The sequence below is a fragment of the Chiloscyllium plagiosum genome, unplaced genomic scaffold (genome assembly GCF_037043375.1).
Source record: "Chiloscyllium plagiosum isolate Xiang-an unplaced genomic scaffold, Cpla_swu_hap1 HiC_scaffold_38, whole genome shotgun sequence".
In the NCBI taxonomy this organism is placed as follows: domain Eukaryota; kingdom Metazoa; phylum Chordata; class Chondrichthyes; order Orectolobiformes; family Hemiscylliidae; genus Chiloscyllium; species Chiloscyllium plagiosum.
The window spans coordinates 78,940,283-79,228,640 of record NW_028270176.1 but is presented as its reverse complement, the minus strand read 5'-3'; positions in this window follow the sequence as shown (position 1 = coordinate 79,228,640).

Sequence of the window (288,358 nt, the reverse complement as noted above, 5' to 3'; positions counted from 1 at the left end):
CTACTTGTTGTCTGTGTAGAATATCATAGGATTCTCCGTAATCGCGCCTGCGTGCACGTCCCCATGTCCCTCTGTTATTCAGTCCCCTCGATGTTTGTAAGTTTCTAAGATTCACTACGATCACCTCTTATTATTTGAAATTCGAGATCACAGGCTGGGTTTCCCAGTCAGACAAACTTGCCATCTTAGGGATTAAACTGGAGAATGTCTTTTGCAGTTCCACTGTACTCAGTATATTCTTTCTTAGTTGGAGACTGCACAGCAGTACACAATACTCTCAGTTTTGTATCAGCAACACGATCTGCAACGGATGCACGACATCTTCTATATTCCAATTACATTCACATGAATATAAACCTAATTTTTACTCTTGCATCTGTACAATACATTTTGCTTTAACTTTTCTTATGATATTAGTGTGTGACTTCTGAAAAAAATGCTCCTGAATTTCCAACAATACGTTATCCATTGGTTCCTCATTGTTAATATCTACAAGAATCATCTTCAAACCATTCCAAAAAAAAGTTTGCTACTGATGGTTTTCCTTTCATCGAGGCATTATCATCCTCCCCAGTTTCCCCATTACCTTCGATATATCTAGTCGCATGTTCTTTTTAATCGAGTCCAACAGACACCCGACTGCGGATGACAAGTTACTGGTCTGTAGTTCACCACTCTCCATCTTCATCCTTACCTACACTGGCGGATAATATTTATAACTGTCCCTTATCCCGATTGGCTACCTGCCTTTCGGGAATGTTTTGGAAAATAATGTGAAAATCCGTAATTCAAACAATATGACTATTGCTACTTCCACTGAAATTTTTGTATGAAGTAAATCTGATCTGTCAAATTTATCAACACTCAATCCAGTTGTCTTTTCAAATATTACCTCAACACAGATATGAATGATCTTAGACTTTGCTCACATAAGTCCCATGGTTACTATGTATTTCTGGGAGAATTTCTGGATATTCTTCCATGATGACAGGCACAAAGAAACTGTTTATTTTCCCTGTGATGTCTCTGTTCTCTCCAATAAATTATCCTGTCCGCACACTCCTGTTCCACATTTTACCTTGTTTTAATTGTTGTTTCATACATTGATGAAAGCTTTTTAGCAGTTTCTTACGTCGTTTTTTTTTGTTGGCATGCTTTTTTTTCTCTTTTTGATTGTTTTCTGATTTTCTTTGCCCTCCTTTGCTGGGCACTATATTACTCTGAATCCACTGGCTTATAACAATACTTGGCATTTTTCTAAGCTGCTTCCTTTGATCTAATAGGTAAATGGGGGCGGGGGTAGTATGGAAGGGATTGTGAAAGTGATAAGTCAGAGAGGAGGGTCAAGTGGATAGTTGGAAAGGAAGATGGACACACAGGAACATTCAAGTGGGCGGTGCCGAGTTGGAAGATTGGATTGGGAGAAGGTGGGAGGAGGGGAAATGGGGAAACTGGTGAAATCCACATTTAACCCCTGTGGTTGGAGGGTCACATGGCGGACGGTGAGGCGTACTTCCTCCACGCGTTAGGTGGTTCGGGTTTGGCGGTGGAGGAGGCCCAGGACCTGCATGTCCTTGGTGGAGGTGAAGGAGGAGTTAAAGTGTTCAGCCACAAGATGGTAAAGTTGGTCAGTATGACTGTACCAGAGTGTGTCCCTGAAACGATCCACAAGTTGATGTCATATATCGCCGATGTTGTGGGACAATTGGATGCAGTGGATGAAATGTTCTGTCTCCCTTCATCACCTATCACTTCGAACCTCTCCTTCATCTACCTGTCACATTCCTGGCTATGTCCTCCCACCACTCCCCCTCCCATTTATCTCTCAACCCCCTTGGCCCACAAGCCTCATTCCTGATGACGGGCTTCTGCCCAAAACCTCGATTCTCATGCTACTAATATGCTGGCTGACCGGCTGTGCTTCTCCAGAACCACATTCTTCGTCTCTGATCTCCAACGTCTGCAGTCCCCACTTTCTCCTCACACCTTCATGGCTTGCCTGAATCAGATTCATAACCGTTACTTCAAACAAAACAAAACCTGTCGTGTACTCAAACAGCATAAAAGAAAACCAATAGACGCAGCACCCTGGCTCATTGTCTAGCACTGCCGCCCTCACATCAACAGGGACCCCTGTTTGATTCCAGCCATGGGCGACTGTCTGTATGGAGTTTGCACATTCTTCCCGCATCTTCATGGGTTTCCTCCGGGTGCGCCAGTTTCCTCCCACAGTCCAAATATGTGCAGGTCAGGTGAACTGGCCATATTAAACTGCTCACAATGGTAAGTGCATTAATCAGAGGGAAATTGATCTGGGTGGATTACTCTTTGGAAGGTTGATGTAGACTTGCTGGCCCGAAGGGCCTGTTTCCATACCGTAGGGAATTGAATATCAAAAAAAATGTTGTGGTCACTGTTCCCAAAAGATCCTTTACAGCAAAGTTTTCAATTAGCTCTTCTGATAATCCAAACGAATTCATAAATAACCTGATCTCGATCTCGGTGTTCGAAGTAATGTTAATGCAATCCATCTCACACGTGCTCATGAAATCCATTTTTTTCCGAGCATTAGCATTCAGCTGGATTCGCACAGCTTAGATATGATTTAAACAGCACATTATTACTGCAGTAGACAGATACATGTATATCCCATTTCCTGTTTTATAATATGCCCAACATATGTATTGCAGATTTCACTTTGATATATAACTCTCATCAATGTTTGCTCCCCCTTGCTGTTTCTGAGCTCCACCTTATATGATGCAGTGAAATCTCAGTGAAGTGGGTTCTGGGAAGATTAATGGTAGATATCATCTTACCACATCACTAATGTTCTTCTCAAGCTTTATTGTAAGATTTTTCTCTAGATCTCCTGTTATGCTGATGGAGAAGAGAAGGACAATTCTATCTATTCCCTGCATTTTGATCAGAGTGGTGCTGGAAAAGCACAGCAGGTCAGCCGGCATCCAAGGAACAGGAAGATCGATGTTTCGAGCAAAAGCCATTCATCATCAATTCTTGATGAAGGGCTATTGCCCGAAACATTGATTTTCCTGCTCCTCTGATGCTGCCTGACCTGCTGTGCTTTTCCAGCACCACTCTGATCTAAACTCTGGTTTCCAGCATCTATATAACCCTGCAACAGTTGAGACTGTTCTAACCTGGGTGGGATCCTTACAACATGCTGGTGAAGCTTTGCTGCTGCTGTACAGGATCTCAGTGAGATCACATCTGGAGTAATGTGTACAGATTTAATCTCCTCACTGAGGAAAGGATATTGTTACATTGGAAGCAGCTCAGAGACGGTTCCCTCAACTGATTCGCATAATGAAGCTGTTACCTTATAAGGAAAGGATGGTCAGGTTGATCCAATACACATTGGACTTTACATGAATGAAAGATGAACTTATTTCAACACAGATGACCAGAAGGAGTCAGCCACAGAAGCCAATTATACATGTAATGGAGAAATCCATGTCATTATCCAGCCTGTTACACAGGAACAACAGAATGATATTCAGGCCTTCGAAACTGTTACACCAGAACAGGACGAGACTGTTCAGCCCCGGGTCCTGATAAACATGTTACAGGAGGAGGCCAATTAGCCCATCGAGCCGATAGCCATGGACCCAGATTAGGCCATAATGGAGCAGTATCGTATTACTCAGCAACAGGATCAGTCCATTCAGCCCCATCAAGTCTGTTACTCAGGAGCTGGAAGAGGCCACACAGTGACTGGAGATTGTTATGCTGGGATACAGGAGGCCATTCAGTCCCACTGAGCCTATGGAAAATGAATTGGATAAGGATATAAACTATCGGAGCCATTTTTCATGAGAAAAGATGAGGTAATTCTGTTATAAGGGAACAGAAGAATAACCACTCCCTTGTTCACATGTCAGGGATGCATGAGGAGACCGTTCAGTATCTCCAGCCGATGATGCAGGATTATGAGAAGGCCCATCAGACCCTCAAGCTGTTGCACAGCAACTGGAAGATTCCATAAACCCCCAACCCTCAAAGACATCAACAGGAGGAGGTCATTCTGTCTTTGGAAACGACAAAATGGGAACACCAGAAAGACGTCAGTTCATCGAGTTTGTACACCAGCAGGATGATGAGTCTATTGAGCCACACATGGCTTTTACACAGCAATTGGAACAGATCTCTTTAAAACGTTAAACAGGAATTCAAAGAAAACATAAAGGTTTTCGAAAGGGAAGAACTTGTAATAATGGTATGTATTAGGGACTAAAGTGTAACAATAAACTATTGGTATTTAAGGAAAACTGTTAGAGTCCATTGTTCAGGACATTTGCAAAGTTAAACCACAATCTGTCAGAGTCAACATGGTTTTACGAAGGCTAAATCGTGTTTGAATTGTTTGCTTGTTTTATTTAAAGATGTCACAAACAAGGTGGTTCGTGGGAATCCTGGAGATGGAATATATCTGGTCTTCCAGAAGGCATTGGATATGTTGCTTCTCCAAGGAGTAAGTGTTAAGATCAGACAACATGGGTTTAGGAGTAATTTATTAGCTTGAATGGTGGATGGTGAACCAATTAAATGCAGACAGAAGGAATAAATGTGGCATTTTCTTCTGGCAAATGTACCTTGTGTGGTGCCACAGATTTCAGTACTCATGCATTAACTATTTTTCATCAATATTATTATTCGGTTGACAGGATAGAAAATGCTCTAACCATTGTTTTCAGATGACACTAACATTGGTGGGAAATTATTTCGGAATGGAGATGTAAGAAATTTAACAATGAATATGAATAGTTTGGGTGAATGGGCTAACATTTGACAATAAAAATTAAAGTGGATAATTATGAGATTATTAAATTTCGTCAGCGAAATAGAAAGGCAAATTATTATCTAAATGGGGAGAAACTTCACAGTGCACAGGTACAGAGGGGTCTCTGTGTTCACGTTCATATCACAGCAAATCTGCATGCAGCTACAGCAAGTAATGGAAAAGGCAAGCGTAAGTTCGGTTTTTATTTGTAAAAGGATGGAGTAGAAAGGTACGGAGTGTTCTTGTAGCTATACAAGACATTAGTGCGGCTGCAACTGGAGTACCGTTTGGGTGTCCAGACTTGCAGAAGGACGCATTTGCATTGGAGGTAATTCAGAAGAGATTTATTCGATTGATTCCAGAGATTATGGGTTTGTCTCATGAACAGCAGTGCAGGTTTATAGTCTCATGTTTATAATATGAAAGGGAGATCTCATTGAGATCTGTAAAATCCTAAAAAGTAATTGACAGTGTAGATGTGGAGTGGATTTTTTTTTCATGTGCAGCAATCTACAACAACAGGCCAGAGTTTCAGGATGGAGAGATAGCAGGAAAGTGGAACAGAGGCCGCGATGACCTCAGCCATGAAGGTATTGAGTGGTGGATCAGGTTGGAGCGGCTGAATTACTGACTGATGTTCCTTATTCTTATTCAGCCCTTCGGATGTGTTACACAGGAATGGGGGAGGACTGGTTATCAAACAGGAAACAGGCACTCCGGATAAATCAGTCTCAATCAGTTGGACAGAACGTCACCAGTGGAGTCACACAATGACCAGTGCTGGGTCCTCAACTATTTGCAATCTATACCAATGATCCGGAGGATGGAACAGATATACCGATACTGAGTTTGCTAATGACTCTGTGATAAGCAAGACATTAAATTATCAAGCGAGGCAGGTGGAATATAATATGATAAATCCTGAAATTACATTTACAGGAAGAATGGAAGGGAGTATGTTACTGAAATGGAGAGAGATTACAGGGCTTAGTAACACTGTGTATTGGGGAGTTCAATCAGACCCGTTCAGACATGGCAGGTTTTGCTCCATCTTCCTGATTGTCTGCTCCGTGACATTCCCAGTGGCTCAGTTGCTCTCAGTACATACCGGATATTTTGATGTTGTTGGTTGGCAGTGGGGACAGTGTTTTGAAACGTGTGGCAAGGGAACGGCCTTTAAGATACATTCATTTCTTTCTACATGGAGACCGATGATGAAGGAATGGTCTGACTGCGTCTGAGTGAAGAGGCTGTGGCTGCTGCGAGGACAGTGGGTATTCACCAACATCATGTACTGTGCATGGGCACACACATTAATGGAGTGAGATGCACTTCAGTTCCCCTCCATCTCCTCAATGACATGTGGACACGCAGAGCCATGTACATCATTGGGAAAATTACTGGGAAAACAAGGATACACTCGGTAACTCCCTGCTGAGGGAGAAAACATTGTATTCACCTCATCCACCATATATATCCTCCATCTCAGAATAGTGACATTGATGTCGACATACTGGGAAATGATGGATATGTCACCAGTTCTGCCTGGAGAGTTCCAGTTCATAGAAGTCACAACTCCCTCTTTGAAAAAAAAAATGAACAATCAATATGCAAAGGTGATTTCATTTTAAACTCCTTATTCTTACTGTTTCAGTAAACTACATTACATATATCTTGTATTGAAACTAAGCATGCAAGCATTCGCAACTCCATTTTATTTCAGTCAGTTTACTCCGGCCACACAACGCCTCTGTCCTTCTTCATCCAAGTCTCGACAACTTGGCAGCAAGTACGGTTTCTCATCCTGTCACCTGTATAACTTCCAAATTGAATGGAAACAATAATAACTTCTATCTGAATAGCCCGGAAGTCTTCTCCCTAAATTTCTCCAAAAAACGTTTAAGAGTTATGATCGTATGTAGATTTGTCTCGGGCACGTTATTTACAAGTTAAATGCTGAAATGATGTAGCGCCAACACCAAGCTCAAGGCCCAAGTGTGTAATATTTCTGTTGATAGTTTAACCGGACATTCCAATCACACATTACATCATGGAGCAAATCTCATCTCTCCAATAGTCCTTCTCAATGACAGATCTCCTCATGTCTCAGCTTACAAGATTTACATGCTTCTGTACCGCTCAATGCTGAAACCTCTTTACCTGCTACTCCTGGCCTATGCCAGTAAACCTTACTCTCCACAAGTAAAAATTTTAAAATCTCGCACAATCTTCTCCATTCCTCACAGAAGCCAAACTTTGATTTATGGACCAACTGCTAATCATTAGCCATTTCAGCTTCTAGGCTTGCTATTTTAACTCTCTGCTCTTCCACTCAAGTTCTCAAGACTGCAGAAACGGAATTTAGAGCTCCTCTCAGGTAAGAATCTCTCTAAGAGTGTCATAGATTGCTTTGTTTTTAATACCCTTATCCACCTTTCAAAATTATTTTGTTTGATTCTTTCAAACCCAATGTACAATTAACCAGGAACGTTTATTTTCACCCCCTCATGCTGACCAGATACCTCCTCCGATAGGGAGGCAAATACCTCACTCCTTATACCGACCCACTTTGTTTGGATCAACTGAATCCATTTGGTCAGTGGCCACTGCATCCGTTTAGCCACTTTCTCAAATGAAATTAAAAAGGCGTCTACATCCTTCTCATCAGATTTAGACAATGCCTGGATTTATTTAAACAGATCCCCATCAGACCTTTGGCTACTATAGAGTTGCTCATCCTCACTCTCCGCCTCATCCATCCTATGGTCTGCCTTCATCTCCACCCTGCTCAGTCGACTTTCCTCTCTAATTGTTAACTTTTGAAGTTGAAACTCTCTCTCTTTCTGCTTTTCTTTCTTTTTCTGTCTTTCTTCTTCCTCTCCTTTTCTTTTAATTATACTTTTAATAGTATTTCAAACTGTTTCAATTACTTTTTGTGTTCAAACTGCCTCTTCTGCAATTGAATTCCAGCCATTTCCAAAGATTCTGATGGTGCTTCCACCAAAATCTAAATGCCAAGCTAGAGTTATAATTATCTCTCATTTTCTCACAGACAAATACAAACCCAAATACAGCTTGTCTGCCAATTCTAAAAAACATTCCCTTGCTCACCTTTTGTAAAAGCTCGAACTTCACTTCTTCCACACCCAAAGAATTCTTAGAGACAGAAAGAACCATTACTACACAAAGCACTGTTCAAACCAACTGAATTCAACACGCGGAAAAAAATACACCAACAACTATCAAACGCCGCCTTTGAGCTCAACAATCTACTTGTGCACATTCTCCACCTCCCCACGTGGGTTTCCTCTGGGAGCTCAGTTTTCCTCCCACAGCCCAAAGATGTGCAGGTTAGGTGAAGTGGCCATGGTAAATTGCCCATACTGTTCAGGGATGTGCAGGTTAGGTGCATTAGTCAGGGGTAAATGTGGAATGTTAGGATAGGGGAATGGGTCTCAGTGGGTTACTCTTCTGTGGATTGGTGTGGACTTGTCGGGCCAAATGGCCTGTTTCCACACTGTAGGGATTCTGAACCTGAACCCAATTTGGAATTATCGATTTTCAAACGGACAAGAGTCCCCACTTTGCTATGGATAAGACCAGACTGCCTTAAAATGTTTTAAGATGGCAGCCTGAATGCCAATTTTGTTTTATAGTAAAGTTAGATGTGAAATGTTTGTTCCAGATGTGATGCAGCTGTTCAAACCACTCAACTTAAAGCAAAACACAATTTATTTAAAGACTCTAATAAAAATACATGCAAAAGAATAGGAATGTAGTCTAACTTAACTACAGGAAACCTTAACAGAACAATAGACATAGTACATTCCACTAATGAACTGTTCCAATCTACGATCATCCCATAATCTCATCCCTTGGCAAAAAGATACATCCAAGGCCAGTCAGTTATGCATGCAGTTCTCCAATCCAGGAGTAACAGCATCAGGACAGATATCACAGAGAATAGCAGCTAGGGATTATTTATTGAAGCATCCAACCCTTCTCCCACCCCAAGCACCTGGTGATTGTTACAGCTCAGCAAAACTATAAAGTCTGGTCTGTGTGAGCTGACGATTGTTATCACTATTTTCAAAAAAAAAACTAAACGCCTCCTAAGTTATTTACTTCAGCCGTTTTCAGTAGGCAGTTCGGCTTTAAGATCTCTCTTTAAAGACAAGGAGCAAATAATCTTTATTTAATGTGACAGCATTGTCAGAGATGTTAGGTACCTGGTCCTTTACAATAATACTCAAGGGGCTTCCTCGTGTTACTGACCACACGATCAGCTCAGAGACAAAGACAGAAGGCGGACATTCAGTGGACAGGCGCAGATCAAGTTCCAAAGACATGAGTCAAAGCTGTTGAAATCCCTATCCAAATAGAAAATCACATGGGATACATCGGGAATTGAAGAACAACCCGACACACCTCCCCCTTTCCAAATGGAGCGCCACATGGGATACACCAGGACGTGAACAACAGCCCGACACGCACCACCCTCCCACCGTCCATGGAGCACCATATGGGATACACCGGGAAGTGAACAACAGCCCGATACACACACCCCTTTACAACATGGAGCACCACGTGAGACACACCGGGAAGTGAACAACAGCCTGACATACACCAATTCATTGTTTCTGAGCTTCACAATGCCAGCACTCGATACACGAGGGAGCCAAAAACCAAGGCCAGGAAAAGATACAGAGGGACTGAACGATTCACAATAAAGACAGAAACAGACTGTTAATGAACTGAGACCTTGTTTTGGAAATATATAGAAAAAGGCTGAGTAGTGGGACTAAATGTTGCATTGAACCCTTAAGGAGGAAAATTACAAGAATGTGAACATGAAATAAAGGTTATTTAGATCAGCTGAAATGGTTAAGTTTCATCAAATTTTGAATCGGCTTCACAGACCACTTCAAGCAACATAAACTGGGACGAGGTGATGGACAAACACGGTGAGCTCTGCAGGCCATGCTAGTGTACTGCTCTGTAATCTGGATTATCTGGCCAGCATGACGAATAATGCTAACATTACTATCATATGCGAACGATGCACATATCAAATAAACACAGCAGGGGAAGATTTCTATCTCCATTGGACCTGTGTAAGGTGTGTGTGTGTGTGTGTGTGTGTGGTGGGGGCGTGCATTTGGGGTGGTTGAATGTGAAAGTCATTGCTTGAGAGAAAATGCACTAAAAGGAAACCAGGTTAAATATGAACCACTGGCAGGGATTTGGATAATCGAAACAGAGAGATTGAGGGAAGTTTCATGGACAGATGAGTTATAGTGCTTAAGAATTTTAAATTGCCAGACACAATAGCGATATAGATCAGCGTGCACAGGAATATCAGATGGATGGGATTTTGGGATGAGTTCGAATCAGATTTTGTTTCTGCAGGTTTCAACCCGAGAGTGTCAGCAGTAGATTGTTGTCATCATTAAATTTATATTTCATAGCTCAAGGTTCAAACTGCAGATGGATTAAGCCAGTGAAGTATATTCTGGAGCAGTGAGTAGTTAAAATTAATAATAGTCAGGGGTCAGCTCATGGCCAAAGGGATTACCAAAGTTATGATTCATCTGTGTCAAACAACACGTGCATGTTTCACCTCCCACCACCACACACACTCCCACCCCGCCCCAAGCCACTCTTCACGCTGATTTGGAAATATATTGCTTTTCCTTACAGTCGCTGTGTCAAAATACTGGAATTCCCTCCCTACTGGCACTGTGGGTCAACTAACACCAAGTGGACTGCAGCGATTCAAGAAGGCAGCTCACCCTCACATTCTCAAGGGCAAATAGAGATGGGCTATCAATGCTGGCCAGCCAGCAACACCCAAGTCCCACAAATGAATGGAAAAAAAAGATTTTGGCCAGGGATGGGATGGAATCCCTGTGAGGAAATGGAGTTTCTAAACATAATACAGGACATTGACCTCCACAATCCCTTTATGTAAATAACAAGGGCAGAGAGACGATAGTTCACATCTGAAAGTGAGTAGGTTTGCATGGAGACCCATGAGTAATACAGCCAGATGCAAGGAGGGAGACAGGAATTGAACTGGATTCAAAGTATCACCAGAAACACTATTGGTGGGAAGAAGTGTAGACTATATGAAGAAACAGAAATGTAGTAGTAACTGGTTTATAGAAAATAAAATCTGGACTGTGAGACTTACTAGGGACACCAGCGATAGACAGGAGAGGATAATCGATCCGCCTTGATAAAGACAACCGATCATAATATGTAGAAAGATACCAAACAGAATTGGATAAACCCCTGTCCATTGTTGGAACATTCCAGTCTAACATTCGCAGTTTCTGATCCATCATTGGAACATTCCAGTCTAATGTTCTCAGATTCTGATCTCTCTTGCCCCTCTCTCTGGAGCCACTGATCCCTGTTAGTGCTGTCGGTGATGGTTCCACTCATACTGTGGAATAACATGTTGACGGAGCCCATTTATCAGTGAAAGATGGAAAACCTCCACTAGAATAATTAAAATCCATGGAGACTGGCATTAATCACTGTCACTGAACAAACAGATCCAGTAAACCCCTTCCTTACATCACATTTCATAAAATAAAAGGGAATATTTACTCAGTCTGAATGGAATGGATGAGGGTTACTGACGGACCGACTACAAATCTTTCAATCTTTCTTTTTGCGATTTCCTTGTATCTGGGAGAATTTCCAGAGCTATGCAAGGCTGTATAAGTTCCACTCTGTTTATAATAGGAGACTAGGATAAAATAACTGACCAGCTGCATAAAATGTCTTTTGGAGAAATTTCTGTATACACTAAGTCAAGGGAGAAAGTGAGGATGGCAGATGCTGGAGGTCAGAGTCGAGAATGTGGTGCTGGAAAGGCACAGCCCTTCAGGCAGCATCGGAACAGCAGAACAATCCACATTTCATGTGTCAGCCCTTCATCAGGAATGAGGCTTGTCGCCCAAATGTGCTGAGAGATAAATGGGAAGGGGATGGGAATGGAGGAAGGTAGCTGAGAATGTCATAGGTAGATGAAGTTGGGGTTGAGGTGATATGTCGGAGAGGAGGGTGGAGCAGAGAGGTGGGAAGGAAGGTGGGCAGCTTGAACAGGCCATGAAGGCTATGCTGAGTTGGAAGGTTAACGTGTGGGAAAGGAAAATGAGGAAACTAGTGAAATCCACACTGATCCCGTGTGGTTACAGGGTCGCAAGGTGGAAGATGAGGCTTTCTCCCTCCAGGCATCAGGTGATTAGGGGGCGGTGGTGGAGGAGGCCCAGGACCTGGGCGGAGTGGGAGGTTGTGCTGAAATGTTCGGCCATGGGGCAGTGGGTTTGGTTGGTGCGGGTGTCCTGGAGATGTTCTCTGAAGTGTGCAGCATGTTAGCGTCCTGTCTCCCCAATATGGAGGAGACAACATCTGGAGCAACGAATACAGTAGGTACTGGGCCTGGAAGTGCAGCTAAAATTCCAATGGATATGGAAGGATCCTGTTGGGCCTTGGGCGGAGGTGAGGGGGGGAGGTGAGGACGCAGGCTTTGCAGTTCCTGCGGTGGCAGGGGAAGGAGCTGCGAGGGTAGAGTGTTTTGGTCGGGGGTGTTGACCTGATGACGTAGTCACGGAGGGAACGGTCTTTATTGAATGCAGATAGGGGTGGGGAGGGAAATATACCTCTGGTGGTGGGGTCTGTTTATAGGTGTCGCAAATGGGGGAGGAAAATACATTTTATCTGGAGGTTTGGTGGAGTGGAAGGTGAGCAACAGGGATGTTATTTTCTTGTTGCATAAGGAGGGATGGGATTCGAAGGCAGAGGTGTGGGAAGTGGATAAGATGGGATGCAGGTCATCGTCGACCATGTGGGAGGGTGATTTGCGATTTTTGAAGAAGAGGGCCATTTGAGATATACACTGGGATCAGAGTGTGGTGCTGGAAAAGCAGGCTAGATCATGCAGCATCCGAGGAACAGGAAAATCGATGTTTTGAGAAAAAAACCCTTTAGCAGGAATCGGACGTCTGCCCGAAATATTGACTTTCCTGCTCATCGGATGCTGCCTGACATGCTGCGCCTTTCCAGACCACACTCTGTACTCTAATCTCCAGCATCTGCTGTACTCACTTTCGCCTACTCATTAGGTTCAACCACTTCTTTAATACTGCCTTGAATTTTGCTCTCCCTGCTGTAGAGAAGATATAGTTAAACTTGAAAGGGTGCAATAAATATTTACAAGCATGTTGTTGATGTTAAGGTAGCGGGTGAGGTTGAGCTACAGAGAAAGTGTGAATGGGCTGGGGCTATGTTCCCTAGAGCGTTCAGTCTGAGGAGTGATCTTACTGAGGTTTATCGCGGTGAATCCCGATGCTCCAGGGTGGGCAACGTCAAAGACCAGGGATATCGACAGGACAGTTATTCACATTATAACTCGATAATTACTCATGGGACAAATTGCCAAAATATGTAAGTAGACTGAAGAATGCAACTGACCGGAGATTTCAGAATTTGGAGGGTCCAATCACAAGAATGAGAACAAAAATAAAGTCATTGCCATATCGACTGAAATGATTAGTTATATCACATTCTCAATCCACCTCAAAGAACCAGCCCTGACACCAACTATCCGGAGGAGATATCTGTTCAGCATGAAGCACTGTGCAGATCAGGTTCGTGTACTGTTGAACATAACCCTGCAATTGTTCCAGCGTGGAACACTGAGCGGACCATAGCAGTGCATTGATCTATAAACCCAGTTCAGAAATGTTTTCAGCATGGAGCACTGTGCAGACCAGGCTGATGTACTGTACAATGAAAGCCACAATCTACCCAGAGTGGAAAGGTATGCAGACCACAGCAGTGCATTGATCTATAAACCCAGTTAAGACAAATGACCAGGGTGTGGAACTGTGTCCACCACCCCAATACATTGTTCAGTATCACTGTTTTAGATCACTGTCCAGTGTGGGGAATCTTGCAGCCCATGCTGGGAGTGACAGAATGTGCAGCTCCCGTCCATGTACAGCTCCATATCTACACTGTGTCATTATGAGGTGAATTGTGGGTGTGAACATGACTGCCAGAGAGCGATCGCCTGGGAATCAGTTTAAATACCAACAAATGGGAGGAGTTTGGGGTATAGACAGATTGGGCGAAATTGAGAGACAATGCCATGGATGGATGTGTTCCCAGATTCCAGAATGTTGAAATGTAAACGTTTCAACAGTATCCTGCAACATAAACCAGTGTTTCCAGGGATGATGGGTGAACGGGATATTGTTGTGAGGTCAGATGATGGAGAGTATTGGATGAGCAATTGTTCGGCAGTTTTGTAGCTTGGAGAAGGGTCAGTACAGACTTCGATTCATTGGGCTGAATCGAACAATAACTTGTCTCAGTGACATTTTCATTGTGTGTGAAGAGGGATTGTCTGCACCAGGTCGTGTTATTTTCCTGGTTCTGTCTTGTTGAACTCACCTAATTAACTACCCATCCCACCCCATGGTGTCACGCTCATTCAATACCTGCCTGTGTCTCCTACCCATCATGGCTAGAGGTACTCACATCGCCCGGATATCCCTGGATAATAAATGATCGCTGGCACTGGTGCCATCTTTAAACGGCCAATGGGCACACTGTTCAGCTTTCTCAGTTCAGAGCTCTCCTGCACACTTTGCCCCGACCATGGCAGATAAGGGGCAAATATACGATGATTTGTCGACAGGGTCAAGGAGGTCCTGATTGATGGGCTAGTACAGAGGAGGACCAATCTCTTCCCAGAGGGAGCCACACCACCAGACACACTGAACATGGTCTGAGCTCACCATCCAGCTGAGTGCAGTATCTGCGATCTGAAGAAATGTCCAGCAATACAGGACAAGCATCAATAACCTTCCGCATTCTGTCAGGATAAGGGTGACTGTATTCTCTCTGTTCCCTCACAGTCACTGTATATCTGTTATAGCACCAACTCACGAACATGGCTCATGCTCCATCAATCTCACTGCATCGCCGTCTCTGTTCCGCTATCTCACTGTCTCTCCACTACACCCCTGACACTAACAACATTGCACGGACACATCACTGTGGACTGACTCCCTTCGGACACCTCACCATGTCCACCCTCCCTACCTGCACCAGCACTAGCAGCAAAACTACCCACTCCCACCCTCCCTCCCTTCCTCCCATTCCAGGATAAACAGTCTGGAATAGGGCAGAAAGGGCCATGCTGGTTAGTGGAGTGCCCGATATCCGTTCCCTCTCACCCCCTCCCCCCGCCATGTGGGGAGGATCCTGTTACATTTCGGAGAGGAGCTGGACGACACCTGTGGAGATTCTGAAACAACCGCTTCCCACCAACCGAGTAAGGAGAAATGTTCAGTGAAGGGCAATTCTCACTTTAAACCCCTTGGCAGCTCCATTTCCCCCCGACACAACCTCGAAGCCGTGGCCCTGATGTCATCTCCCTTTTGTGTGGAGCTGGTACAAATGGAATCCCCACGGTCTCGATGGGCAGGAGGGTGGGCTCACAACACATCATCACCACCACTTCCCAGGAAGGGAGCACGGAGACTCCCTCCTACACCTCCCCCTGTAAACAGCTCAGATACTGAAACTAATCTGTGATAATTAATGCTCTCCTCACTTGTCCTGACATCTTCAATAATCTGTGCTCATATACACCCAGGGCCTCCTGTTCCTGGACCCCGTTTATATCCGTACAGTATGTTTATATTGTATTTCAATGTTCCTCCAACCGAAGTGTATCACCTCACACTGCTCTGCATTGATCCTCATCTGCCATAAACCTGAAAACTACACCAACGTCTCACTGTCCTGTTGGAGTTCCACACTGTCCATCACAAACTTTATAATTCTTGCAGCTTTGGTATCTGCAAACATTGAAATTGTCCTACAGTTACACGCCACACAGAAATACCGACTCATCCATTATTGTGAGCAAGTGCAATATTCACAAACTCCCTGAGGACAGACGTAAATACTGACACACACTAGACAGTGTAAGTGAAATATTGACAAGAAAAACGTGGAACATGAGAATTACTGAAAGACACTCCACGTCTGTATTAGTTTCCGAGTATTAGTGAGTGTCTCTATGACTCTGTATTAGTGTTTGTGTGAATCTGTGTGTATCAGTGTGGGGCGAGACTGACAGTCTCTGTGGTGCTTAAAGTGATTTAATATCCCCCTGACACGAGTTCTGAGGAAGGGCCACTCTACCTGAAACGTTAACTTTCATTTCTGTCCACAGATGCTGCCAGGCCAGCTGAGCTTTCTGTTGCTGTCAGTCTCTGCTGGCCTCCCCACACCACTGTACAGGTGGGAGTGGAGAGTGAGAATCATCGGGGTTTCAGTTTACGAGGGACAGAGTGAGGGCAGCAGCTCACAGCACCATCGACACACACTCACACAGACACACAGACAGACGCAGACACACACACAGAAACAGACACATAACATGCACACAGAGTTGGTACACACGGGGGCACACAGAGACACATATAAACACACAAAAGTAGACAAGCGCGGAAAGATACATGCTTGGGCATACAAACACGCATAGAGTAATAGAGTTACACTGCGTGTTTGGAAACAGACCTATCGGCTCATACAGTCCATGCTGATGATAATCTCAAACTAAAGCAGTGCCACCTGCATGCGCTTGGACCATATTTTCCCAAACATTCTCTTATACTTGTACTTAATCAAATGTCTTTTAAACATTGTAAGTTTATCCACATCCATCACTTCTCAGGACGTTCATTCCATACACAAACCAAATGATGTGTAATCAAAATGCACTTCATGGGTCCTGATCAGTTGTACATGAGAACTCTGCGGGAAGTTCGGGAAGGGAATCTTAATGACATGTTCTTATCAGCAATAGCCAAAGGTGAGGTGCTGGCAGATATGAGGCTGACTAACGTGGTGCCATCATTAAACAAACTGGGAAGAAAAAGCCAGAGAACCGTAGAGCATGATATCGGTGGTGGGAAAGATACTGGAGAGAATACTGAGGGACACTACATACGTGTATTTGGAAAGGCAAGGACTGATTAGGGACAGTCAACATGACTTTGTGCATGGGAAATCATGTCTCACAAACACGATCATTTTTGCTTGAAGAAGTAATGAAAAGGATTGATGAGGGCAGAGCAGTGTACGTGATCTATATGGACTTCAGTAAGGCGTTTGACAAAGTTCTTCATGGGAGACTGATTAGCAAGGTTAAAGCTCATGGAATACAGGGAGAACTAGCCATTTGGATACAGAACTGACTAAAGGTATAAGACAGAAGATGGTGGTGGTGGGTTGCTTTACATACTGGAGGCCTGTGACCAGTGGAGTACCAGAAAGATTGGTGATGGGTCCACTGCCATTTGTCATTTATATAAATGATTTGGATATGAACATAGGTTGTATGACTAGTACGTTTACACATGACATCAAAGCTGGAGGTGCAGTGGACAGAGAAAAAAAGTTACCTCAAAGTATAACAGGATCTTAATCAGATGGACCAATGGGCTGAGGAGTGGCAGATAGAGAAATGTGGAGTACTGCATTTTGGAAAGTAAAATCAAGCCTTGGCTTATACATTTAAAGTTAAGTTCCTAGGGAAGTTTGCTCAACAAAGAGACCTTGGGGTGCAGGTTCATAGTGTTTGGAAAGTGGAATCGCAGGTATATCGGATAGTGAAGAAGATGTTTGATGTGCTTGACGCTGATGGTCAGTGCATTAAATATAAGATTTGGGAGGTCATATTGTGGCTGTACAGAACATTGGTTAGGCCACTTTTGAATACTTCATGCGATTACGGTTTCGATAATAGAGGAAGGATGGGTGAAACCTGAAAGGAGTCTGAAAAGATTTACAAAGATACTGCCAGCGTTGTGGGTTCTGAGATTTATGGAGAGACTGAGTAGGCCTGGGTTATTTTCCCTGGAGCACCAGCGGTTGAGAGGTGACCTTAGAGGTTCCAAAGTCTTAAGTGGAATGGATAGCGTGAATAACCAAGGTCTTTTCCCCAAGTAGCACGTTCCAAAACTAGAGGGCATAGGTTGAATGTGAGGGGGATAGACTTTAAACGTATCTGAGGAGCTACGGATTCAATTAGAGTGCTGTGTATGCAACGAGCTGCCAGAGGAAACTGTGGAGTCTGGTACAATTACAACATTAAAAGGCATCTGCATTAGCACATGAATAGGAAGCGTTTAGTGGATATGGGCCACATGCTAGCAAATTGAGCTAAACTAATTAAGGACATCTAGTCAGTGGGGCCAAGTTGGATAGAAAGGTCTGTTTCCATGCTGGACAGCTCTGTGACACGGTGTCTTTCGTTACACTTTCTCTTGTCATCTTAAAATTGCACACAGTCTTGAAATCCGCCACCCTAAGGAAAGGACACCTGTCATTCAACATTATTTATATATCCCTCATTGTTTTATAAACCTCTATAAGGTTGTTAAGGTCTCGACCTTCTACGCTGCAGTGGAAAAGGTCCCAATCTATCGAGGCTGTCCCCATAACTTAAACACTCCATTCCCAGTTGGTAGAACCTTTCTGAACTGCCTCCTGTTTAATAATATCCTCAATGTGACTGGGTGACCCGAACTGCACACAATACTTCAGGAGAGACCTCACGAATGCCCTGCACAATCTGAAGATAATGTTTCACCTCCTGTACTCAAATGTCTGAGCAATGAAGGCCAGCAAGTCAAACACCTTCATAACCACCCTGCCTACACACGATGCAAACTTCAAATAAACATACCAGAACTCCGAGATCTCTCTGTTCTACTTCACTACCACTGGCCTGACATTGAATTGTATGTGTCCACTCGTTGTTTGTTTCCCCAAATTCTGAAACCTTTTATTTATCGAAACTAAACTCCATCTGCCACTCCTCAGCCCAGTGAGAGTGATAGTACTGGGGGAGAAAGTTCATTGCCTTGTATCATTTCGGGGTTTTAAGAAGAGGGCAGTCACACTTTACAGGCGGGAACGAGTGATTGGTGTTTTTGATCCAGAGTCTGTCTGCAGGATGCCCTTCTTTCGTATTGCAGATGTCAGATAATAGCGGTCAGATAAAGGTGGAAATCATAGCCAAATAATTAAAGATCTTCATAGTTTATCTCGAAGGCAGAGCAGCTAAGCTCAACATCCTATATTTGAGATGAGTACCTTTAATTTGTTAAACAATATAATTCATTTTACTGTGTTATTCAGTAAAAGTGAACCAAATTTTAATGAATCCACACCGAGATGAAAGCTGACATTTAAAATGTGACCCAAAATCTGGGCATGGTTTAAGTCTTGTATAATGGGTAATGCCCGTGCCTCTGGAATCACATTTGCACATTCTAGCGGTTTATAAAATCATGAAGACCATGGATAGTGTGAATAGTCAGGGTCGTTATCTCAGGGTAAGGAAGTCCACAACTCGTGGACATAGATTTAAAGTAAGATGGACAGAGGGTGGTGCATGTGTGCAAAGAACTGCCAGAAGAAGCGGTGGAGGTTGGTACAATTACACCATTTAAAAGGCATCTGGATAGGGACATGAATTAGAAGCGTTTAGAGGGATATGGAACGAATGCTGGAAAATGAAACAAAGTTAATCTACGACATGTAGTTGGCACGAATAAGTTGGATCAAATGGTGTGCTGTATAACGCTATGATTCATTGATTCAATTAATTATGATCTCTTTATAATCTTATGAGAACTTCTTCATCTTCCACGATATAACTAATCTTGGTGTCATCCATAAACGTGCTCACCTGCCTTCTATTATTTACATCTAAATTATTGTGATAAATGAAAACCAAAAGTGGATCCAGCACCAATCTCTGTGGAGTGCCGCTAGTCACAAGCCTCCAGTCCAAAAAACAACAATCTTCCACTACACTCCGTCTCCCGCCAAGAAGCAGAAACACACACACACACACGCATACAGACATACAGAGACAGTTCTGTCTTTAAGGCAGAGATAGATATGTTTTGATTGATAAGAGGATCGAGCATTATAATGAGAAGGTGGGAGAATTTTGTTGCGAAACGTGTCAGCCATAATTGAACAGCTGATCAGACTCGATGGACAACCACTCTAGTTCTACACCAATTTGGTACGCTCTATGGTTTACACTATCGGAAGAGAGCAGTGGAGGCTGAGTTTGATAAATACTTTACCGAACAGAGTCAATGGGAATGTGAGATCGTTTTGAGGGGCTGAATGCTCCATTTCTTTCCTATTCGTTGTGCCCTCATGTCTAATAAACAGAGAAGGTGATTGCTGCGAAGATCATACAATTTTAAATCTAGATGTTATCCCATTTAAGATTGAGATAAGGATGTTCTTACCTCTTTAGGATTGTGCTGTCTGTGGTATGCTCCTCCTCAGAGGACAGTGAAGACTGGACCATTGAAGATATTCAAGTCTGATCTTGACTGACCTTTGTTGGACGGGGGAGTCAGTGTTTATTGGCAATAGACAGGAAAAGTGTTTTCAGCCTCAAACAGACCAGCCATGATGGAGGAGGTGTAGCCTAGGTAGCTGTGGGAGTCGGTCGGTTTACAGTAAATGTCCGTGTTGATTCGGTCGCCCAAGATAGAAATGGAAGGCGAGGGAGGAGTCTGGGACGGTCCAGGTAAATTTGAGGGCGGGGTGGAAGGTGTTAGTAAAGTGGATGCTCTGTTAAACCTCTTCGTGGGAGCACGAAGCAGCGCCGATACAGTCATCGATGTAGCGGAGGTAAAGGTGGGGGTGGTGCCAGAGTAGCTGCGAAAGATGGACAGTTCCATACATCTTACGAAGAGGCAGGCATAGCTGGGGCCCATGCGGGTGCCCATGGCTACTCCTTTAGTTTGGATGAAGTGGGAGGTTGGAAGGAGAAGTTGTTCAGAGTGAGGACCAGTTCAGTCAGTCAAAGGAGGGTGTCAGTGGAAAGGAAGAAGCGAAGGGCTTTGAGTCCTTCGTGATGGGGAATGGAGGTGTACAGGGCCTGGATGTCCATGGTGAAAATAAGGCGTTGGGGACCAGGAAGCGAAAATCATGGAGGAGATGGAGGGTGTGGGTGGTATCCTGAACGTAGATGGGGAAATCTTGGACTAAGGGGGACAGAACCGTGTCGAGGTATGCAGAGATGCGTTCGGTGGGGCAGGAGCAGGCTGAGACAATGGGTTGGCCGGTGCAGTCAGGTTTGTGGATTTTGGGTAAGAGGTAGAAACGGGTGGTGCGGGGTTGGGGAACTATGAGTTTGGAGGCGGTGGATGGGAGATCCATTGAGTCGATGAGGTTAAGGATGGTCTGGGAGATGATGGTTTGATGGTGGGAGGTGGGGTCATTCTCAAGGGGGCAGTAGGAGGAGGTGTCCGCGAGCGGGCGCCCTGCCCCTGTAAAAACTCCATCCCATATTCCCAATTCCTTCGTCTCTGCCACATCTGCTCCCAGGAGGACCAGTTCCAATACCGATCAACCCAGATGGCCTCTTTTCAAAGACCGCAATTTCCCCCCAGATGAGGTCGACGATGCTCTCCACCGCATCTCCTCCACTTCCCGCTCCTCCGCCATTGAATCCCACCCCTCCATCGCCACTAGGACAGAACCCCACTGGTCCTCACCTACCACCCCACCAACCTCTATATATATCGTATCATCCGTCAACATTTCCGCCACCTACAAACAGACCTCACGACCAAGGATATATTTCCCTCCCCTCCCCTATCAGCGTTCCAAAAAGACCACTCCCTCTGTGACTTTCTCGTCAGGTCCACACCCGCCACCAACCCAACCTCCACTCCCGGCATCTTCCCCTGCAATCGCAAGAAATGCAATACTTGCGACCACACCTCCCCCTTACTTTCCTCCAAAGCCACAAGAGATCCTTCCATATCCGCCACAAATTTACCTGCACATCCACACACATCATTTACTGCATCCGCTGCACCCGATGTGGCCACCTCTATATTGGGGAGACAGGCCACCTACTTGCGGAACGTTTCAGAGAACACCTCTGGGACACCCGATGTGGCCTCCTCTGTATTGGGGAGACAGGCCGCCTACTTGCGGAATATTTCAGAGAGCACCTCTGGGACACCCGGACCAACCAACCCAACCAATCCAACCACCCCGTGGCTCAACACTTCAACACCCCCACCCTCTCCACAAAGGAAATGCAGGTCCTTGGATTCCTCGATGCCAGATCATAGCAACACGACGGCTGGAGGAAGAGCGCCTGATCTTCCGGCTAGGAACCCTCCAACCACAAGCGATGAATTCAGATTTCTGCAGCTTCCTCATTTCCGCTCCCCCCAACTTGTCTCAGTCCCAATCCTCGAACTCAGCACCACCTTACTAACCTGCAAACTTTTTCCTGAACTCATCGCTCCCACTCCCACACCGGCCTAGCAACCTCACCTTATCACCCTCACCTTAACCTCCTTGCACCTATCGCATTTACCTCGCCCCTCCCCTCGTCTCTACTCCTTACCTTTTATCTTAGCCTGCTTGGCACACTTTCCTCATTCCTGAAGAAGGGCTCATGTCCGAAACGTCGATTCTCCTGCTCCTTGGATGCTGCCTGACCTGCTGTGCTTTTCCAGCAACACATTTTCAGCCATGATCTTTATAAACTTAGCAGCCGGGTAGAGCTCCTGTCTCATATGTTGCTCTCTCACTGCACCCGTTGAGGCTGTTACAGAGTGAGAAGAAGACCCCATTCAGCCAGACAGTATCACTGCAATGTGGCAGGAGGAGCCCATTCTGCCCCTCTAAGCAGATACACAGGAATAGAATGAAGGATTCAGTCATAGTGTAATAGATAGTGTAATACATCAGGGAAACGGACTCTTTGGTCCAACTCATCCGTGCCAACCAAATGTCCAACAGTAATTTTGTCTCAGTTGCCAGCATTTCGCCCATATCCCTCTGAATAATTCCTTTCCATATACCCATCTGGATGACGTTAAATGGTAATCACACCAGCCTCAATCACTTCCTTTGGTAGCTCATTCCATACACACAAAATACTCTGTGTGAACAAGTTGCCCCTTAGGCCCCTTTGACATCTTTCCCCTCTCACCTTAAACCTAGTTCTGGACTCCCTTACCCAAGGAAAAAGACCTTGCCTATTTACCCTATCCATGCCCCTCGCGATTTTATAAACATGTATAATGTCGCCCCTCAAAGACAATAGTTTATTTTAATGTCTCGTGACTGCGACAAATTTTCAACACAGTACCAACAGCCAAAAATTAAATTAATGATTCAGATTATTATTTGCATTGTTAGGGGGACACATGTTAATCAGGCTAATCGGAAATGTCCCCTGTTCCTCAGTATCTGTCTGGTGAAAATTGAGCACATGACTGATATTGCAGAATGGTTCTATTGCTGCATCTGAAAGACCACATTTTTGACTGGGTAGCGATCCCCTCTAATATTAGACTATATTTTGTGCTCATGTTTTAAACTCTCAGGGATCAGGATCATTCACGGTACGAACTTTCCTTGATCATGTGACAACACATGGCCGGAAGGAGGATCACTGAGATCAGAAGCAAATCGACAACCATCTACACAGCACAGCAGGAGGCCATGCAACCTTTCTGGGCAGGTAGACAGGAACAGGGAACCCATGGTCAGCTTCCAGGAAATACAGAGTAGAGATAATTACTTATTTTTAGGTTGGAAAGCTGTCACTAGTGGCATAATTCAGGGATCAATGTGAGGTCATCATTAGTTTACAATCTAGACTAATGATTTGGATGAAGGGGCGACATGGATTGGAGCTCAATTTACTCATACACCAGGATAGTCATTCAATAAATGTCAACTGGTGACAGAACGCGTGCAATGGGGTACAGACAGGGGAGGGTCGTGAGCCAACCTTCAGCCAGCAAAAAGTACATTACGAGTGATGAAAAGTTTATGTTTTGGAGGAAACATAAGACAAATGTAAATTATATAACTTAAGGCAGAATGCAGAACTTGGTGATAGAAAGGGTTTCGTGTGTCCTGGTACATAAATCACGTCAAGTTAGTGTGTATATGTAGCACGTGATTTGCAAAACAAATGCAATGATATTTTTCTTGCAAATAGTATCAGGTATAATCTGATGCTCGTTTGTAACCTCGCCACTTACTGAGCACAGTTCGCCAGAACAAACCAATAGGTACCATTGGTTGTTGCTTCAGAATGTATCAGAACATTCATGGCTTCCACCACATGGAATCATGTATAAATACAAGGACCGCCGAGTCCAGTGCTGCTGCAAGTGCGTTATAAAGTTTGTGAGTTTACATTCCTGAACCACCCGCCAAGGCAATGCATTCTAGACACAAACCATCCTCTGGATTCAAAACGGGATCCACAAATCCTCACTCAATATTGTCTCTTCCACTTTAAACGTGTGTCCCTTGCTTTTGACCCTTTGACTAAGGGGAACAGCTGCTGTCTGTTCACTCTGTCCATACCTCTTATGGTTTTATACACCTGTGTCAGGTTCACACCACACCCTCCTCTGCTCCAAAAGCAAGACTATCCTATCTTCATGGTTTGAGTTCTCTCTTGTTTTGTTACTTCTTCCAAAGTGCAGCATCTCACATAATTCAGGGTTATTTTTTATCGGTCATTGATCTGGCCATCTGAACAACCAGTCTGTACCCTCCTGTAACTTAACACGCTACTCCTCATGGTGACCCATCCGGCTAATCATTGTGTCATCCACAACATTGTTTAACATTCTCCAACTCCACCCCCATCTCCCACATTAATGTCATCAACATTTATGAATATCAGAAACAAACCTTGATTTTCTTCCTGTTCTACAGATCTGTTGCAGAGGAAGAATTGGGAATTCCAGTTTCATGTTTTTCATATTTTGGGGAATTGTCAGCGTGATGCAGTTCAGGTCTTTTGTGAGGGAGCCAAAAATAATGTTTTGAATTTGGAACTGAATTCTGCTTTTACACTCCGCCCCTCTGCATATATTATTCATAAGCTTTGTATGTCATCAGAGAGGGAGAAAATGTAACTTGTCTGAGAAGCCACAGCCATTGCTCTATGGTTTTACTTGTTCGTCTCGGCAGCAACATATAGAACATAGAATATAGAACAACACAGATCAGAATAGGCCCTTCGGCCCTCGATGTTGCGCTGACCTGTGAACTAATCTCAGCTCGTCCCCCGACACTATCCCAAAATCATCCATGTGTTTATCTAAGGATTGTTTAAAGCTCCCTAATGTGGCTGAGTTGACAACATTAGCAGGTAGGGATTTCCACGCCCTTACAACTCTCTGTGTAAAGAACCTACCTCTGACATCTGTCTTAAGTCTCCCACCACTCAATGTGTAATTATGCCCCATCGTACAATATGACATCATCATCCTAGGAAAAAGAGTTGCATTGTCCACCCTATCTAAGCCTCTGATCATCTTGTATGTCTTTATCTAGTCCCCTCTTTGCCTTTTTCTTTCCAATGTGAACAGGTTCAAGAGTATCAGCCTTTCCACGTAAGACCTTCCCTCCAGACAAGGTACAATCCTAGTACATCTCCTCTGCACCTTTTCTAATGCTTTCACATCTTTCTTGAAATATGGGTACTAGAACTATACACAATATTCCAAGTGTGGCCGCACCAGCATTTTGTATATTGCAACATGATTTTGCGGCTCCGGAACTCAATCCCTCTACGAATGAAACCTAACACACCGCATGCCTTCTTAACAGAGAGCAAGAAATTCATCAGTCATCTTTCCCACTCATGGAGTGTTCCTTTTGAGGATTCATTGGAATCTCCCCATGCCAACAGAGAAGGGAATTCAGCCAAGTCCAACTGTTCCAGGAAGAATCCCCATTGCCAGCAGCATCTGTGAGGCAGAATTACAATTGAGACCATCTCAATTTTTATTTTGACAAGAATGTAGCTATTATTTATACAAAGTTCTTCCAAACTATTTTCTGCAGAATTTATTGTTTTTCTCTTTGCTTTTAGCCATGTGTGTGTCTCAGATTTATAGAAAAATAAATAATGATAAACATATCGTCAATGTCCTTACTTTATGTCATTTATCTTTCCATCGTTTTTCCAGTAACATTACTTTGGTTTAATGTTAGTAAATCTTACAAATTTAATAAACCTGCCTGACTTGTTCCTAGCATTGAACCTGACCCAGTCTGAGACGGTTATCATTTGTCATATCACACACTTGGTTACACTGAAAATTTGTCGTGAACCCTGGAGGAGTGGTCGAGAAAAAGAAACAGTGACTCTCCAACCTCGGTAGGAACAAGGACAATAAGAAATTCCCAAAGACCATTTTAGTTGGACTTCTCTTCCCTACAGGTCTGTCATACCTGTGTGATTGCATTTATTTAAAGGTTTGTTAGATGGGCAATTTAGCATGGTCAATCCACTGAAAGTCTTTAGACTGTGGGAGGCATCTGGGCACCTGGAGGAAACATTTGCAGACAGGGGGAGAATTTGAAAGCTCAATCCAAACAGTCTTGAGTGTGGAAGCAAACCGGGTCACTGGTACTGTGAAACAGCCGTGCTAACCACTGAAACACCATGCTCCCCCCTCAAACCGAGTCCCCGGTACGGTGAGACAGTCGTGCTTACCACTGAGACACCATGTCCCTCCCCCCCAATGAATCACTGTGCTAGGGAATACTGGAGAAAATGTCAATCTGCAGTATAAACAGAAACAATTGGGAAAACATAACAGATGAGCCAGTGTCTGGAGAGAGAAACAGTTATCTTATTAAGTCTGACATTAACCTATTGGGAAAAACGTATATTCGACTCAATAAGTTAAATCTGTTTCTCTCTGCTCAGAACCTGTTAAGGTTTTCCAGCACTTTCAACTTACTTAGTCTTTTGGACTGTGGATATATTTCTGATCTGAAAGGGAACAGCGAAGCAGCCATTTCCATTAGCTCTCAGTATTTGGTTATGGCTTCTGAATGAAAAATTAAAAACTTTGTGAATGACATGTTTCTAAATACTGATAAGGCATTGCACTAACATAACTCATTATGAAAATGTTGAACTCCATGGTACTGACACCACACAATCATCTGAAAGTAACTAACTGAAGTAACGATTCCAATTGTTACCAATGTCTTGTCATGCTCCTGATGTCACTGGCAACGTACTCATCCAGCAAGGTCATACCTTTCCGAAACTTTAGATGTGAGTGTGCAAACATAAAATATCTTGTTTTTTTTTTTTAACAGGACATATTCATCCAGGGATTTGGAAGGCACTAACAAGGACACCGTTTATTTGTCGTCCCCAGTACCTCTGCAAAAGGCGCCAGAACCTCTTCAATCCAAGTAATCCACGCAGAGCTATTGTAGGGACATTCCAAGATTTTTAACAACCGATAACGAAGGAAGAGCAAATTAGTCCCTAGTCAGAATGACATGCAACTTGTCAGATACTTTGAAGAGATTTTTTTTCCATTGTTCGTATTTCCAGTGCAGACTGTTCTATAATTAGCATTAATCAACGTTTTCTCCGGGTCCTTGGTTCCACCCTCAGTCAAGTCCTGCTTCGATTGAAAGAGTAGTCACTCTAATCTCACCTCAAATTACATTGTAAGGTCAATAGAAAGAATAAAGAGCAAAAGACAAGAGCAATGTCTTTGTAATTATCAAAAGAAAATTGATACATGGTCTTCCAATTCTGTCAGAACTTGTTTGTCCTATTGGTGATGAGGCTGTTTGGTTAAACATTGTGACAGACGGACAGTAAGAAGCTCCACTCTGTACAAATACTGAACAAAACTATCCTGTTTACGGTGCATCAGACAATGACAAACATCCTATTGTCAGTTACTATTGGACATTGATCATTCCAAACTCACCATTCACTGATGACCAGGAGTCGCACAGAAATCATCAGCTTCCACAATCTAGTTGCTGAGCAAAAAGGGAAAGGGAGAGTCAGGGAAAGTGGGAGTGAAAGGTGAAATGATGCGATGTACAGTGCGAGATGTGTGAAGGGAGATGGTCAGTGGAAGGGGATGTATCAGCAGCAAGGGAAGTAGGAGTGTAAGGAAAGAGCAGGAAGGGGGAGGTGGTGGTGTACCAGAAGGCCCATCAGTGGCAGGGAGAAGCATGTATTTGGAAAAGTGAGATTGATGTAAAATCAAACATCACTGTTCGGGAAAATTGGGATCTGGTTTCCTTTGAAAAGTAAGAAAAGTTTCCTATTTTTTTTTAGTAACACTTGATTCTTCTTCATATTGTATATTCACTCTGCATTTCTGTATCTCCATCAAGACATTTTCTTTTCTCCCCAATGCATTATTGCAACATGATGTCACTTTATAAAACAATATTCAGAAATTCGGGTGCTTGTACTTTTAATTTGCTTCCAATTCAACGTAGAAATGAGAATGCGAATGCATCTTCTATGGTGTGTTTGTAATGCAGAATTTAAATTTCAACTTTACCCTCATCCCTCTAACCCTTTCAAACAATCTTAATGAATGATCCTGTGCCCATTCTTCAGCTCTGACTATTGCAGTGAATGTTTTGCAGAATAAGCTGCAGGCCCATGTAAAACAGAAACGTTTCAGTGCCAATGGCTAGTCCAAAGTTAATGGTACACAAATCTTATGAATAATACATACAGAGGGGTGGGGTGTAAAAGCAGAATTCAGCTCTGTGTCCAAAATATTATTTGTGGCTCCCTCACAAATGACCTCAACTGCATCACGATGTCAATTTACAAAATATGAAAAACAAGAGACTGGAATTCTCAATTCTTCCTCTGCAACAGATCCACAGAACAGGAAGAAAATCAAGGTTTGTTTCTGATATTAATATAGGAGATGGGGATGGGTATGTGGGGTTGGAGAATGATAAACAATGTTGTGGATGACATAATGATTAGCCGGATGGGTCACGGTGAGGAGGAGCATGTTAGGTTACAGGAGGGTACAAATCCATTGTTCAGATGGCCAGATCACTGACCGATAAAAATTAACATTGAAAGATGTGAGATGCTGAACTTTGGAAGAAGTAACAAGACAAGCGAGAACTCAAACCATGATGACAGGCTAGACTTGCATTTGCAGCAGAAGAGAGTGATCCTGACAGATGTGTATAAGACCATGAAAGGTATTGGCAGAGGGAACAGACAGCAGCTGTTCCTCTTAGTCAAAGTGTCTAAAACAAGGGACACATGGTTAAAGGGAAAGAGAAGATATTGAGAGAGGATTTGTGGAATCTATTTAGAATCCAGAGGATAGTTTGTGTCAAGAATGCATTCCCTGGGAGGGTGGTTCAGGAATGCAACCTCACAAACTTTATAAAGCACTTGCATCAGCACTGGGTGTTGCAGACTCGATGGGCCTTGTCTTTATTACACGATTTCATATGGTGGCAGCCATGAAAGCTCTTATACATTCTGAAGCACCAAACAACGATACCTGTTGGTTGTTCTGGCGAACTGTGATCAGTAAGTGATAAGATTACAAATCAACATAATCCCATGGAGTACCAGCACTTACTCAAAAATAGTACTGCCCATCCATCTCTGAAAACATTCAGGATAATTGTCTTGTTCAGTGCAAGAATCGCCCATCAAAAGCAATAACATAATTCCAGCCATTTGACACCATTATTGTAAAGACACCAATATCATCGTTGCAGACCTCCCTTCGTTATTATATTGACTTGTATCTGTAAGGTTGTTATTTCTCAGAATAAATAATAAACTCCATCCTATTTGTTCGCTTTGACAATGAGTCAGGTTTCTTGTGTATTCTTGTGAGCTGTTCATCACAGCGTGGCGGCTTGTTTAACACTCCATCCACCACCAGTAATATTTAGTCCCAGTCAAACTGGCACATGAGATGCACTGCTGGCACTCCCTCTCAACAGTTGGATGGACTAACATCATCTGGACTAGAACTTCTCAAGGGCAATTAATGCTGGTCTAGCTCCATTAAAATCCCAAATGAATTGAATCGGATTTTCTTTAATTAATAAAAAATGCAGAGATTGTTTATTGATCTGATGAGTTTGTAACTGTCTTTATAGTTGTGTTATCTATGTCCATGGAACAATGTTGTATATATATTAGATCACTTACTGTGTGGAAACAGGCCCTTCGGCCCATTAAGTCCATACCGAAACGCAACACACACCCCTACATTTACGCCTTCGTCTAACACTCGGGACAATTTAGCTTAGCCAATTCACCTAACGTGCACATTTTTTGGATTGTGGGAGGAAACGCACGCAGACACGGGGAGAACGTGCAAACTCCACGCAGACAGTTGCCCGTGGTGGGAATTAAACACGGGTCTCTGGCGCTGTGAGGCAGCAGTGCTAACCACTGTGCCACCATGCCGCCCGTGTGGTTTAAAGAACAACAATACGCTCAGGTCACAGACGTTACAAGACAATGCAGCATTTAAGCAAAAACCAGGTAACTGGGAATAATGTACATTGGGGTTTTCTGGCTGGCGTAGATGGATTGGGCTGAAGGGCCTGTTTATATGATGTGCGACTATCACTTTAATTGTTGAAAACAAAGAATGCAGTCTCACTATTTCCACAGCTTGTGAGCATCAAATGGTGAGGAATACAATCTCCAGTGTCACACAGCACATTGACTTGAATCTATATCATTCGCCCTTCACTATCAAATGGTTCAGCAACTGTTTCTATCTTTGTAAGACTATCTGTTAGTATTCCTGCACCACAAGAACCCCTGGGGTTTATTACCATATTCTGAATATAAATTAAACATGGGCAACAGTTTGCTGGCCTTGCTAATGAAACTCACCTCACTAGAACAACTGAAAGGAATGAGTAGAATTAAAGTTATCCATTCGACCCAATCTGATTTTTAAAGCAGTTTCAAGGCAGGCGTTCATTTTGCCCTATGCTCCTGACCTTTCTCCAAAACCATGAACCTTCCCTGCGTGCTATTGAGTGCTGTTTAAAATTCACATATGGAAAGCTTCGCCCAATAATCTGAACGGAAAAGTCTTCATGCTCATGAGAATCACCTCATAATTTGTCAGTATCTAAAGACAACAGAAATGCAGAAACTGGCATCAGGAGTAAGTCACCAATACAGCTCCGTCATGCAATAAGATCGTGTATGATCTGATTGTGACCTCAATCACACATTCCACCTTTGTCCTTACAATGTTTGTGCTCCATTCTTAGTCAAGAATCTGCCTGCCTCTACCTTAGGAATATTCAATGTTTTGTCCTCCATTGCTATCTGGCAAGATAGTTCACAAATACACGACACTTTGAGAGTGTTAAAACAACCAACGTCTTCTTAACTGAGATATCCTTCAGTTTCATAATAATCCATCCATTCCTGGTAATCTCTCACACAAGCTGAAATGTTGTTTCAGAATTCAACTTGAAAAGACTACTTGGAGTATTCTGGGGTTACCAAGATCGCATGGTGTCCGCCTCAACCCCAGCAGATCCAGAGTCAGTCAGTTCAAGATTTCATCCTGAAACAAACGTTCCACACAGGAGTCAGTTGAGTCAATCTTCTCTGGACTGATTTGCATGTCATTACGGCCATTGTTCTCTCGATGTTGTCTCGCCACTCTCTGCAAAACTAGAAAACCTTCCCTAATTTTGCATGTAATCTGTTTCAGAAAGTTTCTGCAGTTATCTTACATCATTCATAAATTTATGCACACATGAAGTTTTTATTTTGTAATCCAGGTACCTGCTTCCTCTGTGCATCAAGCCAATCTCTCCATTGAAATGATACACTGCCTTTCAATACAACCCACCAACATGTTTGAGCGCACAGACAAAACATCTTACGATGCTCCATACAACAATATTTTTTCTGTTCACTTGACCTACCTTTATCTCTTTATAGACTCAAGCCCTCTTCACGTCTTGCTTTTCTAACAGTTCCAGATTTAGATTTAGATTTAGATTTAGATTTAGATTTAGATTTAGACACTTAGATTACTTACAGTGTGGAACCAGGCCCTTTAGCCCAACAAGTCCACACCGACCCGCCGAAGCACAACCCACCCATACCCCTACATTTACCCCTTTAACCTAACACTACGGGCAATTTAGCATGGCCAATTCACCCGACCCGCACATCTTCGGACTGTGGGAGGAAACCGGAGCACCCGGAGGAAACCCACGCAGACAGGGGGAGAACGTGCAAATTCCACACAGTCAGTCGCCTGAGTCGGGAATGCAGATGTCTGCATTCTTCCATAACACACACACACACACACACACACGATATTTGGCCAAAGAAATAGATTGTGGCCACATTCCAATAGAATTGACAATGTAATAATTTTAATCAATGTCTCAACTATGAACTTGTGGCATTGCTAAAGTGTTTTGCAGTCCTATCATTCAGTTCCCAAACTCAAAGTAGGGACAGATGGTGTCGAAACTGTCTGGTTTGAACTGAGGAACGGCAAAGGTGAAAAACCAGTTAGTGTTATTTAAAGGTCTACAAATCGTATCCAAGAGCTGGGCGGAGGATACATCAGGAGATAGAAAAGATGTGTAGGAAAGGCAAAGTTACAGTGATTTGGGGGATTTCAATCCGCAGTTGGACTGGGAAAATCAGGTTGGCAGTGGTTTGAAAGAAAAGGAATTTGTGGAATGTCGACGAGGTGGTTTTTTGGAGCAGCTTCTGGTGCAGCAACGAGGGATCGTGAAATACTGGATTTAGTGTAGTTTTAGATAGGTAGAGGTACAGGTAGCTTTGAGGAGACAGGGAGGCTGCAGAAGGATTTAGATAGAATAGGAGAGTTGGCAAAGAAGTGGCAGATGGAGTACATCTTTGGAAAGCATGAAGTGGTACACTTTCTGTGGAGGAAGAGAGGCCCGGAGAGAAAATTCAGAAGTCTAAAGTGCAAAGAGAGTTGAGAGTTCTTGTACATGATTGGCTCAAAGTAAACTTGCCGGTTGAGTTAATAGTGAGGATGGTGTTGTATCTGCCGCACAGTGAGTTTAAAGTCTTCTATTCAGCAAAAGAACTGTGAGTCAACTCTTATGAACAATAATATTTGCTCATTGGGCACAATCAATGTTAGTACAATAACGTTTACTATAAAGTAATGAAAAATACTGCACATTGTCTTATGCTTTTACTTAACTTTGGCTGATCGTGTACCACCACACTAGAACTTGGCCGGGCTCCACGTGGTGATGTCTTCTTATTCTTCCGATGGTCTTGGAGTTGTCTTCTTTTTCAGTGATTATTCTCCAGATACCGCACTCTGTGGGGTTTTGAGTTGATTCTTATCCTTCTAAGTCTTTAACCTCTTAGGAGGGTATGGAGGAATTGCCAATGGAATGATCAGGTTCATTTAGCGTGATCAATTATTCCCAACCAAGGACTGGCACATTGATGGCACAAGGGCAACATTCCATTGCCCATTAATAGTCCAACTTCAGGTGGTATTGAAGGCCACGTTTTTTTGCAAACCGTCTGTCGGGAGCTGCAGCCTGTCTGAATTCTGCAGCAAATGGATAGCACAGACACTTCAGTCAAGGTTGGGATCCATTTCCCAGCATGCTTTAATCATTGTTCATTTTTGTAACTCCATTTTAAGTTTATTAATGTCCATCATGTGTTCATTGTTTCAAGTGGCCTATCCGGTCAGAAAGACAAATACAGTGATGGCATTTATTTTGAGAGGATTTGAATATTAAAGCAGGGATGGATGTGTGATGCTTTACAAGGTTCTGATCAGACCATATTTGGAGTATTTTGCGATAGCATCATTTAAGATATATCTAGACAGATACATGAGTGGGCAGAGAGCAAAGGGATACTAATAATTAGAAAATAGGCAACAGGTTTAGATAGAGGATCTGGAACAGTGCAGGTTTGGAGGGCCGAAGGGCATGCTTCTGCGCTGGAATTTTCTGTGTTCTTCGTTCTTTATCATTCATTCTACAAATTGTATGTTTTCAACCTATTTTATGCTACAATTTAATAACATAGACCATTTATTTATTTGACAGTGCATGTCAAATTATAGTCATTTCTAAATTAGAGTCATAGATTCACAGAGATGTATAGCACGAAAACTGACCCTTTGGTCCAACCCATCCATGCCAATCAGATATCCCAACCCAATCTAGTCCCACCTGCCCGGACCCAGCCCATATCCATCCAAACCCTTCCTATTCATATACCTATCCAAATGCCTCTTAAACGTTGCAATGTATTAGCCTCGACCACTTACTTTGGCAGCTCATTCCATACACATACCACCCTCTGTGTGAAAGAGTTGCCCTTTAGGTCTCTTTTATATCTTTTCCCTCATATGCTCTCTAGTTCTGGACTCCCCCACACTGGAGAGAACGGCTTGTCTATTAATCCTATCCATGCCCCTCATGATGTTACAAACCCCGATAAGGTCTCCCTTCAGCTTCTGACGCTCCAGAGAAAACAGCCCTAGCCTATTAAGGGCGGCACGGTGGCACAGTGGTTAGCACTGCTGCCTCACAGCACCAGAGACCTGGGTTCAAATCTCCGCCTCAGGCGACTGACTGTGTGGAGTTTTCACATTCTCCCCGTGTCTGCGTGGGTTTCCTCCGGGTGCTCCGGTTTCCTCCCACAGTCCAAAGATGTGCTGATCAGGTGAATTGGCCATGCTAAATTGCCTGTAGTGTTAGGTCAAGGGGTAAGTGTAGGGGTATGGGTGGGTTGCGCTTCGGCAAGTCGGTGTGGACTTGTTGGGCCGAAGAGCCTGTTTCCACACTGTAGGTAATCTAATCTAATCTAATCTATTCAGCCTTTCCCTATATCTCAAATCCTCCAACCCTGGCAATATCCTTGTAAATCGTTTCTGAACCATTTCAAGTTTCACAACATCTTTCCGATAGGAAGGAGACCAGAATTACATGCAATATTCCAATAGTGACCTAACCAATGTCCTGTGCAGCCGCAACATGACCTCTCAACTCCTGTACTCAATACTCTGACCAATAAAGGAAAGCATACCAAACGCCTTCTTGTGTTCTGTCCCGCTTTTTATTTATGTGTCTGGGTCTCTGAAGGTGGGTGATAAGAGAAATTAAATCGATTGATTATATTTAAATGTGTCAGAATGATAATTCTATTTGATTGTTCAATCGTTTGCTCACTCTGAATATGTGACCAGTCAGAGGTCAACCACTTTTCAAATGGTAGGGCGACAATGTCTGCTTTTGAATACTGACATTCAATGTCATGATTTGGAGATGCCGGTGTTGGACTGGGGTGTACAAAGTTAAAAATCACACAACACCAGGTTATAGTCCAACAGGTTTAATTGGAAGCACACGAGCTTTCAGCGCGACGCTCCTTCATCAGGTGATTGTGGAGGGCTTGATCGTACGACAGAATTTATAGCAAAAATTTGCAGTGGGATGTAACTGAAATTATACATTGAAAAATTGATTGTCTGTTAAGTATTTCATCTGTTAGAATACAGTGATAGTTTCACTTGTTTCATGTGTAAATCAAAAAACCCTTTTTTTTAAGTTGCATTCTCGGGTTAGCTGTTAACACTGGTGATAGCTAGACAATATGTTGAAGGTGTTAGCCCACTGTGAACTCTGTCTATGACCTGATGTTTAGATTGATTCTCATCTAAAAAGTGAGATTACAGAGTTTTACATAAATTCATGCAGTTTTTGAGCTCAGACTTCTACATGAATGCATGCAGTTTTTGAGCAAAGTGCAATGCAACTCTGCAAGTACAAATTCACCACACAAAATATATGTGTGCATGTGGTGGGTCTTTGTCTGTCTGTGTTTGTGTGTCTGTCTGGGGTGGGGGTTGTGAGTGTGAGAAAGTGTGTGTATGTCTGTGTGTGTGTGCAGTGAGTGCAGAATGCCTTAAGTCTATGAGGGGGTGCATGTGTGGGAGTGTGTGTGTCTATAAGAGTGTGTGTGGATGTCTGTGTGCGCGTCTGTGTGTACGTGTGGTCCATGTGTATGTGAGAGTGTGTGCGTGGAGGAATATTCAATGTGTAATGTTCACCAGAATAGTCAGACAACATGTTATTTTTCCGTACAAAACAAAATGTGCATTCTTTACTTTTGTATCATAAAATATTGTTAGGTGTTCATATTTTAATGCCATCAATATAGAATCAATTTAATTGTTTTCAGCGATGATGCAGTTATTGTTCAGTTGAATAATTGTAGTTCATATCTCATCATTGCCACATTCACGAATATGGCAAACACCTGATTATTGTTCAGGCCAGTAAACCCGCCACGTTGCCGACATTGTCATGACCGACATTAAAAATGGATTCCAAAAGGCCTGAATTCAGGCACTGCATTATGGGACCTCACAGCTGCCTGTGGCACTCAGTGAGACACTGGTCTGCTCATGAATCTGCCCAGAGAGTTTCCAAACTGCGTCAGGGCAATCATTCAAACATTTCTTTAAAGTAAATCATTTGGATTCCACCTTGGGCAGGAAGTAACTCGCCAACAGGTGATCACTGTTCTCAGTGTAGTTACAAATACTGTATAAATTAGATACCAATGATTGACCAGGAACCAGGTCTTACAAATTCATCTTCAGTTTGACCCTGGCCCAGAAAGCAGTTGTATCGACATAGATGTGTCAGAATCACATGGTGTTGCTTATGGTCCTGACATGTAGCATATCTCCTATACATCTGCTCCTTGGAACAGACACTGGGTGAAAATGTTCACAATTGACAGTCTTCTGCAGCAATAATAACTGAACTTGGTAGATTTTGTCTGATGTAGATAACCACACCTATTGTGCTGGCACTCAGGTGAATGTAACAATGCACACCATAACTGGAAGTCTTGGCCTAATGTCCCTTAACAGCTTCCTAACCTCACGCACCTCACTCCCTCACACAGCTCACTCCCTCACACCACCCACTCCGTCACTCGCCCCACTCCCTCAAAGGCCCCTCTCCCTCACAGGGCCCTCTCCTTCACACACCTCACTCCCTCACATGCCCCACTCACTCACACACCTCACTCCCTCACACGACCCACTCCCACACATGTTCCACTCCCACACACGCCCCACTCCCTCACTGGACTCACTCCTTCACAGGCCCCTCTCCCTCACACACCCCTCTCCCCCACAGGCACCTCTCTGTCACAGACCCCACTCCCTCACACGCCCCACTCCCTCATAGGACCTATTCCCTCATACGCCCCAATCCCTCACACTCCCCACTCCCTCACATGCCCCACTCCCTCACAGGCCCCACTCACTCACAGGCCCCACTGCCTCACAGGCCCCATTCCCTCTCCCACCCCGCTCGCTCACCCACCTCACTCACTCACCCACCCCGTGCCCTCACCCATCACGCTCCCTCACCCGCCACGCTCCCCCACCCATCCCTTCACCCACCACGCTCCATCACCAACAGCACTCACTCACGTGCCGCGATCCCTCACATGCCCCAGTCCCTCACATGACCCGCACCCTCTCCCGCTCTGCTCCCTCACTCGCCGCGCTCCCGCACACGCCCGGCTCCCTCACATGCCCCACTCCCCCATACGCCCAACTCCGTTGCACGCCTTACTCCCCTCACACGCCCAATTCCCTCACATGCCTCACTCCCTCACACCACCCACTCCCTCACAGGCCCCCCTCCCTCACAGGTCCCACTCCCTCACAGGCCCCATTCCCTCACAGGCTCCATTCTCTCACACGCCCCACTCCCTCACACACCCTACTCCCTCACAGGCCCCACTCATTCACATGCCGCACTCCCTCACAGTCCTCACTCACTCCCCACCCCACTCCCTCACCTGCCTCGCTCCATCACTCACCCAGCTCCCTCACCCTCCCGCTCCCTCCCCCATCCTGCTCCCTCACCCGCCACGCTCCCTCACCCGCCGGGCTCCATCACACGCCATGCTCCCTCACCCGCCGCGCTCACTAACCCGCTCCCTCGCCCGCAGTGCTCCCTCACCCACCGCACTCCCTGACCGGCCGCGCTCACTCACCCACACCGCTCACTCACCCGCCGCACTCCCTCACCCGCCGTGCTCACTCACCCGCCGCACTCCCTCACCCGCCGTGCTCACTCACCGCAGCGCTCCCTCACATGCAGTGATCCCTCACATGTCCCGCTCCCTCACCCACCGCACTCACTCACCTGCCACGCTCACTCACCTGCAGCGCTCCCTCAAATGAAGCACTCCCCCACCCGCCCTTTCACACACAGTGCTCCTTCACATGCTCAACTCCCTCACACACCTCAGTCCTTCACACGCCTCACTTCCTCACATTCCTCACTTCTTCACACGCCCCACTCCCTCACACGCCTCATTCCCTCTCACACCTCACTCCTTCACATGCCTCACTCCCTCACATGCCCAACTCCCTCACAGTACCCATTTTCTCACACAACCCATTCCCTCACAGGCCCCACTCCCTCACAGGCCCCTCGCCCTCACAGGCCCCTCTCCCTTTGGCCGCACTCACTCACAGGCCCCACTCCCGCACATGCCCCACTCACTCACACGTCCCACTCCTCACTGGCCGCTCTCCCTCACAGGCCCCTCTCACTCACAGGCCCCACTCCCTCACAGGCCCCTCTCCCTCAAACGCCCCTCTTCCTCACACGCCCCACTGACACACAGGCTCCACTCCAGCACACGCCCCGCTCACTCACCCGCTGCACTCCCTCAGCTGCCCCACTCTCTCCACCGCCCAACTCCCTCTCCCACCCTGCTCCCTCACCCGACGCGCTCCCTCACCTGCCACGCTTCCTCACCCGCCCCCTCATCCGCCCCGCTCCCTCACCCGCCCCGCTCCATCACCCGCCGCACTCCCTCACCCACCCCGCTCCCTCTCCTGCCCTGCTCCCTCACCAGCCCGGCTCCCTCACCCGCCCCCTCACCCGCCCCGCAACATTACCCGCTGCGCTCCTTCACCCACCGTGCTCCCTCATCCGCCCCCCATCCGCCCCGCTCCCTCACCCACCGCACTCCCTCACCCACACCACTCCCTCTCCTGCCCCGCTCCCTCATCCACCGCGCTCCCTCAACCGCTGTGTTCCCCCACCTGCCCCCTCACCCACCACGCTCCCTCACCCGTTGCGCCCATTCACATGACCCGCACCCTCATCCGCCCCACTCCCATACACGCCCCGTTCCCTCACCCACCCCACTCCCTCACCCAAACCGCTCCGTCACCCACTGCACTCCCCCACCTACTGCCTCACCCGCCGTGCTCCCCAACCCGCCCCCTCAACCCCCGTGCTCCCTCACCCGCAGCGCTCCCTCACCTGCAGCACTCCCTCACACGCCCGACTTCCTCACATGCCCCGCTCCCTCACACAACTCCCTCCCTCACACAACTCATTCCCTCACATGCCTCACTCCTTCACATGCCTCACTCCCTCACTCGCCTCACTCCCTCACCAGCAGCGCTCCCTCACCCACCGTGCCCCTCACCTGCCCCACTCCCTCACACGCCCCGCTCCCTCACATGCCCCGCTCCCTCATCCGCCCTCCTCCCTCGCATGCCCAGCTCCCTCACCCACCCCACTCCTTCATCCGCTTCACTCAGTCTTCCGCCCTGCTCGCTCACCCGCCGCGCTCCTTCAACCGCCGCGCTCCCCCACCCGCCCCATACCCACCGCGCTTCGCCACCCGCCCCCTCCCCCACCGCGCTCCCTCACCCACAGTGCTCCCTCGCCCGCAGCACTCCCTCACACGCCCTGCTCCCTCACACTCCTCGCTCCCTTACACATCGCACTCGCTCACATGCCTCACTCCCTCACATGCCCCACTGCCTCACATGCCCAACTCCATCACATGCATCTCTCCCTCACATGCCTCACTCCCTCACATGCCCCACTCCCTCACACACTGCACTCCCTCACACAACACACTCCTTCATGCGCATCTCTCCATCACGTGCCTCACTCCTTCACGCACCTCACTCCTTCACGCACCTCACTCCCTCACGTGCCTCAATCCCTCACGTGCTTCACTCCCTCACACACCTCACTCCCTCACGTACCTCACACCCTCATACAACTCACTCCCTCACACATCTCACTCCCTCACACGCCTCACTCCCATACACGACTCACTCCCTCACATGCCTCACTCCCTCACACGCCCTACTCCCTCACACGCCCCACTCCCTCACACGCTCCACTCGTGATCACACGCCTCACTCCCTCACACGCCTCACATGTTCACACACCTCACTCCATCACCTGCCCCACTACATGATATGCCCCACTTCCTGACACACCCCACTCCCTCACACGCCTCGCTCTCTCACACGCCTCACTCCCTCACATGCCCCACACCCTCACACGCCCCACTCCCTCACATGCCTCACTCCATCACATGCCTCACTCCATCACACACCTCACTCCATCACACGCCGCACTCCCTCACATGATGCACTCTCTCACACAACTCACTCCTTCACGCGACTCACTCCTTTATGTGCCTCACTCCTTAACACGTCTCACTCCTTCACGTGCCTCACTCCTTCACGCGCCTCACTCCCTCACGCACCTCACTCCCCCACGCACCTCACTCCCTCACACAACTCAGTCCCTCACACAACTCCCTCCCTCACACGTTCACCAACTGATGAGAATCCTCAAACCGAGTGAAACCTGGAACGCGGAACAGTACAGCACAGTAAGAGCCCTTCAGCCCTCAATGTTTTTTCCGGTCTTTGATCCTCCTCTAAGATCAGACTAACATACATGACCTTCAATGTATTAACTTTCATGTGCCCATCCAAGAGTCTTCTTAAATATCGCTAATGTATCTAAATCTACTACCACCGCTGGCGCTGCATTCCGCCCCGATAATGAAAGCCAATACTCCAAACACCTTCTTAACAAATCTATCAGCTTGAGTGGCAACTTGGAGGGATATATGGACATGGACCCCAAGATCCCTCTATTGCTCCACGTTGCCAAGAATTCTGCCTTTCACCCTGAATGCTGTATGCAAATTCAACCGTCCAAAGTAAATTGCTTCACACTTTTTAAGTTTGAACTGTATCTGCCACTTATCAGCCCAGCCCTGCATCCAAACAACGACGTGTTGCAACCTACAATACACCTCCACATTATACACAACTCTGCCAACATTCATGTTGTTGTCAAACTTACTCACCCACCATTCCGCTTCCTCATCAAAATTATTTATAAAAATCACAAAAAGCACAGGTCCCAGAGCCGATCCCTGTGGAACACCACTGCTCACTGTGCTCCAGGGTGAATACTTTCCATTTGCTATCACCCTCTGTATTCTATGGGCCAGCCAAGTCCATATCGAACCAGCCAATTTTCCCTCTGTCCCATGCCTCCTTACCTTTTGAATGAGCCGACAATGGGGAAATTTATCAAGCTCCTTGCTAACATTCTTGTTCACTACATCTACTGGTCTACCTTAATCAACGTATTCTTTCACATTTTCAAAACATCAAGAAGGTTTCTGAGGGATGGCCTGCCCCTCACAAAGCCATGCTGACTATCTCTAATCAAATTATGGTTTTCTAAGTAATTGTAAATCTTGTCTCTCAGAATCGTCTCCAATACTTTGCCCATCACTGATGTAAGGAGAAAGTGAGGACTGCAGATGTTGGAGATCAGAGCGGAAAAATGTGTTGCTGGAAAAGCGCAGCAGGTCAGGCAGCATCCAAGGCGCAGGAGAATAGACGTTTCGGGCATAAGCCCTTCTTCAGGAGGCTTATGCCCGTAACGTCGATTCTCCTGCTCCTTGGATGCTGCCTGACCTGCTGCGCTCTTCCAGCAACACATTTTCCAGCACTGACCAAAGACTGACTGTTCGGGCATTCCCAGAGTTATCCCTACTTCCTTTCCTGAACAAGGGAATAACATTTGTCACCCTCCAATCATCTGGCTGGCACTGCTCCAGTGGACAGTGAGGACGCAAAGATCATCGCCAAAGGCACGCCAATCTCTCCCGTCACTTCCTGGAGTAACCTAGGGTAACCCCATCTGGCGCAGGGGATTTACCTATCCTTATGTTTGTGCTTCAATCAGTGTACACTTCCCTTCAACATTTCTACACCCTGTCCAACGAATTGATTGATTGCTTTCCTTTTCAGTGCAATATACAGTGCTGCCTTCCTGAGTAAATATGGTTCCCAACATCCTGTGAATCACCGAATGAAATAAAGAGGAATGCACCAATGCCTTCCTGATGAAGGGCCTATGCCCGAAACATCGACTATCCTGCTCCTCGGATGCTGCCTGACCTGCGATGCTTTTCCAGCACCACACCTTTCGACTCTGATCTCCATCAACTGCAGTTCTCACTTTCTCCATTACTGAGGGCTGTCCCCTCTGCACACTGAGCGGGGAATTAACCGTCAGAAACCCATTGTATGTGGAGCTGACTGCTCAGTTCTGGAAAGTTGCACTTGATGAATACGTTCTTTTTTTTTATTAAAGAATTCCAATTCCACAAATATTCATTCAGTCCCAGAGTTACAATTTTGATTCCTGGTTTGGGCAGTCTGATAACAAATAGTGAATTATTGAGGAACTCCGAGGCACAGAGTATTCCAGGTGTTATATTCCAGCTTACGTTAATGCAGGGAGTATTGTCAGACCGACTGATGTGACGATCGCATGAGTTGACATGTGGAGGTGGAACGTTTTTGCCATCACAGAGATGTGTTTGAGGGAGGTCAGGGCTAAAAACTCAATATTCTGTTGTACTGGAACTATACGCATGACAGGGGAGGGTATTGAAAAGGAGGTGGTGTTGCATTATTAATTAGGGAACAGTAAATGCAGTGAGGACGGACGATATCTTGGACGTGTCTTCAAATTAGGCTTTATAGGTCGAGGTTGGGTGCAATCGATGACAGACACACCGCTGGGATATTTTATAGAGCCTTAGAAAAATGAAAATACAAGAGCAGATATATAACCAATTCACTGAGGTGTGAATGAAAGCAAGGCTGGAGTTGTTACAGAGAAAGGAAAGCCAGGCTGGAGGTGTTACAGAGATAGGAACACAAGGCTGGAGATGTAACAGAGATAGGAAAGAAAGGCTGGAGCTGTTAAACAGAGAGAGGGAAAACAAGACTGGAGATGTTACGGAGAGAGAGGAAAGCAAGGCTAGAGATATTACGGAGAGAGAGGAAAGCAAGGCTGGAGATGTTGTAGAGAGAGGAAAGCAAGGCTGGAGATGTTACACAGAGAGGAAAGCATGCTGGAGATGTTACAGTGAGAGGAAAGCAAGGCTGGAGATGTTACAGAGAGAGAGGAAAGCAAGACTGCAGATGGTACTGAGATAGGGAAGAAAGGCTGGAGATGTTACAGAGAGAGAGGGGAAAGCAGGCTGGAGATGTTACAGACAGAGGAGAAAGCAAGGCTGGAGATGTTACAACGATAGGAAATCAAGGCTGGAGATGGTACAGCGATAGGAAAGCAAGGCTGGAGATGTTACAGCGATAGGAATGCAAGGCTGGAGATGTTACAGCGATAGGAATGCAAACTTGGAGATGTTACAGAGAGGAGAGCAAGGCTGGAGATTGGTTCAGAGACAGAGTAAAGCAAGACTGGAGATGGTACAGAGATAGAGAAGAAAGGCTGGAGATGTCACAGACAGAGGGAAGGAAGGCTGGAGATGTTACAGAGAGAGGAAAGCAAGTCTGGAGATGCTGCAGAGAGAGGGGAAAGCAAGATTGGAGATGTTACAGAGAGAGGAAAGCCATGCTGGAGATGTTACAGAGAGAGAGAGGAAAGCAAGACTGAAGATGGTACTGAGATATGGAAGAAAGGCTGGAGATGTTACAGAGAGAGGAAAGCATGCTGGAGATGCTGCAGAGAGATAGGAAAGCAAGGCTGGAGATGTTACAGAGAGAGGAAATCAAGACTGGAGATGTTACAGAGATAGGGAAGAAAGGCTGGAGATATTACAGAGAGAGAAAAGCAAGTCTGGAGATGTTACAGAGAGAGAGGAAAGCAAGGCTGGAGATGTTACAGAGAGAGGAAAGCAAGGCTGGATATGGTACAGGTATAGGAAAGCAAGGCTGGAGATGTTACAGCGATAGCGTGGCCTGTGCATGCTAGAAGAGGTGAGTGAGATGATTTTAAATTCATTCACAGGAAATGGGGAGATGTGTAGCCGCTGGAGATTAGAGAGTTAGGGAGTGGTGTCGGGCAGGCGGAATTTACAGTGATAGATAGGGCTGTAGTATGAGATAAAGGTTGTGGAGATACGGAGGGTTACTGAGATACAGATGGATGTAGCGGCTGGAGGAGATGACAGCGAAAGATACAGAGATACACGTAGATAGTTTAAAAACGGAATTATGCAATGTATTATTAGAGAAGATATTGTAGAAGTCTGCGGAATAAACAAGGCACTTGGAGGAACTGAAGGAGTGAGACCTGGACTGTCCAATCACAAGAGTCATAGGGTGAGTGTCATACAGTACAGAAGAAACCCTCCGATTGATAGTGACAACAATTAAAAGCTCTGCAGACACTGAAAAACCCTCCTTCCTAACGTCTTGGGGCGAGTGCTAAATTTGGGAGAGGTGTTCTACAGACTCCTCAAGCAACAATGTGACATAACGAAACCTCACGGTGTCGGATCGAACACTGACACGGAAATCTCCTGCTGACTCCCCTCACTCAGCCTCATTGTGTGTGATCAAACACTGACACGGAAACCTCCGGCTGACTCCCTTCCCTCAGCTGATGGATCAGTGTCCCTCTACATTGAACAACACTTGGAGGACACACTGACAGAATTAATGAGCTGGAGAATCTATACTGGTTGGGCCATTTCAAAACTACCACTCAGAGGGGCTCAGCAGAAGCATTGATGATCGAGATGGTCGGGTCCAAAAGGAGAAAACTGCGAAACTGGGGCTGCACCAGGTCGGGGGGAACCACTGACAGGGAGAAACATACCTGACCTCATCCTCACCAACCTCCTGGCTGCAGAGACGTTGCACGATGGCCATATTGGGAATGGTGACTACCACACATACAGTATTTCTGGAGACAAAGTCCCACTTTTACATTCTGAAGTGTGTGTGTGTGTGTGTGTGTGTGTACACACATGAGCACACATGTGACAGGTACTCTCACTATGTTAAACGGGACAGATTTCAAAGAGATCCAGAACTCAGCTCTAGCCTGTGGAAAGTGATTCGGGTAATTTTCAACAGCAGCAAAATTGTACTCCAGCACAATTTTTACTGTTACTGCCTGGCATATGCTACACTTTACCCTGACCATTAGACCGGGGATAAACCATTGTTCAATGAGGATCACAGCCTGGCCTGTCAAGAGTAGCATCAGGTATATCTCGCAATGAGGTGACGCTACCAAACAGGACCACTTACTTAACAAATAGCATAAACAGCCAGTGACAGACAGATATAACCAAGAAATCAGACCTAATCTCTGCAATCCTGTCACATGCAGTCAGCGTGAATTGTGTGATCAATTAAACAACTCACTGGAGGAATAGGATCCACAAATATCGCCTTCCTCAACGATGAAAGGGTCCAGTACAACAATAGAAAAGCTAAGGCTGAAACATTCACAACAATGTTCAGACTGAAGTGTCGATGGGATGATCTAGTTTAGTCTTCTCCAGATGGGAGTCTTCAGCTGATTTGATTTACTGTGTGTGGTAAATCCAAACGGCTGGAGGGAAGGGGAATGCAAAGGCTGCGGGCCCTGAGAACATTCTATTCAAGCTGTTCCGGCAGAGATATTGCAATGGGACCTACCTGATAACGTGGAAACTATCCAGACATGTCTTGCACACACACACAGACAAAACATCAGACAATCAATGACTGTCCCATTGCTCTCATCTCTATCATTAATAAAGAGTTGGAAGATGTCATCTATAGTGGGGCCAAGCAGCACTTCCTCCAACCTGCTCACTGAAGCTCAGTTTGGGCTCTCATCCCTTGGGCACATTGAAGTCCTGGTTTAACGATGTACAACAAGATGAATTCTAGAGGTGAGGTGACAGTGACTGCACTTAACATCATCGTTACTGCATTTGACCAAGTGTCATATCCTGGACTCACAGAAAAACTGGAGCAAATAGGAATCGTCTGCACTGGCTGAAGTTACACCTGGTGCAAAGGAAGGTGGCGAGCAGACATCTCCACAGCAGTTCCCCAGGTGAGAGGCCTCTGAGTAAACCTGTAGACCAGAAATGGAAAGACAGGGCGCTATACGCCAACAGGATGATAGGGTTGTTCTCTTATAAGATAGACGCAACTAGTGGCAGTTTACCTGGATAGTCATCATGCCTCAAGCAAGGGAGAGGTTGAGTAAGACAGCCCTTTTCAGACACCTCATTCAATGCAGGAACTGAACCCACACTGTTGGCATTAATCTGCATTACAAACTAGCCATCCAACTGATTGAGATAACCAAGTCCTTACTCAGTTTCTTGGGGAAGATACTGTAATATTATACCATTCAAATATATTGTTAGACACCTCTGGAACAGGTGGAACTAGAAGCAAGCTACCGAGCTAAGAGAGAGGGACAGCATCCGTGAGCTGTAAGAGTTCTCTCTGCCCGAGGCCCAATAATTTTCAGCTGCTTCTTAAATGACCATCCCTACACTGTAAGTCATAAGTGAGGAAGTTTGCCAATGATTGGACAATGTTCAACACCATTCGTGATTTACTCAGATACTGAAACAGTCCTTATCCAAATGCAACAGGACCTGGAAATACGCAGGTGTGTGCTTAACAGTGACAAATACCATTTCCATTACACATGTGCCAGACAACGATTACCTCTAACAATAGAAAAGTGTACCATATCGTTTAATGTTCAATGCCACCACCATCACTGAACAGCCACCGAGCAATATCCCGGGTATGACCGTTAACCAGAACTGGACTAACCATATAATTTCATTACCCAGTCCTGTGAAGTGCTTATGCTAAAACATTGACTGTCCTGTACCTCAGGTGCTGTCTGACCTGTTGTGCTTTTCCAGCGCCACACTTTGACACATATTAATTCATTGGCTACCAGAATATGTCAGGGGCAAGAAATGCTACAAGAACGATTCACCTTAAAATTTCGGAAAGCCTGTCTCCCATCAAAAAGACTCATGTTGAATGTGTGTGTGATTAAATACCTCCATTTGCCTGTGTGAGTGCAGCTTCATCCCTCATCCACTGACACTCAGAAGCAGCAATGTCTGCCATCTACACGGTGGCTCTGCAGAAATTTACCAAGGCTCCTTACAACGTACCTCTAAAGCCACGACCATCAAGAAGGACAAGGGAAGCAGATACATGGGAGAACCATGATCGGGTTCCAATCCAAGCCATCCACCGAGCTGATTGGGAACTATATTGCCGTTCTTTCAGTGTCACTGTTTCAAGTTCCCTCCCTAATGGTATTGTAAGTCTACCTACAGCACATGGGCTGCAGCGGGTCAATGCGACAGCTCACCCCCACCTTCTCAAGGGCAAAAAGGGACAGGCAATAAATACTGGCCTTATCATATTCTATGAATAAATTAACATGAAAAATATTGTCCAGACCTGCCCAATTCTGGACACTGTGCCTTGGGTTTTGTGAGCGCTGGCTGGTTGGGTCCAGGCAGTAACATATTTGTGGTAAACAGCTGAAGGAATATGCTGTTTGAAACACTCGGACAGTCTCTCAGAGGTATGCCCTGCATACCAAGCATCACACAGACACTGACAGTCACATCACACATTACTGAGCTCTGAGATAGACAGAGGCAATTGAAAATACACTCATATCTGACTAACATGTTTAAACACACAGTGATATTGTTGCCACGAAAATAATTATGAGTGAACGTTAGCGGGGGAAAGTGAGGACTGCAGATGCTGGCGATCACTGTCAAAAAGTGTGGTTCTGAAAAAAACACAGCCGTTCAGGCAACATCTGAGGAGCAAGGGAGTCGACTATTAGCTCACAATATTAATATAAGGCAAAATAATTGTATATTTTCATAGTCCTTGTACTTAATAATAATTTGGTCTTGGGTGAGGGAATGAGATTTATCATTTCAATATTCCTTCCTGTGAGTTGTGCACTGTTTTCATCATAATGTTGTTATAAAAGTGAACGGTGTAAAGGGGGGATATAATGCTTATTGGACAATCTAAATGTTGGTATTATGAAAGGTTATCGAAACTTCAGTAAAGAGACTTTGCTGTTAATGGTTAGAACAATGCTGTGAACATTTACACAGAAATTTCCAGTGCAAGTCAAACACAAAATCATTGGGCTGGGATGATGCTGGCCATCAATGGAGCTGTACACTTCTGTTTGGACACTGACATTGTGGGGCTAACATACACTGGATATGGTTTATGAGGGGTTCAATGTAAGATGCCATGTGCCACAGGAGCCCATCACCTTTATAACACCTTCATTCAGGATCGGGTCCAAGGTGCAGAATTACAGTGTTTAGGTGCCATACCAGAAGAGATATGCTTGCAAGACATGGCTGTTTAGAGGTCATTATTACAAATGTTGAACTGCGTCCGGATCGACACCATGTGCTAGTCCATTGACCAGTTTTCCCCACTCAATCTCCCCGTTGTTCAGGTATGTCTCTAACCAGTCCATTGTGAGGGATTATGTCAGTAACTGACCAGCTCCAGTTTGGAAACTCAATGGTGATGCATCCATGAGGTGCAGTGGGCCATCGGCATGAGCAGAATCATACTCTGCACAACTCATACAGTCTGAAACCTCACAGTCAGACATACTTCCCACCGTACACTAACCATCACGGTCCGACATACCTCCCACTGTACAGTAACCATCACGGCCTGACACGCCTCCCACTGTACAGTAACCATCACGGCCCGACATACCTCCCACTGTACAGTAACCATCACGGCCCGACATACCGCCCACTGTACAGTAACCATCACGGCCCGATTTACCTCCCACTGTAGAGTAACCATCAAGAGTTCAGTGCTTAGCACTGCTGCCTCACAGCACCAAAGTCCAAGGTTCAATCCCGGCCTTGGGTAACTGTCTGTGTGGAGTTTGCACATACACCACTGTCTGCGTGGGTTTCCTCCGGGTGCTCCGGTTTCCTCCCACAATCCAAAGATGTGCAGGTCAGGTGAACTGGCTATACAAAAATGCCCATATTGTTAGGTGCATTAGTCAGAGTTAAATATACGGCAGAGGAATGGGTCTAGGTGGGTTACTCTTCTGAGGGTTGGTGTGGACTGGTTGGGCTGAAGAGCCTGTTTCCACACTGTAGAGAATTTAATCTAACCTCCAAGGTTCAATTCGAGAATATGATGAAATAATCACTTGTCTGAATGAGTGCAGCTCCAACAGTACTCTAGTATGTAGTTACTAGCAACAGGCAACACAGTTGTGTGGGGAAGTTCATGTCTCACAAACTTGATTGATTATTTTGAGGAAGTGACAAAATTGATTGATGAGGGCATGGGAATGGATGTTGGCCATTTGGACCTTAGCAAGGCCCTTGATATGTTTCCTTATGGCAGGCTCATACAGAAGGTGAAGTGAAATGGGATCAGCGGTCAGTTAGTAAGATGGACAGAGAACTGCTTGGTCATAGAAGACAGAGTCGTTGTGGAAAAATGTTTTTTGTGACTGGAGATCTGTAAATAGATTGGCGGAGTTGCAGATTCTGATGATAATTGCCAGAGAATACAGCAGGACGTAGGTCAGCTACAGACTTGGACAGAAACGCAGATGTTACTTTATCTGGACAGTTGTGACGTGATGCGTTTTAGAAGGTCTAATGCAGGAGAGAAGTATAAAGTGGATGGAAAAACTACTGGCCGCATCAACATCCGAAGGAATCTAGGTGTACAGCTCCACAGTCCCCTGAAAGTGGTAACACGGGTGGATAGGGTGATGAAGAAGACTGATGGCAAACTTTCAGACGTGCATCAGAGCATGCAGTATGAAAATTAGCAGGTCATTTTGCAGCTGTAGAGAAACTTAGTTCGGGCACATTTAGAATATTGTGTACAGTACTGGTTGCCACACCAGCAGAACGATGTGGAAGTGTTGGAGGGGGTATGGAAACGTTTTACCAGGATGTTACCTGATTTGGATGGTTTTTGCCAGAAGGAGATATTGAACAAACATGGTTTGTTTCCAACTGGGCATCATTCGCTATGGGCTACCTGATAAATATTTACAAAATTATCAGAGGCACAGATACAAATACAGCTAGAAGTCTTTTCTTTCCCCAGAGTAGAACTATCAATTACTCAGCACCATAGGTTTTAGGTAAAAGGGAGAAAGTTTAGGAGATATGAAGGGCAAGTTTTTTTTTTGCTTTCCCAGACAGAATATGCATGTGCCTGGAATGCACTGATAGAGGAGAAAAAGCTAATATTGCAAGATTTAAGAGGGATCTTGTCACAAATACGAGTAAGTAGGAAACTGAATGACATAGAGGGTGTAGGAAACAGAATGATACAGAGCAAAAAACTTTCTTTTTAACGTTAGAACGGCATCATGTGTCAGTGTGGGCTTGCTGGCATGAAGGGCCAGTTCCAGTGCTGGATTGCTGTTTAAAACAAGATTTGATTGCAGGAATTGCAAGATGTTGACTGAATGATTACTGATGATTACTGATGCACAACAGCCACATTCAGTGAATGTCTCCTCAACAACTTGCAGTTTCATATCCTCCTTCCCACTTTGGGGAATATGGAGAATTTGACGTGAAATTCAGAGCTGGTAACTGGTGACTCCATCTCGCCCCACGCTCCTCCGGCCTTCTCTCTTGCACAACAACGTCTCGGGGGACACTGCACTGACAGAGGCTGCATGTACTCCACACCCTCCAATGCTGGTATCTGTCACATGCCAGCCTCACCATGTAATCCCAGCACATCTCCAACCCACTGACAATACGCTTCTGTACTTCAATGCTGCAGCTCAGGGTGCACTGACAACTCTCATTGCAATGCTGCTGCAAGGACACTGTGCTCAGGGACATACACCCAGCTCATGGACTGTCCCCCTGTGCTGCTCACTCCGTGTTTGTACACACTCAATGCTGCTGCAAGGACACTGTGCTCAGGGGACACACCCAGCTCATGGACTGTCCCTCTGGGCTGCTCACTCCGTGTCTGTACACACTGAATCCTGCTGCAAGGACACTGTGCTCAGGCACACGCCCAGCTCATGGACTGTCTCTCTGGGCTGCTCACTCTGTGTCTGTACACCTTCACTTTGAGCTGACTGGAATGCTGACAGAATTATTGCCTTGCCTTACCCTGCCTTTAACAGTGTTACCCCTCAGCCAGAGATACCAGGCTCACCCGCCTGCTGTATAGTCTTGGTGTTTAGCACAGACACAAAAGCAGGAAGTTCGAGATCATTGTCCACAGTCAGTCCCGGTGCCCAGCACAGTCAGTCAGGGGGAGTCTCAGATCCCAGTCCGGGAGCTTGGACACGGTCAGTCAGGCTCTCGTGATTGTTAGGGTCAGGATCCTTCCCCTGCGAGGAGAAAAGGAGCTGAATGTTGGGGAGACATATGCCTCTCTGGCTATTTCTTTCCTATTGTGGAATGATTCCTTCTAGAATGTGAAAATTAACAAGTGGTATTAAGGGAAATGGAAAATATTGGTACAGCTGTTAGTGCTGGGACAGCTGGGGGAAAGGTGTCGAGGTGTTCTGTGTGAGTGAGTGGGCAGCACAGACACCAGGCAGAATTGGGCAGAGGGACAGAGAAGCGGTTAGCGAAAGACAAAGAGAAGGTGCTGCATTCAGTGAGAGTGGGAGAACATGAGCCTTGGTGGGAGGTGGGTGCAGTCACAGAGATAGAGTGAAGGTGAGCTCACAAACTGCAGATGGTGGCACTTACCCTGGTGGAGTGGAGAAGGTCACTGACCTCCTTCCTACACTGCTGGACGTTCACTCAGAAGGCTGGTACCTCACTGACCCAGGCGTCAGCCTTGGACCAAGCTGGCAGGGTCTGGTGCCATGGCCTCCCGTGCCAGTCCTGGAGGAAGATAATGTCCCTCTCCTACAACATGTCATTCACCAGAACCTCAGGGGCTTGTCCACAAAGTGAAGCCTCCGTTTTACACCCTCTGCTCTCTCCTGGGCAGTTTCAGATTGACAATCTAAGGCTGTAATGACTTTTTACTAATGGCCCCTGTCACAGGGAGGCCGGTGCATTCTGGGATATCCAGGCAGTGCGCAGTTGTTATGACGAAGGGGAAAATCACCGTGTTAGTGTCAGTTGTGAAGATAACCACGTGGGCAGTGAGTGTAGTTAATGAGGCAGATTTGGGATGGTCTCATGAGAAAATGCACTTCACCTTGTGGAGAGAAACCCTCCATACAACCTGACTAAAATGAGACTTGACTAAATCATAAGATGGTTTGGTCTCTGTCTGTCTGATTCAAAATAGGGATGCAGTGTGAAATATTGGGAGCAACAAACTTGGAGCAGAGAATTACAAAGGAGATTCAAAACATTAAAAAAGGGGTAACACAATCTTCCAGACTGTTAAAAGAAGCCGGGGAAAAAATCCCCTGCCTTATAGTTACCCACATTATCCAATCCTCACTGGATGCAGGGATGGTGCTGGAGGCCTGGAGAACGGCTAATACCGCAACTTTGTTTAATGTGGAACAAGGGACTGACTGAATAGGTCGAGGCTGGAATTCTGAGACAGTGGATAAACGGTCACTGAGGAAGTCCCAGGGACTGCAGGACAGTCGGTCTGGATTTGTTCAAGGAAGATCATGTGTAATTAATGTGACTGTATCGGTCTGAGGCAATAACCTGTAACTGCATGTGACTTACTTGGATTTGACGAGAGATCCCATGGCAGACTGTTTAAAAACAGAAACTGTGGGGTCCAAGTGAATGGAGCAAAGAAGCCAGAGAAGTGCAAGGGGACCTCGACAATAGAGGGGAATGTACAATAAATGAGAGCATAGTCTGTGTGGGCGGATAAATGAAGATAGCTGGAAACATCAATAATCTCGTTAATGTAGCAAATGGCATCATTTCCTCTATCAGCCAAAGGGCAGAATTTCAGAGCAGGAAACTTTTGCTGAAACTGCATAAATAATGAGTTCAGTCACAGCTTGGGGACGGTGTCCAGTTCTGGTCACCCCATCACATGGAAGGATGGAATTGGACTGGAGAGGGTACAGAGGAGATTCTTCACCCTGTGACAGTGGAAGTGCAGTTATAAGGAAATATTGGAACGGAGGGTGCTGAGAGGAGATTTGATTGGGGTATACATATTGACAGGAGCCTGGATAGAAAGGGAGAGAATACCTTGTTCATGATACAGAACTCAGTTACCAGTGGCAAATATTTAATGTAATTGGTTGAAATATTAGCGAAGGGATGAGGAAAGTTGTTCTAAAACGCAGTTTATGATTGGGATCTGGGAGTTACACATGGAAGTAGAGTAGAGGCAGAAACTCTCAAACCATTTTAAAAAGGTGCTGGGATCTGCAGCTGAAGTCCTGTAGTATCCGGGGAGACAGAACTAGGGCTTTAAAAAACCAACATTACATCTTGGTCAATGCAGACGGTGGACAGAGTAATCTCCTCTGTACTGTGCTATTTTCTGAAGTTTACAAAGGGAGCCAATATCTGATAGGATCAATACGCAGTGATGAGCGGTGAGGGCAGAGAGGAGCAGTGTGTAAATTTATTAGTATCACAATAATACTGATCCCATCCTTTATACACAATGCTACTTCACTGTTTTAGCCTATTTATCCTTGTTGTACAAATGGGGAAAACGTGTGATTATTCAGATTTCAGTCATGGTCACACTGCAGCCCCATCTCCATAATCCCAGCTCAATCTGATCTAGTTCACACTATTTAAAGCTACCATTTCACTGGTCTTGTTGAAAGGTTTCCAGCTTCATTCTTGCCCCATTGAAGGCTGCTCTTAGTCAACCAATGATTCTCAGTCTCAATTATTGCATATGATTCTCCATCATCATCATGAACGTTCCAATATAATGATCGCTAGGCCCCAAAACGTTCCCCTACTGCCACTGGATCCACTTGCCCCACCTTTTCCCAAGGACCAGGTCCAACAGTACATGCTGTCTTGGGCTGGACACATACTCCTAAAGTGATCTCTCCTCCTTGTAATCCAGGGATACTGGCCCCTCATGACCCTGCAACACAAGTAACCCAGTCAATATCTGGATAAATTAAGTTTCTCAGTATATCTAATCTGTAGTATTGTCATCACTCTCAAATGAGCCTGCATATTTATTCTCTCCACCCTTTCCAATGGTTGCTGGCTGACAGACTGTACCTCACAGTTTAATTGTACACTTTTTGTTCTGTAGCTCCAGCCAAATTCATTCTGTCCTTGGATGGATCCTCTTTCTCTTGGACCCCTTAACTAACGCTAATCTCAACCAATACTTCTCCCTTCATCATTTCCCTTCCCTTCTATCATTTTGGAATTCTTTATACCCAGCAATATTTAACACCCAGTCCTGACATCCTCGAGCCAGCTCTCAGTGATCAGTCCATCAGATTTCCACACACTAATCTGCATTTGTAACTCGCCAGACTCTGAGTATTCACATCCATGCAGAGTACAACAGATTAAGGGTTTCTTTCTCACTCCATCTTCCACTGTTAAACCTGTCGTTGTAAATTAGTACCAACTGCATATCACATTATTTTGAGAATCCTGGTAGTTCCTTTACTATTGTTTTTTGGATCCTAAGCACACACCAAGTTATTTCCAATCCCTCCCAAACACCCCACAAGGAATTCAGTCCCAGCCCTGTCACGTTAGCCCACTGAGCTTGCACAGTTGCTGCATTCCCCAGAAACAGTGTCAATGTCCCAGGAATCTGAAGCCCTTCCTGCTGCACCATCGTTCTAGTCACACGCTCATCTACCTAAAACTCCGAGTTCTGTTCTCACTGGACACAGCACTGAGATTATTGCAGCGATTGCTACATTTCAGGTCCTGCTTGCTAACCATCCACCTAGTTCCCTAAATTCTGATTCCCAGACGACTTCACCCTTCCTACCCAGGTCATTCCTACCAACATGGACATGACCTTTGACTGCTCATTGACCCCAGACGAATGTCCTGCAGACACCGTGATATTCTAAATCCCACTATACTGGAATTACAGAAACACTGACACCTTCTTCAATTTCCTGACTCCCCTGTGCGTATTGCTTCTCCTTCCTTCTCCCCCCCCCCCCCCCCCCCGTACAGTCAGGCTGCTTGTGCTGCCGCAGACATGGCTCCGACTTCCTTCCCTGAGCATCCCGCACCTTCATCAGCTTCCAAACCAGGAAACTGAATTGGGAGGGAGGTATCAGGATATCCTTGCATTCTCTGAATGTTTCTGTTCGATTGCCTAGTCCTTTATTCCCTTTCTTCTTCTCAGCTGTCATGTCTGAAGGGTGATCTGCTCTGTGTGTTTGCTATCCACCTAACTCTCAACATCACAGATGGCCCATAGAGTTTGCACTCACTGTCTGAGCTCCAAGACCCAGTGTTCATCTAGAACACCAGCAGGGGCTGTGGCTTCCCAATAAAACAGAACATATTTCCATCTGACAAACATGTATTGCCATGTCTTAAACTGCAACATGTCTAGAGTAATTTATTAATTACTTAGAATGAAGTTACCATTAGGGAAATAACAATATGGTTAACTCCCTTATTCAACTGTGGCTTACTGAGGGTAATGTATTATATTGGCTCAGAATTTCACATCTCTCTCTGATTTTTGAGTTCACCCCTTATTTCAGAAGTTGAAAAAATAAATTTGCTAACTTCTAGCAATTTATTGACAGTCACTAATAACGGTGCATTATCTGGCAATGAACTTACAGCCTTTTCTGTGATGGCTCTTGTAGTTCTTTTAAACTCAGTGCAGGCAGGTCCCAGCAGCAGAAAGTTATCTCTGCGACTCACATGTATGTGTCATCCTCCAGCTCCCACTCCACTCTGCTCCCTCACAGGCTCACCGTCTCTGTGACTCCCAGGGATGTGTAATCCTCCAGCTCCCACTCCACTCTGCTCCCTCACAGGGTCACCGTCTCTGTGACTCCCAGGCACGATTAGGCCTCGATCCTCAGTGCTGATTAATATCTTCCCATTTTGCTGCCTCTGTAACTCCCAGGTATGTTAGCCTCATGCTCCTGCTCCAAGTTGCTCCCTCACATGGTCACTCCCTCTGTGACTCGGTGCTGATTTCGAGCCTCCTGCTCAGCTGCTTCTCCAAATCCAAGTCCCAGTAGGCCTCGATCCTCGCTGCTGATTTATATTCACCCGCTCTGTGCTGCTCTGTCTTAGGTTATCTGCCCTTGTGACTCCCAGGTAATGGTAGACCTCAAGCCTCAGTTGAGATTTATAACATCCCATTCCGCACTGGTCTCATACAGGATCGCTGTTGTGCTTGGAAAATAGTGGAAAAGAGGAGGATTAGACAGAGCAGAGGGTGTTACAGTGATTGGGCGAGCTGTATGGGATGGAACAGGTTATCTGGGGAGCTAGGCAGATCTTCAACAACTAAAGGAGGTTACTAGAAGTTACAGCGAGAGTTGCAGACACTGAAGAAGGCAAAGGAAATAGAGAGATGTTGGCTTGTTCATGATGGAGCTTTGCAGAGTCTGAAGGGCTTATTCTGAGCTGCTTACAGAGATGTGCAGACTTCAACAAATGCAAATTGATAGTCAGGAAGTGTTGTATGGTACTGGAGACTGTTGGATTTTACAGAGTTGGAAGACTTGCAGTAATTGGGGGGAATAAAAACTTTTGGAGCACTGGTGGTGTTCAAGGACCCTCAGGACATGAGGAGGTGCAGAGAATGGGAGCATTCCAAGTAGTGGTATTGTAGGGCTGGAAGTCCGGAGATGGATAAGGAGGATGAAAAATGCCAAGTTAGTATACACAACCATTGTAATTATAGAGATTTAAGGAAGGGAACCTGTGCTGTCATTGATTACAGTTAGATGGAGAGTTACAGAAACTGAAGGGGTTACAAATTTAAAAAGGGAGAGAATTTAGTTGATCAGAAGTTTAAACAAGAATAAAGAAATTTTAGAGCTCTCTAGACGGCAGGTAAGAATGGAGGAGGTGCGATTTTGTGAGGAACGATAAGAGTTATAACTCGGGGAGGCTGTCAGATATAAAAGGAAAAGCTGCGTTGTCTGGATGTAGTTACAGACATGAGGCGTGTTGTAGCGTCACCTGGAGGGTACACAGATAACAACAGCTCAAACGGCTGGTGCAGTGTCTCTGGAAGGCAGCTCAGTAGGTAACAACAATGACTGCAGATGCTGGAAACCAGATTCTGGATTAGAGGTGCTGGAAGAGCACAGCAGTTCAGGCAGCATCCGAGGAGCAAAAAAATCGACGTTTCGGGCAAATGCCCTTCATCATGAATACAGGCAGAGAGCCTGAAGGGTGGAGAGATAAGTGAGAGGAGGGTGGGGGTGAGGAGAAATTAGCATAAAGTACAATAGGTGAGTGGGGGAGGGCATGAAGGTGAAAGGTCACACACACACATACACACACAAACACACACACACACATGCGTATACATACACATTTATGGGGTTAATTTGCACTTGCTCATTTGTATTTTCATATATAACCCGCTTTGTTCCAAATACACACAATTCGTAGACAATTGGTCATTGTGGTATTTATCGCCTTCTTCTTTACAAATGAACCCAGTCTGACTCCAGATGAAGAGACAGACAGACTCCAAACAAGACCTCGTGCCTAAAATGCATTGTCTGACCGGAGGGGCCACCACCTTTCCATCGATAATACCTGAAGGTATCTCCAGGCAACGACATGAAAGAAAAGCGGACACTTGCATATTAATCAAACAAAACCTACTCCTTCATTCTAATTGATTAAAGATTTAAGAGCCATCTTAGGTGTGTTCAATTAAAGCGCATGAGTTTACACCCTTTGATCTTTTTCCTTATAAATCCAATTCCTAAGTTCTTCCTCTCTCCCTAAGACCTGGTGAAGAAGCAGCTCTCAGAAAGCTAGAGTTTTCAAATAAATCTGTTGGAATATAATCTGGTGTCGTGCAGATTTTGGCCTTGTCCAACTCAGTCCAAAACCAGCACCTTCATTTCATGGCTTTTATTAGTTAGCCAATCCTCTCTCCAAGCACGTTTTATTCCTAACATAATGTGCTCTTGTCTTGCATATGATTCGTTTTTGAGGCACGTTTTGCAATTGCTTCTGGAAGTCCAGATATAATACATCAATAGGATCCTCTTTATCCATCTTGCTTGTCACATTGTTTTAAGTGTTAGTCAAATCATTCAAACATGACTGATGCTTAGTAATACTATGTTAACTGCCATGGATCGTGTCTTGACTTTGAAAATATCCAGTTATTAATTCCTTCATACCAGATTCTAACAATTTGTCTTCAATCCCAATAATTTGTCCAATACTTTCCATTCCCTAGTGAAGTTGGTTATTCTAAGTTCTTCCCTTTCTATAACCCGCGCACTCTCTTTCAATTCCTGTGATACAGGCAAAAAGCTGTAAAAGATCTGCTCCAATTGCTGTGTAAGATGAATGAGTGGCTGATTGGACTCATTCTGTTCAATGTTTGATCAGGGGTCGTGAGTGTGAAGTCATCCGATGGAAGCCATACCGAACGAATTTTTTTGATTCATTTCAGAGAGGTCATTTATTTGGTTTTTCAGCCAGGCCTTTGACAAAGCCCCTCGGGGGAAACTGATGAAGGAAGTACAATCTCATGGTATCAAGGGTAACTTGGTAAGTGGCATTCAAATTATCTTAGTGGCAGGAGACACAGGGTGGTAGGAGAAGTCTGTTTGTGTGACTGGAGACCAATGTCCCCTGGTGTACCACAGGGGTCAGTGCTGTGTCCCTTATTATTTGTGGTGTTCATAAACGATATAGATATGAATGTGGAGGGGGGAGGGAGTGTGCGACAAATAAGTGTATGTTTGATACAATGATTGGCCGGGTGGTTGACAGTGAGGAGGAAGGCCTGATGTTGCAGGAAGATGCGGATGGAATGGTCAGATGGGTGGATCAATGGCAGATGGAATGTCACTCTGATAAATATGAGGTAAGGCACTTTGGAGGAAGGAACGAGACAGGGGAGTACTCAATGAATGGTAGCACGCTAGGAAGCTCAGAGGGTGCTTCGCCACACATCCCTGAATGGGACTGGACAGGGTAATAGGTTAGGTAAGAAGTCACATGCGACTGTTAGCATAGCTTTTATTAATCGAGACATAGATTTTAAGAGTTATACTGGACTGTGATTCGGGCAAGATGGAATACTGTATACAGTTTTGGGAACCACATTACAGGAAGGATGTTATTGCACTGGAGGGCTGCAGAGGAGAGAGACTGGATAAGATCGGGTTGTTTACTATGGAGCAGAGAAGGCTGAGGGGATGTGATTCAGAAGGATGAGGTTAAGCGGAGTATGGAGAGGGGAGATAGACAGCAGCTGTTCATTTTAGTCAAAGGACCAAGACGCGCAACAGACATTTAAAGTGAAGGATTTGAAGTTTAGAGAGGATTTGAGGATTGTTTTTCACGCAGAGAGTGTTGGGTCAGGAATAAACTTCCCGAGAGGGTAGTTGTAATGGGTAATCTCACAACCTTTAAACAGCAGTTGGACCAACACTTGGAGTATCATAACATTTCTGGCTATGGATCTCATGTAAGAAATTAGGACTAATGTAGCTCATGCTTTTTTTTTTGAGGGAACAGAGTCCATGCTTCTGTGATTGTTTCATTGTGGAGGAAGGTAAACGGTGTGTTGACGTTCATTTTAGGAGGATTTGTGTCCAGAAGAAAGGGTGTGTCACTGTCACTGTACAGGACTTTGGGTTGTCATAAGGTTTAGCTACACATGTTTCTGACTCTGGCATGTTCATCCACAGTCATCACTGAACCATAGATCGGCTTAATGGTAATGGCAGACTGACGGAGTATCCTGGGGGATAAGTTACAGATTATGATTGAATACTATTCTGCTGCTGCTGTGATCTACAGCGCCACATGAATGCCCCGTTTGAGCTACAATATCTGCAATTCAATTCTACTGACTGTCCCCCAGTTCACACCGAGACTTATTCACACATCAGCCCTCTACTCAGTAACCTGACCTGGTTTCTGATTTGGTAGCACTTCTATTTTCATATTCTCATTCTACTGAGGGTCTCTCCTTGATGTTATTATCTCCAATTTATTGCCTTCCTTAAACCCTTTAACATATTCATCTGATTTGTTTTCTATTCTCTGAATATCATCATCTATGTTTGATGTGAATGTGTTCCCTCTCTCTGGCTATGAGTAAGAGCTTTGTAGTGTCAGTGATGCCTGTTTTATGTAGATTCAGAGACAATGAATGTGTGCCCCTAATGTTACTGTCCACTTTCCGGTGACAGTGCTGCATATCAGACCGGGCGTTCGAGCAGCTTTGACACACGTCTGTGGAACTTGCTCAAAACAGATATTGCTGAAGAAACAATGAAGGTCTGGCAATATCTTGTGGAGTGAACGTAAAGTTGACTTTTCAGTTCCAGTGACACTTCTACAAAGCTCCCAGTTTCACCAATAATATTTGCATTTTTCTTTCCAGTATCCATAATTATTTGTTTAATTGAAAATTTGTTCTGTGCCTATTAATTTCTTGAGAAACTCAATAGGTGTGGCAGCATCTGCAGAGACAGAGAAACAGAGTTAGTGTTGCAAGTCTAGTGTGACAATTCTTCAGAACAGAGAAGGATTGGAAACTGGACTTTTTAATCCCTTGAGAGAGGTGAGAGGATGGGTGATGGGGAAAAGAGGGCATGGCAAAAGACAAACCGGCTTTTAGCAGTGGTGAACGAGAAGATGATGCGAAATGGCTTTAAATTAAGATGTGAATGGTGAAGCGTTCTCTCTGTTGAGTGCAACATAAAGAAGACACAATCACAAAAGGTCATAGGGAGGTGAGGACGGAGAATGCATGAAACATGGAGGACAGCCATAATGGGTTCAGGCTGTGAAGTTATGAAATTGAATATTAACTCCTACAGGCTGTAACGTGCCAAAGTATAAAATGAGGTGTGATATGAGCTTGGGTTGTGTTTCAGTGAGACTTTGCAGCAGCCCAGGAACGAAAAGTTAACATGAGAGCGAGGTCGATTATTGAAATGGGAAGCAATGACAAGGTCAGAATTATTCCTCCAGAGTGGGAGTGTTCCACAATGCAGTCTCTGTTTGGTCTCCCCAATGTAAAGGAGACTGCATTGTGAGCAACAATGACAGGAGACTGGATTGAAAGAGTACAAGTGAAATGTTGCTTCACCTGGATGTTGTGTTTGGGGCCTTGGACAGTGAGGAGGGAAGAGGTGAATGCGCAATTCTTGTGGCTTCTGCAATTGCACGGGAAAGTGCCATGGGGAAAGTGGGGAAATGCTCGGGGTGATGGAAGGTGTCACAGAAGTTCCTGAGAAATACTGACATTGGACAGGAGGGGAAGATGTGTTTGATGGTGCTGTCCTGCAGGTGGTGGTGGAAGTGGCGGAGGATGATTCTGTGAATGTGGATTCTAGTGCAGTAGGAAGTGAGGGCAAGGGGAGATCTATCATTGTTCTGGGGAGGAGGGGACGGAGTAAGGGCAGACAGTGGGCGATGGGACAGTCACAGCTGAAAGCCCTGTCCACGAGAGTTAGGGGATTTCTGGTTTGAAGGAAAAGGAGGTCACGTCAGAGGCAGCTCACTGGAATGTGGCATAATCAAACAGAAATAACAGAGACGGAGAAACTGGGAGAATGGGGTCAGCCTCTAAATTGAGGATTTCTGTCTCACATTTGGTCTGAAGCAGGATGTGGAAACAGACCCAGAGGAAGGTCAGTGGGTATGCACGGGCAGACATTCAAGCAGATATCCCATAACGCTTAGAAATTATAGTTTATGTTCAAAAAGAAGGACTTGATAAGGAGATGAACCACCTATGGTTGACAAAAGCTGTCAAGCATACTATTCAATCACAATTTAATAAGCGTTAGTGTAGGTCCGGGTTTGGATGTTTATTTCAGGGAGCAGAAGCAGATGCTGGACATAAATTTCAGATGTACTTCCTGAATTACCCCCAGACACCCCTACCATTGCTGCTCCAACCTCTTCCCAGGTCGTCTCCCCTTCCTGTTTCCAGGTTCTCCCTCTCCAATTACAGAGCACATTCTCTCACATTATAGTCCCCCCCCCCCCCCCCACTTCACCTGAAGCTCTTTCATCAATTCTACCTTCCCTGCACTAGCATCAAGGTGCGTTTTGTGCTGCTATTTTGCCTCTGGTCTCAGTGTGGCTCAACCTCCCACTCACATCTTATTCCAGAAAGTTTCCTTCTTGTAGTAAACCTTATTGAAAGCACCTATCTCCCTTCGCATTGAATTCACACTGTGATCCAAAACCCAAAAAGTATACTCAGCCTTCATCTCACTCTGCTAAAGGTCCCTGCACGCTGCCCGTGTGGTATAAGAATTCCTTTCCTTACATATAACCGGTCAGAGATACGTATTCGCTGTAGAGATCATCACCCCCTTTCGACCAAGGAATTCAGGAGCTTCATGTCTTATATGCTACCTTAGTATTGTAACATGGACTTAAACATATCACATTATGAAGTTCGGATTGAGTATTGTTTCCCTGTCATTTTTAATATTGTTTAAAATTTGCAGTGCTTATGTTTAAATGCTTGTTCTTGAAGTTAGTATCAGATGGAGTCTAGTCGGTTGAAAGGTGACATTATAGAAGATTATAAAATCATGTGAGACATGGATAGGGTGAATAGCCAAGGTCTTTTTAGCAGGATAGGAGAGTTCAACCATAGATGATGTAGCTTTAAGGAGAAAAGGGAAAGATTTAAAAGGGACGAAGGGGCAGTGTTTTCACACAGAGCGCGATGTGTGTATAGAATGAGCTGCCAGGGGAAGAGTGGTAGATGCAAATACAGCTACAACATTTAAAATACATTTGTACAAATATATGAATGGGAAAGGTTCAGAGGCACATTGGCCAAATGCAAGCAGATGAAACTAGTTTAGTTTAGAAAACCTGTCAGCATGGACAAGTTGGACCAAAAGGTCTGTTTGAGCGATATGACTGTATGAATCTAGAAAGCGAGGAAAAAGGAAGAAAAGCTATTATGTAAGCAAACTGGCAAGAAATATAATAACAAGCGGCACAAACTGTTCCGTGTATATAAAGAAAGTCCAATATGAATGTGTGACTTTCGGTAGAAATGAAGTCAGAAAAGTAGATTGAGGACGTTTGGACGGTGTGCCTGGAGGGAACAGACAGATAATTTACACCAGAATTTTACACTATTCTTCACAGGGGAAGGCACTGTAAGTATTTCAATGATATAAACAAAATGGTCATAGGAGGGAAGTTCTTGAACAGCCTCTAACAAAAGGATCAAGGTTTTTTTTAATAAACAGATAAGACTAGTGGTAGACAGGTCAGTACTAATTCATAGTTGGGTTTAAAAGCAGCGGTTACACAATTACTGGTGGTATGAGGGAAAAAATCTATAACTCTCTGGATTGCAGGAATGAACCAACGATTCTAGAGACCCTCCAATGTGGCGCCTGTCTTCAAGAAAATGAAAGCAGGAACCATTTAGCCTCACCATTATTGCTGGGAATCTGTGAGAGTCTGTTATTAAGGAAAGGACTGCAGGGCATTTAGAAAAGCTACACATGGAGTCAGCATGGTTTTGTGAAAGGGGATCTATAATTTCCCTGTAAAATCATTCAAAGCTTTCTGTGGAGATCCCTGAGAATGTAACAAGTGGACTTGATAAAAGGGAGCTGGTAGACGCGATGCTTTCCAGAGGGTTTCCAAAAGGTATCACATTATTGGAGCTCGTAGTCTGACGCTTAATATATTAGCATGGGATGACGGTTGGTTAACACATAGAAATCGGAGAGTCATGGTTAATGGATCTTCCTGATAAAAAGTATCTGCTAGAGTATCACAAATATCAGTGCAATGGCACGATTTATTTACAATCTATACTGATAGCCTGACGGCAAGAGCTGAGTGCATTATACATCCGAGTTTGAGGATGACACTGAGAACTAAAAGGCAGGCTGTTATTTAATGGAAAGGACTCACACAAAAAGAACAGTGCAAAGGGATGGGATTGTTCTTGTGTTTGAAACATAACGACAGCATGCTGATGCAGCAAGTAAATTGGTTGGTTCGTTATGCAGATTCCTGGGATGAAAGAGTTGAATTATTGAGTACATCTAAAAGGATGAGGCGATTATTCATTGTGGTTGAAATGAATGAGGGTGATATTACTGAAATGCACAAGATACAGAGGGGGCTTGACAATGTAAATTTTGAGAATTTCGATCCATTCCAGGGCAGAGTGTTGAACTCCGTGATGGAGATATAGAATAAGGGATATGCAAAGAAATGTCTTCTTTCAGAAGGTAGTGAATGTCTGGAAATCCCTAATCCAGACAGTGAGGGGGCTGGGACACTGAATGTATTTACAGACTGGGTGGATTGGGTTTTGACATATCAGCGAGTCCAGGGATACAAGGGGTTAGCAGGAAATTGGGGTTGAGCTCTGAAGTAGATCAGCCATGTTCTGATTAAATGACATTGCAGGCTTGAGGGGCCGAATGGCCTGGTCCGGTTCATATTTCTTACGTTCTTATGTTATTCTTTTGGAAAGTAACTGGTTATTTTCCTGAAAATGGTGTTGTACAATGTTGCATTCAGGCAGAGCAGAGGATTTGTTTGAGCTAACCCTGGAAGCGGGTAGAGGGCTGTACTCAAAGCGAATCAAGGTCTGTAACATGACCCACAACTGGAGTAGCAGTTACGGAGAGGGAAGGCCTGGAAAGTGGGATTGGGGTGGAGGTCAATTCCTGACTCAGCCTGGATTTTCCAAGTACTTTTCCCAAACTACACCTAAGCATCGGAGTGGCCTCGATCTGCCCCTGTGTAGCAGGTCCAAAGGGCTGAATGAAACAACATAACAAAGGGCTGAGGGATAGGAGTGGGTCATTCTGCACTTTGACACTACTCCAACTGTAAATACGGTTGTGGCTCATTTCATTGTGGTCGCAGTTGCACTTTTCTCTCCCTCAACCATTTTTCCTGATTCACTTGTCTATGGACTACCTGACGAACCCAGCCTCGATATAATATAAAGATTCAGCCATCCAAAACTTCTGGGAAAGAGAATTCCCACTTGAGTGAAATACCACTTTGTGAATTTCTCCTCATTCCTGTTTTGACAGTGTTTGGAGGGTGTCACTGTTTCCTTTTCTAGTCCAACTCCTTCATTCCTCACAACAAATCTTAAATATCACCAGTTTGGTGATATGGCCGATGATAAAAGACTCAGATTGGAACAGGTTCAGTGGTAGGAACAAGTCAGCCAGATTTCTTTAGTCACCCACAAGTAACGAACAGAACTAACAGAGCAGCATGGTGGATCTGAGGGTAGCGCTGCTGCCTCACATCACCAAGGAGCTGGGTGCAATTCCATCCTTGGGCGACCCTCTATGTGGAGTTTGAACATTCTTCCCGTGTCTGTGTTCGTTTCCTTCCAGTGCTCCAATTTGCTGCCGCAGTCCAAAACTGTGTATCTTAGAGTGAATTGGCCTTGCTAAATTGCCCATAGTTCCCAGCGATATGTAGATTAAGTGGATTAGTCATGAGAAATGCAGGATTACATGGATAGGGTAGGGGTCAGGACCGGGTGGGATGCTATTCGGTTTGTCTGTGTGGATTTGATGGGCAGAATGTCCTGTTTCCACACTGTCGAGGTTGTATAACAATGGCAACAAATTTGGACCATTAAAATACCTAGTGGGTATCTACCTGATCCACTCTGCTGGAGGTCTTGTATGTTTGAATGAGATCATCTCTCTTTCTATGTGTAACCTGTTAAACTCTCCATAATATAAGGCCTTCATCCCTGGAATACATGAGTTGAAACATCTCTGAACTGCTTCCAATGTAATTATGTCCTTGTTGCAAGGTTTGTGAAGTTTTGTTGCTCAGGTTGAGGTTTAGGGTGTAGGTTTGCTCGCTGAGCTGTAGGTTTGATATCCAGACATTTCATTACCTGGCTAGGTAACATCATCAGAGGCGACCTCCAAGTGAAGTGAAGCTGTTGTCTCCTGCTTTCTATTTATGTGTTTGTCCTGGATGGGGTTCCTAGGGTTTGTGATGATGTCATTTCCTGTTCATTTTCTGAGGGGTTGATACATGGTATCTAGATCTATGTGTTTGTTTATGGCGTTGTTATGGTAGTGCCAGGCTTCTAGGAATTCTCTGGCATGTCTTTGCTTCGCCTGTCTCAGGCTAGATGTGTTGTTCCAGTCGAAATGGTGTTTTTTTCATCCGTGTGTCGGGCTACGAGGGAGAGAGGGTTGTGTATTTTTGTGACTAGCTGGTGTTCGTGTATCCTGGTGGCTAACTTTCTTCCTGTTTGTCCTACGTAGTGTTTGTGGCAGTCCTTGCATGGAATTTTGTAGATGACGTTGGTTTTGTCCATGGGTTGTACTGGGTCTTTTAAGTTTGTTAGTTTTTGTTTGAGAGTGTTGGTGGGTTTGTGTGCTACTAGGATTCCGAGGGGTCTTAGTCGTCTGGCTGTCATTTCTGAAACTTCTTTGATATATGGTAATGTGGTCAGGGTCTCTGACTGTGTTTGGTCTGCTTGTCGTGGTTTGTTCTTGAGGAATCTGCGGACTGTATTTTTTGAGTATCCGTTCATCTTGAATACGTTGTAAAGGTGGTTCTCCTCTGTTTTCCGAAGTTCTTCTGTGCTGCAGTGTGTGGTAGCTCGTTGCAATAGTGTTCTGATACAGCTTCGTTTGTGTGTGTTGGGATGGTTGCTGGTTTAGTTAAGTATTTCGTCAGTGTTTTTCTGTGTTCTGTATACGCAGGTTTATAGTTCCCAGTTGTCCACAATCGATAATCTAGAAAACATTTTAAAATGCAAACAGTGATAGAACAGAGTTCGAAAGGACCATGGGGCCGCTCTGTCATGAGAGAGAGAACACTCGTGGTGGTTTGCCCTGAGAGTTACTACACCTCGGATGATGGGGTGTGGTTAAGAGAGCGTCCCCTTCATGGTAACCTCTGTCAGTGTAGGGAATTGAACTGCCAGTGATTTTCACACCCACAGTACCCCTTGTCATGCCACAATGAATGTATGGAGCTGTAAATGGATGGGAGCTACACATCCTGTCACTTCCAGCATGGGCTGCAATTTTCCCCACCCTGGGCAGTGATCTAACACAGTGTTACTGAGAAATGCACTGGGGTGGTGTACACAGTCCTACATGCTGGGAGGGTAACTGCTCCTGGTTTACAGATCAATGCACTGGGGTTGTGTACACAGCTCTACATGCTAGGAAGGTACCTGCTACTGGTTTGCAGATCAATGCAGTGGGGTGGTGTACACAGCTCTACATGCTGGGAGGAATACTGCTCCAGGTTTACAGATCAATGCACTGGGATAGTGTACACAGCTCTCCACGCTGGGAGTGTAACTGCTCCAGGTTTACAGATCTATTCAATGTACAGCTATTCATACTGAACAGAAATCTTGTCGCATTTATAAAGCAAGACATTGGTGTGGTCTGCAGACAGACGAATTCACCTGGATTACTGAATCAATGCACTGGTGTGGTCTGTGCTCGTCCCCATGCTGGACAGATAGCTAATGGCCTGGTGAGACCTGCGCAGTCTTCCATCCTTGGACAGATTGCTGGTTTGTCTGAGTTGGTCTGCACAGTATTCCACCCTGGAAAGATTGCTGTGTTGTAATGAGTCTGGTCTGCACAATTCTCCATCCTGGACACATTGCTATTTTATTCTGAGCCTGGTCTGCACAGTGCCCCATGCTGAGCAGATATTTCATCTGAGCGTATAAGTGTCTGGGCTGGATCTGTGAGGTGGATTAAGGATCCGAAATAATTCCTGATCGAGCTATCACTCCTTTAGCTCAGCACATTCCACTGTCAAACCCTGTATTTCTGCAGCATGTTGTCCATGAAATAATTATCCAAATAAAACGTGAATATCTGTCCTTCTTGCGATGCAAACGCGCAGAAACACCTGAAAATATATGATGAAGGCAGACGCAACCAAAAGGATTTCTTACTGTAAAGGTAAATGTGAGGTGCTCTGTTTAAGATGCATTTTGCTTGCTCAAAGTGTTCTACACGAAGCAAAATACAATATATTCAAACACAGTAGACAAAACACAACAAAAACTTAATTCTATTGGACAAGATAACATAATAATTGATTATTTAAATATTTCACAGTAACTACTCCAATATGGTAACATCCTTGAGACACACCCTTGTCATAAAACAAATTCAGGAATCCGATTGTCTCACATGCAGTTCTCCAATCCAGGAGGAAAGAACAACAAAAGTCAATTCTGAGCGAAATCTCAGGGAGAGTGTGTGGCAGCCTGGAGAGGTTTCCTGCCTTCCGACCCTGCTGAGACCCAAGCCATAACTGGCAAAATGTAAAATTAAGAATCCTGCTTCTGTGACAGCTTGACCATCACTCTACAGGACCCGGCTGTGGTTGCAAGGAAAAAAAGGAATGGACGGTATCTGCGCAGTCTATGCCACTGTAGGAGCCTCTCAAAAATGCCTAACCCCACCTAAGCAGTTAAATGATGGCAAGATAAATATCAACGTTCAACATAAATAAAAAAATGAAAGGATGTAGCAGGCCTGGTGGTCAGATACAGACGGCCTCGGAAGCCTAGCAATTCCTACCCTGCCAAAACACAGTCGAATCATCATGCTAGTGAAGAGAAAGCATTATCTCTCTCCGTCACTCTAACTTTACAATTGGAGATGTGCCATTCACCCAATAGTCAGTGATGTCAACATCCCAACCCAGATCAAGTATGTTTGTGGTCTATAAGCGATGTAGTGAAGTGGGTTAACTGGAGCTGTTTGTTCGGTGACTGTGATTGATGTCACTCTTCATGGACCCGAACTGTGCCACTGGAGAGTTTCCCTCTTGCATAATTAAGGAGTTTCTTTTAACCTGTTATTCCATAGTATCAGGGGCAGCGTCATCCTCAACACGATAGGGATCAGCAGCTCCAGAGAGAGGGAGAGGAATTGAATTTGAGAACAATAGACTGGAGTGTTCCAACCATGAACTGGAGTTTATCCGATAGTTTTTACTGGCTTTCTCAGGATTGGCCATGGTTAGAGTTGCGGATTGAAGCCGTACTGATGATTATTCAAGCCGGTCACTATCCGATCCTAACTATTATTGGTATTCCTGGTAAGTCTTTCCCTGTCAATTCTATAACCTATGGTGAATATCATTGCTAATTCTGTTATTTATATTTCGCAAATACGTAGAGTATTTTCTTCTGGTTCAGTCACAATCTCCACTTCCTTTAAATGAATTTCAGACTCTTCACTCAGAAACATCTAAGAAGGAACAAGACTGTTCAGAACCTCAAATTTGACTTTTGCCCTGAACTGCTTTATGTCTCTGTATTCTCTCTGTCATCAAACCTGCCCACACCCACCTCAATAATATCCCCAGTCTCCACCTCTGCCTCAGTGCTGTTGCTGAATTAAACATCATCTACCTCTTTGTTAACTTCACAATTTATGGCTCCAGTTGTATTCTGACCTCTCTTCCAGTTACAAATATTTTGACCACAAGCTTGTTCTCGTCACTACAGTTACTTCACAACTGGTACTCTGTATCAGATTCATGATGTCACTGGAGGTGTAATTCCGTGGCGCAGAATATGACTCGAAAGCCATTGTTTGAAATCCTATCACAACAGATGACGAAACTAAAATTTGAATGACAAAAATTGGCATGACATGTCACTGATGGAAACCATAAACGATCAGGATTTCTTTTATTATTAATCGTCTTTGGTACAGAAACTTAACATTATTGCCCAGTCTGGATTAAGTGTGACTTCAGACACACAATGAAATAGTTGGCTCCATGTTGCCTTGACAAATGGCCTCACAGTCAAGGGCAATTAGGATAGACAACACATGCTGCCCTTGCCAGTGATGCTGACATACCATGAAACAAAAACATTAATGGTGAAATAAACCAAAGAACTGTAGATAATGGAGATCTGAAATAAAATTCTCCAGTATCCGCAAGTGTTGGAGAATCTCAACATGCATGACAGCCTCTGTCAGGAGAAAAACATAACTTTTTGAGTTCAGTGATTCTATCAAAACTCAATGCAACTGGGAAATAATATTATTATATCAGGGATGGTTGGAAGGGTGAGTGGGAGGTTTGTGTTGAATGGATAAAGAAATGTCCAGCAAACGAGAGAGAGAGAAAGGAAAAGCAAACAAAAGGATTACTAATGATGAACTTGAAGGAAAATAGAATGGGAGGTTATTCTAACATTCCTGCCTTTCCCATATTCTCGAATATCACGTCCATTGAGGTATGTACCTGGTTAAAGTGAATTCTGTTCCCTCTGTCTCTCTTCAATGAGTGTGATGATCTTCTCCATTGGCAATAATGGTGTTGCCCGTCTAGTTGCTGAGATACAGGGAAAGGTAATGTTACAGTGTCAACTGCTTCTTTCGATAGAGGAATTGTTACTGCGGGACTGTGCAGAGATGTAACGGTTTTCTCAGCCAGGAACAGAAACTGCCGAGATGAAGGAATTTTCAACACTGAATGGGTGCAGCATGCGTGTGGGGATTTGACTTGCTGCTGTCATTAGAAAGTCAGTGGAGTTTCTGTAAATGGTGTTCTCAGGTTTGTTTTGTCAGCTGCTGAGTTCATTCCGGGAGACCAGAGGGTCTGGTGACCCCACTCTGGTTACTGCATTTACAGAGTGTCTGGGTCCATGATAAACAATTTGAGCAGAGACTACAAAGAAGGGAAGCTCTGTAAACAGGGAGGAGCAAGGAACTCAACTTTCCTCTCTGGCATTTCCAGAAACATTTGTCTAAGCTGCAAACATTCATGTGTAAAATGTGAAACCAGCTTGTTTCAAAAATGAGGTGCTCACTGAGCTGTATCCTCTCTTTCGGTATAACCTATAGTCTCTCACCAGGGACAGGACTGTGCAGACTCTCACCTTGAAGTGAACTGTTTCAATTCTGAAACATTCCAGGCAGGCGTGTGTAATATATCCACCATACCTGGAGTGTAGTCCTCCGATGTAACACGAGCTGACCGAAGCCACCTGCCTGCTGAGAGGAATGCATTGGTTCCATCTCCACAGAGAAAGGTACAGAAATAACTTTCAGAAATATGAAGATACAGAGTGACTTGTAAAAATGAGGAACTGCAGAAGATTAGAATTAATGATGAGTATTTTTTGGAAATCTAATTGAATTGAAGTTTCATAACTTGCTGCATCTGATGAGCTACATCCCAGAGTATTGAGGAGGTGAGAACAGAGCCAGTGAAATAATTATTCTTCAAAGCTGATTAGATTCTAGAAAGGATGCTGCAGACGAGAAAGTAGCTATTGTCAACCTAAACATTTAAAACAGGACGGAGAGAGAAAACAGAAAACTAAATAGCTTGATGTCAGCAGTCAGAAAAACATTGAAACGTTTTATAAGGAACGTGACAACTCGGCACTTGGAGAACAATGATATAATTTGGTAGAGTCAGCCTAGATTCAGGAAAGATAAATGATCTTTGATAAACCTGCTGGGGTTTGTTGAGATTGTCCATTGTGACATCGAAATTGAGAATCAATGGGTGTGAAGTATTTGAATTTTCAGCACATGCTTGACATGGTTGAAAACAGGTGAGTGGGGAATGTTAGACTCCATGGGTAGGTAGATATGGAATATATACCATATGGATTAAAAATTGGGTAATGGAGATATGAGAAGAGTAGTGTTTTTGGCTGGACTGAAGGCTTGTTGGGTATCAGATGGATCAGTGTTTGGGCAATAGCTGTTCACAAGGTACAAAAATGATCAGATGGGAACAACAAATATCTTCATGTCCATTTATTTTTATTAAATGGTGAGACATTGGGAAAAGGTGTTGTTGAAAATGACCTGGATCTCCTTGATCTTAAGTCATAAACAAATTCAAACGGGGCAGAAAGTAAATGATATGTGGCTCTTCATGCAACACGATTGAAGTACCAGAGTTATATATTTCTTAATGGTAGTGTTTTGATGATAGAGTATTTGGTGCATTGTGTACAGATTTGGCCTGCTTTATAAATAATGATCTCCATGTCACCGAGACAGTGCAAAGGAGTTTTATCAGACTAAACCCTGGCATGATGGTACCATGAGGAGAGAGTGCAGGAACTGTATGTTTACTCCGTAGCGCTGCGAGAGAATAAGAAGCTGAAATTTGAGGGTTATGGAGGGACATTCATTATGTCTCAATCAGCTGAATAAGGTGAAAATTCCATACTTTTCAGAGGATGTTTGATTCCCGATAGTTTACATGCATCTGCCCCCATGTCGATTGATAGAGAGGTACATGCTCTGAACGAACTCTGGACACTTGAATGCACAAGTGTGACATTGCATTGAATGTCACTTTGCACACACACCTGTCAGCAGCCACAGTAACTTCATTCTGAAACAGTTAGTCATTTCCCACTAGCATCTGACATCCATGGAGACCATGGGTCTGCCTTCTCGGAGATTGAAGATAACTTGGAGACTGATTAAAAAAAAGGTTGGCTTTATTCCGACTGCCAGAAAACCATGTTAAAGTAACACTTACGTACGATGAGTAATTAAGCCATGTGGATCAATTTGAAGCAGTCTATCTGTGCAGCCCCTGCTCCATTTGTTTGCAATGTTAAAACATTTCTGACACTTTCCTGTTCCTCTGTTAGTGACTTGAGAAGCTGAATGACCTCTTCCTGTTCGTTCGTAAGTGACTCCGGGTGTGAAATTGTCTCTTTCTGATCCCGTGTAAGTGACATGTGGGAGTGAGCAGATTCCTTCTTTTCCTGTATAATTGGCAGGAGGAACTGAATGGGCTATCCCTCTTGTGCCCAGTAGTTTTGTTGGGCTGAATGACTTCCCCACATTCGTGTGAAACCATATTGAAGTGCTGAATGTGCTTCTTCTTTTACTGTGGAAATGTACAGTGCTGTTACATAAATGTTACCCAGACGTTAACAGCACTATCTTGAATGTTGTCCAGGCCAAGTTACACATGGACACAGATTGCTTCAAGAGCTGAAGAGGGACAACTTGTTCGAACATCATGTAAACTTCAGTGAATATTCCCCTTTCTGGTCATTCTGGACTCAATGTGCTGAATGACCTCCTTCCACATTGCAGGAATTCCCCGCTGACAAACAGGAGATGCCTGGGCTGAGGGAGCTATCCTGAAGTTTTCCTGCAGAAATGCCCCACGGCTGAGATGATTGATGCCCACTGATGGTAAACATCTCCCTTGTGTTGTGAATGATTCCAAACAGTCGAGAGGTCACAATTAATTCTCATTAAGTGTAATTTTGCTCAGGCTCCTTGATATCATCCTCAGTCTAACACTTCGCTGATGTCTAGGCCAGTCTCCCTCACCTCAGTGTTCCCTCTTTTGTTCATATCAATAGATCATGGTGTAGAAGCAGAGAATGGTTTCTTCAAACAGAGGGTAGTGATTGTTTGGACTTGTCTTACACAGAGGGTTAGGGGAGAGAGATCCCTGAAAGGGACCAGTGGAGATCGGTTCTGGAACCCCGATTATTTGTTATTTTATAAATGAACTGGATGTTGTCGGTTGCAACGGGACATGGTCAGAATGCAGAGCTGGGCTGAGAAGTGGCAGATGGAGTTCAAACTGGAAAAATGTGAAGGGATTCCCTTTGCAAGCTCGAATGTGAATGCAGAATACTTGGTTAAAGGCAGGATTTTTGGCAGTGTGGAGGAACAGAAGAATCTTGGAGGCCGTGTCCACACATCCCTCAAATTGGCTACCCAAGTTGATGGGGTTGTTAAGAAGGAATATGTTGTGTTGGCTTTCATTAGCAGGGGATTGAGTTTAAGAGCCATGAGGTTATGTTGCATCTCTATAGAGCCCTGGTTAGACCACACTTGGAATATTGTGTTCAGTTCTGGTCACCCGTTATAGGAAGGATGTGGAAGCTTTAGAAAGGGTGCAGAGGAAATTTACCAGGAGGCTGCCTGGACTGGAGGGCAGGTCTTATGAAGTAACCTTGAGGGAGCGAGGGTTTTTCTCAATGGAGTAAAGAAAGATGAGAGGTAATTTGATAGAAGTGTACGAGATGATGAGAGTCATCGATAGAGTGAATAGCCAGAGACTTTTTTTCCCAGGGCAGAAATATCTATCACAAGGGATCATAATTATAAGGTAATTGGAGGAAGGTTTAGGGAGATATCAGTGGTAAGTTCTTTAGACAGAGAGAGATCGGTGTGTGGAATGCACTGCCAGCAGTGGAAATAGAGTCAAATACGTGATGGAAACTTAAGAGAATATTGGATAGGCATATGGAAGAAAGTGATAGGAAGCATGTCAGTGAGTCTGATGTTAGAGTAGGATAAACGGGGGGCACAACAGCGAGTGCCGAATGGCCTGTACTGTGCTGTACTGTACTTTGTTCTGTGTTCTATGGAAGTGCTCGTAGAGGCTGGAGATGGCTGCAGAGCAGTATTTAAAGTGGACTCACCAGCATCCCGTACAAGCACAATATGCCACCCCAACTCCTTTACTCAAAGTTATGACCAATTAAGGCAAGCATGCCAACGCGTTCTTCACCGCCCTGTCTACCTGTAACTCCACTTTCAAGGAACTATGAACATGCACCCGGGGTCTCTTTGTTCAGCAACATTCCCCAGGGCACTACCCTGCTTTAACTTACCAAAATGCAAAACCTCACAAATATTAAAATTAAACTCCATCTGCCAGTTCTTGGCCCATTGACGGTCAGTGGTGCTGTTGTACTCTGAGCTAATCTTCCTCACTGTCCTCTGCACCACTTCTTTGATGTTATCTGTAAACTTACTTACCGTGCTTCCGATATTCAGATCCAAGTCGTTTATATACATGATGAAAAGCTGTGAGCTCAGCACTGATTCTTTCAGCACACATCTGGCCATAGGCCTCCAGTCTGGAAAACAATCCATCACCTTCAATCCAATTTTGTATCCAATTGGTTAGATTTTCCTGGAAAGCACATGACCTAACCTTAGTAATCTGTCTCCGATGGGGAAATATTATTAAACGCTTTGCTGAAGTATGTGTTCACAATGTGTACCACAGTGCCTTCAAGTTTCTTTGTCACCTCTTCAGAATACTCAATCACATTAATGAAACATGATTTCCATCGTACAAAGCTATGATGACTATCCCTAATCAGTCCTCGTCTTTCTAAATGGATGTAAATCCTATCCCTCAGAATTCCCTCCAACAAACTCCTCGACACTGACGTTCGGCTCACTGAGTCGATAATTAACTATGTTTTTGGATCAAAGTTCCCTTTTCTAGTCCTACTTGTCCACTGGCCACAAAAAGAAAATATAACTAGGTTGGTGATATGGCCAATGCTATAGTTCTCAGAGTGTGTCAGGGTCAGTGTTAGGAACAAGTCAGGCAGATTTCTTTAATCTGCTAAAACACGTTTGTGACCAAAACAAAATTACTCAAACTATGATGGAAAGAATGACGATTGGGCATTGCAAATATGTCACACACTTACACAGACACTAACACACACACACACGCACGCACACGCACACGCACGCACGCACACACACACACACACGTATGTTTGATAACAAATTGAAAAACAAAATAACTGCAAAGTTAACTTGAAAGAACTTTGTCCAAATATTATTCGTACTCATGACCAAAAGAAAAATGAGAGTTTGAACCAAATGCTGTTCTAGTTATAGAGCAATCAAGTCCTACAGCATGGAGAGAGGCCTTTTGGCCCAAACTGATCCATGTTGACCCAAAGGTCCATCCACACTAACCCCATTTCCCAGCACTTCGCCCATGGCCTTCTCGTCCTTTCCTGTCCTTGTACCTGTCCAAATACCGTTTAAATATTGTTAATATAAATGCTTCAACCGCTTCCGCTGGCAGCTCTTTTCCTTTGCGTACCACTCTCTGGGTAAAACAGTTTCCATCAGTTTGCCTTTTATTGTTTCTCATCTCATCTTAAACTGATGCCCCCTCCTTCTCGATTCCCCAACACCGGGGAAAAAAGCTGAATCCATTCACCCTATCCATGCCTCTCATAATCTTGTACACTTCTATAAGATCCCCCTCAGTCTCCTACGCTCTAAAGAAATGTTCTCGCTTGTCCAACTTCTCCCTATATGTCTCACTGTTGTGTCCTGACAACATCTTTGTAAATTCCGTCTGCACACATTCCAATTAAAAACATCCTTCTGATCGCAATGTGACCAAAACTGAACACAACACTACGAGTGCAGCTTCACCAACATCCTGTAGAACTGCAACATAACTTCCCAATTTCTCTCCTCCATGTCATGACCGATGCATGCCAGTGTGCCAAAACCCTTCCTCACTGCCATGTCTACCTGTGTCATAACTTTCAGATAACGGGGGAACTGAACTCCATGGTCCCTCTGTTCAACTACACTGCTAAGGCCTTACCATTCACCATGAAACACCGACATTGATCTAACTTTGCAAAAATATTCCTCGGCCCACCTCTCCAGTTGATCAAGTTCCTGCTGCAATTTCTTATAAACTTCCTCACTGTCCACGATACTGCCTACAAATTTATCAATCATGCGTTGTACATTCTCAAGAATATCATTGTTATAGATAACAAACAACAATGTGCCCAGCACTGACCCCTGAGGCACTTCATGTGTCACAGGCCTCCAGTCCTAGAGCCTCCTTACTACGATCAAGCCCAGTTTGCCAGTTCCCTCTGGATTCCATGCGATTCTAACCTTCCAGACCAGCCGACTAAGGGTAACCTTGTCAAAGGCCTACTGAAAACCATACAGACGACGTCTACCGCCCTGCCCTCATCAATATTTCTGGTCACTTCATCAAAGAACTCAAAGAAATTTGTGAGGCATAATCTCCCATTCACAAAACAATGCAATGTTTCCGGTATAAAAACGACTATTAATAATAATTATTAAAATTTCTAATTACAAACAATAATAAATAATAATAAGATGACACTTTCAATGGAGAATAAAGTATCCATGGTATGTGATCTTGGAACATAAATCATGGGTGAAGGGCAGAATAGATTTTGTACCTCTGTCTTTGAACTGTACTAAAAAAAGCAAGGGTGGCATGGTGGCTCAGTGGTTAGCACTATTGCCTCACAGTGCCACGGATCCAGGTTTGGTTACAGCCTCGAGTGACTCTCTGTGTGGAGTTTGCACAATCTACCTGTGTTTGTGTGGGTTTCCTCCAGTTGCTGCATTTTCCTCCCACAATCCAAAGATATACAGGTTAGGTGAATTGGCCATGCGAAGTTACACATAGTGTTATGTGCATTAGTCGGGGTAAATATAGGGTAGGAGAATGGGACTGGATGGGTTGCTATTCGGTGGGTCAGTGTGGCCTTGTTGGGCCAAATGGCCTGTTTGCAAACTGTCGGGAATCTGAAAAAAAAACACTTCTAATCAAATGCTGTCTTTCCAAATACACGTACATCTTATCCCTCAGAGTCTTCTCAAGTAACCTACCTACCATAGATGTTAGGCTTTTTGGTCTATAGTTCCCAGATTTTCTTTGCTTCCCTTCTTGATTAATGGCACAACATTTGCTACTCTCCAGTATTCTGGACCCTAAGCTGCGTCTAACGATGATGCAAAAATATCAACCAGGTTCCTGTAGTTTCTTCTGTCGTCTCTAAACGTGTTCTTGGAAGCATCTGTTTAGGACCAGGAGATTTATCCACCTTCATACATTCTAATGCATCCAACAAGACCTCTCCTGTGATATTGACTAACCCAAGATATCACCGTGATCCTTTGTTAAGCTCCCAAGTCTTCATGTATTTCTCAACTGTAAAGACAGGGGAGAAATATTCATTGAGAATCTCACAAATCTCCTATGGTTCTAGACATGCATGTCTAGTTTGGACCTTGAGGGGTCATATTCGCATTTAGTTATTCTTTTTGTCTTTAATCTACTTAAAGAACCTCTTTGGATTCAGCCAAATCTTCTCAGCCAAGGTTATCTTGTGCCCCCTTTTCGCCCTCCTGTTTTCCTTCTTCAGTAAACACCTGTATCCCCCTATATACCTCCAGGGATTTCCTCGATCCCAGCTGCATGGAACTGAGCCACGCCGTCTTTTTTCTGGTCAAAGCCTCAATACCTCCTGACATCCAGTGTTCCCTATTCCTGCTAACCTTGCCTTTTACCTCAAAGGAGCATATAGACCTTGAACTCTAGACATTTCACTTTTCAAGGCCTCCCACTTGCAGGAGGTCCCTTAGCCTGCAAACAAACTCCTCCAACCAACCCCTACAAGCTCCTGTCTAATTCCATCAAAATTCGCCTTGCCCCAACTTAGAACTTGAACATATGGACCAGTTCTGTCCTTCTCCATAACTATTTAAAAACTAATACAACTATAGTCACTGGTCCCAAAGTGCTCCCCGACTGTTACCTCAGTCACCTGTCCTGCCCTAGTTCTTCGAGTAGGTCAAGTTTTACCCCTTCCCGAGTTGCACCCTCTACACACTGCTTGTGGAAACCTTCTTGGACACACTTAACAGATGCACCCCATCTCAGTCCTTAACTCTATGTCCTTCCCAGTCTATGTTACGAACATTAAAATCTCCTACTATGGCAATCACATTTGCCCTGCAATTCTCCCCAATCGCTCTACATATTTTTGCTCGGCTAATTCCTCGTTTACTATTTGAGGGCCGATGGAACAACCCAAAAAAAAAAATCACCATTCCCTTCTTATTTCTAAGCTCCTCTACAAATCCTCACTGGATATTCCTTCAGTTAATTTATTTCTGATTACTGCTGTGATTCTCGCCTTAATCAAAAATGAAACTCCCCGTCCCATCCTTCCACCATCTCTGTCTCACATAAAGCACCTGTACCCTGGTACATTAAGCTGCCAGTCCTGTCCCTCCCTTAGCCATGTGTCTGTAATGACTAAAACATCCCAGTCCCACATACCTATTCACGCACTGAGATCATTGGACTTACCTGTCAGCCACCTTACATTGAAATAGGTGCAATTCAATCCAACAGGCATTCGTTGCTCCCTGTCATGTTCCTGCCTAACCTATCTCTGCACTTTACTATTTGTAATTACGGTATCTCCTTCCAGCCTTGCACTTGCAACCCTGCTGTTGAGGATCCCACGCTGTCCCCCACGCCAGCCAATCCAGCTGAAACACTCCCTTGTAGCACTAGCAAACCTGCCTGCCAGGATATTAGTCCCCTTCCAATTCAGGTACAACTTGTCCTTCTTGAACAGGTCACCTCTGCCCCTCAAAAAATCCGAATTATCTAAAACTCCCTACCTCCTGAACCAATTATTTAGCCACGCATTCATCTGCCATGTCGTCCTGTTCTTACCCTCTTTAGCACAGAGCACTGGAAGTAAACTGGATATTACCACTGTCGTGGTCTTGTCTTTTACCCTTTATCCTAGTTCTCTATAGTCACTCTGCAGGACCTCATCACTATTTCTACCTGTGTCATTTGTATCAATGTGTTCAGTGGCTTCTGGCCGCTCCCCCACCCCGGGAGAACGTTCTACAGCCGCTCTGAGACATCCTGGACCCTGGCACGTAGTTGGCTATGCATCATCTTGGATTCCCATTTGCCACATGATCTCTTCTCTGTTCCCCTCACTATCGAGTCTGAATAATTACTTCTGAAGTTATGCACCTAGCATAAACTTCTGACAATGGGATTTCTTCCTGAAACAGTTGGATTTGGCTGAATTGATTTGCTTCAGGCAGTGGACAAATTCCAATGAATCCTCATCAGGAATCATCCATGAGTGGGAAAGGCGACTGTTTATTTTTTCACTCCCAGGCATTGCTGTGATGAGCGGTAGGGAAACAGAAAGGGAGCAATAGACTGTTCCTTCACAGATAGGGTATATTTTCCCATCTCCAAGTTAAATCAGTAACGTTATCAGACCCCAAACCGGACCATGTGTGCTCTCCTTGAATATTGTCTGAACTATATGACTCCATCACATTCTCTACTCCAGGTCAGTGCATTATTGCTGTTATCGTACGCAGAACCAATTCATTAACAATAAATGGCCATACTTGTTTTGAAGATGTGTTAATATGTGCCTGCATAATGTAAACATAAGCGTTTGATGACTTCACAATATCTGTGTTAAGAAGAATATGTTTTATTCTTCAACAAATACAGAAATTGCTGGAAAAGGTCAGCCTGACTGGCATCAGATATCAAGAGAAATCAGAGTTCAATGTTTCGGTCCAATGACCTTTCCTTTGAACCTGGCTTATTCTTAAATTATTTCCCCAATTTCATTCTTCCACATAAGAAGAAATATCCATCCGGTATTCACCAACTACACTCTTCTCAAGATGTTATATGGTCAATAAAACATCTCTCATTCTCAGGCCGGATTGTTCCTTCTTTGTAATGTATTGTCTTCATCCCAAGAATGAGTAAAGATAAAAATATTTGAAACGTTTCAAAAGTAACTTTGTTTTTATAAGTTAAGACAATTATGACTACACATGATACATCAGATGTGATCTCAGCAATGCCCTGTACTGATGCAAAAAAATCGCTAAGATCAAACACAACACCCCTTGCAGGAAACAGAATAATTCCATTTACCTTCCAAATCATTAGCTGCATCTTCAGAGTAATTTGATCTGATTCATGTACTAAGACACACAAATCCCTCTGGACCATTGAGTTCTACATTCTCCTTGCATTTAAATAATTTTCTGCTGTCTTGTCTTTTCCCCAAAACAGAAAATTCCCATCACATATGTATTGTACTTTTTTTTCTGCTAAAGGTTTGCTCAAAACTGACCTCTGTCTGTATGCCATTGCTTGATGCTCTGCCACCCCCGTCTGTATCCCATTGCAGATGTTCTGCCCTCTCCTGTCTGCATCCCATTGCAGGCGCTCTGCCTCCCCGTCTGTATCCATTTGCATACGCTTTCCCTCCCCCGTCTGCATTTCATTGTAGACGCTCTGCCTCCCCGTCTGTATTCCACTGCAGATGCCCTACCCTGCCCCTGTCTGTATCCAATTGCAGACGCCCTGCCCTCCCTCTGGCTGTATCCCACTGTAGACGCTCTTGCCTCCCCCCGTCTGTATCCCATTGCAGACGCTCTGCCTCCACTGTCTGTATCCCATTGTAGACGCTCTGCCTCCTGAGTCTATATCCAAGTGCAGACGCTCTACCTCCCCGTCAATATCCATTTGCATACGCTTTCCCTCCCCCTGCCTGTATTCCATTGCAGACGCTCTGCCTCCCCGTCTGTATTCCACTGCAGACGCCCTACCCTGTCCCTGTCTGTATCCAATTGCAGTCGCCCTGCCCTCCCTCTGTCCGTATCCAACTGCAGACGCTCTTCCCTCCCACTGTCTGTATCCCATTGCAGACGCTCTGCCCCTGCCATTGTCTGTATCCCATTGTAGACGCTCTGCCTCCCCTGTCTGTATTCCACTGCAGACGATATTCCCTCCCCCTGTCGGTATCCCATTGCAGACACTCTGACTTCCCACGTCTTCATCCCTTTGCAGACACTCTGCCCTCCCCCGCCTTCATCCCATTGCAGACACTCTGCCCTCCCCTGTCTGTATCCCATTGCAGATGCTCTGTCTCCCCTGTCTGTATACCTTTGCAGACGCTCTGCACTCCCCCTGTCTGTATCCCATTGCAGATGCACTGCCCTCCCCTATCTGTATCCCATTGCAGATGCTCTGCCCTACCCCCGCCTGCGTCCCATTGCAGATTATCTGCCCTCCCCTGTCTGTATCCCATTGCAGATGCTATGCCTTCCCCGTCTGTATCTCATTGCCGATGTTCTTCCCTTCCCCTGTCTGTATCCCATTGCAGATGCTATGCCTTCCCCGTCTGTATCTCATTGCCGATGTTCTTCCCTTCCCCTGTCTGTATCCCATTGCTGATGCTTTGCCCTCTCCCTGTCTGTATTCCATTGCAGACGCTCTGTCCTCCCCATCTGTATCTCATTGGAGAGGCTCTATCTCCGCTTGACATCTTATTGATTGACTATCCTGATGTATGAGCACACTGAGCTCCATCCCCTTCATCCAATTCATTGGTATGGATTGTAAGTTGTTGATGATCTCACACAGATCCCTGAATAATTCCAGTAGTTACAACTTTCCAAACACAAAATGAATAATGATCTCTACTCTGTATTTCCTGACGCCGCCCAAGGCGCCCCTGGTCCTGCGTAACAGCCTGGGATGGTTATATGACGTCCTCCTGTGCTGTGTAAGTTACTGAAATAACTTCAATACTTCATGCTATTCCTGTCTAACCCCGTGGAGGTGCATTATGGCCTACCCCTGCTGTATTGTCACGATGCTAACTAGCTGAATGGGATCTTTCTCTCCTTCTGTGACAGCCTCGGGAGTTAATTGACAGAACAACGGGTGAGGTAGGAGCAGCAGTTGGCCATTCGTCCCCTCCAACTTGCTGCTCAGTTTAAAAACATAATGGCTGGCCTGATTGTAGCTGAATACCCCTTTCCTCTCAGTTTCCAATAAACAATGACTCCCCTGTCAATCAAAGGTCAGTCAAGGACAGCCTTGAGTATCCTCAATGACCCAGACTTCACTGTTCCCGGAGGAACAGATCGCACAATCCAAAGGAGAACGGAGCAACGCTATCTCAAATGGAAAAGGGAGACTCCTTTCGTTTTAAAGTGTGTTAACATCACAGCAAGTCAACTCCTCTTTTCAGAAACAAGGGCACAGCAAATAGGAACAAACATATACCATTCAGCCCCTCAACCGTATCCCATAGTCCAATTGACTGTTCAGTCAAGTATTTATCAAACTGAGCTTCTACTGCACACTTGTAAAATAATCCTGACACCTTAAGACGCAGAGCAGAGGAATTTGGAATTAGGCCATTTGGCCCATCAGGTCTACTTTGCTGTTTGATCCTGTCTGGTGTGTTTCTCAACACAATTTCACCGCCTTCTCACTGTAACTCTCAATCGTTGTTTTAATCTAACCTTTGTCTTAAATACATGGTTGCGTCCGTGTCTCTGTATGTGAGTGTGATTGCGTCTGTGTTTCTGTGTATATCTGTTTGATGGCAGGAGACAGGGTGGTGGTGGATGGTTGAGTTTTGAACAGGAGCGTCTGTGGGCAGCAATGATCCAGAGGCAAAATTGTTGGGTCCACTTTTGTTTGTCATTTATATAAATGATTTAAATGAGAATTATAGAAGGCAAATTTCGCAAATTTGCGGATGACATCAAGTTTTGGTGTACAGTGGACAATGTTTGTATAATGGTGAACAACTGAAGATTACAAAGAGACCTTCATTAATTAAAGCAATGATTCATAGAGATGTACAACAGGGAAACAGACCCTTCAACTCGTTCAGGCCATCCAAATATTCTAAATTAATCCACTCCCATTTGCCAGCATTTGGCCCATGTCCCACTAATCATAAAGCCACCCAGTTGCCTTTTAAATGCTGTAATTGTTCCCGCCTCCACCAGTTTCTCTGGCAGTTTATTCCATAGAAGCACCACCCTCTGCAGGGAAAAAAAGTTGCTCTTCATTGTCTTTCAAATATCTCTCTTCCCACCTTAAACCTATGCCTTCTAGTTTTAGACTCTCCTACCTTGGGGGGGAAGGAACCTTGACCACTCACCCTATCCATGCCCTTCATAATTTTATAAACCTCTAGAAAGTGTAAATGTAACTCCAATCAAGACAGTTGGCTGCGCTTTCAGTCACCCTGGGTCTATAGTCTCAAATTCAGTAGTCGTACCTCTTCCTTCTCCATCAAGGTACGTTTAAAAAAAAAGTTTAATCAACTTGTTCAGACATATTATGAAACAGCTCTGTGGGATTTGAAATTAGAATTTTCAGCGCAGTGATAGGGACACTACCATCATTCAGCATTAGTCCCTGAGGCTGCATCATGATGCTTCTATGTGTTTGTTCTTCAGCGTGTTGTAATATGCTGTGATACACCTCCACAGGACATGAATACACACCATATTCTCCAGAGATAGGGGCACTCCCACACGTTCATGGACTGGAATCGAATTCAGAGTTCCGGCTCTGAAACGTGGCCTACACCCACTACACAAGGCCTAAACCATGCCCAGATTTTGGGTCTTATTCTAAGTATATGAATATATTAAATTCTGCTTAACATTAACAAATTATATAGGGGACATTTCTCATTGAAAAAAGTACGTTATTAGCCTCAACTATAGGACGTTGAGTGCAGTCGCTGTGCCATTGAGATAAACTATGAACATCTTTAATTGCTTGGCGATGATTGCCGGTTTAAATGGCTGTTCTCAGTCGTCTGCTATATCAGGGAAAGAAATCCTGCAAACACACTCTGCACTATGAAGGTTCTCAAGTAGATATCAATACTGAACACCAGAGACGAGGAAAGAGCACAATTCTGGGCCCAAAACACCGGTCACTCTTTCAAATCTCTAACATGTGGCTTTCCTCTTCCGAAAATTATGAAGTTATGCAAGAGAACTGTTCACTATCCAGCTTGTCCTTACCCACTCCTCCCTCTGCCTGCGCAAGGCAATCCAAGCTCTGGGTCTTTGGGAAAGTCAAGGCTGTTGTTTGTGGGCCTACTGGAGAGGGGAGTGTCGTTTTAGTCCGAAGGGAGAATGTAGAGGGGGTAGTAATATCACTCACTGGGCTGACGTGTGGCAGATGGAGTTTAACTTGGATACATGCGAGGTGTTGCATTTTGAAAAAATCAAACAAGGGGAGGGCTTGTACAATTAATACTGGGCGTTGGTAGTTATGTAGAAAAGAGGCACCCGGGACGCAGGTGTAATTCTTTGAAGTTTATGCTGCAGAGTGTTTAAGGTTACTTCATTGCTCAGACCTTTGAGATTAGAAGTTGAGAAGTCATGCTGAGGTTGTGCACAACATTGATGAAGCCTCTTCTGTTGTACTGTGTGCAATTATAGTCGTTATGTTATAGGAGGGATATTATTAAGCCGGAGAGGTTCGGAAGAGATTTACCAGGTTGTTACCATGAACACTTCATCTTCTGCCTCGGGAGCCTCCAAACACAAGGCATGAACATTGAATTGACCAGTTTCCAAACCACACTCACCGACCCACCCTCCCAAAACCAACTCTCCGACTCAGGTCCGCCCTCTCGAGGGGACGTACCTGTCCATGTTCCTTCCCAGCGACCGCTCCACACTCCCCATCCACATATCACTATCACCTCTCACCTTCGTCCACGTATCGCCTACCTTTCCCCAGCCTCACTCCACCACCCATTTGCTCTCAGCCCTCTTCCCCCTCCTCAGTCATGAAGAAGGGTCCTGACTGAAAAGCTGACTCTCTTGCTCCTCGGTTGTTGGCTGAACAACCGTGTCTTTTCGACCATCACACTTTATCTACACTGAATTCTCCAACATCTGCAGTCCCCATTGTCTCTTAGGTACAATTCTCTGTTAACATAATGTCGCTGTCTGTTGTAAACGCACATAGTCTAAGGGACATTTTCTTCAAGACCATTGATGATAGAAGCTCTCTTAATGTTTTATTGATATTTTAATGCCAGAGCAGCAGTTACAGGATGTATGCTTCCATTTATAAACAGGGAAGCATATTCATGTTCCGATAAATCTCCAGTATTACTCCCATATCCAAGACAGATTGAATTGAATTGGCCTACAAACCCCAACATTCGTTCATTCAGTCACCCTCACATATACCTATCAGAATGTGTAAATATTAATCGTTATTTTGAATTTTAATAAGATAGTATTGAATTGAAACAGGTTAACATTAGTTCAGCGAATGTTATTGATGTCAGTCTCCGTGGATCCTAATTGGGTCATGGGAGGATTTGCCTCTTCTCTTAATTAAGGATTCGGTTCAACGAATTATCCCATAGTATGAGCAGGAGCTCACCGACAGCACTAACAGAGATAAGCTGCTCCAGAGAGAGGTGCAGGAGAGATCAGAATCTGAGAACATTAGAGTGGAATGTTCCAGCAATGGACAGGAGTTTGTCCTATGGTCTTTACTGGATTTCCCAACCTGGGATATCATTATCTTGGTGGATTACTAATTTACTGCTGGTTATTGAAGCTGGTTACTATCCCATCCTCGCTATAGCTAGTGTTCCTGGTAAGTCATTCTTTCTGTTCATTAAGCCAGGTTAAACTGAATTGCTGCCGATATTATTTAAAATTTAGAAAGGTGGACGTCAACATTTTCAATTCTAATGAAATATTCCATTTCACACAAATTATAACGAGCAAATTACTCATGACACATTACTCACCAATATGCGAGGAGGAACCAGACTGTTCTCAATCTCCATAATCCTTCAAGCCCTGCACAGATCTACATATCTATATCCTCCCCATTCACGAATCCTGTCCAATACCACCATCATAATATCCCCGTCTCCTCCTCCACCTCAGTGTATCTTCTAAATAAACCATCAATTGTCCCTTTGTTAAATCTGGACACACGTTATCAAGTCATTTCTAACTACATATTAATGACAGAATAATTGCGCTTGAGTATATTGAACTTGTTCACTGCACAGAATCCGTCAGGCAGACAGGCACTGCATGCTGCTTAAGACATTGCACATAATCTAGAGGCACAGAATAATAGTCTGTTGATATCTCCTGAAGGAAATTGATGTAATTGATCTGAAACCACCATAATTTGTGAGAAAACGCCCATCTGCCTGCATCATGTCCTTCAATGAAATCAATGGGTTATCCTTCCCCAGTCAGGTCTGCGCAAACTCACAGCAATGTGTTTTACTCTTTATCGTCCTGTGGAACAGCTGAACCAGTCACTCAGGTCGAGATCCATATAACATGCTGGTCTGGCCAGGGCTGCACACATCCCGTGAGAGAAGAACAAAAGTAAAGTTAGCTCCCTTCCTCTGCCTGTTTTCCTTATTCCTACACTTCATTTCCATTCAGGTAGGTGACCATTCCCTATTTCAAGTGCAGTCTTTCTGACTGAGTCGCTCCCCAAGAGCGATGGTCATCTCCACGGGCGCCTCTGGTGCTGGCTTTACTGATGCTGATATACAGATGTAAGGAACTTTTAAATTCCACAACAGTGGCAGTGCATAGAGACGGAATGGGGTTTTACATCATAATAAAGAAATGGAGACCCGTAAGTGAGGGAAAGGAATTATTATGATCATCGCTGAGAGTGTAGTTGAGGCAATATTTGGGATATTGTGGATAGGTTTTCACTCCTTTAAAAGGAATGATCTCATTGCAACAGAGACAGTGTAAAGGAATGTCACCAGACTAGTCCCTGGGCTGATGGTAAAAGAGGAGTGAGTGAAGGTTAATCTGTAGCACTGTCCGAGAATAAGGGGTCATTGCATTGAAACTTGACAGTGATGGACAATCACACGTTATGTTCTACACAGACACTGAGAGGTGATAAATTCCATGGCTTGTATTTTTTTAAAATTTTAGTCGGGATGTATGATTCTGGATATTTAAGTGCCTCTGAGGATGAAATCTTTAATCAAATCCTGCCTTGATATCCGGCTCAATCCCTCATACCTGAGTAGATCCGTTAACCCCGTTTGTTAATGTTAATAGGATGGTGTCTGTCTGGAGAGTGTTTTCATCTAACAGAGGGTAGTGAATGTCAGCAATTTTCAGTCCCCTAGAAAGTTAGGGGAGCTGGATCACTGCAAGTATTTAAAGAGGAGATAGATGGATTTTTGACCTGTCAGAGAGCTGAGGGGTTTGAAGCATTTGCCATTACAAAGGAGATAATGCCAACAGTCCGTCAGACATGATCGCATACAATCGCGTGAGCATCCGAGTTACCTACTCCTGTTTCTTATGTTCTCATATTCTGTCTTTGGAAAGTGAATTGTTGCAATTTTCCTGGAAGTGCTGTTATTGAATGTTGAGGACAGTGCGAGACATGTATTCTGTGAGCCATCTCTGGGAGAGATATGGGCCAAATATTCACAGTGATTCTGGGTCTACAACATGACCAACAAATGAAACCCCAGTTACAGAGAGGAGACACTCTGTAAAGAGATGGGAGGCCTCTTTCGTAACCAGCCTGGATTTCCCATCACATTTTCCAACCCACAACAAACCACTCAGTGTTAATGACTGAATGGTATCCTGTGTTACTGTGGACCAGGTATTTGGAGCAAGTGGTCTCTATCTGCTCCTGTTACGGTGGTTGTAAGGACTGAATGGAACATAGGAAATAGGACTGAGGAGCAGGACTGGGTCATTAAACACTTAATAATTGCTCGACCAGACAATAAGTTCATGGCTGATCTGAGTGTGGTCTCCGCAGCACTTTTCTGTCTGTCCACAATTTTCCTCCATTCACGTCTGTCAAATGTTGAAAAAATTCAACTTTGAATAAGTAGTCGGAAACTGCACAAAGTCAAAGTGAAAAGGCAGCACACGTCTGGAAGGCAACAGACATTTATCTATCAGTCTTGTTCCTATCCATTTAATTCTGCTGCAGTTTATCATTTTTGATTTGTTCATGGAATGTGGCTATTGTTGGTAGGCCAATATTTATGGACCATGTGCAATTACGCTGGAAGTGGTGGTGCTGAGCTGCCATCTTGGGATGAAACTTCGGGGGAAGAGAATTTCCATTTGAACAGCCCCGTGGGAATTTCTCATTCCTGCTGCGACCACTGTTGGAGGGTCACTGTTTGCTTTAACAGCCCCACTTCTCCACTGGGTACAACAGATTCTAAGTGTAACCTAGGTCATTTTCCCCCAAAAAATATGAGACACAGAGTCATACACGTCCAGACGCATACACAAATGCACATGTCTTAAGACGAAAAAGAATAAGGAAAGATTTCCAGAGTTTCATAGTAGTTGAACTCATATCAAATGGAAAAGTGATAATGTGTCCCAACTGCTATTTTGTCTCCGATATTAGTCTACTCAAACAAACTGCTCGTATCAGAATTCTTCCTGGAACAGTTGGATTTGGTAGAATTTCCTTTCCTTCAAGCAGTGGAGCGATTCCCATGAATCCTCAACAGGAATCCTCCATGATTAATAAAGATGATTCAGGGTTTTTTTACTCGCGCACTTTGCTGTCAGGAGAGGAAGCAATCGGCTGCGGCTGACGACCATAAGATCATCAGACATAGGAACAGAAATTAGGCCATTCAGCCCATCGAGTCTGATCCACCTTTCAATTATGGCTGACAAGTTTCTCAACCACATTCTCCTGCTTTCACCCTGTAACCTTGATCCCATTGATACTTAAGAGCCTATCTATCTCTGCCTTAAATATACTCAATGACCTAACCTCCACTGCCTTCTGTGAAAATGGTTTCCATAGATTCTCCACTCTCTGGCTGAAGACGTTTCTCCTTTTCTCCATTCTAAAAGGTTTTCCCTTTACTCTAAGGTTGTCTCCTTGGGGCTTAGAGTCTCCTACCAATGGAAGTCTCCTCAACATCCACACTGTCCAGGCCATTCAGTATTCTGCATGTTAAAATTAGATGCCCCCTCATCCTTCTGAACTCCATCAAGAACAGTCCCAGAGTCCTCAAACGTTCTCATATGTTAAGCTTTTCATTCCTGGAACTATTCTCGTGAACCTCCTCTGAACCCATTTCAAGGGCAGCACATCCTTCCTGAGATATGGGGCTCAAGACAGGGCACAATACTCCAAATATGGTCGGACAAGAGCCTTATAGAGCCTCAGAAATACGTCCCTGCTTTTACATTCAAATCCTTTCAAAATAAATGCCGTCATTGTATTTGCCTGCCTAACTACTTTCTAAACTTGCAAGTTTACGTTGAGAGAATCCTGGAGTAGAACTCTCAAGTCCCTTTGCACTCCAGATATCTGAATTTTCTCCCCATTCAGAAAGTAGTCCATGTTTGTATTCTTTCTACCAAAGTGCATGTTCCCACAATTTCCCAATTTGTACTGCATTTTCCAGTTCTTTGCCCATTATCCTACCCTGTCCAAATCCTTCTTGAGCCTACACCTATCATTGCATCATCTTCAAATGTAGCCAGAATGCCTTCACTTCCTTCATCTGGATCGTTAATGTATACAGTGAAAACTTGTGGTTCCAACACTGTGACTTGTGGAACACCACTTGTCACCGAATGTCAACCTGAGAAGGACACTTTTATCGACACTCTTTGCTTCCTGCCAGACAGCCAAACTTCTATCTATGCTAGCACCTTGCCTCTAACACAATGGGCCCTTGCCTTACTCAGTAGCCTCCTGTCGGCACATTGTCAAAGACCTTCTGGAAGTCCAGGTGGATGACATCCAACGGCTTTCCTTGTTCGAAGCTGCTCATTACGTCCTCAAGGTTTTCTAGCAGATTTTCCAAAAATGACCATGCTAACTTTGTCCCACTTTACCATCCACCTCCAAGTATTAAGAAATCTCATCCTTGACAATGGATTCCAGGATCTTACCCACAGTCAAATTTAGATTAGTCAGTCTGTAAGTTTCCGTACTTTGCTTTACTCCCTTTTTAACAGAGGTATCACGTTAGCGATTTTTTAGTCCTCTGGGAATTTCCCTGATTCGCACGACTCCTGAAAGATCACCACCAACGCCTCCACTGTCTCATCAGCTATCTGCCTTAGAACACTGGAGTGGAGTCCATCTGGTCCAGGTGATTTACTTACATTCAGGCCATTCAGTTTTTTCCAGCACTTTCTCATTGGTGATGGCCACCTTACTCTTTTCAATTTTTGGAATATTACTCGTGTCTTCCGCCGTGAAGACTAGCACGAAGTAATTATTCAGCTCCTTAGCCATTTCCTTGTTCCACACTACTTTCTGTCTTGTGTCAATTTGTGTGGGATCAAATGCCCATTTTTGCCTCTCGTTTGCCTTTTATGTATCGAAATAAGCTCTTACAATCTTTCTTTACATGATTGGCTTACTTACTCTCATATTTAATTTTCTCACTCCTTATTTATATTTTCGTTACTCTCTGTTGGTCTTTGCAAGTGTTACAAAATGGCAGTGAACCCCTCTGTTAAGTAAAGTGAACACCCAGGAAAGCTCACCCCACCTCGTAATCCATTAGAATATGAGTGACAGAGAACTCCCACACTTCACTATTTAAAGAAAATAATGTCAATTTATGTTTTAACTCTAAAAGTGAACATTGCACAACAATTATTCACAAGTCTAATTCCTCCCCCCCCCACAACTGCTTATTATCTGACTCCAACTCAATAACGTTATGCTGTTTCAATAAGACACTTATGAAGATTACATCAACTTAATTTCAAAACCGCACAGCCACAGCCATCCTCTGTGACGTCACTCTCCTGGCTGTTGAATTCCCTGGGTCGTCATATTTCTGTTTACTGTGAATAAGTTTCATATGAAAAAATATCTTTGATAGAGAGTATTTCCTAATGTCTTGCAGAGCAAGATAGTTGATGCACAGGCTTCTTCCATCTCGATGGCATCTTCTCTCTCTCCAACTTTCAAAATGTCCGCATTTTTAAATCGTCTAACTGGTTCGATGTTGACAAAACTATAAATTCAAATTCAATTTGCTTTCAGTGACAGAGAGAGTGAAGGAAAGAGATTGTTGCATGCAATAGTGAGAGTGGTGGAGCAAGAGCCTTGTTCGGTTATAGGTGCTATAACAGATATGGCAAAAGTGAGAACTGTAGATGCTGGAAACAAGATTTACATCAGAGTGGTGCTGGAAAAGCACAGCGGGTCTGGCAGCATCCAAGGAGCAGGAAAATCGACATTTCAGTCAAAAGCCCTTCATCAGGAATATAACAGATATACAGTGAGTGTGAGGGAGTAGAGAGAATATGGAGACACTTGCCCTGGCCGAGCGGGGAAGGTTATTCATGCTTGTCCTGTATTGATGGGCATTTCTTCTGATCATCTCAGCATCGGGGTGAGCCTCCCCAATGTCTTGTCCACGTCTGTCACTAATAACAACACATACCACATCCCTCAGCTTATTCAGAATCAGTTTGCTTAGGTCTTGTAAACAACAATGAGAAACACACATTGGTGCCTTACATATCTAAACCAAAACTGTTGTGGAAATTTTGAGCATCCTATGCTCTGGAAATTAGATATGCAAATATTGTCGGTGTTGCAGTAATACTGGATGATCTAAAATTGCATCTAAACTGGGTTAACTAAATGATTGCTAATGCTGTGAAAAATAAATTTCATAAATGTATATGAGGTAGGTTGAAGAGTATGTTGTGAATCAAACTAGAGAGCAGGTAATTGCGGGCGTGGTGTTGTGTAGTCACAAGGGCTAATTAATAATCTTGCTCTTAAGCAGCTTTTGAGGAATCGTGACATTAATATGTTGCATTTTACACGGCGTCTGCATGCAATATACAAGTTTTGAACATTAAACTCAAATATCATGGAAGCCCAGAAACGAGAGGGTCAAGTGAATTGGAAAAATACAATATGACATTTAGTGTGAGCCAAATAATGGTTGTTATTGATAGACATACTGCAATGTCTGAAAAATACGTACACATCACTAAGGTACAAACATCAAAGAAAGGGAAGGTGACTCAATGGTGGTTAATGTAAGAAATTAAAGATAGTGTTAAATCAACGGATGCAGTTTCCGGAGAATTCCAGGTATTGTGGAAACCTGAACATTCTGAGGGATTTACTTTTTCGAAAATAAGGAAGGAGAAAGTGTTAAGGAAATCAAAAATAACATGAATACAAACAAACAGGAAACACACATACTGCTTACATCTACGATCCATATACTAAAGAAAACAAAAGCAAGGTCAAATGTGGAAATTTGTAAGATACAGGAGAATTTATTGTGGGGGAAAAGGAAACGTGCAGAGAAACTAACCAGTTACTTCACATTTGTCTTCATGGAGAAAGCTCCAGGAAATCTCCGAGGGAAAGTTACATGGGACTTGTGGAACTAAAGACATAAAGTCAATGCGTATCAGCAAGAAGGTAGTACTTGAAAGTATAGCTAGATTGATCATTGCCAAGTATGATGGGCCAGATGTACTTCATATCAAAATGTCAGAAAGAAAACAGCATATTAATTGAACTGTCGGTGACTGCGTTTTATTTTCCTGTAGATCCTGCAAAGGTCATAAGCCATTGTAGATAACAGGGCCGTTGTAAACATGATCCAACTATATACGCAGGCAAGAAGAGATAATGTGGAGGACAGCAGACCAATTACTTTGACATCTGTAGTGAAACAGTTGGAATCTACTATATAAGATGTGATATTGAGTATTTAGAAATGAACAATAACATTGCAGAGAATCTCTATTTATTTCTGACAGAGAAATCATACCTAATAAACTTCGGAATTGTTTGAAGTTGTTTCTTGCAGCATAGACAATGGACAATCAGTGGAAGTGGTGCATTTGGATTTTCAGAAGTCTTTCTGTAAGAACTCACACAGTGAGCGCGTAAATATAATTACCGTGAATAGTATTTGGAAGAATACATGAAATTGGAAAGTTAAAGTTAGGTTGGCCTTCGTTTAAGGGAATATAGATGTAAAGACATCATTAAGCAGTTGCATAGAGTGTTGGTCAGAATATACTTGGATAATTGTTTACAGTGTTGGTGACCCAACGTAAGAAAGAGTATACTGATCACAGAGGACGTGCAATGGACATTCTCCAGATTAATCCCTCAGATGACAAGATTTTCTGATGGGGGGACTTGTCTTGTGACCTCCCCAGTTTCAAAGAACGAGAGGTGATCACAATGAAATTTAGAAAATCTACGAAACATGTCACAAGGTGGAAATAAATAGAATGTTTCTCTGGATGTCTACTCTACATTTAAGGAAAATAATGGCAGGATAAGAGACAGGGCATTTAAGACCGCAATAAGAAGGACATTCTTCACTCAGAGGGGACTGACGCAATCAGGTCCATGGAAACCTGCTGGCAGGGCAAGATTAGAGAGCATCCCCAGATATTCTACAGGTATGTTATCTGGAACAGAATAATCAGTGAATACGTAGGACCTATTAGTGACTTGCCAAGTTGCATCCAAACACAACTTCGTGGTAGAAGGCTGTTTGTGTGTCTGGAGACCAATGTCCCCTGTTGTGCCGCAGAGATCAGTGCTGTGTGCCTTATTATTCGTGGTAACCATAAGTGATGTGAATGTGAAGTGGGTAGGGGGAGTGTGATTAGCAAGTTTGTGTTGGAAACAAAGATTGACCGGGTGGTTGGCAGTGAGGAGGAAGGCCTTAAGTTACAGGAAGATACTAGTGGATTGGTCAGATGATAACGATCAATGGCAGATGGAATGTAACCGTGATGAATATGAGGTAATGCACTTTGGAATAACAGGGGAGAATTCAATGGATGGCTGCACACCAGGAAGTTCAGAGGGTGCTTCTCCACACATTCTTGAACGTGACTGGATATGATCATTGATGAGTTAAGCAGGACCGTAGCATTTGATCGTTGACCCAAAGATCATAAGAGTTATGTAGCACTTTGGTAAGGCCAAATTAAATACTGTGTGCAGTTCTGGGAGCACATTACAGGAAGGATGTGATTGTATTCGATGAGGTGCAGAGGAAAGTCACTGAGATGCTTCCTGGGATGGATCATATGTGCTGTGGAGAGGAGCTGTATAAGCTCGGGTTGTTTCCATTGGAGCAGAGAAAGTTGAATGGGTAAGTAATTCAGGCTTAAGATTACAAAGTGCATGGACAGGGTGAATAGACAACAGCCGTTCTTTTTAGTCAAAGTGTCAGCTTCCTTACAGTCAGAAACCAAGGAATGGAGAACAAAGAAACATGAATCAACTACTTTACTTCTGTCTTCACAGAAAAATGCATAAACAACTCCTTCCCAGCAATAAGAGAAAACCTGAGACTGAGGGAAAAAGTATATAGTATGAAATTAGTAAATAAACTAATTTGGGAAAATTATTGGAACTGAAAATAATGGGTATAGATAAAAAAAATCAACACACATTAATGAAATGGGAAACATATTTGAGGAAACTGACTGGTAGATTGTTTACAGAAAAGCAATAGAGGAACAGAACTTGGATTTTCAGCAAGATTTTTAATAGAATCTCTTTTGGCTAAGATCAAGTGTCTGTTCATATCAGGACAGGTGTCGATTTGCTAGTCATCACAGCTCGTCGAGATCATCGTTGGATCGTGATTGGACGTTGAAGAATCGTTTGGTTCTGCTGTCCTGCTCTTGGTGGATCTTCATGCTGGCTTCGGCCTAACGCCAATTCAGGGACCAGCCAAGCTAGGAGCTATGGATTCAGCAGCAGCCTGCAGCCCAGACCAGGGCATTCGCAACACAGTCAGGGTGACTGTGAAGAAGGTGGAGGATCTTATACCTGTGGATCGGACAGTATCCGTGAATAAGATTTTGCTCGAGGACTGCAGGTTTGGAGCAGCTGATGTGTGCAGGACTTTCCTCGGGCAGGTTGTTTTGATGTGACCTTCAGGAGTGTGAAGCACTGTAAGCAACTCCTGAAGGTCTTCATGGAGGTGGAAGGGGACCCTCTGTTCTCCATCCTGTCAGCGATCCTGATGTGTGTGCGTCGTGCACAGAGCAGGCAGGGTGTTACGATTCATATGTACAGCCTCCACGTCCCAGCAGCTGATGTCCTCACCTTCCTGAGAAGATACGTCCAGGTTGAGGCAGAAAGCACTGATGTGGTTGACCCTTTCAGGATCTGAACCAGCAAGTGGCAGGTCAGGGTAACCCTGAGGGTCGATGCAATGGGAACATCATCCACCCACCCTCCAGCTTTGCAATCGGAGGGAGCAGAGGGTACCTGACATACGCAGCCCAGCCAAAAGTGTGCCAAACCTGCAGGAGGTCAGGTCACATTGCTGCTGACTGTAAGGTCAGTATCTGTCGGAACTGCAAGCAGGAGGGTCACCCGACCAAGGAATGCAGAGAGGCCAAGAACTGTAATCTGTGCGGAGAGGCAGGCCACATGTACAAGGCCTGCCCAAGACGAGCGACCGCCACCTACGCACAGATGGCTGGAGGTGGACGGCAAAATATGAGCAAGGTACCAGAAACCAGCAAGGGAACGAAGGACAGGCTGGAGCGGAGCAGCCAGCAGCCAGCAGGTAGGTAGTGCAGCCGATCCAAGCTCCTACAGGACAGACAGAGGCAATGGAGGAGGAGGGAACCAAAGAGGCAGAGGAGTGGATTCCTATAAAAAAAACAGGAGGAGGAAAACGTTCCAGGCCACCAAAACCTCCTAGCAAAGGGGGAAACGGCAGCTTCACAGTGAGGATAGAGGCAGCTCTTCGGATGGTGAAGATGGGCGGCACGGTGGCACAGTGGTTAGCACTGCTGCCTCACAGCGCCAGAGACCCGGGTCCAATTCCCACCTCAGGCGACTCTCTGTGTGGAGTTTGCACATTCTCCCCGTGTCTGCGTGTGTTTCCTCCGGTTTCTCCCACAATCCAAAAATGTGCAGGTTAGGTGAATTGGCCATGCTAAATTACCCATAGTGTTAGGTGAGGGGATGGGTCTGGGTGGGTTGCGCTTCGGTGTGGACGTGTTGGGCTGAAGGGCCTGTTGCCAAACTGTAAGTAATCTAACATAATCAAGGATGGGCTCATGGAGGGTGTTTTAAAAAATTCTCAAGGTCAGGTTCGTAGGAGAGTAGTCTGACACAGAACAAACGACCAAGAGGCGAGTCTGCTAGAATATAAGTGTTTTATTCCCCGCAGCGTCGCCACAACCAGGTCTCGTACTTACAACGGGTCTGGTTTATACTCACTCTACGTGTTACCGGAACTGGGAGCCGTCAGTTCTCGAAGAGCGGTTGCCAACAACCCACGCTCGGCGGTTAAACGTAACCCCGGAGCAGACTCCCGGGTCTGGCTTATACTCACTCTACATGTTACCGGAACTGGGAGCCGTCAGTTCTCGTAGAGCGGTTGCCAACAACCCACGCTCGGCGGTTAAACGTAACCCCGGAGCAGACTCCCGGGTCTGGCTTATACTCACTCTACATGTTACCGGAACTGGGAGCCGTCAGTTCTCGTAGAGCGGTTGCCAACAACCCACGCTCGGCGGTTAAACGTAACCCCGGAGCAGACTCACCGAACTGGAGACTTTTCCAGCTGATATACTCTTTTCCAGATATAAACATTCATGTGAACAGCAGAGCAACCTAAAAAACACATTCCATTCTGGTTACATACAGATAAGAAGATTCACACGGGGAGGTGTGTAATAAGATTCACACGGGACTAAGCAACACCTCCATTCCGGTTAGATTCACACATGTATTGGGACATAATTTTTAACCGTTTCACCACATTCCACTGCTTGGAATTTTACACCACATTCCACTGCTTGGCCCAATACATGTGTTACATTATGCTTAATTCAGTTCAATTCGTTTCAGTTAATTTCAGTTCAGTCAATTCAGTGTAGTTCAATTCAGCTCAGTTCAGGTCTGTTCAGTTCAATTCAATTGTGTTCAATTCAGTTCCGTCCATTTCAATTCAATTTAGCTCAGTTCCATTTTGTTCCGTTCAATTTGATTCACTTCAGTTCCACTCAGTTCAGTTCAGTTCAATCCCATTCAATTCTGTTAACTCCGCTTCAGCTTTTTGGACATGCCCACATCCTCCGCTGTACCCCAGGCAAGGGGTTCTTCGGCAGGACTGGGATCCTCTCAAGGGTGGACAGCAGCGACCCTGGGGTTCCTCCGGTCGCCCCCCACCATTTCTCAAACAAACTGCCACGTACATGCCCACATCCATGCCATCCCGGGACGGTCGGGACCTCCACAGTTTGTTCTTCTGGTTTCTTAGTCTTTTTCCAAAACATTGTTCTGTATCAAAATCTCTCCTCAATTGCGATTGACCCTGCTCGCAGCGCCAAAATGTTTTAAAAAATTCTCAAGGTCAGGTTCGTAGGAGAGTAGTCTGACACAGAACAAACGACCAAGAGGCGAGTCTGCTAGAATATAAGTGTTTTATTCCCCGCAGCGTCGCCACAACCAGGTCTCGTACTTACAACGGGTCTGGTTTATACTCACTCTACATGTTACCGGAACTGGGAGCCGTCAGTTCTCGTAGAGCGGTTGCCAACAACCCACGCTTGGCGGTTAAACGTAACCCCGGAGCAGACTCCCGGGTCTGGCTTATACTCACTCTACATGTTACCGGAACTGGGAGCCGTCAGTTCTCGTAGAGCGGTTGCCAACAACCCACGCTCGGCGGTTAAACGTAACCCCGGAGCAGACTCCCGGGTCTGGCTTATACTCACTCTACATGTTACCGGAACTGGGAGCCGTCAGTTCTCGTAGAGCGGTTGCCAACAACCCACGCTCGGCGGTTAAACGTAACCCCGGAGCAGACTCACCGAACTGGAGACTTTTCCAGCTGATATACTCTTTTCCAGATATAAACATTCATGTGAACAGCAGAGCAAGGCTAAAAAAACACATTCCATTCTGGTTACATACAGATAAGAAGATTCACACGGGGAGGTGTGTAATAAGATTCACACGGGACTAAGCAACACCTCCATTCCAGTTAGATTCACACATGTATTGGGACATAATTTTTAACCGTTTCACCACATTCCACTGCTTGGAATTTTACACCACAGAGGGTCATCACCAGAAGAAGAAACAGAGCGTTGTCGGGAGAAAGGAGGGCAGAACCTCCTAAACAGGAAACGACGAACCCTCTGAGGTGACTGATAAAGGCCACCCTCCACCAGGTGAAAATCAGGAGGTACCCACCATCCCACAGCTCAAGATAACTTGGAGCAGCAACCCTCTTCTGATCTGAGCTGAGGATTAAGGAAACCATTGTTTTCTTACGTTAAAGCCAGATTTGAGGAAGATCCTTTGGTACTCTCCCTGCAATAACCAGTTTTTGCTTGAATTAAAGTCTACTCCCTGTAGAGACATTGTCCCTAGCTGGGGAATCTCGCTCCTAAGCAAGGACGTACAGGTCAGAGGGAAAACTAAAAACAGACTGAGGCATACAGGTTACACCACAAATGACATGCAATAGGCAAGATCAACGTGATTAAGATCAGCACTATTTGAAGTCAGAGATTGCATTCCTCAGTATAATAATGGTTGGGAAGTTGCTGTTCATGAGCCGGTGGTTTGAGTGTTTAAGCTTCTGTACTGCCTGCCTGATGGAAGAGATTGTAGGTGATCCAGAGAGCGATAGGTCTTTGGTTGCCGTGTAAATTTAGTCAATGGACGGGAGGTTGGCTTCCTTCATGGCATGGGCTGTGCACACAACCTTCTGTTATTTCTCTTACTGTCCTGTGCTAGGCTGTTGCCACACCAGGCCATTATGCACCCGGATGGTTTGCTCTCAGTGGTGCATTTGTAGAGGATTCTTGTGGGCATGTCAAATGTCCTGAGCTGCCGGAGAATGAAGAGGCGTTGTTGTGCCATCTCGACTTTCACATCTACATGGGAAGTCCAGGACAGGATGTCGGTTATCGTCACTCCGAGGAACTTAATGTTGTCCACTATTTAAACTTCAGTTCCATTGATGGAGATGGCGGCATGTTTTCCTCCTTTCTTTCTGAAGTCATTGATCAGTTGGTTAGTTCTGCTGATGTTGAAAGAGAGGTTCGACTCAGTGCAGCACATCACAAAGTCCTCTATTTCCGATCTGTGTTTTGACTTGGTATCATTACATATCTGTCCTAATATGATGGTGTCATCAGTGAACATGTAGATGTCGTTCGTTCAAAATTTGGCCATACAGTCGTGGTTGTACAGGGAGTAGAGTAGGGGGCTGAGGACACATCCTTTGGGATTTCAGTGTTGAATGTTATCATGGAAGAGACAACCTTACCTATTTTCACTGCTTGTGTACTGTAGGTCAGAAAGCTGAGGATCCAATTTCAGAGGACGGAGCCAAGACCAAGGTCAGGGAGTTTTGTGATCAGTCTGAAGGGAATAATGGTGTTCAAGGTGAACCTATAGTCAATGAGCAGTAATCTGAAGTGGGTGTCCTTGTTGTCCAGATGTTCCAGGGATATGGCACCCGCTATGGACCCATTCCACTGCTCGGAAAATTGTAGGGGATTGAGGCAGGCTGGGAGACTGGAACTGATGTGGGCCATGACTAGCCTCTCGAAGCACTTCATGCCGCCTCTCAGTCTCCTGCGCTCTACAGAGAAATGTCCCAGCTTATCCAACCTCTCCCTATGATTCAGACCCTTGAGTCCTGGCAACATCCTTGTAAAGTTCCAGTTTAATACCATCATTCCTATAGCAAGGTGACCAAAACTGAACACAGTGCTGAACTTGGAACTAGTTGCAACTGTAAGTTTTACTCTGCTGCCAATTATTATGGTGCTGTGATATTGCTTTATTATTTGTGTTAATCTGACATCTTATTATTCATTAAATCTTCTGGTGGCAATCCCCTCGGGTGAACGTACTCCTGACTGCTTGATTTTGTATCAATCTCTTTTGTATGGGCAGATATTTTGAGGCCGCTACATATCAGAGAACAGGAAGAGATGATGGATGTTTCGGCAGTGTGTATCCTTTACTAGGCAAGCTTGTCTCTCCAGGCACTTAAAGCTTTTGTGGGTCAGAGTACCTCAGAATTGTTACATCCCAGAAGGAAGCTATTCAGCCCATTGTAGGTGCATGAACATAGAACATTACAGATCAGTATCAGCGCTGCCCACAGCTCCACCGACCGAACTGCGAACCATAAATTTACGAACTCATCCTTCTATTCCCTCATTAAGGTCATTTGCAAAAAGACAAACAACAGTCGCCCCAAAACAGATCCTTGCAGTATAACACTAGCAACTGAACTCGAGAATGAACATTCCGCATCAACTACCACTCTCTGTCTTTTCTCAGCAAGCCAATTTCTGATCCAAACCGCTAAACCACCCTCAATTCCACGTCTCCATATTTTCTGGGAGGAAGTAAGGACTGCAGGTGTTTGAGATCATATTCGAAAATGTGGTGCTGGAAAAGTACAGAAGGTCAGGCAGCATTCTAGGGTCGAGGAGAAAGTGAAGACTGCAGATGCTGGAGACCAGAACACTGATTAATGATGAAGGGCTTACAACCTAAACGTCAACTCTCCTACTCCTTGGACGCTGCCTCATCTGTTCTGTTTTTCCAACACCATACCCTCCATATTTTCTGTAATAGCCTACCATGGGGAACTTAACAAACGTTTTATTGAAATCCATGTCACCCACGTTACCCTCATCCACCTGTTTGGTCACCTTCTCAATCAACTCAGTAAGATTTGTGAGGCATGACATACCCTTCACAAAACCTTGTTGACTATTCCTAATCAAATGATTCATTTCTAGATGATAATAAATACTATCTCTTCTAGTCCTTTCCAACACTTTACTCACAACCAAATTATGCCTTGTATATAATTACCAGGGTTGCCTCTTCTCCATTTCTTGAGCAAGCGGACGAAATTTGCTGTCCTCCAGTCTTCTGGCACAAGTCCTGTAGAGAATGGCGATGTAAAGATACGAACCAATGGGTTCTGTAATCTCCTCCCTATCTTCTCAGAGAATCCTCGGATAAATCCCATCAGGCCAAGAGAACTTCTCTACTTTCACATTATCCAAAATTGCTAACATCTCCACCTTACGAACCTCAATCAGGTCTAGTCTAATAGCCTGTACTCCATATAGGCCTCGACAGCATTGTCTTTTTCCCTTGTCAATACTGATTCAAATATTTATTTAGCGCCTGTCCTATCTTCTCGGACTACACACACAACTTCACACTACTGACCTTGATTGCCACTAATCTTCATTTGGTCATTGTTTTATTCGTGACATACTGATAGAAAGCTTGAGGGTATTCCTGGATCCGACTTGCCAAAGACTTCTCATGCTTTCTCCCGGCTCTTCTTAGTTCTTTCTTTAAGTCCATCCAGGCTAACTTGTAACTCTCAAGCATCCGAACTGAGCCTTCACGTCTCATCTTTACATAAGCCGCCTTCTTCCTCTTGACAAGTGATTCAACTTCTTCAGTAAAGCACAGCAGCCTCCCTCGACCATTTCCTCCTTTCCTGGCAGGTATAAACGTATCAAGGACACACAGTAGCTGTTGTTTGAAAACGCTCCACATTTAAATTGTTCCCATCCCCTGCAGTTTCTTTCCCCATCCTATGCATCTTAAACCCTTTCCTATTCGCATCATGATTGCCTTTCCCACAGCTATAAATCTTGTCCTGCGGTTTTCACCTGTCCCTTTCCATCGCTAACAAAACTGAATTGTGGTCACTATCAGCAAACTATTCACCTACGCCCAAATATAAAACCTGGTCTGGTACATTACCCAGTACCAAATCCAATTTAGCCTCTGCCCTTGTTGGCCTATATACATACTGTGTCAGGAAACCATTCTGCATATAATGGACAAAAACTGAGACGTATGAAGTAATTGAACTGGAGTGTTTCCAGTCAATATTTGGAAAGTTACAGTCCTCCATAACAACTACTCTGTTACTTTCGCTCCTATCCAGTATCATCTTTGTAAGCCTTTCCACTACATCTCTGGAACTTTTCAGAGGGGAATAGAGAACTGTCAACAGGGTGACTTCTCCGTTTTTATTTCTAACCTCTTCCCATACTACCTCAGTAGACGAGTCCTTATCAAACATCCTTTCTATCAACGTAATGATTTGATTTTCAATGCCAACCCACCGTCCACCTCCGTCCCACTTTTAGTACCTTCCTTGTTCTTAATGAAGCATTTAAACATCGGACCCTCCAACGATCAGTCCTGTCCCTGCTATATCCATTTCTCCAAAATGGCCACAACATCAAGCTGTACAACTGCACAATTTGGAAACAGGGAGTGATTGAAGGGATGTTAAACGAGAGTGAGTTGGATATATCAGAAGACATCATGAGAGGAGATACATAGGAACAGACAGAAAATGGGAGTTTGATTTAGAAAGTCTCACGGACTGCAAGGCCTTTATCTGGTGCCATAACTTGTGAGCACTGTGCGGATATTGGCTGTGGTCCCAGATCATTTATCGTCAATAATATCACAGAGCTGAGTTGCTAACAGTTAAACAGAGTCCGAAAGGCCAAGTGATTTTTTTTTCTACAGTGAGAAGGTGATTTGATTTAAATAGACTGGGTGAACAGCAGCAGGAACTGAGAACCCCCCCTCGATACTGAGATACTGCACCAGAGAATCTCAGTGAGGTGGATCACTGACAGAGGGGAAATTAGCATCTCAGCTGTGGGCCACATAATGATTGAGAAAGTTTGCACACCACTTCCGTGGTTTTGTAATACACATTTCAATTTATGTAGCTCAATATCATGAGTGTCGCTTATCTCTTTTTACTTTCCATAGTTTAGTACTGACAGAAAATCATTTTGTTCCTGTATTTTGTGTTCAATAAGCAGATTTTACTCCTCATTCCTCACTTTAGATGTATCTTTGAATCTGTTCTCCATATGAGTTATAAAGAGTAACATTCCAATACTGATGACTGGGGAATATTATTTTACCTCCATCCTGTCTGAACTGCCATGTCCCCCAATTCTCTCTGTTTCCTGTCTCCTCCACAATGTCATAATCACACTGTAATTGAAGTCCAGTAAATGACATTTCATCACAGTTCACTAACATCGGTAACATCAATAGGACAGGCCACATCTGCCTCTCTCTGAACCTGGAATAACAATCTGAATTGCATTTGTCACGTTCAATTCTCTGTTTACATATCCATGCCATTTGTCTGTTATAACCCCACGTTTCTCAGACACACATTCCCTTCAGATCATGAACTATAAAAAATGTCTAATTGTTTTATTGAAATTATAGTGCTTGGTCAGTAGTTCCAGGATGTATGTTTCCATTTATAAACAGAGAAGCATGTCTGCATTCTGATAAACTTATGGAATTACTCCTGCATCCAAGGTAGATTGAAAGGTTACTCTCAATTGATCTATCAGCCTCAAGATTTGTTCCATCGATCACCCTCACATATCCCATCCAGAATGCGAAAGTTTGAATCATTGTTTTGAATTTTAATAAAACAATTTTGAATTGAAAGGCGTTGGCTGGAGCTACTTGCTCAGTGACTGTGATTGATGTCAGTCTCCGTGGATCATAAATGTGTCAGCTAAATCAGCTAAATAATCCATCGTTTGTACCTTTGGTCAATCCAGATATAACTGTTTCAAGTCCCTTCTAACTATGCTTCCATCACAAAATATTTGCACTTGAGATGGTTAGTTTGTTCTCTTCACAGAATCTGTCAGATGACAGACAGTGCATGGTGGTGAAGTCATTGACTCATCATCAAGAGGCACAGAATCACCACTTGTTTTAAACAGAAGCCTATCTGTTTGCCTCATGTCCTGCAGAGAAAATCAATGGGTCATCTTTCCCTGGTCAGGTCTCAGTGTGACTGCAAACCCACAGCAATGTGTTTTACTTTCTACTGTCCTGTGGAACACCTGAACCAGCTACTCAGTTCAGGATCAGCATAACTTACTGGTCTGACTAGGGCTGCACACATCCCGTGAGGGCAGAACAAAAGAAAATATCGCTCCCTTCCTCTGCCTGATTTCCATGTTCCTGCAAGTCATTTCCATTCAGGTAGGTGACCATTCCCTGATTCGAGTGAATTCTTTCTCATTGAGTCTCCCTCCGAGAGTGATATTCATCTCCATCGGCACCTCTTGTGATGAATTTATTGATGCTGACGTACAGATGTAAGGAACTTCAAAATTCCACATCATTGGCAGTGTGGAGAGTAGTAATGGCTTTTTATGCCACAGGAAAGAAGCTGAGACAGCTAAGTGAGGGAACCGAATTATTGCGATCAACCCTGAGAGTGTTGTTGAGATAGTATTTGGGGCATTGTGGGCAAATTTTCTCTCGTTTTTAAGGATTAATCCTCTTAGCAGAAAGAGTGTAAATGAGTTTCACCCGACTAATTGTTGGGATGATTGTACCATCGGGAGTGCATGAGGATTAATCTATAGCGATTTGAGGGAATAAGAACTGATTGCATTGAACCTTAAGGGGATGGACAGTCACTCACCTTATTCCAAACAGACAATTATACGGTAATAAATTCAATGGCTTGTTTATTACTTGGTTTACATGATTGTTGATCGTTTAAAAGCCTCTGGGAACGTCCCTCTCACCCCACGCCACTCCCCATTTCGATTGAGAGAGAGAGCGGGTCAGTCTTTGAGTAGCCTCTCCACACATTATGAACGTCATGTCATGTCATCCACAATCCCGACAGGAGCCTCAATACCTTCATGCTAAAACAGTTAAAAATTCCCATCAGCTTCTGACCTCCATGGAGAACATGGGTCTGTCTTCAGTGATAGAAGATGCCTCTTTGAGACTGGGTACAAAACATTTGGCTTTCTTCCACACTGCTGGCAAAACATGTTAAAATATCATGTGTTGCACAGGCAATGGAGCCACGAGGAACATTGTGGAGCCGTCTATGTGTGCACTCTCGTCTCCATTGTTTTTTTCAGATTGGAGCATCAATGACACCCTCCTGTTCCTGTATAAATGTCTTGAGGGGCTGAATGGCCTCCTCCTGCTACCATGGAACAGGTTCAAGGGTGTAATTGGGCTCTGCCTGTTCCCGTTTAACAGCTCAATGTACTGACCAGAGCCCTCCTCTTCCTGGGGAACAGACAGCACGATTGAATGTGTTGTCCTTCTTCTTGTTCAATCATTTCGATGGGCTGAATGGCTTCCACATATCTGTGTAACCAGCTTGAGATGCTGAGTGAGCTCCTCTTTTAACTGAGGATATGTGCAGTGTCTGGCAGTACAGTTACGTGAATGTTACCGACACTTTAACAGCATAAACCAGAATGCAATCCACGTCTTGCTGCACATGGACACAGAGACTGGTTCAGGAACTCAGAGGGGACAAAATGTTCTTAACTTTGTGTGATCTTCAGTGATCACCCGCTTATGATCTTATGATGGATGGAGGGGTGCCAGGGGTGCGGGCGCGTAGACATTGACGAAGGAACTGAAGATGTTTGTGCTGAGAAAATTAACCTAAGGATCTCATGAGGAGATGTCCTGGGACTGAGAGAATTGTGAGTCACCGCCCACGAACGTCTTCCTTTGTGCTCTGAAAGACCCCAACCAGTGGGGAGGGTACACCTGATTCCCATTAAGGTTAAATAAGTAGGTGGTCCCGATGACATCCTCAGTCAAATACTGTCTTGATATCAAGGCTATTCACTCTTACCTGAGCCCCTGTTTTCACCTCTTGTTCATATCAATAGGTGATGCTGTATGTGTGGGGAGTCTTTTCCTCTCGCAGAGGGGAATCAATGTCAGAAATTACCTGGGCTAGAGAGTTAAGGGAGCTTAATCACTGAAAGTATTTAAAGAGGACGCAGATGTATTTTTGACCTGTTAGAGAGCTGGCGGGTGTGAAGGATTGGGTATTAAAGAGGAGTTAATGTTAACAGTAGATCAGCCATGATCGTATATAGTGGCTTGACCGTCCGAATTACCTGATCCTGTTTCTTTTGTTCATATTTTCTGTAATTACTAAGTTCATGGTTGTAATTTTCCTAGTCGTTCTGTTGTTGAATGTTGCAATCAGAGAGAGCAAAGCAGTTTTGCGTCATCTCTGGGTGAGGTTAGGGGACTTTATTCATAATGAATCTTGGTCTAGACCATGACCAACAAATGAAGCACAAGTTGCAGAGAGGAGGCACTCTGTAAAGAGAACAGAGGCGTCTTTCAAACACAGAGTGGATTTCCAAATAACATTTTCCAACCCACACCAAACCGTGTGTGACAGTCGGGAAGGATTGAATGAGATCCTGTGTTACTGTGGACCAGGCATTTGGAGCAAGTGGCCTCCATCTGCCCCTGTGCAGAAGCCGTGAGTGGCTGAATGCAACATGGTAACATGGGACTATGGAGCAAGAGTGGGTCATCAGACACTGTGTCACTGCTCCACCACGCACTATGGTCTGTTTATGGTCTCAGCAGCACTTTTCTGTCTGTGCACCATTTTTCTACTCTGATTTATCTGTCAAGTGTTTAACATACACAATTTTGAGTAGATGGAAATATCCAGGCATCACAAACTTTAACAGCCCTTTGACAATCTCTTGATCATGTACTGACCATTGTTCGAAGGTCACTGATATATTTTCCCACTTCTCTACTGGTGAAAGCAAATTGTAAATGTAACCGGTTGAGTGCTGTGCCAATGAAATAGGTATCGGACTGGGTAATTTTCTACAAAAATGTGGGACGCAGAACTTTGAACTCTGAACGATGGTAAAATGATCGACTGTCCCAAATTCTTGTCTGCCTTTCGAGTTATCCTGCTCACACAAATGTCTGGGAATGCGAATTTTTCCCGGAACAGTTGGATTTGGCTGCATTCCATTTGCTTCGGGCAGTGGAGAGATTCCTATGAATTGTCACCAGGAATCCTCCAGGAGTGGTGAAGATGACTCAGGGATTTTCTGTTCTTACACCTTGTTTTCAGGCACATCAAAATAAGATAGAGAGACCAATTGGCTGCTGCGTTAGAGGCAGGTAATATTTTTCTCCCAGTCTGTGGAAAAATACTGTAATGTCAACTGAACACCAAACTGGGCCATGTGCGATCACCATGAACATTCTCTGGAATGGATGATAATAGACTGTATGCTGTATGTCGGTGCATCATTGCTGTTGTTATGCACAGTGACTTTCATTAGCAAAAAAAAATGTGCCCGCTTTATAATTTGATGACATGTTTATGTGTGTCTGCGTAATTCTTATAAATGGGTCGATATCTTCATAATATTTGTGTTTATATAAACACATCACATTCATTAAAAAATTATCTAACTTTAGTCTCCTTAACAAGAGAAAATATGTATCCAGCTGAAACACTTTTCTGAAAACCATGGTTCAATTAGAATTCTCATCTAAGACCTTAGCAGATAGTCCCTGATAACAAAAGGCCTTCATTTCAGGAAGGAGTAAAGGGAAGCATCTTTGAACATCTTTAAAAGGAATTACATCCGTTTTTTAGTTTAGAGGAGCAAAACGTCACCCAGTGTATCTGATGTGCTCTCAGCAATGCCCTGTAAAGATGCAGTAAAACATTCCTGATTAAACCCAATACTCGTTGCCACAAACAGCATCATTCCACTTACCTTCCAAACCACTTGCTACATCTGCAGACAGACTTCATATGATTCATGTACCAGGAATATGAAAAAAACATCTGCATCACAGAGTTCTGCATCTCTCTCCGTTTAATTTTTTTCCTGCTGTTCTATCCTTCCTACCTACTCACGTTATATTATTTCTGCTGAAGGATTGCTCACAAACTTTCCCTGTCTATATCACAATGCAGATTCACGACCTCCATTTGAAGATATATTGAATGATCATCTTGGTGTACAAGATAATTCAGCTTTGATCCATTCAGTCCCTTCATCCAGATATTTGATATAGAATATTGATCTTTGATGTACTACAGTGATCCCTGAGGCAAAACTAGTTACAGTTTTATAAAAATATGCATTTATCTCTACTGTCTATTTTCTGTTAGCGACAGCATCCCTGTTCCTCTGCAGCAGTTCAGTCGGGTTGAATGGCCTCCTCCTGGGCTGTGTAATGTACTCAACGAGCTAAATTACTTCATTCTATATTCCTGTGTAACTCCTTCGTGGGGAAGAATGGTCTCCACCCATCTCATTGTAACGATCCTGTGTGGCTGAATGGGGTGGTTCCCTACCCTGTAACAGACTCAAGGGGTGGATTGAGGAAACAATACTTTGGGTAGGGGCAACAGTATATCTCTGTAATAGCATCGAGGGATGGATTGAAGGAACAACACATTGGATAGGGGCGGCAGTTAAACATTCGCTGCACCATTCAGAATGCTTATACCTGATCCGATTGTGTCTGACCATCCGACTCCTGTCTGTTCCCAATAAACATTGACTCTCCTGTCCAGCAAAGATCAGTCTTGAATATCTTCACTAACCGGGTACTCACTGCTCCCTGAGGATGAGGACACCACAGGTAGCACAACACTAAAGGGAAAGGGACCTCCTTATTTCATTATGGGACCCATTATTTTAAAACTGTGTTAAACTCACATCAAATGACTGCCCCCTTTCGGATATAAGGATAAAATAACGAGGAATAGGCATAAATCATTCCCGCCCTACAACTCTGTCCCACATTACTATTGACTCTTTCCAATCAAATGTGAATCAAACCCAGCCTCTGCTGCTGTCTCAGGAAGAGAATACCTGATAGCATAACACCACACAAGCATTAGAGAAAGGAACAGAATTAGACTATTTGGCCCATCAAGTCTGACATGCCATTCATTCATTTCTTATATGTTCCTCAACACCATTTTCTACCTTCTCCCGAGAATCGTTGATCTCCTTATAAATCAAAAACGTAATTATTTGTGCCTTAATGATACCAGTGTCTGTGTCTTTGCTCTACTGAATATTGCTCCTTACTCGGTTGGTGGGACGTGATGTTTCAGAATCTCCACACAAGGCCTCCTGGTCCTTTCCGGCTCTTTCCAGGATCCTCCCCATTGGTCGGGGTTGGGGGCTGAGGGAACGGTTATCCGGCACTCCACTACCCGGCTTGGCCCTTTCTACCCTATTCCAGGCTGTTTCTCCTGGAATGGCAGAAAGGGAGGGAAGTAATCTGGGTGGGAGTGGGTGTATCTGCTGTTAGTGCTGTAGGGGTTGAAGGGTGAAGTGAGTCTGACCACAGTGTTGTATCCATGCCGTGTTATTAGTGTGCGGGGCTATTACGTCAGTGACAGAAAAAGTGGGAGAGGGAAGTTGCTGAGTTCAATAGTGAGAGTGGTCGTGCTTGAACCTTACTTGGAGATAGAATGTGAGCCTTGTTCGGGGATATGTGTTAAAACAGATATACAGTGAGTGTGAGGGAGCAGAGAGAATACGATGACTTTTATCCTGGCAGAGCGGGGAGGCTATTGATACTTGTCCTGTATTGCTGACCAATTCTTTAGATCATCTAACCGTCGAGGTGAGCCTCTCCAAATGTCCTGTCCAAATGTATCACTAATAACGTCACAGATCCTGTCCCTCAGATTCCACAGAATCAGTTTGGGTGGATCTAACAAATAGCAAGGAGAAACAAACATTGGTGTGTGATATATATCGAGACAAAACCTGTGGTGCAAATACTTTGCATCATATGCTCTGGAAATTGGACATGCAAGTATATGCATGGGATAGCAATGACATAGTGATATTATCGCTGGTAACTTAGCCCAGAGACTCAAGGACTGTTCTGAGTGCCGGAGTTCGAATCCTGCCATGGCAGATGGTGGAATGTGAATTTAATAAGTATCTGGAATTAAGGCTTTATGGTGACCAGTAACCTATTGTCGAATGTTGGAAAAACTTATCTGGTTCACTAATGTCCTTTAGGGAAGGAAACTGCTGTCCTTCCCTTTATTCCTGATGAAGGGCTTTTGCTCGAAACGTCGATTTTGCCTGTCCTCGGATGCTGCCTGAATTGCTGTGCTCTTCCAGCACCACTGATCCAGAATCTGGTTTCCAGCATCTGCAGTCATTGTTTTTACCATCCCTGGTCTAGCCTGCTTGTGACTCCAGACCAAGGCAACGCTGTTGACTCTTAGCTGCCCTCTGCCATGGGCAATAAATGCTGGTTATAAATGCGACGCCTTCATCCTGTGAATGAGTGACAAATAATCGTGGGTGCTCCAGTAATGCTGGATGGTGACAAGTTGCATCGAAACTGCGATAACTGAGTGACTGCTCATGTTGTGTAAAATAAATTCATAAGTGTATATCAGGTAGTTGGAGAGTATGTTGTGAACCAAACTAGAGAGCAGGTTATTTCGGATTTGGTGTTGTATGGTCAGGATAACCTATGACTAACCTTGCTCTGAAGCAGCTTTGAGGAATTGTGACATTAATATGTTGCACTTCGAATACCGTGTGCATGCAGTACAGACATTTTGAACATTATAGTCAAACATCGAGTAAGTCTGGTGGCTAGAGGGTCAGGTTAGTTCCAGTGAGTTGGAAAAGTACAATATAACATTCAGTGAGAGACAAGCAACGGTTGTTCAAGTTATAGAGTCCGACAGCATACAGACAGGACCTTCGGCCCAAAGTGGTCCATTCCGAACAAAATGTCCATTCACACTAAACCCATTTCCCTGCTATTGCCCGATATCCTTCTAATCCTTTCCTATCCAAGTATTTGTCCAAATGCCTGTTAAATGTTGTTAATGTACCCACCTCAACCACTTCCACTGTCAGCTCATTCCATATGCATACAAACCTGTGTTTAAAAAAAATTGCTCCTCAGGTTCCCTTTAATTCTTTCTCCTCTGACCTTAAACTGCTGCCCTCTAGTCCGGGATTGCCCAACTCTGGGGTAAAAAGACTGAGTGAATTCACTCTGTTCATGCCTCCCATGATCTTATATATTTCCATCAGATCCCCCATCATTCTCAAATACTCTAAAGTTAAAAAAATCCTAGCTTGTCCAACCCCTCCTTAAAATCCAGATATGAGAGTCCTTGGCAACATCCGTGAAAATTTCTTGTGCACTCTTTCCAGTTTAATAACATCCTTCCTAGAGCAAAGTGAACAAAACTGAACATAACTCTACAAGTATGGCCTCACCACCATCCTGTATAACCGCAACATAACTCCCTAATTTCGATATTCAATGCCCTGACTGATGAAGGTCAGGGTGCCAAAAGCCTTCTACACTGCCCTGTCTATCTCTGAATCAACTTTCAGAGAACCGTGCACCTGAATTCCAGGGTCCGTCTGTTCCACTACAACCCTTAAGACCCAAACATTCATCATCAAACTCCGACCTTGAATTGACTTTGCAAAATGCAAGAACTCACATTTAACCATATCCAACACCATTTGCCATTTCTTGACCCACGTCCCAAACTGATCAAGGTCCTGCTGCAATTTCTGATAACCTTCCTCACTATCCACGAGACCACATTATTTAGGGCCATCTGCAATCTTAATAATCATGCCTTGTACATCCTAAACTAAATCATTATACATAAAACAAACAGTAATGTTCCCAGCCCCGACCATTGAGGCACTTCACTAGTGACAGGCTTCCAGTCCGGAAAGCATCCTTCCACTATTACTCTCTGCTTCCTACCATTAAGACAATTTTGTATCTAATTTGCCATGTTCCCACCCCATTCCATGCAATCTACCCTTCCAAAATTGCGTACCATGTGAACCCTTATTGCAATCCTTACTAAAATCAATTGGGCTACATATTCCACCCTGCCTTCGTCAACGTTGCTGGTCATTTCATCAAAGAACTCGAATAAATTTGTGAACCATGATCTCCCATACACAAAGCCGTGCTGACTGTTCCTTATCACACCCTGCCTTTCCAAATGTATGTTTATCTCATATCTCAGAATCTTCTTAAGTACCTTACCCACAGATGTCCAGTTTACTGGTCTATAGTTCCCAGGTTTTTCTTTGTAGCCCTTCTTGAATAAGGGCACAAAAATCCCTGTCCTCCAGTCATCTGGGGCCTCACTAATGGCCAGCGATGATGTAAAATTTTCAGCCAGGCCCCCGCAATCTCTTTTCTGTCTTCTTGCAATGTTCTTCGATATATCTGGTTTATAGAAATACTGCAAAGTCTGAAACAAAAGTCAATTTCTTTAACGTAAAAAACACCCAAGAGTGAGAAAGTGACTTCATGATGGTTAACATAATAAATTAAAGATTATATTAATCATAAGAAGTGACTTCAGAAGACATCCAGACATTATGGAAACCTGAGAAATGTTGGAAATTTATAATCCAGGAAAGGAGGGCCATGAAACTGATATGGAAATCAGAAAGCGAACATGCATGCTAACAATCAGGAACACAAAGACTGCATAAATCTACGATCTATATTTCAAAGGAAATAAAATAAAAGCATGGTCAAATGTGGAAATTTGTAATCGGAAGAGGATTGCTTATTGTGCAGAACAGGGAAATGGCCGAGAAAATAACCAATTACTTTGCATCTGTCTTGATGGAAGAAGACCCAGAAAATCACCCAGAAATAACGTGATCATATAGGACTTGTGGAACTAAAGGCACAAAGTCAATTCATATCTGTAACAAGATAATACTTGAACATGGAGTTGGGTGAAGCATTGGTAAGTCTAACGAAACAGATGTAATTCATTTCAAAATGTCATAAAATAAATCAGCAATAGATGTATTAATTGTTGTGGTTCTCTTCGCCAAGCTTGGAATTTGTGTTGCAGTCGTTTCGTCCCCTATCTAGGTGATATCCTCAGTGCTTGGGAGCCTCCTGTGAAGCGCTTCTGTGTTGTTTCCTCTGGCATTTATAGTGGTTTGTCTCTGCCGCTTCCGGTTGTCAGTTCCATCTGTCCGCTGCAGTGGCCGGTATATCGGGTCCAAGTCGATGCGTTTGTTGATAGAATCGCTTCACAGAAGCGCTTCACAGGAGGCTCCCAAGCACTGAGGATGTCACCTAGACAAGGGACGAAACGTCTGCAACACAAATTCCGAGCTCGGCGAACAGAAACACAACAATGAGCACCCGAGCTGCAAATCTTCTCACAAACTTTGAAGAAGTATTAATTGCACTGCCAATGGCTGTGTTTTACTTTCCTGTACATTCCAAGAGGTCCGGAAAGCCATTGTAGATAAATGGAAGGTAATAAACGTGTTCCAAGCATGGTAGGTAGATGAATGGAATGGATCCAGGCATCTAGAAAGGGAAAAAAGTGATAGTGTAAAGTAATGCAGTCCAATTAACTTGACATCTGTCGAGAAACTTTTGAAATCTATGAGACAGGATGCGGTATTGGATATTTAGAAATTAACAGCAACATTGGAGCGAATCAGTATGCATTTTTAAAGGAAATTATACTTGATAACTTCGGAATTTTTTGAAGGGTATTTGGAAGAATATATATAAGTGGAAAGTTAAAGTTGGGTTCACCTTCAATTAAAGGAATCAGAATATCGATGCAACAAAATGTTGAAGTAGTTTCATTGGGTATTGGTGAGACTGTACTTGGGCTATTGTGTTCAGAGTTGGTGAGGCTGTATCTGGAGTACTGTGTACAGGGTTGGTGAGGCTGTACCTGGAATATTGTGTACAGGGTTGGTGAGACTGTACCTGGACTATTGTGTACAGAGTTGGTGAGACTGTACCTGGAGTATTGTGTACAGGGTTGGTGAGACTGTAACTGGAGTATTGTGTACAGGGTTGGTGAGACTGTACCTGGAGTATTGTGTACAGGGTTGGTGAGACTGTAACTGGAGCATTGTGTACAGGGTTGGTGAGACTGTACCTGGAGTATTGTGTACAGGGTATTGGTGAGACTGTACCTGGAGTATTGTGTACAGGGTTGGTGAGACTGTACCTGGATTATTGTGTACAGAGTTGGTGAGACTGTACCTGGAGTATTGTGTACAGGGTTGGTGAGACTGTACCTGGACTATTGTGTACAGGGTTGGTGAGACTCTTCCTGGACTATTGTGTACAGGGTTGGTGAGACTGTACCTGAAGTATTTTGTACAGTTTTGGTGACCTAGTCTGAGAAAGAATATACTGACCACAGAGGAAGTGCAATGGACATTCTCCAGATTCATCCCTCAGATGGCGAAATTGTCTGATGTAGAAACTCAGACTGTGTTCTCTGGGGTTCAAAGAATGAGAGGTGATTGCAGTGAAATTTAGAAAATACACGAAACATATCACAAGGTGGAAATAAACGGGATGTTTCTCTGGCTGTCTACTCTACATTTAGGGTAAATAATGACAGTATAAAGGACAGGCCATTTAAGACTGCAATGAAGAAAATCTTCATCAGAGAGGACTGACTAATACAGGGGCATGGAAATCTGCTGGCAGGCAAGTTTAGGGAGAAGCTCCAGGTATTCAACAAGTGTGTCAAGTGGACCAGAATAACCAAGGAACAAGTAGGAGTCATTAGTGACTTGCCAAGTTGCATCTAAATCAACTTTAGTGGTAGGAGTCAGAGGGTGATGGTAGAAGCCTGTTTGTGTGACTGCAGGCCGGTGTCCAATGGTGTACGACGGGGAGCAGTATTGTGTCCATTATTATTTGTGATTCGGAGGTGCCAGTGTTGGACTGGGGTGGACAAAGTTAAAAATCGCACAACAATCAGGTTTATTCGGAGGCACAAGCTTTCAAAGTGCACAGCCACCTGATGAAGAAGCAGCGCTTCCAAAGCTAGTGCCTCCGAATAAGCCTGTTGGCCTATAACCTGGTGTTGTGTGATCTATAACCTCATTATTTGTGATATTCATAAATGGTGCATCTGTGAATATGGACGAGGCGTGGGGAGAGTGTGATAACTGAGTTTGCGTTTGATACAACGATTGACCGGGTGTTTGGCAGTGAGGAGGAAGGTCTTATGTTACAGGAAGGTACAGATGGAATGGTCAGATGGACAGTTCAATAGCAGATGGAATGTAACCCTGATAAATATGAGGTGATGCACTTTGGAAGAAGGAAGCAGACAGGGGAGTACTTAGTGAATGACAGCACACTAGGGAACTCAGAGGGAGCTTCTCCACACATCCCTGAATGTGACCAGACAGGTTAATACACAAGTTGAGAAAGCAAAGGGGAGCGTAAGCATAGCCTTTATTTATCGAGGCACAGATTATAAGAGCTATGCGGAGCTTTGGTGAGGCCGAGATGGAATACTGTGTGTAGTTCTGGGAACTAATTTACAGGAAAGATGTCATTGCTCTGGAGGGGGTTGCAGAAGAGATTCACCACGATGTTCCCAGGGATGGAGCATATCAGCTATGCAGAGAGGCAGGACAAACTCGGGTTCTTTCGTTTGGAGCAGAGAAGGCTGAGGGTGACGTGATTCAGAAGGATAAGATTGCGAGGGAATTGGGCAGGGTGGATAGACAGCAGCTGCTCCTTTAAGTCAGATGGAGAAGAACAAGGGGAGCACACTATTAAAGTGAAGGCTTTGAGATTTAGAAAGCACTTGAGAATCGCTTTTTAACCAGAGGGTTTTGGGGTCTGGAATACAGTACCGGAGAGGGAGTTATCACGGGTAGCTCCACAGCTGTTACAAAGTACTTGGACGACCTCTTGTCGTGTCATAACATTCCCAGCTATGGGGCTCGTGTAGAAAAGTGGGACTAATGTAGACCATGCTGTATTTCTGACACTGCTGTCTATGCTTCTATGAGTGCATGGTTGTACAACGTCAATCATTGAGAAGCTTAAGACAGGAATTGATGGGTTTCGGAACACTCTATATGCACAAGGGAAAGAAGAGTGAACTTGCAATAGCTTCAAAAAGTACGTCAATGGCAAAATTAAAGGAAAATAACGTGCAGCTTCTTTACAGTCTGAAATCAGAGAATGGAGAATGGAGAAGAGGGAAATGGCAGAACTATGCAGCAAATATTTCAGTTATGTCTTCACAGAAGAAAACAAAACAAAAAAACTTCCCAGAAATACTAGGAAAGTTTAATCTGATGAGAGAGACAAAGGGAATAAAATAAAATTAGCTATGGAGAAAGTATTTTAACTGAGAGTAATGGGCTGAGAAAAAGGCAACAGAGATTTATCAAATGGCAATCATATTTGAGAAACTGACTTTCAACAAAACTATGGAGAAGCAATCAATGCAATACGATCGGATTTTCAGAAAGATTTTTGATAAAGCCCAAAGCCTACTATGCAAATTTGAATCGTATGGGACTGGGGCTCACAGAAGGGCATGGATTTACAATGGGAGAGCTAACAGGAAACAGTGAGTAGGAATAAATCAATGTTATTTAGAGCAGAGGACTCGGGGGTGTAGCAGGATTCAATGCTTGGGCCCTAGCTATTGCAAATACACACCAAACGTTTGTTAGAGGGAATCAAATGCAATATTCCCAATCCTGCTGATGGCATTAATCGATGTCGGATTGTGAGTGGGTGAGGAGGATGTAAAAAAGCTCCAAGGTGACTGAGGCAAGTGGAGTGTCTGTGCAAATACGGGGCAACGAAGAACAATGTGGGTAGATGTGACGTTGTACCCTTTGATGGGAAAAAGAGAACGGTAGCCTACCATTTGAAAAGGTTGGAAAATGTTACTCTATAAAGAGAAATATGCTTATTTTTGTTTCATTCATCACCGACCTCCGCCACCCATACAAGACCGTGAGTTCTGAAGCCAGAAGAAAATGCTGGGAATGGCATTGGGACATTTACTAGTGTACATAGACCCACCCGGTGGGTAGCTGTAACATTGAAAAGTATCTGGATCGCCCTGTACACTAGTCACTGAAAGTAATTTTTGCAGGAACAGAAAGCAGTTAGGAAGGTAAATGGTTGTTGACCTTAATTTCAGGGGGATTTGAGTCCAGATGTAAGGGTGTTTTACTGCAGCTGTTCAGGGCCTTGGTGAGACCCCATCTCGAACATGTTGCAGTATTGTGTGCGGTTTTGGTCTCCTTACCTAATAAAGGACAAACCTGACATTGAGGATAAGCAGCGAAGGATGACCAGAATGATCTCTGGGCTGACAGGTTTGTTGTGGGAGCAGAGTTTGTGACAACTGGGCATGTATTCCATGGGTTTTAGGAAAGTGAGTGGAGATCTCAGTAAAATATGTAAAACTCTAACAGGGCGAGAGAGATTAGAAGCAGGGATGATAATTTTGGAGCCATTTCAGAGACCATTGAACAGTTTATCACATGTCTGTGCATCTGGAGTCACTTTTAGGCCTGACCAGGATACCACGGGAGATTCACTTCCTGAATGTACATTGGGGAACCGAACTGATGTTTACAATCGACATTGGCTTCAGGGTAATTATTACTGGTACCTGATTTTAAATCTCGATATTTTATTAATTGTTTTTAACTTCCACCAGCTGCCAGAGCATTAGCCTGGTCTGAATTAAAAATCCAATGACATTTTCACAGCAGCACCATCTCCACATGGGGACCTATCTGAAACCACACTGCGCAGGTTATTTCTGTGCTGCTTGACAGCTCTGTCAAAAAGAACTCCCACCAATTTGACCGACGTGGTGGGACTGAGGGGGAGGTAATTGGTCAGATTGTAATTATACTCCTCTTAGCGGACTGGACATAGCTGAGTAATTTTCCGCATTGCCAGGGAGATGTCAGAGTTGGAACTGGAATAAACAGCTTCCCCAGGGACACGGCTTGTTGTGCAGCACAGGTCTTCAGTCCTATTGCAGGAATGGGGTCAGGGCCCATTGCCTTTGTCGTATCTACTGTGTTCAGCTGTATCTTCATGTCAAGTGCAGTGAATCAAATTGGTTGAAGGCTGGCATCTGTGATGCTGTGGGCATCATGGCGAGGGTGAGATGGATCATTGATTCAACACTTCTGGCTGAGAATGGTGTAGGTACTTCATCCTTGTCTTTTACACTGATGTGCAGGGCTGTTCCATTATTTAGCCTGGGGATGTTTGTGGACCCATTTCCTCCGTCATTTATTTCATCATCCATCACCATTTATGACTGAATGTGGAAGGACTGCAGGGCTTCAATCAGATCTGTTGGTCAAGTACTGTAGTTTTAATGGGTTCGCACGAGGTTGAGCTTCACATGGTTCTGACCCTGACACTTTCACCCACACTCGTCACTGAACCGTAGATCGTGTTGATGGTAATGGCTGACTGAGGAGATTATCCCGAGCAAAATGTTACAGTTTGTGGTTGAATGCAGGTCTGCTTCTCCTGCTGCTGTGGTCTACAACACTACATAAATACGCAGTTTTGAGCTGCAATATCTGCAATGCAATTCTACTGTCTGTCCCTTAGTTCACATCGAGACCCATTCACCAATCAGCCCTGTACTAAGTGACCTACTCTGGTTTCTGATGTGCTAATACTTTCATTTTCAAATCGTCATTCTGCTGAGGGTCTCTCCCCGGGTCATGCTTTCAATCTGACACATTCCGCAAAAGCATTTAACTGATTTTAATTCAATTATTTAATTCATCTGCAGTGTTCCTTCCGTAATGCCATCTTCTGTGTTTAAATTGAATTTGTTTCCCTCTGTTTCTCTCCCTGACTATGACTAAGAGCTCTGTAGTGTCAGTGATGCCAGCCTTATGTAGTTTCAGAGCCGATGAATTCTCTGGATTCCCAATCATCTTCACCACATTGTATGCTTTCTCTTTTGGTTTGATGCCTTATCACTCATGGCTGCTTTGTCCTCCCATGACTATGTTGCATCTCCTTTGAGATTAATTCCTGATATCCTCCGAATTATCCCCAGAAACTCCTGCCATTACTGCTCCATGGTCTTCCCTGTTCAGCTCCCCTTCCAATTAACTCTGCCCAGCTCCTCCCACATGTCTTTGTTCTTATGTTACTCGCTTATAATCACATTACATCGAGAAGAGAGCAATAGACATAAACCGAAAAAAGGGGTTTTGAAAGATGGGACACGAAGAATAATTGGGGGATTTCTTAACTAGATAAAAAGAGAGAACGAGAGACAGAATATAGATGTGGAGATAAGAAAAAGGAGAAAACTAGATTATCGACAGAAGTAAATGTACATCCCTCAATGATATTGGCAATTCCTGTGTGCTGTGGTCCTTTGTACACTACATGTACAACAGAGTAATATGTTCAAATGCTGAGTCTGATGCCAGAATTCTTTTCTCTAGTAATGTGACAGACGCTAGCTTTGGAAAGAACCCAGCAGGACAATATATTTAATTCCTGGTAGAAAGGGGATTAACTGAAATAAGTTGGGACACCATAACCAAGATTTATAACACACATTCTGAAAAGAATGAGAGACAAGAGTAGGGAATCCCAGATAAGGGGGAACGTTGAGAGAAGGGGAACATATCAGTTCAGATGAGGACCACATAATGTGTTAATGCTTTATAAATGTTATACATCATGTACACCATTTTTCGTTAACTGTGTCTCCGTTGTTCATTCAGAATGTGTTGTACACATATGAACAATCTTCCTTGTCTGAACACACTCTGATTAAACAGTGTGCATAAAACCATTTTTCCTCCATTTCAATCTGTCCTGTTGTCGTGTTACCTGGATACATGAACACCAACTGGCCGCCAAAAGATATGACCCACTATCACTAGTTTCCGTACATACAGACAAAGAAGGACACCACTTTGACTGGGACTATACACACATCCTCGGACACGCAAAACAAAGACACACACGAAAGTTCTGCGAGGCATGGCCTGCTAACCAGAAGTACATTAATAAACACATCATTTTAGATCCTATCTACCTTCCCTTGAAAAAAAGAACTGGAATTGACATCACCCAACTTAAGAAACCAAAACCTACAAATGGAGAGGTGGAACTTACCACCAGTGTATCACTGGAGACTCTTACTGATGATGTTACCTAGTCATGGTGACGAAACATCTGAAAACAAATCTTCCAGCTCATCGAGTTAACCTACATACTTATAAATTGTTATTTTTCTTTTAATAGTGGAATTTGGGACTACTTTGTCATTCATGTTTTATCAGAGTACGAGGCGAGGTAAGCTTTTCTTGGTGTGTGGTTTTAATTAGCAGAGAGGTTCGACATTGACATCATAATGGTTTGACGGCTCGTTGTCTGGGATTTGAACAGATTTGGGATACAAAAGGACCCAGCAGATTCCATCTCTTGGCAGTTAGTGACCTAGACCTTCAAAAAAAACAGGTGAGAAATGCATTTAGTTTTGTTTCCTTGTGGCTAGTTAAATGAAAAGAAATGGCTTTCAAAATTACTAAAGAGGTTCTGGGGTTTGAAGATGATTCCCAAATTTGCCAAGGAGGCGTAGAAAGACAAAAGAAGGGCAGATTTTTAGAATTAACAAGTAGATTAGGAATGTGTTTCACCAGGAACAAAAGGAAAGCTGGAATTGTAATGGAGATGGTCAAGCACTTTGGTGTATCAGAGGAAGAGGCAACTGCAGGCGAGTTTGAAAAACTTAAATTGCAACAGGAGTTAGCAGATAAAGAAAGACAGAAAGAGAAAGAGAGGAAAAGAGAGGGAGAGTTTGAAATTCAGAAGTTTGGAATTAGGTAAAAAATTTAAATTAGCAGGATGAAGGGAGAACGTAGGGATGTATACAACTATGTTAATATATTGCCATATTTCGGTGAGGAAAATGTCAAAATCTTTTTTATTATATTTGCAAAATTGGCCTGGCAGATGGCGTGTCCCGTGAACTTGTTCACTGCGAGTTCAGACTAAGCTGTTGGGCATAGATTGAAAGATATGTGCAGTGTTGTTACATGAGGGAGCAAGAGACTATGCAGAAATCAAACAGGCTATTTAGAGTGCTTATGGATTGGTACTAGAAGCATATGGACAGCTGTTCAGAAATATAGAGACGGAACCAGATCAGGCTGATGCTGATTTTGAAAGAAGTAACCACAGATATTTTGAGAAATGGGTGCAGGCCTTAAAAGTGGACAAGATCTGTGAGGCAGGAAGGGAGATTATTCTGCTGGAGGAGTTTAAAGACTCACTTCCAGAGATGGTAAGAATTTATGTGAATGAACAGAAATGAGAAGCACGGCAGAAATGGAAGATAAATATGCATTGGTGCATGAGATGAAATTTAGCTTCTGGGAAGTTTTTCATCCTGTGAGCGATAGAAATTGGGAGGAGGTGTGATCCTACACTATAAAGTGAACAGTAGAGCACATTGACAGTAGTTTACCACAGGTGAGAAAAAAGCCCAAGGGGGTTGAAAGGAGGTGAAAGGCCTCACGTGTTCTCACTATAAGGGAGTGGAACACATAAAATTACAGTGCCGATGGTTTAAGAAGGGCACTGGGAAAAGGTGTTTTCACTGCAGTAAGCTGGGACACACCGTGCGGGGCATTGAAGGAACACACTTTGGGAAAAGATGACGTAAAAGAAGTTAAGCCAGTGGCATTTGTGAAGCTGGAAAAGGAGACTCCAAGTGGAGCTGAGGAGCTGCAGGAGAATGCACAGCCGAGATTGTGGTTGGGTATGGAATCAGTGCCTGATCTCCATAAAGAATTCGCCTCTGTGGATAAACTTTACACGAGAAAAACGGGGTGGGGGAAGGAGGACACGAATTTATAAATTTGTGAGTTACGGGATCTGCTCAGTCTCTAATAGTTGAGAAGTGAGGCGCCAGAAAAGCACAACAGATCAGGCAGCATCCGAACAGCAGGACAATGGACATATCAGGCATAAACCTATCGTCAGGAATGTGGCGGAGGGACAAGGAGGCTGAAAGATAAATAGGAGGGTAGGAGCTGGGCCGGTGAGAGTGTCACTGGGAAGGCGATAAGAAGATATAGGTGGGAGTGATAGTGATATATCGGAGGGGAGGGTGGATTGGGTAGGTGGGAAGGAAGATGGAAATTAAGACAGTTCAAGAGGGCGGTGCTAATTTGAATGGTTGGTTCTGGGATGAGGTTGGGGAGGGGAGATTTGGAAATTGGTGAAGTTGATGTTGATGCTGTATAGTTTGAGGGTTCCAGCTGTCCTACCACCTATCCACTTCACCCTCCTCTCTGACCTATCGCCATCACCGCCCACCTGCATCTACCTATCGCCTTCCAAGCTCGCTTCCATCCAGCTCCACCTCCACTCTCCTATTTAATTTTCAACCCATGTCCCCCTCACTTAACCCCACTTTCCTGATGAAGGATTTATGCTTGAAACGTCAACTCACCTGCCCCTCGGATGCTGCCAACCTGCTGTGCTTTCCCAGCCCCACACTTTCCAACTCAGATCTCCAGCATCTGCAGTCCTCACTTTCCCTCCACCTCTAATAGTAAGAGATGGAAGTATTTTCACTCTTTCTGACATGTTACTCAAGAGAGTGATAACTTGTGGAATGGGGGCAGAAACTAAGCATTCCCTTGTGTAACATTAGGTTGGAGTGCCAAATCTAGATTGGGGAAGTAACAGGGTGAGTGAGTGATAGGGTGTCCGTTCCAGGAATACAGTTTGTTGTTGGGAAAGATTTAGCAGGATCCAAGGTGGGAGAGGTACCCCTCGTGGTGGAGAAGTCAAAGGAAGACTAGGGAACTGGGGAATTAAAATAAAAATACCCAGGGATTTTTCCAGACTGTGTAGTAACAAGATCCCACTGTGATAAGTTACAGTAGGAATGAAAAACGAAAGAAAAAAAAAAACAAAGGTGTTGACGTTCAGTGAACTCACACCCTGTTTGATGTAGCGATGCAGGAAATTTGTATATTTTGTACACACACAGACACCCATACACACAAAAACACACAAAAAAGGAATTAGAATATATTGTCGAACGTTATTTAAGATATAATCCTAAAATTTAAATGGAGACCACTACAGATTAGTGCAGAAGGTAAATGGACTGAGGTGCACAAGATTGTGTTACGGGTAGCACATAAACTAATTGCAGGCGGTCACCTAGGTGTATAGACTCAGGCTAAGGTACAGAAGCATTTCTAGTGGCCTGGAATGCACACGGACGTGGTTAATTTTTGTTGTGCATGTCAAATGGTAGGTACGCCACAGGCACTATTAAAACCAGCCTTTGTTGGCAATTCCTGTATTCGAAGAACCCTTCACGTGAGTTATGATTAATTGTGGAGCTCCCCTTTCTAAAATAAAAGTGGAAACCAATATCTGCTGACCATATTGGATGTGTCTACCAGATTTCCAAGGATAATTCCATGATGGAGTGTTAAGGCAAAATGGGAGGTGTAGGAGTTGGTAGCTTTCTTTACTCACTGTGGGCTACGCAGTGTGATTCAGTCAGACCAAGGGTCTCATTTTGCCACTCAACTGTTTAAGGAAGTCATGGATAGCTTCAGCATACAGCAGTTTAAATTAAGTGCGTCCCATACCAAATTACAAGGAACCTTGGAAAGTTGGCATTAGACACTGAAGACAATATTAACAGCGTATTGTCAGAATTACACGAATGATTGGAATAAAGGCGTCTCATCATATTGTTTGCCATTAAAGATGCCCCAAATAAATCTACTCACTTTACTTCCTTTGAGTTAATATTCGTACATGAAGTGAGAGGTCCTTTGAAATTAATTAAATATAAATTGACAGGACCGAAGTCGGAAATCACATACTTAGATTATGCATCTGAGGTGAGTGAGAAATTAGATGGAGTAGGTTAGTTAGCTAAAAAGCACCTGAAGAGGGCACAATATAGAATGAAACAGGTGGCAGATATAAACTCTGAAACTTTAACGATTTCCTGTGGGGATGACGTATGAGTATTGTCACCAGTGGTAGGAAATCCCTTCAAAGCCAGTTTTAGTGGCCCCTTTCAAAATAAAAAGATGTTGAGTCAGTTAAACTATCTGGTAAAGACACTGGATATGACAAAAAGAATTAGAGTATGTCATGTGAATGAATAATGCTCCAGACACATTTAAGACTCTGGAACAGAGTTATGGTCAGATGAACAAATTGTGCAGTTTATCTGTATGATGTAGTGATCTTTAGCAAGTGATTGAAAGCTCAATGTTACTTTTGGCAGAGTATGTTGAACGATTACAAGAAGCAAACTTGGTAATTAATGTAAGAAAACAGAATTCACGAAGGCAGAGGGGCCATTCCTGGGACATTACATTGGCCATGGAAGGTTGACCCCATGGAACACAAGGAATTTCCAAAGCCATCCTCGAAGAATGAGGTGGTTCGATATTTGGAACTGAGTGGACTCTATCGGCACTTTGTTCCAAACTTCAGCAGCGTATTGGCACCCCTGATTGATTTACTAACGAGAACACGGAATTGTGGTGGACAGAACAACGCAGGGAGGCATTTGAGAATTGTAAAGCAGGATTAATCACAGCACCAGTTTTAACTGCACCAAATAATTTGAAGCCCTTTGAAAATTGTGTTTGATGCGAGGTATATAGGGGTTGGAAATGTACTGATACAGAAAGATGATGATGGAATTGAATGGCCAATTGGCTACTTGTTGAAAAAACTCAATATCCACCAGAAAAAATGCAAAATCTCAATTATTGAACAAGAAAGATTGAGTTTTATACTAGTTTAAGTTTCGTACTGCCCTGACAATATTTTAATGTGTATATGACAAACAAATTGTCGGAGATGGATGTGGACAACAACGACAAATCTCTCGCATTTTTTTGGAATATTTAAAGACCAGAATATGAGTCTATTTCATTGGGGTCTTATGTTACAGACTTTAAACTTACAACATGTACATTCTGTGCGTCGTATAAATGTGATAGCAGATGTGTTATCACGGAGTTAAAGGAAAATGTGTAGATAAAATTGGACTTATCCCAGTGTTATATACGTGGGCAGAATTAACATGAATGGTATAACTGAGCTTAATACTTTTGAACTTCATAATAATGGGATTAAGAATTAAAGCAAAAGAAATGAAGCCATATTTTCAATCTGATGGTTCCTTTTATTTCTGAAGGAGGGAGGTTTTATGAAGCCGAAAGTGTGTCTGGTCACTTTAAGACAGAACGGGTTTTGCTGAATAGAAACTACAGCCACAGATGCTAGCGAAAGGTCAGACTGTTCCATATGTCACCATTAGCTGGGAAATGAATTCCTGAATTTTGGTTGCTGTTTTGACAACAATTCAAATACAACCAAAGAGTTTAAATAACGATTAGCATACCAAAAGCAAACGGAAATCGATATTAGTGTTTGGACAACTGGAAAGTATGAGACTTATTGTAACATGGCAAGTATATGAACCCAGTATTTTGAATACTCGGCGGACAGCCACTGCGATCCAACAGCAGGAGTGCTAACTGGTCATCTGAAACACTTCTGTCTACGATGCATGTTTATTTCAAACCTACTTGCAGTAAAAAAAAATGACCCAGGGAGATCAGTAGCTGGAAGAGTGAACACAGCGGGGAAGATTGAGACTGTGTGCTCTTGAGATTCTAATGTTTAATATGTGGGTTGTTGGAACAGCATAATTTTATAGAGTTGGAGTCAGATAGTAAATAGTTAAGAAAAGAGGGGCTTGTATTTGGGAATGGTTGTTGTTTAGTGTTCACTATTAATGTTAAGAAATAAACTTGTTAATTTTTCCTAATCGTGGAAGATAGGAGATCTGTGTCACTCATATTTTAACAGATTACGAGGTGAGGCGATCTTTTCTGGGTGTGTTAATTTGATTAACAGAGGGGTTCGACACCAACTTGTAAATGTCCATCCACGCTAACCCCATTTCCTGCAGTTGACCCATATCCTTCTAGTCCTTTCGTATCCACATATTTATTCAAATGATTTTGAAATGTTGTTAATGTATCCCCCTCAACCACATCTACTGGCAGCTCATCCACGTACAAGGCTCTGTGTAAAGAATTGGCCCCTCAGGTTCCCTTTTATTCCTTCCCCTTTAATCTTAAACTTATCCCCTCTCGTCCTCGATTCTCTGAACCGTGGAAAAAGACTGAGAGCATTGACCCTATCCATACCCCTCATGATCTTATACAGCTCTATAAGGTCCCCCCTCAGTTTCCTACACTGTAAAGAAAAGGTCCTAGCTTGTCCAAGCTCTCTCTATATCTCAGACCATTGAGTTCTGGCAACGTCCTTGTAAATTTCTACTGCACTCTTTCTAATTTAATAAATCCTCCCTATAACAAATGTGACAAAACTGAACACAATACTCCAAGTGTGGCCTTACCAAAGTCCTGTGTAACTGCAACAAAAATCCCCAACTACTCTACGCAATGTCCTGCCTGTTGAAGGCCAGTGTGGCAAATGCCTTTTTGCACTGCCCTGTCTGCTTGTGACTCCACTCTCAGGGAACCGTGCACCTGAACGCCAAGGTCTCTCTGCCCACTACACCCCGTAGGGCGCTCCCATTCACCATGAAACTCCTACCTTGATTTGAGTTTCCAAAATGCAAGACCTCACACATTTATATTAAACTCCATTTGCCATTTCTCGGCCCACTTCCCCGCCTGATTAAGGTCCTGCTGCAATTTCTGATAACCTTCCTCATTGATCACGCTGCCACTTATTTTAATGTCATCTGTACACGTACTAATCATGCCTTGTACATTCTCAACCAAATCATAGATAACAAACAGCTATGGACCCAGCCTCCAGTCTGACAAGCATCCTTCCACAAAACACTCTGCTTCCTACAATCAAGCCAACTGTGTATCCAACTGGCCAGTTTCCTCAGCATTCCACGTGATGTAACCTTCCAGTGCAGCCTGCCCTGTGGTACCTTATCAAAGGCCTTACTGAAATCCATAGAGACTACATTTACCGCTCTGCCCTCGTCAACGTTCTTGGTCACTTCTTCAAAGAACTCTAACAAATTTGGGAAGCATGATCTTCGACTCACAAGTCTATACTGACCGGTCTGAATCAATAGGGAGTGTTGATGAAGAAAGAGACCTTGGAGTGCAGTTTCATAGCTCCTTGAAAGTGGAGTCGCAGGTAGATAGAATAGTGAAGAAGGCATTTGGTATGCTTTCCTTTATTGGTCAGAGTATTGAGTACAGGAGTTGGGGGGTCACGTTGCGGGCTGTACAGAACACTAGTTAGGCCACTGTTGGAATATTGCATGTAATTCTGGTCTCCTTCCTATCGGAAAGATGTTGTGAAACTTGAAAGGGTTCAGAAAAGATTTACAAGGATGTTGCCAGGGTTGGAGAATCTGAGCTACCGGGAGAGGCAGAACAGGCTGGGGTTGTTTTCCCTGGAGCGTCGGAGGCTGAGGGGTGACCTTATAGCGGTTTACAAAATTATGAGAGGCATGGATAGGATAAATAGGCAAAATCTTTTCCCTCGGGTCGGGGAGTCCAGAACAAGAGGACATAGATTTAGGGTGATAGGGAAAAGATATAAAAGAAACCTAAGGGGCAACATTTTCATGCAGAGGGTGGTACGTGTATGGAATGAGCTGCCAGAGGAAGTGGTAGAGGCTGGTACAGTTGCAACATTTAAGAGTCATTTGGATGGATATATGAATAGGAAGGGTTTGGAGGGATATGGGCTGGGTGCTGGAAGGTGGGACTAGATTGGGTTGGGATATCTGGTCGGCACGGACGGGTTGGACTGAAGGGTCTGTTTCCATGCTGTACATCTCTATGACTCTATGACTAAGTAATGGGTGCAGTCAATGGTATGCTGTCCTTCATTGAAAGATGATTCGAGTACATAAGTAAAGCCATCTTCCTGCTGTTGTAGAGCCTTGCTGAGAGAGCATTTGGGGCACTCTGTACAGATTTGATCTCCTTTGTAAGGAATTATCGCCTTACCACAGACACGGGTAATGGTAACATGCGGATGGAGTGAATAAGCTGAGTGTTTAATCTGTAGAGCTGTGAGAGACGAAGAAATGGTGATGCTGAAACACGAGGAGTGGCTGTGATCTTTTATTTCCAAAACAGACGTTGACAGGGAGAGAAATTCCATACTTTACCCAGGATTGATTGGTTTGATTTATTGTCACGTGTACCTCAGTACAGGGAAACATTTTATTTATGAGCAGTGGAGGCAGATCATAGCAAGGATGGTCAGGTAGATCGTAGGGTGGAAATAGGCTTGGACAGAGTAAGGCATACAGGTTACACTGAACAGGACATGAACTGGACAAGCTCAACATGAGCAAGATCAGCATTATTTGAACTTAGAGAGTCCATTCATCAGTCTAATGTGGCTTTCCTGATACCTTATATGCCTTAATTATTTCGCCCCACGTTATTGTGCAATCGACGTGTGAATCCGTAATGAATATCAGGTTGCTCACAATCCCCAACAGCAGCCACAATCCCTTCCATCTGAAACAGCCATTCCAACTAGCTTCCGCCCTATATAGAGAATAGTAGGCTGTCTTCTCAGAGATGAAAGATGCCTTCTTGAGACTCCACACAAGACATATGGCTTTCCTGCTCACCACGAGAAAACTACATTAAAGTCCACGTGTGTGTCTTAAGCAAAGAAGCCAAGAGGAACAATGTGGAGCAGTCTATCTGTGCAGCCTCTGCTCCACTTGTTCATCATGTTAGAGCATCAATTAGGAGACAGTGAAGACTGTCGATGCTGGAGATCAGAGTAGAGCGTCTATTGCTGGAAAAGCACAGCAGGTCAGGCAGCATCCGAGAAGCAGCAGAATCGACGTTTCGGGCATAAGACATTCATCCGGCATCAGCATAAATTACCTCATTCTGCCCCCGTGGAAGTGCATTGAGGTGGGAATGGCCTCATACTGTTCCTGTATAAGTGACTCAACAGACTGAATGGCTTCTTGCTTTTCTGATTGGACAGGGTCTAGGGCCCGACTGGCTACCCCGGTTCCTGTTTGACAGCTCATTGTACTGACTAGTGTGACGATGCTGCAGCTTTAAGAGGTTATTTTGTCCTGGTTTCTTTTAAGAGAGAGATTAAGCGCTCATTACTAAGCTGGCTAGTTAAGACCACTTGAGTAACAGATAGGAAGGCCTTGGGTTTATTTTAATGCAGACTGAATGGATGTGGCCAGCTCTCACAGATTAGGATCTCTGGGTTCTGGTCTCTCAGCAAAATCAGAAGCTATTGGGGTCTCCACAGAGTTGAAAGCTTCAGTGAATGTCTCCTGGCTGCTACCCTCACTGAAATTTCTCTTTATGCTGTTTTTAATTCCTGGATTGGAGAAATGTTTGTGACAATCTGTGTCTGAATATTTCTTTTTGCCAAGGGCTGTGTTGATGGGATTTACCTATATTGGAACAGTTCATTAGTAATAGTTCCTATATCTATTATTCTGTAAAGTTGTCCAATAGAATTACATTCTAAGTTCCTCTTTCTTTGGTTTTATTTCAACTTTCGTGTTTAAGTAGATGGTGTTTTGCTTCACACCGAGTAGTTTGACCTGTCACATTGCATCTGGAACAGACACTTTACATTTCCTTTAAAATAAGAAAACATTAGAGTCTAGGCTACTTCCTTCAAATATTTTCGAGGGGCTCTGGTTTGGTCCATCACACTAGACTCCTTCTCTTCCTGAGTAATGGGCTGGAGGCACTGAATGGGCTATCCCTGTTCATCTCCAATAATGTCAATGGGCTGAATGGCTTCCTCATATTCCTGTGAAACCAGCGTTCGGTGCTGAATGAACTCTTATTTTACTGTGGCAATGTGCAGTGTCAGGCAGTGCTGTTACATGAATGTTACTGATACTTTAACAGCACGAGCCTGAATGGAGTCTGGGTCTTGCTGCACATGGACACAGACCAGTTCAGGAGCAGACGGGGATCAAAATGTTCTGAACATTGTGGAATCTTTGGTGACCATCCCCACTTCTGATCTTATGGTGTGGAGGGTGGGGGCAGGGAGACATTGATGAAGCAGCTGAAGATGTTTGTGAAGAGGAAGCTACCCTGAGGATCTCCCACAGAGCTGACCCAGGACTGAGATGATGAACATCTTCCTTTGTGTCATGTTTGACTCCAAACACTGGAGAGTTTACTCTGATTCCCATTTGATCAGTTCCTTGATGTCAACAGCAGGCAACCACTGCCTTGATATCAGGGCCAGTCATTTTTACCTGAACCCTTGAGCCAACCTCTTTTGTTCATATCAATAAGCCATGATATAGGAACAGCAAGTGTTTTCTTCAAACAGATTGTATTGAATGTCAAGATTTCTCTTCTCAAGAGTGTTCGGGAAGCTAGAAATTACTTGAAGAGGAGATCGATGGATATTGACCTGTCAGAGAGTTGAGGGCAACGAAGAATTGGGTGTGAAAGAGGATTTGAGACCAAGAGCAGATCAGTCATGATTTTAGTGAAGGGCAAGGCAGGCTTGGGGAGTGAACGACCTGTTCCTATTTCTGATGTTCTCACATTCTGTTGTTGGAAAGTTAGTGGGTGCTATTTTCATGAATATTATGTAGTTGAATATTGCAGTCAGGAAAAACAGATGATTTTGTGAGCCATCTCTGGGTGAGTTATATGGGCTGTATTCACAGTGAATCTGGGTCTACAATATGACCAACAAATGAAGCACAAGTTGTAGAGAGGGGAAGCTCTGTGAAAAGAAATGAGGGGCTTCTTTCACACCCATGCCTGGATTTTCCAATTACATTTCCCAAATGACTTCAAAGCTTGTGTGACAGTCTTGAGAGGCTGAATGGTCTCCTCTGTTTCTGTGCACCAGGTTATATGAGTAGGTGGCCTCCAACAGTTCCTGTCTAGCAGGTTTAGGCAGCTGAATGGAACACAGAAACATGGGACTGAGGAGCAGGAGTGGGTCATTAGATACTTTGAGCATTCTCCACAAAGCTCTAAGATTGTGGCTGATCAGGTTGGGGTCTCAGCTCCACTTTTCTGTCTGCATCCCATTATCCATGACTCACTTCTCTGTCAAATATTTACCAAATGCAGCTTTCAATCAATGTGAACATAGAGGCACGATAAACTTCCAGTGAAGAGAATTCCCACTTGAAAGGTCCTTTCAGAATTATTCGTCATCCTTCTTATAGAATCAGAGAGTCATGCAGAACGGAAACAGACCCGTTAGTCCAATCTGTTCACTCCGATCAGATATCAAATCTGATCCAGTCCCATTTGCCAGCATTTGGCCAATATCCCTCTTCTTTTAGACACTTTTTAAATGTGCAATTGTAACCGCCTTCAGCACATCCTCTGACAGCAGTTTCTCTACACACACCACTCTCTGTGTGAAACATTTATCTTCAGGTCCATTCTAAATCATTCGCCCTCTCCCCTTCAACCTATGCTCTCTTGTTCTGGACTCCCCTACCCTGGGGAGCAGAGCGTGACTGTTCAGAATATCCATGCCCCTGATGGTTTTGTCAACCTCTATAATGTCACCCCTCAACCTCTGACACTCCAGGGGGAAACACCTCAACCTAATCAACCTCTCCCTAAAGCTCAAACTTCCAGTCCTGGAACATCTGTGCGTAAGTCATTTCTGCAGAAAACCGAGTTGTACGCAGTATTCTTAAAGTGGCCTCACCAACATCCTGTACAGATGCAACATTCCACCCCAACTCTTATACTCAATGCTCCAACTGATTAAGGCAAATGTGCCAAATGTAGTCTGTCCCACTCTGTCTACCTGCGACTCCACTTTCAAGGAACAATGTACCTGCAGCCCTACGTCCCTTTGTTTCACAACACGCCTCAGGACCTGACCATTAAGTGTATAATTTCTGCCCTGGTTTGCATTCCCAAAATGCAAAACCTCGTATTTATCTAAATTGCACTTCATCTGTCACTCCTTGCCCCTTTGTCCCATCTAGTTGTGGTCTCGTTGTACTGTGAGATACTCTACTACACCACTTTTCTGATGTAATCTGTAACCTTACTAACTATGACCCCAATATTCACAAATAAATCATTTACATAAATGAGAAATGCAGTGAACTAAGTCCTGATTCTTACAGCACACTGCTGCTCATAAGCCTCCAGTCTGAAAAATATCCCTCTTCCTTCAAGCCAATTATGACTAGCTTCTTCTGTATCCCATGTGACTGAAACTTACTAATCTGTCTACCAATCGGAATGAAATACTAGCTATAAAGAGAGGCTGAGTAGGTTAGGTTTATTTTATTAGAAAAAAAGGAGATTGAGGGGGGACCTGATTGAGGTTTGCAAAATCATGAAGGGTATCTCCAGGGTGGATAGAGACAAGCTTTTTCCCAAGGTGAAGGATCCAATAACGGAAGGTTGTGCTTTCGAAGTGAGAGGTGGGATGTTTAAGGGGGATACACGCGGTAAGTACTTCACACAGAGGGTGTTGGGCGTTTGGAACGCGTTGCCAGCAGAGGTGGTAGAGGCAAGCACGGTAGATTAATTTAAGATGCATCTGGACAGATGCATGAGTAGGTGGGGAGCAGCGGGATTCAGATACTTAGGAATTGACCGACAGGTTTAGACAGTACATTTGGATTGGCTCAGGATTGGAGGGCGAAGGGCCTGTTCCTGGGCTGTAAATTTTCTTTGCTCTTTGTTATTTAAATGAACACCTTGCTGAAGTCCATACAGACAATGTCTACCAAACTGCCTTCATCAATCGTTGTCACCTCTTCAAAAAACTTAACCAAATTAATGAGACATGATTTCCCATGCAGAAAGACACGTTGACTACCCCGATCAGCCCTTACCTTCCCAAATGTATGTAAATGCTATCCCTCAGAATCCCCTCCAACAACTTACCCACCACTGACATCAGGCTCAGCGGCCTATAGTTCCCTGGCTTTTTGGGTCACTGTTTCCTTTTCTAGTCCCACTCCTCCACTGCTCGCAACAAATGTTAAATGTGACCAGGTCGGCGATATGGCCGATGATATCGGTCTCAGACTGGGTCAGGGTCTGTTTTAGGAACAAGTCAGGCTAGTTTCTTTAATCTGCTAAAACAGCACGTTTATGAACCAGAGCAATGTTACTCAAACTATAGTGGAAAGATGAATGGCAAACTGTTTGGGTATTTCAAATTTATAATCAATATTTCCGTTTCTAAAAGCAGTCACACACACACACACACACAAAATCTCTGCAATTTTAACTTGAAAGAACTTTATCCAGATATTATTGGAACTCATGACAAAAGTAAAAATTGCGAGATTGTCCAAAACGTTATTCTGCTTCTGAAGATATCGTACTCACACAGCTGCTAGCAATGGGATTTCACCCTGGCAGATTTGGATTTGGCTGAATTCCCTTTGCAATTAACTATAATTGCAATTCCCTATCGCAATTAACTATAAACGTCTTTAATTACTATTATCTGTAGTCTGCAATATTAGGGAAAGAAATCCCCCAAAGAAGGGTCTCGAATACATATTTATTACTGAACACTCGAGACGCAGGAAGAGCATAACTTCTGGCTCCAAAACACAGATCGGTTTTACCCAACTCTCATATGTCATTGTCCTCTTCCTGAAAGCATTAAACGATTACTGTCCAGCCTCTCCTCCCCACTGACTTTGTCTGTAATCTGTCCCACCTCCCCCTAACCACACGAGGCAAACCAAGCTCCGGGTTTTGTGAAAATCAAGCCCGGAGTGTGCAGGCTTCCTGGAGAGGGGGAGGGAATTTTTAAATTAAACGGGGAAGGTGAGGGGGTGGTAACATCACACACTGGGCTGAGGAGTGGCGGATGGAGTTTAGTTTGGATTAATGCGAGGTATTGGATTTGGTAAATCAAACAAGAGCATGACCAATACCCTTAGAAGTAGGGTCTTTGGCGGTGTTGTAGAACAGAGACCTAGGCCGTCGGGTATAATTCTTTAAAATTTGCATCTCAAATAGATAGTGTGGTTATGAAGGTGTTTAACACACTTGTCTTCATTGATCAGAACTTTGAGTATCGGAATTGGGACGTCATGTTGAGGTTGTACAGGACATTGGTGAGACCTCTTCTGGAATACTGTGTCCAGTCTGGTCATCCTGCCCGCTCATTCCATAGGTACACCACCCTCTGGGTGAAAAAGCTGCCCCTTAGTTCGCTTTTAAATGTTTCACCTCTCACCTTTAAACTATGCACTCTAGTTTTGGTCTCCCCTACCCTCATAAAATACCTTGAATCTTCACTTCGATATTATTGACCTTGATATTATTAAGCTGGAGAGGGTTGAGTACAGATTAACCTGAACGTTGTTGCGAATGGAGGGAGTGAGCTATAAGGAGAGGCTGGGTAGGGTGGGACATTTTTCACTTGAGAGGATGGGATTTAGGGGTAACTTTACAGTGGTTTATAAAATAATGAGGGGTACAGATAAGCTGAAGTCTTTACCCTCGAGTTGGGTTTCAAAACTAAGGGATATTTTAAGGTGCAAGGAAAAAGATTTACAGAAGTCATGAGAGGTAATTATGTTAGACAGAAGCTGGCATGTGCGTGGAATGAACTTCCAGATGAAGTGGTAAAAACAGGGACAGTTACAACGTTTAAAGGACATTTAGATCAGTCCATGGATAAGACATCAGTTTTATTGGTGCTGTGAGCAGCTCTCCTCTCCCTCCCCCTCTCTGAATGAATCCCTGTTGGTTTTCACCCTCTGATCATGCCTGTGCAGTGGCGTGTGGAGACCAGCAGGGGGTAGCATCACTTTAAGCACCACAGAGACAGCCACACCTGCACCACACAGAGACACACACAGCAATTGTTAGGACACGGCATTGAGCTCATCTGGTAACTTAAATGAAACGTAAAGAAATGCTCAATTCACCTCGTAAACTGTTAAAATATGTGTGGCAGAGAACTCCCAACTTCCATTGTTTAAATAAAAACATCAATTTATTTTTTTAACTCTGAAAGTGAACATTTTACATCAACTATTCACAACTCTGGGACCCCCTTTCTCTTAACCGCTTATTCCCCAATTCCAAATTTATAACAGTAAACTCTTTCAATAAGATGCTTATTAAAATTTCATCAACTTAATTTCAAAACCACATAGCAGCTGTAGTTTTTGTCTCTTCTTCTGTGAGAAGATCTCCCTGGGTCATCTTCTTTCTTTTTACTGCGGATAAGTTTCATAGGAAAAGGTACCTTTGATAGAGAGTGTTTCCTAATCTCTTGAATCTGTGTTGCTCTGTCCTCAATTTTCAAAAGCCCTGCATTCTTAATATCCATCGGATTATCTCATTGGTTCGATTTTTGAAAAACAATAAGTTCAAACTTGATTTTGTTTTAGTATCCTGGGGTATTATTTAAACTGATTAAAATTGTTGTCCAAACAGCAACCATCTCAGGAATCTATTTCACAGCCAAATGTGACATATTTTCAGTTGACTTGGACACTCTGGGTCTGCCATCCTCTCATATACACAGGCACTTGTAAGTTCTCCGTTCAGAACAGCTTTCCCTCTATCTTAAAGGTACAGTACACACTTTCAACTTCATTACATGAATACCCTGATGTCATGACAGATACTTGGAGTCAATCCGGATTTCTGTTGCTCTATGGTTTGTCAATATTTCATTCACTCAATCTGGTTTGTATCAGGACTTTTGTTACTCCATTAACAACATCTAATTATTGGACTCCGTCTGTGGAATATATCAGTATTCACTTGCTCACACTCGTGAGTGAGGCAGGATTTCAGTTGTTTCATGGGGAGCGTGACACGATGACAATTTCAATGATTGTACATGACACCAAACCTGGAAGAATTGTAAAGTCTATGGAAGCCTGTGTAGAACTCTAACAGGACAGTGACACGTTGGTGTCGTATTCAGGTGTATGGCAGATGGGGATCAATGCAGAGCAGTGTGAGGAGATGCACTATAGTAGGAAAGACAATCTGCTCCGACAGATACTGTCAGGGACAGATCCATCTGGGACAAGGAGTTTGGTGAGAATTTTCCCCCAGTCTGGCTGTTGTGTATTGAAGCCAGTCCCTGCTCAGGCAGCGGTGGGTCTGTGGAGACACTCCTGGTGATGGACATTGAAGTCCCACACCCAGAGGACGGTCTGTGTCGTTGTCTCCCTCAGTACTGCCTCTGATTTGTTTCCAACATCGAGGGGAACTGAGTTATCACCGAGAGGAGGGGTGGAGGGTAGGAGATAACCATCCTCAGGCGATTTCCTTGACCATGTGTGATCTGTTACTATGAGATTTCCTGGGTTCTGAAATCAATGGTGGGAAATTGCAGGGTAACTCCTTCCCTGACTGTATCCCAGGGTGTGCCCACCACTGGTGGGTCTGTACCAGTGGGACAGGATATACCCAGGGATGGGGATGGGGCTTCATGAAACATTATGGGTGAGCACGGTGGCACAGTGGTTAGCACTGCTGCCTCACAGCGCCAGAGACCCGGGTTCAATTCCCGCCTCAGGCGACTGACTGTGTGGAGTTTGCACGTTCTCCCCGTGTCTGCGTGGGTTTCCTCCGGGTGCTCCGGTTTCCTCCCACAGTCCAAAGATGTGCAGGTCAGGTGAATTGGCCATGGGAAATTGCCCGTAGTTTTAGGTGAAGAGTGAATTGTAGGGGAATGGTTCTCGGTGGGTTGATCTTCGGAGGATTGGTGTGGACTTGTTGGGCTAAAGGGGCTGTTTCCACACTGTACGTAATCTAATCTAATCTAAATTACCCATCAGGCGTGATCCTGTGAGTATGACGGTGTCGGACTGTTTCCTGACTGGGTGTGTGGTGCTGAAAAAGCACAGCAGGTCAGGCAGCATTCGAGGAGCAGGGGAATGAACGTTTCAGGCATAACCCCTTCATCAGGAATGAGGCTTGTGAGCTGGGGAGCTGAGAGATAAATGTGAGGGGGCTGGGGCTGGGGCTAGGGCTAGGGCTGGGGCTAGGGCTAGGGCTGGGGTTGGGGTTGGGGTTGGGGCTAGGACTAGGGCTGGGGCTAGGGCTAGGGCTGGGGTTGGGGTTGGGGTTGGGGTTGAGTTGGGGCTGGGGCTGGCGGGAAGGGAGCTGGGAATGTGATCAGTAGACGGAGGTGGGGGAGAGATGATAGGTCAGAGAGGAGGGTGGGGTGGATGGGGAGAAGGTCATGGACAGGTCAAGGAGTTACCCGGAACATTCTGTCCCCGACATTCTAAAGCTGACATTCCCCGGAACGTTCGGTCCCCGACATTATATAACTGACATTCCATAACTGACATTCCCCGGAACATTCTATCCCCGACAATCTATAACTGACATTCCCCGGAACGTTCTGTCCCCAACATTCTATAACTGACATTCCCCGGAAAGTTCTGTCCCCAACATTCTATAACTGACATTCCCCGGAACGTTCTGTCCCCAACATTCTATAACTGACATTCCCCGGATCGTTCTATCCCCGACATTCTATAACTGACATTCCCCGGAACGTTCTGTCCCCAACATTCTATAACTGACATGCCCCGGAACGTTCTATCCCTGACATTCTATAACTGACATTTCACGGAACGTTCTGTCCCTGACATTGTTTGTGAACGGCCGGACGTCAGTGAATTGAACAAACGATAAGATCGCGAAGGAAGAGATCCCATTCCAGGGAGAAGGAGACAATGTTCCGAAGGCCCCTCAGGCAGTTAAAAGGTTGAATACGTTTTCCCTGCGTTTACATTTCTCCACGACACAGGATCGACCACAATTGCGAGCAAAATACAGAAATTCCCAAACTCCGTTTGTCTTCAGGAAACTGGGAGAGAATCCTTCAGGACAGCAACGTTTCCACCCTCCGTATTAGGAACTGGGAAGGAGTGACCTGTGTCTGCTCTGGAGTGACCGATTGTGTGGGAATGTTCTAGAAACCATCTGTCCTTATGGATGTGTCTCTGTGTGTTTGGGGAGGGAGGGTTTCTTGTGGTTTATGTCACATTATTGTCAGTAATTCTGACCTTCCCATTTGTTATTCTAGCTCCAATTATTTTATTAAATCCCTGAATACAGGGACACATTTGAAAATCTCACTGGGTCCCCAATAAAACGGGTCCCTTTGCCTCCAGGCTGATGGATAATGGGTTTGTTTTCCTTCCTCACAGTTAACGTAGTGACCATCTACGTCCTGCTTTATAAAGATTGTGGATTGTCTCCATGTGTCAGACGTTACCTGGGGGCCATGGCAGCGGCGGATCTCCTGATCATTATCCTCGACCTGATCCTGAGACACATTCCCATTGTTTATCGGGAACAGTTTTATTTCCTGAAGGACTCCGTCCCCGTGTGTAATATCCATGCCGTCCTGCTTTATGCAGCCGCTGACTGCTCTGTCTGGTTCACCGTCACTTTCACCTTTGATCGGTTTTTGGCCATTTGTTGCCAGAAGCTGAAAGGTAAATATTGCAGTGAGAAAACGGCGGCTGTGGTTCTGGGAGCAGTGACTGTGCTGAGCTGTTTAAAGGACATTTCCTGGTATTTTATGTTTACGACTCGGTATTGGCTGTGGAACCGCCCCTGGTTTTGTGATGTAACAGACGCTGTTCTGTTCTCCCGTGTCTGGGTCACAATCGAGTTCCTCCACCACATTCTAACCCCGTGTGTCCCATTTCTCCTGATTCTGCTGCTCAATGTTCTCACCGTCAGACACATTGTAGTGACCAGCAGAGCCCGCAGGAGACTCCGTGCTCACACCAATGGGGACGTTCAGTCTGACACTGAAATGAGAAACCGGAAAAAAAACATAATTTTACTGTTTTTGATCTCGGCCAATTTCATCCTGTTATGGTCAATGTTAACGCTTTATTCTATATGGAGACGGATGTATTTGATTGGGTATCGATCTGTGTATCTCGATTACTTTGTTCGGGAATTGGGCTTCATGCTGCAGCTCCTCAGTTGCTGCACAAACACCGTGATTTATGCCGTGACCCAGACTAAGTTCAGGCAGCAGCTGAAGAATGTGCTGAAATATCCCTTCACCCAGATCCATCCATCAATCAAATTTCCTCATTAATCAATCCATCCGGGATTTTCTCATTTCAGTTCAGTGTTTCAGTGATGGAGCAGCCTGTCGCTATGGTAACAGACTGAGGGCAGCGCTGGTTTGTCCATCCTTATCCCACATGGGGATTACAGGGGCACATTTCAATGTTCCTCACAACTCATGGGCCAGTGAGAAAAGACACCATCCCACTATCCATCACTTCCATTTGTAAAAAAGAAAAATGTTGATTAAAGCGTGCCGAGCAGCAGAGTGATCGACATTGTTGTGTGTTTTTGTGTTGGAGAAGCTGAGCTGGGGAGAGACAGACTCAGCCCCACGTCTTGGTCCTCAGGGAAGGGGAGGGCACTGCACCCTGAGCTCAGGAGCTGGGTTCAACTCCCTCTATCCCCACCACTCCATCCTGGCCTCCCCATTTCCTCCCCCCACCCTTTCTCCTTATTGATCTCCCTCTCTATCTCTGCACACACTCTCCTTCTCACCACATCTCCCTCGTCCCCCTCTCTCTTTCACACACACCCTCAACCCCACTTTCTTCACTTTTCCCTCTCCCCCTCACTTACTCTCCTGCCGGCTCTGTCTCCCGCCCGTAATTCCGTCTCTACTCCATTTTCCCATTCCTCCCACCTCCCACATCCCAGCCCCACCATCCCACACGCAGCTTCACCACCAACACACACACACCCAGACTCTCGTTCAGAGGGAGAGGGAAGGACCAGCGAGACAGAGTGTGTCAGATAGAGAGGGAGGGAGGGAGAGAGATTGAGCCAAAGAGAAATGGACGGAAGTGGGCAGAGAGAGAGAGATACTGAGGGAGCGGGATTGAGAGTGAGAGAAGGTGGAGAGAGAGTGAAGGAGCGGGGGGGGGGTGGGGGTGGGTGGGGGAACAAGAGACAGATAGGGTAAGGGAGAGAGAGAGAAAGATGTGGGAGGAGATAATGAGAGGGAGGGTCGGGAGAGAGTGGGCAAGAGAAAGAGTGAGACAGAGAGGGGCGAGGGAGGGGGCAAGAGAGAGAAAGAGACGGAGAGAGAGAGAGAGACAGAGACAGACAGAGCAAGTGAGAGTGAGAAAGGGGGCAAGACCTCGAGAGAGAGAGGAGGGAGAGAGAGAGGAAGGGGGCAAGAGAGATCGGGAGGAGAGAGTGACAGAAAGAGAGAGAGGACAGAGAGAGAGAGAGAATAGGTGGTGAGTGAGGGAGGGGGCAAGAGAGGGTGAGGGAGCAATAGATAAAGAGTGGGGTGCGAGAGAGTAACAGAGAGAGAAGGGACGATAGAGAGGGTGGCGAGAGAGAGAGAGGGTGGTGAGAGAGAGAGGTCGGCAAGAGAGAGTGAGGGCGGCGAGAGAGAGACAGGGCTGCGAGAGAGAGAGAGAAGACGGCGAGAGAGGGGAGGGCGGCAGAGAGGGGAGGGCGGGAGAGAGGGAGGGCGAGAGAGAGGGGAGCACGAGAGAGGGGAGGGTGAGAGAGGGGAGGGTGAGAGAGAGGGAGAGAGATGGAGGGAGAGAGGGCGGGGTGAGAGCGCAGGGTGAGAATGCGTGGTGAGAGAGAGGGGAGAGAGACAGGGGTGAGAAAGAGAGGGGGGAGAGAGATAGAGGGGAGAGAGAGGGTGGTAGAGAGAGAGGGAGGGAGAGAGAGAGGGAGGGAGAGAATGTGAGAAACAGAACTCACTCATAAATCAGCCTGAGACAAAGCCTTGGAAACAAGAACAATTTATTATGGTCTTACAAGTACCGGACGCCTCTGCAGTCCAGCAGAAATGCGTACATCACAGAACATGTGTACTTTCTTTGTTCAGTTTGCAAGTTTCTGAATCACGACTCCCTTTTCTAATTTCATCCTATCATAAGTCGGTTACCTCACTTGTTTTTCTTCAGTTTTTCTTATCTGGCTATCCGGCTGTCCTTGTATGTCTGCATTCTCTGTTCCTTGTTACTTTTGTCCAGTTTCCTTATCATACGATAAGTGAAATACCCCTACTGCTTCTTTTGTTGTCAGCTACAACACTCCATAGTTCTTTCCTAGCTTCAAACTATTTCTTTAAAATTAATTCTTTAAAAGACCCTCTATATTTATTAAAGTCTTAGCCTTAAGTATGCTACATGTTGTAAGAATTCCGCTCACCCCCGCAACACCCCCAATCTATAGAAACTACATTCCATCACCAGCCACAGCAACTATATTTCTATATCGCCTGCAGAACCTAAATTTCTCACTTCCCACAATTTCCCCTTTTCTTTTTTAAAATCTGTTGTTTCTGGGCTTATTAAGTCTCCTTTAATTCATTTCTTACGGTCTGCCCTCGTAGCCTTTTGGCTATGAGGTTCACAATCTTACATTTTACATTTGTGCTGTTCGTCCCTTGAACTCTAGAAGCATTCTTTGGCTTTCTCTTTGTTGCATATCACCTGCTGATTGTACAAGCATCTGATGATTTATTTGAGTTCTTTCCCCAAGGGATGTCATCAGTCGGCTCATTAACCATTTTAGGACATTGAACCCTACTACCAGACCCACTAATATCAATATTCCATAGATAGCGAGATTGACTAACCACCTTCCCCAACCAGTCAATCCCCAATTGCCCCATTCCCATCATTTTTCGTTCCGGTACCAATTGCCAGCCTGCCTTATCTTGGCAATTTTGTCTCGCACATGTTTGGAGATATAAGTAATGTTAGAGGAGACCTCAGGTATGTACGTACAACATTCCTCTCCAATTACTGCACAGGTACCACCCTTCTCTGCTCGAATATAATCCAGAGCCATCCTGTTCTGAAGGGTCGTTAGTCTGGTGGCAATCATTTCAGTCGTTATGACTGCTATTTGTGATTGGGGTTCGGTTAACGCATCAGCAGTATTGTTGGCTAACTCTTCCAGGGAAGCTGCCAACTTTTGTATTTCTACTCCTGCTCGAGCTGTCCCATACAAAGGTATCAAAGCCCAGAGGAGCCGATCCCATTGGTTACTTCCCGGGTTTCCCAACCTTCTTCCCTATTTATTCCGAGGTATTTTTGGGGCTCCTTTTAACAGCCTCAAGTGAGGAATTATATACGCGAGGGAGCAACAGCCACTCCAGCCTTTCTGGCTTTGAGGCAGTGTTTCATCAACATCGTAACATGCATGCATTCCTGTACATTCAGTCACGCGAATGTATTTTTCCCCGGGAATAAATAGATAGGCGTCCAGGCCTCATTCCCAATATGTTCCGTTTAATATTCGGGGAATGGTTGTGGCAGTGACTTGACTGGTATAGACACAAGATGATTTTCCTAATCGGAAGGGTGCGGTATCATTCTGAATACAGAAACAAGTGGTATTTACTGCTCCTTTCGGTGGGGAGATTTTAAGGCCATCAATAGAACCCGGAGTTTTCGGGGCTGGTCGAGGGAACCATCCCTCAAAGTTATAATTACCCCTCTCAAATTCCCATTTTGTATCATTTGAGCCTGAGTCAAATTGTTGTGCATCGTACACTTCTTCTTTGGTAAGTGGTATTACCGTGAGAGGAATTCCGGATTCCCCACGGTGTGGGAACTCCACACATACCCAACAGTCGACATGTCCCTTTAATTTAGCATAATTCTGACATAAAGCGGTAAAATGATTTTTTCCCACCGCACCCCCCCCCCCCCCCCCTTGGCAGCTAACGCCAGTTTTATCGTGACAATATAAAGCTGACCACTCATTTTAGCTCACAACCCCTATCTGTCTATTCCCTAATGCTTTAACTACCAGGGAGGAGTGAGTCCATGCAACATTTACAATTGTATTGGGATACAGTTTTTTAACCAATATCAATAGTCCTTTATCTCAGTCTATTCTTCTTCATCAGCTTGATTTTCAGAGGGTTGTCCGAAGGATGAGCTTGCCACTCTGCTGAAGGGGAAGGAACGTCCACCAGGCCCTTAACACAAGTGTGATGACTCCACCATTTTCAGCAATTTGGACGGTTGTTTTTCTAGTCAGGACGGTTAGGAGCGGTCTGCATTACCAGCTTGGGTGCAGTTTGGTATCTTTCCAAGTTTTGATCAGGACCCAACCACCCGGCTGTATTCGATGTACGGCGATCTCAAGTGGAGGTGTCTGGGTCAACAGACCCTTCTTCCTAAGAACAGACAACGAAGAGCCAAGCGCCACAATATAGTTCTTTAAAAACTTATCATTGAACTCTACAGTTGGTAATTCCCCTCTTCCACGCAAGAAAGGTAATCCAAACATCATCTTATAAGGAGAGAGGCCTATATCACGTCTAGGCGCAGTCCTAATGCGTAGCAACGCGATAGGTAAACATTTTGTCCATGGTAATCGAGTCTGTATGACTAGCTTAGACAATTGCTTCTTTAAGGTTTGATTCATTCGTTCCACCCGTCCAGAGGAAGGCAGTGTGGAATTCCCAAGGGATTTCTAATCCCGCCATTACTTCTTGTAGGATCTTTGAAGACAAATGGCTACCGTGGTCTGAATCTATACTTTCCACCACTCCATATTCATTTATCTTTTTCCATTTACTACTTTTGATGACCCGTCTATAAACAGTCTGACCCCGCCATGTAAGGGGATATCCTTTAGGTCCTGTCTAACTTTGGTTTGATAATCTATGATATCCAGACAGTCATGTTCTAATTCTCGTTTGTCCAGAGGTTTTCCCTTCCATAGGAATGTAGCTGGATTTAAACAGGTGTCTGTTGCTAACACAAGGTCATCTCTCTCCATCAGGATGGTTTTGTATTTTAGGTTTCGTGAATATGTCAACCATCTCCCTGCCTTTTGGTTTAACACAATTCTAACTTGATGGGAGGTACCAACGATTAGCGGCCCTCCAAAAGTAAGTTTACAGCTTTCCTGTACCAGTATGGAAGTGGCTGCTACTGCCTGTATACATTCAGGCCGTCCTCTCGAGACAGGAAGGCTATGGCTGTCTCTTCCCCCCTCCTTTCTGGGTTAACACTCCTAAGGCTGCTCCATCATTTACTGTCACAAAAAGGTGGAATGGTTTATCTAGGGAGGGAAGGGCCAACACCGGAGCTTGTAGTAAACTACACTTCAACTCATATAACCCTTCCTTTTCCTCTTCTGTCCAGCACAGTCTTTCATGTTCAGATTCTGTCAATTTGTAATATAACCCTTTCGTTTTCTGGTTTTATGCTTCTATCCATAATCTACAATAGCCCACCAGCGCCAAGAACTTCCGTAATTCTCATTTGGTGATCGGAAGGGGCAGTTATACTATCCCTTTAATTCTCTCGGGGTTAATGCACCTAGAGCCCTCATTAATAAGGTGTCCGAAGTATTTCAAATCTTTCTCTAACGATATAATCAAATCCCTACCTTATAGAATGCTTCCTATTTCGGGAATTGTCCTGTCACTTCCTCATCATTTCTTTTGATTACGGTTGGTTCAACAATAGGCACCAAGAATTCTTCTAGGAGAAAGTGAGGACTGCAGATGCTGGGGATCAGAGCTTAAAATGTGTTGCTGGAAAAGCGCAGCAGGTTAGCCAGCATCAAAGGAGAAGGAGAATCGACCTTTCGGGCATAAGCCCTTCTTCGGGAATGAGGAGGGTATGCCAAGCAGGCTAAGATAAAAGGTAGGGAGGAGGGACTTGGGGGCGGGGCGTTGGGAATGCGATAGGTGGAAGGAGGTCAAGGTGAGGGTGATAGGCCGGAGAGGGGGTGGGGGCGGAGAGGTCGGGAAGAAGATTGCAGGTCAAGAAGGCGGTGCTCAGGCTGAGGGTCGGGACTGAGAAAAGGTGGAGGAAGGGGAAATTAGGAAGCTGGAGAAATCTGTTTTCATCCCTTGTGGTTGGAGGGTTCCTAGGCGGAAGATGAGTCGCTCTTCCTCCAGGCGTCGTGTTGTCATCGTCTGGCGATGGAGGAGGCCAAGGACCTGCATGTCCTTGGCGGAGTGGGAGGGGGAATTAAAGTGTTCAGCCACGGGACGGTAAGGTTGGTTGGTGCGGGTGTCCCAGAGGTGTTCTCTGAAACGTTCTGGAAGTAGACGGCCTGTCTCCCCAATGCATAGGAGGCCACATCGAGTCCAGTGGATTGAGTAAATGATGTGTGTGGAGGTGCAGGTGAATTTCTGATAGATATGAAGGATCACTTGAGGCCTTGGAGGGAAGTGAGTGGGGAGGTGTGGGCGCAAGTTTTGCATTTTTTGCGGTTGCAGGGAAAGGTGCTGGGAGTGGAGGTTGGGTTGGTGGGGGATGTGGATCTGACAAGGAAGTCGCGGAGGGAGTGGTCTTTCCGGAACGCTGATAGGGGTAGGAAGGGAAATATATCCTTGGTGGTGGGGTCCGTTTGGAAGTGACGGAAATGACGAAGGATGATCTGATGTATCTGGAGGTTGGTGGGGTGGTAGGTGAGGAGTAGTCGGGTTCTGTCCTGGTGGCGATTGGAGGGGCGGGGTTCAAGGGCGGAGGAGCGGGAAGTGGAGGAGATGAGGTGGAGAGCATCATCAACCACGTCTGAGAGAAAATTGCGGTCTTTGAAGAAGGAGGCCATCTGGGTTGTTCGGTATTGGAATTGGTGCTCCTGGGAGCAGGTGCGGCGAAGGCGAAGGAATTGGGAATATGGGATGGCATTATTAAAGAGGGCAGGGTGGGAAGAGGTGTAATCTAGGTAGCTGCGGGAGTCAGTCGGTTTATAATATACGTCCATGTTGATTTCCTAATTTCCCCTCCCTCCACCTTTTCTCAGTCCCAACCCTCAGCCGAAGCACCGCCTTCTTGACCTGCAATCTTTTTCCCGACCTCTCCGCCCCCACCCCCTCTCCGGCCTATCACCCTCACCTAAACCTTCCACCTATCGCATTCCCAACGCCCCTCCCCCAAGTCCCTCCTCCCTACCTTATATTTTAGTCTGCTTGGCATACCCTCCTCATTCCTGAAGAAGGGCTTATGCCCGAAAGGTCGATTCTCCTTCTCCTTTGATGCTGCCTGACCTGCTGCGCTTTTCCAGCAACAAATTTTTAAACCAAGCATTCTTCGCCTTTTACTCCAGAAACCTTAAGATACTCCTTAGTCAACTTAACACCGGTAGGTCTAAAACTTAGGGATGACCGTGCCGTTCCCGTGTCCATCATAAATACTGCCTCCTCCCCTTTAAATTTATCAAGGTTTCCCGGTGGGTCTCAGGAGGAAGGAACCATTGACTCCCCTAATCTTCTCTAAAGTCATTAAGGAAACAGCTTCCCTTTCTCGTGCTAATTCCGGGCATTCCCGTTTAAAATGCCCCACTTTGCCACAATGGTAACAACCCTGCCTGTTGCCTCCTTTCCCAGGTATCCGACCCTTGTTTTTCGTGTCCTCCCCTACCATTCCTGTTATCCCTTGATCCCATTCTCTTTGTTATTTCTTCTACTGCCGCTACCATCATTTTGGCTTTCTGTTTCTGCTTCTTGTCTTCCCTTTTCACATACACTTTCTGTGCCTCATGTAACAGTTATTCCATCTGTCTTTTACTCCATAAATCTAATTTCTGTAATTTATTTTATATGTCCCGCCATGAGTTAGTTACAAACTGGACATTTAAGAGTCTCTGTGCTACCGGATTATTGCGGTCCATTCCCGAATACTTCCTTGAGCCTTTTAAGAAATGCAGAAGGGGTTTCATTCTTCTCTTGTCGTACTGCAAAGGCCTTAACAAAGTTTTGTGATCGAGGTGCCGCCTCTTTAATTCCTAATATTACCATTTCTCATAGATCCCGCATTGACTCCCTGTCTTCTCTGTCATTGTTTTCCCAATGAGGGTCAACATTTGGGAGTTTCTGTTCTGCTGGGGCCCCTTCTTCCCCAACTGGGTGCTTCTTTTCCCATTCCTCTAAAGCCGCTCTCCTAATCATACCTCGTTCTTCCCCTGAAAATAACCTTCCTAAAATTGCCATCAGTTCTCCCCAGGTATATAAATTAGGCGCTAGGAATTGATCTAATTGTTCGGCTAGTCCAACTGGACCCTCTATTAAACTTTTCATTTCCTTTTTAAAGACCCTAACTTCACTGCTCGTTAAGGGAGCATTTACATATCCGATTGTACCTTCACCAATCGGAACCTCTCATAAGGGACATAATTTTGCATTTTCCAATATCTCTGCCCCTCCTTTACGTGTGGTGGCTCGAGTGACTCTGAGCCCCCTAGATTCTGCATCTTTTAGTTCAAAGTCCGTTCCCCTTTCTGTGTCTGGACTCGGTTCTACTTCGGGAGCTGTAGGCTCGTTCCAGGGTGTAGTATATGGGGGCGGCAAAAACGTTAAGGGATCCCATTGTGGCTTCCCTTGTTCATTCTTTTTCTGTTCTTTCCCTGATTCCTCCGTATTCATGGAACATAATTTTACTCCCGCGCTCCCTATCCAACAAGCTGCATAATCGGACCTTTTTGACTGTACAGTTCTTTTCGATTGACATATATATTAAGATCTTGACACAGCCAATCCTAATCGGACCCATATTTGGGCCAAAAAAAAAACAGGCGCCTTAATACTTTCTCGAGTCCAAACGAAACAACAACAGTTTATCATTGTAGCCTTATCTTTCTCCCGTGTCTGGGAGTTGTGTTCCCAATTACCCAACATTTTCTCCAAAGGACTGTCGGGCGGGATATATCCCCCTTTATCATTATTTGTAGATCGATCATTACACAGGCAACTCCCCTTGCCACCCATTATTGCAAATTTAATTAATCTGGCCAATTATATGCTTTTTGAGACTTAAACTGTTTACATTCAATCACCAACAAACAAATGTGCATTCAAACCAAATCACAAAGGGTTAAACTTTCTACTAGCTTCACAGCTCTTTTCGCTCTCTCTCTCTCACTCACACACACACACAGACACTGTGTCTCACAGACACTTTGAGCTTCCCACAACGACTCCTCTAGCTTTTGAATGTTTTTCTGGACGTCTGGCCATAAGTTAGTTACGAAGTGCACCCTCAGTAGCCCTTCAGCTACTAGCCCTTCTGACACGGGCTGTTTTCCATTGATATATGCTTAATTTAACATCGCCAATTCCCCGTACTTTTGTACGTCCTGACCACTAAGGCGATACTGAAAGGTCTCTTTTCTTACCTTGGTCTGTGCACCGAGTTACCTGGTCGTTTCGGCGCGCCCCATCCCGCGGCAATTCCTGCAGCAAATACCACACAAGAGTTGCCCGACCGAACCCGCCGCGTGTGCCCGCCTTGTTTCCAGGGTCTCCCAGTCCGGATCATACTCGCCCAAACCGCGAACGGCAAACAAGGGAGTTGGAGATGGCCGAAATCGGCGAGGTGTACCTTTCCCGTCGTCCAATGAATGTCGGGCGGTCGGAGTTTTGGATCCAGGACGAGCTCCCAATTGTGAGAAACAGAACTCACTTACAAATCAGACTAAAGTCTTAGCCTTAAGTATGTTACATGTTACAAGAATCCCGCTCACCCCCGCAACACCCCACCCCCATCGATAGAAACTACATTCCACTATCACCTACAACAATGACACTTCTATATCGCCTGCAGAAACTACATTTCTCACTTCCCACAAGAGAGAGGGGAGATGGAGAAAGGGAGAGCGAGAGAGAGAGAGAGAGAGGTTGGGGGTCGCGTGCGCGAGAGACAAGAGATGGTGAGAGAGAAGAGAGAGAGAAAGGACAAAATGTACAGAGGGGAGCATGAGAGGAAGCAACAGAGAGGGGCACGAAAGATGGGAGGCAAGAGGGAAGGGAGAAAGAGAGGTGAGAGAGAGAGAGAGCGGGAGAGAGACCTGGGGTGAGAGCGGGTGGAGAGAGAGTGGAGGCAAGAGAGCGGGGGGAGGAAAGTGGGGAAAGAGACCGGGGGTGTAGAGAGCAGGGGCGAGAGAGCGGGGAAAAGAGAGTGCAGGGGGAAGAGCGAGTGGGGTGAAGAGAGAGCGGGAGGAAGAGAGAGCGGGGGAAAGAGGGGGGGAGAGAGCGCGGGGAAGAGAGCGGGGGAAGAGAGAGCAGGGAGAAGAGAGAGCAAGGAGAAGAGAGAACGGGGAGAAGAGAGAGCGGAGGGAAGATTAAGCAGGGAAGAGAGTGGGAGAAGAGAGCGTGGGGAAGAGAGCGGGGTAAGACAGCGAGGAAAAGAGAGCGGGGAGAATAGAGCGGGGGAAGAGAGGAGGGGGAAGAGAGCTGGGTGAACAGAGAGCGGGGAAGAGAGGGCGGGAAAGAGAGAGCGGGGGAAGGGAGAGCGGAGATAAGGGAGAACGTGGGGAAGAGAGAGCGTGGAAGAGAGAGTGGAGAGAAAAGAGAGCGGAGGCAAAAGAGAGCGGGGTGAAGAGAGAGCGGGGGCAAGAGAGAACGTGGGTGTGGGATATAAATGAATTAATGTTATTTCTGCAACTATAAATTCTGATACAGAACAGGAATGAGAAAATATATATTCAGCAAAAAGAAAGGATATGTTAGCATGAGACGTGATTACAGAACAATGGTGGATATATGGGCAAACAGGAAAAACATCTGTTTCCCCACTTACACGGAGACACAGGAACAAACCCTAATCAAAGAGGTCAAAGTGGCCTCTGGATAGAAATAGATGCTGATAGAAGAAAAGATATGCCTAATCAATAACCTACGGTAGACTGACGTCAAACACCCCTATGGGAGTCAGAGATAAGAGTTTGTCACGGACAAGACAGGATAAACAGAAGTTGTGGGATAAGTCTGAAGGAAATGAGTGACGTAAGTGAAGCAGAGACAAATAGTAAAATGAGACAAAAATATGGGAATTTAGATGTATAAATTGCAGAGTTGATTGGGGTTTGGTGTGTATTTTGTCAATGCCTTTCGAGGCATCAGACATTACACCCACCTGCAGGTGTACAAATAAAACGACGCTGCTGTTTCAGATACTTGGTCTCGGACTGAAATTATTGATGTGAGTGGGCTTTGTTTCTCACAATTGGGGGCTCGTGTCCGGGATTTTCTTCCATCACCGGGGGGAGTGGCTGGCCTTGGACACTGGGAAGACGCGTCCCGTTCCCCATTGAGGAGCGGTCTCGTGTCCCGGTTTGGTCTGTTCCCTTGGGTGACTGGTGTGAATCCTATAAGAGAGACATCTGAATCAGACAGTGATAGGAGCTCGATTGAAGATACGGTGATAAAAGGGGCCAGGCAACTCTGTGCACAGACCAAGGTAAGAAAATTGACTTTTAAATATTGCCTTGGTGGCTGGGATTGAGTTTTAGTAGTTAATAAGGGACTAACGAAGGAACTCAATATGGATTGCGCTGTGGGTAAGGAAAAAGCCTCCGGGGAAACAAAGTAAGGAAAAGGCAATGGAAATGGAGGCGTGGTCCCTTACAACATTCCTCCGGAAAGTCCTTTGGGCAGGATGTTGTGGAAATTGGCAAAATAATACTTGTACAAGGGAGAAAGATGATTAAATATTGTTGCTTTGTATGGACTAAGGAATCCATTCTTCGTCCCGCTGTCTTCTGGCCAAAGTACGGATCGGACGAAAACTGGGTTTGTGAATATCTGAGTTTATATGTCAATGTGCGAGAGAGAGAGAGAGAGAGAGAGAATGTAAAGAGTTGTACAGCTGGTAGGAAGTTTAACCCTTTGTGATTTGGTTTGAGTGAACATTTGTTTGTTGGTGATTGAATGTTTGTGTTTTATTCCCTGGAGCTTAAGTTCCAGGACTGTTTTGAATCTGATTTTTGTTATGGAAACTTAACATGATTTCTTTTAAGGTTAAAGAGTCTATCGAGATTATGAAGAAAAAAAAGAATGATAACTCCTGTTCTTTTTACAGATCATGACTGCCTTACTATCAGTTTCTAACTAATCTCTTTTATCTTTACATAAAAGCGATTTATGGAGGACAGTTGAAGTTTCAGTTCAACATTAGATTGTAATAAGAGCAAAATTCTATGGTTAATATCTGTGACCTTGGATTCAGCCATTGTTCATGCATTAGAAGTTTTTTTTGAAAAAAACTTGAGTAGACAAATTCTTTTAAGGCAAGCTCTGATTATTTTACGACCTATAGTATTGTAATTGAGCAATGATCGGTCAGGACTATTTAAGAAAACTAATTTTGGATCTAAATTAAAGGACTAAAACTGGGTAATTACAGTGAATTGCAAAATTGGGAACTGTATGCATTTTGCATTTTAACTATTAAATACTGAAGAAATGAACGTAAATATATATAAATATATTTATAAGTTAGGAACATTCTTTAAAGGTTAGTCAAGCATAAATTGATGAATTGGTGTTTGAAGTTATGGGGAGCTAGAAATATTGCAATATTTCTTTAAGAAAACAGAAAAAGGGAAAGAACGTAATGACTTATCCCCTTCGGGAGGTACCCATAGTGGACAAAGAGATTGGGTTTGTAAGTGCCCCCCTCACCAGTGGGGAGGTCAGAACATTTAAAAAGGAAATGAAGGTCCTGGTTGAGGATCCGGTGGGATTGTCTGAACAAATTGATCAATTTTTGGGGCCCAGTCTGTATATCTGGGCTGCATTAATGTCTATTTTGAATATACTATTTACTGGGGAGGAAAGGGGACTTATACGAGGAGCTGCCATTAAAATATGGGACAGAAAACACCCGATTGGAGATGGGGATGCTGGACAGCGAGAGGTGAAGTTTCCCCTCAGAGACCCCCAGTGGGAAAACCAAAACCCGAAGCATAGAGAAGAAATGAGGGAATTGAAAGACCTGATTCTAAAAGGAATAACAGAGGCAGTTCCGAAATCACAGAATTTGATTAAAACCTTTGAAATTCTATAGGAGAAAGATGAGACTCCCTCAGCTTTTTTGCAAAGATTAAGGGGCTCAATGCAGAAATACTCTGGAATGAACCCTGAGGACCCAGTGGCACAGGGTCTGTTGAAAGTACATTTTGTGACAAGAGCATGGCCAGATATACAGAGAAAGATACAGAAGATAGAAGGATGGAGCGAAAAACCATTAGATGAATTGTTGCGAGAGGCACAGAAAGTGTTTGTAAAAAGGGAGGATGAGAGACAAAAACAGAAGGCGAAAATGACGGGAACTACAGTGGATGAGGTAATTAAGAAAAGAATGGAACCAATAGTGAGCAAACGGAGCGGCAGGAGGCAGCATGTAGGACAGAGAGGAAGAGGAAGAGGGAGAGGACAAGGAGAAACATTTGATAGAGGGTTTGAGCGACAGGGGCAGAGATGGAAGTCTCCACAGGCAGGATGCTATTATTGTGGAAAGATAGGGCATTTTAAGCGGGGGTGTCCTGATCTACAAAGGGAAGAAAGGGCAATTCCGCTTATGAATTATGATGAAGAATAGGGGTGTCAGGGGTTCCTGCCCTCGGGGGCCCACCAGGAACCCTTGATAAACTTGAAGGTCGGACCCTGTAGGGAAGAGGCAGTCATCCTAGTAGATACGGGGGCAGCACGGTCATTGGTGAATTTTAAAACAAAGAAGGTAGAAATGTCGACACGGTCAATTATTGTTTCTTTGTTTCAGGGGTAAAAGGGGAAGGATTTACTGTTCCAGTATTTGAACCTATGATGATAGAAGGTCCTAAGGATAGGGTCACAGAGAAACTACTGTATATCCCTGATATAGGAAGCAACTTACTAGGTAGAGACTTAATTATCCTTTTCGGACTGGAGATTGGAATTCAGGAAAAAGAATTAGTTGTACAACTGGCGATGTTGACAGAGGATGCAGAGAGAAAGGTAGAACCTATTGTATGGGCTAGAGAAGGGAATCGTGGAAAACTACAGATCCCTCCCCTTTTAATAAATTTAAAATGGAAAGGAGACGTTATCTGTGAACGACAATACCCTATTTCCATAGAAGGTAAACGAGGACTGCAGCCAGTAATTGAGGGACTGATTAGAGATGGACTGTTGGAGCCATGTATGTCTCCTTATAATACCCTAATTCTACCAGTGCGGAAATCTGATGGAACTTATCGATTAGTGCAGGATTTGAGAACATTAAATCGAATAGTACAGATCAGGCACCCAGTGGTGCCAAACCCCAACACGTTATTAAGTAAGATCCCTCATGACCACAAATGGTTTAGTGTGATAGATTTAAAGGATGCCTTTTGGGCTTGTCCCTTGGCGGAGGAAAGATTTGGGACTATCCCCCTATGAAATCTTATTTGGATTACCTTATCTGGGAACGCAGGGAGAATTGCCAATTCCCGAAACTAAAGATTTGTTTTTAAAGAAGTATATACTGGGCTTGTCCTCCTCTTTATCTTTCCTCAGAAAACAGGGTCTATTGGCACAGACTCCGCCCCTTGAATTTGCTGTTCATCCCATCCGGCCGGGAGATTGGGTCTTAGTAAAATCATGGACAGAGACTAAGCTGCAGCCAGACTGGGAAGGGCCGTACCAGGCTCTTTTGACTACCGAAACGGCAATAAGGACGGCGGAGAAAGGCTGGACTCACTACATTCGGATCAAAGGGCCAGTGGACCCTCCAGTTGAGGAAGAAGTCTGGACAGCCGAATCAACGCAAGACCCGCTGAAACTCAGACTAAAGAGACTTTGAGTAACTGACTATACAGTGGCGATGTGAGCGCGGGATTATTTCTGTAAGATTGTATATTAAGCCTTTTTGTGTTTTAGCATAATGATTAGAATGATGGGAATGTTTAGAGTCATGATGCTAGCCCTCTTGGTATTAGGATTTTGTCAAATATCATTTTCATATGTATTATTAATGGTTCCGGAGTCTGATAATCCACCAGTAATAGACACTGATGTATGTAGCTTAGTAAATTGTGGGAATGTAGCTAATCAGAAACAATACTGCAACTCAGAGATACATCTTAAGTCCTATGGGGATGGCCTCGGGGATGGTACCTGGTATAATGGTCTTGTCACAATACACCGGGCCCCCTTCCGACCAGCACGCGATTGTCCCGATAAAAAGTGTAACCCCATATATTTAATGATAAGGAAAGCCACATGGCACGAAGCAGTTTTGGGGGGTGGCACTTATGAGGTACAATTAAATGAAACATTTGGGATTGAAATGAAAGTAAATGGGAAGGAGTTTGTGGGCTGGTGTTTTCGAATTAGCGTAGGACAGGGAAAACGGGTAGAATTACTGGGTAATGAGATACAACCTTTCACCCCTCCTGATGATCCTAAAGTAGTAAAAATTATAGAGGTAAAGGATTTGAAACAGACCATCGAGATAGAGACTGGATACGGGGATGCAAATGCCTGGGTTGAATGGGTAAAGTATACTGTAAAAAGTCTGAATAAGAGCAATTGCTATGGATGTGCCTCCGGTAGGCCAGTGGCCCAGGTGGTTCCCTTTCTGCTCGGGTGGAAGCGAGACAGGAAGGGCATGAAATGTATGATAGCCCTGTATCAGGATGCGACTGCATGGAATGATAGGAATTGTACCTCCCTATCTCTGATGTTCCCTCCCTTGGAGGAGAAAGATGCAAAAGTTCCCCCCCACATTTTCCGCCGCAGTTGGAAATCACACGTCATGTGTGCACAGGCGAGGTACGAGTCGGTCGAGACATTTTGGCGAGCTGAAATTATGTACAGAGATTAAGAATGTTGCCGAAACGAAGAAGGGAGGGAACTACTCAGCATTAAAGGTTCCCCGAGCGGATCTGTGGTGGTACTGTGGAGGAAAAATATTGAGACCCACCCTCCCTCCGGATTGGAAAGGGATATGTGCAATTGTACAATTGGCAATTCCATTTACCTTGGCATTTGAGAAGGAAAAGATAGTAGGGAAAAAGGGAAGGGGTAAGAGATTACTGTTAGATACTTCTTTTGATGACAGGATTTATCTTGATTCGGTAGGAGTCCCTAGGGGAGTACCTGAATTCAAAGCTCGTAACCAGATTGCAGCAGGCTTTGAGTCAGGTCTCTTTTGGTGGGCAACAATTAATAAAAATGTAGATTGGATAAATTACATTTTTATATCAACAGCGATTTATAAAATTATACAAGAGAGGCGGTTAAAGGAATATCAGAACAGCTTGATGTGACGAGTAGGATGGCATGGGAAAACAGAATAGCCCTTGATATGATTTTAGCAGAGAAAGGGGGTGGTGGTTTTTATCCTTACTTCCCTGATAGTAGTAGTCGGGGTATTGGTGGCCATTGGCTGTTGTGTCATACCCTGTATACGAGGGCTCACCCAGAGGCTGATTGAAACAGCCTTGGTGAAACGAATGCCCCTGAGGGGAATCAGACAGAGGAATTTTATCAACTAAATAATAAGGAGATGAGTGAGACTAAGATGGATGAAATCTCTGAAATGATGCTTGCGAATTTTGGGAACAATGTTTTAAAAAAAAGAGACAAAAATGCAGAAGATAACAGATAGTAATGAAAAGAAAAAGGGGAAATTGTGGGATATAAATGAATTAATGTTATTTCTGCAAGTATAAATTCTGATACAGAACAGGAATGAGAAAATACATATTCAGCAAAAAGAAAGGATATGTTAGCATGAGACGTGAATACAGAACAATGGTGGATATATGGGCAAACAGGAAAGCATCTGTTTCCCCCTTACACGGAGACACAGGAACAAACCCTAATCAAAGAGGTCAAAGTGGCCTCTGGATGGAAATAGATGCTGATAGAACAAAAGATATGCCTAATCAATAATCTACGGTAGACTGACGTCAAACACCCTTATGGGAGTCAGAGATAAGAGTTTGTCACGGACAAGACAGGATAAACAGAAGTTGTGGGATAAGTCTTAAGGAAATGAGTGACGTAAGCGAAGCAGGGAACAGACAATGGAATAAGGAAAACATACGGGATAAAACAGTATAAATTGCAAGCGTTTTTTGGGATATACTGTGCATTTTGGCATTGCCTTACCTGGTAATTAGACAAAGCACCCACCTATAGGTGTATAAATAAAACGACGCTGTTGTTCAGATATTTGTCTCGGACTGAAATTATTAAAGTGAGTGAGCTTTTGTTTCTCACAGCATGAAACTAAACAAACAATGAAGTCACTGCTGGGTGGTATATAACGCGATTGTAATAATTGAGTCATTATTGTAGAATGATGAATAATGTTGGAATTGAAACAACAAAAAATTCAACACTTCTTTTCTTACAATGCAATGAAAGCAATAATCATTTTGCAGCACGCATGATTGGAAAAAGCAGTCTTTTAGTATGACATACAGTGAAGACTAACCTTTTTGCAAATATGTAAGAAGTTCATAAATTCAAAAAGTAGCATTTGGTGAATTGGCAACAAAAATGGTTATAATTTGAATTGTCTCTTGCACACTCACAACAGAAGAGGAGCTTAAAGATTGTTAGAATAGTTAAAAAAGTGTTTCCAGTGTTATTGTATTACAGTCAATATCCATGATAAATTAGAATTATTGTTTTAAACAACATAAATCGTCGTTAACAACTGAACTGAAATATCAGATATCAAATGCATTTACTGCATGGTCTCGTAAACAAATGCTTACTGTTGTCATTAGTCTCAGGAACAATAAGATACTCAGGTTATTCCACTGAACAGTAATCAGCTGATGATGAATATCTTTGTGTCGCTTTATGTGCACTGTTTTGTGTGAACATTGACTTCAAGAAAATTGAGATATTTACATGAATTAGGAATAGATTGATAACTGGGTGTTAAGGATCTTATTTAAGATTAGACTTTTAAAATAGTTGATAGAATTGCTGAGCAAAACACACTTCAGACATCATGCAATAAATGAGATAAGTGATTGTGAGATACGAAGTTCAGTCACTTCAAAAACTTCAGTCCGGAACAAGATCTGAATCAGTAGTATCGTTTATTACGCTATTGCAAGAGGGGTGTGGTGTCCACTGTCCACACGACACACACACACACACTGAATTTAACGAGTACACAATATTTATGAAATTCGTTTCTCCTCCCTCCTCCCATTGCTCTTTCACTGTTTACAACTATTTCTAATCTAAACCTGGCTGTTTCTCTCTGAACTCATTCGGCCTCGTCCACGACAAAATGTTTTACTCTGCCCTCACAAGGCCGTTTGACCACCTCCCTCGGTGGTCTTATTGTTATTTATCCTTCTTCACTGCCATCTGTTTACGTGCTAACCAAAGCAATATTTCCTTTTATTCTTTATTTACACCTAGCCTGATGATCTTTTGAATTTTTTTGTTTCTGCTGAAGCAGGAAACAGATGCTTGTAACTGTTTGTACAGGCATGTCTCGCTTAACCTACACCCCCTCCCCTCACAGCATCTTATCTATTTGACTGTAACATCTACCATTATTTGCAGACGCATTTCATTCTTGTATGCACATTTTAGCTAATGCAAAAGCAATTATATATTTCCTTCACATAGTTTTCATTCTTGTTAACTCAGCTCTTGGCTGAAACAATTATACACTGGTGCGAGTTCATTTACCTTAAATAAACAATTATGATTCCAGAAGTAACACTGCTTTACATATATCCCACAGTGATAAATATGCAAAGTCAATTTTCATATGAATGCACTTGGATATTTTCACAGCAGTTCGATCTGACATTCTATATAAATAGGTGAGTGGAAAACTAAAACAAATTTCACATAATTCTGAAACAGATCAATAACTAAAAATTGATAAATAAAAGGAATTGGCATTTGTTTATTTTATTGAACAAGAAATTTATTTTTTCTCTTCATTGTTATAGCACGGGAGCATCAAGTTCTATGTGCTGTTTGAACTCAGCTCTTCAGAACAAAAGAAAATCAATGAATATCATTACTATGTATATTTCATCTGTATGACTGCAACATTCTCAAATATTTTCCAACGAATAATGATTGAGTGGAATTAGATACATTCTGTTATTAGTGACCTGAACAAAATAAATAGCAAATACTGTGATTATTGGAATGAACAACAGATGGAAGCTAATCTAATTTTGAACTGAAAGGCAATTCAATTGATTCTTAGATATTTTCTAATCAACATTCAGAGCCGCTCTGGCACAACTCTGTGCAAGATGGGAATTGAAACTGTACCTCCTGGTCTGGTAACAGAGACACTATCAGAGCTGCACAACATTCCTTCATCATGTTCCCAATCAGGCTGGGCAGATGTATAATCACATGCTCACTGTGGTCACTCAAGTGAAAATTAATCAGATGTTTATTGTGATAATTAGATTGGAATTAAATGGATGGATCCCGTGTGTAATGTACTGAAAATTAAATAGTAATTTACAATAATGATGGGAGGTAACAGATGTCTTAATTAAATATGATTTTTATGATAATTTGCAGAATGACAACTTGACAGAATTGTGTGATTACTGTAAATTGATAAACAAAAATGAATACAATCATTCTATTTGTTCATAACAGTTTCTCATTTTATGAAATGCAAAGTAAAATCTTTTTGTTCTACACGTAAATTGGAACAAAATGATGAATTAGTCAGTCAATGTGACTATTCAGCTGAAGACAACTTTCATTTTTTCTGAAAATGTATGATTTCTAAGAAGCCACCATTTCCTGTGATTGTTTAATGAAACAAGAAAGATGTCAATCCTTTTTTTGTGTACTTCAAAAAAATTCATCGGAATTTAAATAATTTTGCACATGAAAAATATTCAACCATTATTGTGATGTTAACATAGAAGAGAATTACACACAAATCATTTCAAAAGTGTTTCCAAGTTTAAAATGAAAAGCAATATTCATAATGATTGAGAGATTTTACATTGACATGTCCTTGTAATAGTTATTATATGGAACCATAATTCCACAGTTACATCCTTTGCCAAATTGAACAATTATTAGATATTAGCAACAAATTGATTTTGAAATTACTATTAATGAATTTAACAATAAGGGGATATCTCATCTTACTATTCCACTGAGTAATGTGCAGAAATGAAGAGAAATATTGCAGTGTAAAGTAACTGGTGTTCTCTGAATATCAATGACTGTGATGACTGTGATCTTTCAAATGAGCAAAAGTCAGATATTTACAAAGGATGTCGCAAGGGCAGTTATTGGTCTTTTCTGGGTGTATTGGCCCGACCAAACAGGTTTGTATATTGTAGCATTCACAATAAGAAATATGGAAGATATTAAAAACACATTAACTTAGACTTCGTAACAAGCACAAAGTGCTGTGTAATTATTATAATTGTTCATTGTTTCTAGAATATTGATAGATAAATTAACTTAATATTTTGAAAGCACTTTGCTCTGACGTCGATTGCGTAATAATTAAGATTTATAAACAGAAAATTAATATATAAAAAGTTGCTTTAATAATTCTAAAAAAAACTCAGCAACAATTGACACAGTTCAACATTGGGGATGTTTGGCGAGTCATATTTATTTACTTAATTTTTATCATGATAAATGTTTAGATATCTATGTCAGAATAAGGAAATAATAATTAGACCGGGAAAGTGAGTACTATTGTGAACAAAAGGTCGAGTTAATGACATTTGGGTCAGAAAATTATTTTGCTCAAAATGACTGATAATTACGTTTTATTGTTCATTGACAACTAATGCTGAAAGTAAAAGAAACAGATTCTAACATTTCCAAAGCAGATTTTTTTTTCTTATAATGAAATTAAAATACAAATCCTTTTAGAGGTCACATGATTTGAAAAACTGTCATTTAATGTGATATTTGAGATGAAGAATCGTTCTTTTTGCCCCAGTGTAGTCTTTTCAATAATTTAAAATTTAGTGTTATTTGAGCTTAAGAACAGATGGGTGTGCCTCCATTGTTTTCCTCACACAAAATAAGTAAAGTCAACAACATTTTTAAGTTTCGTAGAGTTGATTAGCAAAATGAATTGAAGCTATCATGCACGAAGTGAGATAAGTGAGAGAGAGACAAATTAAATGTTCAAATGAGCACGTCGATATTTTGAAAGCATATCAATCTTATGAATTATGAATAGGTGGATGGAAAATAAAAACAAATTCCTGATAATTCATGAATGAATAGTAATAAGAAATTTAATTTGTTCAAAGCACATAACAATATTTAGATGAATTGAATTTTTAGTTACAATTGTAGGTGATCAACTGACCAATGAATAATATGAAGTTGCATTTGGTTATTTTGCTGAAGAGGAATTTCGACTGTTTATTTTTTCATCTTTATAATACTGGGGAATAAGGAGTTATGTGCTTGAAATGTCTGAACTAGGTTCTTTCAAACAGAAAAAAAAAAACAGTGAGTATCATTTTTTAGACTCTTCCAACTTTAAGATTTCAACATTCTCAACTACTTTTCCAAGGAATTTCGAACCAGCAGAATTAGATGCATCGCTTTATTAGTGACCTGAAGAAAATAAGTAGTAGATATGGTGGTGATTGAAATGCACAGCAGATTGAAGTATATTTCATGTTGTTTTGAAAAGCAGTTCAGTCGACGCTCAGGTATTTTCTCAGGAATATTTGGAGCCGCTCTGACACATCTCTGCTGAAGATGGGAATTTAAATCATTCCTCCTGATTTTGTCGCAGAGACACTGTCAGAGCTCTACAAGGACCCTTCATAATTTTCCCACCCCGGAAGGGTAGGACCATATTCACATGCTTACTGTGGCAACACAAATGAAAACGAATCAGATGTTTATTGTAATAATTTGTATGGGAATTAGTTACATATTTCTTGTGTGTATTGAACTGACAAAATGAATTAGTAATTTACAGTAATGATGTAACAAATCAATAAGACTTTAATTAAATATGAATCTCATGAAGATCCATGATAGGAAAAAATGCCTAATCATTTGATCATTGTACACTGATGAACAAAGATCAATAAAATAGTCCCATATGTTCAAAGCAAGTTTTCACAGAATAAAAAGAAAATTAAAATGATTTTGCAACATAAATGAATAGGAAAATAAATGAATTAGTCACACAATGCGACTATTCATCTGAAGACAACTTCCCTTCTTTCCAGAAATGTTCACTTCCCAAAGTTCAAAATATATTGTGACTATTTCATGAAACAATAGAGATGTTAGTTCCCTTTGTTGTACTTCAAAACGTCGCAAGAATTTTAAATGATTTTGTTCCATGAAAAATGATTACCTTGTACCGCGTTTATAAATACAGTGAATGTTAACATGTAAGCAAAACATGATTAAGTCAACTCAACTTTTGCTAGAGTTAAAATAAAAATTGATATTTACAACACACATTGCAAATCTTTACATTATTTCATACATGAGCCATATTCCACAGATATGCCCTGAACTATATTGAACAATGATTAGATAATAGCAGCAATTGGATTGTCAAAATTCTATCAGTTAATTTAAGAATACTGAGAAATCTTAGTTGATTATTTCACTGAACAATGTGGAGAAACGACCAGGAATTATTCTAATGAAAAGTAATTACAGTTCTCTGAACGCTTCAGGCTGAGATTACCGTGATCATTCAAATGAGCAATCATCAAATATTTACAATGAGGCATCGAATGGGAAGTCATTGGTTGCAATATAGGATCGTTCACCTGAACAGTAAATCGATTTTTATATTGTAGTGTTCGTAGTCAGAAACAATTGATGCAATTAAAATACGATTCTCACTATATTTGTTAGAAAGATTAACTCCAATAATTGTGCAATTAATGTAATGGCAGTGACTGGAAAAATAACATTATAATCTGAAAAGATAAATTGGTTTAATATTCTAAAAGCACTTTGCTGTGATGATTATTTGATATTCATTAAGATCGGTAAACTGAGGATTACAATATAATGGCTAGCTTTATGGATTCACAAAAATGATCCATTCAGTTCTTATTCAGCAGAATTGCTTTTGGGTCAAACATGCAGGATTACAAGAATGACATGCTTCCATCCATTGGTTTGCTTCTTCAGACGTGCTTTTAACTTATATACGTTTGTTCATGACCAATGTTTGGCCATTCCTGTCAGAAGTAGGAAGTTAATCAGTAGATAGTGAAAGTGCGTATGACAGTGAACCTAAGATACAGGGAACTTCCATAATTTTGTGATGATTGTACATTGATAAATAACTTAGGAGTAAAAAAAATCAGCATGTTCAAAGCAGTGTTTTTGCTCATAACAAATTGAAAATTAAAAAAATCCTTCTGCAGTGCACATGATTTGAAAACACATCAGTCACTAGTCAAAAAAATACCAGTCACAGAAAACATCGGCTCGAGACAATAAGACCCTTATGAAGAGTATTCTACTCAACAGTAATTCGAGGACCTGGAACATCTTCATGTCGTCCTTGCAAAGAACACTTATTATTCCTAAAGTTTTATTATTGTAAATATTTCGACATTTATATCAGAACTAGGAAGAAAATGAGAAGCGATTCACATGAGTATTTTCGTGAGTGAAAGTCAAAATAAATTTACAGTGCCAAGTTTCACTATTTTGTCTGAATAAGCAGATAAAGATTTTTAAGGTGCGAGCTCAAAATGTTTTCACCTACAGGTTGTACTAAGCCAAAATACATTATTTTATTTTGTGATACTTCAACTGGATTGGAAATCTATGTATGCTGATGTTAGCGTCCTCGCTCATTGTTATTGGTTTTAGCGAAATATTTCGTGTGCAATTACTGAAGTGAAATGTAAGAAATCAAGTGCATTTATTGGATGGAACTGCTCACCAAATGTTTACTGTGATTCTTGTTCTCAGAAACAATAAGATATTTACTCAGGTTTTTTCTCTTGAGCAGTAATTAGATGACCAGGAAGACATTTGTGTGGTTGTATGCGCCGTGTTCAGTGAGCATTTCTTTTCAATTACAATTATATTATATTAATATAGGAAGGGATTAATAATCGTGTGTTAAAGATCTTAATTAAAGTCATATTTTCTTTTAAAAATTACGAGAATTCCTTTGTGCAAAAATAATTTGGAGATCTCGGTATTAGACTAGGGTGGACAAAGTTAAAAATCACATGACACCAGGTTATAGTCCAACAGGTTTATTTGGAAGCACTAGCTTTCAAGGCTATGGCTCTGCATCTGGTTATCTGGTCTCTTAGGAGACACACTACTAGAGCTACACAAGTGCCTTTCATGATCTTCCCAACAAGGAAGGGTGGGATTATTATCAATTGGGATTACTCAAATGAAAACTAACCAGTGTTCATTCCGATAATTGGGCTGGGAACTAATTAGGCTGTTTCTGTGTAATGGACTGAGAATGAACTAGTAATTCACAATAATGACGGTACTAAGCACATATGCTCTTACTTACATATTAATATCAGAATAATTGGAAGAAAGATAAATCGACATATCATGAGCTTATTGTAAATTCATAAAAAATACAATGCTGAATACGTTTAAAGCAGTTTTTCTTATAAAGAAAAAGATAATGAGAATGTTTAGCAGTCGGACGGAATCGGAAGAAAAGGTCATTCACTGTGACTATTCAGCTGCAGACATCTTCTCTTCCTTCCACAAATGTATAACTTGCAACAATTCCAAATGTATTCTGATTGATAAAGGAAAGAGCAAACACCTGTAAATTGTATTTTTTTTTGTTTACAAAAAATGTCACAAATTTAATTTTTTAAGCTTTAAAATATTTAAATCTTACTGTGATCAGAATTACAATAAATCTTTGTGTTGAACAAAAATATAATCAAATCAATCAAAATTTACATCGATATTCACAATAATTGGGAGAGTGAACACTGCAATATCTTTCCATCAGTTGATGTACTGAGCCATAATTCCACTTTTCTATCCCTTACTGGATTGATCAGTGGTTAGATATTAGCAATAACTAAATTATTAGTATGCTGTCAGTGAACTGCATGTTAATAAGAAACTTCCCAATGCTGTTTGTTTGAAATAAACAGTAATTATTGGTGAAATGTCATTAGATGTCTCTTAATCGATGAGGCTGTGATTACTTTAATTTTAAAATGAGTAGTATTCCAATATTTCCAATGGGCATTGGATGGAAAATCGATGCTTTTTGGTGTAGACCTGATTTTTTTTATTGTAGTATTGGCAGTAATAATCAATGGATAATATTATGATATGCATTACACCTTACTGAATATTTTCAAGTTTTCTAACAGGTTTCTAGTCCAATCTTCAGTTTAAAAAGGCTCAGTACATCAGTAACTACAAATGGTTTCAACTCATCTCCAAAGTTATTAATCTTATAATTTAAAAAAAAATAAAAAAAAACCTCTGTAAATGTCATTGACTCTAACTTTAGATTATAGTCAAGTTCGTTCTCTACTTATTTTCTTTCTATTTCTGACACCAGTGGCTAAATATTGATTAGATTAAATGTCATATGAGTGAGACATTAGTTTTCTCTCAAAGATCTGTGCAGCACAGGAATTGGTCCTTTGGCCCATAACGTTATGCTGAACATAATGCAAAAGAAACTCATCCCTTCTGCCGACCCTTGATCCATATCCATCCAAATTATCTAAATGAACATTAAATAGCCTTAATGTATCTGCCTCCACCACCAACCCTTGAAGTTCATCCCAGATATCTACCAGTCTCTGTGTAAAAAACAATTGTCCCTCACATGCCCCTTGAACTTTTCCCCCTAGCCTTAAATGCATGACTCATAGTTCTCATGTTTCAACTCTGGTGAGAAACTTCCTGACTGACAACTCTACTTATGTATCTCATGATTGTATAGACTTCAATCAATTTTTCCCCCAGCAACCGCCACTCCACAAAAAAGCAGCCTGAGTTTTTTCTCGCCTCTCAAATCCAGGCAGCATCCTGGTAAATGCCCTCTGTACCCTCTCCAAATCCTCCATATGCTTCCTGTAATGTGGCGAACAGAAGTGAATACAATACTTCAAGGACGCCTTAACCAAAGTCTTATGATGTTGCAACATGATATCCTGACTCTTGTAACCAGTTCCCTGACCAATAAAGGCAAGCATGCCATTTGCCTTCCTTCCCACCCTATCTACTTGCATGGACACTTTCAGGGAGCCATGGTCTTGAATGCCAAGACTTTGTTGTTCAAAGGTCCAGCCATTAACTATCTATTTTTCCTTAACATTTGAGCTCCCAAAGTGAGACACCTCATACTTGTATGGATTAAGCTTTATCTTTAATTTCTCTGCCCATAGCTGCAGTTTATCTTTTTCCTGCTGCATTCTTTGACAACCTTCTACATTATTCACAACTGCACTGAACTTTGTATCGTCTGCAAGCTTATTAACACACCCAATTAGATTTTAATTCATGTCACTTCTATATATTTGTATCGTGAAAAGAAGGGTTCCAGTATAGATCCCTGTGGAAAAAAGACAGAAAATGAGGGAAATGCAGAATTCTTGAATAAATAAGTTTTTTTTTCAATGACATAACAATTCTGATGAATAATCTCTGAAGTTGTGATTTTTGTTTTCACATTAACCCAATATTTTAATTCTCAGTTTACTGATCTTAATGAATATCCAGTACAAACTGTTTTGAATATATTGAATCATTTTAAGTGTTGAGTGCTAACATTATAGCACAGTGGTTAGCACTGCTGCCTCACAGCGCCATGAGACCCAGGTTCAATTCCCGCCTCAGGCGACTGACTGTGTGGAGTTTGCACATTCTCCCCGTGTCTGCGTGGGTTTCCTCCAGCTGCTCCGGTTTCCTCCCACAGTCCAAAGATGTGCAGGTCAGGTGAATTGGCCATGCTAAAATTGCCCGTAGTGTTAGATAAGGGGTAGATGTAGGAGTATTTTGAGTTGCTCTTCGGCGGGGCGGTGTGGACTTGTAGGGCCGAAGGGCCTATTTCCACACTGTAAGTAAAGTAATCTAATCTAATCTAATTTAATTGTCATTTCAATTCTCACGCCATCATGAGATTCTCATTTTAGTTGAATCCATTATTTTTTAATGCCAGTGTCATAATGAAATATTAATATTATTTTCAGGTCAACACACCTGCAATTAACTAACGTTTTCTCACCCAACACTCATAGTAACTATCTCATTCTCTTTCATTTGAATTCTCATATTAATGGAAGGATTATTAATCAGCCTTATCAATTAATAGATGGCTAATTATTTTTCACTTCAATATTTCAGTTTTTTCCGATATACTGCACAGTTACATTGCAATGAGGATTTTCTTATCAACCTTAAAGTTGGTTTCAGCCATTTTAAAACTAATTATTGCTAATGTCTAACTGGTAATCATTGTTTAAATGCAATATATCCAGCTGTCGATGTGGAACAATGGCTCAATACATCAACTGACAAACAATATTGCACTCTACAATCTCTTAGTCTTAGCAAAATAATTTTCAGTGTGGAAACTTAGTTGGATTGAATTGGCTGTGAGCAAAAATACATTCTGAGGAAGGGTCACTGGACCCAAAGTATTAACACTGAATGCTCCCCACAGATGCTGCCAGACTTGCTGAGTTGTTTTCCAGCAATTACTGATTTTGTTTCTGAGTTCCAGCATCCACAGTTTTTTGCATTCTTGTACTGATTGTATTTCACTTCAATGCTAACATTTCTATATTTCTGATTATTACAAAAGAGCTAACCATTTTTCACATTAAACATTATTTAAATTTCATGTGTTTCTTGTGTACACAAACCTGAATTAACAAATGTTTGATCTATTCTTTTACAATAAATCTTGAATTCTTAGAAATCACAATTTTGTGAAACTGAGGGAAGTTGTCTTTCGCTGAGTAGTCACATTGAATGACCAATGCTTTATTTCCAAATCATGTGCTTTACAAAGCAGTTTAATTTTAATTTATGTATGTGAATAACTGCTTCAAACATATTGAATTATTTGATTATCATGAAACTTATATTTATTTAAGATCATTGTCGCTTCGTTCCATCATTATTAGAAATTACTAATTCTTTTTATCCATTACACACTGGAACTGTCTAATACAATCCTAGTCCAATTATCACAATAAATATCTGAGCAGATTTCCCTGAGAGTAACCACAGTAAGTATGTGATTATAGTCCTGCCCTTCCTGCATGGGAACATTATGGAGGGCTCTGGTAATGTCTGTACTAATAGAACAGAAGGCAGGCGTTCAATTCCCACCTTAAACAGAGATGTGTCAAAGCACCTCAGAGTTGATTTGAAAATATCTAAGTGTCAATTGAATTATTTTTCAATCCAACATTTTCTCAACTGGTTTCTGTTGTTCATTATAATGATCACAATATCTTGAATTTATTTGCTTCAGGTCACTGATTAAAGTATGAATGTTATTAAGGTGAGGGGGAAAGTTTTAAAAGGGATCTGAGGGGCAACTCTTTTCACAACGCGTGTTTGGCATTTTGAGATGAGCTATGAGAGGAAAGGCAGCAGCTGGTACGATTACAACATCTAAAAGACATTTGGACAGTTACATGGATAGAAAACATCCAGAGGGATATGGGACAAACACAGGAAAATGGGACTAGTTTAGTTTCAGAAATCTGGCCGGAATGCCAAGTTGTGCTGAATGACCTGTTTCCGTGCTGTATCAGTCTAACTTTTTACAATTCAAACTTGACTGTGCTGGGTAAAGGAAAGCAAAAACTGGTGCTGATTCTATTTTCTCTCCATGAAAAAGTGACATAAATTTTAAATAATTGTGTCACATGAAATAGTTCACTCTTATTGTGATTAGAAATACAATGAATCCGAGCATTAAAGTGAAATATAATTGAATTAATTCAACTGTGTTTCCATGGTTAAAATAAAAATTGATATTCACAATGATTGAGAGTTTGCACACTGCAATATATTCACATCAGTTCATGTACTGAGCTATTATTGCACATTTATACCTCTTACTGAACTGAACAATAATTACATATTAACAATACATAGATTTTTGAAAATGTATCAGTGCACTTTAAGGAAGGAGATATTTAATGTTACTATGTGACTGTGCAATGTGTAGACATGAACAGCAATCATTGCAGTGAAAAGTAATTACAGTTCTCTGAATGTATAAGGCTGAGATTGCTGTGATTATTCAAATGAACAAAAGTCAGTTTTCAAAGCGTGTTGGATGCAAAATCATTGGTTCCACTGTGGGATAGTTGACCTGAAAACAATAGCATTGCTGCAATGGATTAAATGAAACAATGGATTAAATTAAAATATGGATCTGACTATACACGTTAGAAAGACAAACAAATTATTCTGTAATTATTATAAGGATAATGAATTCATAATAAATGTTGTAATCTGAACAAATAAGTTGACTCAATATTTTAAAAGCACATTGCTCTGATGTTGATTAGACATCATTAAGATCGGTAAACTGAAGACTAAAATATAACAGCTAGATTGATGGATTGAGGACAATAAATGAGCCATTCAGTAATTATTGAAAAGAAATGACTTTTGATCAAAATGCAAACAATACAGAAGTAATGTATTTCATTCAATTAGCTTACATGCAGAAACGTATGTTTTTAATTTATTTAATTTTATCCTGATCGATGTTCAAACATTTGTGTCTGAATTAGGAAGAAAATAAGGAGATAATGAAAGTGAATATCAGAGTGACCACAAGATACAGTCCATGACATTTGATAGAAAAAGGAATTTGCATAATTTTGTAATTATTGAACGTTGATAAATAATTAACTCCTCAGGTACTGAAGCAGTCCAACCCCAAGAACTACAAAATCTGGACAATATCCAGGTTTGGGCTGACAAGGGGCAAGTAACATACATGCCACACAAATGCAGGCTGTGACCATCACGTATAAGAAATGACCTAACCACCATCACTTGACATTCAATGCTGTTACAATCACTGAACACCCACTATCAACACTATCCTGGGGATAATCATTGATCAAAAACTGAATTGGTCTCACCACATAAACACAGTGGCTACAAGAGTAATTCAACTCCTGGCTCCTGAAAGCCTGCCCAACAGCTACCAGGCACAAGTCAGGAGTGTGATGGAATACTCCCCACTTGCCTGGATGAGTGCAGCTCTAACAACACTCAAGGAACCCATGGCCGCTTCCATCTCGAAGGACAAGGGCAACAGCTATATGGAAATACAACTACCTTCAAGATCCCCTCCAAGGTACTAACCCACCCTGACTTGGGAATATATCGCCATTCCTTCACTGTCGGTGGGTGAATGTCCTGGAAATCCCCACCCCAATGGCATCGTGGGTGATCCCACAGCAGCTAGACTGCAGCGGTTCAAGAACACAGCTCACCACCAATTTCTCAAGGGTAACTAGGGATGGGCAATAAATGCTGGGCCCAGCCAGTGACAACCAAATCACATCAAATAAATATTAAAATAATGTCTCCAAGATCAAAACAGCTCCAACGCTGTCCTCGCTGCAATCTCTGCCTCTTCTTATTGACAAAGATAAAAGGTTACCCTGCCCAACTTTCTCATCAGTACAGTATTCAACCCAGCCTTCTCTTATACCAACCAGCAGCATTTCCATCACCAGCAGCAACTCCACTTAAAATATTTTGTCAGTAACTTTTCATTAACTGGTTACTTCAACTACAATGCAATCTCTACAAACAGACCAAGTACCTTTTAGGCGACAACAAATTTTCTAACAACGTTTCTTGATCTCTCTCTGCCATTCTTTTTGGTTATATGATGTAGGGAAGGATGGGATCACCACAGTGATGTAAGATATATGTAACACAGTGAGACAGGAAAGCTCGTATGGCTCACGTTTACTCTTAGACCCCACAGTGTGGAACAACGCATTCACTGCATAATAAACACAACACAACATTTCAACCCGGCGTGACAGTAATAAAATGTGGATCGGTTGGACAGGCTGGATTTGTTTCAGCTGGAGTTTGTGAGAGTGAGGGATGACATGACTGAAGAATCTAAGATCCTGAATGGTTTGGTAAGGAGGACGTGGAAAGGATGTTTCCTCTTGTGGGTCATACGTTAAAATTAGATTCACCCTTTCAGGACAGAGATGAGGAGGTTTATTTCCTCACAGAGGGCTGTGCAACTTTGGAACTCTCTGCCCCAGAAGGTGGGCTCAATTAATATTTTTTAAGACACAGGTTGATAGATTCTTGCTAAGGGACGTTGGGGGAAGATGGAACATCAATCACTAACAGATCAGGCCTGGCCTTATTGAATGATAGAGTGGACTTGAGGGGCTGAATGGTCACCTCCTGCTTCTTTCTCACATGACCCAGGACGAAGAGCTTTGTTGAAAATTTATTCACTGGATGTAGGTGCCACTGGCTATGGGCAGCATTTATTACCCAGAGGGCAGGTAAGAGTCAACCACATTGCTGTGGGTCAGGAGTCTCATGGAGACTAGATCAGGTAAGGATGGCAGCTTCTTTCCCTAAAGGACATCAGTGACCGAGATGTGTTTTTCCTGACAATCGAGAATAATTTCATCAATAGACTCATAATTCTAGATGATTATTGAATTCAAACTCCTGAAACTGACTGGCCATGTGGCTGTCAGTGAATCCAACACAAGTGAATGGAAACATTGCTCAGAGTCTGGTTCTGGAACATTCAACACAACTAGGAAATGGAAAGTGAATAATTAGCTGAAAACAAGGCCACTGCTCTGTTAGAGACAAAATCATTTAATGTTCAGTTATTGACCATTATTGACTCACAGAATATTCTAACCTGCAGAATCACAGTAAAAGGGAAAAGTAAACAACATTCTTGGCAAAGACATAATGAACCAACTGCTTGTATAAAACAGCTCTGAACAAAGGGGCTGAATCCTCCACAAACTGACAAATCAGATTTGTAGATAGAGATTGGAAATCTTTAGAAAAAAAAACCCTTCCCTGCCTATGGTGTGTGCTAGAACCCATTCTCAGAGTGATCTGCCACTTATTTCCTTTGAAGAGAATCTGTTTCCCCTCACAAAAGGAGGTGTGTTGCTCACCTCAGTTACAGACTGACTTACAGACAAAGGAAACCTGATCAGGGACTCGCAGGTTAATTAAGCTTTTAGTGACAGTCCACTGCACACAACAAGAGCTCAGACCACAACAGATTCTCGTGAAACCAACAATACAATGAAAAAGGCGAATTGCTCTTTATAATCATGCAGCCTCTCTCCATCAAATAATCCCAGTCAACTTCTAAACATTTAAAAACTATTAATATCAATGAATATATATTTTTTTTCCATTCCTAATTTCCTCCAAAAAAATGCATCTGATTATTCTCTTCAAAATATATTTTAAATGGTGAATTCCAAATCACAATTCATTTCCAATTATTCTTAGAGCAAAACAACTTGCAAACTAAAATAGTTTTCATGTCAATAATGACACTGGATACTTTGTTATGTAGTTTATCCGTATTTCCAAATATTGTATTGGTTCATTATTGTAGTGAAGCTAAAATTAAAGTCTATTTATTTTCTCTGATATCCTTCCATTACTTTATTCCCTAATAACAATGCATGACGTAATGGGTGACAAGCATTAAAATAAAATCGAATTTTCAATGCAAGAACTGATACAAATAATCACATATTATTCAGTTCATTCATTGTCGTTGATTATCAGAGTTACTTTCATTGTATGATCACGTTAAATTCACTTAAATAATCACAGTACAATTTTCACCTCTATAGATAAGTGAAGTGAATGTCAAATTATTAATATTTCAAGTCAAACCAAATTCACATTTTGTTCTGTTTTATTCAAGGAATGACAGGATGTGTTACATTATTATGAGAAACAGGAACAAGTGAAGGTGGTGGCTCTCAGATGTGAGGCCTTAAAGCTAAAGGGCCAGGTGGTAGTTACAGTGGGGGAAGTACCTAGTGCCCCGCTCTCCTTAGAAGGCAGTGAGGATGGTGACACTGGCAGGAACGGGTTAGATGACAAAGCTTCTACGTATGGACAGAGGGACGGCAATGGGTGGGATGACCCACCGCCCTATAAGGCCCAGAAGGCCGTATCTATAGCATCGCTGGGCATCAAAGCTCAAACTTGGACAGACAGGAGGGGGGGGGTGGGGGGGGGAGCAACAAAGGGAACTTTCAGAAACTAAACCTGAACCGTTCACCCGCTGAACGACAGATGTTGGTGAATGAACACCCAGCCTGATAGAGAAATGGTAATAATGGGCCTTATTGGGACAATATGGATGAATTAGTAGAGGTACACAGTCTCACCGAAGATGATGTATGGAACCTACCTCGGGCCAAGATGCCCTGAAGTGTACAACAGAAACTGTCCCTGCAATGAGAGGATGGGGTACAAGCCGGTTCCTCCCAGAGTACAGCCGATCAGTGTCTCCAGGCATTAACAGATATTGCAGGGACACACTGGGGACGGGACAGGCTGAATGGGCTAAAATAACCTTGGTGACTCAGGGGCCCAAGGATAATATCGAGGATTATACAGAGAGGAAGCCTGAGGTCTGTAAGGACCACAGGGGATTACCAAACCCCAACCTGTGATGATGAAATAGGTTTGATGTATTTAAAAGATGACATGGGATCCTATTTAACTGTAATTATAAACATGGGACTCCCAGTGGGAGATAATTCTAACCACACTCTGAATTGCGTCATGAGAGCTGAGGCAAATGCAGAAACACAGGGGAATAGCTGCAGTACAGGGAGGGTAATCAGACCCACAATGTTACAAGGGAAGCAGGAAAGGGCACATAGACAAGGAATATAGGCACAGAGAGAGAGATAGGTGTTCATATTGTGAGTGGCCTGTGTTCACCTAAGTATATGCATAGCCCATGAATATTCATTGACGCGCTGTTGAAGGGCCAAAACTGCATGATGCTAACACCGGAGCATCTTTGTCAGTTACCGATAAGCATTTACCCCTCACTCCCTCAATTACTAAAATGAGAGCAGTCGGAGAGGGAACCTAGGAAGCTGGATGAAGCAAACCTGCCCCGATGTAGACCGGGAGTATGACAAAATGTATTCAGATATGGAGGTGTGAAACTCAAGAAGGGACCTTCTGGGAGTTGCTCCTATTCATGCAACTATTGACATCAACATCTGAATTTAAACATGGGGATGCTCCGGCCAGGACTGGGACAGAAAGAAAAGGAGAGGCAACCTCTCCAGAGTAGCTACATTGCAGGGAGACTGGGACAGTCAAAGAATCTAGTGGGTTATTGCTCGGACGAACTCAGCGGTGTGCGTAACTCAAACAAGAAAGTGGGTTGTTATCTATCGACCCTGTAGAGATCGAGGGCCCTCTCACTCCCCACACAAACAGGATCTCAACAAAACTGGGAATGAGGGGGCAATAATTGTGAGAGTGACAGATTGACAGAAGCTGGAAATAGTCTGGGTCCATACCTGTGGACATTGAATGGCAGATGAAAGTGGTGTTTACTGACTGAGGAGAACAGGCGACCAGGATACTATTACCTCAGGGATCCTGCAATATTCCAGCATATCCCACCGATGTGTGTTTGATGGATTTAGTCACACTGATCTTACCAACACCTCATCACCTCAAACAGTGAAGAAAGAACATATCCAGATATTATACAGAGTATTGAAGCAGGTTAACCAGGCCAGGCTTAAAATTAACGCACAGCGAGTGCAACTGGGAAGGTAGGGAGAGACGTAACTAGGACATCATATTGGGGAGATCAAATCAGGAAGGGAGAGGGAACAGTCCCAGCGGGAACAAAAACTATGATTATAAAACTATACACCCACACACCGTAAAGGGATCAGGCAAACTTTAGGATTGTTTAATTATTGTGGGGATTTTATGAGGAATTATCAAGAAATAGAGAACCATCACGAGCCCTGGCAGAAGCGCGGACATTAACCAGGGGTGAGGGAGGCAAAATGCACACAGTCAGCATGCCTTTGGTATAGTTCATGACTGGGCTCGGTGAAGGTACATCACCCTGCCTGGGGGCCACATTGAGCATGAAGAACAGGTCAGAGAGTTAGTGGAAGCAGCTAACTTTCCCAGTGAAGCAGCAATAATGAAGATTAGAGCTCACAGGAAAGTAGAAACCCCACACCAACGCGGTAGTTGGTGACATGGATGAGCATACTTACTGAAACGGTGCAGACATTTGAGGAGGATGCAGTGGCAGTAGCTACAGAAGCGAGAAAGGAAAGTTTAAAGACATTTCCAGAAACAGTCCTACAGCAGGAGAAACGGGAATGGGAAAAGGGTGGGGCAGTAATAGGACATAGGATGATCCAGCAGTGCCACTGTATAAGACAAACATTATTAAAAACATATCATGGGCTGGCCCATATTGAGCAGGATAAAATGCAATATCGGATGATCAACTACAGGGGTGTTCTGGAACAAGAAGGTTTTGTCAAAGGGGTGTAGTCTGTACACAGCGTGAGCCAGGGAAAACAATCAGGATAAAATGGAGGAAGCCGTAGGGACCCAGGGGCCCACGGAACAATTACAGATGGATTTTATGTACACCCCCATCCCAATCCCAGGGAAGGAAATCCTGCTGGGTCTTAATAAACAGGTTTACTCAGTGGGCGGAAGCATTCCCCTGCAGATTCTGACCAAGGGACACACGTTCCAGGAAACTAAGTTAAGCAGCTCTGTGGCCTGTTTGGTACTGAGCAGAAATCCCATCTCACATACCACCCCCAGAGCTCAGGGACAGGAGAAGGAATGAAACAGACACTGAAAGCTAGTCTGACTAAGGCCCTGACAGAGACAGGCAGGGATGGGTTAGTGTACTCCCCACAATCCTAATGAAACTGACTTCAACCCCAGCAAAGGGAACTGAGCAATCCCCCTTTGAATTAGTGACCGGATGGACTATGCAGCTGCCAGAGGGTATGGTAATGGGAGGACAGGAGATGTACAATGGCAAGGATAGGGTGAAACAATTTGTGAAAGAACTGACAAAGCAACTGCATGAGCTGAGAGGGGAAGTTGCAGACGGACAGAGAATCAGAGACTGGGAAAGGGAGCTCATAAACATCCGAGCTGACATCCCGAACCCAGGAGATCGGGTCAGGGGGGAAATATTAGTGGAACGAATGAAAGAAACACATCAAAATGCTGGACTTGGCTGGGGGAGCCACAGAATTCCAGAGAGGGAACTCTTTCATCATGCATTAGTAAGGAGCTCTGAATAAACATTGGTCGTGCTGCTCAGCACAGAACTCAAGGCTCCTCTTTGATATTTCTCCCAGCAACAGATGTGCAGGGGTATGTTGCCGGCTGGAGGTCTGTGACCAGTGCCTCTGTTCTACAAGGGTCAGAGCTGGGACATCTGTTGTTTGTAATACATATAAATGATTAGCCTGAAAATGTAAATGATTTAATTAGCAAGTTTGTAGATGGCACAAAGTGAAGAAGCTGTGAATCGTGAATAATGTTGTCAAAGGAAACATCAAGGACGCGATCAGTTGGAAGGTTATGCGGAGAAATTGCAGATAGGTTTTAATTCAGACAAGTGTGACGTGATCCGTTTTGGGCGGCTCATTGTAAAAGGAATGTATACACTAAAAGGAAGCGCCCTGAGCAGCATTGATATACAGAGGTGCAAGTTCACAGCTCCCTGAATGTGGTGAAGGAGATGGATGGCAGGCTTGCCTTCTTCTGTCAGGGGACTGAATATAAAACTGTCATTAGGCCACCTTTGCAGTATTGTGTGCTGTTTTGAGCACCGCATTATAAGGAGGATGTGGAGGCTTTGGAGAGGGTGGAAATGGGTTTACCAGGATGTTGCCTGGATTGGGAGAAGTTGGAAAATCTTGGATTGTTGTCTTTGGAAAGTCAGTGGCTGTGGAGTGATCCGAGAGGCACAGACAGAGTGAATAATCTGAATCCTTTTCCAAGTGGAAATGACCAATTCCACAGGCCATAGATTTAAGGGGAGAGGGGGCAAGTTTAACGGAAATGAAAACTGAAAGAACAGCAGATGCTGTAAACCAGAAAGAAAAACAGAAGTTTCTGAAAAAGCTTAGCAGTTCTAGCAGCATCTGTGAAGAGAAATTAGTTAACATTTCTGAGGAAGGGGGACCGGACCTGAAACATTAACTGATTTTTCTTCACAGATGCTGCATGACCTGCTGAGCATTTTCAACAACATCTGTGCAAGTTAAAAGGGAGTTGTGTCAGACAAGTTTATTATGCAGAAGGTGGTCAGTGACTAGAATGTACTTGCCTGAGAGATGGTAAAAACAGAAACAATCACAATGTTTAAGAGGCATTTGGACAGACAGATAAGCAGGCATGGGTTGGCAGGGATATGGATCATGTACAGGCAGATGGAATCAGTTTGGAATGGCATCATGATCCACACAGACATGGTGGGCCGATTATTCAGGTGCTGTACTGTTCTGTTTTCCAGGGGGTAGAATGATAATATTTTGAGTATAATATGTCTCTTCTTTAGAACACACAGTAAGTTGATGCATTTTGAGAGAAGCAATGTAGAAACGGAATATATATTTGAATGGCACAGACACAGGGAGCAGGACAGCAGGAATGCGGGACAATGTGTACAAATCCTTAAAGGAGAGAGAACATAAAGTGTTTTGAGTAAATGTACAGGATGCTGGGCTTCATTAATAGAGGGAATGATAACATACTCATGGAAAAGATGCTGACCGTTGACAAAGTTCTAGTTAGGTCACAGTCAATCATTGCACCCAATTGTGGTCAACAGATTCCTGGTCAGGATGAGGAAGTTAAAATACCACAGAGGGGCCTGTTCCATACTTTGCTTCTCTTTCAGGATGCATTGGTGACTCAAGGGTTAAACATTATCCTGCCAAAGGTCTTACTGCCGTATTGTAAGAGTACAAGGCCTGTACTCTTCCAATACAGACTGAACACCTCAGTAGGGGTGAGGCAGACTGTATCTTCGAAATTGAACCTCTTGGAGCCACACATGTGGATTCCACCATAACCCCAGACAGAGCAATTTACCCTTTCCAGACAAGACTGAGAGCCCTGGGCACAACCCTGTAAAACTGCCTCCTGCTCTGATTGTCTCACTTCCCCTCCATATGAGCATAGGTAAGTGAATCCCCCATTTACTGAAAGAAGAACCCTTCTGCCTTAATCTCTTCCCATCAACACATAATCATGGACAATACGATAATCAGTTTCTGTAATCCATCACACATTATCACAGGACATTGGCATTCATCAAGCTTTGTAAATTCATAATTACCAGCTTTAAACTATGTAGTAGCAATCGCCCATGTGACTGATATGTCTTTGTCTAATTCTTATTAAATATACTGTCTCTGTGGGTAAGGCAGAGGTTCGTGAAGATGAGTCTGTACAGGTAGGCACTCGGCTACTTTAGAGATGCTTTGAAACTCTTGCGAGCTGTCCGATAATAAAGCTACTGCTGTTGTCCAGAAAACTTGTGTCGTCTAGATTTGTGGAACAAAACAGACATTAAATACATTTTTGATAAAGCTGTATAAGATTATAACAGACCTAGATATAGCAGACAAAAATATCTGTATTTGATATTAAGACCAGATGTAAGGTTTAGAGAGAGCCGAAGATGAGCAAGTGTTTCTGTTGACTGTATTGGCTGGAAGTATGCAGAACATGTTGCCTATTATGGTGGTGCAAGTAGAGAATATCAATGATTGATAAAAACAATTAGATCAGTTCTGAGGGAAATAAACTTGCAGAGTTTGGGATATGTATGGGGAATGAGAATATGGGATTCTGCTACAGAGAGCCAGCTTGGATTTGATGGGCCTCTTTCTGTGCTATAATGATTTTATTTGGACTTGCTTAACTTGCTCTGGTCACCGATTAATTTGTCATTTAGGTAAATCTGCTCAGTGTTCCTACTCAGACCAATACAGGTTGTCCCTCCACAGCAGGAGATAATGTTTACTGCTTTATACTGGGTTCTTTTGGGGGGGGGGGGGCGAACGGTGTGTGTAACATTCTGCTAGCATTTATCTGAAATGGCAAAACACCAGTGCAGCCAGACTAGGGATCGACTCTGGAAATGTGGGGAATGCCAGAAGGGAATTCTTTACCCATCCCACCTGGAAACTGGCCAAACCAGTCAGACTGGGGAGAAGCTGTTCACCTGCTCTGTGTGTGTGTGGTGGAAGGGATTCACTCAGGCAGCCATCCTGCTGAGACACCAGTCAATTTACTGATAGCCGCAGTTGAAGGATTTTTTTCTCTTTTTCATGCCAAGTAATGAACAATGGTTTTGGCAGCTGATAAAGTTGTGCACACAGAGATCTTAGCTTTGGAAATGCTCACAACATTGTTGAACATGCACAGATTCACACTGGGTACAGATTTTTATTTTCTTTTATTCATTCACAGGATGTGGGTGTCGCTGGCCCGGCAGCATTTACTGCCCATCCCTAATTGCCCAGAGGGCAGGTAAGAGTCAACCACATTGCTGTGGGTCTGAAGTCACAATGTTGGCCAAACCAGGTAAGGATGGCAGCTTCCTTCTGGAAAGGGCATTAGTGAACCAGATGGGTTTTTCTGACAATCGATTAATGGTCATCATTAGACTCTAAATTCACAAGTTTTTTTTAAATTGATTTCAAATCCTCCCATCTGCTGCAGCAGGCTTTGAACCCAGGTCTTCAGAACACTATCTGGGGTTTTAGATTAATTGTCTCGCGACAATACCACTCGGCCAATACTTCCCCACATCGCTGTCCATCTGCACAGAGTGAACAGTGATTTTCTGGTTCATCAGAACTGGGTAATCACACATACGTTTGCTCAATGATTGCAGGAGTTGGATGTTGATTGGCAATTGACATCCATCTCCAAACCATGTATCCTGGGGTTTGTTTCTGGTGATGATTGGAAGCACCATCAGTCTTGTTATCTTTTGGGGATAAAAACAGTTTCAATTAGCTTTCTGTTAAATGCATGGCAATCAATTCTATCTCACAACTCTCAGGCACATTAGTTTCTTTTGAAGGGCTCTCCATCTCCCCAACCTCCTCCATCCTTACCCCCAACAGTACAATAATCTCATAGAGTCTCTTTGTGACTATGAATGAGACAATCTGATCAGCTGCTACTTTCCCTAATCCTGTGTCAAGTTGGATCTTAAACTCCCCTTACTGCAGTTGTGATCCTGCATCATTGTACAGTGTTGCTCGTATTTCATGTCTTGGCCTATCAGTGTTCATGATACTGCATGTAGTATATGGGGCCAACAATGTAGGAGTTTAGCTCTTTCCTTCCACCAACAGCAGTAGAATTGTACTCCAACAAAACTTACAGAATCACGGCCCCGCATATCCCCCAACTTACCTCTTACCATCAAACTAGAGTATCAATCCTCATTCAACTGGGAGAATTCAGGAGGGCATGTCAGTCACAGCAGCATGAATACCTAAAAGTGAGGTGTTAACCTGATGAAGTTCCCAAAGAGGACTACTTGTGTGCCTAACAGCATAAGCAGCAAGTAATAGACAGAGTGAAGCAATCCGGGAAACAACAGAACAGATCTAAGATCTGCAGTCCAACAAAATCCAGTTGTGAATGAAGTCAGAGCACAGCTGGAGTTCTGAGAACAATTCTCTTCAAGATATTAACCAACAAGAATGTCAAACTGGATTATCATAAAACTTTTGATATTCATATATTTACAATCAGTGTTCAATTCACCAAATATAGCTGAAGGTAAAGATAATCTTCAAGTGATTGTAATAGTGGAGACATCTGAATACTTGATCAGCAAATTAAAGCCTGTTGTGTTTAGATAGTAATAATTTTAAAGAGATTTTAAAAAGTAAGGTGACTTGAGTACAATGGAAGAAGTTGATTGGTGGGTAGCTGATAATGTTGTTTTAATCTGAAGTTAATTTAAGATTAGTTAACAAATAAACACATGGTATGGAATCCCAGCCCCATGGAGTGCACATCCAGTTCCATGTGGGAAAACCAGGACACTTCTTGTGTGAGCGATAACCACAAGAACACGGAGGTGACGTGGGAAATGTCAGGAACACTCGTTTGACCACAGTTAAAGTACTGCACACACTTCTGATACCCTTATTCCAGGGTTAATGTGATCACACCAGAGAGGGTACGGAGGTGATTGATCAAAATATTTCTACAATTGGAAAATTTCTGCTCTGAGGAAAGGTTGGGTAGGCTGGGGATGATTTCCGAGGAGGATGAGGTGAGATTTAATTGAAGTGATAAAATGCTGAGGAATCCAGATCGAGTGGATAGGAAGGAGCTATTCATTAACTGAGAAGTCAGAAACTGGAGGATTTAGATTGAAATTAATTCCCAGAAAGAAGGGGAGGGGAGAATTCATTTCACTCGGAGATGGTGGGGAGCAGGAACTCATTGATGGGGTGGCAGGGACAGTAACCAGCTTCACATTACAATAAAAGGACATGGATGTAACTGAGATGCTGGAACATGCAGGGCTGCGGACTAAAGTCTGCAGAATGGGATCATTGTGATATATTTAATATTTCTCCAGAATATTAAACTCAAGTCCAATTTGAGAATTTATGAACATCATCCGACCTGAATTCCAAATGTCAGAATAAATTTATCAGAAAGTTACAGCACAGATCGAGGCCACTTGGCCTATCCTGCATGTATTGGCTGTAATGGAATGACCCAGGCTTTACAGCGTTCTGTACTCACCAATGAGAGCAACAATTTCAGATTGCATACTCTGCCATCTATGTTGTTATAATCTGTTTTTTCAATTTATTTCTTTGACAGCTGCTCACCTTGTTTCCTGGTTTCTTTCCCAGCCCTAACTCCATTCCCCGTGGCCTTGAGGGACTACCATTTCTGCAATTTAATCTCTCCTGCCTTCCCCCGTGTGACAGACTACCTTTTTGTCCTTGTCTCACCCCCACCTTGCTCACAACTTGTTACATTTCTGATGGTTCCCAGACCTCTGTGACTTCACTGCGCCCCCTGGGTCAGTGGCACGAGTTTTGAATTCTCTTCCTCATGAGATAATCGGAAATCTTTCTGGCTGCAGTTTCCCCCAGATTTTATTTTGAAAAAAAAAGAGGATTTGCGTCAGAGTCAAGTATTTGTGAGCCTTCATCCACAATCCTGAGCACTTAGACATAATATGTGACCCTCCCACAGATGTGCAGGTTTGATGGATTGGCTGTGCAAACATGGCCTGTAGTGTGTAGGTTAGGTGGGTTGGGTTAGCCATGGTAAATGTGGGGTTATGGAGGTAGGGTGGGACAGTAGGTCATTGAAGACTTGATGGTCCGAATAGTCTCTTTGTGCGCCTAAGGGATTCTGTAATTCTAACTAGTTGTGATTGTTGTCACGTTTTCCTAAGTCCAGGTTCATTCAACTCAGGTACACATACTGCCTTTTGTGTTTCTGTGGGTGCTCACTCAATCCTTTCCTTCTGATTTACATCACTTTCACACTGTATGTGAGGGTGGGAATGAATGTGTAAACCGAAACACGTCACAAGTCAGGAACTGTTTCTGCTACTAGCATCACTCAACAGGAAAATAAAGATTCAGTCACAAATCTGACAGAAACACAGAAGTTATAATCACCAGGAAAGGCTTAACAGCTTAAAACTCTTTTCTTAAAAAAAGAGGCGGCTGAGAGACAACCTGGTACAAGTAGGAAGCTTTGTGTCTGTGTTTTCAGAGATTTGAGGTTGAAATCATTGGGTTGGAAGCATGTTTCATTGCCCCAGGTCATCAAAGGTGCTATCTAAATGTGCATCTTTCTTTCTGCCTATCTGTCTGAGTCAACAATCAGACGGATATGTTATTGTCTGACTGTTTTCCCAAATCCCTGATTGAATTTGCCTCCCCCCACAATCTCAGATGCCAGCTGCCTCTAGCCCACCCACAAGGACATGTTGAAGAGCATGACAGGAGAATGGATTGAAACCGAGTTCAATGCCAGAATGAAATAGGAAGAAGGAAATAAACGGGGTTTTTGGATCCCAAGGGATACAGACTCCAGGATTAGTCCTTGTGGGCATTCCCGCAGTAACACGAGACAGCATTCCATGATGAGAGTTAAATCCGGGTGGCAGTAGAGGGAGCCACTGAACATGAGCAGGTTTAGTTCAAACACAGGAGGTTTGTTCAGTCACTAACAGTGTGTTAGACATGGGTGTGAAGTGAACAGTGAGGGGAAATGTTACCACAAGCTGCAGATGGATAACTTTCATTGGAACAGGAGGAAGCCATTCAGCCCTTCATGGCTGATTTGTGGCCTAAGTTGCAATGTTCAAAACTCTCCAAACTCATCAATAAACTCCTCTGCAACAGACAAGATCAATATTCAAAAACGAAACATCTGTAAATGCTGGGAAATCAGGAACAAATACAGAAATTGCTGGAAAAAATTCAGCAGATCTGGCAGCATCTGTGGAGAGTGAACCTTTGGGTCCAGTGACCGGTCAGGTGACCACCTGCAGCTGACCATTCTGCCTTTTCTGTAACACTCTCTGGAACAGGTTCTGGTGCGAGGGGAATGACACTGTCAATAACAACTGAGAGAAACAGGAGGACGTGCTCAATCAGAATAAAACTCATTTTGGTCTTTCACTTTTAATTCAACTGCAAAAATTATTCATTATCATTTCTGAAATAAGATAATAGGCCAGAAATCAACTCTTCATGTCATTGGGTCTGGGAGACTGTGTTAATTCTGACCTGGTCCAGCCTACATGTTAATCTAGACACTGAATAACGTGGTTGACTCTGAACGATCTCTTGGGCAGTTAGAATGGATGACAAATGCTGCCCCAGCAAGTGATGCTATGATCTAATGAACAAACAAAACAAATCCAATCGCTGTGGTTAGTTGTGAACTCGCCGGTGTTATTGCAAATGGACGAATGGGAAGGTTTATGGGGTAAAGGGAGAAGAATAGCATCCGGTGAGGTGATTCTTTGGAGAGCTGATGAGGCAATCAGCCTTCTTTTGCGCAGTAACAATTCTGTGAATATTTCATTCTGAGCCCTCTAAGGAAATATCAGGGCAGGGTTTGTAAAGAGGTCAGATTGAATGAGTGTCTCGGTGAACACAAGTGAGACACAAGTACAGAGAGGCTTTGGGATGGATTAAATTATATTTTATACATTTGCATAGTCATCAACATTACAGCAGTTAAAACTGGGAGTATAATTAGAGCAGCAAATAAATCTTAAATACTGATGCAGGTAAAGGGGATGCTGGGTGAAGATACCGCAGTTAGTGCTTATTTTATTTCAGGCACACCAGCCAGGGAGCACATCCTTCCTGTATCTATCCTCTCGAGCTCTTGAAGATTTTTGTTCATTGAAGTGTTTCATGTTTAGATACTCCAGAGAAGACAGCTTCAAGCTCCTCAATCTCTCCTGCCAGGGCAATGCTGCTGTTAGAATTCAATTCACTGGCATGTTACTGGCTTCTTCATGGACTGGAACTGGCAATTGAGACTGAAAGGTTACTGTATAAAATATCTTCAATGGTATTGCCAGACGTGAGTGGTTTTAGGACAATGACCTTGGCTTGCAGGCATTGAGTGTCAGAGCACTTCCTGTTGTGGGGTATCCTGTTTAGATTCAATCTAAACAGATTAACTATTAGAACTGACTTGCACTGGCTCCGTCAAAGTGGTCAGAGCATTATGGCTGTCATCGAAGCTGGTAACAAACTTCCCATGGGTTAAAAATCGTAAATGATAGAGTAGGTACGAGGTCTGATAACACTGTTGGAGTATCGATATTGTTGTTAATCAGATTAACTCGGCAGGAGTTGACTGAATTTATATTGTCTCTTTCCGAATCTCAGGATGTCTCTCTGGGCAATAAGTCTCCACAAACAGCAATGTGACAAGGAGCAGGGATCATCTGTTTTGATTTAAATTGCTCTATAGCATTGCTGCTTCACAGCATCAGGTACAAGGTTGGAGTCCAGCCTTGGTCAACAGCCTGGGTGGAGTTTGCACATTCTCCCCAGGATAGTGTGGGTCCACTCCAGGTGCTCTGGTTTCCTCCCACAGTCCAAAGATTTGTGGGTGGATCAGTCATGCTAAATTGTCCATAGTGTCCAGGATTGTGCAGACTAGGTGGATCAGCCATGGGAAATGCAGTGTTACAGGGGTGGAGTGCTCCAGATGGGATGCTCTTTGGTTAGTTGGTGGGGTTTGATGGATCAATGCTCTCCTTCCACACTGTAGGGATTTTATTCCATGATTGAGGATAAAGGCGACACAGCAGGGTGTCCTTGGAGAAGGAGCATGTGGTGTGCATCAATTCTCCCGATGTCTTTAGATAGAGGTGGGCACTGCAGTGGATACAGTGCTTTATCTCCATCGCTGCCTCCTTACCCCCAACTCTACTTTGATTTGGTCCCTTCCCACTTTGTCATTTGTAATGGTTTGCTTTGCCTGTAAGGGGCGTTGTTTATAAATATTCAATTGGTTACATGGGTGGTTTACTGCTGGTGATTATATGTGAACCAAAATGGTGTAATGATGATGTTGATGGTGAGAAGGTTGCTCAGCTGTGTGAGAGAAATGGGGAATAAAGAATGCTTCACAGCTCACAGAATGAGAACTGAACATCTGTTAAATCAAACCAAAGGTTCGGACAGGGAGGGAATATTTCCCTGGAGCTTGAGTAACTGGAAAGTGATGGTGTCCGGGAAGAGACAGGATTTTGTTCTAAAGGGCATTTGAAATTTTAAAAACTGTTATATTCAGATAGTTTCATTTCTTTTCTTTTAGTTTTATTTACTGTGGAATAAATAGCTACAATATTTTAAAATCAAATTCACAAACATTGTGTTAAAGACAAATGTTAAATAAAATCCATCAAACCGTCCCTCACTGAAAACTGATGTGGACGTGCATTCGCCTGCAGAATCCCTGCCCTGCCTACTTCTTCCTACCCGGGCTCCATGGCTATATACATACCTGGGAGATAGCAGCAGGAGGCCATTCGGCCTTTCAATCCTGTCCACCATTCAATGGGAATCAGCTGACCAACCAGCTCAGTCTCCTGTTCCTGTTGTGTTCCAATCCCCTTTCATGACTTTACCTCGAAGAACTATATCTAAGTCCTCCTTTGGCTTCACTGCCTTTTGTTCCAGTGACGTTGCTGTGTGACTGTGTGGGTGTAGGCAAGGTTAATGTGATGGTGCTGCCTCCTGGAGGACGCACTCAGCATCCCTCATCATCCTGCAGTAACATCAACGGGGTTTCAGCAACTAAAGATAGAAACCGTTTCCAGGATATGGGCATCACTGGCCCAGCCAGCATTTATTCCCCATCTCTAGTTACCCTTGAGAAGATGGTAGTGAACTGCTGTCTTGTACCATTCGCAGTCCGTTTGGCACAGATAGACCAACAATGCTGGGAGGGAGAGTGTCGCTGGATTTTGTCCAAGTTATTCTCCATCTTTGGTTCTTCAAATGCTGGTTAACTTAATCACGATCTGCACATGATTTTGAGATTTCAGTCTGCAAATCTTCACCATCGAGAACCCTGTGTAAAGGAATATGTACAGGTTAGAAATTCAGAACAGACAATTCTAGCTTCTCTGGAATATCTTTTTCCCTTTCTTCCGCCAAAGCTGTAACGCTCCAGCCCACTTACTCTCTCCCACCATTCTGACTCTGCTGTCCCGAATGTACCCGCCGCCATTCTCATGGAGTTACTGATAAACAGATCCATGCCACCAATTCCTGTCCTGGTTAGACTCTGCACCCTTTCTGGGTTCACTTCCTTTCCCTTCAGTTGCTGCAAGTCAATAATGCAACAGCAGAATAAATCAAAAGGAAACAGAAAGGGAGGTGGCAGATCCTGGACAGAAGAGGGACCTTCAGTCTGGGAGAATGAGTGAGATCCTTCTTGGTTTCCCATTGGTTGATTCCAAGCATTATGACAAGTTGGGGATGGAACTTGGGCCCATGTGGGTATGGTGACACTTTGACCCCCCAACCCGTCAATACTACAAGCTGATACGTTCCTCCTCCAGCCAATCACAATGTCAAATGCTTTCCGCTAATTGCCCCAAAGCACATGCTCCAAAATCCACCCATATTCTGTACACATGCAGTTCTGGGCTTCCCCGCACATGTGTGGTCGCTGCCTCAGGGATTGTGGGAGTTGTAGCCCCCATGAAGCCACTGAAGACATGTTTCTGGATAGTGAATGAAAGGTGAGGGCTGGAGGGTGTTGTGTATAGGATCCCCATTCAGACACGGGCTGTTACTGGATTTTACTGAGACATCGGCTTCCACAACCTGATTTCTGACGTAAGGAACATAGATTCAGCCAATTGCGGGGTGGGGAGGTTAATAAGGGGTAGCAGATATTAAGCAGATGTAGCTCAGTGGCTAGCACTGCTGCCTCACAGCGTCAGGGACCCGGATATTATTTCAGCCAGAGGCGACTGTGTGGAGTTTATACGTTCTCAGCATGTCTGTGTGGGTTTCCTCGGGTGCTCGAGCTTCCTCCCACAGTCCAAAGATGTGTAGGTTAGGTGAATTGCCTATGCTAAATTGCCCACAGTGTCCATCTATGTGCCAGTTAGGCCATTAGCTATGGGAAATGCAGGGTTACAGGGATAGGGTGGGTCTGAATGGGATGCTCATCATAGGTTGGTGTGGACTCGTTGGATGAATACCCAGTTTCTGCACTATAGGAACTCTATTATATTCTCATGAAGAAGAATGAACTGGTCTCAATGTGTTATGAATCTGTGGAATTCCCTATTCAAAATGCGGCGGTTGCCAGGACAATGAGCTGATTTAATGAAGAGATGCAGATGTTTAATTTGCAATGAGATGAAGGGTGAGAGAGAACAGGTCGGAAAATCCTCCTGAGACCGAGGTGAGCTCAATCATCATGGTATTAAATGATGGAGCTGGTTCGAAGGGCTGCATTGCCTCTCCTGTGCTCAGTGCTTATCTTCTTACGGTAATAACTGGAAAGCTGAATCCAAAAATCACCAACTTCACCAAAGGAGATTTTGAAAAATGCAGGATAGTCAGGTGGATTAGCGTTCCAAACTTAGGTAGTGAGGAAGCATATAGGAGATAATGATTTTGCAATTTTAAACTGAGGGGACACAGTGATTTATGGTTTTAGACTGTGCAGTACATTCACACTGTCCAGAATACTCTGTTGTGAATATCTATCCTATACTTTACTACAAAGCCAAGGTCATTGACAATGAAACGCAAAACACCCAGGAAACATCGCCTCACCTCGTAATCTGATAAAAGACTTCTGATAAATCTGGTTGAATTTAGAACACAGCTGGAAAGCTGGAAGATTAGATCCAATCCCAAGATCCTGTGCTTAAACAAAGGAGACTACAATAGGATGAGACAGGAGTTGGCTAATGTAAACTGGAAGCAAAGACTTTACCGTGGGAAAGTTGACGGACAGTGGGGGAATACCAAAGCAATTTTTCGAAGTGCTCAGCAAAAGTATATATCAGTGAAAAGGAAGGACTGAAGGAAAAGGAGTAATCTGCCATGAGTGGCTAAGGAAATAAGGGAGTCTATCAAATTGAAATAGAATGCATACAAATTGGCAAAGACCATGGAGAAACTAGGAGATTAGAAACACTTTAAAGATCAACAGAAAGCTAGATGGGATTGGGGGAGAAAAGTGATGAGTAGTTATCCCCAGGGCCGGAATAGCAGTTTACACTGCGAGAGGGGAACTTACTGTGTGGGGAACATATGGCCTCTGTAATTGTTGAAGCACTTAACTGTTACCATAGAGATAATCCTGATCAAGTTAAAACTCACAGCACACTCCAAAGCTTGTATTTCCAAATAAACCTGTTGGACTATAACCTGGTATTGTGTGATTAATAAGTTTGTCCACCCCACCGCAACACCGGCTCCTCCACATCAGAATCCTGATAGATACCCTACTGAAACTGAAGCGTCTGTCAAATACTTGAGGGAGCCACAGGGGCGTGGGGGAGGGGTGTGCGTTTCAACCACAAAGTGCTAAACTGAACTCGACTTTCTAACTGCCGTTGCCTTGGAGATAATACTGAGAGACAGTCTCTATTCAAAGTCCCAAACCACAAAGGTATGAGAATGGGAGCTTTACATCGGACAGGCGGGGAGTTACCTGATGCTGCCTGGAGGTGTTCTGCATGTACACTATCCAGGTAACTGCCATGTTTCATCAATAAAGACTCAAAGAAGACCTCTCAGAGTTCTGTGCCCAGTTATTCCTATCCAGCAGGGTTCAGGAATATGAGGACACAGCAATCAGTCTTCACAGTGGAGGTTACGAAGAACATGCCAGTAATTGAGAAGGAGACTGATGAAGGTGAGGTCCTAGAAATAACCATTATCGTGAAAGAGTTAGAGCTGGGCAAGCTAATCGAGCTAAAGGTAGACAAGTCTCATTGCCCTGATGGAACACATCCCAGGATACCAACAGAGTTAGTGGGAGAAATAGCAGATGCACTTAGAGTTATAGCATCCTGCAGCAGAGACAGGCCCTTTGGCCCAAACTGGCCCATACTGACCAGAATGTCCATCCACACTAACCCCATTTCCCTGCACTTGGCCCATTTGCTTCTGACCCTTTGCTATCCATGTAATTATCCAAATGTCTTTTACCTGTTGTGAGTGTACCCACCTCAACAACTTCCACTGGCAGCTCATTCCATATACAACCACCCTCTGTGTAAAACAGTTGCCCCTCAACTTCCCTTTTATTAGTTCCCCTCTAACCTTCAACTGATGCCATCCAGTCCTTGATTCCCTGGGAAAAAGACTGAATGCATTCACCTTATCCATGCCTCTCATGGTCTTATACACTTCTAGAAAAGTACCCCCTCAGTTTCCTCTGATCTAAACAAAAAAATTCTCGCTTGTCCAACCTCTTCCTATAACTCAGACCCCTGAGCCCTGGCAACATCCTTGTAAATTGTTCTGCACTTTTTACAGTTTAATAACTGAAACCTACACTGCATTCTTCATATTTCCAGTATTTCCCCATGGTGCTGGAACCGACGTGACAACGCCAATGAATTACAATCCATGATCGAGAATGAACTCTTTTCTAACAATCCCGTTTTCATAGTGTTTCCCATTGTGCAGGTATCCTTTCTGGTTGCATGGTTAATTAAAGACTTGTCCTTCTACAAAGCAAAGCTGTGGCTTACTTGTTCCTGGGAAACGTGCCATGATTTTTCAGACTTTCAAAAACAAATGAAACCTCTCTCCACACTAACATGGACTTGGCTGTACCTTAGTAATGTTTCCAGTCACACTGACATTTGAAATATTCGCCCACGGACAGAATACACAGCTTTCCTTCCACATGAAAAAGCCAATGATATTCAGATCGGCAAGGATGAAGTAACTATCAGATCTGAACATGAAGTTCAATTTGAATTTCTCATCCACAAATCCACCCTTTCAGTACTCTACAACTGAGAAAACAACTCACCACGTTAATACAGGATGGATCTTTATAAGACAATTATAGTATTAAATTGTAGTTTCTTGTTCCCCAAAGTTTTAACTGTCAGTCAAACAATTTATTTCTTCTGTGAACTGAAATCCAAACCAATCTCCTCACTCCTTTCCTCCACGCCCAGTTCTCACACTCTTTCTCCTCTCTTTGAATTCAGTTTCCTAGCTCTTCCTGCATACACTGCTTCCTGCACACTCTGGCCAAAACCCGCCTTACTAAAATGAACCAAATTAGAACTCTAATTGCAGGCCCGTCCTTGTCGCTTTCCATAAAAACCCTGAATCTTCACAAAAGAGTTCTGATAACTTTTTGCAAAATGCTGCACCACTGATACTCTGATCACATGTCAGGGGGCCAGGAAACGGGCCACACCCCTGGGTCCTGCTCCCAGAGGGAGGAAGATGCCAATGACAGATTAATCCCTCACAACCACAGCCTCCTTCCCAGGCACTGTGCATACTCCCACAATTGGCCAGCACTGCACCCATACACTGGTCTCCTCTCCTACAGCACGTGCTCCCAATCAAACAGGAGCCTGGGTGATTGACAGCAGCTGCTGCCCAATATATCAAAATCCCTCCAGTATGGAAACTGGCCCTTCGGCCAAACAAGTCCATAATGACCCTCCAAACAGTAACTTACACAGACCCATTCCCCGACCCTATATTTACCCCTGACTAATGTAACTAATACTATGGGCAATTTAGAATGGCCAATTCACCTGTCCTGCCCATCTTTGGATTGGGGGAGGAAACCGGAGCACCCGGAGGAAACCCGCTCAGACACGGGGAGAATGCACAAACTCTGGGTTTGGCTGGAATCGAAACCGGGTACCTGGTGCTGTGAGGCAGTAGTGCTAACTACTGAGCCGTCTCTATAGACGGGAAGGGGTGGGGCTGGAGAACTGGGGTAATGAGATTGTAAACAATGAATGAAGTTGGAGGACACTGGGGGATGGACAGGTCAGTGAGCGACAGGATCAGTGCAGCAGCAGGAGGGGATCCTGGACAAACTGAGCAATGGGAGAGTCTGACAGGAGAGAAACTACAGGAAGGTTCTGTTTAGAGGCTCAGGCAGGGACAGCTGGGAGACAGCATGGCCTGGTGGCTTGGGCAGGTTTACTAATCAGCCTCTTCAAAGATGCTGTTCCTCAACTCTGAGCCTGATCCTCCTGGTTCAGAGGTAAGGACACTGCCACTATTTCCTGGTGGGCAAGGGATACGGGGACTGCCTTTCAAAAGGAATTCAACTGTGTTGGTGGCATTAACAGGACTCAATACAGACTCACTGACAAAATGCTGGTGTACTTGAACTTTATCCAGAATATTAACACCTATAACTGGGCAACGCAGACCCCAATGTACAGAGTTAAATCCTGGATTCTAATAACAGGAGAACTGGGGTAATGAGATTGTAAACAATGAATGAAGTTGGAGGACACTGGGGGATGGACAGGTCAGTGAGCGACAGGATCAGTGCAGCAGCAGGAGGGACTCCTGGACAAACTGAGCAATGGCAGAGTCTGACAGGAGAGAAACTACAGGAAGGTTCTGTTTGGAGGCTCAGGCAGGGACAGCTGGGAGACACGGTGGCACAGTGGTTAGCACTGCTGCCTCACAGCGCCAGAGACCCGGGTTCAATTCCTGACTCAGGCGACTGACTGTGTGGAGTTTGCACATTCTCCCCGTGTCTGCGTGGGTTTCCTCCGGGTGCTCCGGTTTCCTCCCACAGTCCAAAGATGTGCGGGTCAGGTGAATTGGCCATGCTAAATTGCCCATAGTGTTAGGTTAAAGGGGTAAATGTAGGGGAATGGGTGGGTTGCGCTTCGGTGGGTCGGTGTGGACTTGTTGGGCCGAAGGGCCTGTTTCCACACTAAGTAATCTAATCTAAACAGCTTTGTGCATGGGAAATCATGTCTCATGAATTTGACTCAGTTTTTTTGAAGAAGTAACAAAGAGGATTGCTGAGGTCAGAGCATGGGCATGATCTACATGGATTCAGTAACGTGTTTGACAAGGTTCCTCATGGGAGACTGGTCAGCACGGTTAGATCGCATGGAGTACAGAACTGGCCCGAAGGTAGAAGGCAGAGGGTGCTTTTCAGGCTGGAGGCCTGTGACCAGTGGGGTGTCACAAGGATCGGTGCTGGATCCACTACTTTTCATCACTTATATCCATGATTTGGATGTGAACATAAGAGGTATTGTTAGTAAGTTTGCAGATGACACCAAAATGGGAGGTGTAGCAGACAGGGAAAAAGATTACCTCAGAGTACAAGGGGATCTGGATCAGAAGGGTGAATGGGGTGAGGAGTTCAGTTCAGAAAAATGCAAGCTGCTGCATTTTGGAAAAGCAAACTTTAGCAGGACTTATACAGTTTATAGTAAGTTCCAGGGGAGTGCTGCTAAACAAAGAGTCCTTGGAGTGCAGGTTCATAGTTCCTTGACAGTAGAGTAGCAAGTGGATAGGATAGTGAAGGCGGCAGTTGGTCTGCTTGCCTTTTTTGGTCAGAGCATTGAGTGTAGCGGCTGGGAGGTCATATTGGGGCTGTACAGGACATTGATTCGGCAACTTTTGTAATATTCCATGCAATTCTGGTCTCCTTCCTATCAGATGGATGTTCTCAAACTTGAAAGGGGTTTGAAAAGAAGTAGAGGATGTTGCCAGGGTTGGATAGGCTGTTTGCCCTGGAGCGTCAGAGGCTGAACGGTGACCTGAAAGAGATTTTTAAAATCAGGCCGGGCATGGATAGGGTAAATAGACAAGATATTTTCCCTGCGGAGGGGGGAGTACAGAACTAGGGGACTGGGAAGGGAGGGTAGGCAGAGAGGGGGTGGGCGGAGGGTCAGAGAGGGTGGATGGATCGAGAGGGTTGGGACAGAAATGGGTGGGGACAGAGGGGGGGATAGAGAGGGGAGGCACAGAAATGGATGGGGACAGAAAGCGGGATTAGAGAGGAGGGGAACAGACAGGGCGATCAGAGGGGGCGACCGACGGTTGGGGGGGCGACCGACAAAGAGGGGGAACAGACGGGGGGGGGGCAACCGATGGAGGGGGGAAGAAGACGGGTGTGCGACCGACAGGGGGGCGACTGACAGAGGGGGCACAGACCGAGGGGGCAAAAGATGGGGGGACAGACCGACAGATTGTGGGACAGACCAACGGGGGAGGACGACGGACGAGGTGGGGGAGCCGACAAAGGACTGACCGACAGGAGGGGGGGAACCAGACAGAGTGGGGGGAGACGGGGGGGAACAGAGAGGGGGAAGATGGAGAGTTATTTTATAGATCTACAACTCAACCCTGTTCGTGTTTTCTCCTCCTCACCTTAATTTCCTCTGAAGGGCTCAGAACAACTGCATAGTTCCTGGAAAGTGGAATTTCAGGGAGATCAGGTGCTGAATGTAGCATTTGGGACACTGACCTTTAATGGAATGTGCTGGTCAATAAATGGACTCTGGTTTGATTCAACTGTCCGTGTGGTATTTGCACATTCTCCCCTTGTGTCTGCGTGGGCTTCCTCTGGGTGCTCTTAATTTCCTCCCACAAATCCAAAGACATGCAGGCTAGCTGGATTAGCTTTGGGTAATGGTAGGTTACAGAGTTAGGGTGGAATATTGTTCCGATGGTTGGTATGGTCTCATGGGCAGAAAGGCCTGCTTCCACACTGTGGGGATTCTGTCACTGAGTATAGGGGTTAGGAGGTCACGTTGTGGCTGAGTAGGGCATTGGTGAGGCCAGTTTTAGAATACTGCATTCAATTGTGGTCTCCATGATTTCAGAAAGATGTTACCAGAATAGGACTCAACCTCTTAATGGCAAGTTCTTGGGAAGTGTTGACAAACAAACAGACCACGGAGTGTAGGTTGATTGTTCCTTGAAAGTCTGGTTGAAGGTAGACAGGTCAGTGAAGGTGGTGTTTAGTATGCTAGCTGTTATTGGGCAGTGCATTGAGGATAGGAGTTGGGAGATCATGTTTCGGTTGTACAGTTTATTGGCTCGGCCACTTTTGGAATCCCCAGACTGCTTTCAATTCCAGTCTCCCTGTTACAGGAAAGATGTTGGGAAACTTGCAAGAGTTCAGAAAGGTTTTACCTTGTGGTGCCAGTATTGGAACATTTGAACCATAGGGAGAGGCTGAATAGGCTGAGGCTATTTCCCTGCAGCACTGGACATTTTAGGTGGCTTTATCGCACTTTATAAAATTATGAGGAGCAATGATAGGGTGACTAGTCATGGTTTCTTTATTCCCAGGGTAGGGGAGAACAAACAAATGTGAATCTTTTTTCCAATGTGGAAATGACAAATTCTAGAGGAGAGATGGCAATTTTAAAGGATGTGAAAACCGAAACAACTGAAGATGCTGGAAACCAGGAAGAGAAACAGAAGTTTCTGGAAAAGCTTAGCAGGTCTAACAGCAGGTGCGAAAATAAATTAGAGTTAACGTATCTGAGGAAGGGTGACCAGACCAGAAACTTTAACTGATTTTCCTTCACAGATGCTGCATGACCTGCTGAACATTTCCAACAACATCTGTGCAAGTTTAAACGGAGTTGTTTGGAGTATATACCTGAGAGGAACTTTATAAAGTGCGAGTGAGACCACATCTGGAGAAATGACAGAAGTTTTGGTCCCTTTATTTAAGGAAATACGTCATTTCATCAGAGGCATTTCACAGAAAATTGACTGGGGTGATCCCTGGTTTGCAGGGATTATTTTTTAAGAAAAGACTGAAGAAGTTGGGACTCTACTCACTGGATTTGGGAAGAATGAGAGGGGATCTCATTGTAACATGCAGGATACTTAAGGAGTTTGACAGGGTAAATACTGGGAGGATGTTTCCCATCATGAGGGAGTCTGGAACCAGATTCTGGGTCAGTCACGGAATCATGAGTTCTGATTTGGATTCGTCAAGTTTAAGGCAACACCGACACGGGTCAGGGGTTTCATTAGCAATGGAGCTGGAATGAGGTGGAGATAAGCAACATTTTAAGAGATTGGAATTTCTGATGTTTGTGATTGTGTAGATGCCTGAAGGTCACCTTGGGGTCAGATATGAGAGCAATATTGTGAAGAGTGCGGTTCTGCCTCAGATAGTTCCCAGGGAGAGGGAGGGGCTCAGCAGTAAGGGAAAGTAATTTGTAATAGCAACTGAAGGCAATGGGTTCAATCATTGCAACGGTCCGTTGCAGGAAATTGCAGCCAATCGCGTAGTGGGAGCGTGATGAGCAGTTTGATAACTGAGTAATGGAGAGCGATGATGGTGAGGGAGAGCTGGGCATTGTCAGTGTACATGTGAAACCTAACACGGTGCTTTTGGACAATGTCACCTCCTGGAAGTATGTAAATGAGAAACAGGAGGGACCAAGGAGAGATCCTTAAGGGACACCAAATACAAGGAATTCAGAAAGGAAAGGGAGAGTCGGGATGGAGCAGGTTTTCCAACAACGGTGGGGTCAAATATTAGTTTGTAGCAGAATGGGAGAGAAGGACATAACCTGAAAAAACAGACAGGTAGAACAAGGAACAATATGTGATTTGGTGAGGGGGAGTGATGAGGAGGAGGAGCAGCAGCCCAACTCCAAAAGCACTATTTCTACATTAGTGACATCACCCAACTCCACCCTAGTCTCAGCTCATTGACCGAAATACTCGTCCATCCCTGTGTTATCTCCAGACTTCATTATCCAAACACTCCTGGCCAGCCTCCCATATTCAACTTACATGTAATCTCAAGAGTGTCTAAAACCCGACTGCCCAAGTGCTCACTTGTACCAAAACTTGTTGATCCATCAAAAGGCTCCTATTAACAAGCAACAATTTAAAATTCTCACCCTTGACGTAATTCCTGGCTGTGAACACCCCTGTCTCCCTGCACCACACAACCTGTGAGACCCCGACAACTCATTTTCTTTCAGACTCCCAACGATGAGTTTATTGATTGCTTCAACTGTCTGGCTGTTTCTACCGTTGCCAAGGCAACGCGGTCTGGAATTCCCACCCTAACCCCCTCAGACCTGCTTTCCTCCTTTAAGGTATTCCTGAAAACCTGCTTATTTGGCAATTCTTTTGATCACCTGACCTAATATCCCCATCTGTGGCCTTACGTCAGAAGTTCTCAATAGTATTTCTGTGGATTTATAAACATGATAAAAAAAAACAAACTGTTGTTGATTTGCACATACATTGTCAACTCTTCAATGTTACTGAGTGAATAATCTATAACAGCTCTTACCCAACCACATTGTGGGAGCACCTTCACCACACGAACTGCAGCTGTACAAGGAAGTCAAACATCACCTTCTCCACAGGCAATGGGGCTTTGGCACTGATCATTGGTATCTGTGGAGGGAGAAACACACAGTTGATATTTCAGGGAGTGCAAAATGCATTATAGGGAGGGAAAATGGTGCAGAATTTGGGATTTTCAAATTTGCGTTTTAGAATGTGCTGTAAAACCTTTTCATGTTCTGTAAAACCTCTTATCCCATACCATGAAAATTTCCTCCTCTTCCTGGTCAATATGTCTTTCCTTTCCCCTGCCCTGCACCTTCACACATTGCCAATGCCTTGGCCACAACAACACTGTGCTGTCAGTGAAGTTTATCACGTGGTTGAGTATTGTCCCGCCCCTCATTCACTCCGATTGGTTGAAGGACCAACTAGCACCTCTCGCCCCCGCTCCCCCGCTCTTATTGGTCCTGCGCTGACATCAATAATCCGAGGCCCGTTGTGCGCTGGAGCATGCTCAGTGCTTCCTGCTTTTGCTGTTGTTCATCAGGTGTAAGAAAGAGAGGGCTCATCCCTGTTTCTCCTGATGTCAGACAATAACAACAACTACCTGCATTGTATGGAGCCTTTCACATTGACAAATCTCCAAAAATGCTTCATGAATGATGGAAACGTTGATTAAAGAGAACGATTTTTAGATACATCTTTGAGGCGGACAGAGGGGGTTCGGGAGGATATTCCAAAGGTTTGTGTCCTTGGCAGCTTCAATTGTGGAGTGATACAGGTGGGCAACAGCTTACAATGGAGACAGTGGCTAACCATAGGTTAACAACCTCATGTCGTAGCCCCCTACCCCACACACCAGGCCTTGTTCTCACAGCCTGCCATTACACATTACCTATGGTTAGCCACTAAAGTCTCCATTAACACCGAGTCACCCTCCCCCATCCAGATGGTTATCCTTTATCCAACTGTTCCTCTCACTCTATCCCCACCTATCCTTTACTCCTTTTATCCTTCCCCCACACTATTTTCTGCACATAAACTGACTTTTATTCTCAGTAACATCTGTTCTGTGGAAGGGACACCGGATCTTAAACTTTAACTCTGATTTCTCTTCACAGATGCTGCCAGACCTGCGAGCTTTTCCAGAACCTCCTGGTTGTTGTTTCTGATTTACACCATCCGCAGTTTTTTGGTTTTAATTTACCGGGAGTTTGTAATTCAGGTCCAACAGCATCTGTCCCAGTCTCTGCTGTCTCTCCCAACCCCAAACAGTGACACTGCACCCGCACAGCTCATGGACAGGTGTTGTCTTGCTGGCCACACCCCTCATCCAGCCCATTGGCTGCAGGACCACACAGACTCTCCTCCCATTGGTCTAGAGCTGCCGTCAATCAGCCGGGCCCCATTGTGATGAGAGTGGAGGGTTAATCCCTCTCTCTTCCCTGAGATGAGCTTCATAATTGACAGTGAATGGGGCAGTATCACAGAGCACAGGGCCTGGGGGCTATTCAGCCCATTGGGGCTGTACTCTCTCCCTCTGGAGATGCTGCAAAACTGTCCCAAGTCCCCTCCCATGTGCCCACAGCCCCCCAAATCTTTCCTTACAAAGTAAATTCCAAGTCTGTTTCAGAATACCTGCTGAATCTGTGTCGTTCAGACTGTTCCAGGTGCTCATAACTTTGAGTAAAATAGTGTTCACATTTTCACCTTGTATTATTTGCCAATTACTTGAAAGTAGTTACTAAAAATTGTGACCGTGTTAACAATTCCTCTCTCTCTCTCTCTGTAAATTCAAGACCTTGGAACCAAATCTGCACCAGATCGAAATCACTGCTTCACCTTTTCAGCTCCAAGGATAATTATCTGTGCTTCAGCTAGCTCTCCACAAAATAGAGGAATGCATCTTAATTTATTAAGATCAAAGAAACAGACCTTCGGTCCAATTAGTCCGTGCCAACAAAGAATCCTAAACTAATGGATTCCCATTTATCATCTATTGGCCTGTATCCATCGAAACCCTTCTTATTCATGTACCCAATTGGAAGCCTTTTAAATGTTGTGATTTTGTCAGCCTCCACTACTTCATCTGGTAGCTCCTCCCATACACACACCACACTCAGCTTGAAAACATTGCCACTTATATCCCTTTTAAATCTTTGCCCTCTCAACTTCAACCCATGTGCTCTCGTTTTGGACGCACCTAACCTGAGGGAAAAGGACGCCAGCTGCTCACCTTATCCAGCCCGTCATGATTTTATAAATCTTCATGAAGTCACCTCTCAGTCTTTGACTCTCCAGATAAAATAGCCCCAGCCTATTCAACCTCTCCCTGTAGGCCAAATCCTCCAATTCTGGCAACGTTTTTGTAAATCTTGTCCAAACCTTTTCAGGTTTCACAACATCCTTCCCAGAACGGAGAAATTCAAACTGAAAACGGAATTCCAGAAGTGGCTTAATCAACGTCCTGTCCAGCCACAGTATGACGTCCCAGCTTCTATATTCAATGCATTGACCAATAACGGAGTGTGTTAATGGAGTCCCATTTGCCAGCGGTTCACCCTTATCCCTCTAAAACCTTCCTCTTCATATACACAATCAAATGCCTTTTAAATACTGCAATTGTACTAGCCTCCACCCCTTCCTCTGGCAGTTCATTCCATATTTGCAATGTCCTCAACATGAATAAGATGCCCCTTAGATCCCTTTTAAATCTTTTCCCTCTCACCTTCATTTTCCAAAACAGTATATTTGTCCGAGATGGGGATAGCCACAGGAGACTCCTGCAGTTCCTGCCTACCCCTCCTAGCTTTCCTGGCGGTAATCCATCTACCTGACTGTGTCTGCAGTATCCTGCATTCCTGACACTGCGACCTATCACACCCCCCGGCTCCTGTCAATTCCTCGCTGCCTTTAATCACTCCTCCACCAATCCATGCGATCCAATAGGATAAGCAATCACACTTCCTGCAGACAATCATCAGGATCATTGAAACTCTCCCTAATCTCCCACATCCGACAGGAACAGCACGCCACTCTATAACAGGCCATCTCTCCACCTTAACAATGTACAGACCAAGACAAAGGCACAGTCTTACTGCTCGAAAAATACTGCCCGAGAATAACTTAATGCTTACGTTTCATATCTTAAACATTTAATCAAGAGACCATAAGACATTACAAATAAATCCTCACCTTACTCACTATTGTAGATTGAATAAAATAAAACCGACTAAGATTGATATTTGAAGAGACTGAAACTCATTGAGCTGATCCCTGGCTCGGAGTACTTCCAAGGGTGAGGTCTCTCTGAGGGCAGCTGTGAAATGTCTCTGTTTCTCTTCTCTGCCCACTCCATTACCAGAGAGGTTTTTAACTTCACAGCAAGTCAGCTCAGAGAGGTCACTGCTTGGTTTTATTCACTGGGGGTTGCCTTTGCTGCCCAGACCAGTATTTATTGGTCACCTTCACTTGTCTTGGAGAAAGTGGTGGTTAACCGCCTCCCTGAAATGCTGCAGTCCATGTACACCACAGTGATGTTTGGACAACAATCCCCCTCTGGCCCCACATCTCTCCCTGTCTCTGTAATCCCCCTCCGGCTTCAGAAATTACATGTCCGTGGCATAAGATTTTTATTTGGATTCATTTTTGTTTAATAAGCCCCCCCCAAAAAAGTGAAATATTTCCCCCCTAACAAATTTCTGTTGATTGACCTTTCGGAGAGGCTGACACATGGACGTTGCAGTATTTTATCTCACACTGTACACCTAGAATGATGGAACTTTCTTTTAAACATTGCTAAAAGGGAGGCAATGGCTTAATGGTATTCCTGCCAGATGAGTGACATGTGCAATGTTCCGAGGATTAGGGATAGAATCCCAACATGGCTGATGGTGGCATCGGAATTGAATACAATCTAGAATGAAAAGGCGAATGATGACCATGAAACTATTGTCGATTGTTAGAAACCCACCTGGTTCACTAATGTCCTGTAGGGAAGGAAACGGTCATCCTCACCTGGTCTGGCCAACATGTGACTCCAGACCCACAGCAATGTGGTTAACTCTCAACTGCCCTCAGGAAAAATACTTTAAAAACTGTTAACAAATACTCTGCAGGTATCACTTAAAAACTGGCTGTTTCCATTGGGACCATGTGAATTTCTGAAAGGCCTGAACTAAAACTGAGTTTCAGCTTCACCTTCTCCCTGTCTCACATCAGTCTGTTTACACCCAACTCCAAAACACTCTCATTGAGCCAAGCAGCACTCTCATTGCAACCCTGTCATTTTCATTGTCTGCTCACACCTACACTCCCCTCAGCCTCCTGTACTGTTCCAATGCATCTCAATGGGAGCTCAGGGACAGCACCACATCTTTCAATTCAGCCCTTTGTAACCCCAGAGTCAACATGGACCTCAGCAGTTTCTGAATGAACAGACAGTTGTCAGAAGCTGCAACATTCCACCTGAATAGGTACTGGAATTTGAGTCCGAAAGGATTTTTAATGGGAAGTTTGAAGGTAATTGAAAATATGAAGTTTTTCATAAAGTAGATGATTGGGTCTCAATCTGAGAGTTCTTCCAAAGAGGCGAGGTGTAATTTGGATAAATCTGTGCTCCCTCTCAGGCCAATATCTCCTTCCTCAGCTGCAGGGTCCAGAACAGAGCACACACCCAATGGGTGATCCAACCACGAATTTGTACATCTTTCTGCTTAACAAAAATATTGGAGATATCTTCCCTCAAACAGAACAGACAAACCTTTCTCCTTCCACAATTAAATGCTAATGATATTCAGATCCTGATGACTCCATTGACTGTAAAAAACTTGCTTTGAGATCCCAGCCTCAATTGTTAGGATTTAATATCCTATGAAATGAATTCACAAAACAAAACTCACAGTCAGTGCAGGAAGAATATAAAGACATACGTTTCTGTTGGTATGTGCTTGATCTGTAAATGCCTCTCTTGAAATCGTACGCTTCCCCCCCAACCCATCCTAGGAAGGGGACATGCACATGTGCCTCACTGTATCTTGCCTCCAATAAAAATGGCGGCCATACCCCAGGACCTTTCACCGCCTGAGGGCCACAGCCATTTTCCAATCTGCTGCAAAGGCGGGATTTAGAGTTTCTAATTCAGACTTACGAACCGCAGAGTGTAATTAAAACTTCCCAGTCTAAAGTGACTCATTATCTCTGTGTCTCCGAGGCCATTCTCCCCTTCCCTGTTTGCCTCTCCCATATTCACCAACAGCCGAGTCACATGGCACTGCATCTGCCGAGTTACTGGTGACGTGTCATCCCACTGGCAACGCCCCTCATTCACTCCCATTGTTTGGATGACCAGCTGGTTCCACTTGTCCACCAGTCCAGCCACCTTTTCCTATTGGTCCGAAGCTGCCATCAATCAGCTGGACCCCATTGTGAGGTCAGTGGTGGGATCCTCCCACTGTCTGAATCAAACCTGGAAGGTGTATGGATGGTGTCAATCAGGAACAGCAAGCAGAAGGTGCTGGGAAAGCTCAGCAGGTCTGGCAGTATCTGGGAACAGAAATCTGTCCAGTGGCCCTGCCTCAGAACTGATGGGATCTGGGAAAATTAGGATCCTGACAGTGTGGAAACAGGCCATTCGGCCCAAAAGGTCCCTCCGAAGGGTATCCCACCCAGACCCATCCCCCTACCCTATTTCTGTATATTTCACCTGACTAATGCACCTAACCTACACATCCCTGAACACTATGGGAAATTTAGCTTGGCCAATTAAACTAACCTGCAGATCTTTGTACGCAGTAGATAGGGGTTAAACAGTAAATAATAGGCAGGGACAGAACCCAGAGAGAGACTGGAACTTTTGGAAAGACAAAGGAGTGGATTATGATCTGGCTGGGAGGGTGCATAGCTGTTAATGGAGGGGACAGGAACTTGTGTCTGGCAGCATCTCAGTGGCCTTGGCGGAAATGGCGACAGATGATCTCCGTTCTGCTGCAAAAACAGACCCCAAGCTTCCAGCTGCCTGCCATTTTAACACACGAGCCTGTTCCCTGGCCAACATCTCTGTCTCATGCTTACTGCTGTGTTCCAGTGAGGCCAGAACATACCAAATGGCCCCGTACTTCAAGGACTGCAATTTCCACTCCCATGTGGTCAATACCATCCACTATATCTCCTCCACTTCCTGCACCTCTGCCTTTGAAACCCGCATCTCCAACGAGGATAGAATACCCCCCCCCCCCAAGTCCTTAGCTTCCACCCAAATACAACACATCAGCCTCTGCCATTTCCACCAGCCACAATCAGACCGCACCACCAGATTCTTAAGGGGTTTGACAGAATGAGTACTGATGTGTCTGAACGTAAATACTGAGAGGGGAGCCTGAAACCAAATTCTGAGCCAGTCAAAGAATTAAGGGCTCTGCTTTGGATTCGTCAAGTTTAAGGCAACACAGACACGGGTAAGGGGTTTCAGTCGCAATGAAGCTGGGGTGAGGAGGAGACAAGCAATGTTTAAGAGATTGGAATTCCTGGTGTTTGGGATTGTGTAGATGTCTGATCAGAAGGTCAGCTTCGCGTCAGATATAACTGCAATACTGTGAAGAGTCTAGTTCTGCTGCATAGTTCCCAGTGAGAGGGAGGGGCTCAGCAGTAAGGGAAAGGAATTTATCAGGCAACGGGTTTAACCACGACAATGTTTCATGGAGGAAACTGCACCTAATCGAGTAGTGGGAGCGTGGTAAGCAGTTTGATAACTGAGTAACAGTGGAGTAATGGAGAGGGATGATGGGGAGGGAGAGCTGGGCATTGTCAGTGTACATGTGAAACCCAACATGGTACTTTTGCACAATGTCACCTCCTGGCAGTATGTAGGTGAGATACAGGAGGGGCCAAGGATAGATCCATGAGGGACACCAAATGCAAGGAATTCAGAAAGGAAAGGGAGAGGGGAGATGGAGCAGGATTTTGGGAGAGAAGGATATAACCAGAAAAGACAGAACAAGGAACAATATCTATGAATCGGTGAGGGAGACTGATGAGGAGGAGGAGGAGGAGGAGGAATGAGAGTTGGAAAGTCTATGATTTAGTGAGATTAGGGTAAAAGGTCAAGATGAGCTCTGATAAGGCTTGACATGAGGTTGGAGAAAGATGCAAGTTTAGGACAAAAAACGGGAGCACCACGTGAGGCAGTTTGACTCACTGGGCTAGTGGGAGGGAGGGATGCAGCAGATCAGATTATCTCAGTCTTAGTGACAGAGAAACTCCATGTACTCCAAACTCTTGTTGTTGGAGCGAAGGATGGAGGAGACAGGAGGATGGACAGTGTTTACAAAGAAACAAAACCTGGGTAAGTGATATTTAAAGTGAGTGAACAAACGTAATGTGTTTAAATTTTATCCAAAATATTAAAACAAATGACTGAAGTCCTGGTTCGAATCCCATCTTGGCAGATGTGGAATCTGAATTCAAGAAAAAAATACCTGGAATTAGGAATCTCCTGATCTCCATGGAATCATTGTCAATGGCGGAAAAAAAAAACCTGCCAACCTGACAGTGGCCCAGCAAGCTACTCACTGTATTAATCACTGCAAAGTCTCAACAAAGGAATGAAACTGGATGGACAACTCGGCAGCTAAGAAGGCACCATTTAATACAACCACAGAATCAGCCCTCTCGATGGTGCAACGTCCTCCAGACGAACATCTGGATTTTGATGCCAAAATGTGCAGAGCTGTCTCACAGCCCAATCAAGGAACAGCCTGACATAGTCATACTCATGAAATCAATCCTGACAGACAATGACCAGACACCACCATCACCATCCCAAGATATTGAGATTGTGGTGATGGAAAAGCACAACAGGTCAGGCAGCACCTGAAGAGCAGGAGAATCGATGTTTCGAGCCTAAGCCCTTCATCAGCCTGACCTGCTGTGCTTTTCCAGCACCAGACTCTTGACTCTGATCTCCAGCATCTGCAGTCTTCACTTTCTCCTGAAATCTCTGGATATGTCCTGCCCCACCAGCAGGACAGACCAGGCAGAGGTCGTGGCACAGACAGGGAGGATTTGCCCTGGGAGTACTCAGCATTGACTCCGGACACCAGGAAATCTCATGGCTCCTGCTGATTACCACATCCCCTCCTCCCTTGGCTGATGGATCAGTTCTCCTTCATGTTGAACAACATTTGAAGGAAGCACTGAGGAAGTAAAATGGTGTCAAACGTACTCCGGGTACAGGATTTCAATGTCCACAATCGAGACTAGCTCTGCAACAGAATTACTGACTGAGCTGGTCAGGTCCTAAAGGACATAGCTGTTCAACTGAGTCTGCAGCGGGTGGTGAGGGATCCAACAATAGAGAAAAACATACTTGAACTCATTGTTATGAATTGACAAGCTACAGATACATCTGTGCATGACAGTATCAGTAAGAGTGACCATCACACATTCCTTTTGGAGACACAAGTCTTGGCTGAAAGTTGAGAAAAACCTCCATTGTGTTGAGTGACACTATCACCGTTCTAATTGGGACAGACTTTGAAGAGATGTAGGATCTCAAACTGGGTATCTCTGAGGCACTGTGGGACATCAACAGCAGCAGAACTGTACTCCAGCACAATCTGTAATCTCATGGGTTTGTAAATCCTGCTCTCACCCACCACAATGGACAGTAAAGGAGCAGCACCAGGCAGACCTAAAAATGAAGTGCCAACCTGGTGAAGCTACCAAACAGGACCATCTGCATCAAACAGCATCAGCAGCAAGCAACAGAGCTAAACGATACGACATCCAATGGAACAGATCGGAGCTCTGCAGTTCTGCCACGTCCAGTTGTGAACGGTGATGGACAATTAAACAACTCACTGGAGGAAGGATCACAGAAATCCCCACCCTTACTGATGGAGGGGCCTCACACATCCATGCACCAGATAAGATGACAGCATTTGCAGCAATCTGCAGCCAGAAGTGTAAAGTGAGATGATCCATCTTTGCCTTCTCCAGTGGTTTCCAACATCACAGATGTGAGTTTTAAACCAGTTTGATTCAGTTTGAATAACATCAAGAAATGCTGAAGTCGTGCAAAGGCTACGGGCCCTGTCAATATTCTGGCAATAATACTGATGGCTTGTGCTCCAGAACTTGCCACCAACCGAGCCAAGTACCACTCCAGCACTGGCATCTACCGACAATGTAGAACATTGCCAGACATGTTCAACACAGGACAATCCAACCCAGCCAATTTCCCTCTATCAGTCCACACTCGATCAGCAGTAAAGTGATGGAAGATGTCATCAACAGGGCTATCAAGCAGCAGCTGCTCAGCAACAGCCAGCTGAGTGACACTCACTTTAGGCTCCACCAGGGCCACTCAGCTCCCGATTGTGGTACCGCCCTGATTCACAACCTGACGACCAACTGAATTCCAGAGGTAAGGTGAGGGTGACAGCCCAGTCCCACTCCAAGATCACTATTTCTAGCTGATTCTACCCTTCTCTCAGCTCATATACTCTCATCCACCTTGTGTTATCTCCAGAATTCATTATCCAAACACACTCCTGGCCAGCTTCCCACATTCAACCTCCCTGTAATCTCAAGAAAAACTAAATCTCTGCTGCCCAAGTACTCCCTTGTACCAAAACATATTGATCCATCAAAAGGCTCCTATTCATAATCAACAACATAGAGCCAAGAGATATACAGCATGGAATCAGACCCTTCAATCCAACCCGTCCATGCCGACCAGATATTCCAACCCAATGTAGTCTCATCTGCCAGCATCTGGCCCACATCCCTCAATTTAAAATTCTCATTCTTGATTTAATTCCTGGTTGTGATCATCCCTAGCTCGCTGCATCTCACATCCTTGAAGACCTCGACAACCCATTGTGTTCGAAACACCCAATGATCTGTTCATTCATTATTTCACCTGTGTGGCTGCTTTTACAGTTGCCAAAGCAACATTTTCTGAAATTCGCAGCCAAAACCTCACAGGTCTGCTTTCCTCCTTTAAGACATTCCTCAAAGCCTGCTTATTTGGCAATGCTTTTGGTCACCTGACCCAATATCATCAGTCTCTGACCCTATGGCTAAAGTTCCCAATAGTATTTTTGTGAAATTATAAGCATGATGAGAAAACTACAAACTGTTCTTGATTTGGACATTATCTTCAAATCATCACTGTTGCTGTAATGAATACTCTGTAATGTCTCTTACCCAACCATATTGTGGGAGTGTCTTCACCATACAAACTGCAGCTGTACAAGGAAGTCAAACATCACCCTCTCCACAAGCAACAGGGATTTGGCATTAATCACTGGTATGTGTGGAAGGAGAAACACAGTTGATGTTTCAGAGAGTGCAAAACGGATTACAGGGAATGAAAATGGTGCAGAATTTGATAGTTAGAAATGGAAGGAAAATGCACTTGCTTGTTGGAAAAAAGAATTCTTGACTGTCAAAGATTTTCCAGAAAAAAATTAATAAGCAGCAGATGGTCAGGGGCTGGGCGGCAGTGAAAAATTAACTTACAAAAATGTCTGTAAAAGTAATAGTAAAATACTAAACAGACCAAATATACACGCATTGTTCGAGACTGAGGAAGCTAGATATTGACAAAGGGGTCATGAGGGAGCCCAGAGATGAAGCAGAGCAGTATAAGCTGTTATGATCCCACAGACAGAGATGTATAGCACCAACACAGACCCTACAGTCCAACTCATCTATATTAACCAGATATCCAAACCTAATCTATTCCCATTTGCCAGCACTTGGCCCATATCACTGTAAATGCGTCCTAATCATATCATGTGTCTATTTAGATGCCTTTAACATGTTTTAATTGTACTAGCCTCCACCACTTTATCTGGCAGCTCATTCCACCCACTGCATGAAAGAGTTGTCCTTTAGGTCCCTTTGAAATTTTATCCGTTCACCCTAAAGCAATGCCCTCTACATCTGGACACCACCATTCCAGGGAAAACACCTTGTTCATTTACTCTATTCATGCCCCTCATGATTGTATAAACCTCCATAACATCACCACTCAACCTATGCCACTCCAGGGAAAACAGCCCCAGCCTTTTATGCCTCACCCTACAGCTCAAATCCTCCATCCCTAACAACATCCTTGTAAGTCTGTTTTGAAACATTTCAAGTTTCACAGAACCCTTCTGATAGGATGCAGGCCAGAACTGCACACACTATTCCAAAAGTGGCCTAACGAATGTCCTGTACAGCAGCATGACCTCGCACATCCTATACTCAATGCTCTAACCAATAAAGGAAAATATACTGAACACCTTCTTCATCATCCTATCCACCTGCAACTTGACTTGCAAGGACTATGAACCTGCACTCCAAGGTTTCTTTGTTCTGCAAACGTCTCCAGGGCTTTTCCAAACTGCAGCACCTCACATTTATCTAAATTAAACCCCATCTGATCAATATCTCATTGTAATCTGAGGTAACCTTCTTCATTATCCACAATACCTCCAATTTTGTATTACCTGCAAACTCATTTACGATACCAAATCATTTAAATGAATGACAAAACAAATCCAGAAATAAACCATTTCTCTGAGTTTGAATGTGCTCTGTGTAAATCCTGCCCAATGACTCTGTACCAGAGAAAGGCTGCACCTGCGCTTGGCTGCACCTTGCCCGCTACAAAGCTGGCAGCTCCGCACATGTCCATTGAATTCTTGCCCCGAATAAAGATGGCGGCGCGCACCCATGCCTGCAGCCACACTGAGGCAATTCCCCGTTTACTGAAAACACAAGACTGGGACGTTCAAATTTATATGTTTTCCGATGTGCACATTTTGTTTGTAAAACCTCTCCGCTCATACAGAATCGCTCTCACCTCCTGCGGTTCCACAGACAGCCTTGATTTCTGTGGGTACCTATTCTCTGCCTGGTTACTCGTTTGTCCTTAGTGTATTTGTACAATCACTTTGGATTCTCTTAAACCTATTTCCTAAAGCTATCTCATGTCCCCTTTTTGCCCTCCTGGTTTACCTCGACTATACTCCTACTGCCGCTACACTCCTCTAGGGATTCACACAGAAACAGCTCTCTGTACCTGCCATATGCCTCCTTCATTTTCTCGACCAGGCCCTCAATTTCTTTCAATAGGCAGCATTCTCTACACCTACCAGTCTCGGCCTTAACAGGAACATACTGTCTGTGTACTCTTGTTGTCGCAGGCCTATGGAGGCAATGGCAGATGAGGACAGAGAAGCAATCATTCCCAGTAAAGAGGTAATGTTGAGAGATAACAGTCTAAAGGTAGATGGGTCTCCTGGCTCTGATGGATTGCATCCCAGGGACTGAAGGAGATGGCAGGGGTGGTGGTTTTGGGGATGGGGTTGGGGGGGGGAAAGGGTGAATAACAAATAGACTCATGGTAATTCAGTAAAATTTGTTGGATTCTGGGATGGTTTTGACAGACTGGAAGCTGCAAATGCAGTGCCACTATTTTTCAAAAAGGATGCGTTATCTTAACTTCTGTAGTGGAGAAAATGCTTGAATCTCTCAAGGAGGTAGTGTTGAGATATCTATATCTGGGTAGAAATTGTCTCATTTAGCAAACACAGCATGGATTCATGAAAGGCAGGTCATGTTTAAGGATTTACTGGAATTATTTGAGGATACGACGAGTGCATTGGACAAGGGGGACTCGGGAGGTGTGGTGCACCTGGATTTCTAGAAGGCATTCGATAAGTTGCCACATAAAAGGCTGCTGAATAAGGTAAAGATGCACAGCATTATGGGTAATGTATTATCAAAGATACAGGATCGATTAACCAACAAAAAGTAAAGAATGGGGATAAACAGGTGTTTGGATTATGTTGGCACTACAACTGTTTGCAATTTACATAAGTGTTTTGGAGTTGAGGACCAAGTGTACGGTGTCAGAGTTCACATTTGATACAAAGATGAGATAGAGCAATGTGTGCAGAGGCCACTGTCAGTCTGCACAAGGATACAGATAGGTTAAGTGAGTGGGTAAGGGTCTGGCAGATGGAGTTCAATGTTGGGATATGTGAGTTCAGCCATTTTGGTCGGACTAACAGCAAACTGGATGATGAAATTGTGAAATCATGCTGCTGTTCAGAGGGAGCTGGGTGTCGTTATGCATGATCCTGTTGCATTCTGAACTAACCTTCTTCATTGTCCACGACACCTCCAATTTTTGTTGTCTTCTGTAAAGCTACTGACCATATCTCATATATTCACATCCAAGTCAATTATTTAAGGACCCAATATCCATTCCTGCAGCACACTGCTGCTCACAGGCCTCCAGTCCACAAAGCAACCCTCTTTCACCACCCTCTGCCTCCTACCTTCAAGCCAGTTTTGTATCCAAATGGCAAGTTCTCCCAACATTTCATGTTATCTAACCTTGCTAACCAGTCTGCTTTGTGGAACATCGTTCAGTGTCAATATAGATAACGTCCATAGTCTACCTTAAAAAAAACTCAATCAAGTTAGAGAGAGAGAATTTTCCACACACAAAGCCATATTGACTAGCCTTAATCATTACTCGTCTTTCCAAATACATGCAAATCCTGTCCCTCTGAATCCCTTCCAACAACTTGCCTACCACTGACTTCAGGCTCACTGTTCTCTTGTTCCCTGGCCTTTCCTTACCACCTTTTAAAATAACAACACATGTCTTCCAGCACCTCACCTGTCACCAATGACAATATAAATATCTCAGGGAGGGGAACTGCCATCATTTTCTTCGCTTTCCACAAATGTCTGGGATACACCTTAACAGGTCCCAGGGATTTATCCACCTTGCTACGATTTAAGACATCCAGTACTACCTCCTTTGTAATATGGCAAGGAGCCAGGCAGCAGTGGACAATTCATTTACAGAAAGGTCTGTGAACGTAAACATAAAATACACTCAAGAGACTGAGGAAGCTAGATAATGAACAAGTGGACATCAAGGGTCTCACAGCCGAATCAGAGCAGTGTTCACTTTTATGATCCCACAGTCAGAGATGTCTAGCACCGAAACAGACTCTTCTATCCAACACATCTATGCCAACCAGATATTCTAACCTAATCTATTCCCATTTGCCAGCACTTGTCCGACATCCCTCTGAACCCTTCCTATTCAAATGCCTTTGAAATATTACAATTTTTGTTGCCCTTTAGGCTCCTGTTGAATTTTCCCCTCACACCCTAAACCTATATCCTATAGTTCTGGGCTCCACCACCCCAGGGTAAACACCTTGTCTACTTACGCTATCCATGGTGGCACAGTGGTTAGCACTGCTGCCTCACAGCGCGTGAGACCCGGGTTCAATTCCCGCCTCAGGCGACTGACTGTGTGGAGTTTGCACGTTCTCCCCGTGTCTGCGTGGGTTTCCTCCGGGTGCTCCGGTTTCCTCCCACTGTCCAAAGATGTGCAGGGTCAGGTGAATTGGCCATGCTAAATTGCCCGTAATGTTAGGTAAGGGGTAAATGTAGGGGCATGGGTGGGTTGCGCTTCGGCGGGTCGGTGTGGACTTGTTGGGCCGAAGGGCCTGTTTCCACGCTGTAATGTAATGTAATCTAATCTAAATGCCCCTCACGATTATATAAACCTCTTCAACATCACACCTCAGCCTATGACACTGCTTGGAAAATGGCCCTAGCCTATTATGCCTCTCCCTGCAACTCAAATCCTCCAACCCTGGCAACATCCTTGAAAATCAATTCTCAAACCTTTCAAGTTTCAGTGCCTCCTTCTGATAAGAGGGAGACCAGAATTGTACACAATATTCCAAAAGTGGCCTAACCAATGTCCTGTCCAGCTCCTTTACTCAAATCTCTGACCAATAAAGTGAAGCATACCAAATGCCTTCTTCACTATCCTATCTACTTGTGACTCTACTTTCAAGAAAATGTGAACCTGCACTCCAAGGTCTCTTTGTTCAGCAAGTCTCTCCAAGATCTTACAATTCAGTGTGTGAGGCTTGCTTTGATTTGCTTTTCTAAAATGCAGCACCTCACATTTATCTAAATTAAACCCTATCTGCCACTCCCCAGCCCATTGGCCCATCTGATCAATATCCCGTTGTATTCTGAGACAACCTTTATCACTGACCACAATACCAACAATTTTGGTGTCACCTGCAAACTTACTAACTGTACCGCCTCTATTCACATCCAAATCATTTAAATGAATGACGAAACAAATCCAGAGAAAAAAAATCAATTTCTCTGTGTTTGAATGTGCTCTGTGTAAATCTTGCCCTATGACTCTCTACCAGAGAAGGCTGCACAGACACCCCTCTGAACTTTGCCCCCTACAAAGCTGGCGGCCGCACGTGTCCAGTGAATTGCTGCCCCGCATAAAGATGGCGGCGCTTACTCGAGTCAATCGCTAAATGAGACATTTTTCCGTTTACTGCAAAAAACGATACTAAATTTCAAATTTGTATTTTCCGATGTGCACCAAATGTTTGCAAAATCTCTCAGCCCATACCGACACCACTTCCCTCCCGCTTCCTTTCCTTATTCCTTTCCTTACCGACAACTCTCCGCCCGCACATTCGCGCTGTCCGCGAGGCTGATCACGTGGTATAGCCAAGTCCCGCCCCATGCTCACTGATTGGTCGGAGGACCAACTGCCTAGCCAGGTCCTCCAGCTCCGCCCCTGACATCAATCATCCGGGGACCATTGTTTAATGGAGCATGCGCACTGCTTCGTGGCTTTTGTTGCTGTTCATAAGTTATAAGAGTGAGGGACAAAGTTAAAAACACACAACCACCTGATGAATTCACCACAAAGGTATACAGGAAAGCCACTCACACAGACCAAGTCCTGAACTACGAAAGCAACCACCCCAACACACACAAAAGAAGTTGCATCAAGACACTATTCAAAAGAGCCACAACACGCTGCAGTACACCAGAACTGCTGCAAAAAGTGGAAGAAGAACACCTATACAATGTATTCGCCAAAAACGGATACCCCCGCAATTTCATCAACAGATTCCTAAGGGAAAGACAACAGAACGAGGACATGCCACAACCCAAAGGACTAGCCACACTACCATATATCAAGTGCATTTCCGAACTGACAGCCAGACTACTGCGACCACTAGGACTCATAACAGCACACAAACCAACAGCCACTCTCAGACAACAACTCACCAGAACGAAGGACCCGATACCCAGCATGAGCAAAACCAATGTAGTGTACTAAATCCCATGCAAGGACTGCACAAAACACTACATAGGACAGACAGGAAGACAGCTAACGATCCACATCCATGAAAACCAACTAGCCACGAAACGACAGACCAGCTATCCTTAGTAGCCACACACGCAGATGACAAGCAACATGAATTCGACTGGGACAACACTACTATTATAGGACAAGCCAAACAGAGAACAGCCAGGGAATTCCGAGAGGCATGGCACTCATGCACAGATTCAATCAATAAGCATATCGATTTGAAACCAATATACCGACCACTGCAACGGACAGCTGGAACTGACAACTGGAAGCGGTGGATTCAAACCACTACAAATGCCGGAGGAAAGATCACAGAAGCGCTTCACAGGAGGCTCCCAAGCACTGAGGATGTCACCTAGACAGGGCACGAAACTTCTGCAACACAAATTCCCAGGTCGGCGAACAGAACCACAACAGCGAGCACCCGAGCTACAAAGCTTCTCCCATACCTTTCACAGAGCTCTGCACACATTGTCCTGCTACTCATCTTAGTGTCATATGCAAACTTTGACACCCTACATGTAGTCCCAAACTCCAAATCATCAGTATCAATTCTAAATAATCGCTGTCCCAACACTGATCCCTGAGGCACACCACTAGTCATTGATTGCCAGCCAGAATAATACACATTTATCCCCACACTTTGGTTGACTAACAGGAAGCAATCTCCTATCCATGCTAATACTCTACGCCTAATGCCATGCACCCTTATATTATACAACAGCCTCTTGCACAGCACTCTGTTGAAGGCCTTTTGGAAATCCAGGTCCACCATATTCACTGTTTTCCATTGTCCACCTTGCTCGAAATGTTTTCATAGAATTTCAAAAGGTTTGTCAAGCATGACCTGCACTTCATGAACCCTGCGTCTGCAGTTTCTATCGAGTCCCTGCTATTTCTTCCTTGATAATAGACCCAAGCATCTTTCCCACTACAGACAAAAAGCTAACTGGGGTAATTTTGTCCACCTCCTTTTTGAAATAATGGTGTCACTTTTGCTGCTTTCCAATCTGCTGGGACTGCCACAATGTCCAGTGAATTTTGGAAAATTACTGACAGTGCATTTGCTATTTCTCCTGGCATCTCTTTTAGTACCCTGGGATACATTCTGTCAGGGCCAGGAGAATTTTCTTTTATTAGCTCAACTACCTCCAACAGTTCAAAACTAGCTGTTCTGCAATAATGATAGTTTCCAAATCCTCACCTACCTTTGTCTCTTTGTTAATTACTGGCAAGATATTAGTATCCTCCACTGTGATATCCCATAACGAAATTCTCCTCTTTTTCCAAAGGACCAACATTTACTTTCGCCACTCTTTTCTCATTATGTATGTTTATATAAACTTTTGCTCTCTGTCCTTATAGTCTAGTTTATTTTTCTCCTGTTCTATCTTACATTTCTTTGTAGCTCTTCTGTGGCTTTCTGTTGACCTTTAAAGTTTTCCCAGTTCTAGTTTCATGCTGGTTTTGGCCAGTTTGTATGCCTTTCAATTTGATCACTTTCCTTAGATACCCATCGCAGAGAACGTCTTTTCTTACAGTCCTTCCCTTTCACTGGAATATACCTTTGCTGAGGACTTTGTAAAGTGTCTTTGAAAATCTTTTACTGCTCATCAACTGTCTCACCACAAAATCTTTGTTTCCAGTCTACGTTATCCAGGTTCTCCCTCATTCTATTGTAGTTCCCCATGTCCAAGCAAAGGACCCAGGTATTAGATTTTATCTTCACACTCTCCATATGTATTAAATTCAACCATACAGTGATCACTTCTTCCGAGAGGATCCCTAACTCTGAGATCACTAATTATTCCTGTCTCATTGTACAGGGCCAGATCTTGGGTAGCCTGCTCCCTTGTAGATCCATTTCATACTGTTCACGTAAAATATCACAGATACACTTAATAAACTCCTCAAAGCTACCCTGACTGAGCTGGTTTGACCAATCTACATGTAGATTAAAATCACCCATGATAATAACCATACCATTTTTACAGGCATTAGTTATTTCTTTGTTTATTGCCCATCCCAATGTGATGTTATTATTTGGTGGCCTATACACTGCGTCTATCAGTGACTTTCTTGTTAGAATTTTGAATGCATCATTCCTGTTTCTCCTAATGTACGGCAAAAACAACAAATACTTGCATTGTATGGAATCTTTCACAATGGCAAATCTCCTAAGGTGCTTCATGGATGATCAAAACATTGATTAAAGAGAATGATTTTAAAATACATTTTAAAAGGAGGATAGAAAAGGTTAGGGAGGCTATTCCACAGACTTCTGGCCTTGACAGCTCCAATTGGGGAGTGATGCAGGTGGGGTGGGTTGGAAAAGGAACATGCAAAGGGGAAACGGAGGAATGCAGGCAGTGTATAAGGTCTTAAGGACAGAGGAGGTTCCGAACTGAGTCTGTCTATCATACAGAGTATTGCTGATTCATGGAGTTTGAAGCACTGCAATGGGTCCATGCAAGTCATGTTAGTCAACGATAGTATAACGGTGGCTGAGAGTACTTTTGATGAGGACTCTATTAGTGAGATAGTGTGGGCTGAGGTTAGAAACAGGAGAAGAGAGGTCACACTGCTTGGAGTTTTTTATAGGCCTCCACAGAGTTCCATGGAAGTGGAAGAGAGGATTAGCAAAATTATTCTGGCTAAGAGCAAAAGTACCAGGGTGGCCATTGTGGGGGACTTTTCCCCAACATTGACTGGGAATGCTATAACTCTAGTACGTTGGATGGATCAGTTTTTGTCCAGTGTGTACAGGAGGGTTTCCTGACACAGTATGTCAAAGGCCAACAAGAGGGGAGGCCACATTGGATTTGGTGCTTGGTAATGAGCCAGACCAGGTGTTTGATTTAGTTTTAGGTGAACACTTTGGAGAGAATGACCATAATTCAGATACATTTAGTTTTGCAATGGAAAGGGACAGGTACATGTCACAGGGCAAGAGTTATCAATGGGGCAAGGACAATTATAATGCGATTAGGCAGGAATTAGGATGCATAGAATAGGGTAGCAAAATGCAGGGGATGCAGACAATGAAACTGTGAGCTGGTTTAAGGAAGATATATTGCATGTCCTTGATAGGTATGTCCCTGTCAGGCAGGGAGGAAGTGATATGGTAAGGGAACCGTGGTTTACTACAGAAATTGCATTGCTTGATAAGAAGAAGAAGGTGGCTTATGTGTTGATGAGGCAAGATGGTTCAGATGAGGAGATAGAGAGTTACAGATCAGATAGGAAGGATTTAAACAGAGAGTTAAGAAGAGCAAAGAGAGGACACAAGCAGTCTTTAGCAAATAAAATAAAGGAGAATCCTAAAGTTTTCTATAGCTATGTGAGGAATAAAATGATGATTAGGGTAGGAATAGGTCCAATCAAAGACAGCAGTGGGAAGTTGAGTGTGTACCCTGTGGAGATCGGAGATGTGCTAACGAACATTTCTCATCGGTTTTCACTCAGGGAAAAGAGAATATTGTAGAGGAGAAGAATGTGGTACGTGATATTAGACTAGAAAGGATTGAGATTAGTTAGAAACAGGTGTTATCAATTCTAGAAAGAGTGAAAGTAGATAAGTCCCCTGGGTCAGATGGGATTTATCCGATGATTCTCTGGGAAGCTAGGGAGGAGATAACAGAGCATTTGGCTTTCATATTTGAGTCGTCATTGTCTACAGGTTTGGTACCAGAGGACTGGAGAATTCCAAATGTTGTGCCTTTGTTCAAGAAGGGTAGTAGAGATGACCCAGGTAATTATACACCAGTGAGCCTGACTTGTGTTGTAGGAAAGGTTTTGGAAAGGATTATAGGAGATAAGATTTATAATCATCTTGCAAACACCAATTTGATTTCAGATAATCAACATGGTTTTGTCAAGGGCAGGTCATGTCTCACAATCCTCTGAGTTTTTTGAGAAGGTGACCAAGCATGTAGATGAGCGTCGGGCAGTTGACGTGGTGTACATGGACTTCAGTAAAGCCTTTGATAAGGTTCCACATGGTAGGCTGTTGGAGAAAATGCAGAGGCATGGAAATGAGGGTGCTTTAGCAGTTTGGATTAGAAACTGGCTTTCTCAAGGAAGGCAGTGAGTGGTGGTTGATGGAAGATATTCAACTGGAGTCCAGTTACTAGTGGTGTGCCACAAAAATCTGTTTTGGGACCACTGCTGTTTGTAATTTTTAGAAATGACTTAGACGGAGGCATAGGTGGATGGATAAGTAAATTTGCTGATGACACTAAAGTCGGTGGAGTAGTGGACAGTGTGAAAGTGTGTTACAGGTTGCAGGGGGACTTGGATAAACTGCAGAATTGGGCTGAGAGGTGGCAAATGGAGTTCAATGCAGCTAAATTTGAGGTGATGCACTTTAAGAATAACAGGAAAGCAGAGTACTGGGTCAATGGAAAGATTCTTGGTAGTGTGGATGTGCAGAGGGATGTCGGAGTCCATATACATAGATTCCTGAAAGTTGCCACCCAGGTGGATAGTACTGTTAAGGCTGCATACGGTGTGTTAGGTTTCATTCATGGAGTAATTGAGTTCCAGAGCCACAATATCATGCTGCAAATATACAAAACGCTGGTGCGGCCATACTTGGAATATTGTGTGCAGTCCTGGTGCCCATATTTCGGGAAGGACGGGAGGAATTGGAAAAGGTGCAGAGGAGAATAACCAGGATATTGCCTAGTCTGGAGGGAAGGTCTTATGAGGAAAGGCTGAGAGACTCGAACCTGTTCTTCTTGGAAAGAAGAAGGCTAAGAGGGGATTGAGACATACAAGATGATCAGAGGCTTAGATAGTGTAGACAGTGGAAGTCTTTTTCTAGGATGATGATGTCAGTATGCACGAGGGGGCATAACTACAAATGAGGAGTGATAGATTTTAGACAGATGTCAGAGGCAGGTTCTTTACTCAGAGAGTGGTAAGGTTGTGGAATGTACTACCCGCTAATATAGACAACTCAACAACATCAGGAAGATTTAAACAATTCTTAGATAAGGACATGGGTGATTTTGGGATAGTGTAGGGGGACGAGCTGAGAACAGCTCACAGATCGGCGTGACATCAAGGACTGAAGGGCCTGTTCTGCGCTGTATTGTTCTGACTATTGTGCTACAAGAGATTTCCACTGTCTTAAACAGAGTGACAGATCTTGTATGTTGGCTTACGAAATGTCACTGATCTCTACCAAAAATGTATGAGGTCGAGTCAGGGCAATAACGAGTTGCTGCAACAGGAGGGGAACAGGTAACTCCATACAAAACCCTGCTTCTTCTCACCTACTTTCACCTCCAAACCGAGGGAGTTGCAGAAAAGCACCCCTGTATCCCACCACAACACTTTGCCCGCCAATCGTGGTATCTGGCTGTGTACTAGGTGGAGTGGAATAGTCTGTACTGGGACCCACTGGGGCCTTGAAACACTTGGTAAAGACTAAAATCATCTGAGCATTGAAAACCCCACCACATTGTATGCATTTTCTATTGTTTTTACTCTATTCCTGACTTCCCATGATTTTCCGAATGAACCTGTTCAAAGTTGTTATTAGACACATCTGCACTCGCTGTGAATTGAACCCAGCCTCCCAGTCCAAGATTCGGGATATTTTCACCGCATCACAAGACATCGACTCTAACTTCCCTTGTCCCTTAATGTTTCTAGTGCTTAGCTGCTGAGTCACTCCCGAATCAACTTTGCAAATGGGTGGAAGGGGCGGAACTGGAGGACCAAGCAGCGGCTTGGTCTTCCAACAGGAGTGAGTGAGGAGAGGGGCCAAAGCATTCTCGGGAGTGCACGCTTCAGGATTGGTCAGAAAGCAAACTGTTTTGCAGGATTGATCGTTGTCGCTACGTAGTGGAGTGTTAAACCTCTCTCATAAATCAATGTGAGATTTTAAGAAATAGTTGTGATGTAAATCCGATAACGTACATATTTCCAATCGATTTGCACAAATTGAGTAAGAAACTTCTTTTCAAATTCAGAACGACTGGTAATTTACATACTTGGCCGGTATGGTTGAGTTGTACCGAACAATCTACTCGCATACTAGACAGCTCTATGTCTCTAAGTCGACACAAACAGTTGTTAATGACAAATATTTCACCCATGATTCTGTGCAGTTATGAATATTCTCTATAAACTCACCGGAAACCTCAGACGCATGCGCAGTGTCACATTGATCATTATAGAGAGAGAGACATGGAGCTGCTTTCTCCGGCAGCGGCTGCGATCGCCTTCAGAGAGCGGCGCTCAGAGCCGGTGTGTGGGAGCGTCGCTGGGAGAAAGGAGCGGAGAGATTTCACAAGTCCCGGATACAGGTTAAAAATAACACGGAAAAGACCCTCCAGGCCCGGGTAAGGAGGCGGCGGTCTCTGATCAGGGAAGTGGCCCAGGGTCACGGCCGCCATTTGTTTGAGGGAAGAGGGAGTGCTCAGGGCCGCCATCTTGAGAAGGTCAAGGTGCAGGAGGGCGGGGCTCTCGGGGTCTGTAGAACAATCAGAGGAAAGGGAAGACCCATTGTTACTGATTAATCCCACGGACACAGCGTCACTGGGCGGTCCCGCAGGAATATCCTCTCTCAGTCCTGCTGGGATGGTTCACCCAGTCAGAACCAGCAGCTCTCCTCCTCTCTCAGCTCCCCTTCTGTCCTTCCTACAGCATCTGTCCCCTGGAACATTGAGCTGCCTGTCCTGTCCTGTCCCTCCCTCAGATGTGTTTCTGTAATACATGAGATATACCAGTCCCACCTTAGATTACTTCACTAAAGACAGGAATGCACCCGATGGATTTTTCTTAACATCAGCAATTGTTTAATATTCACTTACAGGTTTTTAATTGTATCTTTTTTGAAGTACTTAATTCACATTCAATCATTTGCAATGGCTGGATTTAAACCTGTGTCCAGAGAACATTTACTGAGTTTCTGGATAAATTGCCTCACAATAATGCCACGAGGCCATCACTTTGCCTGCTCACAGGTTGCGCATCCCGTGCAACATGAATCAAAACCCTTTCTTCCCGCACAATTATTTGATCCTGAACTCTGGTGATATCACTCAGTATCTCTCCATGTGGGATCCCTCACTGTATGTGTCTAATTGCTGCCTCTGTCAGCATCTCTCACTCTTGAAGCTACTCCAAATCCTGAGCCAACAGAATTCTCCTCTCCAGAGAGATGAGGCAGCACAAGCCAGGAATGGAGTCTGGAATTTTCCAGATCTCTGTGGGCTCACTGCTATTCTACATGTGTAACCCTCACAGCATCAATCTAATTTCCCATTCTGCTTATTTATGTGTCTTCTACAGGTACTCGGGGAGCTCCTGACTCAATAGACTTGCCAACTGCTGGTTGGGAAGATGATTGTTCAGCCAGAGAGACAAAGGTCAGGGAGGTCAGGAGCCTTTAATAAATCCTACTCCAGGTAAGATCACTCACAGTGCACAGAGAAGAGAGCAATGAGAAGGCCCCAAACATCAGCTAACAAGACATGACATAGACATAGTGCTGGAGGGGGAGCACAGTCCAGGCACACCCCAGGCTCAGTCACCACCCCTACTTTAAGTTTTGTTGTACTGAGACAGCATCGGGAGTTCCCAGTTTTCAATCCAGGCGTGTGCTATCTTGGTAAGCACGTGGACAACAGAGGGGAATGCAGGCCTCACATGAGAGAGTGGTAATGCTGTCTGTGATCTTTCTGTTCTCTAATCCCTCTCCAACATTGTATCTATGGGTCATCTTGTGGACCAGTGTCTTCAATCATTCTAACTCCTATAACAGTTCCTATCTCTGTCATCTCCTCCCCTCTTACCAATTATTTCACATATTTGAAACCTCCAGTCCAGATGACCATCCGTATCGCTGTAACTTGCTTCAGTCTCTACAACATGCCTTGTCTCGACAGTCTCCTCCTCCAATAACTGGAGACATCGGGTCTGTTTCTGTGCTGCATGACTCTTTGTTTGAAGTTTCCTAAACGGAATGAGTTGCATTTGCCTGTGTTTGGCCTATACCCCTTCCAATCTTCTCCTCTCCATGTACCTGCCCAAGTATCTTTTCCATGTTGTAATTGTACTTGTTTTTACCATTTCCTCTGGCAGTTCATTCTGTCTATGCACCATCCTCTGTGGAAAATGTTGCCGCTCAGCTCCCTCTTTAAATCCTTGCTCTCTCACCTCACGTTTATGTCTCTAGCTTTGGACTCACCTACCCTTGGCTTTTCACCTTACTTAGGCCCTACATGGTTTCATAAACCTTTATAAGGTCACCCCGTGGCCTCCTCTGCCCAGGAGAAATATTGACGACAATGTTACAAATATCTCCAACTCATGTACTGAATGCTCTGACCAATGAAGACAAGTGTGCCAAATGCTGCTTTCCCCACGCTGTCACCCTGTGATGCCATTCCAAAACAGTGTAACTGCACCCCTTGGTCTCTCTCTGTTCGACAACACTGTCCAGGGCCCGATCATTAACTGCATTAGTCCTATCTGGTTTGTCTTAACTAAATCCAACACCTGAATTAAATTCCATCTTTCATTCCTTGGCCACTGGCCCAGTTGATTAACATCCCCTTCGATAACTATATTCCCTGCCCACTCTTCCATTAATTTTGGTATCCGCGAACATACTAACAGTGACTCCTATATTTTTACCCTGATCCTCTCTATATATATGATGCACATCAGTGTCCCCAGCACCAATCCTTACAGCATACTGCTGGTCCGAATGCTCCAGTCTGAAGAACAACCCTCTACCTCCTCCTATCAAACCCATTGTGTATCCAGTTGGCTCGCTCTCCTTCATCCCATGTGATCTCACCTTACTAACCAGTGTACTCTGCTCAACCCTGTCAAAGGCCTTGCTGAACCCAGAAACAACATTTATTGCTTTGCCTTCATCTATCTTCTTAGTCACGTCTTCAACAAACTCAGTCAAGTTTGTGAGACATGTTTTCCCGCGCACAAAACCACTCTAACTGTCTGTAATCAGTCCTGTCTTTCCAAATGCATGTAAATCCTACGTCTCAGCATGATCTCCAACAACTTACCCATCCTTGATTTCTGCCTCCTCAGTCTGCAGTTCCTTGGCTTCCTCTTGCAGTCTTTCTTAAATAAGGCCACAACATTATTTTCATAGTCAGACAGTCATACAGCACGGAAACTAACTGTTCGGTTGATGCCGACCATAATCTTAAACTAACCTCGTCCCTCCTGCCTGTTCCTGGATCACATCCCTTCAAACCTTTCCTATTCCTGTACTAATATTTCAAGCTTTGTAATTGTACCCCTTCCTTGGGAATTTCATTCCACACACAAAACACACTCTGTAACAGTTTGCTCCTTATGTTTTCTGATTTTAAATCTCTCCCTTCTAACCTTAAGAAATGTAGCCCCTAGTTCTAAAATGACCTGCTGTTGGGAAAAAGACAAGTCACCTTAACTCTATCTATACCCTCATTATTTTATAGACTTCTATACGCTCACCTCTCAACCTCCAGGCTCAAGTGAAAAATGTCCCAGACTATACAACCTTCCTTTATAACTGAAACCTTCTATACCCATCACCATCCCGGTAAATGTGATCTGAACCCTCTCCAGCTTAATATCCTTCCTATAATTGGGCAGAGTATTCCAGAACAGGCCTTACCAATGTCCTGTACAATCTACACACGACTTCCCAAACTCCTAAACTCGAATGACTGAGCAATGAAGGCAAGTACCATTTATAACCATCCTGTCTCTCCTTGTGGCAAACTTCAAAGAACTACATATCTGAACCCCAAGGCGCACAACACTACTGAAGACCCTACCATTAATTGTGGAAGCTTGACCCTTGTTTGTTGTAACCTAAATGTATTACCTCGCATTTACCCGAATTGAACTCCATCTGCAGTTTTTCAGCCATTCATGCATTTCATCAAGATCCCTTTGTAATCTCAGAAAACTTCCATCAGAATGCCACAAATATCACTGCTCAGGCCCCTACAATTTCTTCCCCAGCTTCCCACAATTTTCTGAGATACACTTGATCAGGTCCTGGGGATTTATCTACCTCTATGTTTTAAAACTTCCAACACCGCCTCTTCTATAATGTGGACTCATTTCAAGACATGGAGTCATCGAGATGTACAGAACAGAAACTGACCCTTTGGTCCATCTCCTCCATGACGTTTTTCATCCCATTTGCCAGAACTTTGCCAATATCCCTCTAAAATCCTGCTATTTATATACACATCCAGATGCCTGCTAAATATACTTCTGTCAGCCTCCACCATTTCTTCTGGCAGTTTATATCATACATATCCCAGCTGTCCCTTTGGTCCCTACTAAATCTTTTCGTCTCACCTTAAAGCTATGTCTTGTAGGTTTGGACACCCCCCCCCCCCCCCCCCAACCCACGACCAGAGAAAAGTCCTTATCTATTGACCCCATGTTCATCATGATTTTAAGAAACCTTTATACGATAACTCCTCAGCATCCCATGTTAAAGTGAAAATAATCCCAGTCTATTCAGCTTTTCCCTGTAGCACAAACCTGCCAATCCTGGCAACATCCTTATTCGTTTCTTCTGAACCTTTTCAAGTTCCACAACATCCTTCTGATGGCATTGAGACCAGAATTATACACAATATTCCAATAGTGTTCTGGCCAAACACTGTTTATTTCCCTGAGCGCCCCAGGCCTTATCCACAGTAAGGTCCAAAGTGAAATATTTGTTTAGGATCTTGTAGTTTCACTCATCGTTGGATTTGTTGATCATTAAGGATATCGGTTTTGTCCCGAGCTCTTATTTTGCTCTTAATACACTTGTAGAATATCTTTGGATTCTCCTTAACTTTATCTGCCAAAGTTATTTCATGTCCCCTTTCTGCATTCCTGATTTCCATCCAAAGAGTATTCCTACAGCCCCTATGATCCTCAGGGATTCCCTTGATCCAGCTGGCTATACCTGACATGTGCCCCCTTTTCCTTGACCAGAGTCTCAGTCGACAGCCAGTGTTTCCGAAAGCTGTCAGCATTGAGCTGCACACTAACAGGAACATGCTGGTGGTAATCGCTCAATTTATCTCACATTTAAAATATTCCCAATTGTCAGAATTCCCGTTACCTGCAAATAAACTCTCTAATCAACTTTAAAACAAGTTCATGTCTAATACTATAAGATTTGTCTTGCCACATTTTATAACTTTAACTTTTGGACCAGGTCTGTCTTTCAGCAAAGCTATTTTCAAACTAATAGAATTGCGGTCACTTTGCCAAAGTGCTCCCTCACTAACACCTCAGTCCTATTCCCTACCTTGTTTCCCAAGGGGAGGTCAGGTTTCACTCCTTTCTCCAGTTGGGCCATTTACATATTGATTGAGACCTTGTCAAAGGCCTTACCGAACGCCATGATAACCACATCATCTGCACTGCTCTCATAAATATTTTTAGATAACTTTTCAAAAAAACTAAAATGAATTCATCTGACAGGATTTTCCTTTACAAAATCTGTCCTGAATCTATTCCTTCCTTTTCAATGTTGATACATCTTGTCCCTGAGAATTGATCCCAATTTTTACCCAATATCCCTGTGCAAAGTATTAAAGAGATCCAAAAGGGCCCCAGCAATCTCCTCCCTTACCTCCCACTGCAGCCTGTGATACATTTCATTGGGCACTGGGGATTTCTCCCCCTTTATGCCTGTGAAAGCATTTAATACCTCCTTATTGATCTTAACATGTTCTCGAGTCTCACCATCCTGACTGAAATCCCCAGCTACAGTATGTTTCTCCTGTGTGAATACAGATGGGAAGCATACATTGAAGACCTCAGCTACTTCCTCTGGCTCCATGCGCAGATCGTCCCTTTGGTTTCCAACAGGCCGCACTCTTTAGCTGGGAATCTTCTTCTTCTGACTCTCGTCATAAAATATCTTGTAGCTTTTCCTTACTAGTGTCTGCCAAGGAGGTTTCATGGCCATTGAGTGCCCCTCATTTTTAAGGACCCCCTTGCACTCTATAGTTGTTGAAGGGCTTCACCTGGTTTTATTGCTCTGTATTTTCTTTACCAAACTCCCAATATCACTTGATTAGTATTCGCTGAACTTGGTGCCTTTGTCATTCACTGTTCATGGTACACGCTGGCCCTGAATTCTCACTGTATCACTTGAAAATACTCCCTCTTTCCAATTGTAGGCTCGACTGCAAATAGTTCCTCTGGGTCTATATTTTTCACATCCTGTCTAATACTAGTAATAATGATCAGTGATAGTGATAATGAAATGATAAGTAGCATTCCCCAAATTTGGACACATAACTTCTGCATGATCCTTAACTCGTTCCATCATGACTTCAAAACATACAGAATTATGGTCATTATCCCCAAACACTATCTTATCCTTATCTCTGTCAAAATGTCCAGTACCTACAGCCCACTCTGTCTCTTTAATATCCTCCAGCCCTTACCAATCGCCCCATCTGTGTACCTTCCTCAAGCCTTTCCATCATATGATATCACTGCAAACTTCTCCAGTCCCCACAGCACTCCTCCATCCTATCCTACAGCACCTCACTCCTATGAACCTTCTACCATCCCTATAAACCCCTCCAGCTCCCACAGACATTTCTGCCCATCCTCCCTTTGTGTAAATTATGAAGCCACGTGACCGTTGTCCAGATCTGTAACCTTGGCCAATCTCTGCAATTTTATCTATCTCTGTGACCTCTTCCCGTCGCTACTAGCCTTCTTAACTCTGTAACCTCCTGCAGTCACTAAAATCATCTGTGAATGTGTACCATCCTATTGAGGACTGTCACCTCTTCCAGTCCCAACAACTCTCTCTACCTGTAACCTTGGCCAGTCTGAAGATTCCTTGCTAACTCTGCAACCCTCAGTATTGATAACTTCATCCAGTCTCGATAACTGAGAAGAGAGGAATGAGAAGGCTCCAAACCTCTGTTAACAAGACATGACATCGATACAGATCTGGAGGGGGAATACAGTACAGGCCCACCCCACGCACAATCCCCACCCCTACTTTAAGTTCTGTTGTACTAAAACTTGCTACAGTCCAACACTGCACCTATGGCATGTCTTGTGGGCCGGTGTCTTCAATAATTTTTAACTCCGATAACAGTTCGTATCTCTGTCACTCCACGTATTTGAAACGTACTGCATTCCAGATTACTATCCCTATCTCTGTAACTTGCTTCAGTGTCTACAACGTGCCTTATCTCGGTTGTCTCCAGTTATTGGAGGAGGAGCCTGAGTCATGCAGCACGAAAATAGTTCCTTCAATCCAACCAGTCCATCTTGACCAGAGTCCCTGACCGAGTCGCGTTTTCCTGCTTTTGACCCAAATCCCTTCAAACCTTCTCCTCTCCATGTTTCTGCCCAAATCTTTTTTACGTGTTGTTATTGTACTTTTCTCGACCACCTGCACCATCCTCTGTGTGAAAAAAGCTCTCCTCCAATCCCTTTTAAGTCTTTCCCCTCTCACCTTAGATTTATTCCCTCTAGAACATAGAACATGGTTGCACAGTACCGGCCCTTCGGCTCTCGATATTGCGTCAACCTGTGGAACCAATGTGAAGCCCAAGTAGCCAACACTATTTCATTCTCGTCCATGTGACTATCCAATGACCGTTTAAATGCCCTTAAGGTTAGCAGATCGACTCCTGTTGCAGGCAGTTTGTTCCATGCCCCTACTACTCTGAGTAAAGAAACTATCTCTGACATCTGTCATATATCTTTCACCCCTCAATTTAAAGCTATCCCCCCTCAGATCGCCATCTGAGGGAAAAGGCTCTCACTGTCCAATCCATTACACTTTCTGATTATCTTAATGTCTCAATTAATTCATCCCAAACGTCTTCTCTCGAACAAAAACAGCTTCAAGTTCCTCATTTCACATTCCCTCCATACCAGGTAACATCGTAGTAAATCTCCACTGAACCCTTTCCAAATCTTACACATCGTTCCTCGAATGGGGTGACCTATCTGCTCTGTAATTTCCTGGCCTATCCCTGCTGCCCTTCTTGAACAAAGGAACCACATTTGCTATCCTCCAGTCATTCGGCATTTCACCCGTGGTCAGCAATGTATTAAATATATCCACCAGGGCCCCAGCAATCTCCTCCCTTACCTCCCAAAGCAGATTGGGATACATTTCATTCAGAGGGAAGGGAGACCTGGAGCCTTCAAGAAATCCTGCAGCGAGATAGAACCACTCACAGTGAACAGAGCAGAGAGCATTTCAGCGATTGATCTTTGGTATGGAGGACATGACATAGATACAGAGTTGAAGGGTGAACACAGAGTGTGATGGTCCCAGGCTCAATCCCCACTCTCTTCTTTACTTTCATCTCTGCTGCATTGAGCCTTCCTATGTCAATATAGCAAGTTGACAGTTATCAATCCAGGCCTGTGCTCTCTTAGTGAGGATCAGTACAACAGAGGGGAAAGCAGGCCTCCCCTAAGGAGATAGTTTTGAATCCTGGGATCTTTCTATTCCATACTTCCCCCAATCACGCTGACTTTTGTCATGGGATGGAGTCATTCAGCAAGGAAACATGCCTTTCGGTCCAACTCATCTGTGCCAGGGCCTTGAATGCTTGTAATTCTGTAACCTTAACCCCGCCCACAATCCCACTATTAGTTTGATCCCTACTCCAATTCTGATGATTCTTCATATTTGAAAATTGCTCTAGTCTTGATAACATGCCGAATCTCAATAATCTCATCCTGCACTCAGTACAATCATCACTATTTCTGTAGTTTTTCACAATAACTACAGTCCACCCTGTCACTGTCAAATCCTTTTCAGACCCTTTTCCAGTCGCAACAACACTCCACATCACTGTTTGCTCCTCCAAACACCTCTAACGCTCTCACTTTGTGTGGCCAGTACTGTGTGTGAATAACCCTTGGCATGTGGATGGACAATATGGTATGTGAATAATCCTGTGGGCAGAGGATGGTCAATACTGTGCGAGAATAATCCTGTGGTCTGCGGTTGATCAATTCTGTGTGTGAATAATCCTTTGGCCTGAGGGTGGTCCATACTGTGTGAGAATAATCTTGTGGCTTAACAAATGTCAATAAAATGTGTGAATAATCCTGTGGCCTGAGGATGATCAATACAGTGTGTAAATAATCCTGTGGCCGCATGCTGGTCAATAAAGTGTGTGCATAATTGCGTGGGCTCAGAATGTTGAATATTGTGTGTGAATACCTCTGTGGCTTGAGATTGGTCAACACAGTTTGTGAGTGATCCTTTGGCCTGTGAATGGTCAATACTGTGTGTGAATAACCCTTGGCCAGAGGATGGTCAAAACTTTGTGTAATTAATCCTGTTGCCTGAGGTTATTCATTACTATGTGTGAATAATCCTGTGCACTGTGAATACTCAACACAGAGTGTGAATAATTCTGTGGCCTGAGGGCAGTCAATACTGTGTGTAAATAACCCTATGACCTGTGAATCGTAAATACTGTGTGTGAATAACCATTGGCCTAAGGATGGTCAATACTGTGTGCGAATAACCCTTTGGACTGTAAATGGTCAATGCACAGTGTGAATAATCCTGCGGCCTGAGGATGGTCAATGCAGTGTGATGATAATCCTGTAGCCTGTGAATGGTCAATACTATGAGTAATCCTGTGGCCTGTGCATGGTCAATATTGTTTGTAAATAAGCCTTTGGTCTGAGGATGACCAATACTGTGTGGGAATAACACAGTAGCCTGTGAATGGTCAATACTGTGTGTGGATAATCCTGTGGCCTGAGGATGGAGAATACTGTGTGTGAATAAGACAGTGGCCTATGAATGGTCAATACTGTGTGTGAATAATCCTGTGGCCTGAGGATGGAGAATACTGTGTGTGAATAAGACAGTGGCCTGTGAATGGTCAACACTGTGTGTGAATAATCCTGTGGCCTGAGGATGGAGAATACTGTGTGTGAATAAGACAGTGGCCTGTGAATGGTCAACACTGTGTGTGAATAATCCTGTGGCCTGAGGATGATCAATACTGTGTGGGAATAACCCTTTGGCCTGTGAATGGTCAATACTGTGTGTGAGTAATCCTGTGGCCTTTGTACTGTCAATATTGTGTAAAAATAATCCTGCGGCCTGAGGATGATCAATACTGTGTAGGAATAATTCTGTGGTCTGTGGATAGTCAGTACTGTGTGTGAATATTATTCTGGCCTGAGGTTGTTTAATACTGTGTGCGATTAATCCTGAGGCCTGAGGCTGGTCAATAATGTGTGCGTATACTCCTGTGGCCTGAGGATGTTCAATACTGTGTGTGTATAATCCTGTGGATTGAGGATGGTCAATACTGTGTGTGTAAAATCCTGTGACCTGTAAATGGTCAATACAGCGTGTTCATTAATGCTGTGGCCATAGGCTGGTCAATACTGTGTGGGAATAATCCTGTTGGCTGAGAACGTTGAATACTGTGTGTGAATACTCCTGTGGCCTGAGGTTGGTCAGTACAGTGAATGAATGATCCTGTGGTATGAGGATGGTCAATTCTGTGTGTGAATAATCCTCTGCAGTGTGAATGGTCAATACAGTGTGTAAAAAAACTCTTGGCCTGAGGATGATCAATACTGTGTGTGAGTAATCCTTTGGATGGAGAGTGGTAAATACTGTGTATGAATAATCCTGTGGCTTTTAAATTGTCAAGATACTGTGTTCATTAATCTTGTGGCCTGTGAATCGTAAATACCGTGTGTGAAAACCCCTTGGCCTGAGGATGATCAATACTATGTGTGAACAATCCAGTGGCCTGAGGATGGTCAGAACTGTATGTAATTAATCCTGTTGCCTGAGGTTGTTCAATGCTGGGTGTGAATAATCCTGTGCCCTGTGAATGGTCAATGGTATGTGTGCATATTGCTGTGGACTGTGAATGGTCAATACTGTGTGTGAATAATCCTTTGGACTGTAAATGGTCAATGCACAGTGTGAATAATCCTGCGGCCTGAGGATGGTCAATACTGTGTGTAACTAACTCTTTGCCTAAGGATGGGTAATACTGTGTGTGAATAATTCTGTGGCCTGAGCATGGTTAATAGAGTGTCAGAATAATCGTGGCTTGAGGATGTTTCATATAGTGTGTGCATAATCCTCTGGGCTGAGAAAGGTCAATAATGTGTGTGAATAATCCTGTGGCCTGAGGATGTTCAATACTGTGTGTGAAAAGTCCTGTTGTGAGAGGATGGTCAATACAGGATGGAAATAATCCAGTGGCCTGAGGATTGAAAATACTGTGTGGGAATAATCCTGTGCCCTGAAGATGTTCAATACTGTATGTGAATAATCCTGTGGTCTGAGGATGGTCAATACTGCGTGGGAATAATCCTCTGACCTGTAAATGGTCAAGACAGTGTGTTCATTAATCCTGTGGCCAGATGCTGGTCAATGCTGTGTGTGAATAACCCTGTTGGCTGAGAATGTTGAATATTGTGTGTGAATAATCCTGTGGCCTGTGGTTGGGCAATACTATGTGTGAATAATTCTGTGGCCTGAGTGTGGTCATATTCTGTGTGTGAATAATCCTTTGGACAGTGAATGGTCAAAACCATGTGTGCATAATCCTCTGGCCTCTGAATCGTCAGTACTGTGCGTGAGTAATCCTGTCGACTGAGGATGGTCAGTACTGTGTTTCAAAAATCCTGAGGCCTCAGGATGTAGAATAGTGTGTGTGAATAATCCTGTGGCCTGTGAATGGTCGATGCTGTGTATGAGTAATGCTGTGGACTGTAAATGGTCAATACCGTGTGTGAAGAATCCTATGGTTTTAGGATGGTCCATACTGCGTGTGAGTAATTCTGTGGACTGAGGATGGTCAATATAGTGTGTAAATATTCCTGTGCACTGTGAATGCTCAATACTGTATGTGAATAATCCTGAGGCTTGAACTTGGCCAATACTGTGTGTGAATAATCCTGTGGCCTGACATTGGTCAGTTCAGTGTGTGTATAAGTCTATGTACTGAGAATGATCAATACTGTGTTTGATTAATCCTGTGGCCTGAGGATGGTCTATACTATGCATGATTAATCGTGAGTACTGAGAATGATCAAGACTGTGTTTGAATAATCCTGAAGCCTGAGAATGATCAATACAGTGTGGGCATAATCCTTTGGCCTGAGGATGGTGAAAAGCGTGTGTAATTAATCCTGTTGCCTGTAGTGGGTCAATACTCTGTGTGAACTATCGTGTGGCCTGTGTCTGTTCAATGCAGTGTGTGAATAATCCTGTGGACAGAGAATGGTCAATACTGTGTGTGAATAATCCTGTGAAGTGAGGATGGTCAATATTGTGTGTGAATAATCCTGTGGCCGTATGCTGGTCAATACTGTGTGTGAGTAATCCCGTGGACTGAGGATGGTCAGTAAAGTGTGTGAATAATTCTGTGCACTGTGAATGCTCAATATGTCGTGTGAATAATCCTGAGGCTTGAACATGGTCAATACTGTGTGGGAATAATCCTGTGGCCTGAGGTTGGTCAATACAGTTTTTGTATAATCCTGTGGGTTAGGATAATCAGTACGGTGTGTGGTTAATCCTGTGGACTGAGAATGATCATCACTGCGGCTGAGTAATCCTGTGGAATGAGGGTGGTCAGTATTGTGTGAGAATAATCCTTTGGAATGTGAATGGTCAATACAGTGTGTGAATAATCCTGTGCACTGTGAATGCTGAATACTGTGTGTGATTAAGCATTTGTCTAAAGATTGTCAATACTGTGTGTGAATGATAATGTGGCCTGTGGATGGTAAATGCTGTGTGTTAATAATCCAGTGGCCTGTGGATGGTCAATACTGTTTGTTAATAATCTGTGGCCTGTGGATGGTCAATTCTGTGTGGGAGTAATCCTGTGGCCTGAAGATGATCAATGATGTGTGTGGAAACTCGTGTGGTCTGAGGATGGTCAATACTGTGTGTGAAAAAATGCTGTGAACGGTCAGTACTGTGTGAGAGTAATCCTGTGGACAGAGGATTGTCAATACTGTGTGTGAATGATCCTGTGGCCTGCGAATTGTCAATACAGCATGTGAATAACCCTTAGCCAAAGAATGGTCAATACTGTGTATGAATAATCCTTTGAATTGTGAATGGCAAATACACTGTATGAATAATCCTGCGGCCTGAGGATGGTAAATCATGCGTGAATAATTCTGTGGCCTGTGAATTGTCAATACTGTGTCTGAATAGTCCTTTGCCGAAGGATGGGCAATACAGTGTGTGAATAATAATATGGCCTGTGGATGTTCAATGCTGTGTGATAATAAACCTGTGGGCTGTGGATGGTCAATACTGTGTGTTAATAATCTCTGGCCTGTGCATGGTCAACACTGATTGCAGATAATACTGTGTCCTGTGGATGGTCAATACTGTGTGTGAATGATCCTGTGGTTTGAGAATGGTCAATACTGGGTGTGAATAATTCTGTGACCTATGAAACATCAATACAGGGTGTGAATAATCTTTGCCTGAGGATGGTCAATACTGTGTGTGAATAATCCTGTGGCCTGAGATTGGTCAATACTGTGTGTGAAAAATGCTGTGGACTGTGAATGGTCAATATGTCTGTGAATTAACTTGTGGCCTGAGAATTGTGAATACAGTGTGTGAATAATCTTGTGCACTGTGAATGCTCAATACAGTGTGTGAATAATCCTATGGCCATTGAATCGTAAATACTGTGTGAGAATAACCCTTGGCCTAAGGATGGTCAATACTGTGTGCGAATAACCCTTTGCCTAAGGATAGGCAATACTGTGTGTGAATAATGATGTGGCCTGTGGATGGTCAATGCTGTGTGATAATAATCATGTGGGCTGTGGATGGTCAATACTATGTGTTAAAAATCTGTGGCCTGTGCATGGTCAATATTGTTTGCAAATAATACTGTGTCCTGAGGATGGTCAATACTCTACGTGAATAACCCTTGGCCTGAGGATGGTCAATACAGTGTGTGAACAATCGTGTTGCCTGAGATTATTCAATACCATTTATTAATAATCCTGTGGCCTGAGAATGGTCAATATAGTGTGAGAATAATCCTATTGCCTAAGGATGATCAATACTGTGCAGGAAAAATCCTGTTCCTTGAGGATTGTCAATACGTTCTGTGGATAACTCATGGCCTGAGGATGGTCAATACTGTGTGTAAATAGTCCTGTGACTTCTGGATGGTCAATACTATGTGGGAATAATCCTATGACGTGTAAATGTTGAAGACAGAGTATTCATTAATCCTGTGGCCATGTGCTAGTCAATGCTGTGTGTGAATAATCCTGTGCCCTGGGAATGGTCAATTCTGTGTGTGAATATTGCTGTGGCCTGAGAATCGTCAATACTGTGTGGGAATAATCCTGTGACGTGTAAATGAACAAGACAGTGCGTGCATTAATCCTGTGGCTGTATGCTGGTCAATACTGTATCTGAATAATCCTGTTGGCTGAGAATATTGAACATTGTGCGTGAATACTCCTGTGGCTTGTGTTTAGTCAATCCAGTGTGTGAATAAACCTGTGGCCTGAGGTTAGTCAATACTGTGTGTGAACAATCCTCTGGCCTGTGAATCATCAATACTGTGTTTGACTAATCCTTGAACTGAGTATGAACAATACTATATGTGAACAATCCTGTGGACTGTGAATGGTCAATAGTGTGTCAGAGTAATCCTGAACTTGAGGATGTTCAATACTGTGTGTGAATAATCCTGTGCCCTGTGGATTGTCAGTACTGTGTGGGAATATTCCTGTGACCTGTTAATTGGTAAAGAGAATGTGTTCATTAATCCTGTGGCCTCAGGTTGGTCAATACTGTGTGTGAATGATCTTAAGGTCTTAGGATGGTGTTTTAAAAAATTCTCAAGGTCAGGTTCGTAGGAGAGTAGTCTGACACAGAACAAACGACCAAGAGGCGAGTCTGCTAGAATATGAGCATTTTATTCCCCGCAGCGTCGCCACAACCAGGTCTCATACTTACAACGGGTCTGGCTTATACTCACTCTACATGTTACCGGAACTGGGAGCCGTCAGTTCTCGTAGAGCGGTTGCCAACAACCCACGCTCGGCGGTTAAACGTAACCCCGGAGCAGACTCCCGGGTCTGGCTTATACTCACTCTACATGTTACTGGAACTGGGAGCCGTCAGTTCTCGTAGAGCGGTTGCCAACAACCCACGCTCGGCGGTTAAACGTAACCCCGGAGCAGACTCACCGAACTGGAGACCTTTCCAGCTGATATACTCTTTTCCAGATATAAACATTCATGTGAACAGCAGAGCAAGGCTAAAAAACACATTCCATTCTGGTTACATACAGATAAGAAGATTCACACGGGGAGGTGTGTAATAAGATTCACACGGGACTAAGCAACACCTCCATTCCGGTTAGATTCACACATGTGTTGGGACATAATTTTAACCCTTTCACCACATTCCACTGCTTGGCCCAATACATGTGTTACATTATGATTCACACATGTATTGGGACATACTTTTACACCACATTCCACTGCTTGGCTCAATACATGTGTTACATTATGCTTAATTCAGTTCAATTCGTTTCAGTTAATTTCAGTTCAGTCAATTCAGTGTAGTTTAATTCAGCTCAGTTCAGGTCTGTTCAGTTCAATTCAATTGTGTTCAATTCAGTTCCGTCCATTTCAATTCAATTTAGCTCAGTTCCATTTTGTTCCGTTCAATTTGATTCACTTCAGTTCAATTCAGTTCAGTTCCACTCAGTTCAGTTCAGTTCAATCCCATTCAATTCTGTTAACTCCGCTTCAGCTTTTTGGACATGCCCACATCCTCCGCTGTACCCCAGGCAAGGGGTTCTTCGGCAGGACTGGGATCCTCTCAAGGGTGTACAGCAGCGACCCTGGGGTTCCTCCGGTCGCCCCCCACCATTTCTCAAACAAACTGCCACGTCATGCCACGGTCCATGCCATCCCGGGACGGTCGGGACCTCCACAGTTTGTTCTTCTGGTTTCTTAGTCTTTTTCCAAAACATTGTTCTGTATCAAAATCTCTCCTCAATTGCGATTGACCCTGCTCGCAGCGCCAAAATGTTTTAAAAAATTCTCAAGGTCAGGTTCGTAGGAGAGTAGTCTGACACAGAACAAACGACCAAGAGGCGAGTCTGCTAGAATATGAGCATTTTATTCCCCGCAGCGTCGCCACAACCAGGTCTCATACTTACAACGGGTCTGGCTTATACTCACTCTACATGTTACCGGAACTGGGAGCCGTCAGTTCTCGTAGAGCGGTTGCCAACAACCCACGCTCGGCGGTTAAACGTAACCCCGGAGCAGACTCACCGAACTGGAGACTTTTCCAGCTGATATACTCTTTTCCAGATATAAACATTCATGTGAACAGCAGAGCAAGGCTAAAAAACACATTCCATTCTGGTTACATACAGATAAGAAGATTCACACGGGGAGGTGTGTAATAAGATTCACACGGGACTAAGCAACACCTCCATTCCGGTTAGATTCACACATGTATTGGGACATAATTTTAACCCTTTCACCACAGATGGTCAATACTGTATATGAATAACCCTTGACTTGAGAATGATCAATACTGTGTGAGAGTCATCCTGTGACCTGAGGGCAGTCAATACTGTGTGTGAATAATTCTATGGGCTGTGAATCGTCAGTACTGTGTGTGTATAACCCTTTGCCTAAGGATGGTCAATACTGTGAGTGAATAATAATGTGGGCTGTGGATGGTCAATGCTGTGTGATAATAATCCTTTGTGATGTGGATGGTCTATACTGTGTATCAATAATCTGTGGCCTGTGCATGTTCAATACTGTTTGTTAATAAACTATGGCCTGTGGATGGTCAATACTGGGTGTTAATAAACTGTGGCCTGTGCATGTTCAGTACTGTTTGTACTGAATGGTCAAGGCAATGTGTTTATTAATCCTGTGGCCGTATGTTCGTCAATACTGTGAGTGAATTATCCTATGGGCTGAGAATGTTGAATATTGTGTGTGAATACTCCTGTGGCCTCTGTACTGTCAACACAGTGTGTAATTAATCCTGTGGCCTGAGGCTGGTCAATAATGTGTGTGAATAATTTTGCTACCCGAAGATTGTCAATACTGAGTGTGAATAATCCTGTGGACTGTGAATGGTCAATACTGTGTGGAGTAATCCTGTAGACGTAGAATTGTCAATACTGTGTGTGAATTAACCTGTGGCCTGAGAATTGTGAATACTGTGTGGGAATAATCCTGTGCACTGTGAATGTTCAATACCATGTGTGAATAATCCTGTGGCCTGAGAATGGTCAATACAGTGTGAGAATAATCCTGGTGCCTGTGGATGGTCAGTACTGTGTAGGAAAAATCCTGTGGCTTGAGGATTGTCAATACTGTGTGTGGATGATCCATGGCCTGAGGATGGTCAATACTGTGTGTGGATGATCCATGGCCTGAGGATGGTGATACTTTGTGCAAATATTCCTCTTCCATGAGGATGGTCAATACTGTGTGGGAATAATCCTGTGATCTGTAAATGATCAAGACAGTGTGTTCATTAATCCTGTGACCGTAGGCTGGTCAATACCGTGTGTGAATAATCATGTAGCCTGAGGATTGTGAATTCTATGTTGGAACAATCCTGTGACCTGCAGAAGTTGAAGACTGAGTGTTCGTTAATCCTGTGGCCGTGTGCTAGTCAATACTGTGTGTGAATAATCCTGTGTCCTGTGAATGGTCAACACTGTGTGTGAACATTGCTGTGGCCTGAGAATCGTTAATACTACGTGGAAATAATCATGTGATGTGTAAATGATCAAGACAGTGCGTTCATTAATCCTCTGGCCGTATGGTGGTCAATACTGTGTGCGAATAATCCTGTGGACTGAGAATGGTTAATACTGTGTGGGAATAACCGTTGGGCCGAAGGATAGTCAATACTGTGTGTGTTAAATAAGATGTTCAATGCAGTGGTGAATAATCCTGTGGTCTGAGGATGGTCAATACATTGTGTGAAAAATTACGTTGCCTGAGGACAGCCATACTGTGTGTGAATAATCCTGTGGCCATAGAATAGTCAATAATGTATGGGAATAATCCTGTGGCCTGTGAATCGTTAATACTGTGTGTGAATAACCTTTGACCTGAGGATGGTCAATACTGTGTGTGAATAATCCTTTGGACAGTAAATGATCAATACCATGTATGGATAATGCTCTGGCCTGTGAGTCGTCAATACTGTGTGTGAACAATCCTGTGACCTGAGAATTGTCAATACTGTGAGTGAATATTCCTGTAGCCTGATGATGGTCAATACGTGTGAACATAATCATGTGCCCTGAGGATGGTCAATAGCGTGTGTGACTACTCCTGTGACCCGAGGATGATCAATACTGTGTGAGAATAATCCTGTGGTCTGAGGACGGTCAATACTGAGAGTGAACAATGCTGTGGCTTGAGGATGGTCAATACTGGGTACGAATATTTCTGTGACCTGTAAATGGTCAAGGCAGTGTGTTCATTAATCCTGTGGCCGTATGCTGGTCAATACTATGTGGGAATAATCCTGTGGCCTGAGGATCGTCAATACTGTGTGGGAATAATCCTGTGTCCTGAGAATGGTCAATACTGTGTGTGAACAATCCTGTGGCTTGAAGATAGTTAATATTGTGTGGAAGTAATTCTGTGACCATGTAAATGGTTCAGACAGTGTGTTCATTAATCCTGTGGCCATGTTCCAATCAATACTGTGTGTAAATAATGCTGTGGGCTGGGAATATTGAATATTGTTGTGAATACTAGTGTGTCCTGAGGATGGTCAGTACTGCGTGTGAATAATCCAGTGGCCTGAGGATGTTCAATACAGTGTGCGAATAATCCTGTGGCCTGTGAATGTTCAATACTGTATGTGAAAAATCATGTGGCCTGAGGATTGCTTATACTTTGTGTGAATAATCCTGTTGCCTGAGGATGGTCCATACTGTGAGTGAATAATCCTGTGGCTTTAGAATGGTTAATAATGTATGGGAATAATCCTGTTGGCCTGAGAATGGTCAATGCTGTGAGTTAATAATCATGTGGCCTGAGAGTAGTCAATAAAGTGTGGGAATAAGGCTGTGGCCTGTGGATGGTCAATACCGTTGTGAATAATCTTGTGGCCGGAGGCTGGTTAATACAGTGTGTGAATGGTCTGATGATGGTCAATACTGAATAATCCTGTGCTCTGAGGATGTTCAATACTGTGTGTGAATAAACCTGTGGCCTGTGATGGTCAATGCTGTGTGTGAATTATCCTTGGACAGTGAATGGTCAATAGCATTTTGGGCGGCACGGTGGCCCAGTGGTTAGCACTGCTGCCTCACAGCGCCTGAGACCCGGGTTCAATTCCTGCCTCAGGCAACTGACTGTGTGGAGTTTGCACGTTCTCCCCGAGTCTGCGTGGGTTTCCTCCGGGTGCTCCGGTTTCCTCCCACAGTCCAAAGATGTGCAGGTCAGGTGAATTGGCCATGCTAAATTGCCCGTAGTGTTAGGTAAGGGTTAAATGTAGGGGTCTGGGTGGGTTGTGCTTCGGCGGGTCAGTGTGGACTTGTTGGGCCGAAGGACCTGTTTCCACGCTGTAATGTAATCTAATCTAAACCACGTGTGAATAATCCTCTGGCCCGTGAATGGTCAATACTGTGTGTGAGCAATCCTGTGGCCTGAGAATGGTCAAAACTATGTGAGATTAATCATGTTGACTGGGGTTGTTCAATGCTCTGTGTGAATAATCCTGTGGTCTGTGAACGGTCTATGCTGTGTGTGGTAATGCTGTGAACTGTGAATGGTGAATACTGTGTGTGAATAATCCTGAGGCCTGAGGTTGGAGAATGCTTGTGTGAATAATCCTGTGGACTGTGGATTGTCAATACTCTGTTTAAATAATCCTGGGAACTATGAATGCTCAATACTGTTTATGAATACTCCTGTGGCCTGAGGTTGCTCAATAATGTGTGTGAATAATCTTGTGGGCTGATGGTGGTCAATAACATGTGAAAGTAATCCTCTGGTTTGAGAATGGTCAACACTGTGTGTGAATAATCCTGTGGCCTGAGGATGGTCAATACAGTGTGTGAATAATCCTGTGCCCTGAGGATACTCAATATTATGTGTGAATAAACCTGTGGCCTGTGACGGTCAATGCTGTGTGTGAATTATCCTTAGACAGTGAATGGTCAATACCATGGGTGAATAATCCTCTGGCCTGTGAATCGTCAATACTGTGTGTGAATAACCCTTGGCCTGAGGATGGTCAATACTGTGTGTGAACAATCCTGTGGCCTGAGGGTGGTCAAAACTGTGTGCGAATAATCCTGTGGCCTGTGAACCGTCAATACTTTTTGTTAATAATAGTGTGGCCTGTGGATGGACTATACAAAGTGTTGAATAATCCTGTGCACTGTGAATGCTCAATACTGTGTGTGAATAATCCTGTGGCCTGAGGATAGTGAGTACTGTCTGTGAATAATCCTGTGACCTGTAAGTGGTCAAAACAGTGTGTCCATTAATCCTCTGGCCGGAGGATGATCAATACAATGTGTGATTAATCCTGTGTCCTAAGAATGTTGAATATTTTTTGTGAATATTCCTGTGGCCGGAGGTTGGTCAATACTGTGTGTGACTAATCCTCTGGCTTGTGAATCATTCGTACTGTGTGTGAATAACCCTTGGCCTGAGAACGATCAAAACTGTGTGTGAATAATCCTGTTACCTGTGAATGGTCAATGCTTGTGTGAATAATCCTGTGGGCTGTGAATGGTCAATACTGCGAGTGAATAATCCTGTGGTCTTTGGATGGTCAGTACTGTATGTGAGTAATCCTGTGGACTGAGGATGGTCAACACGGTGTGCAGTTAATCCTTTGGACTGTCAATGGTCAATACTGTGTGTGAATAAACCTGTGGCCTGAGGATGGTCAATGTTGTGTGTGACCATCATCCGTCCGGATGATTATTTAATGATGTGTATGAATAATCCTGTAGCCTGTGAATCGTCAATACTGTGTGGGAATAAAACTTTGCCTAAGGATAGTCAATACTGAGTGTGAATAATTCTGTGCACTGTGACTGCTCAATACTCTGCGTGAATAAACATGTGGCCTGAGGATGGTCAATACTGTGTGTTAATAATCCTGAGACCTATGAATGGGGAATACTGTGTGTGAATAATCCAGAAGCCTGAGAATGGTCAATACTGTGTGTTGATAAACTTGTGGCCTGTGAATCGTCAATACTGTGTGTGAGTAATAATGTGGCCTGTAGATGGTCAATGCTGTGTGTTAATAATCTGTTGTCTCTGCATGGTCATTTCTGTTTGTTAATTATACTGTGGCCTGTGCATGGTCAATAGAGTATGAATAATCCTGTGCGCTGTGAATGCTGAAAACTGTGTGTGAATAATCCTGTGGCCTGAGGATGGTCAACACTATCTGTGAATAATCCTGTGGCCTGAGGATGTCAATACAGTGTGTGAATTATCCTCTGGCCTGTAATTCGTAAATACTTTATGTAAATGCGCCTGTGGGCTGAGAATGGTCAATACTGTGTGTGAGTAATCCTATGGCCTGAGTATGGTCAATAGTGTGTATGAAAAATCCTGTGGCCACTGACGTGGTGGTTTTGGATGAGCAGCTGGTTGATCCTCTCCCTCCAATGTCCCTCCCTATCTCTGCAAACCCCTCCAGCTGCAGCAATCTGTACTGGCTTTGTAACACCGTTCAGGTCCTGGCCACTCTCTGTAACACTCTCACCACCTCCAGCACCTTCATCTCTCCCTGTTCCTGTCACGTCATTAAACCCTGACAATGATTCCCGTTCCACCTGCCCTCCTCCTGCGAGCAGACCCTTTGCGATCCCTTTACAACTTACTCTTAAAGCACGCTCTCACTTCTGGATTTTAAGCACATTTTGCTGATCTTGTTTGCCTCATAATCTAATATGATCCATTTTGTCCTGAGTGAGGGACAGGAGTAAGTTTCTTGTTGAGGTTTTGTCTGTTTCGATGGAATGAACTTTTTTTGAGTGATTTACACGTTTCCTTCAAATGTTTTCCACTGTTTATTTACAGACACATGTTCCAGTCTGTTTAGCCTGTTTACCTTGGTGACTTCTCCTGTCAAATTTACGCAATTGGCTATTTTTGTTTTTCATTGTAATTTGTCCTTTCTGTGATTCACTCTAAAACTTTATATTTCTTTAAACTGCACTTTATCACAATTTCCCGGAGGATCTCTCCAGGTGACATTACTCATTCACTAAGTTTCATCACACAACCATCGATCTGACATAGTTACGTCCCTAGCTGGTTGCACAATGTGTTATTCAAAGAAACACTGAAAAAAATTATCTGTACTCCCCTTCCACTATCACTGTTGTCAGTGTGATTGTCCCAGATTATGTGAGTATTGAAGTTTCCCAAAATTATCACAATATATTTGCTAAAAAATTCCAATTAATTCCTGCTTAATGCAGTGATGTGCAATGAAATGCTGTTCGGTGGCTAAAACTGTTCTACTTATTCTGTCCTTGGCAAGTAGTAGCCAGAATTTACATTCCGACTCTACTTCTTGATCTGCGGCCAGATGCTTTCTCTGTAATGCCTTTGTTATCCTTTATAGTTCTCGTTGCGCATTTTGCCTGAGTTTCTGCAAGGTTGTGAGCTATTGAATACTTGTGTTCACCTTTTGTTCGCCCTGTAACCATGTCTCCCTGGTGTCTAAATTTCTTTTATCTCTGTGTCACAAATCCTTCTACCTTATTGCAGAGACCTTGTCCATGCGAAAAAAAAGACATAATTTACTCTTTCCCACAATGTCCTGTCACATACCTATTCACTGATGTACAGGTTAAGTTAAACTCTGTCCCCTTCGGTTCCTTTCTGAATGTCTTCAGCCAAATTCCCATGCTGTTCCGATGCTTCACCTTTTCTCTTTAGATTTGGAAAGCTCCTTTCACCTGAACCCTGTCCCTGCATCCTTTCTGTCAGTTTAAAGCCCTGTCCATAAACCGACCGACATGATTGGCTCGGTCACTGGTCCCAGCACGGTTCCAGTGGGTCCATTCTAATGGATTATTTTTTTAAAAATCAGCTATGGGATGTGGGTGTCTCCGGCTGACCAGCCTTTCTTGTCCAGCCCTAGCTGCCAGTGAGCTGAGTAACTTGCTCAGCCATTTCAGAGGGTAATTGAGAGGCAAACACTTTGCTGTGGTTATGTAGTGCAGACCATGTTAGGATGGGCAGATGTCCATCTCAGAAGGACAAGTGTTGGGGGTTTTTTGTACATCAGCAATGGTCTCATACTTACATGTGGATTGTTAATTGCTATTTTTAAAATTATTGATTTCAAATTCCACCATTTCTGATGGTGGGATTCAAACCTTTCTCCTCTGTACATTAGCTGAGGTTTTGGATACGTGCTGTAGTAATACCACTCGGCCATCACTTCACCTGCTCAATGGTTGCCCATCCCTGAACACTGACACCAGTGCATCATGAAGTTAAACCCGTTCTTCCGACACAATTGTTTGATCTTGATAACTTGCTGCACTCTGGTGATATCACTCAGTCTCTCTCCATGTGGTATCCCTCACTGTGTCGGTCTAATTGCTGCCTCTGTCTGTGTCTCTCGCTCAGGATCTTCAGATCCTGAGCCAACCGAATTCTCCACTCCAGAGAGACACAGCAGCACAGGCCAGGGATGGAAACTGAGATTTTCCAGATCTCTGTGGGACACAGTGCTATTTTCCATGTGTAACCCTCACAGCATCAGTCTAATTTCCCATTCTGTCTATCTCTTTGTCTCCTACACGTGCTCAGGAAGGTCCTGACTCAATAGACTTCCCAACTACTGGGTGTCTCGTCAATCATCACATTGAAGATGGTTGGTCAGCCAGAGAGACAAAGGACAGGGAGATCTGGAGCCTTCCATAAATCCTGCAGCAAGGTAAGATCACTCACAGTGCACAGAGCAGAGAGCAATGAGAGGTCTCCAATCATCGGCAAACTAGACATGACATGGATATAGTGCCAGAGGGGAGCACAATACAGACATGCCCCCCAGGCTCAATCCCTGCCCATAATGTAAGGTCTGTTGTACTAAGACTAACCACACTGCAACACTGAATCTATGTCATATCTTGGTGACCAATGTCTTCAATCATTTTTTAAATCCTATGACAGATGGTATCTTTGTAACCTCCTCCCTTCCTTATAGTCACTTCACTAATTTGAAACGTACTGCATTCCAGCCTACCATCCCTATCGCTGTAACTTGCTTCAGTGTCTACAACATGTCTTATCTCAGTAGTCTCCTCCTCTTTAACTGGATACAGAGTCATGTAGCACGGAAACAGGACCTTCACTCCAACCCATCAATGCTGACCCTGATTCTTATACTAAACGTGTCGCATTTGCCTGTGTTTGGCCCTTATCGCTTCAAACCTTCTCCTCTCCATGTATCTCCCCAAATGTCTTTTCCATGTTGTAATTGTACACGTTTCTCCCATTTCCTCTGGCGGCCCATTCCATCTATGCACCATCCTCTGTGGCTAATGTTGCCGCTCAGCTCCCTCTTTAAATCCTTGCTCTCTCACCTCCTGTTTACACCCTCTAGCTTTGGAGTCACCTACCCTTGGCTTTTCACCTTACTGAGGCCCCGCATGGTTTTATAAACCTTTATAAGGTCAATCCGTAGCCTCCTCTGCCTAAGGCAAATATTTAGGACAATGTTACAAATGTCTCCAATTCATATCAAAGCTCTGGACAATGAAGGAAAGTGCATCAAATACTGCTTTCCCCACCCTGTCCAACTGCAATGTCACTTCCAAGGAACAATGTAACTGCACCCCTTGGTCTCTCTCTCTGTTCGACAACACTGTCCAGGGTCAAACCATTAACTGTGTTAGTACTCGTTGGTTTGTCTCAACAAAACCCAACACCATACGTCAACTGCATCTTTAATTCCTTGGTCCACTGGCCCCGTTATTCAAGAGCCCCTTTGATAACCATATTCACTGCACACGACGCTATTAATTTGATCATCTGCAAACTTACTAACAATGACTTCTATATTCTCAATCAAATCGTTTATGTAGATGATACATATCAGTGGACCTAGCCCCGATACTTATAGCACACCGCTGGTCACAGGCCTCCAGCCTGAACAACAATCCCCTTCCACCACCCTCTGTCTCCAACAGTCAAGCCAATTTTGTATCCAGTTGGCTAGCTCTCCCTGATCCCATGTGATCTAACCTTCTGAACCAGTATATCATGCTGAACCCTGTCAAAGGTCCTGCTGACTTTAGTGTAGACAATGTATGGTCACCACTTCAACAAAAGCAAACAAGTCAGTGAGACCTAACTTTGTACGCATAAAGCTGTGCTGACTAGCTTTCATCAATCCTTGCCTTTGTAAATGGATGTAACTCCTGCCTGGTGTGGTGTAAAATTATGTCCCAATACATGTGTGAATCATAATGTAACACATGTATTGGGCCAAGCAGTGGAATGTGGTGTAAAATTATGTCCCAATACATGTGTGAATCATAATGTAACACATGTATTGGGCCAAGCAGTGGAATGTGGTGAAACGGTTAAAAATTATGTCCCAATACATGTGTGAATCTAACCGGAATGGAGGTGTTGCTTAGTCCCGTGTGAATCTTATTACACACCTCCCCGTGTGAATCTTCTTATCTGTATGTAACCAGAATGGAATGTGTTTTTTAGCCTTGCTCTGCTGTTCACATGAATGTTTATATCTGGAAAAGAGTATATCAGCTGGAAAAGTCTCCAGTTCGGGGAGTCTGCTCCGGGGTTACGTTTAACCGCCGAGCGTGGGTTGTTGGCAACCGCTCCACGAGAACTGACGGCTCCCAGTTCCGGTAACATGTAGAGTGAGTATAAGCCAGACCCGGGAGTCTGCTCCGGGGTTACGTTTAACCGCCGAGCGTGGGTTGTTGGCAACCGCTCTACGAGAACTGACGGCTCCCAGTTCCGGTAACATGTAGAGTGAGTATAAGCCAGACCCGGGAGTCTGCTCCGGGGTTACGTTTAACCGCAGAGCGTGGGTTGTTGGCAACCGCTCTACGAGAACTGACGGCTCCCAGTTCCGGTAACATGTAGAGTGAGTATAAGCCAGACGCGTTGTAAGTATGAGACCTGGTTGTGGCGACGCTGCGGGGAATAAAATGCTCATATTCTAGCAGACTCGCCTCTTGGTCGTTTGTTCTGTGTCAGACTACTCTCCTACGAACCTGACCTTGAGAATTTTTTAAAACATTTTGGCGCTGGGAGCAGGGTCAATCGCAATTGAGGAGAGATTTTGATACAGAACAATGTTTTGGAAAAAGACTAAGAAACCAGAAGAACAAACTGTGGAGGTCCCGACCGTCCCGGGATGGCATGGACCGTGGCATGACGTGGCAGTTTGTTTGAGAAATGGTGGGCGGCGACCGGAGGAACCCCAGGGTCGCTGCTGTACACCCTTGAGAGGATCCCAGTCCTGCCGAAGAACCCCTTGCCTGGGGTACAGCGGAGGATGTGGGCATGTCCAAAAAGCTGAAGCGGAGTTAACAGAATTGAATGGGATTGAACTGAACTGAACTGAGTGGAACTGAAGTGAATCAAATTGAACGGAACAAAATGGAACTGAGCTAAATTGAATTGAAATGGACGGAACTGAATTGAACACAATTGAATTGAACTGAACAGACCTGAACTGAGCTGAATTGAACTACACTGAATTGACTGAACTGAAATTAACTGAAACGAATTGAACTGAATTAAGAATAATGTAACACATGTATTGGGCCAAGCAGTGGAATGTGGTGTAAAATTATGTCCCAATACATGTGTGAATCATAATGTAACACATGTATTGGGCCAAGCAGTGGAATGTGGTGTAAAATTATGTCCCAATACATGTGTGAATCATAATGTAACACATGTATTGGGCCAAGCAGTGGAATGTGGTGAAACGGTTAAAAATTATGTCCCAATACATGTGTGAATCTAACCGGAATGGAGGTGTTGCTTAGTCCCGTGTGAATCTTATTACACACCTCCCCGTGTGAATCTTCTTATCTGTATGTAACCAGAATGGAATGTGTTTTTTAGCCTTGCTCTGCTGTTCACATGAATGTTTATATCTGGAAAAGAGTGTATCAGCTGGAAAAGTCTCCAGTTCGGGGAGTCTGCTCCGGGGTTACGTTTAACCGCCGAGCGTGGGTTGTTGGCAACCGCTCTACGAGAACTGACGGCTCCCAGTTCCGGTAACATGTAGAGTGAGTATAAGCCAGACCCGGGAGTCTGCTCCGGGGTTACGTTTAACCGCCGAGCGTGGGTTGTTGGCAACCGCTCTACGAGAACTGACGGCTCCCAGTTCCGGTAACATGTAGAGTGAGTATAAGCCAGACCCGGGAGTCTGCTCCGGGGTTACGTTTAACCGCCGAGCGTGGGTTGTTGGCAACCGCTCTACGAGAACTGACGGCTCCCAGTTCCGGTAACATGTAGAGTGAGTATAAGCCAGACCCGGGAGTCTGCTCCGGGGTTACGTTTAACCGCCGAGCGTGGGTTGTTGGCAACCGCTCTACGAGAACTGACGGCTCCCAGTTCCGGTAACATGTAGAGTGAGTATAAGCCAGACCCGTTGTAAGTATGAGACCTGGTTGTGGCGACGCTGCGGGGAATAAAATGCTCATATTCTAGCAGACTCGCCTCTTGGTCGTTTGTTCTGTGTCAGACTACTCTCCTACGAACCTGACCTTGAGAATTTTTTAAAACACCTGGCAGAATCACTTCCACAACCTACCCATCACTGACATCTGGCTAATTGGTCTTTAGTTCCCTAGCATTCCATCACAGCGTTTCTCAAAAAATGGACCAAAACTATATTCTTGTCATAGTTGTACAGCATGGAAACAGACCCTACAGTTGGTAGAAAACATAATCTCAAACTAAACCCATCCCAGCTGTTTTACCAAATTTATTACGTTGCATTTATTCAAATTGAATTCCCTCTACAGTTTTTCAGCCCATTCACTCATCAAGATCCCTTTGTAATCTTAGAAAACCTCCTACACTGTCAATTATTCCACCCTCCAACCTTCCAGCCCATCTCACATGGCTATCAATGGTACAAATACCTTTGCTCGGGGCTCCACAATTTCTTCCCTAGCATCGCCTGTCTTACAGTTGATCAGGTCCTGGGGCTTTCCATAACTTTGTGTTTTAAAACTTCCAGCACCACCTCTTCTACAACATGCACTCTTTTCAAGTCACAGAGATCTACAGCATGGAAACAAACCTTTCGGTCCCACTCGTCCATGCTGACCAGAAGATCTAAATAAATCCATCTCATTTACCAGCATTTGGCCCATGTACCACTAAACCATTACAATTCATATTCCTATCCAGATACCTTTTAAATGTTGTCATAGTATCAGTATCTCTTACATTCTCTCTCCGTTCATTTCATACATGCATCACCTTATGCATGAAAAAGCTGTCCCTTCGGTCCCTTTTAAACCTTTCCCCTCTAAACTTAAACTTATGCCCTCTAGGTTTGGACTACCCAACCCCTGGGAAAAGACCTTGAATGTTTACCCAATTCATACCCCTCATGTTTATATAAACTTCTGTCAGGTCACCCCTCAGTCTCCAATGCTCCTGGGAAAATAACCTCATCTTATTCAGCAACAACTCTGGCAACATCTTGTCAATTTTCTCTGAGCACTTTCTAGTTTCACAGCATCATTCCTAGAGCAGGGAGGCTGGAATTGCAGAGAACTCCAATTGTGGTTTAACGTATTCCTCTTGTTCCCTGAGTTCCCCAGTCTTAGTCCACAGTAAGTTCTGGAGTGAAAAAAATGCTTAGGGTCTTAGCAAATATCCTGTAGTTCCACACATCAATTACCTCATTGATCTTTAAATGCCCCAATTTTGTCTCAAGTTACTCTTTTACTCTTAATATATTTATACAATCACTTTTGGATTCTCCTTATGCTTCTCTGCCGAGTCTATTTCTTGTACCCTTCCTGCATTCCTGATTTCCACCCACAGTGTATTCCCACAGCCCCTGTGATCCTTAGGGATTCCCTTGATCCACCTGGCTATACCTGACATGTGCCTCATTTTCCTTGACCAGACCCTCAATAGACAACCAGTGTTTCCGAATGCTGTCAGCATTGGCCTGCACACAAACAGGAACATGCTGGCGCTGATCGCTTAATTTATATTTTAAAATATTCTCACTTGCCAGACTTCCCTTTCACTGTAAATAGACTTTGCAATCACCTTTTGAAAGTTCCTGGCTAAAACAATCAAGATTAGTCTGGCCCCATTTTATAACTTGAAATTGTAGACCACGCCTGTCCTTTTCCATCGCCATTTTCAAACTAGTAGAACTGTGGTCACTTTGACAAAATGCTTTCCCACTAACGCCTCAGTCCCTTTCCCTACCTTGATTCCCAAGGGGAGGTCAGGCTTTGCCGTTTCTCTTTTCAGGCCATTTACATATTGATTGGGAGATTTTTTGGAACACAATTACCAAATTCCTCCCTTGCAAACACTGGCAGTCCCAGGCTAGGTTTGGAAAGTTCAAAAACCCCTACCACAACAGCCCTATTATTATGATTGATATTTAAGATCTCCCCACATATTTGTTCCTCAGTCTGCCACAGATTATTAGGCGTCAGCAGTACGGTCGTGTCAAAGTGATGACCCATTCTTATTTCTCAGTTCCACTAACATAGCTTCACTGGGCAATCCCACAGGAATATCCTCTCTAAGTACTGTTGTGATGATTCATGCAATCAAAACCCACCACCACACATCCTCTCTTGCCTCCCCTTCGATGCTTCCTGCAGTTCCTCTACCTTGAAACAATGAGCTGCCAGCCCTGCCCCTCCCTCAGCTGTATTTCTGTGATAACTATTATATCCCAGTCTGATGTTCCAATCCATGCCCCGAGTTCATCTTCCTTAGCTGTCAGGCCCCTTGCATTGAAATACATGTAGTTCAATAACCAGTTTTCCCCCATTCCCTGCTATGTTCTTGCCTGCCTTGTCTTTTGAAATCGCTTTCTTTAACTTGTGTACCAGCCTCAAATTTTCTTTCCGGCCTTACGACTGTTTAAGGTCCAACACCCTTCCAGATTAGGTTATATCCTGTCAAGCAGCTCTAGCAATTCACCCCACCAGGATATGGGTCCCTCTCCTGCTCCCAGTTGAGATGCCTTTCCCACCCTGACTCCTTGTGCTGACACCTTCAGGGATCTATGGACTTGTCCACCAACGTCCCTGTATTTCTCAGTACTCCGCAAGGTCCTACCATTCATTATGTCTGTCCTTCGCTTATCGTACCTCCCCCAGAATATTACCTCACTTCAATCAGAACTAAACTCTGCGTAGATTATCATCCGATTGACATCGGACTGCAGACGGAGACCATCCTCCTCACTGTGAACAACACCCTCACCTTTCATGTCATCTGCAAACCTACTCTTGATACCTACTGCTTTCACTTCAAAGTTACTATTTGACAGAATAACCAGCAATGGTTCCTGCACAGTTCCCTGTGGTACATCCACTGGTGAAAGTATTCTATCCACCAATTTTACATCCAATTTGCCAACTTGCCTTGGAACCCAGTCCTTTTAGGCCAGCCTTCGATGTTGGATCTTGTTTAAGGACTTATTCAAGTCCATGTAAACCACATCATCTGCACAGCCCTCATCAATATACTTAAGCACCATTTTAAAAAAAAAACTGAACTGAATTCTTCAGACAGTATCTTCCTCTGCCAAATCCGTGATGACGAAACCGAGTTGATCCTTACCTTTGCAAGTGTTGATTCATCCTCACAATTGTTTCCATTAATTTCCCTCCCCCTGCTGTCGGACTATCTGCTCTGTAATTACCTGGCCTACCCCTGCTGCCCTTCTTGAATAAAGGAGCCACATTTTCTATCCTCCAGTCATTTGGCACTTCACCTGTGGCCAGCAAAGTATTAAATATATCCGCCAGGGCCCCAGCAATCTCTGGGTAATTAGCATGGGGTCAAAGAATGCTGGTCTAGGCAGTAACACCCACATCCCATGAAAGAATAAATAAAAATACATATGTCCATCCCTACCTCTGACACACCTCACAGCTGCAGCAATCCTTTCTGGCTTTGTAACACCATTCAGGTCCTGACCACTCTCTGTAACACTCTCACCACCTCCAGCACCTTCACCTCTCCCTATTCCTATCGTGTCATTAAACCCTGACAATGATTCCCCTTCCCACTGCCCTCCCCCTGCTAGCAGACCCTTTACAATCCCTTCAAAATTTACTCCTAAAACACTCTCTCATTTCAGGATGTTAAGTACTTTGTGGTGATCTTCTCAGCCTGATAATCTAATATGATCCATTTTGTCCTGAGTGAGGGACCGGTGGGGATTTCTTGCCGAGGTTTGGTCTGTTTCAGTGGAATGTCCTTTTGAGTGTTTTACACTGTTCCTTCAAATGTTTTCCACTGTTCATTTACAGACACATGTTTCAGTCTGTTCAGCCTGTTTACCTTGGTCAGTTCTCCTCTCAAACTCATGTAATTGTCTATTTTTGTTTCTAGTTGTAGCTTGTCCTTTCTGTGATTGACTTTAAAACTTTATATTTCTTTAAACTGCACTTTATCGCAATTTCCCAGAGGATCTCTCCAAGTGACATTACTCATTCACGAAGTGTCATCACACAACTGTCACTCTGCGATAGTTATGTCCCTAGTCAGTTGCACAATGTGTTAATCAAAGAAACACTGGGAAAAAAAATTCTCTGTACTACTCTTCCAATATCACTCTTGTAGTGTGATTGTCCAAGACTTTGCGAATATTGACGTTTCACTAAATGTTGACCATGCCTGTATTAAAAATTCCAATGAATTCCTATTTATTGCAGTGACGAGCCATGAAATGCTGTTCGGTGGTCTAAAACTGTTCTGCTGCTTGTGTCTTTGGCAAGTAGTAGCCAGAATTTACATTCAGATTGACTCTACTTCATGATCTGATGCCAAATGCTTTCTCTGTAATGCCTTTCTTACCCATTATTGTTAGTGTTACCCATTTTGCCAGAGTTTCCGCAAGGTTGTGAACCATTGAATATTTATGTTCCACCTTTTGTTCAGCCTGTAACCACATCTCTCTGGTGTCTAAATCCTTTTTATCTCTGTGTCACAAATCCATCTACCTTGTTGCAGAGACTTTGTCCATTAATAAAAAACATAATTTACTCGTTCCCACAATTTCCTGTCACAAATGGATTTGCTGATCTACAGTTTGAGTTAAACTTTGTCCCATCCTGTTCCTTTCTGTTGTCTTCGGTCACATTCCCCGTGCTGCGCTGATGCTTCACGTTTTCTCTTTGGATTTGGAAAGCTCCTTTCACCTGAAGCCTGTCCCTGCATCCTCTCTGTCAGTTTAAAGCCCTGTCCATAAACCTACCAACGTGACTGGCCAGGACACTGGTCCCAGTGGAACAATCTGAATGGATTTTTAAAATAATATCAGGTATGGGATGTGGGTGTCTCTGGCTGACTAGCCTTTATTGCCCATCCCTTGCTGCCCTTGAGCTAAGCAGCTGGCTCGCCCATTTCAGAGGGTAATTGAGAGACAAACACTTTGCTGTGGGTATGTCGTGCAGACCACATGAGAGCGAACTGTTGTCTTTCTCTGAAGGTCAAGTGTTTGGATTTTTATCAATACTTATTTATGGATTGTTAATTCCAATTTTTAAAACATATATTCATTTAAACTTCCACATGATTAGAAGTTAGAAAGAAGAAGAGGGGTGGTCACTTTGTTGGGACTGTATTGTAGACTGTTGTAGACCCAACAGATACCAGAGGAGCAGATGTGTAGAGAGATTGCAGATAACTATAGCAATAATAGAGGAGTGCAGGCTGGAGATTTTAATATTCCCTGTATTGACTGGGCCACCTCGAGTATAAAAGACCTGGAAGGAGAGCAATTTTTCAAATGTGTCCAAGGAAGATTCCTAACTCAATATGCAGAGAGCCCTATTCTACTCAGGCAGGTGCAACACTGGACCTCCCCTCAGAAAACGAGGTCGGGCAAGTGACTGAAGTGTCATTCAGAGAGCACTTTGGGTCCAGTGCCCACAACTGTTTTCGTTTTAACATAGTTATGGAAAAAGATCAGCAGGTCCACAGATTGAAGAGGAAAACTGGAACAGGGCCAGGTTTGGGGCCATTCTGAAGGATCTGGCCAGCGATAATGCCGTAAATTTAAAATTGCACAACGCCCAGTTATAATTCAACTCGCTTTGGAAGCGCTGGTGATCACTGTAACAGATGAAAGGCTTAAATTAAATTTGTTTGATATTATATTCCATGACACTGCCATCCTGTTGCTATAAATTCTGTACCTTAGGATTGTGCTCCACAACCACCTGATGAAGAAGCAGTGCTCTGAAAGCTAGTGCTTTCAAATAAACCGGTTGGACTGGAACCGAGTGTCGGGTGATTTTTAACTTTGTCCACCCGCAGTCCAACACCGGCACCTCCACATTATGATTCTAATCGATTGGTTGAGTCTGTTTGAAGGAAAAGGAACAACTGGCAAATGGGAGGCTTTTCAAAGTGTGGTATCAAGAATCCAGGACCAGTATGCTCCATTGGAATAAAGGGAAACACTGGCAGGGTTAGGGATCCTCGGCTGATGAGGGGTAATAAGGCTCTGGTCTTGAAATGAAGACTGCATGCGTTGGGTTTAAGCTTTCCATATCTACATGAACTCTTCTATTCTTAAAGACACGATCAATCTGTGGAGACCCTACGATCTTCTCAGTCCCTGTAACAATCCCAATCTGCAGAAGTCATTCCAATACCTGTGACTCTTCCAGTCCAGCTCCTACAAGACCCACCATCTATGTGATATCTTTTCATTGCCAGCACCCACCCTGTCAATGTAAGCTCCTCCAGTGTCTCCATCCATCTACTCATTCCCATAATATTCTCCAGCTCTTACATGTGTAAACATCACCCTCCCCTACAACCCTTCCCACTTTGACCAAACTGGAGGTTGCTAATGCTCCCTAATCTGTGAAACTGTCTCCAACCAAAATTGCTTCTCTATCACTTAGAAAATCTGTCTGATTCCACACCCTCCATGTCTAAATAACCTGCAGAACCTAAGCCTTCCTGTATCTATAAACATCTTCAGTCACGACTACCCTCCATAGGTTTGTTTGTTTTTCCAATCTGTACAACCCACTTTATCTCTGTACTCAGCTCCATTCACCTGAAAGATTCCTGTCTGTGTAAAACACCCCATCCTACCAACATCCTTCTCCCTGTAAACTGCTCCATTCCTCCCAACCTCCCCAGCTCCATGAAACCGCTGTAGGCCCCACAGCTCTCCACATTTCTGTAACCTGCTGTGGCTCTGTGCTCCTCCCTCCATGTGAAACCACCTCCAGTCTCCACAACCCTCTGTCTCTGTTACCTCATACAACCTCAGCAACGCCTCCTCTTTGTGTCTCTTCATTCAGACCCCATCCTCTACAGCTTCACGAAACCTCTTCCTGCCTTCATAACACTCGCTATTTAGAACATAGAATAGGATAGCCCAGGACAAGTCCTTCAGCGCTCGATATTGTGCTGACCTTTTATCCTACTCTTAAGACGAAACAAACCTACATACCCTACATTTTGCTATAATCGCTGTGCCTATGCAAGAGTTGCTGAGATGTCCATAATGTGTCTGAATCTACTACCTCAGCTGGCAATCCATTCCACGCACCCACCACACTCTGTGTAAATAAGTTACCTCTGATATCTGAGCTAAATCTTCCGCCAATTACCTTAAAAAAATGTCCCCTTGTGATAGCCATTTTGCCATGGGAAGTTGTCTCTGGTTATCCACGCAATTGATGCCTCTCTTTCCTGAAGATTCCTGAAGAAGGGCTCATGCCCGAAACGTCGATTCTCCTGCTCCTTGGATGCTGCCTGACCTGCTGCGCTTTTCCAGCAACACATTTTCAGCCTCTCTTTACCTTGTACATCTCTATCATGTCACCATTCTTCGTTCTTCACTCCGATCAGAAAAGCCTGAGCTTCCACAACCTACCTTCAATGGGCATGCCACAACATGACCTCCCAACACCTGTACTCAATACTCAGACCAAAAAAAGAAAGCATACCAAACACCTTCTTCACTATCCTACCTACCTGCGACTCTGCTTTCAAGGAGCTATGAACCTGCACTCCAATTTCCCTATGTTCAGCAACACTTAATGGTAAGGTTCAGACCTTACCATTAAGTGTATAAGTCCAGCAAAGATTTGCTTTTGCGAAATGCAGCACCTCGCATTTATCTGAATTAATCTCCATCTGCCACTTCTCAGCCCATTGGTCCATCTGATCAAGATCCCAGGCAGCATCTTGCTAAGTATCCTCTGCAATGTCTTTAAAGCTTCCACATCCTTCCTATAATGGGGAGAACAGAACTGTTCACAGTATTCCAAGTGTGGTGTAACTGGGTCTCTATAGAGCTGTAGCAAAACCCTGGAACTCAATCCCCCACTAATGAAAGCCAACACACCGTATGCCTTCTTAACACCCTCTCAACTTGGGGAGTAACTTCAGGGACACAGGAACCCTCTGTTCATGCACACTGCTAAGTATCCTGCCTTTAACCATGTAAAGTTCTTTTTCTGCAGAATCCTCCAATCTGAAACCATCCCTATCTTTGTAACTTCCTCCAGTCCCTACAACACTCATAAACTGTGAAACCTCCTCAAGTCCCTATATTCCTAATGCCTGCAAAATCCTCCAGTCCCAATATCCCTCCCGAACTCTGTAAATGCCACCGGCCTCTCGTACTCTTCTGGGGAACATTGCAGAAGAAGGAAGAGCTGTTGTGTCCGGGCCATGTTACAGAGGCAGGAAGGGCTGCAGAACCTGGAGGATGGTACAAACATGGGAATGGACGTGGGTCCTGTAGGAGTGTAGAGGGAGCGGGATTCATAGAGCCTGCGAGATGGAACCAAGAATAGATTGTGGAACCTGAAGGAAGTTATGATTTGACCACAGATCATTTTTGATTGGACCATTCAGCCCCTCTTAGAGTTAAAAAGACCCTTTGGTCCAACCCGTCCATGCCGAACAGATATACCAATCCAATCTAGTCCCACATACCAGCATCTCTGGTCAACATTCTTGCAAACCCTTCCTATTCATATACCCATTCAGATGTCTTTGTATCAGCCTCCACCATTTCCTCTGGCAGCTCATTCCATACACGTAGCACCCTCTGCGGGGGAAAAAAAAGCTCTTTAAGTCTCTTTTATATCTTTCCCCTCTAACCATAAACCGATGCCCTCCAGTTCTGGACTGCCACATCCAAGGGTAAAGACTTTGTCTCTTTATCCTCTCCATGCCCCTAATGATTTAAAAAACCTCTATAAGGTCACCCCTCAGCCTTCGAGGCTCCGGGAAAAACAGCCCCAGCGTATTCAATCTCTCAAACCCTCCAATCCTGGCAAAATCCTTGTAAATATTTTCTGAACGCTTTCAAGTTTCACAACATCTTTCCGATAGGAAGGAGACCAGAATTGGGCACAATATTCCAAAAGTGACCTAACCAATGTCCTGTACAGCCACAACTTGACCTCCCAACACCTGTACTCAATACTCAGACCAATAAAAGAAAGCATACCAAACACCTTCTTCACTATCCTACCTACCTGCGACTCTGCTTTCAAGGAGCTATGAACCTGCACTCCAATTTCCCTATGTTCTGCAACACTTCGTCAGACCTTACCATTAAGTGTATAAGTCCAGCAAAGATTTGCTTTTGCGAAATGCAGCACCTCGCATTTATCTGAATTAATCTCCATTTGCCACTTCTCAGCCCATTGGTCCATCTGATCAAGATACCATTGTAATCGGAAGTAACCTCTTTCGCTGACCATTACACCACCAATCTTGTTGTCAACTGAACACTTACAAACGATACCTCTTATGCTCACATCCAAATTATTTACGTAAATAATGCAAAGTATTGGACCCAGCACCAATCCTTCTGTCACTCCACTGGTCACAGGCCTCCAGTTTGAAAACCAACCCTTCCCCACCACACTCTGTCTTCTACCTTTGAGCCAGTTCTGTACCAATTGGCTAGTTCTCCCTATATTCCGTGAGATCTAACCTTGCTAACCAATCTCCCATGGGGAACCTTGTTGAACACCTTACTGAAGTCCATATAGATCCACCGCTCTGCCCTCATCAATCCTCTATGTTACTTCTTCAAAAATCTCAATCAAGTTTGTGAGACATGATTTCCAACTCACAAATCAATGTTGACTATCCTTAATCAGTCCTTGTCTTTCCAAATACATGTACATCCTGTCCCTTACGATTCCCTCCAACATCTTGCCCACTGATGTCAGGCTCAACAGTCTATAGTTTCCTGGCTTTTCTTTACTGCCTTCCTTAAATAATAGCAACACGATAGCCAACCTCCAGTCTTCTGGTTCTGATGTCCTGTTTCTATAGATCTTTACCGAAATGGGTGAGCACAGCTTCAAATTCCCAGGCTGGGAGATGTGAATTCCAATGTGAATCTATTTTTCCGTTCTGTCTGTGTGCCTGACACTGACCTGGTGGTGCTCTGGTAGAACGCACTCTCCGTAACATCCAGATCTATGTTACTGACCAGAGCTCACCTCATCAAAGCCTTCATTTGGAATGTTCTTTATTTTAACATTTTTAAACGGCAGTTTTGTGAGATGCAGGAATTGAGGAGTTGTCATTTTTGAAAGAATGAAACTTTTGTCATTGACCCTGGCCCATGCAATGGGGATTCATGGATTCTGTTGTTCTCTGCAGACTATCACTCAGAGGATTGTATCACCAGGGAATCTGATTGCAGATGGTCTTTGCCTGGTAGAGTGTGAATTTCCAGTTTATGTCGGCTGGGACACAGGGTTTCTGGAGAATGTATAACTATGTAAATACTTCACCGACTGGTTCAGGGGTGAGTGCATTGGGCTCTGAGCACCAGGAACTGGGAAACCTCATGCTGTTTGCATGTGGAGCTTGGCACCAGACTGGGTGAGAGTAGTTCCCTGAGTAAATGACAGGTCCGGAGCTTGGGATCCTCCTGCTGTGTTTGACCTTGAGCCATATCGTTATCTCCCTCTCATGAGAGAGCGTGTCATGTTCTCCAGTCCTGACAGTGTCCTCTCCCTGTAAACCCTTCCAGCTGTTGAACATCTCCCTTCTCTCTCACTCCCTCCAGCCCTTCTAACCTGGCCTTCGTCTCGTATCTCCTGCAGTCCCAACCGACCTTGCTCTTTGTTATCACATTGCTTTCCTTTCAGCTGTGTGGGAACAAACCTGAAGTAGGTTTGGGCCATTGGAAGAAAAAGACAACTCCCTCTTCTCCACCTTTGTCAAACAGAGTCTCCTTGTCTGCCTATCTCCCATAAGGAGAAGGAAGCATCCTTTCAGCATCTACCTGTCCATTCCCCTGAGGATCTGTACATTTTAATGAAGACAGTTGTCCTCCTGATGACCCTCAATGTCACAGCACTGAAGTGACCTGTTTATGTTCTATAATTTTTGGGACCACTTCGTTTTGCTCTGTTCCTCCATTATTCTGAAACCTCCCCCAGTCTTGACAGTGCTCCAAACCACTAATTACTGAGAATGCTCCAACCCCCTATCTCTGTAAACTCCTTACATACCTACAATTCTCCTTTTCTGTGAGAACACCTCCAGCTTCTGCAGTCTATCCAAATTATTGCATCTCCTCCAGCCCTCACCATCTCCGTATGCTCCAGTCACTAAAATTTCTGCATGCATCTGTAAACCTCTCCAGCCACTCCAAATCTACCTATCTTTCCAAAGTCCAACAGTTCCAAAAACCATACCTCTACATGGAACTTCCACCAGAGACCACTGGCCACCATATCTCTGTAATCCCCTGCGCGTCTCTCTATTCTGTTCCATGCTTCAGTCCCGAGAACTCTACTTCCATTTACAACATCATCAAGTCCCTACAAACCTTCCGAACTGTGGAACCTCCAAAAGACCTTACAATTCTATCTGAGTCTCTAACTGCCTGGAGTGATTTGAAACTTCAGCAATTAAAGTCAGAGAATCATAGAGATGTACATCATGGAAACAGGCCCTTCGGTCCAACTTCTCCATGACAATCCAGTCGCATCAAACAGCACCCAGCCCATCTCCCTCTAAAGCCGTCCTATTCATGTACCCATCCATATGCCTTTTAAGTTTTGCACTTGTACTAACTTCAACCACTTCCTCTGGCAGCTCATTCCAAACACGTACCACCCCCTGTGTGAAAAAGTTGCCCCTTAGGTCTCTTTTATATATTTTCCCTCTCAGCCTAAACCTATGCCCTCTAGTTCTGGACACTTGACCCCAGGGAAAAGACTTTGCTTATTTATCATATACATGCCCCTCATGCTTTTATAAATCTCCATAAGGTCGCCCCTCATAATTTTATAAATCTCTATAAGGTCACCCCTCAACCTCTGGTGCTCCAGGGAAAACAGCCCTAGCCCATTCAGCCTCTCCCTGCAGCTCAAATACTTCAACCCTGGCAACATTCTTGTAAATCTTTTCTGAACCCTTTCAAGTTCCATAACATCCTTCTGATAGGAAGGAGACAAGACTTGCACACGGTATTCCAAAAGTGGCCTAACAATGTCCTGTGCAGCCGCAACATGACCTCCCAACTCCTGTGCTCAATACTCTGACCAATAAAGGAATGCATACCAAGTGCCTTCTTTGCTATCCTATCGACCTGTGACTGTACATTCAAGGACCTCTGTAATTCATTTGAAAAATTGGATAGACAGATGGAGTGGCCTGAGGTCTTGTGGGTAAAGCTAGTTCAGTCTAAGCTGTTAGGCAGAGCCAGTGAGGTATTTGCAGCGCTGCCTCATGAGTGGTCAGGAGATTATGCACATGTTGAACAGGCTATTGTAAGTGCTTATGGATTAGTACCAGAATCGTATCGACAGCGGTTCAGAAACATAAAGAAAGAAGCAGGACAGACTTATGTGGAGTTCTATACAATTAAACAGAGTAATCTTTCTGCAACATCTCCAGTCTCCATGAGTCTCTCTGTCATGGTGAGCTGCTCCAACCCCCATAACATTTCCTGCCTGTGTACACCATGAAGTTGATACAACCCTTCTGATTTCTGTCGTGTCCTGCAGACCTATTTTTGTGAATTCTGCCAACCACTAATACTCTCCCTATCTGTGTAAATGCCCCCAGCCACTACAATTCCCTGTACTGTGCAGCCCCCACCAGACCCGAAAGCCATCGCTATCTGTGAAAGCTCCTTCAGGTCTTTATACTCCACCGTGCTGAAACCCGCTCTCAGCATTGCAACCCCCATTATTTCCTAACGTTGTTGAGTCTCTAAAACCATCCCTATCAGTTTAATCTACTCCACTGCATACAACACTCCTAGCCTGTGTAATCTCTTCAATTCCTTCAGTTCGTGCCATTGTATCCTCGTTTATGTCTGCAAAACGCTCCGCTCACTGTAGCACTTCCTATGCTCATAAGTGAATCTGGTCTCTCATAAGCCTCTCTATGACTCTCTCCCCCCATCTCTACAAGCTTCCTTATCCCTGTCGTATCTTGCAGCATGCACACCACTCTCTGACATACCTATCAGTGCATAAAATCATCTCTCCTTCTAACTTTATCCAGTCTGAAACTTCCTCCCTATCCGTACAACATTCTCCAGTATATATCATCTTCCATGTGCTTGAAACATTCTCCAGTCAATACCACCCTCCCTTTCCCTGTAATATTCTCCAGTCCATACCATCCTCCCTATCACTGTGATATTCTCCAGATCCCACAACTGTTGTTAAATGTACGACGTCCTGGAATCATGTGAATGTTTCTACACCCTGATCAACATAGTCCATGTAACGATCCACGACCCTACACACATCCCTATCTCTGAAGTCTAATCAAAGACGCTTTATCTCTCTAACTTCCTCCAAACAATAAAATGTTTTCTCCTGCGAACTTTCGGTAGCAACTGTAACTATGTTTAACCCTGCAACATTGTCGCGCCCCCAAACATCTCTCCCACTCTGTGACCTCTATCCATCCCTCAAAGGCCCCCTCTCGGTGACACGCGCCATGCATTTGCAACAAGGCAGATGGAATGACAGCATTAACTGAAGGGAACAGATATGATCGAACTGTTAATGTGGAAGGGTGGCTGCAGAATGACCATGGCTGGAATGTGATTATTGAGGGGTTGTAGGGATTGAGGCAGGATCAGCAAAAAACCAAACAAGGTCCCGTTTTGTTGTGCAGGATGCAGTCAGTGCATTGGTGAGACAGCCAAGTTAATCTGGGAATCAAAATATAGAGTCATTTTGAATGGACAGCTTCCAAATAGCAAGGGGCATCTGGAAGATCAAATCACAGTCCATGCTCGTTGGTAAGTTGGATACAATATTTTCTTGGTGATTGTAGTCTGAGGCATGTGGAGTAGTGAATTCTGATTGGACGTCTGTGGTCAATGGTGTTTCACAAGGATCAGTGCTGCGATGTCTGTGTGTAATTTATATCTGTGATTCAGATGAAAAGGTCAGCAGTTTGATTAGTATTTTGCAGATGACATTTGGAAAGGCATGTAATGATCAGGGATAGTTCGGGGAATTGTGGATAGTGAGGAAGAGTGTTAAAGGTTGCAGCAGTATGTAGATCAGCTGGAACGCTGTGCAGAGAAATCGCAAATCGAATTTCATCGGGACAAATGTGAAGTGATGCATTTATGAAGTCAAATAGAAGAGAGAAGTGCACTAATTGACTATATGGAAACATTGATAAACAGATGACCTTAGATGCAAATCTGTAGCTCCCTCAAAATAACATCACAATAGGATGTGGTGGTAAAGGAGGAGTATGGTATGCTTACCTTCATTGGTCACAGTATTGAGTACAGGCGTTTGCATGTCATGTTGTGACTGAAAGAAACTTCATTCGGCCATGTTTGGAAGGTTGCGTGTCATTCTAATCGCCACACTACAGGAAGGAGGTTGCAACAGAGGGTTGGCAGAATGTTGCCTGGATGAGAATGTGTTTACTTTAAGGAGGTTGGACGCAGTTGGATTGTTTTGCGAGAATATCAGAGACTGAGGGGTGACCGGGTACAGGTATATAGCATTAGGAGAGGCGTGAATAGTGTGAATAATTGGAATCCTTCTTCCAATGTAGAAATATCAAATACTAGGGCGCCTCGTTTTAAGGTGAGTGTGAGAAGTTTTAAGTGAGATGAATGAGACCAGTTTTCTTTACCGAGAGGGTGGAAGCTGCCCAGGAGGTGGGAGAGGTGGCAACAAGAGCAAAGTTTTGAAGTGGCATTTAGACAGAAACATGAACATGCAGAGAATAGAGGGATATCGCCCATGTGCAGGTAGATGGGATTAGTTTAGAATAGCATCATGGTCAGCACAGCCATGGTGGGCCGAAGGGCCTATTACTCTGCTGTACTGTTCGATTTTCTAACTTAATGACATCTAACCTGTCAAAGCCCCTCCGAATCCTGGATGTTTCATTCAATTTCTCTCCCATTCTTCAAAACCCCAATGGGTTCAAGGTCAATCTACTCCACCTCTTCTCATTGGAATATCCCGCCATCTCTAGGATCAGCTGAATGAAGCTTCCCTGGCCTGCCTCCAATAAAAGAATGCCTTTCCTTAGGGCATGCATACTGTTCATTATAATCTAGGTGTGGTCTGACTTGTACCTTGCATCGTTTTAGCAAGACCTCCTTATTTTTAAACTCCATTCCCTTTGTAATAAATGCCAGCATTTGCTTTGCCTTCTCTATTACCTGCTGACCCTATTAGCTACCTTTTTCAGATTGGTAAACAAGAACTCCCTCAACCCTTTCTGCTGTTAGTCTGAAACCAAATAGTGTTAGCCTGACAGTAAGTCGGGAACGTGCTGGAATGTGTTATTAAGGATATGACAATAAATGATGACTGGATGCTTAGAAACAATGGGAGACGCATGATTTTATAAAAGAGGAATATTTTTCAATCTGTTGGATTCTATATTTTTGTGTGACCATAAATGCAGAATAGATAAGGGTGGGGGAGTCTAGTTGCGGTAGAGGGGTATTTGAAATTTCAGAAGCATTTTGACAAGTTTCAACAAGGGCTAAAAATTAGCTTGGGAGAGAATAGGGCCCCTGAAAGGTCAATGAGGCTGTCTGTGTGGAATCACTGCTGATGGGTGAGATACTGAACAAATATTTTGTGTTAGGATTTACTGTGGAGAAAGACATGGAAACTCGGGAACTTGGGAAAATACATAGTGATGTCTTCAAAAGAGTGCACATTGGAGTACAGGAGGTGCTGGATGTCTCAAAATGCAAAAGGTTAGATAAAACCATGGGACATGATCACATGTACCCCAGTGCCTTGTGAGAAGTGAGGGAGGAAATTACAGGGCCCCTCCCAGAGATATTTTTTTCATCAACAGCCACTACAGCCCAGTGAGACTGATGACAGCGGTGGTAAGTTGTTGGAGGAGATTCTGAGACAAACGATCATCATGCATTTGGAAAGCAAGGACAGATCAATGACAGTCAGCATGGTTTTGTGCATGGGAAACCATGTCTCAAACCTCACTGTGGAGGTAGACAAGTGAGAGATCAAAGCAGAGCAGGACATGATGTCTCCATGGACCTTAGCAAGGCCTTTGACAAGGTTCTGCATGGCAGACTGGTTAGTAAGTTGAGATCACACATAACCAGGGAGCGCTCACCAACGGGATACAAAACAGGATTGACGGTAAGAGACCGAGCGTGTTCATAGAGGGTTGCCGCTCAAACTGACCAACGGTGTGCCATGGGGTTCGGTGCCGGGTCACTGTTGTGCATCATTTATATAAACAGTTTGGATGATAACACAGGAGTCATGGTTAGCAAGTTTGTGAGTGAGACTGAAATTGGTGATAAAGTGGACAGTGAAGAGGGTTATCGAAGAGTACAATGGGATCAACAGTACTGCTGGACCAGTGAGGTTAGGAATAACAGGTGGAGAAATGCAAGATGTTGTATTGTGGTAAAGCAGACCAGGCTGGACTTGTACAGTTAATGTTTGGGCCCTGGGTAGTGTTGTCAATCAGTGACTCAGGGATGCAGGTACACAGTTCTTTGAAAGTGGTGTCACAGGTAGACAGGCTGGTGAAGCAGGCATTTGGAATGGTTACCTTCATTGGGGAGAACATTGAAAGTAGGAGTTGGGATGTCATGGTGTATCTGTACAGGATATTAGTGAGGCCACTGTATGAGCATTGTTGATTACCTGGTAAAAATCAACTTGTTCACGTATGTCCTTTAGAGAGGGGCACGTGGCATTCTTACATGGTCTGGCTCACATGTGACTCCAGTCCCACAGCAATATGGCTGACTCTGAGTTGCCTCTAGGCAATTAGCAGTGGGATAATGTATGCTGGTCCATCCGGTGACATCCTCAGGCCATGAATGAATCAACCAAAAAACAGATGTCCAACCCTACCTCTGCAAACAACGCTAGTTGCAGCAAATCGTACTGGCTTTGTAACATTGTTCAGGCCTTTGCCCCTCTCTGTGACACTCTCACCACCTCCAGCACCTTCACCTCTCCCTGTTCTGATCATCTGATTAAACGTTGACAATGTTTCCTCTTCCTACTGCACTCCTCCTGCTCGGAGACTACCTAGCGATCTCTTTAACAAATGTGTCCACATTTCTAAACGTTGGCTTCTTCAGAATTGATAGGTTTTTTTTCATCTCTTAATCAAATCCGTTAAGTCCTGGACCAAGACCGTCCAAAGTGGGGGAGGAGTATTGGGAAGGTGTCGAGCACCTCGAGACTTTCTGTGGGGAGAATGAGAATCCAGGGGAAAACAGCACAAGGAGTGCGTGACCACACCAACGCCCCACCCACCCCCTTCCCATGGCCACCTTCCGCAACAGAGTGTAACAGAGTCTGTGGAAAGCCACATCGGTCTGTACAGCCAGCTCCAGAACCCCCCCCCCCCCCCCCCCCCCGAGAGTGGGAGAGAGTCAGTCTCGTCTGTGATCCACCACCAAAGAGATGATGAGATAGGAAGGTTGAATCCCCTCAATTATCCCAGTGCCTTTGTTACCAATTCAAACAATTCCCTGTTAACACAGTGTCTAATAATGTGATGTCACTCAGTATGTCTCCAATTGGTATCCCTTGCTGTGTCAGACTATTTGCTGCCTCTGTCAGCATTTCTCCCTCTTAGATCCTGAGTCAACAGAATTGTCCACTCCAGAGAGATGCAACAGCACAGGCAAGGGATGGAGACTGGGATTTTCGAGATCTCTGCTGGACTCAGTGCCACTCTGCATGAATTATCCTCATTGCATCAGTCTAATTTCCCATTCTGTCTATTTCTGTCTCGTGCAGGTAATCCGGATGATCCTAACTCCTGTCTCATCCATCACCTCATTGAGTCTGGTTAGTGTTTTAAAAAATTCTCAAGGTCAGGTTCGTAGGAGAGTAGTCTGACACAGAACAAACGACCAAGAGGCGAGTCTGCTAGAATATGAGCATTTTATTCCCCGCAGCGTCGCCACAACCAGGTCTCATACTTACAACGGGTCTGGCTTATACTCACTCTACATGTTACCGGAACTGGGAGCCGTCAGTTCTCGTAGAGCGGTTGCCAACAACCCACGCTCGGCGGTTAAACGTAACCCCGGAGCAGACTCCCGGGTCTGGCTTATACTCACTCTACATGTTACCGGAACTGGGAGCCGTCAGTTCTCGTAGAGCGGTTGCCAACAACCCACGCTCGGCGGTTAAACGTAACCCCGGAGCAGACTCACCGAACTGGAGACTTTTCCAGCTGATATACTCTTTTCCAGATATAAACATTCATGTGAACAGCAGAGCAAGGCTAAAAAACACATTCCATTCTGGTTACATACAGATAAGAAGATTCACACGGGGAGGTGTGTAATAAGATTCACACGGGACTAAGCAACACCTCCATTCCGGTTAGATTCACACATGTATTGGGACATAATTTTTAACCGTTTCACCACAGTTTGTCAGCCAGAGAGAGATGGAAAGGGAGATCTGGAGCCTTCAGTAAATCCTGCAGCCGGTAAGATCACTCACAGTAAACAGCATAGGGTGGAGGTACTGGATTTCTATATTCAGACCTGGAAGACGGGACATAGATACAGATTTGGGCAAGGAACAGCAACATTCTAGTCTTCATTCCAACCATCTTGTGAGGGTCCTGCTTTCACCTCTGCTGTACTGGCCCTCAATGCGACAGCACAGGGGATTGCAGGCATCAATCCTGGCCCATGCTGTATTCATGAACTCTGTCATATCCTCCAGTCCCGATAATCCTACCTCTGTTTGTAATCTCCTCTCGTCCGCACCACACCTCTGTCTTTGTCTCTGTCAGGTTCTCCAGTCCCGAACACACTAATTCCTAAACTTCTCCAGTAGATACTAAATTCCTTCATCCCAGTAAACCCTGACAGTCCTGTCTATCCCTGTAAGCTCCTCCCATCAATATCATCCTACATGTCAATGTATTTGTCTTTAACCTCTCTATCGGTCCCGACCTAGGTAATCTTCTCCAGCTCCTATAACCCTTCCCTAGCTGTGAAAAATTTGTAATCTCCTTATCCTTCTCCAATTCTTTGATCTTTATCTTGTTAAATTTCATCATCATTCACGACACCATACCCCTCGCAACCACAGGAACCTCTTTCAGTTTGTGTAACGCTCCCCATTTGTGTAACTGTCTCCAACTCGCCAACCTGGCATTCTCCATTGCCTTCCGATCTCAGTAACCTTCAGAGCCTAGAAGCTTTCTTCTATCTGTAAACGTCTTCAGTCACGACAACCTTCCATATCTCTGTTAGTATGCACAATAATCTCCTAGATGAAACAGCCCCGTCTGTGCCTCTCAGACTGCCTCCCTCTCCCTACATCCATCCCTATACCTATTTCCAGAATTTAATCCAGCTCCCTCTATCTCTGTAAATTCCTCCAATCCCCAAACCCCTTTGTCCCACGACATTCTTGACCAGGTGTAACTCTGTTTAACTCTAAAATCCTCGAGCCCCTGTAGCCTCCCTATCTCTGTACCCATCCGTTCAAACCCCCACTACTGAGGAATGACTCCCTGTATTCGCCACAGGGCAGATGAAATGACAGTGAACAGATATGATGGAATTGTCATTCCGGAGATGTAGCTGCAGAATCACCATCGCTGGGGAGGGAATATTGAAGGGTTGTTGCGTTAGAGTCATACAGTCATAGAGATGTACAGCATGGAAACAGACCCTTCAGTCCAACCCATCCATGCCGACCAGATATCCCCATCCAATCTAGTCCCAAGAGGCAGACGAGGCAAAACATCAACAAGTTGTGAAGAAAGAATGAGGTTAATGAATTAATGAGACAGTTACGTGGATCTGAAGATCAAAAGTTGGAGTCCAGTTGAGTGGAGCTGAGAATAAGCAAACAGCAGCAATCATTAGCAGGAATTCTTTTATATGCACCAACCAGTGATGGTAATGTAAATGTGATTACAGTCAGGACACTGAATGTACTTGTAGCAAGGGCAGTACAGTGACTGTATGTGATAGTGGTCTCCACCCCGACTGGATAACTGATGAGTATCAGGGCTGTAACGGATGGATTCCTGGATTGTATATGAGATGGTTTTCTATAACATCATATCAAGGAACCATCAACAAAATTGTCTTGTGTAGATCAAACGATGTGTAATAATAAATATCCAATAATGCCATTATAAAGAAGTTTTGTGAGCAGAGACCCATAATGTTATGCAAGACATACTGAGTTTGAGTTCAGACCACGAGATGTAGGAGCGGAATTAGGCCATTTGGCCCATTGCGTATGCTCTGCCCTTCAGTCAGATCATGGTTGATCTGATGATCCTCTATTCTATTTACCTGCCTTTTCTACAAAACTCTTGTTTCTCTGTTTAATTAACATCTGACCATCTCTGCTGTAAATATTCTTGACCCAGCCTCGACAGCCCCCTGCAGTCAGGATTTGACTGAGACAAGGTGGAGGGAGGTGAAATGAGGAAACTGGAGAAATCTGAGTTCATCCCTTTTGATTGGAGGGTTCCTAGGCGGAAGATGAGGCGCTCTTCCTCCAACTGTTGTGTTGCTAAGGTCTGGCGATGGAGGAGTCCAAGGACCTGCATGTCCTTGGTGGAGGGGGAGGGGGAGTTGAAGTGTTGAGCTACGGGGTGGTTGTTTTGGTTGGTCCGGGTGTCCCAGAGGTGTTCTCTGAAACGCTCCGCAAGTAGGCGGCCTGTCTCCCCAATATAGAGGAGGCCACATCGCATGCAGCGGATGCAATAAATGATGTGTGTGGAGGTGCAGGTGAATTTGTGGAAGGATCCTTTGGGGCCTTGGAGGGAAGTAAGGGGGGAGGTGTGGGTGCAAGTTTTGCATTTCTTGCTGTTGCAGGGGAAGGTGCCGGGAGTGGAGTTTGGGTTGGTGGGGGTTGTGGACCTGACGAGGGAGTCACGGAGGGAGTGGTCTTTTTGGAACGCTGATAGGGGAGGTGAGGGAAATATATCCCTGGTGGTGGGGTCCGTTTGGAGGTAGCGGAAATGACAACGGATGATATGATGTATATGGAAGTTGGTGGGGTGGTAGGTGAGGACCAGTGGGGTTCTGTCCTGGTGGCGATTGGAGGGGCGGGGCTCAAGGGCGGAGGAGCGGGAAGTGGAGGAGATGCAGTGGAGAGCATTGTCGATCACGTCTGGGGGGAAATTGCGGTCTTTGAAGAAGGAGGCCATCTGGGTTGTATGGTATTGGAACTGGTCCTCCTGGGAGCAGATGCGGCGGAGACAAAGGAATTGGGAATATGGGATGGCGTTTTTACAGGAGGCAGGGTGGGAGGAGGTGTAGTCCAGGTAGCTGTGGGAGTCAGTCAATTTATAGTAAATGTCCGTGTTGATTCGGTCGCCCTAGATAGAAATAGAAAGGTCTAGGAAGGGGAGGGAGGAGTCTGAGACGGTCCAGGTGAATTTGAGGTCGGGGTGGAAGGTGTTGGTAAAGTGGAAAGGTGGGGGGTGGTGCCAGTGTAGCTGCGGAAGATGGACTGTTTCACATATCCTACGAAGAGGCAGGCATAGCTGGGGCCCATGCGGGTGCCCATGGCTACTCCTTTGGTTTGCGGGAAGTGGGAGGATTGGAAAGAGAAGTTGTTCAGGGTGAGGACCAGTTCACACAGTCGAAGGAGGGTGTCAGTGGAAGGGTACTGGTTGGTACGTTGGGAAAGGATGAAGGGCTTTGTGTCCTTCGTGATGGGAGATGGAGGTGTACAGGGACTGGATGTCCATGGTGAAGATAAGGCATTGGGGACCGGGGAAGCGAAAATCATGGAGGAGGTGGAGGACGTGGGTGGTGTCCCAAACGTAGGTGGGGAGTTCTTGGACTAAGGGGGACAGGACCATGTCGAGGTATGCAGAGATGAGTTCGGTGGAGCAGGAGCAGGCTGAGACATTGGGTCGGTCGGGGCAGTCAGGTTTGTGGATTTTGGGCAGGAGGTAGAAACGGGCGGTGAGGGGTTGTGGGACTATGAGGTTAGAGGCGGCGGATGGAGGTCCTCTGAGGTGATGAGGTTATGGATGGTCTGGGAGATGATGGTTTGGTGGTGGGAGGTGGGGTCATGGTCAAGGGGGCAATAGGAGGAGGTGTCCGCGAGCTGGCGTTTAGCCTCAGCGGTGTAAAGGTCGGTGCGCCAAACTACTACCGCGCCTCCCTTGTCAGCTGGTTTGATAGTGAGGTTGGGGTTGGAAGAGAGTGGAAGTTGCCAAGCGAGGTCATAGAAACAGAAATGTGAGTAAAGTTTTGAAGTGACATTTAGACAGAAACATGAACAGCCAGAGAATAGAGTGACATGGACCATGTACATACAGATGGGATGAGTTGAGAATGATATCAAGGTGGGCCGAAGGGCCTATTGCTGCACTGTTCTATTTTCTAACTTCCCAGCATTTAACCGGTCAAAGCACTTCAGAATCTTGCATGTTTCATTCAGTTTCTCTCTAATTTTTCTGAACTTCAATGGGTTCATTCTCAATCTACTCCACCTCTTATTATATAATCCCTCCATTTCCAACATCAGCCGAGTGAACCTTCTCTGACCTGCCTCTGATACAAGAATATCTTACCTTCGGGCACACACACTGTTCATAATAGTCTAGGTGTGGTCTGACTTGTACCTTGCATCGTTTTAGTAAGACCTCCCTATATTTAGACTCCAGTCCCTTTGTAATAAATGGCAGCATTTGATTTGCCTTCTCTATTACTTGATGACCCTGTAAGCTACTTTTTTTCAGATTGATAAACAAGAACTCCCACAACCATTTATGTTTCCAGTCTAAAAACAAATACTGTTAGCCTGACAGTAAGTCAGGAGCATGCTGAAATGAGTAAGAAACGACATATCAATAAAAAATAACTGGACCCTTAGAAACACATTTTATAAAAGAGAATTTGTTTTTGAGCCTGTTGGATTTATTTGTTGGTGTGAATATAAATGGCAGAATAGATAAGGATGTTGGGGGGGGGGGTGTTGGTACGGAGAATATGGTTTATTTGAATTTTCAGAAGCCTTTGTGCAAGTTTCAATAAGGGCTAAAGAGTAACTTGGTAGAGAATAGGGCCCCTTAAATATCAATAAGGTCACCTATGTGTGGAACCAGAGTAGGTTGGTGAGATATTAAACGAAAAAAAAGTCTTGTCAGTATTTACTGTGGAGAAAGACATGGAAGCTCGGGAACGTTGGGAAATAAATTGCGATGTCTTGGAAAGAATCCTCAACAGAGAAGAGAAAGTGCTGGAATATTAAAACAAGTAAAGGGAGATCTATTCTTAGTAGCTCATGAGGTCGATCTGAGAATATTGTTGGAAGCTAGGGAAGAGATTGTAGTATTACGAACAGAGATATTTTAATTTATATTATCAACAGACGCAGTGATGTGCCGAAAGACTGGAGGGCGGCTAATGCTGTTCCATCACTAAAGGATTGCAGGGAAAAGCCAGGAAATTACAGCCCCGTGAGCCCAGTGATGGGGAAGATGTTGGAGGAGGTTCTGAGAGAAAGGAGCTACATATATTTGGAAAGGCAAGGGCTGATTAGAGATAGTCAGCATGGCTTTGTGAGTGGGAAACCGTGTTTCACAAACCAGATTGACTCTTCGAGGAGATGGCCAAGAGATAGATGAAGGCAGAGCAGTCAACATTGTCCACGTGGACTTTAGCGAAGCATTTAACAAGGTTCAAAGGGATGTAGAACATCTAGTCAAGAGGGAGAACGACGCTTACTTAAGGTTGAGGACGCTAGGAACGTTAGACCTCGAGAGGGTTATATGAGGGCGGCACGATGGCTCAATGGTTAGCACGGCTGCCTTATAGCAGCAGGGACCCGATTTCGATTCCAGCCCCGGGCGACTGTCTGTGTGGAGTTTACAAGTTCTCCCTATATCTGTGTAGGGTTCCTCCAAGTGCTCCAGTTTCCACCCAAAGATGTGCAGATTAGGTGAATCAGCCATAGTAAATTACCATAGTATTCAGAGATGTGCAGGATTGACACATTAGTCAGGGAAAATGGAGAATAATAGGGTGGGGGAATGGTTTTGGGCGGGATGTTCTTCAGACGGTCTGTATGGAGTTGTTGGGCCAAATGGCCTGTTTCCACACTCTGTGGACTCTCTGAAGATAGCCAGGAAGGAACTGAAGAATGGACTTAGGACAGCTAGAATGGGACATGAAAAATCTTTTTTTGGGAAGGATTAAGGAAAACCGTAAGGCATTGTCCACTTATGTGAGGAACAAGAGGATGATCAGGGATAGTGGAGGGAACATGTGTCTGGAATCACAGGAGGTAGGGGAGGACCTTAATGAATACTTTGCTTCAGTATTCACTACTAAGAGGGACTTTGTCATTTGTGAGGAAGCGTGAAAAGGACTGATATATGTGAACAGGTTGATGTTGAGAAGGAGGATGTGCTGAGGATTGTGTAAAACTTAAAGATAGATAAGTCTATTGGACAAGACCAGATATGCCCAAAGTTACTGCGAGGGAAGGGATTGCCTTTGGCGATGACCTTTGGACCCACACTAGGAGAAAAGGCTTGAAGAAGAGCTTATGTCCGAAACGTCGATTCTCCAACTCCTCGGAGGCTGCCTGGCCTGCTGTGTTTTTCCAGCACCACACTTTTCAACTTTGCACCCACACTGTCCACCAGAGTCGTACCAGATGATTGGAGGGCGGCACATGTTGCTCCCTTGTTCACGAAAGGGAATAGGGCTAATCCTGGGAATTTCAGACCTCCACTTTCTTATGTCTGTGGTATGCAATTTATTGGAGAGGACTCTGAGAGAGCGGCTTTATGACTCCGTAGAAAACCATAGTTTGATTAGAGATAGTCAGCATGGCTTTGTAAGGGACAGGTCATGCATCACAAATCTTATTGAATCCTTCGAGAATGTGACAAAACAAATTTATGGCTCATTCAGAAAATACAGAGGCATGGGATACAGGAAACCTGTCTGTCTGGATATGGAATTCCTGCCTCATAGAAGACAGAGTGTGATGATAGATGGGAAGCATTCAGCATGAAGCTCGGTGACCAGTGGTGTTCTGCAGGGATCGGTTGCAGGAACTCTGCTGTTTGTGATTCTTTTTATAAACTACTTGAATGTGGTTGTGGAAGAATGGGTTAGTAATTTTGCCAATAACATGGAGATTGGTGGAGTGGTGGATAGTGTGGAGGTCTGTTGTAGGTTGCAGCAGGATATTGCCAGAATGCGGAGCTGGACTGAGAAGTGGCAGATGGAGTTTAATCTGGAAATGTGTGAAATGATTCATTTTGGAAAGTCTAACTTGAATGCAGAATACAGGGTTAAAGGCAGAATGCTTGGTAGTGTTGTGGAACAGAGAGATCTTGAGTTCCACATCCATCTATCCCTCAAAGTTGCCATCTAAGCTGATAGGGTTGTTGAGAAGGAATATGTTGTGTTGCCTTTCAATTGCTGGGGGATTGAGTTTTCAAGTGTGAGGTTATGCTGCACCTCTATAGAGCCATGGTTAGACCCCACTTGGAATATTGTGTTCAGTTTTGATCCCCTCATTACAGGAAGGATGTGGAAGCTTTATGGAGGGTAAATTGGAGATTTACCAGAATGTTGCCTTTACTGGAGAGCATGTCTTACGAAGAAACGTTCAGGGAGGTAAGCCTTTTGTCATTGAAGTGAAGAAGGGTGAGGGGCGACTTGGTAGAGGTGATCAAGATGATGTGAGACATAGAGTGAATAGTGAGAGACTTCTTTATACCATGGCATAAATGGCTATTGTCAGTGGGCATAAATAATTTTAAGGTGATTGGTGGATGGGTAAGGAGAAATTTCAGAGGAAGGTTCTTTACAAAGAGTGTTGCGTGGTTGGAATGCACTGCCAGTGGTGGTAGGAGAGTCAGATACATGAGGGACATTTAATAGACTCTTGGATAGGCACATGGATGGCAGTAAAATGAAGGGTATGTAGGTTAGTTTGATCTTACAGACGGATAAAAGGTTGGCATGGCATCATGGCCGAAGGGTTTTGTACTGTACTGTTCAGTGTTCTACGTTCCGTGTGGTAAACTGGGTAATAAGCCTCGACCATTGTAAAAGGATACGGCATCCAGGAGGAGCAAGGAAACTGGTTACAAAATTGGGGTTGATGGTAGGAGACAGAGGGCGATGGGAGACATGTTGTGTTTCTGACTGGAGGCATGTGACCGGCGATGTAGTGGGTCCCCTGTTGTTTGTCATTTGGATAAATGGTTTGGATGGGAATATTGGTTTCCTGGTAAGTAAGTCTTTTGGGGTGACACTGAAATTGCTGGTGATGTGGACAGTGAAGAAGATTATCTATGAAACAACAGATGAACAGTACTGCTGGGATAGTGGCCTGAAGAATAGCAGATGAAGTTTAATTAGATAAATGTGAAGTGTTACATTTTGGTGAAACAAACCAGGGCGGGACTTGTACAGTTAATGTTCGGGCACTGGGTAGTGTTGTCAGTCAGAGACCCAGGGATGCAGGTAGACAGTTTCTTGAGAGTGGCGATACTGGTAGACAGGCTGGTGAAGCAGTTGTTTGGGATGGTTATCTTCATAGGGCAGAGCATTGAGAGTAGGAGTTGGGATGTCATGTTGTGGCTGTACAGGACATTGGTGCGGCCTCCATAAAAGCATTGTTGATCAGTAGGAAGAACTCATCTGGTTCACTTAGCTTCTTTTAGGGAAGGACATCTGACATTCCAACCTGGTCTGGCTGACATGTGATTCCAGACCCACAGCAGTATGTCTGACTCTGAGCTACCCTCTGGGTAATTAGCAGTGGGGCAAAGAATGCTGGTCCAATCACCCTCATCCCATGAATAAATAACTAAAAAAGCATTCGTCCCTCCCTACCTTTGCAAACTCCTCCAGCTGCAGCTTGCTTTGTCACACTGTTCAGGCCCGGACCACTCTCTCACCACCTCCAGCATCTTCACCTCTCCCTGTTCCTATTGTGTCATTAAACCCTGACAATGATTCCCCTTCCCATTGCCCTCCTCCCTTTGCAATCCCTTTAAAACTTACTGCTTAAACTCTCTCTCATTTCAGGATTTTAAGTACTTTGTGGTAATCGTCTAAGCCTCATAATCTGATATGATCCATTTTGTCCTGAGTGAGGGATGGGTGGGAATTTCTTGCTGAGGATTTTCTATTTCAATGGAACATCCTTTTGTTGAATGTTTTACACTGTTCCTTCAAATGTTTTCCACTGTTCATTTACAGACACATATTTCAGTCTGTTTAGCCTGTTTACCTTGGTCAGGTCTCCTCTCAAACTCATGTAATTGGCTGTTTTTGTTTCCAGATGTAGCTTGTCCTTTCTGTGATTCACTTTAAAACTTTGTATTTCTTTAAACTGCACTTTACACAATTTCCCAGAGGATCTCCCCAGGTGGCATTACTCACTAAGTTTCATGACACAACGGTCGCACTGAGATAGTGACGTCTCTAGCCAGTTGCATAATGTGTTATTCAAAGAAACACTGAAAAAAATTCCACAATCTCTTCTTCGAATATCACTCTTGCCAGTATGATTGCCAAGATTATATGAATACTCAAGTTTCACTAAATTATCACAATGCCTTTATTAAAAAATCCAATGAGTTCCTCTTTCATGCAAATGATGAGCAATGAAATGTTGTTCAGTGGCCGAAAACTGTTCTGCCGCTTGTGTCTTTCGCAAGTAGTCGCCAGAATTTACATTCAGACTGACTCTACTTCATGATCTGATGCCAAATGCTTTCTCTGTAATACCTTTGTTATCCATTATTGTTAGCATTACCCATTTTGCCTGAGTTTCCGCAAGGTTGTGAACCATTGAATATTTATGTTCCAACTGTTGTTCGTCTTGTAACCATGTCTCCCTGGTATCTAAATCTCTTTTATCTCTTTATCACAAATCAGTCTACCTTGCTGCAGAGACTTTGTCCATTCCAAAAAAAAAGATAATTTACTCTTTCCCACAATTTCCTGTCACAAATCGATTCACTGATACACAGTTTTAGTTAAAATCTGTCCCTTCCTGTAACTTTCTGCTTGTCTTCGGCCACATCCCCATGCTGTTCACATGCGTCATCTTTTCTATTTGGATTTGGAAAGCTCCTTTCACCTGAACCCTCTTTCAGTTTAAAGCCCTGTCCATAAACCTACCGACATGATTGGCCTGGACACTGGTCCCAGCTCAGTTCCAGTGGGACCCCATCCTAATGGATTATTTATTAAAACAGGTATGGGATGTGGGTGTCTCTGGCTGACAAGCCTTTCTTGCCCAGCCCTAGCTGCCCTTGAGCTGAGTAGCTTGCTCGGCCATTTCAGAGGGCAATTGGGAGGCAAACACTTTGCTGTGGCTATGTCGTGCAGACCATCTGAGGGTGGGCAGATGTCCTTCTCTGAATGACAAGTGTTTGGATTTATTGTTTATCAGTAATGGTATTTATAGATGGTCAATTACTATTTTAAAAATAATTTATTTCAAATTCCACCATTTCAGATAAGGTGTTTCAAACCTGCCTCTCCTGAACATTAGCTGAGGTTTGGGATACATGCTCTGGCAACAATATCACTACGCCATTACTTTGTCTGCTCACAGGCTATTTATCCCTGAACACTGATACCAGTGTATCATGAAGCTAAACCTGTTTTCCTTCATGATTGTTTGTTCCTGATACCTTCCTGCAGTCTGGTGATATCACTCAGTCTCTCTCCATGTGGTATCCCTCACTGTGTGGGTCTCATTGTTACCTCTGTCAGTGTTTCTCACTCTTACAGCTACTCCAGATTCTGAGCCAACAGAATTCTGCACAGGCCAGGGATGGAGACTGGGATTTTCCAGATCTCCGTGGGACACAGTACTATTCTCCATGTGTAACCCTCACTGCATCAGTCTAATTTCCCATTCCGTCTATTTCTCTGTCTCCTGTAGGTACTCAGGAAGTTCCTGACTCATTAGATTTCCCAGCTGCTGGGTGTCCCATCCATCACCACATTGAAGATGGTTTGTCAGCCAGAGAGACAAAAGGCAGGGAGATCTGGAGCCTTCAATAAACCCTGCACTGAGGTAAGATCACTCACAGTGCACAGAGCAGCGAGAGGGCTCCAAACATCAGCTAACAGTGTTGGAGGGGGAGCAGTGTACAGACACACCCCAGGCTCAATCACCACGTCTACTGAAAGTTTTGTTGTTCTGAGACAGTATCAGGAGTGTCACAGTTATCAATCCATGCCTGTGACGTCTTAGTGAGCATCAGGACAACAAGGGGAAAGCAGGCTTCCCATGAGTGGGTGGGAAAGCTGCCTGGGATCTTTCTGTTCTGTGTTCCCCCTCCAACACTGTACATATTCCATGTCTCGTGGACCAGTGACTTCAATAATTTGTAACACCTACAACAGTCCCTGTCCCTGTAACCACCACCTTCCCTATTGTCCCTCCCCATATTTGAAATGTACTGCATTTATTATCCTTCCATGCAACTAGTCCATGCTGACTACTGTTCATGAACGAGTCGCATTTGCATGTGTTTGGTCCATATCCCTTCAAACCTTCTCTTCTCCATGTATCTGCCCAAATGTCTTTTCCATGTTGTAACCTTACTTTTCTCTACCCCTTCCCCAGACGCTCATTCCATACATGCACCATTCTCTATGTGGAAATGTTCTCCTCTGGTCACTTTTAAGTATTTCTTCTCTCACCTCATATTTCTGCCCTCTAGTAATGGATTTCCCCTACCCTGGGATAGAAACCTTTACTATTCACATTAAGTATACCCCTCATGGTTTTATAAACCTTTATAAGGTCACCTCTCGGCCACCTCCGCCCAAGGGAAATACGAAGGATAATGATATAAATATCTCTGCCATGGTCCCCACTGCGACATTGCCACAATGTTGTGGGATACATTTGTTCAGGACGTCGGGCGTTCTCTACCTTTGTGTTCTAAGATCTCCAGCACCACCTCTTCTGTAATGGGGACTCTTTTCAAGACATCATTGTTTCTCTCCCTTTGTTTCCTGGTCTTTGTCCACAGTATGTTCTGACATGAAATATTCATTTCAGGTCGCGCTGACCTTCTGTGGTTCCAGGCACGGATGGCCTTCTTGATCTTTGAGGGGCTCTATTGTCTCTCTAGTTGCTTTTTTGTACTTGTGTGCTGTAGAATCTCTTTGGATTCTCCTTAACTTTATCTGCCAAAGCTATCTCATCGCCCTGTTTTGCTTTCCAGCTTCTCCAGCCTCTCTGTTTCTCCACGTGTGAAGCCACATCCAAGGAACAATGTAACTGTACCCCTTGGTCTCTCTCCGTTAGACAACACTGAACAGAACACTGCCATTAACTGTGTCAGTCCTCCCTGGTTTGTCTTAACAAATTCCAACACCTGAATTCAACTCCACCTTTCATTTCTTGACACACGCCTCAGTTGGTTAAGATTACCTTTGATAACTATATTCATTGCCCACTATAACACGTATTTTACTATCCACAAACATGCTAACACTAATTCATATATTCTCGTTTATGTCAATAATTCACATGTATGGACCCTGCACCGATCCTCATGGCACATCGCTGGTCAGAGGCCCCAAGTATGCACAACAACCCTCTCCCACCATCCTCTGTCTCCTACTGTCAAGCTCATTTGTGATTGTTTGGCTTGCTCTCCCTGATCCCATGTGATCTAATCTTACTAACCAGTGCACGAGGCTAAACCCTGTCTAAGGCCTTGCTGACGTCAGGACAGTTAACGTCTACTGCTCTGTCTTCATCCATCTCCTTGGTCACCTCTTCAACAAACTCTACCAAGTTTGAGAGACACCCCTTTGTACGCACAAAGCTATGCTGACTATCCCTAATCAATCATTGCCTTTCCAAATGCATGTGACTCCTGTCCCGCAGAATCGCTTCCAACAACATTGGCACCACTGACATCAAGCTAATTGGTGTTTATGTCCCTGGCTTTCCCTCGCAGCCTTTCCTAAATGCTGGTATAACATTAGCCACCCTCCAGGCTCCCAGCTCACCACCCGTGGCTGTCAGTGATAGAAATATCTTTGTAAGTTTCTTCCCTAACTTGCCCCAATGTCCTGGGATGTACTTGATTAGTTCCCTGGGAGTTATCTAATTTTAATGCGTTTTAAAACCTTCATCACCTCCTGTTCGTCAATGTAGACTCTTTTGAAATCATCACTGTTTATTTCCCTGCTTTCCCAGTGTTTTTTCCACAGTAAGTTCTGACTTAAAATGTTTGTTTCGGATCTCACCCATTTCCTGTGGGTTCACACACGGATGGCTTCATTGATCTTTCAGGGGTCACATTCTGTCTCGAGTTAATCTTCTGTTGTTAATATACTTGTAGAATCTCTTTGGATTTTCCTGAACCTTATCTGCCAAAGCTGTCAGTTCCCCTTTAGGCCCTCATGGTTTCCCTCTTAAGAGTATTACGACACCCACAATGTTCTTCAAGAGATTGACTTAATCCAGCTGGCTATATAGGACATGTGCCCCCTTTTGTCTTGACCAGAACCTCAATATTCCTGAAGAAGGGCTTATTCCTGAAACGTCGATTCCCCTGTTACTTGGATGCTGCCTGACCTGCTGCGCTTTTCCAGCAACACATTTTCAGCTCAGAACATCAATATCCCAAGTCATCCAGTGTTTCCCATTTGTGTCAGCATTGTCCTTCATACTAACAGAAATATGCTGTCCCTGAAATCTTAATTTATCTCTCTTTTGAAAGAATCCCACTTGCCCGACGTCTCTTTACTTTCAAATAGCCTCCACGAATCAACTTTTGGACAGTCTTGCCGAATATCTTCTGGACTGGGGCAAGGCCAGATTTGATCTTTAACTTATGGACCAGGCCTGTCCTTTTCCATCACTATTTTCAAACTAATAGAATTGTGGTGACTTTGCCAAAGTGCTCCCCCAAGAACTCTTCAGCCCCTTTCTCTCCCTTGTTTCCCGAAGGGAGGTCAGTTTTTATCCTTTCCTCCAGTCGGACCAGTTACATAGTGCCTGAGACAGTTTTCTTGAACACACTGAACAAATTTCTTCTATCCAAGCTGTGAACACTCTGGCAATACCAGTCTAGGTTTAGAAAGTTAAAATCCCATGACCATTACAGCCCTATCATTATTACAGATATCTGAGATCTCCAGCATATTTGCTGCTCAATTTCCCGCTGACTGTAGTACAGTCATATCAAACTGATCATTCAGTATAATTTCTCAGTTCCACTAATACAGCTTCACTGGGCGATCCCCAGGAATATCCTCTCTCAGTGCTGCAGTGATGTTTTCACTGATCAAAAACTCCAATCCCCCTCCTCTCTTGCCTCCCCTTCTATCCTTCCTGTAGCATCTGTCCTGGGAACATTGAGCTGCATGTCCTGCCCTGCACTCTCAGCTGTTTTTCTGTAATTCCTGTGATATCCCTGTCCCATGCTCCCATCCATGCCGTGTATAACCTGTTAGGCCTTTTTCATTAAAGTAGATGCAGCTTAATTGATGCGTTTTCCCTCATTGCCTGCTGTGTTCATGCCTGCCTTGTCAATTGAAATGACTCTCTTGAAATTCTGTCCCAGCCTCAAAGTTCAGACTGTAGCCTGAGACCATCTCCCTCAATGTGTTCAACACCCTCACCTTTCATGTCATCAGCAAACCTACTAATGATACCTTCTGCTTCACATCGGAGTGATTAATGCCCATAAGGAACAGCAATGGTTACTGCACAGATCCCTCTGGTACAACCGCTGGGCAAAGGCTTTCAATCACAAAACCAACCCACACAACAATTTTGGATCTAATTTCCCAACTTGCGTTTGATGCCATGGGGCTCTTCCCTTCTGGACCAGCCTTCCATGTGGGACCTTGTCAAAGGCCTTAATGAACTCCATGTAAACCACAACATCTGCACGGCCCTCATCAATCTCTTCAATCGTAATTTCAAAGAAATCTCAGCTGAGTTCATCAGACATTATCTTCCTCTTCCAAATCCATGCTGACTATCACTAATCGATCCCTGTCTTTCCAGTTATTGATTCAACCTGTCCCTCAGAATTGTTCCCAATAATTTACCTCCCCCTGCTGTCAGACTATCTGCTCTGTAATTATCTGGCCTATTCCTGCTGCCCTTCTTGAACAAAGGAACCACATTAGCGATCCTTCAGTCATTCGGCACTTCACCTGTGGCTAGCAAAGTATTAAATATATCCACCAGGGCCTCAGCAATCTCCTCCTTACCTCCCATAGCAGCCTGTGATACTTTTCATTGGGTACTGGGGATTTCTCCATCTTTATGCCTGTGAAAATTTTTAATACCTCCTCCTTATTGATCTTAACATATTCTGGAACCTCAGCATCCCAACTGAAATCCCCGGTTACAATGCCTTTCTCCTGTGTGAATACAGATGGGAAGTATTCATTGAAGACCTCGCCTACTTCCTCTGGCTCCATGTACAGATTGTCCTTTTGGTTACTCACAGACCTCCCTCTTTCGCTGGGAATCCTTTTACTCTCACGATGCTGATAAAATACTTGTGGTTTTTCCACAAACGTGTCTGCCAAATATATTTCATGACCATTGTTTGTCCCTCGTTTTCCACAATCCCCTTGCACTCTCTATACTTGTGAAGGGCTTCGCCTGATTTTATTGCACTGTATTTTCTTTATCAAACTCACGATATCACTTGATCAGTATTCCCTGGACTTGCTGCCTTTACTATTCACTCTTCAAGGAGCACCCTGGCCCTGCGTTCTCACTGCATCACTTTAATTTACTCCACTTTCCTAGCATGGACCCAACTGCAGGGAGTTCCTCCCAGTCTCTGTTTGCCAGATCCTCTGTAATGATCGCAATACTGACAGGAGACTCAGTTTTGAGGGGGACAGACAGAAGACTGTGTGGCTGCAGAAGAGACCCCAGGATGATGTGCTGCCTCCCGGGTACCAGGGTCAAGGATGTCTCTGAGCGGTTACTGAACATTCTGGAGGGTGAACAGCCAGAGGTCATTGTGCACATCGGCCCACGTGACTGAGGTAGACACAGGGATAGGCCCCTGTGAAATAATTACAGTGATTTAGGTAAGACGTTTTTAAAAAATGGTTATTGACGTTAATGATCTCCAGATGACTCCCAGTCCACGCACCAGTGAGGATAGAAATAGAAAGATCGGTCAGTTGGATGTGTGGCTGAGGAGCTGGTGTAAGGTGCAGGGTTTCCAGTTCTTAGGTCATTGGGATCTCTTCTGGGGTAGAGGTGACCTGTACCGGGGGAAGGTTTGCACTGGAAGCAGAGGGGCACCAGTATCCCTGGGAGGAGATTTGCTAGTGTTACCTGGCATGATTTAAACTAGTTTGGCAGGGAGTTGAGACTCTAAATAAGCTAGGGGCCATCAACTAGTCAGGGGAAAATACATCAGCCATCGAGAGCAAATTTCCTATCCAGGATATCTGGGACACTGCATAGGGGGGAAAATACTTCTGGTTTAAAGGCCATTAATTTCAACTCATGAGGCCTGACTGGTAAGGCAGACAAGTTCAGACCATGGATTAGCTCTGGGAACTGGGATATTATAGCCAGAACAGAAACATAGCTGAGAGAAGGGCAGGACTTGTAGCTCAGAGTTCCAGGATACAAAAGCTACAGGCATGACAGAAGGACAAGTAAGTGAGGAGGGGGAGTTGTCCCTTTGATTAGGGAGGACATTAAAAACAGTGCCAAGAGACGATATTGTTAAGCGGTACTCAAATGAGGCAATATTTTTAAAAGTTAGAAACAAAAAGGGGATGGTCAGTCTGCTGGGATGGTGTTCTGGACCCCCAAATAGCCAGCGGGTATGAGAGAAAAAAATGCGTAGTGAGATTGCAGATATCTATAAAAATAATAGAGTAGTATTGGATGGAGATTTTAACTTCCCATGGATTGACTAGATCACCCAGAGTGTAAAAGGTCCATACGGGGTGGAATTTGTCAAAATGTCTAAGAAAGTTTCCTAAATCAAGATGTAGAGGGCTCTATGCTACTCAGGCGGATGCAACACGAGACCTCCCCTCAGAAAACGAGGTTGGCTAAGTGACTGAAGTGTCAGTCGGAGAGCACTTTGGGTCCAGTTACCACAACTGTCTTCATTTTAACATAGTTATGGAAATGAGCATACATTAGATTGTAAAGGGGGGAATTGGGTTCCTTAATTGAGTGCAAGACAAAAGATTGACAAACAGGGCAAGTTCATTGGGAGACCAAGAGAAGGAATGTATGAAGATTTGAGTACAGCCATAATGACGTCATGTTGTGAAGTTATGGAATTGAATACAAACTCCTACAGGCTGTAACGTACCAAAGTAAAATGTGAGGTGTTATTCGAGCCTGGGTTGTGCTTCATTGGAACATTGCAGCTGCCCTGGACTGAAATGTTAGCATGAGAGCAAGGTAGGTTATTAAAATGGGAAACAATGAGACGATCAGGGCTCTTCCTACAGACAGAGTGGGAGTGTTCCTCAATGCAGTCTCTGTTTGGTCTCCCCAATTTAAAGGAGACTGAATTGTGAGCAGCAATGACAGGAGACAGGATTGAAAGATTACAAGTGAAATGCTGCTTCATCTGGAAGGTGTGAGTTGGGTTGTTAAGAAATGAGGAATGAGTCAGCGATCTTTTCAAATGTCCAAATGTATTTCTTCTTACACGTAGACGACATAGTTCCACAACTTGGAGAGAGTAAGTACTACAGGTGCGAGAGGCCAGATTTAATAAACTTGGAGCTGGATAAACACAGCAGACCAGACAGAATGAGAGGAGCAAAAAGGCAATATTTTTACCTTGGACCTTTCGTCAGGACTGGCGAGGGGGAGGGGAGCCCAGAAACGGAGTGATGGGATATGGAAGGGTGAAGGGTAGGTATGATGGTGGTGTATACATGTAGGTATGAGGTTACTGTGATTGGTTAGTGGGAAGGATGGAGCAGATATGTGAGTGAGAAGATGGACAGGTGGGTCTGGTCAGGGAGAAGGGACAGGGGATAAGGCTGCGTGTGGAGGGATTTTGAAGCTTCTGCAGTCAATATTGAGGCCATTGGGTATCAGCTTCAAAGGTAGACTCTCAGGTGGTGTTCCTCTGACAGTGGACAGGCTAAGGATGGGCATGTCCCCGGAAGAGTTGAAGGGGGAATTGAAATGGAAGTTAACTAGAAAGTCGGGTTGGTTGTTGTGTTTAGAGCACTGGTGCTCCATACAGAGCCTGATCCTGCACCACCAAGCACGCCTCCAACTCCCGATGTGGTCTCCTCTCTATCAGGGAGACCAAAGGGAGAGTCAGGGACATATTCATGGAGCAGCTGCTCTCTGCACGCTTTAACCAACCCTACATTCCAGTTGCCATTCAATTGCTCCCTCACCCCCCCCCCCTCAACCTTGCTCATCCAGCGACAGATCCATCCTTGGCCTCCTCCACTGTCAAAGTGAGGCCAAATAGAAACTAGGGAACAGAACCTGATCTTTCAGCTTGAGTGCTTACAGTTCACTGATCTCAATATTGACTTCACTGGCTTCAGAACTCTTCACCCACAGCCTTATTCCATGTTCCCCTTCCCTTACCTGACCTAAGCTGTCCATATTTCTATTCGCATATCCGCTGCACCCTTCCCACTGACCAATCACATTATCCCCCTATTGCATCCCCTATCGTCATCCCATCTACCCTTCCCCCAGCTCCACGCCTCTCCCTCTATTTTCTTCCCGGCTCCCTTTCCCCCGGACCAATCCTGATGAAGTCTTCCAGCCTGAAACGTTGACTTTCCTGTTCCATGGATGCTGTCTGACCTGCTGTGTATTGCTATATCCGCAGCAACAGATTTTATTGTGCTTTCTATACATTTTATTTTAGTCTGCTTACTGACAAGCTTATCTCAACATTCTCACTACAGGGTCAAGGAAACAGCCTCTTTGTCATGAATGCTCCTGTCCACTTCGAAATGATTTCCTTTGTTTTAACTGTACTTTCAAGTCTGCTGTTCGCAATAGTATTGTAAATTTCACTATTGTTATGCTGTAGCTTAATCACACCACGTCCAATATACTTTAGAACTTCCTTGTTCTTATACTCCATGCATCTATTCATAAACGTAAGGATTCATTAAGTCCTTTTATACAACAGTTTCAACTTGCCTGGCCATTTGTAATTTCCAGTCTTCTGTGTCCGTCTCTCCTTACATTTGCCAGTCCTCCCTCACTCCAATGTTTCCTGAAAAATCACCAGCAATGCCTCCACAATCACCTTCGGCATCTATTTACAACTACGGGGTGTTCTCCAACTGGTCTCACTGATTGATCCAAATTCTCGTTCCCCAGCACTTTCTCCTTACTGGTGGTCACTATACTCACCTCTACCCTCTGACTGTCTTGAAGTTCTGACATTTTGCTGGTGTCTTCCACCGTGAAGACTGTTGCAATGTATTCAATTCCTCTGCCATTCCATTGCTTCCCGTAACTATTCAAGCTTCATTTTCCAATATTCCTCTGTTTGCTCTTTACTCCTTGTCTTCCTTGTTATATATCTAAAAATCTCTTTCAATGTTCTTTTACATGATTAACAAGCGTAATTTCGTATTTCACCCTCTCCTCCCATTTGCTGTTCTTAGTTATCCGTGCTGGAATTTATAGGCTTCGTAATCGTCTAAATTCCCAATAATCTTCACCACATTGTGTGCATTTTCTATTACTTTTATGCTGTCCCAGAGTTTATTATCACGCACGGCTGACTTGTCTTCCGCTGATTATCTTTCTTCTTACTTGGGATGAATTTCTGACTTGCTGCTGAATTATCTCCAGAAACTCCTGTCATTGCTGCTTCACCATATTCCCGTGCTCAGCTCCCCTTCCAACTAACTCTGGCCAACGCCACCCTCATGTCTTTTTAGTTACATTACTCAATTATAAGCCATCTCATCCAAAAGTGAGAAATAGATGTAAACTGAAGGAGGGGGGTTTGAGACATGGGACACGAAGAACGATTGGAGGACTTATTAACTAGATGGAAAGATAGAGACAGAGAGAGAATATAGACGTGGAGATGTAAAAATAGGGAAGTCTACATGATTGATAGAAGTAGATGTGCTTCCGTATTTGGTTTGATAATTCCTTTGTGCTATGGTCCTTTGTACAGTGTATGTGCAACAGATTAACCTGTTGAAATCCTGGGTTTGATGCCAGAACTTTTATCTCCATCAATATGACAGACACCAACTGTTGACAGAACCCAGGATATGTTTCCTGGTAGAAAATGGATTAACTGAAACAAGGTGGAACACCAGAAGCAGGAATTTATAACATCCATCCGATCAGAATGAAAGATTAGATCAGGGAATGCCAGAAACAGGCAGGAGGCAGACGGTACGTTGAGAGTAGAGGAACATAACATCTCAGCTGAAGATTAAGTAACATATTACTATTTTATAAATTTTGTACATCACATGCATCATGTTTGTTAAGTATGTCTCTCGTTCATTCTGAATGTTTTGCACACATATGAACAATCTTACCTAACTACATATTCACACACAGACACACACACACAGACACACAGATACACACACACCATCACTGTTCAGCCATTCCATTTGAAATGATGCTGTTTTGTTTACATTGTCACTTGCAATTCGTTCTTCTGAATATATTCTGTTTCTTTCACTGCATTTTATTTTATTCTGTCTATCAAGAAGATATTGGGGACTGGCAGGGATGTCACTATACTCCTCGTCAGTCTCCACAGCCACTGTCTTCGAATCCTTTCTGTTTCTTAACCCATGAAAAATACGTACTGTGTCTGACTTTTGAATCCCCATACACAGGTCAATTTTAAACAGAACACTTACTTTTGCGCTAAGGCTACAAAAAATCTAAAAAAGAAAAGGCATATAAATTGTGCAATAAGGTGTTTGCATCTTGACAAACAGATTATAGAATTGCATAGTGTAAACGATAACAATTAACTGGTAAGAGCTGTGAGAGTAAAATCGAGGGAAATCCGTATTTCTTGTGTATGTTCAGGGCAGTCGTGCCCAGAAGCAATTTTTATATTGGAAGTTGTTGTGGTGGAGGAGACTTCAGTGTAGTAACAACATCTCGATTGACGCTGTGTACTGATGACTATTCAGGCAGGTTACTATCCCATCCTCGCTATTGTTGGTGTTCCTGGTGAGTCTATCTCTGCCCATTTACTAATTCTCTAACCCATTGTGAATGTCATCGTTTTCTCTGTAGTGTATATTTGGCAAAGATCCAAACTATTTTCTTCGCTTTCAATCACAATCTCCATTTCTATGCCATGAATTTCATATCCCTCGCTTACAAGCATCTGAGGAGAAACGAAAGTGTTCATAACCACGATTACCCCATTTTATCCTGAACGGATTTATATCTCAATATTCCGTCTACCACAAAACCTGTCCACTCCCACCTTCACGATATTCCTAGTCTTCACTTCTGCCTCAACACTGTTTCTGAATAAACCATTATCCACACCTTTCCAGTTACAATTCTCTTCTGGCAACTCTTCTCGTTACACATATTTTGATCACAAACTTTTTCTTACCTCGACCTGGACCTATGCAAAGTGTGAAGTCAGTTTGATTCTAAAATGAGTTTCAGCATAACCTGTAACCTCCCACGAGGGAGAGGACTATGCTGTCAGTGACCAGGAAGTGACAGTTTCATTGAACTGTCTTGATTCGGGAACTTTCCGAGCAGGAGTGGGTGTCACGTCCATCATCTCCCATCTCCAATGTATTCACACAGTGACGGAATCCATCTCTGCCTGCTGCTGAGGGTAATACCTTTGTGTTGTCTCCATAATCGAAGATACCAAAACTCTTCTAGAAATAATATGGGACAGATTGACTGGTGAAAATAAGAACATGATTAGAATTAATAAAGTGAACTTAGTCAAACACTAATTGAATTGAAGGGTGGCAAGTTCCTGCACCAAATGAGTTCCATCCGAGTTTTCAGGGAAGTGGCATTACAGCAAGTGAATGACTTATAGAGTCATACAGGACAGAAACAGATGCTTCGGTCCAACCAGTCCATGCTGACTATTCCAATTCAAAACAACCTTCCCGCGGTTGGCCCAAATCCGTCCAAACTTTTCCTCTTCATGTACTTATCCAAATGTATTTTAAATGTTGTAACGACAAGTAAGAAGTATTGATTACCTACAAATTTCTTTAAACTCTGGAATTTCTCGTTCCTGCAGACTGGAAAGTAGTTATTGTAATCCTAAATATTTAAAACCGGAGTGGGAGGTAAAACAAAAAAAGGTACCTTGATGTTAGGTCTGAGGAAAATATTAGAATCTTTTCTGAGAAATTTTATAACTCGACACTTGGGAAATCATGATGTGACTTGGTACAGTCAGCTTAGACTGAGAAACCGAAAATCATCGTTGAGAAAGCTGTGGAGTTTGTGTTATTTGGTACATCCACAAGAGAGAAGAGTGCGAGTGGTGTATTTGAATTTGCAGCATACTTTTTTACATTGTTGTTAACAAGTGAGCAAAGGAAGTTAGAGTACATTGATAAGTTGCAGACGGGGTGATCTGTATATACCACATGGATTGAGAATTGGTCAGTGGAAGCAATGCTGAGCTTCTTGCACTTTATGGACTGAAGGCAGTCCATGGAATATCACAAGTTTCAGTGTTTGAACCACAACAATTTGCAAGGCATAGAAATGATTTGGATGTGAGAAATAAACAGCATGCATCTCATTTTGTATTGACTAAACAGTACAAGGTTGAGAAGTTTTGTTTTTCAAAAGGACCTAAATGTCCTTGATCATGAGTCATCAAAAATAGCACACCCAAGGCCGGAAGTATTAGCATCTTATATAGTATGCTGCCCTTTATTGTAATATGATTCAAGTGCATAAGTAAAGCCGTCTTTCTGTATTTGTAGGGCCTTGATGAGAGAGTATTTGGGGCACTGTGAAGAGGTATGATCTCCTTTGTAAGGCACGATCTCATTAACACTGACACAACTCAAGCTAGTATTAGCAGTCTAGTCCATGAGATGATGATTCCATGAGGAGACAGTGATGGAAATGAATATTTAATCTGTCGTGTAGGAGACAAAGAGGGATGATTACGCTGAAACGTGAGGGTTAGCGACGATCACATATTTCGAAAAGAGACACTGTTCGGGTGAGAAATAATTAATTTATTAGATTTATTGTCACATGTGCCTAAGTCCAGTGAAAGCTTTATTTGCGAGCAGTACAGGCAGATGACAGTAAGCAAGGACGCACAGATCATAGGGTGAAAAGTAAACTTGGACATAGTAAGGCGTGCAGGTTACAATACGCAGGACATTCAAAAAAACATGAACAAGATCATCATTATTTGGGGTTACAGAGTCCATTCATCAGTCTAATATAGTATCCCTAATACTTTGTGTGCCTGAATGATCTCTCCCCACATTAATGTGCCGTCAGCATGAGGTCCTACAAGAATAATTTAGGGAGTTAGGAACCAACTTAACAAAGTAGGACCACGGAAGTAGTAATCTCAGGATTGCTACCGGTGTCAAGTGCTAGTCAGCGTAGGAATGATCGAATAATCAGGAAGAATGTGTGGCTGAAGAGATGGTGCAGGAGGGAGGGCTTCCGATGTTTGGGATATTGGGACCGGTTCTGGGGGAGGTGGGATTGTTACAAATTGGACGGTCTACATCTGGTAGACGGTCTACATCTACATTGTGGTGCCAATGTTCGATGGAGTGCATTTGCTAACGCTGTTGGGAAGGGTTTAAACTAATGTGGCAGGGATCGGGAAACAAATCTGTTTGGTGAAAAGAAAGGAGGTAGTAACTAAAGTCTAAGTAACGAGATAATGAAATCAGCATGACTGAGGGGAAGAGGAGGCAGGAAGCGGAGGATGAACACAGAGGGACTTGTAGTTTTAATGCAAGAAGTATAGTAGGTAAGGCAGATGAACTTAGGGCTTGGAATAGTACCTGGGAATATAATGTTATTGATGTTACTGAGACTTGGTTGCGGGAATGGCGTGATTGGCAACTAAATATCCCAGGACATTAATGCTTCAGGCGGGGTAGAGAGGAAGGTACGGGGGTGGAGAAGAAGCGTTACAGGTCAAAGAAGATTTCACAGCTGTGCTGAAGGAGGGCACGATGGAAGATTCGAGCAGTGAGGCAATAGATTAGATTAGATTACTTACAGTGTGGAAACAGGCCCTTCAGCCCAACACGTCCACACCGACCCACAACCCACCTATACCCATTCCCCTATATCTAACACTACGAACAATTTAGCGTGGCCAATTCACCTAACCTGCACATTTTTGGACTGTGGGAGGAATCCAGAGCACCCGGAGGAAACCCACGCAGACACGGGGAAACTTCGCACAGTCAGTCG